At 35.9% G+C, this 288358-nt stretch overlaps 1 protein-coding gene across 9 annotated transcripts; it reads right to left on the reverse strand.

Annotated features, from left to right (window-relative positions):
* Nucleotides 1-1618: 1618 nt before the first annotated feature.
* Nucleotides 1619-241372, reverse strand: CALD1 (caldesmon 1). 9 transcript variants are annotated; one of them, XM_074267865.1, is made up of 15 exons: nucleotides 241163-241367; nucleotides 146190-146254; nucleotides 112780-112891; nucleotides 39422-39568; nucleotides 31743-32736; nucleotides 29960-30037; nucleotides 24672-24817; nucleotides 19414-19675; nucleotides 16365-16505; nucleotides 15623-15666; nucleotides 15448-15529; nucleotides 13112-13249; nucleotides 11600-11695; nucleotides 4651-4731; nucleotides 1619-2616 (listed from the first exon to the last, which is right to left on the reverse strand). In XM_074267865.1, exons 3-15 carry the CDS (start codon nucleotides 112848-112850, stop codon nucleotides 2611-2613), a joined length of 2286 nt encoding a protein of 761 aa, XP_074123966.1. In that variant the 5' UTR covers nucleotides 112851-112891; nucleotides 146190-146254; nucleotides 241163-241367; the 3' UTR covers nucleotides 1619-2610. The 9 variants fall into 9 exon arrangements, with proteins under 9 accessions (XP_074123966.1, XP_074123965.1, XP_074123971.1 ...); XM_074267864.1 differs by having other exon boundaries at nucleotides 146168-146254; nucleotides 241163-241297; XM_074267867.1 differs by having other exon boundaries at nucleotides 2219-2616; nucleotides 15448-15526; nucleotides 146168-146254; nucleotides 241163-241297.
* Nucleotides 241373-288358: the final 46986 nt, after the last annotated feature.

Genomic DNA, 288358 nt, shown 5'->3' on the forward strand with positions numbered 1-288358 from the left:
CTTATACTTGTCCAGGGTTATTCAAAAGAACAAAGGACACTTTTATTCCTCTATTACATCCATACCAGATTTGTTGGGCATAGGACCCTCTACAAAAGGTTCATTCTCCTCTGGCTCAGTTTCTGACTTGCTAGATGTCAATGTTCATACTAATCTTGTTTCTGAGGAAAAACACTCAATTACTGAAATTGATATACTCCAAACTTAAAAAAAAAAAAAAAGACAAAGACATTTTAGAGATATTTCATTTATTGTGGATGCAGTTTCAGAATATATTGTTTGTATTGCAACTATCAGTTGTCAATGAAAACTCTGAAGTGTTTATAAAATGGCAGATTCACAGAAAATGCTAGGCAACTCGCAGTCTCATTTCTTATAGTTAACAGATGCATTTGTCTTTTAATACGTAAACAACAAAACCATGTTTGGTTTTTTTAAGATTAAGACAAAATATTGGAACAAAAATCCTACCCTAAAACATATAAAAACTAATTATTGGAGCACAATTCAGGGTTGATATACTGCATATTTTATTCTCAACTTTATCCCTGACAGGAAAATATTTATTTGAAGGGAGAGTTTTAATTTAAATATTCAACATGAAATTAATTTAGGGTAGGTCTTCTTTTTGGACCTAATTCACTCTTTCAACTTTATTTTTCAGGAACTTGTGGGAATTCAGATGCTACATGTAAATTCAAACTCATTGTTTTATATCTTTTTATCTTAAAAAAATTGATGGATAGTTATTATTTGAGAGTCTTGGATGCTGCTGCTGTTTTCCTGGTCTACAACCTTGAAATATTGGGCTACTCATGGATCTTTCTTTGTATGCATTGTATACCTGCACCCAACCCCAGCTGGAAATGAGAAAAATTTGAAAATTCCTACAGCTTGTCAGGAACTTGGAATTGAACTTGGCTTTACTCTTTTCAGGCAACCCAGAGGTGAGTGTGTCTATGTACCTTACCCAAATACAATGCTATCCAATCAGAAACTATTTGCCAGAATCCCATTTTTCTTCTACTATGAATAGTAAACATTTGCTGTTTTAAGAAAGACATTATGATTTACTTATAAGTACATGTAAAAAGAATCACTGAACAAAGATTCTTGGGTGAGGATGGAAAAGTTCCCAAAACATAGGAAATTCATACATATTCATGAAATTTCATCATCTCACCTTCACTGGCTATGACTGAGAAAGGAAAACAACCTCATAGTTTAAACAAGTTATTATTTTGTTCAGAAAATTATTAGGGCCCTAAGTACTCACATTTGTTGATTGTTTTTGTAAAGCCCAGTTTTAGTTCAACTTAATCTTAATACACACATCTGAGACCAATCTGTAAGAATTCATAGTTGCTTTTTGTTTTTTTTTAATTTTAGGGTTGGAAGGAATCTCAGAGAACATGTCCAACTTATAATAGAAACTCCACTTGTATAAAGGCATAGACCTTGGACAGAATCCAGGGGGGCATACTTTAGCATAATTCACACTGTACTTGGAATAATCTTGAATTATGGTAGTTTATATAAATTAACTAATGTGTTTTATAGAAAATACTGACCTCTTTGGCCTCCACTAACTATTCTTTTTTAATTACTTTTTCTTCCCTTTTATCAAAGGTCATCTGACATTTAAAATTTTCAGATTTCCTGCCATACTTCTAATGGCAATTGTGAAATACTAATATAAAAGTTGTGATTTTTTTATTTTTTAAAGCTGTGATATTGACTAGTTATGTAAGTTTATTACTAAATATAATATTCTAGCACATATTAAAGCATCCTACCATTAGTAGTGCTTGGCGCTAAATTTTGTAAAGCTGTGTTTGTGTATATATATATATATATACATATATGTATGTATATATATGTATGCATAATTATACATACATATATATATATATATTCTAAATTGCAATCCATGTTACTATTCACTACCAAAGAAATCCACAAAACCACCAACCTTAAAAAATTAGTACCACTGTCAGCTAACATAATAATCCGACTTAGATATTAACTTAACTAGAATGGAAAAAGTGATACTTTAGAAGTATAAAACAAACAAAAAAGACAAATTAATGCTGCAGTATCTCAAATCTGACATGGGCAACTTACAGAAAATATTACAATTGTCAACTAAAATTATTTCTTCCATGCCTTATTCTAAAGTGCAGAAACAATGACTTCTGTATTCCAAAAGTAACAACTGTTTTATTTTTCTATGGATACTGCACACATTCCTTAGGCATTTTTCAACTTGAATATATTTTGGTTGACTTGTGATGCAGCTAAAATCACTGTTCAGGCATAGAGTTATGACTCTCAGTAGAAAAGTCTATATTTCACAGCATGGGTTTCTTTAGAAATAGGCTCCTGTGCAAAGGCAGTACTTTTACCTTGAATGTCTCTAGATTGTGATTATTAAATACAGTGCTAATATACATGGGTTTAACTGGGATAATGTAAAATAAACCAAAAAAAAAAAAAAAGAACCCACATCATAGTAAATCAACATAAATATAAAATAGAACAATTGAGCATTTCTGAATTGAGCTGGTCCAGCATCATGAGCAGGTACCTAGTGTTCCTTCTCCACATGTCTCAAACCTATTAAGAGAAAAGATTTTTATTCTCAACAAGAAAATAAACATAGAGATGGAGGGTGTGCAGTTTATGACTGTGGTACCACTGACTTGTAATAATGGTGAATAGGCCTTCCTTCCATGTCTGTCTTGTTCCTCTTAAAATTTTTTTAATCCCTTTACTTATCAGCCTCTTTTCTATTCTAATTTTCTTCCTTTTCCCATGTATATTGCCTTAATTGATGGCACTCAAAGCTAGAATCTTTCTTTAGAACGAGGGTTGGTAGTATGTGTGCTGCTGATGATGTAAGAGATGATTTTCTGTCATTCTTAAATAAAATGGCAGAGTTTGTTTTGGGTGATCTCTGATTTGCCCTTTCATTCTTGCCTCCTGCTTTTGGGTCTAAAGCCCAGTTCCTAAAGCCTAAATCACTCCACCCAAGCACCTCTGCCACCTTTTGATTCCAATTGCCCATCAGCTAATTCTGGCTGACTATTAAATAACAGTTGGGATTTGTGGTAAGTGAAGTTGAAAGAGGGACTTGTGATAATGGACACGTTTTTAAGGTAGGATAACACTTGAATGGTAGGATAATACCTAAAGTGGGGGTGAAGCTGCCTATCCATAAGAAGGCCAAACTGAACAAGGTGATTTATAGCATTATTATAGAAAGACAGAAGCTTACCAGTGAAAGCCTATTCTGCCAATGTCTCACTACCTTCTGACCATTTATTTGCTCCACTTCTTGGATAGGAATTCTCCCTCATGTGTCCAATAATATCTTAGTAGACAGAGTAGTCAAGGTCACCACATGATGGAAGTTTTTTGAAGGAATGGTTTGTAGATTGCTGTTAATCCCTCTCCCCCAAGAAATGTGTATATTTATGGGGGAGTGAAGAGGAAATGAAAATTGAGCAGGTATAACCTCTGAAAAATTAATATTTAGCCTTTTTTAGAAGTTACTTTAAAAGTAAAGGAAACTTTCTGTCTTAGCATGCTAAGATAAGATTCTCTCTTATGTTTCCGAAAGTTCATTCATTTGCAAAAAAAAAGTGTGCATATATAGATATATACACACACACATACACCTGTATGGCTTTTAAAACATATAAATACGTTTACCTATGTAAATGAACTATCTTGAATTATGGTAGTTTATATAAATTAACTAATGTGTTTATAGAAAACACTGACTTACATTGGCTCCTTTAACTTTCTTTTATCAAAGGTCATCGACATTTAAAATTTTAGAAAGGGTAGTAAGTTTGGAACACAAGGTTTGCAAGGGTTAATGTTGAAAAATTATCCATGCATATGTTTTGAAAATAAAAAGCTTTAATTAAAAAAAAAAGAAAGAATGGGAAGTAGAAAATAATAGATGATGGGTGATCCTAGAGTTGCCCAAATTGGTTTAAAACAAAAAAGAAGTTTGTTCAAAGTTTGTTTAAAAGCTACCTCTATTCATCTTAAAGTTTCCATTGCTTCATAATTCTTCCCTCCTTCATTCACCCTTTACTGAACTATATTACAGCAGAAATATAATTGACAATTAGAAGTTGAATTAACACACAGGTGGATAATATACTTAATATAACTTTACTATGCTGCAAAGAAATATTTCTGCAATCTGAGAGTCCCTAAAACATAGGCAAGATTTCTCTCTGCAGAAAGGGAGCATCTTTTGGTCAAAAAAGCAATAGTGGAAACCTTCACTCTAGTCATTGGGTTCAAGTGTTCATCTTTTTGTGGCTTTAAAAGCACTACAAGGAAATGAGTTGATATTCTGAGTGGCACACAGTAACTATAGTATCCTTGTACTTTATTTTAGTTTCCTTTGTTTCAAAATCAATTTCTTGCCTTAGGAAAAAATTGCTGGGAACCAGTCTGGCATCAAGTTTACTAAATAAAAAGTGCTTTTTATTTTTTGTACAAGACTGTTAAATCTTCTTGTCTATGCTGCCTGTTTTTCTATGTTCTTCTGCAGTCTGATTCTAGTACATTAGGAAAAAATTGTCATGAAGTGTAAACTCTCCTTTGAGTGATTAGCCAAGAAATTACCTTAGTGGGTGAAGTGACCTTATCCACAGATTGCTTTTCCCAGAGATTGCGCTTGCTTGATACATCACCCGGCCTTAAGTCCTGTTAAAAACAAAAGGAAGTAGGTCAGACAAAAGTTCATACTTTGACCATGACTATATTTCATCTCTGAATCAGGTATTTTTCACTTGCTTTAGTTTTTTCAGGGATATGAAATAGGTGTTTACTGGATAGCGCTTCCTCTTCCCCTCTTCCCCTTTTTTTCATTCTTTCCCTTCACCCCATCCCATAACCATGGCCTTTGTCTTTTGGAAAAAGCACTGGACTAGAATTCAGAACATCCCAGTTTTAATCATGACCTGATCCCTGATTTCTTGTGTAACTTGGGGAATTTACATAAGTGCTCTGTCTTGATATGTCTGAAGCAGACAAATATGGAGATGCAAGGAGGAATCAAACAACTAAAATAACTTTTGACAAACTGTGCTTATGGAATAAAATATGTCACAAATTATCTAAAATAATTTACATGTGTATATTTAACATGCATTTCCCCCTAAAAGACTTATCTGCATTTTCATTAAAGCAATATTAAAAGCAGTTTATAGTCTCTGAACCCATACTATTTGAGCAAAGAGCAAAAATCAGAGCAGGAGAAATGAAGATAAACTAAAGATATGCTAGATGGCATGGAGAAGAAGGTCTAAGAACATACATTTGTTATAGAAAATTTACAAGGTTGGATAATCTACATGGGGATAATTTAGAATTTATTATAAACATAAGAACCCAATAGACTGTAAGAAGAAAGATACCAGACTTTATAATAACTTGGTATATATTGAACTAAATGTGAATTTTTCAGAGAAAAAGGCACAAAATCTGTGCTAAATACAAGTTTGTTTTTATTCTCAGAATCAACCTAAATGATGCTTGGTAAGGAAGTTCTTTTATGGAAGGCATATTGACTTTAGTGCAACGGTGATGTTTATCTTGCCAATCTCTATCTATCAATGAGAGTTCTAAAAGAGTTAATTCTGTTCATGGGTATCAAATCAATATGTTACTTCTCAAGAATTCATGGATTATTGATTTCATTGGTATAGGTGCTCCTTCCAACAATCCAGATATTGCCAGGGTAACATTGGACAAGTGAATTAAATTCTCTGAGTTTCAGTTTTCTCATCTGAAAAATTAACTCTGAAGTCCCTTTTCAGTTCAAAATCAGCGATAATGTGACCCTGTCCCTTACTAGGTGGTCCCCATTAATTGCTGGGGTTCAAACACTTCAGTGTTGAGTTATTACAGATTTTACTAGGCTGACCTTTGGCTATCAATAACACAGTCTATCTGTGGATCTATATTTAACATCATTATGGTTTAGTTAAGATCTGTCCAAGTTATAATAATGCTGGTACAATCTTCAAGAACTGACATAACTTCTTTTGAGGCATTAGATCATAGGGAGGAAGTAAATATTATTACCAAGCACTGTTTTCTAGGACTCATTGGTTGTACATGCCATTACTCCAGGCAGGTTAGACCCGGCTGAGGATCTCATTGAGCTTTAGGATTTTAGCAGCAGCACATGTTCCTGATATCCAAGAAAGAACTACAACTATTTAATTTGGCAGCATCAAGCAATGAGTACAAATTGTTTCTGAAACAGTTTCCTCAGACCCTTTGCCAATCTGACAGGGTAATTGTTGCCAAGTTGTCCTGGAGGCATCTTTAGAGTTTTGAAAATTAGACTAAGTGACATGTTGATGCTAGGGTTTGGAAAGTGACTTGCTTTAAGCTTGGGTGATTCATAGAAGGCAAATACTTGTCTTTCATACCAATGTTATTCCGTCCTTAAAAATTCTCTGTAAATCTTTCACTCCCCAGAATCTTTAGTTATTTTTAGCTTACATTGTCATTTTTAAAGTACAGGTTGCCAATAGTTATATTTTAAATCTGAGAAGGGATATGACGATGGAAGGATATTTGGCAAATGGCAACATATTGGTAGTTTGCCCATCGTGTTACCAGATAACATTGACTAAATCACAGAAAAATGTTGTCATTTTTAAGTCAAAGGGGAAATGTAAATGGATTTACCTGACCTGGCCTTACATTTTTTTTTTTTTTAAAGAAAGACTCATTCCTGAAGAGCAGAGGGAGAAATGAAGGCATCAGAAGCAGGTTTTCCAGTCAAGCAGAGATCAAAGAGTGAAGAGGAAGAGTAGTCAGCTGAGAGAGTTTGTTGATTTTTTTTTAACAAAAAAGAGAAACAAGTTAGTGTTTTGTTTTCTAATGAGACTTTTAGACATAAAGAAGAAACAAGAGAACCAAAGCAGATATATTTAGAATGGAATTCCATTTGCAAAACTACATGACATTTTACACATTTTATTCACAAGCAACAACAGAAACATCCAAATGAGGAATCAAGTGAATACTTATTCAGATCTGGAAATATTTGAAAAAAAATTTTGGAAGAGGAACCAGTAATGATAAATCTTTCAGAGAACTTTTAATTCTTACTAGATCAAAGGCTGTCAAAAACACAGCATATCTAGAGGTAGGCAGTTTTGTTGTGCTCTTTTCTGTCTTGGAATCTTGGGCTTCTTCCAAGGCTTAGCTCATGTACCTCCTCAATTAATCAACAAATATTTAATTGGTCACTTTTTACTATGTGCCAAACACTATGCTAAGTAAGGCACTAGACATACAAATACAAAAGTGCGACAGTCCCTGCCTGCAAGGATGTTACACCTGGCATGGGAAGCCTTTTCTGATCCCCTCACCCCCAAATGTAACAATCTGTTTATCTATTTTAGCTTTCCAACAGCAGTCCAGTGGAAGGCAGACATGGGTTGTGTGTGTGTGTGTGTGCACATTTCTAGTACCTACCATAGTACTTTGAATATATAATAGTTAAATATTTGTTGGATTGGATCAAATGTTTTCATAAAGGAAGTTGGCTTATATTCTTATCAGACAATTTTTAGCAATAGGTTCTTTAATCCCGTTTTTCCTTTTTAATTGGGCTATTATTGGATGGACATCAGCTGAAGTATTGTAATCTCTCTGAAAATTTAGCATCTCTCTGAAAATTTAGCAGTCCTTATCTGTCGTGCCCTTATCAGAATTCCTAGAAACACATGCCTCTGAATGCACATCTGTATAGCAAGAAGCATAAAAAGAGGTCCTTGAATCAATCCCCTTTATCCTAGGATCGAAATTCATCTATCAGGATCTCCTGTTCACTAGGGATGACTGTTTTCTGATCTGAAGATGTGAAGGGAAAAAAAGTAAATGTTTGATGATGAAAAATAAAGTTTAATTTAAAAAGAAAGAAATCATTATGATTTAAGGTACAGTAACAACTCCATAGAAATTGGGACACAGTCTCAAGGAAGGAAAGTAATAAAATAGTTGCCACAAAATACTTCTACTTATTCAGTGTAGTCACTCAATAACAGGTCTAAGTAATCCCCTGTAAGCATGAAGGGAAGGAGATAATCTTTTATTCATCAGGAAATTGTTGTTAAGCAGAAATTTTAATGTTTTGTAAGCTGCTTTCTTTTGGCTTTTTAATTAGGAGTGGCATAGTAGAAAGTGTTGGACTAGGAATAAGGAAACCTCAGGTTCAAATTCAGTCTCTGACACTAGCTATGTAAAGATATGAAGAATACTTGATTTATCATTTTTGGTTTTTAAACTAGAGGAGCCACTAATACACATGGGACCTTGAGCAAACTACAACTTCTCTACATTTTTGCTCTGTCATCTATAAAATGAAGGTCTGTATATTCCTTTCGATTCTAAATCTGTGATCCTTTGAACATGGACAAGTCACTTATGTACTGAGATAAAGAAGCATTGTGAACTTTATTTGTGGAGAGAATTCTCAAACCAAGGAAGTTAGGAATGTTATTACCATGGCAACTTGGAGTGGCCTCTGTTGGAGACACAAATATAATTTTATATTCTATATAAAAGAGCAACTGGTTTCTATCTTTCCTCTTAATTAATAAGACATTAATCTAATGATTGGCTTATGAACTTGATAATAATCAATAATTCAGAAGAGTAGTAGTTTATATGTTATAATATGCTGAGACATGACTAGATCATCCTAGTCTAAGTTTTTGATTAAAAAAAGTAAAACTTCTGGGGTTTATGAACGTTTATTTCAGCAACACAAACATCACCCTTCTAACTTACTTCCATAGCCTTCCTGAGTGGCTATGATTGAAATTTTCATCATTGGCCAATTTTGTAGGTTGCAATAAGCTTCCTCAAGATGTCAACCGAGCTTCTGATAGAGTGGGTCTATACTCAAAGCTTTTTTTAGTTCAGTAGAATTTTTCTGTATTCTGTTGATACAGACCTCAAGAATCCAGCGTTACTTTCACACTGACTATGGTAAAAAGAGAACTTTCTTCCCAACCCACCTGGGGAAGTGCTAACACAGGCTATCCTGGGCACAGAAGAGACCGTACCATACCAGAACCTCTCTTAGATCAAATTCTCCCCTCAGATAAACAAGACGGGGGTTTCCTGTATAATCCCATCCAACCATCACCAGGGAACTAAGGCTGGCCAGTGCTGGCATCTAGCCATCTGTCCTGCCTCTGCCCAGTCTTTCACTGGGAATAATTTGCAAAGAATTTCAGAGATCTTGACTTCCCCCACCACTTCCCAAGGGGAGTCAATGAATTTATTTTTGGAGCTGGTTTTGAGGAAGACCTGCTTATATTATTGAGTCAATCCTTGCCTCAGCCCTTTAGCCTCTCCCAGACCATGTTTAATTTTCCCCAGACATCTACCAGTAAACATCTTGTTATAAAGTTACTTTTGGACTTCCTTCAGTCTCAGGAATTATGCACAGAGTAACAAAGTCACTGCTTTGAATCTATTGGAATTCTAGTAGCAATAGTAATACTGATTTGATTATTGGTCCCTGAGTAATTGATAAAAACAGGATGCTGGGGCTGGGCATTGGGGAGGTGGGTGAGAATGAATAGAATACACATGGACAGCTGATATAATGACAAGATGTTTTTCTTGGATACCCTTTTGCCTTATATCTAGAGATTAGTTTCGTATCTAGAACATAGAAAGTGTCTAATAGGGATTTGTTGTTTGATAAATATTTCTAAGTACCTACACATATTGCACCTTAGGTAGATAAACGATGTTAGGGTACATACTTTTTCTTTGTTTTCTTTTTAAATTCTGAAAAGTGTTGACAAATAGCTATTTTAAAAATTATATATCTGACCCAGTGAGTCAAATTTAATATTCAATGCCTTAAAAACTTAGACTTTTGAGAAACTATTTTTAGTCTTATATCAATGATTTTGATTCTATGCTTATTCTGGAATAGATGGTGCTCTAATTCTCTATCCCATTTGGGATTTTATAACTGAAGGTAGAAGTAGAAAAATTATGGTTTATTATCAGTTTTTGTATGTACCTATATGTCTGGGATCATGTAAAAATTTCTTGGGAGAACAGAGTGTGTGAGTGGAAAAAGTTTAAGAAATCTTGCTCTAATTGAGACTCATTAGTCATAGGCAGTTTTGTTTAGAAAAACCTACTTGGCATGTAACTGGCTGAAAATGACAAGGTAGCAAGGACTAAATAAATATTTGTGCATTTTTATATTAAAAAGATGCAAATGAGATTATTGTACTATCCAAAGATTCTTAACAAGGCCTTTCAAATATGACACTCAGTATCACTTTTGAGCAAAGAGGTTAGATAACTTTTTTTTATAATGTGATGTCCCTGCTGAATAGATCAGTACACTTCAGATCTCCAAAAACAAGAATCAAAGAGCCAATAATGACTAGACCCTATTGCTGTTTTTCCTGTGGTGATGCTAACAATTACATTTTACCAAGTATTTCAGCAACTATGTTTATTTATACCATGTGCATAGTTACAAAAAAAAAAAAAAAGCCAATTTCTCAAACTTTAAATAGGAATATGACAAAGTGGCTAGAGGGAGAAAGCGAATTTGGGGCTAAAATTTTTTTTAAAATATTCTTCAAAAATGTTTTATAAGTTATCTTTTATACCTCTTCAGTAGAATCAAATATGACTTATAAAAACAATTAACTCCCTATATTTTAATACACATTTTTTTGCCATTTCTAGTACTTGAGTATCTCCAATTGGAGTTAGTAGTAGTCAGAAAAGGCAACCATTTACAGAGCTATTCCTACAGGAGAAAAAATGCTGGAAGTAGAGACAATGAGTCTGGGTCAATTTCCTGTATGAGTTTTGTTAACCCATCACTTCTGTAGGCCTCAATTTCTTTTTTTTTTTTTTAACTCAGGGGTTTAGATTAAACGATTTACATAGTTTCTTCCATTTCTAAAAAAAAGTGACCTTTTGATCCCTTACTTACAATTATCAGGAGAGTTAAGACTGGTATAGGAGAAGAATCTGAGATTTGGAGTCAGAGGACCTAACTTCTCTCTCTATCCATCTAATCTATAATTTATCTATCAATCATCTATCTGTATAATCTATCTATTCATCTAATCTAAATACCTATCTATCTAATTAAAAATAACAGATGACATTTATATCACACTCACTATGTACTAGAATTGTGTTAAATGCTTTACACTTATTGTTTCATTTGATCCTCACGACAACCTTGGATGGGGGATACTATTATAATTTCCATTTTACAGATGAGACTGAGGCAAACTGAGATTAAATGGGTTTGTTTAGGGTCATACTTGCTGTGTGAGCTTGAGCAAGGGAATAGTACTCTAAAATCCTATCCAGTTCTAAATCCTAAGAACCCCATGAGTGTCCCTAAACCTGCACCTGCTTACTGATTACAAGAAAACAGGACCACTTTGTTCTTTCACTCTCAGATTCAATTGCCTTCTTTCCCTCTAGCCTTCTGTTTGCAGGAGAAAGTGTACAGAATCCCACAGAAAGTCATAGCTGCACTTACCGAGGGCTTAGGGGCAGGCGACTTGTTCCCTTCTGGGGTTTTAGTGAGCCATTCGTTGATGCGGCTGGAAACCCCCACTTTCAAGCCAGCGGTTTCCTGAGAAACAGTTAAGCAAACACAATGTAAGATACTTAAAACGGTCCTAGGTGGGTGTGGAGGCTTAGCTTGGGGATGGTGGGAAAGCTACTTTTTTCAGGAGTCACAAGTGGCTCCAGATTTGATCCCAGACCCACTGGGGGGTGAGGGGTGGGAGGAAGGAGAGAGGAAGAGTGGATAGGGAGGAGAGAGAGACCTAGACACAGAGAGATAGAAACACGTCCACTGCTGCAGACACTTAGGGGAAGTGGGGTCCTAAAGGTATCTCTCATTTCCTAGGGAAATCAATCTGCAGTCATAACTAAGCAGCAGCATACAAGGCGCCCAGGTTTAGCTGGAAACATGCTTTATCAGCCAAGCCTGGGGCACCTTGTATGCTGCTGCTTTATCTTCATTATAGATGAATGAAAAATTGCCAGAATAGGATTGATTTTTTAAAAATTCTCATCTAATTATAAGGGAGAGGGCAAGAGGCAGGTGTTCAGGATAATGATAACAGCAACAACATTTCTAAAGCATTCTAAGGTTTGCAAAGTGCTTTGCACACATTTATCTTCACTATAATCTGGGAGACAGATGCTATTATTCTCATTTTACAGATGAAACAACTGAGGCTGAGAGATTAAGTAGCTCCTCCAGGATCACATTTGAACATTAAGATGTCCTTAACTTCAGGTCCAGTACCCTATTCACTCACCAAGAGTTCAAATCTCCTCTCTGCCACTAAATTTGGGGGGGGGGGGTCACTTATTAGGTGGCTGGGGACAGAGCACCAGGCCTGGAGTCAGGAAGACTCATCTCTCAGATTTCAAATCTGACCTCAGACACTTCCTAGTTATGTGAACCTGGACAAGAAAATTAACCCCATTTCCCTCAGTTTCTTCATTTATAAGATGAACTGGAAATGTAATCAGCAAATCATTCCAATATCTTTGCAAAGAAAATCCCAAATGGGATCATGATGAATCAGAAATGACTAAACAACAACCTTAGCTTCAGTATCTTCTTCTATAAAATGCCATTGAACAAGATAAGCTCAAAGGTTTCTTTCGGCTCTCTGATCCCATGATCTTTAAGACAGTCACACAATGTTCACTTTTTCATCATATCACTTTTTCAATTCTATAACATATAAGGTCTTGAATGCTACAAAATCTGTTCTATTAAACAGATATTATCCTGATTTTTTTTTTTGTTCAGAGATTGACTGCCAAACCTATAATATAATTAAGAATGTTATAGTCACATTATGTAACTTAAACACATCTTCTGAGTTTGGTCATTGTGAATAAAAAACTCTTTACAAGAATTAATAATTCATTCATGAGAATTCTCTCTTTCCTGCTGGTTCTATGATTAAGTGCTATAATCAATCTTGAAAAAAAATGAAACAAAGGCATAATTAATAAAACTCACCTTGTTTGGTGTGCCTGTCCCAGTAGGGGAGGAAAACACATTTCCTTTCTCCCACATGCTCTTAATGTTACGGACCCCTTCAGCAGGAACTGGTAGATCTGAGGCTGCTGCCTTAGATGGCTTGGAAGTCTTTGTGCCCTGATGAGGAAGAATTATTTGAGTTCAGTATGGATAAACTGACTTCCTAAGATTTACAGCAAGGCTATCTTCTCCCTCAAAGTAATTGTTTTAAAATTCCTTTTATCCTGAGAGATCCATCTGATCTATCCCACATACCATTGGGGATTCCATTTCCGATGTGGATCGGACTGCTTTAGTCTGAACAACATATTCTCTAAAAATTCACTTTTACCACAAAACGACTTCTTTCACTAGTGATGAAAAAAGTATATGAGATGAATTTTAAAATTATACTCTTGACTGTATGGAACCACATTCCTGCATTCACTCTGTCAACAGTTTCTAGTTGGCAGAAAAATAGTTCATGAGTAGAATTTTCCTTATTTTTTGCAGTAAAATGTCTACTAAAAGAGGGAAGGGAAGGAAGTATTATATAAATAAATTCAATAATTAGGACTCCTAATTAGTATCTAAGTTAGGTACTACTTTGGTGGACCAGACCTATGATTTCATTTCCTTTCTTCTTCTGGTGAGGAATTTTCCTTTCCTGCACATTGAAATTTGTTGTCTTAAGAGAGTTGCCTGGGATATAGAAAGAGTAATTTACTTGCTCAAGATCATATAAATAATATGTGTCAGGAGAAGACTTGAATTTAGGTGTTCCTAACTCTAAGGCCTATTGTCTTGCCATTTTAAGGTATCCTGAAGATATAAAACATCAGAAGTGATCTTTGACCACAAGAAGGTTACAATTATAGAAATTTTGAATTTTGGGTAATTAAAATTGATATGAACACTAGGCCCAGACTGCCTTGTAACACTTGAAAATTTTTGTTACTAATTACATATGAACAAAGGTTTTATTAACAAAACAAGTATACAATTGTAAGGGGTATGATTAAAGTATGTAGAAAATAACAGTAGGGTGTGTTCAAAAAAGAGGACTGTATTTGGGGCTTAGGAAACCTAGATTAAAATTTGGCCAGAGAGAAAAATGGGCCAATTAACTTTTCTGTGAGCTGCAATTTCTTCATCTTTGAAACTAGGATAATGAAATTAAAATAAATAAGCTACCACTAAGAGTTGCTTTGAAGAAAATAGTTTATAACTCTAGAAATATTAGTGAAATGTGAATTATATTATTGCTAATGATATGAAGATGATAACAACGATAATGATAACTTAAGGATACTGAGCATATAAATTATAATGTTGATTAGCAAAGGATTTATTTCATTAAAAAATAAAATATCCGGAGCAAGAAAAGTGTTAGATTCATATGTATTTCTGGTCAGAGCACAGCTAGTGTATTATGTTCAATTATGGGTAATACATTTTAGAAGGAAAACTGACAAGTTAAAATATGATTACAAGAGGGTGAGAGACTAGTAAATATGGGAGGGGAGGAAGAATTAAAGAAGCTGAAAATGTTTAGCCAGAAGACTAATGAATAGTATGAACACCTTCAAATATCTGAAATATTTTCATGTAAAGGAGAATTAAACTTTTTCTTTGCAACAGAGAGCAGAGCTAAAATCAATGAGTGAAAGATCTATAAGTGAATATTTATAGAAAAAATATCGTCATTACCTGCCATCTAGGAAGCAATAGGGGAAAGGAGGGGATAATTTGGAAAGAAGGTTTTGCAAGGGTCAATATTGAAAAATTGCCCATGCATATGTTTTGTAAATAAAAAAAGAAGAAAATTATATTGTAAGAAAAACTTTCAAAGAATTATCCAAAATTGGAATGGGCTCTCTCAGCGTATAGAGTGTTTCACAACACTCAAAATGTTCAAGTAAAATCTAGAGACCACTTTATTGGGGGTGTTATAGTCAGAATTCATGATTTGGGTAGAATTTGAACTAACTGCCATCTGGGGACTCCTCCATACATAAATCCATAATTACATTTCTTGGGGGGGGAACTATCATCTAAAGTCAACTCCAGTTGAAAAAAATAAAACTATATTTATTTAAAATTGTTCTGCCATTTGTACTTTTCATTACTTCAGATGGGCTTTCTCTGCCATAGTCTAAAGTAAAGTCAAACCCTTTTTAATGACTAAATCATTAACTGGATATTGGAAGTTATTACTGCTTCAAATCAAATATTCTATTTAGCCTCCTGGCAAGTGTTTTTTACATTTGCTTCTTTTTTATACATCCATAGCTCAATTTACTGGATGAACAAAAAAAAGTTAGGACAATGGTTACCTCAATTGCACTAGTGTATTGCTCTAGTCTGCTGTCAATCTTGGAGACAACTGCTGTAGGGTGACTTAACTTGGCACCGCTGCTTAAAAAAAAAGAAAAGAATAAATGATTTTATAGATCCATATAAGATTTGCTGCTCTCAGATAAACAATGAAATATATGTGTATATGCATACCTTTTCTGGACGGATTTATTCAAAAATTCTGCCCGCTCTTCTATCTAGAAGAAGAAAAAGTAAATGCAATTATCATTTGTTGAATTTCTTTCATGCTTAAAATTCATGTCTTGTTCCTACCACCAATCAACTCTTGATGAGAAAAAAAAAATATTTGACTGTTGGTAGGATTTAGGACTGATATGTTTGACTGTGATTAATTGCTAAAACATCATTTGAAAGATATCATGAAAAGGGGAGAAAAAAGGATGTCCCTGTGCAAAACTCGTGAGAGCTTTTTTATTTTTAGTGTGCTATTTTTAGATGTCATTTTAATTCCCCATGTCTGTAGCCTTAAAATTCTACCTATGGCATTTCTGCTTGCAAAGCAGTGAAGAGGCAGGAAGGGTCAGAGACAAATGAATCATATTTATGTGTTCATGTCTTCTTTAACTACTTTAAGTGACAATCAGTTCCCAGTGGTCTCATCTTGAGAGTCAGGAATGACATGGATCAGCATAATCTCAGATAATCTCCAAGACTCATTTCAATTTATGCCTAAGCAACAAATACATAATGAATTTTAATGTCACCATTTTCTCTTCCACTGTCCTTCACTTGGTAAAGACATTTGTAAACGAAGCAATGGCTACAGGGTGGATATCAAAGGGTAGGAAAAAGAACAAAGATCTTGGATTATCCATAGACTGAAATAAAATAGATGAAGTTTCTCAAAATAGACAACTTGGTTCAAAAAAGTTACCTTGAGAGATGAGCCTTTAGGAGTGAAACACTTAAATGGTTTCTTGTCATCTGATAGACCATCTTCTGGCATTTTCTGGCGTTTCTCAGCAGCTTCTGCCCTTCGTCTTTCAATCTCTTCCTTCAGCCTCCTTTTCTCCTCCTAGAAGGAAGCAACATGAGATACTTAGCCGTAACTTCAAGGATAATTTACCCAGTTCTAGTCCCATGTCTTCCTTTTTTTTCTTTTTCTATTCTGGGTCCAATTTATCTTCCTTTCCTCTGGTTTTTGTAACACTTCTAGAATCAAAGAATCCTATTGACAAAGGTTGTTATTGTTATTTGTTCTTCATTCTCTAAGAGGACAGTGACCTCGGGGAGGTGATACTATAAAATGTAAACTAATTGGATTTCAGTGAGGAGGGCTTACACAAGGTCACCTGCCTCATTTTCCCCTCCAGAGCCATCTGGATTCAGTGATCAGGATGTCCAGGACAGCTGGAGATGGTCCTGGATGTAGTGGAGAGCTTGGCCTTTTTAAACTCAAGGACAGATTATTTCACTTCCCTTTATGCAGAATCCCTGTTGAGTAATTATCTAATTTCTGTTAAATACTTTCAGCAAGGGTATTACTTTTTAGAGTTTTTTCTTATGTTGAACTCAATTCTACCTCTCTACATATTTCTAATCATAATAACAATAATATAATAACTTAAGGAGTTTTAAAGCGCTTTCTGCAAAATAACTACATGAGGCAGATCATTTGGGGATTAATATGCTCTAGAGGAGGACATTGAAGTCTAAAGAATCACATTTCCAAGGTCACACAGGTTATGATTATTTGGGTGAGGATACTAACTCAGTTCTCCAATCTCTTTTATATTATCCAGTGCTTTTATATTGATTTTTTTTTCTGCCTTTTGGAGCTTTTAGGAATAAGTCCATCTTCTCCACATGATACTTCTTTAACTATTCGAAAGTAGCTCTTCCATGTTTCTATTCCAATTCCTTTGAGTAGTTTCCAGAATCAGAGACATTTAGTGTTAGAGGAACATTAGACATGATCAAGTCCAACTCTTGGAATATTATCATCCATTCTGTCTTCCTTGAAGGAATTTATGAATACCAGTCTTAAAATACAATGCCTATAATTGAATATAATTCACCAGATGTGATCAGATTAGCAAAGTATCATGGGACTAATATTCCTAAGATCTGGACATGATATTTCTACTAATGTCAAGATGACATTAGCTTTCCTGGTACCGATACCACGTTGGCAATATTAGCTCTGTTATTATTCTTAGTAGTAATTTATAAATTTATAAAGCTCTTAAAGGCTTGGTAAGCACTCTTTCAAAATATCCCTGTAAAAGATAGATGTTATTAGGTTCATGATCAAATAAAACTCCCAGATCTTTTCTCTGATTCTTCTTTCTCTTTTTCAAAATGCTCTTCCCCCACCCATTAAATTGAATTAACTAATTTGTGCATATGTTGTACAATCCTATATAATGTAAGCTCTTTGACTATTTTGTTTTTATCCTCTGTGTCTCCAGAGTCTTAACCATAAAAGATGCTGATGTTTGTTGGGCTGCATGAACTATTGCCAAGGCAGATTTTTCTTCATTTGCTCCTTAAGCAATTAAATTCTTTACTTTTATTACAATACATTAAATCTCATTGTTTTTAGCTCAGTGTCCTATATCACATAACTGAGCTTTGACTAGATTTGTATCATTTACTATTATTTCTGGTGCTTGTTTCCTCAGCAAGCCTAGATTATAAGGTTGATGGGCACACTTAATATTTTTTATTTTTCATAGGAACCAGCACCTATAAGAGGTGCTCATAAAATACAGATTAGTTGTTGTTGGACAAACTTTCATACTACGATTTGCCACTTTTCCTTCCTAAAGAATGACTATAGTCTTTACATTAGTTTATGTCAGTAAGTTCTGTGACATGGAAAAGGGTATATTTGATTAACCTCATCTTGCACAGAAAACTATGCTATAAAGATGTTTTACATATTGGTCCATGTTTTATGGTAAATGAATGGTAGACCTGTGCCCTACAGTGCCCCATTTCCTACAAGGAGCCAATCTTGGCTTAGAAAAATGGAAAACAAAATCCTGTGGCTAAGAATATTGGTCTGGTGGCTATTTTTTTAGGATCCCACAAGATTTCAAAGCTGAATTGTTCTATGTGCCAGTTGGCTTTTGGAAGAGTGTGAAATGCCTTTGGTTAGGTAATTTTAAGAGGCCTGGTAAACAGATAAAAGGGAAGCACTGGGTTGGGGCCCTTCTGACCCCGGATGACTTTGTCCTTACTGCATGATTTATCCTCTCAGATATTAGTTGATGAGACCAGATTTACATTAGATGGGTAGGGAACATTTTTTAGTTTTGAGACCATTGAGTTGTTGGGGAAAAAAAAAAAGGCAAGTCTTGGACCACGCAAGCAAAAGAAAAAAAACCTCCAACAAATTTAAGGTTGTTGAGTTCTTTTGAGAAAGAGAAAGCTTACAAGTTTGAGTTTTCAGCTAAAGGATAGGATAAGTAATAGTCTAAAGTTTTCTTCAATAAATAGAACAAATGCTTTAAAATATATTTTAATTTTAAATTCTGGCTAGTTGATGGTTGGAAAGTTACTGGAGGAGTAAATTAGGAATAGGAAAAGAGAGAGAGAAGGAAAAAAGAGCAAGAAAGAAAGAAACAGAAGAAGGAAGATTTTGAAGGGGAGTCAAGTTAAGAAAAAGAGAGCTTTTCACACCCTTCAATTCATTTGGATTGTGTGTTTCAGAATTATCCATTACTGGATAAGTTATCTGTGATCGTTGTTTTTTACACATTGGGTAGCTGGTTGACCAATTTCCAGCTGTTCAATCGCTCTTTGTCTTTAAAAAATATTTAAAACTCTTTGCAGAATGAAATACTGGGAGAAATCTGGGCTTGCAAGGTATCTACAAAGGTGGGGGTGGGATTCCTGACTTGGGAGTACCCTGATATTGGGCCAAGGTTCTTTCCACTCTGCTTTAAGCCATCCCATTCCTCTTAGTCCATCATTACCTCCTCTCTGACTTTTCTCTCAGCCTCCTCTTGCTTCTTCCTCTGCTCCTCCTCCTCTAGGACCTTTCTGCGCTCTTCCCTCTTCTTCTTCAACTCTTCAAGCTCTAAGGCAGCCTCCTGCTGCTTCTGTTTTAGTTTCTCAAACTCTTCACTCTCCGTCTCTCCCCTGCGGCGGCGCAGCTCCTCCAGTCTCTTGCCAGCCTCCACTTGGGATGTTGCCTCAGCCTCCTTTACATCCGTGCTCCCTTTCCCACCACTTCGGCTGTAGGGGAAACCAGAAGGAAACTTAAAAGTACAACCACCACAGTCAGCTCTGCCCATAAGTAGCTTGGGGGCTGCCTGCTCAGGATGACTTGAGGGACACAGCCAAATCCCATCTATTAAAAAATATCTGTATCAATCACCTGACTATACATTAGCTTCCACTTGAACTGAAATCCCTGGCAGCATCCCTAAAAGGGTAAATAAGAAAGACATAGGCAGGATACTCCAGAAGGTGACCTGTTAAACATGTGTGTGTGTGTGTGTGTGTGTGTGTGTGTGTGTGTGTGTGTGAGAGAGAGAGAGAGAGACACACACCTGAGAGTAGCTAGATAAGACTACCCTTTTCCCATGAACACAGTTCAGGATATTCCAAATAAATGAAATTACATGGGGCAGTTCTAAGATGAAGGGAGCCCTTTAGGTGTATATGTGCAGAGTAGGCTGGGACACTAAAATAAATTCATCTACTTTAGAATCTGGCTTCTGGCCTGTGCAAAGTTAGTATCACCTATTTTCTGGATCATTTATTTACTATTCATTACTAACAGATATAGGCTCCTGTTCTCTAATAAGCTCTAGAGTTGGAATCAGGAGCACCTAGGTTTAAATCCTATCTCAGACATTAACTGTGACTCTGGGAAAAATCCGTTAATCTTTCTGATTTTTCCATTCTATCTGTAAAATGGAGATAATAGGGCTTCATCACAGGAGACCAGTCTTCCTGACCCTGGACCCAGCAGTCTAAACTGTGGATAAACGTTCCCCTGGCTTGAAATCCAGCCTCAGACTCCCACTATTGTGTGACCTTGAGTAAGTCACTTAACTCTGTTTGGCTCAGTTTCCTCACCTGCAAAATGAGCTGGAGCAGGAATGACAAACCACTTTAACATCTTTGCCAAGAAAATCCCAAATGGGGTCATGGAGAGTTGGAAATGACTGAACATCAACAATTATGTGTATATGAGGCTTAAGCCATAATACCTCTCACTTATATGAGGTATATTCATACAAACATCTGCAATATGCTTACATAAATATAAAAGGCAACATAGCATAGAACTCTTAGAAAGAAAATAATATTTGAAAGTAATCTATATTGTAATATATATACATATATATAGATAGATAGATAGATAGATAGACAGATAGATAGATGATGGATCCATAGATATAAATGTATATTTGAAGCCACAAGGGATAGTGATTAGAGTTAGCCTTGGAGTCAGGAAGTCCTAGATTCAAGTCCCACTCTTGACACATACAGACTATATGACCCTGGACAGGGTACTTTACCTCAAATGCCCCAGGCAACTCTCTCTAAGACAGTAAGTTGAAGAACACATACAATTTACATTGTTAGAGGGAATTTCCTCACTAAGGCTCCCGGGTATCAGTGAAACCACTTTCCTGGCCAAATGAGTTACCACTAGATGGTGCTCAGCCTTCTTTTCTGAAATTCAATCCTTCCAGCTTAGGTTATCATGGGTCTGGAGATAGAAGGAATCTCGAGAGCCAGAACCAACCTTGTCATCTTGCAGATGTTAAAACTAAAAAGGATTTGAACTAAAGTCTTCTAAATCTAAAATCAGTGTTCTACTTCCATAACAAGTCCTCCTTTCCCTTTCTGGGAAATCCTTCTCCTTTTTGGCAAGAATCTTATTCTAACTCATAAATAAGATAATAAGGGTTTTCTTGTCTTTTGGATTCTTGTAACTTTTCTTGTCCATTGAAGAGAAGGAGTCAGAAATATGAATTCCCCTTATTCAGCCACTGACATCCTGCTGCTTCCTTTCTTGGCATGTGGGCTGTTTAGTGATTTCCTGTTTCTCCAGAAAGGGCAATTTACCTTATTCTTCCTCTGAAGCCACTGGACAGTTTGCTGATTATAGGCTAAATTAGTTTCCCACCAAGAGAAACTTTTTCACCTGTCTCTCATAAGCAAACTGTTTTTATACACAGAACATCTTTTAGAGAAGCAATATAATTTTCTTGCCTCTGACAGATCCCATTTTGATTTCTTGTATCCAATCTGCTTCCAAGCTCACCATCCACTGTCAACTTTTACTTTTTGGTCAAAGTATGATCTCTAATAGCATATTCTTTCTCTTCCCTACCCCCAAGAAAACCACCACTGAACATATTTGGTCTTTGTGATCTCTAGGGCCTCCTTTACATGGACCTGATTCCTAAGTTTCCCCACAAAAGTAGCATTTTAGGGACACTGAATTTTAGGGAGATCTGCATTTCAGACTCAGGGAAAAGAGTCTGAAGATTCCCTTTTGCCATATCTCTATTGCCTCCACAGCACCAAAGGGCAATGGTATAAGAAATAAGGAATAATAGGGACAGTATCTAGTCAGTGACTCTTCCACTCAACAACCTTTGAGTTCAGAAGTCTATATAGGAAGCATCAGAATCTGGAGTCTAAATCCTGTCTCTTCCACTTAGTTCCTTTGTGACTGTAGGCAAGTCATTTCATCGCTGAGCCTCCATCTTTTCACCCATAAAATAAGGGAGTTGACATAAGTGGCTATTAAGGTCTCCATTAGTTCTATATCTTATTATATTCTCATTATATTATTATATTAGATTCTTAGTGTCCTTTACAGATATATATATATATATATATATATTTATATATATGCCTACATATATACCTATTTTCTATCATCTATCTGTCTGTCTGTCTCTGTCTAGCATCTCTAGGACATGATCTTGGACATTACAACATGAGTTATCTGCTCAAGAGTGAGGAACTGGTGCACTGACATTCTTCTGTATCTCCTATTACATGTTTAAAAAGTGGCTAGAGGTGCATACGTTCTACATAAGGACTGAACTCATGGCTATGGCTTTATTAATACTGTATTCTAATCAGTTAACCTAAGCAATTAATGAACAAACATGTAGTAAATACTTAGTATGTGCCCAGCACTGTGCTAAGCTCTGGGAATACAAAATCAAAAATGAAACAGAACTGGTTCTTAAAAACCTTACATACTGACAGGGAAAATGAAATGATCACACACACACACACACACACACACACACACACACACACAAAAACACATGAATAAAAACAGTATCTCCAAATACAAAGTCATTTGGATATACATAGATAAGGCTAGATACAGAGCTCAGGAAATCATTAGCATAGAGATAATAATTGAATCCATGGGAGCTTACAAGGTTATCCAGAGAGTGAATACAGGAAAAAATAGAGAAGTGGGCCCAGGACAGAATCACGGAGAGACAACAGAAGTGAGTGGCTGTGACGTGGGTAATAAATCGGCAAAGGAGACTGAGAAGGAATAGGTTGCGAGTTCTCACAAGGAGTGCTGGGAGAAAGCAGCATCATGAAAACTTAAAGAAGGATGAATATCTGGGAGGAGAGGGTGACTAATAGGATAAAGTGCTTCAAAGAATGAAGATTGAGAAGAGGTTTATAAGATTCAGCAATTAAGAGATCATTGCTAAATTTGGAGAGAGCAATTTAGGTTGACTAATGAGGTCAGAAGCTAGATGACAAGAAGTTAAGAAGGTTAAAAAAAATGAAGAAATTGAGTATATAGATGACTTTTTTCAGGGAGTATGATTGAGGAAGAGAGGAGAAAAGTAGGATAATAGTTAGCATGCATGTTGGGGTTCTTTTTTTTCAGGATGGAGGAGATGGGACTATTTACAGGCATCAGAGAAAGAACTAATAGAGGGGAAGTGACTGAATATTAGAGAGGAAGGATAACAGTGGAGACAATCTGCTGGAGAAGATAGGAGAGGAGGAAATCAAGGGTATATGGAGTGGGGCTGACCTTGGTAAGAAGTATTAGTATCAAATGTGATACTAATTAAAGTGCTTAGCTAGGTGTTCGATAAATGCTTATTCCTTTCCCATTAGTCCCTTTCTTTTTCTTTTTCATTATGATCAGATTAAGAATAGAGAGGTGGGGATGATGTTAAGAGGTTGTGAGAGTGGGAAGAACTTGGAGAATGGCTTTGATAATTCTGGTGAAGTCAGTATGTGTCAAAAATTCCATTTAAGGAAGTGGTGGGGAGGAGTTGCTGTGGGAGACTTGAGGGGAGAAGAGAATGTTTGGACAGACATGATGGAGAGTGTGATGGAGAATCAATTAAGGAGAAGTTAAAAATTTGCTTTGCCTCAGTGAGGTACCAGATGAAATTATATAATGTGACCTTGTAGTGGACCCAGTAGTATAGTCAAGTGACCTCCAGTACCATTCAGTAATGCATGAATAGAAGCAGATGAGGTAAATGGAATACCAAGAATGGGTTTTCCAGGATAAATATGAAGAAAGTGAGCATGACTTCCTTTAGAGATGTGTCTGTCTTGGCAGAGATTAATGATGTGGTATTTTCCGTAAGGATTGGTCTGACCTTGTTACTCCTCTATGCAATAAAATCCAGCAAAACTTTATTGCCTCTGAAATAAAATATTAACTTTTCTGTCTTTAAAAGCCATTCACAACCTAGCCTCAACTTATCTTCTTAGTCTCATTATACAGTACTTCTTTTCTTGCCTTCTGTGGACTAGCCAAATTGATCTTGATGGTCTCCAAGTTTGGTACCCCATTTCCTGTCCCTGTGACTTTGTATCAGTCATTCTCCAAACCTGGGATGTACTTGCTCCTCACTTTTGCCTCATAGAATTTAGCTGCTTGCACCTCCTTCTCCATAAAGACTTTCCTAATCCTTTCAAATACAAGTGCTCAATCATTTCAAAACTATGTCATATTTATATAGTATTTATTGTACATATTTATAAACGTTTGTGTTGTCTTCTTCAACAGGAAACAATTATGTCCATTGAGAATAAAAACTCTTTCATTTTTGTAGTCTAGGCACAAAAAAGTTAAGAACTCCTGCTATAAATTAGTAAGAGTAATTTCTACAAATTAGTAGATCACAAATCACAAAAGAAATTTATCTTATTATTTCTAGGGTTATAGTTAGTAGGCATTACTATTACTGTCTCTTACCTGAAAGTATTCTCCGTGTGTTTAAGTTTATGAGTTGAAAGTTCTCCATTCTGAGATTTGACTTCTGGAAACCCTTTCTTGCGATCCCAATTGCTTTTAATTTCCTCTTTGGGTCCCTTGTCCTTGTTGATCTTTTCTTCTTTGATCTATAAAACAGTATGTTGTTAGGAAGACATAATATCAAAAAATCTAATTAGGCTTTTATCAGGATGCCTAAATAAAGTCCTTTCACTTCAGGAAGAGAGAAAATGTGGAGCAGAAATAAATAAATGAAGAATCTATTGGCTAAGTTGGCTAGCTATAGAGAGACAGTAATTAGAGGGTGTGTATAAGACAGAGATGGAAAAGTAAGGACTGAAGGGAAGATGATGCTTTTATGATTTCATATCATTTAATTTACCTCACAGTTAAGTGATATATCTAGAAGAATTGATGAAGGTGTGAAATTTCAGATAAAATTAGCTACATAAATTCAAGACAATAGTAACAGTAATATTGCCTTTAGTATATATGCCATCTTTTGGTGAAGAGTTCAATACTTTTCCCCTGTATTAGTTCACTCATCCTGATATACTCCATACAGATGGTTGTTACATCATTATTTTCACTGTGAAAACTGATGGTATGGCAGCTGGTATTCTAAATACAACATAACTCTCAAGTGGCATAGTGAACCCTTAGAATGTAAATGTTCAGACTCATTCTTCCACATAGCTGATTATAGCACCTCTTTTCAACTGTCCTTTTAAACAAAATACCCTTAAGCTTATTTCTCTTAAACACTTATTGGGTATACCCTTAAAGGAAGAAAATATTTTCTCTTTCCTAATGATTTTCTATCCTTCCTTTTTTTACTACCTCTGTCTCCATTGGGTTCTACCTCATTATATTTCAGCTGAAGAACCCCAGTCATGTTCTTTTTTTCTATCTAAGGTCAAAATCTGCCTACTTATACCTCCTGAGGACAAGAAAATCTGCCTTCTACTAGCAGTCATATTACTAGCCAAGTTACCAGTGACTATGGGCAAAAGCCAGTTAGTTAAATGAGCCAAGATTATTTCTAATATCCTCTACACTTTGAATATTCTCCCATCCTATGTATTGACATTTGCTTCTGAACTATTTTCTGTAGGGGAAAATCTATAGAAAAAAAAATCCAAGTATGTCACAGAATACCCTGTCCAATCTGATCTTCCTGAGCAGGGCATTCATCTAGTGGTACCCATTGCATTCCTTAATTTAGTTTTCTGCTGTTTCTGTTCTTGAGAAATGAGGTAGGATGGGAGGGAATATGCACAGAGGCTGCTCCCACCTCCATCTGAGTTGTATTTTTTGGTAATGGATTTTATTTTTTATTATTATTTTATTTTTTCTTGATGGCTATCCTAATGTGACAAAAAACAAACAAACAAACAAAAAAAAAACCGTGTGGACCTTGAAGAGGCAGATGTATGTTTGTTTAGGGAAAAGAAGATAAGGCTACTACTCCTATATCATCTAGTATTTCAATGGGAGGGAATTTCAGAAACAGCAATTTGGACTTTGAACTAATTTGATCTGGATCCAGAAAAGTCTGAGAATGAAAACTCAGGGGTCCTATTTTCAATGATACCCATGAGCCATCTCCTTAGGTCAAAAGGAGCAAGGAACAGAGAAATATTCTCTAACTTATTTCTTCTGTTTTGTGGTCAGAGACATTCTCTCAAAATGCATTATCTAGTTTACTTGCCAAAATCAAGTTTAAAATAGCACTTGAAAAATAACAAATGCTTAAGAGAAAAAGAATCCTTTTTTCTCCCCCTTTTTAAAAATTTTGGTCTTTATTGGCAAAGGGCTTGGTAGATGGGATGCTTGTGCTATCTATCTATGGAAAATTGTACTTTTAAAAATAAATATGTCGATCAAAACTGGCTAGTATTGTTTTATTTGAAAATCATTCTTTATAAGTAAGTAAATAAATATAAAATCATACCATAGATTCTTTGAATTCTATTTTAAGCAGACTAATGAGCAAGATTCTATGGGAGAATAAGTTCAAGCTGAAGAAGTTCTTCTAAGGTCCTTTGGGAGAAATGATGATTCTTTTAAGGCTATTTTAATATTGTGAAGAAAGTTATTGCTCTTTTACAAGAAATAGAATCCAAACGGATCTAGATTTACCATTTTACCATTATTTACTAAGTAAAAAGGCAGCTTACTCAGCTGGCAAAATTTGGACTCAAATTATTTAGATAAAATCCAAGTAGGTTTCAAATACTCCCTTCCTGTAGTTGTGGGCTGACCCATGGGTGTGGTAGGTTAATAGTTTAAATGATGCGTGCCTGTACCAGTAAACTTAATTATTTTTTTTTTTTTAATTTTAATGCCCACTTAGCAAATGGGAAAGGGCTGGAGTTTCAATTACTTCAGCAAATCTGTTCTCATGCTTCAATATCAGAATGGGGTGAAGATGATCATGGATCACAATATAATGATCATTTGCTAACTACAAATGATCTGAACTCCCTTTCTGAGTCTAACTTGTAACTTCTAGGCACTGGAGAAAACGTAAATTAGACTTGAGACTTAATCAAACAGAAGTAGCTCATGAAAATCAGTATAATCTTGGAAAATTTGATGTACGCTAAGAAACTAGAAATAGAGGACATAAGGCGGGGACAGTAAATGGCTTTGAAAATAATAACAATAATAACAAAATAGGAAAACTTAGCCACAGAATTAGAACTGGAAGGGACCTTGGAAGCCATCCAGGCTACTCTATAGTGGATCAAGAAATTTTTTAATACCCTCAATGTAGTTAGTCATCCAGCCTTTGCTGTAAGACCTAGGGTGAACAGAAACCTGTTACCCCCTCAGGCTTCCCCTTTCACTTTCTTATATCTCTGATTATCAGGAATTCTCTACAATATCAAGCCTAAATTTGACTTTTACATGTTTTACTAATTTTCCCTAGTTTTGAACCCTGAGTCCAAGAAAAATCTAATCCCTTTTCAATGTGGTGGCCCCTCAAACCTGGAAGAAGCTAAGTCGACTGTGCTGATCCTCAGTCTTCTGTTCTCCAGCTTAAGCATCCCCTATTGACTAGAATGAATGTTGATATTATCTCATAATTTTTGAAGTTCTTTGCCAATCCTCTTGCCCTTCTTTATATCTTTTCCAGCTTATCAATGTCTTTTCTAAAATGTGGCCTATCTAGAACTCAATCTCAGTGATCCATAAGTAGCCAAAGCAGGGCAAAATATGATGAAACTTGATGACACTCTCACCTACGCTGACCAGTGTCTAATTCTCAAAGGAGGGCTCTGTCCTAAATCCCTTTCTTTTTTTTTTCTCACTCTGCCGTTCTCAGAAATGGAATCAGCTACCATAGGTTCAGTTACCATCTCTGCAGATGATTAACAAATCTACATAAATAACCTTCAACTCTCTCCAAAACTCCAGGAGAGTTCTCATTAACAACTACCTAACTGCTTCTCTTGGATGTTTTGTGAACATCTCACATTCCACATTTCTGAATATGGATACTTGCCCTAAACCTTAATCCCCTTACTTATCCATTTGTAATTTTGATTCTACTCTTCTTATTGATCCTACACCAGTAATATCTTATTATCTCTACAGTATCTGGCACTTTGCTGATTATGACACTGCTTGGACTACCATCAAGGCCTCCTAATTGTCTTCTTTGCTTCCATTCTCTCTCTCTTTTAATCTCACTGCTGCATAGTGGACAAAACAACCGACTGTAGATCCAGATCTGACTTCTGCTCCATTCAAAAAATTCCAGAGGCTTTCCAAGGTTTATGAAATGAAATAGAAAATCCTTAGCCTGGCATTCAAGACTTTCTAAAATCCACTCCAGTCCCGCCTTTGCATTTTTTATTTCTTATCATTTCTTTTCATGAACTTTGCATAGTAATTGCATTGTAATAAATAAGTGGTCTATGAAAGATATTCTGGACACGATCTTTCATCTTCCATTTCTATGCATTTGCATTAGCAATTCCCCATCCCTGGAATACATCCAAGCTGAGAAATTTTATCTTTTTTTTCAAGATTCTTATATATGAAAATTGTTTTAAGTAATTATTAAATTCCTTATTTCCATGTGTATATTTTTGTTTGTCGATTTTACTTTTAGTTACCTAGCTTCTCTTGTGAGTGGGTGTGGAATGAAAAAGAAATAAAACTTGAAATGCAGTAGGGTAACTTAAATTGGAACTCTATTATGATTACATAGTAAATAAATACTTCTTTCTTTTTACTGCATTGGATTTTCATATTTGTACTTGAATTATATCCTTTTTTTTTTTTAATTTGAGTTACATCTATATCCTGTCAATCCTGTCTTGGAGGAACTACTATGTGTAGAAACTATAATATAGAAACCAATTTTACTTGGTTCCACTTAGTTACAGCTCACCTGATCATTCTCAAGAATTGTATGAATCAATTATTCCTATCTCTGATAGCCCTAAAAACTTTAAATGCAGTAGGGTAACTTGCTAACTTTATTGTGATAAATAGTAAATAAATACTTTTTCTTTTTGGTGCATTTAAGTTTTTATATTTGTACTTGAATTATATCCTGGTTTTTTAAAAATTTGAATTTCTGTCAATCCTATCTTGGAGGGAATACTATGTTGTAGAACCATAACACAGAATACATTACCAATTTTATTTAGTTCCACTTAGTTTACATCTCACCTTACCAGCCTCAAAAATTATATCAATCAATTATTCCTACCTCCAATAGCCCTAATTTATCTTCCTTCATATACCTTGATGGCCTCAAACATGTCCAAGTTTTAACTTAAGCTACTAATAACACTAAGGCAGACTTTACTTTCTAACCTAAATCTGTGATTGTTTGAAATTCAAGAGTACAATATTCATAGAAGACCATTGGCAACCTTATTTACTTACCATACAGTAAAACACCCTGGCACCAGCTGCTGTGTACCATGGAAATGCAATGCAGGGCATTTTGCTAAACTTTTCATTTGGAAGTCCCAAATAATTATCTTCAGTTCACCATGTTTTCTACTAGGGAGCATGGGGGACCAGTTTTCTCTTAGAAGCTGAGCCATTAGTCAATCAGTTAAATTGGTTAAGGAGATTAACAATGTTTTTATGATTAGAAGGAAAGCAGGATAGCTTGAAGAAAAATAGCGCATAGTACAGTGGGGAAGGATTTAAACAGGAATTAAATGTCTAAAAGTCTCTGTCTTGAAAGAAGCAGAAACATGTCTTTAACACTGTGACCTGGTTATTTCTCAAATATTTACCTCCTCCCTTTTGAAGGTAGTCTTTTCTTCTTGGGATTTTTCTTTTTTAACTTCCACTTTGACCCCTTTTTCTTCTCCCTTTTTCATTTTTTAAGGAAGTCAGGGTCATTCATTTTACAACAAACCCTGCCCCTGGAAATGGTGTTCAGGCTCTGTGACATGTGCCCGAGAATTTTTTTTTTTTTTTGTTTCCTCAGTGATCACACCTTGCTTTGGTGACAGCAACCACGACAAGACCCATTCTAGTGTAATATAGCAAGACAGGTGCTTTTGTCTCTCCCCCAAATCCCTCATGTGCCAGTGTTCTCATGGAGGACTAGCATGACATGATGCTCCCTAAGGGTGCTGAACGGTCAACCTCGTGTGATTTGGTGAATTTTTTCTCCCCCAAATCCCTCGGCTAGCACCATGCTGACAGCCCCTCTGAAGGTCTAGGCTTGAATAACCTCCGTGCAGAAATGGTGATTGTGACAAAAAACTCTCTCAGGGAGGTGAACATGTCCAGTATAGTCTCATGCTTAGGCAGGGAAGATTTTAAGGCAGCCTTGTAGATAACCTACTGACAGCTTTCACCAACCCTCTTTTCCCTTAGCATAGATGCTTTGTATCTCGAGCACTAATTAGACAAAACTGGGCCTGGGGCAAATTCATTGGGGTAGTAAGGGGACACAGAAGCCCAGAAGACCAGTCTCACTACCTAAGTTCATGCCAGGAGGGGGAACCCTGTCCCCAAAAGATCCTGGATGACAAATCCTAGGAGAAGGGCACCATAGTGAGGGGACATTGGGATTAGTGGCCAGGAATCCTTGTACTCCATACCTCTGGAAAGTCAGGAGATGAGGTGTGGACAATGCAGTCGTTTCCAAGAGGAATTCTATCTACCTCTACCAGATATCAGCAAAGCTTAGTTCTCCCCAAACTAGTTACAGCTTTGCCTGCCATTCACATGGCAAAAGAATATACATATGTATATATGAATATGTATATACATATACATATACACACACATATATACATATACTTAACTTACTAGGCAATTTTAAGTTGTTGAAGGTTTTCTACAAGGCTACATTAAATCTTTGAGTATGGGTCTACATGACAAATAAATGCTTTGACATTCATTTAATGTAGGTGTCTGTGGAAATGCCCCCAAATCAAAATTTGCTTCATCTTATTTATTTGTTAATTAATTGATTGATGTGTTACTTTTACTACCAGTTCTGTTTCAAACTGGTTGCTTTTTCTGTTAGAATTTTTTAAATTGTAAATCATGGTGTTGAATTCCTGTCCTATAGTTTTTTCAGAATTTTCTCAAGCCTCGAGGATACAATTTGGGAACTATTTATTTACTCATATAGACCCATTTTGTGTTACAGAATTTGATAATAATTAAAGCTATTCAAAGAGAACTGAAGAAAGTTAATTTTATAAAGAATTAGTAAAGAAGTAGAAACAGACAAGTGAGTCTACATAGTACCACCAAAATGATGTTATTTTTAGTTAATTCATTTTTTGGCAGTCATAATGGTTGATTTCTAAGCAATTAATTTGGCTATTGATATTCCAGTTATTTGGATTATCAATAGGTTTACATCAGATCAACCATTCAGTGATTAATTGTTAACTTGGTGGCTATAACAATGACTGAAAAAAAAATGAATAGATTACCCAAATGATCACATTGGTGGTACTATATGGACATGGCCCACTCCTAGATTTGATGTGCATTACATTTCTCACAAGTCACAGGCAATACACACATGGTGCAAAATGTTTACCGTACCTGAGTTTTTAGGACAGCTGGCTGAAGTTTGTTATCTTGTACTTTCTTTTCATTTACCCATTTATCTTGTATTTTCTCTTCTCCTTTCCCCCCCTGAATCTGTTTATCTGTTGCTTTGCCTTTTTTTTCTTCTAACTGCTTTTTACTCATTTGCTCTTCTAGCTTAGCTTTCTCTTCAGCTATGCGTTTCTCCTCTGCTTTTGCCCGTTCCCTTTCCTCTGCTGCTTGCCTCTCTTTTTCCTTAATCCTTTCCCTTTCCTCTGCCTCCTTCCTTTCCTTTTCTTGGGCAGCCAATCTTTCCTCTGCTTCCAGTCTCATTCTCTCTTCTTCAGCTCTCTGTTCTTGTTCAGCTTTGATCCGTTCCCTTTCCTCAGCCTCCAACCTGAGCTTCTCTGCCTCAGCCTCCAGCCTGAGCTTCTCTGCCTCAGCCTGGTCTTGCTCCTCTGCTTTTTCATTACCTGTAAACTCCTCTGTATCTACTGTCCTCTCCCTTTCTGTTTTGGGTTCTTCTGCACAGACCTGACCATTTTCCAATTCTGTTACTACCTTTTCCTCTTGGGCTTCCGTTTTCTTTTCTACCATCACCTCTACCTGATTTTCTTCAGTGATTCTCTGCTTGGGCTTCTCTTCCTCCTCTTCCTTCTCCTTTTCTTCTTTCTTGTTTTCTTCAGGTTCCCTCCAATCATTCTTCTGGTAGGACTTGGTGATTGTTTCAGTTTCCTCTAGTTTATATCTTTCTTGGCGGATTTCATTTTTCTCTTCTTTCTCAGAAGTCTCATTTTCTGTAGCGTCATTTTGAGCTCTTCTGTTGGATAGTGACAAACTTTCATCTGTTATTGTTGGGTCAAACTCCTTCTGGCGCTCCAAGGCTTCCTGGAGACGCTTTTGGCGACGCTCTTCCCTACGCGCCAGCCTCTCCAAGAATGCAGCATCATCGCCTCCTTCCACTTGGGTGTTGGATATGGTGCTGGTTTTAGTCTCTTCATCACCCACACTGTACAACATGAGAAAAAATGGCATTTCCATTAATTAGTTGATAGTCTGATTCACCAGTCCTTTAAATCACTAACCCTTTGAACCACCATTGAACCACAGATGTCCAAAATGATATGTGGTCTTCCAGTATGGTACTGCAACTCTAGGATGGTACCTTGTTCCCCTAGAGCATCCCTATAATCTGGGATGTAGAGTTGTAATATTTAAGAAAGAGCACATGTATGGATATAAGTATATATTACTATGTACATAAGTATATAGATGTATATATATACATATGTATGGTATTCCCACCATCCAGCAGGCTGACAAAATATATTAAACTATGCTTTAAGCTCCTTGAAAGCAAAGACTTGTTTTTGTATTCATAATGCCTTAGGCAGAGCCTGATTCAGCATAGGTATTTCATTAAATATTTGTTAAATTGAATTGAAGTGAATATAGCAAATGTTGAAGAATGCTGGGATTCCCAAAAGGGGTCAGCATGTCTGACTTTAATTAAATCAACATTTTTGTGAATAAAGACTTTCGTGCCTTAGAAATTTTCCTTTGTCTCTAGGAAATAGAAATAAAGGCAGAAACATTCTAAGAAAACAAACTACCTCATGAAGAGCCCTTAGCTCCTTCCATCAACAGAGATCATGCCATAAAGTTAAAAGGGTCATACTTTGGGATTTTGATGAGCTGATAACTCTGAATACAGTGCTCTGATTATGCCTCTGAGACAGGGGTGCTGGCCTTTGTGAGCAGGCACTAAATAGCTATGTGATATCAAGAGCCATGGCCAAATTTGCAAAACTGTGGCTTGTTAAGTTCAGAAACTCCTTCAGATTTTATGATTCCAATCAAAATTAAACTATTTGAGGTTCAAGTTCACTTATTTTTGATTAAACCCAATTTCCCATTTGAAAACTATAATTAAAGGCATAGCCTTTAAAACTCCTCTGACCTTAGTGCTACCAAACATTATATGTGTCCGTTAGAAATACAAAAATTAAATTTCCCTGATGACACATGTAGTTTATAAATGGTATTTTTTTCTTTTGAAACTGCATGTGGTTTAACATGTATGGGATTGCCTGTCATCTAGGACAGGGAGTAGAGGGAGGGAGGGAAAAATTCGGAAAAGAAGTGATAATACTGTAAAAAAATTACCCATGCATACGTACTGTTAAAAAAATTATAACTATAAAATTAATAAAATTTTTTTAAAAAATAACCTAATTTCTACAAAATAAAAAAAAAAAAAGAAAGAAACTGCATGTGGTTTGACTTTAAGCATATTTAGTGCTCAATTATACATTAAAGATGTTTATTGAAGTTCAATTATAGTGGCAACTAGGTGATATAGTAGAAAGAGTACTGGCCCTGAAGTCAGGAAAACCTGAATTCAAATCTAGCCTCAGACACTTACTAGCTATGTGATCCTGGGCAATTCACTTAATTCTGATTGCCTCCAGAAACAAACAAACAAAAAAGAAATTAAATTGTATTTTTTAAAAAATCTATACTTATTTGTTAGAAAAAGGCAAGAAGTGATATAGAGACTGATCAACAGAATAAAAAGACAAAGTAAAAATTCAAATGGCATTTTAAATTTTACAAAGTGCTTTAGCTATATTAACTTATTTCAACCTTATAAGAACTCTATAAGATAGGTACTATTAGGATCCTCTTCTTCCTTCCCTAAGGCAAATGGGTTAAATGACTTACTCAGTGTCACACAGCTAGTACAACATATCAGAGGCAGGAAGTGATTCCAGGGCTTCCTCATTACAATATAGTTTTTTGTCCACTATACTTCACTACCTCCCTTCTTAAAAAGTCTCAGTAGTCAGATGAATAATAAGTATTCTAATTCATTTGATAAGGAAATTTGAGTTTATCTGAATTTTAACCATTTGGAAATCATACCAAAAAAAACCAAACCAAAAAACACATACCAAATGGAAAACCTGGGTTTTTGTCCTCTCTCTGGTATTAACTAGCCTAAGTGTTCATTAATACTAAGCTTCCTTGTATGCAAGTTGGATTAAATGGACCTTATGATTACCTTCTGAACCTAAATGTTCTATAACTATTAGCTGAAACCATTGAGTTCTGTTATAACTTTGTTTTCTCTTGGGAATTAAATAATATAGAATACAATTAACTGTATTCTAATATAATGTAATACAAATTAAAAATAGGCTATAGTATATGTCTGAATAGGTCTACCTAAGTGTGATACTTGCTGTCACTGAAATAGGTTCAATTTGTAAGACATACTTCCTCCAGAGCAGAGTTGTTTCTGCCAAGGATCATTTGATATTTTTAACATCATTCAAAGGTCATACAAAATTATCAGCTTACAGAACTCAAGCAATGGAAGATTATTGTACCTAGCTTTCAGCTCATCATTACCTGTAGTTGCCTTAGCAGTACCAAAACAAATGATTTCCTGGGCCTTTTGTGGCTCATGGCCCAGACATTGCCTACTCCCTGTTCACAAGGCTAGTTCCAGTTTGCTAAGACTTTATAACTGAAATTCCAGTGGCTGTGGTTCAGCTACAGTGATACCAGTTAGGTATCCAAAGTCAAAACCGAAAAGGCGAAAAAGTACTATATTTCTCTGATTCCAATTCATCAGAGAACACATGACTGCCATTTTCCAATTAGAGTATGCTTAACTGGGATACCACGTATTTTTAGCCTAGGTAGATAATTCTCATTCTTTTTTGCTTGGCTAATCAATCTTCTCAGTTCCCTTCACTCTCTGAAGTTAGAGATATGACTCTTTAATATATAATAAGGCTATCAGGCCAACAAGCAGTATCCAAAATACTTCTTTGAAAATTTATTTCTTTATATTTTGAAATCTTTTCTTATGTTCTGCTATGTGGATGGTAATTTTTTTCTCATTTTGTATTTAAGTTTGAAAGAAAAAAAAAGAAAGAATATGTACTTCTCTTTCCCTTTCATATTTTTTTCTGCTTTTACCTTAGACTTTAAAAAAAATTAAATTGTATTTTATTCTGAACTTAAGAAATGAAATAAGCATTTCTATAACATAATAGAATAGAAAAAAGATGATTATATATGAAACTGCAAATCTGTTATGTAGAATTTGCTATCCTTTAAATATATAATAAATTGTCATGTTACTTTTTTTCTTTTTCTCTCCTCTTCCCCATCCCAAGATGGCTTACCATTAGGCACAAATATATATCTCTTTCTTTAAAACCATTCTTCCCCCCCCCAAAAAAAAAGATAAGTTAAGAGATTTTATTTCATTAGTAATTAAGCATGTACATAAATATTCACATGTCAGCATGTACGAATATTTATAAATTCAAAACAATTTTAAACTATCTTGACATAATATTATACAGGCAAGGGGGAATAGGAAAAAAACACTACACAAATATTTATGTGTAACTATATATTTTAACAATATTTACTAATGAATGTTTTTTTAAAGAAAAAAAGAAAGATCTAGTCTTCTGAATGCCTAAATGACTCCCAAGAAAATCCTAAATTTGTAGAATAAACTTAAGACAATCACAAACCTGCACAAAAATATGACAAATGGAGACCTCCCCTCTTTACAAATTATTTCATGTTTTTCTAAAAACATACAAAATTTATGTTGTATTGCCACTACTTCAAATATATTATTCCATATCACTTTAACAAAATTAAAGCATTTCATTTAAATTTTATTTGGTAAATATATTTATTTCTAAGAACTACTTCCTTATAGTCTGGTTCATTTTAATATAATTGAATAAAAGATCTAAAAAAGCTTAAGAAAACAAACACCTTCTGGTCATTCTAATTGTGCACACAGATCACATACTATATATAAATAAAATCATTCTTTATATATTTCTATTTATCAGTTATTTCTCTAGACACATGTTCCTTCATATGTTCTCTGTAGTTAATTTGGTTATTTATAATTAACAAAATGGCTTATTCACTCAAAGTTGTTCTTAAAATAATATAGTTGATACAATATACAATATTCTCTTCATTATGCTCACTTCACTTTTCATTATTTCATGCAAGTCTATCTACATTTTTCTAAGATTATTTAGCTCTTTATTTCTTATAGCAGAGTATATGGAAATTGTGTACCATAACTTCTTCAGCCCTTCCTCAACTTAGTTATCCCCACAATTTTCAGTTCTTTGACAACTCAAAGAGAGATGTTATAAATATTTTAGAACATATAAGTTCTTTCCTTTTTCTACTAATCATCTTGGGAAACGGACCTAGTAGCGATATTGCTGGGTCAAAGAGGATAGGCAGTTTAAAACTCTTTGGGCATACTTCCAGATTGCTTTCCAAAATAATTAGATCAATTCACAGTTCCACCAACAGTGAATTAACATATATGTGACATATATACTCATATGTGTACTAAATACAATACTAAATAGCTCTTGATAAATATTTTATAGCTTTTTAGGAAAGAATAATTAAATGCTGGTTTAAGTAACACTGTACCTTGATGAAATTGCTCAGCTTTGGAAAAATTTTAAAAGGTGGCATTCTATTAGGAAAAGCCATTCACAATTCATATCTGCTTGAGAAATGTGGTCATATTTTCATTTATTGATGGGCAATAGTGACTATAGTAAAGTAAAAAGATCTCAAAGAGAAGGTTTACTTAAAAATAGAAATGTTCGCTTAGGCTCAGTGGATGAATATTTTATATAAATTAGCTAGTTCTTTAATGTAACATGACTACTTGAAAAAAATACTAAAATTAAAGAAAAACAGAACTGTTCACTGGAGGATGGGTGTTGATGGTAAAGTCTTTATGAGCAAATCAGATTTTATAATAAAACAGATGAGATCAAGTATGTCAAGACTTATTATTATAAAGAAGTTAGCTTGATTGAAAAACAGTTCATTCATCAAGGGAATTAATGAAAAAAAAGTCAGATGAAGGTGGTCTAGGTGTACCTGATCTAAAGCTATATTATAAAGTAGCAGTCACCAAAACCATTTGGTATTGGCTAAGAAAAAGACCAGTAGATCAGTGGAACAGATTAGATACAAAGGACAAAAAAGGGTACAACTATAGCAATCTAGTGTTTGATAAACCCAAAGATACCAACATTAGGGATAAAAATTCATTATTTGGAAAAAACTGTTGGGAAAACTGGAAATTAGTTTGGCAGAAATTAGATATGGATCCACACTTAACACCATATACCAAGATAAGATCAAAATGGGTCCATGATTTAGGCATAAAGAGGGAGATAATAAATAGATTAGAGGAACAGAGGATAGTCTACCTCTCAGACCTGTGGAGGAGGAAGGAATTTATGACCAGAGAAGAACTAGAGATCATTATTGATCACAAAATAGAAGATTTTGATTACATCAAACTAAAAAGTTTCTGTACAAACAATACTAATGCAAACAAGATTAGAAGGGAAGTAACAAATTGAGAAAATATTTTCACAGTTAAAGGTTCTGATAAAGGCCTCATCTCCAAAATATATAGAGAACTGACCCTAATTTATAAGAAATCAAACCATCCTCCAATTGATAAATGGTCAAAGGATATGAACAGACAATTCTCAGATGATGAAATTGAAACTATTTCCACTCATATGAAAGAGTGTTCCAAATCACTACTGATCAGAGAAATGCAAATTAAGACAACTCTGAGATACCACTACACACCTGTCAGATTGGCTAAGATGACAGGAACAAATAATGATGAATGTTGGAGGGGATGTGGGAAAACTAGGACACTAATACATTTTTGGTGGAGTTGTGAAAGAATCCGGCCATTCTGGAGAGAAATTTGGAACTATGCCCAAAAAGTTGTCAAACTGTGCATACCCTTTGATCCAGCATTGCTGCTATTGGGCTTATATCCCAAAGAAATACTAAAGAAGGGAAAGGGACCTGTATGTGCCAAAATGTTTATAGCAGCTCTTTTCATAGAGGCTAGAAACTGGAAGATGAATGGATGTCCATCAGTTGGAGAATGGTTGGGTAAATTATGGTATATGAAGGTTATGGATTATTATTGCTCTGTAAGAAATGACCAGCAGGATGAATACAGAGAGGTTTGGAGATACTTGCATGAACTGATGCTGAGTGAAATGAGCAGAACCAGAAGATCACTATGTACTTCAACAACAATACTGTATGAGGATGTATTCTGATGGAAGTAGATATCTTCAACATAAAGAAGATCCAACTCACTTCCAGCTGATCAATGATGGACAGAAACAACTACACCCAGAGAAGAAAACTGGGAATTGAATGTAAATTGTTAGCACTACTGTCTATCTACCCAGGTTACTTACACCTTCGGAATCTAATACTTAACGTGCAACAAGAAAATTGGATTTACACACATATATTATATCTAGGTTATACTGTAACACATGTAAAATGTATGGGATTCCCTGTCATCTAGGGGAAGGAGTAGAGGGAGGGAGGGGAAAATCTGGAAAAATGAATACAAGGGATAATGTTATAAAAAAATTACTCATGCATATATACTTTCAAAAATTATAATTATAAAATTAATAATTAAAAAAAAAGAAAAGAAAAACAGTTCATTCACTGGCCATGGATAAACACCATTATATTGGAATTTAAAATCCATTGGAATGCTTATGCATTCTTATGCAATGGACACACTAGCTACACAGTGAAGAATACTTTACCTGTTCTGGGCATTAACCTCCACCTTTTCAGTCACTTGTCCTAAAGACTCCTCCTCTTCCCTTTGACGAAGCCTCTCTTGACGGGCTCTGCGACGACGTTCTCTAGCAGCCTCTTCTTCATCATCATCATTTCTCTGATAGGCTATTCTGAAATGTACCAATGACACAACCTTGAGAATAAAAGTCATCATCACTTTTTGTTTTCCTTCTCAATGAAAGTCAGATCAGTTCAATCATCATTTACAGCTTAGATGTTGAGACTTACTTTCTAGAAAACATGGTCCCTGCTCTAATGGAATTTACATTTTTAGTAGGAGCTGTATTGTAGGCTTATTTTTCCCAAAGTGACATTATTAATTGAGTAAGCAAAATATAAACTTCTAATGGTTTAGTAAAATGTTCTCTCTCAAAGAGTTAGCTTTAAAATGTTTTAAACTAGTTTATCCTTTCCTTCCATAGAAATAAACCACATGAAACAGATAGTAAAAACAAAATCATCATTTTATGTAGCTTTGAGAAGTGAGAAGTGAGAACTTCTAATATTCTTCTATCGATCTACCTCTCTGGATTTTGTCCTGGAGCAGAATTTTTGGGATCATATTTCAGGGACAGAACTATTACTTGGTTTTTACTTTTAATTTGCCAGTCTTTCTTCCATGGATTAAGTTGTTTTTTATTATTATTTCTCGAAATACAGTTACTTGTCCTTTCTTTTGCTCCTATTTTCTACACCATTCATAGACTTTTATTCCTTGTTCTAGTCCCCAGTAGTCTCTTGCCCTTGACCAAGTAGTTGGTTTAGGGCAATCTTTATCAGGAAAGCAGAAAATCCCCAAAGACTTTTAATACCATCATTTGATTTCATCCTGCCTAAAGTTTATGTTCAGATTCATGCATCCTGACATGATGAACTTGATTCCTTCTATTTGATCCTGGCTTGAACTGACAGTGACCTTTCTGATTTTCCCAGAAGACACAGTTAACTGTCAAAGGACTATAAGTTTGGCAATAGTTTGGGGCCAGACTGTGACATGGTTTTATATTGCTCTCTGCACAGGTTAATAAATATCTTGGGCTGCAAATTAAACAGTGTAAACAGGTGTCAGCAGCTGGATCATCAACTTTTTATTCACTCTTATTGCTGACTACTCAAAATGTTTGTTTCTTGAGGGAAATGTGCAATACCAAACCTCCTGTTTGGATTTTCTATGAGTCATTTCCACTTGGATTCACAGAAAGTCTGCTGATTGGCTTTCAGTGACTTAAGTACATATAATTTACTTTCATCTTTATTCTGTGTTTTTTCCCAAGTCCCATTCTTCCCATCAATTTTTGACCACACTTGCTGACCCCTTCCATGCCAGAATATTCAGAAGCTCACTCTTATTACAAAACCAACCAAACAAAAAGCAACAAAACCTTTAAGTCTAGCATTTGAAACCTCCATCAAATTCTTCCTTCCATACCCCTTAAGCATTCTTCCTTCCTTCCTCCCTCTGTCCCTTCCTTCCTCTTTCCCTCTCTGTGTGTCCCTTTCTGTCTCTGTCTGTTTCTCAGTCTATCTCTCACTTTTTCTTTCTTTCTTTCTCTCTCATTCTCCCTTTCCTCCTTGCTCTTCTCAAAAATTATCCTCTCATTTATTTCTTTATACAGATCATAGAATTCCTTTGATACATTTAATTAAAAAGACAACTACTTTCAAGCAAACATTCTGCCCATTACGTTCTCTTAAAAAAACAAAAATAAACAAAACAGTCTCACTAGAGATTAGAATTGATAGCACATGCAATATTCAGCTTTTGTGATTTACTATTGTGGTTTACTATTTCTTAGCAGAAGGATGTTTTAACATTAGCCATTTGGGATGAATATTGGTCTTTGTTAGCTAGATGTTGTCTCCTTATCCTTTCTTCAACACTTTTTGATTGTCTCATCTTTATGTCTTTGGGGACATTATTTTTATGTATGAAATGTCTTCCCACTTAATTTTTTTTTAACCAATTACATCACTAACAAGACTGGAATCAAGATTGATCTCTTTTAAGATATACTTTTTGACTAACTTCATTTTGATTACTCTTTTCCTTTTCACTCTTACTCGTTAAAATTATTAATATGCTTAGAATAAAAATTTCAGATTGGGAAGGAGTCTCAGACTAATTGAGCATATTTAGCAAATGTTTTTCTTGCCTTCAATCCTCCATTAGACCACAAGTAGGAACTATCTTTCACCTTTCTTTGTATCCCCAGTCTTAGCACAGTGCCTAATAAATATGCTTAATAAATGCTTGTTTCACTGACTACCTCCATGGAGGATAGTTAATTTTACTTTTAGATAGTCTCTCAGGAAGATTCATCTTAATTCTAGCCTAAATTTATTTCTTTCTCCCCCTTTTTTATCTTTTTTGCAATTTCTGACAAAGTTGTAAGTATAATCCTTTTTCTAAGGTGACATTTCTTCAAAAGATTGAAGAGAGCCCTCATGTCCCACACTGAACCAAATTTTTTTCTAAAAGCTAGCCCTTTTCCTAGTTCCTTCAACCAGTGCTCCTAAGGCATGACCTTGAGGCTTTTCACCATCTTGTTATTCCTCTTCTGATCATTTTTCAGATAATCAATATCCTTGGATTTATAGCAGTGAGTTTACTAGAAAAAATGGAGTTAGAGGACCTGGATTCAAATCCATCCAATATAAGTTTTTATTAAATGCCAGGACATGAGAATACAATGACAAAAGTGAAATCATCCCAGCTCTCAAGAAGCTTCCATTCTACCAGAGATCTGAAAGTAACATATATATTAGAAACCACATTATTCTCTAATTCACATGAAGCCATTGTTAATTTGTTTCATAATAAATAACTTTTAATAATACTCTAGAAATAACAGCATGTAACAATTGTAACCTTGCCCCCAAACTGTGTAATATACATAATAAGACATCTGAATAACCTTGAGCAATTTAATCAGTAAGCATTTATTAATTTCCTACTGTGTACCAGACACATTAAGCAAGTGATGTAATCTCTCTTGCCTTGAGCTTTGCCATCTATAAAATAAGAAGGTTGGACCAGATGACCCCTCAGGTCTCTTCTAGCACCAAATCCTAGTGTCACCTAAAATGTCACATCCAAATCTGAAATACTTCACACTACATTGTCACACACTTGATTGCATATCGCTGTTGGATTTTTCTCTAGTTTTCACAGGTGTTTCTCACCTGTCTCCTCTCTCCACTAAAGCACTATTTCCATGAGAACAGAACTGAGTTCTTTTGTGCTTAGTATCAATGTTACATTTAGAGTGAATGCTCAATAAATGAATATGACTGCATGATTTGAGACCTAACATTTGGAAATACTTGTAGATGGTCACCACATTGCTCAGACTCTTGTAAAATTCCACAATGTAGCTGATTTTAGAATTCCCATGACACGGCTGAAACTGAGATTTCTCAATAGCACTCACTTTACTTTTTTAAAAAAAGTTATTTTTTTTTGTCTGGCATTGTAGATATAACCATGCACACTGTTAAATTTCTCTCTCAGGCAGTAAGAGATACAATTTTCACTATTCCTCCCAAGAGGAAGAAACTGTCTTCTCCTCCAGAACTTCAGGCAAAAGGCTGGGAGCCAAGTTGGAATCTGACCAAAACACAGAACAATGAGACAAGATCCTTAATGTAAATGAGCGATAAAGCATCTTTTGTTCCACACCTCATCTGAAAGATAGTTTGTGCACCTATCTAGTTCTCTATATGTCACATTTAATATTTGACAGGCTACTTAACATTCAAAATATCATTTTAAAAATAAAACTAACCTTTAATTTAGTTTATTCCTATGTGAAATTACAGTTTTAAAAAAAGTTGCCTTATCCTCTATTCTATCATCCAGGACATGTTTGTATCTATGGTACAGTGGTAATAACAGATACTCAAAATGTGAATATCTAGAGCCCAGGAAGAACCTGAGTAATTTCTGAATCACTGAAGAAAGATTAAGTCAGCATAATTGTGGTGTTAGGTATGTCTTTTTATATTGTAATTCTGAAAATTCATAAGCCACATCTGTTGTGTATGGTAGCTCACTATGAACCAAAGTACTGACTAACCAGAGTATCCTGTTTCCTGGCCATGCTGGACAACAAAGAAATTACTGTACTTTCTTTCTTGGGAACTGTCCTCTCTTCACTTACTTCTTAGCATTAAGAGATAAGTTTGATTATTCTGTCTGTAGGATAGCAGTGCTGCTAATCTTAGAAATGGTTGGGAAGTAAAGGAGATGGTCTAAATCTCATTTCTTAGAGAGTTCTGGAACTTTGTGGAGGCCGAGAGGAGGAAAAGGAGATAGGGACTGACACCATAGCATTCCTAGAATCACAATTTTAAGACTCCTATTTCGAGGAAAAATAAAGGCAAATCTCTGTGATGGGTGATTTCCCTTAGAATGGTACAGCTTTCTTCCAGGAAAGACATCTCAAAACCTTAGGAATCTAGAATTCTACTGTCTCACTGTTTTTAAGTTATAGTATAATTATATCAGTTCTGTGGCTGGCAGCTAGTATGTTCCGATTTTTTAAATATTATGTGAATAGCAAGTAAGTGAAAACATTGGAGAGTTGACTTCCTCAACTGAACCAGGCTAAAGGAATCTTTCCATATTGAACAAGGAGAAGAGATAATTCAAGGAGAAGAGCTCCTTGAATCAGGCTCTGTTACTTCTTGTTTGGCATATTTATAGGTATATCCTTCTTTATAAAGGTATTCTTTTGTATCTTCTCTTTTTTATTAAGTCTCATTCCCCACGTAGGAAACACAAGCTATTTAAGGGTAGGTACTGTCATTTTCAACTGTTAAAATGGGGATATTTTAAATATGTAGCATTAAGAAAACAAAGCCCTTATAAGCCAAACTAAAAACAAACAAAAAAAGAAAAGAAAAGAAAACTGGGAATCCTCTGATAGATACTGAATCTACTGTTAATTATTAACAATACATAGAATTATTAACTTGAATAGACTGAAAGAAACCAGCCTTAATTTATACTGGGAAAGCTTGGGTCAGAAACAAAGAGGGGGAGAAGATTTCCTGATTTTATAGATCTTTGAATACAAGAAAAAAATAACATCAATAGCTAATTTGCATACCAATTTTAAGTTTATGAGATGCTCTATATATATTATCTAATTATAATATATTATTACATGTCATTAATATCTTATTATTACAAAATAAAACTAAGAGGATTTTATCTGAAGCTTTAAGGACAAGAATTCTGAGACTTAGAGATTAATTGACTTGTACACTACCTTAAAGCTTATAAATGTCAAAGGAATTATTTGAATTTAGGTCTTTACTCCAAGTTCAACATTTTCTGCATTAGAACTTCCTTCCAAACACAGGATAGTTGGACACATTTCTTCATTGTTTTAAATTAAATCTTTTCTCCTCATTTTAGGAACTAGTTTTCTTTTCTTTTTTAGTTCAATAGTATTTTGTTTTTCCAAATACATGTAAAGATAGTTTTCAACATTCATTTTTTTGTAAGATTTTGAGTTTCAAATGTTTTCTCCCTCTCTTCTTACCATCTCTCTCCCCAAGACAACAAGCAATCTGATATAGGCTATACATAGACAATAATTTTTATCATATTTTCCTATTAGTTATGTTGGGAAAGAGAAGCAGAACAAAAGGGAAAAAAACAAAAGAAAGAAAAAGCAAACAAAAAAAAGGTATAGGTAGTATGCTTTGATCCATATTCAATGTCCATAGTTCTCTCTTTGGATGCAGAAGGCATTTTCCATCCTAATCTATTAGAATTGTCTTGCATCAGTATATTGCTGAGAAGAATTAAGTCTGTCAAAGTTGATCATCACATAATCTTGCTCCACGTACAATGTTCTCCTAGTTCGGTTCACTTCACTCAGCCTCAGTTCATATAAGTCTTTTCTGAAATCAGCCTGCTCATTATTTCTCATAGGACAATAATATTCCATTACATTTATGTGCCAGCCCTTTTTGTAGTGGTTAGAAACTGAACATTGAATGGATGCTCATCAATTGGAGAACGGGTAGGTAACTTGTGGTATATGAATGTTACGGAATATTATTGTTCTGTAAGAAATGATCAGCAAAAGGAATACAGAGAGGCTGGAGAGACTTAAATAAACTGATACTAAGTGAAATGAGCAGAACCAGGAGATCATTATGCACTTCAACAATGATACTGTATTCTGATGTAAGTGGTTATCTTCGACAATTCAGTTCCAATTGATCAATGATGAACAGAATCAGCTACACCCAGAGAAAGAACACTGGAAAATGAATGTGGACTACTTGCATTTTGTTTTTCTTCCTAGGTTATTTTTAATAACCTTTTGAATCTGATTTTTCTTGTGCAACAAGAGAACTGTACAGATCTGCACCCATATATTGTACCTAAGATATACTTTAACATGTTTAACATGTATGAGACTGCCTGCCATCTAGGGGAGGGGGTGGAGGGAGGGAGGGGAAAATTCTAAACAGAAGTGAGTGCAAGGGATAATGTTGTAAAAAATTACCCAGGCGTATGTTCTGTCAATAAAAAGCTATAAAAAATTAATTAATTAATTAATTAAAAGGGCTGCCACAAATATTTTTACACATGTAAGTCTTTCCCCCTCTTTTATGATATCTTGAGATACAGACCCAGTATATGACATTGCTGAATTAAAGGGTATAGACAGTTTTATAGCCTTTGGGCATATAGGAACTAGTTTTGTTATACTATTTTGATTCAACTATTGGTATTATTCTAGAAAAATGTTTAGAGCAGCAAGTTTTGTATTGTCTGTATATAAAGAGCAATATGCTATATTTATTTATATAAAATCACTACCACATAAACAGCATTTAAAGTTATGGGAAAGAAAAGTTGAATGTTTTGAACCCTAGATTCTTTCCCTCCTTTTTTTCCCCCAATAGTAAATTGGTTAGTATATTCTATTGATTCTTCTATTGAAATGCTCTTTATATCTGCTTCCACCAAGGATAGACATTACATCTGATCATCCCAGACAAAGGAAGATCTCTATTTCTCTGCCCACCCTCACTTTATCATGAATCCCACTACATACTACCATGTTGTTATATGTTACTTATGGACAGACTTGTGGTCTTAGTTCTCCTACTAGAGTATAAACATGTTGATGATGATAAAGAAAAATCACATTTATAGAGTACTTTATGCCTTTCAAAATACTTTTTTTACCATTGTGAGTTCAAGGGTACCTTATATATTTTTCTATATCCATAGCCATGGTGTGATAGTTTGCACATAGCAGGCCATCAATAAATATTTGTTGTATAACTGATATGCTTCAAGCATGTCCTTTGCTTTCATTTTCTTCTTAAAATAGTGATTCTAAAAGAAAAGTAATTTTTCTCATGTTATCCCTCAAACCATAACTATTTAACCACAGGGTAATTGCTGTATTAAGCATTTAGTTTCCATTACTACTTTACCTCCAGCTAGAGTGTTTTTTTTTTTTTTAAATACAGTGGACATAGAGATAGATATAGAAAGGAGTTGCTTAGGACCCAATATATAGGATTAGACATGAGGAGCATCTTTTAATATGACTTTTTATATTCCTGCAATGTTAAAAATTGATAGTTTCATCAGTGAGGAAGGGCTCTTTCTACCCATGCAAATCTCAAATCCTCTGTAACGTGGTAAATGGACTTCAAGAATTGCTATAGATCATATAGGGGAGGGAATAGTGGGAAGATGGCAGAATAATGAAGAAAACTACCTGGTTCTAAGTTATTTTCACCTTCTAAATCCAATTCTTCCAGTGCAACAAGAAATTTGTTTCTGCACACATATATTGTATCTAGGATATACCATAACATATTTAACATGTATGGGACCACCTGTCATCTAGGAGAGGGGATGGAGGAAAGGAGGGGAAAATTCGGAACAGAAGTGAGTGCACGGGATAAGGTTGTAAAAAATTACCCATGCATATGTACTATCAAAAAAAAAGTTATAATTATAAAATTAATTTTTAAAATAAAGTAAAAAAAAAAAAAAAAAGAAAGAATAGAAAAAAGAAAACTACCTGATTCTGAAAAATAAATTTCCCCCAAATAAAATTATGCCTCAAAACAAATTTTAAAGCGGGGGGGGGGGGGGGGAAATGATTTAAAAGGGTCCATAGACCTCTCAGGGTGTTGGTTTGGTCCAACTGAAATGCAGATAGCAGCAGGCAAATCCTGGCCAAGGAACAAACAGACGGCAGCTGTGTCTGCAGCAGCCTTACCTTCAAGGGCTTTTTGGCCAAAGATGGTGTGGGGGTTGGATGCCTGACCAGGGAAGATTCTGGGGACTCTCCATTGGTGTGACTAGGTGGAGTCCCAGGCTATGGCTCCTGGCAAGGAGGAATGAGTATACACTGCTAAGTGGGGCTCTGCTATTTGTGATCTTGAGCAGGAGAAGGGAGTCCACGTTCTGGAATAGATGCAAACTAAGACTTGCATTGACCTAAGGTAGGGCAGAGAGTAAGAGAATTTGCCCTGGTTGGGGTTTAGGATCAAATAGGAGTACGAAAAGTTATTAACAAAACAAGATGACCACAATTACTTTGGATTACATAATGTTGGAAGAACCAAGAGGCCAAAGACTGCCCTCAGATAGAGCTCAGAAAATAGCCCCAAAAAATTTAGTTCTCAGACATTATCCCTCACACTACAGAAACAAAACCAGACACTAACATAACACTAACAACTAACAATAAGCTATTAAAAAAAAATTTTTTAACAGAGAAGACACCCAACCATGGATAGCTACTATGGTGAAAGAGAAGATCAGGGTTCAAACTCAGAAGACAAAACAGCTTCTTGTAAAGCTTCAAAAAAAAATATAAAATGCTCACAAGCCCAGAAGAGGTTTTGGAAGAGCTTAAAAAAGGTTTTAAAGATCACATAAAATAGTTTAAAGAAAAATTGGGAAAAGAAATAAGAATAATGCAACAATTGTTTGTAAATGTATCTGATCCTGATGCTTTTAATTTAAGGAACTCATTTATAGCCTGTTCAATTTCCTTTTCTAAAACAGTTTATTTAGATACTCTATTTCCTCTTCTGTTAATTCAATTTATTTTTTTAAGTATTCTCCCATTTCACTTAAATTTGAATTTATTGACATAATTGCACAAAATAATTGCTTTAATTTCTTCATCCTTTTAATGTTTAATACTAGTGATTTTTTTCTTTTTAAAAATTATATTAACCAATGGACTATCTATTTTATCCTTTTTTTAATAAAACCAATTCTTATTTTTATTTATCAGGAATTAATTAATTAATTAATGAGTCAATGGTCTTCCTGTATTCAATTTTATCAATCTTTTCTTTAATTTTCAGGATTTCCAATTTGATGTTTAATTGGGGATTTTTAATATTTTCTTTATCTAATTTTTTTGATTGCATACACAATTCATTGATCTGTTCTTTCATTATTTTATTGAGGTAAGCATTTAGAGATATAATTTTTTCTTTAAATTATTACCTTTGCTATATCCCATAAATTTTGATATGTTGACTCATTATCTCATCAGAACTGGGTTAAAGAAGTAATAAAATGTATATTAAGTAGGGTATAAAAGTTTTCTTAACTTATAGAGAATAGGAGGGCAAGGGAATAGAATAAAGGAGGGAATTTTAGAAGGGTGTGCAGATTAGGGAGTCAGTGGTCAGAAGCATATTAGATTTCTGAGAACAAAATAAGGTAAAAAGAAAAAGAAACAGTAAGGAAAAATAAGATGGAGGGAAATGCATAACTAGGAATTATAACTCTGAATGTAAATAGAATGAACTCACCCATAAAACTAAAGATAGTAGAATAGATCAAAATGTGGAACCCAATAATATGTTGCTGATCAGAAACATTTAAAAGTGAGAGACATACAAAGAGTAAAAAATGAAGGCCTAAAGTAGATTTTATTATGCTTCAGCTGACATTAAAAAAAAAAAAGTAAGAGTAGCAATCATGAACTCAAAGTTAAAGCTTCAATAGAGTTAATTAAAAGAGATAACCAGGGAAACTACCTTATGTTAAATAAGTGTCAGAGATAATGAAGTAACATCAACACTAAACATAGGTGAACAAAATGCTAGAGCATTCAATTTTTTTAATTTTATTTTTTTGCTGAAGCAATTGGGTGATTTGCCCAGGGTCACACAGCTAGGAAAGAGAAAGTGTCTGAGGTTGGATTTGATCTCAGGTCCTTCTGACTTCAAGGCTAGCATTCTATCCACTGGACTATCGGGCTGCCCAACATTCACATTTTTAAAGAAAATAATGGAAATAGATAGCAAAGTTATAATAGTGGGGAATTTCAACTTTCCCTTTGAAGTAGATAAATCTAAACAACAACAACAAAAAAAAAATAAGAAGTAAAGGAAATGAAGAGAATCTTAGATAAGGTAGATATAATGAATATCTAGAGAAAACTGAATAGAATAGAAAAGAATATACCTTTTTCTCGTGGCATGTGACACCTTTACAAAAACTAATCATCTATTAAATCATTAAAATTTTTATAGTTAAATGCAGAGAAGCAGAAATTATAATGAATCCTTTTAAGATCATAATGCAATAAAAATCACATTTAATATGGGATCATAGAAATACAGATTAAAAATTATTTGGAGATTAAAAGCCTACTCTTGAAAAATGAGTGGTTAAAGAACAAGTCATAGAAACAACAAAAATTTTATTAAAGAGAATAAAGAAAGCAGAAAATTGGGAGGGGAGGAATTTTGTAGACAATTTCTTAAAGACCTCATATCAAATACACAGATAACTTTATCAAATTTATTAGAACATGACTCATTCCCCAATTGATAAATGGTCAAAAGAGATGAAAAGGCAGCTTTGGGAGGAAGAAATCAAAGACATATATAGTAGTATGAAAAAATACTTTGAATCATTATTGATTAGATAAAAGCAAATTAAAACAACTTAAAGATATCATCTAACACATTATCAGATTGGTTAAAATGCTGGAAGGGAAAAATGATAAATATTGGAGGGGATGTAGGAAAATTGTGACATTAATACACTGAGTGGTGGAACTATGAAATGATCCAACATTCAGGAGGGCAATCTGAAATTGTGCCCAAAAGAATTATAAAATTGTGTATACCCTTTGATTCACTTACATCCCTATTAGACCTGTTTCCCAAGGTGAACAGGGTAAAAGGAAAAGAAACTACATCTTCTAAAATGTTTATATTAATGTGAGTTTCTGAAATATTCTGAGTTATATGAATGATCAAATCAACTACAAAAGAACTATGAAGGAAGAGAAAGGACTTGTATATAGAACTATTATATGGTATCATATATAAATCTGTGTCAAATATAGGCTTTCTCTAGAGAGGGGTTAGGGGAAGGGAAGGAGATAGCTTGGAACTCAAATATAAAAACAACAATAACAACAAAAAAGTACTGCTATGGTTGAAAATCAAGCATTTTGTAGACAACCATATTATTATAAGCTTCTTTGGCCTTAACAAGGCTGATCTTGAGCCACTCAGTTTATCACTAAGCCCTTACTGGAAGCTTTTCCATCTTATTAAGAACTGAAAAATTTATATTCTGCTGACACAGCCTTTGGGAACCCAGAGTCATCTTCATGTCATAGTGAAATAGCAGCACAGGAGAGGATTTTTTTTTTAAATGCACATACTTTTAATACTAGAGAATTTTGCTGGTGCAGAATAATTAGTTTTGTTGTGTGATGGTAAGAGCTCAAAATCTCTAAACAACAGTAAAACTTAGAGGAATGTGATTTTTAAAACTTGCTTGGGGCTCACATATATATTAGTCCAGATCTGGTATCATAAATCACATATTCTCAAGGCATTTATTATCTCCACTTCTGCAGAAAGAAAAAACAACAACTGAAAATACTCTGATTCTATGGGATTTTTCAAGGGAAAGTTTTTAAGATGTAACTGAATACTTTTTGAATCTAGATTAATTATTTTTTATTTTTCTAAAAATTTATTGATTGTTATTTTTTAAAAGAACATTTTCAAAGACACTCAAGTCTCTTTTGAGTACATTATCCCTTCCACATTGTAACTTTCCCCATGGCCATTTTGATATATTGTGGGTCAGCATAAGAAATGAAATGGGAATTTGATGGGGGGAAGCAAAGGGGAAGTTTGGCAGAAACTGCAAACAACACTCAAAGGCCAGCAGATGACAGAAAAAGTTTAGAAACTCAGAAATACATAAAATATATGTATGGTATTATGTAATATCAATATATTTTATTTTTTAATATCATAATAATTCAGATTTCTCTGGCATGAAGTGAAGGCCAAATCTTTAATGTGATTTTCCAGATTATGAGGATGGGAGGCAAATGTATCTTTAACTCCTATAATGTAGAAGGAATAACTGTACTATATTTGGAATTAGAAGACAGAAGCTCAAGCTAGGATCTATTACTTATTTGCTCTATGTCTTTGAGTCAGTCACTAATGTGGAATCTCAATTTTTGTATCTGAAAAATGATCAGCCTCAGATTTGAGTCTGAAACCTGACTTGGATATTTGCAGCTTTGAAATCCCAGTTAAATTATTTAACTTCTCTCATTCTTAATATATTCACTGGTAAAATGGGAATAATAATAATGATGATGATGACACACTATCTTATAGGATTATTGTGAGGCTCAAATTAGGTAATATAGCAGATCTGGAAAGTATATGAGATAAATGGAAAAAGTTTTTGTAATCATAAGGGGTTATATAACTAAGAAATTATTATATGCCATATAAGTATTATTATAATTATAATTATATTTATATATTACATATATAATAAGTATTAGTTTTATATAAGTATTATTATGCTATCAAATCGAATACTCTGTGGTATGGAAAAAATGTCTACCCCAGAAGTTAGCTCTCTTTTGGCAGATATTGCTGGCAAGAATTAATTTCACTTATTTACTCCTTTCTTCAGTCCTTCTCTTTCTCCCTCTCCCTCTCAATAACAAACAAAAATACCTTAAATTCCCTCAAAACCCTGCCTCTATTAGTCATTCTTTGGTGTTTTAGTTTTTGTAATGGCCTTGCTTATCTGCTGCTGGTCTCTTTGTTTTATGAAGAGCTGATTCCTGATTCCTGGGACCCAGTTAATTTAATTGAAACATCCCACTTGAGTGTTTCCAGAAGCTGACCAATTTCTCTACTGTTTAAAAGGGACATAATAAAATATCACTAAGAACAAAAAATGATGGGTTGCTGGCCAACAGCATTATCATATAAACATGGCTTTATTTATATTCCCATCAAAGGATCTTAACCATCAGAACACTATTTCCTCTACAGGAGGCTCATATGAAGTCAAATTGACAGCATCCTATAATCACAAGGGTTTCTATAGCAATGAGAAAAGATGGGGCTTCTTGCCAAAGCAGAAAGATAAATGAGACTGGGGAACAAAAACTCCAATTGAGCCTAATGCAGTGAAGGATTCTGAGAACTATGAATGAATGTAACTTTTCAGTTGATTTCTGCCTCATTGGAAAGAGTTCTAGGAATGGGCTTGCCATCGTAGTGGGAAGAGTTTAAGGAATAGTCACGGAAAACATTTACATCATGCAAGTAAAACCGTAGGTAGGGGTTGGCTGGTAAATGTTTTACAACCGGTTCTCCTATATGACATACTTTTAAGCTTAATCTGTATTATTAACATTTTTCTATTACTTTCTCAAGTTTAGACAATCAACAAAATAATAAATCAAGCTCTGGTTTGTGACTTTGATGATTTCCAAGGGGTAAGTACTCATGCTGAAAATTTAATGACTCTTAGGAGCTGGGTTAAGGTAGCTTCAGTACATCCCTCCCTCTTAGCTTAGAAGTAGGTCTTTTTATATTGTAGTCTTCAGCTGGAAAATTGTTCCACTCCATCTTTTTGCAGGTTCTGAAACTCTAAAATCTATTTAGAGTCAATATTTAATGGTATTTGGGGAGAGATTTGGGGGAGACCTTTGGTGAGTCTCTGCCCTCATTCTGCCATCTTAGCTCCAGCTCTCATATTATGGTCAAATGGTGAGGATTTGAAGCTGGTTCCTCTGACTTCAAAACTAAACAGAATTATATTTCTAGAACTTATGTTTACAACCATTGGATAATTGATAATGACCCACATTCTATTTCAACATAAATCTTTTTAATTTTAAAAATCTGCATTTATTATTATTTATAATCATGTTTTGATGGCACTGAAAAATTTTACAAAAATTTCCTTCCAACATGAATTAGATATCAGAAGTATTCTTATCCTCATATCTCATAACAGAGGAGACAATTAAAGCTCAAGAACACTTATATCTGTCCCCTTCAGGTGAATCAAAAATTTCTGAGAGGCATCAAAGCCCCCAGGACTCCAGACTTCACACTGACTTATTATCACAAGACTTAGAAGTAGATGACTCATTAGAAGTTCATTTAGTCCAATGCCCTCATTTTATAGTGGCCCAGAGAGAAATGATTTATTCAGGATATCACAAGATTGGAGTCCCTTTTGAACCCAGGTCTTGCGACTCCAGCGATAGTGTTCCATTATGAGACAAAGCCATTCCCTCTGTGGGTCTGATAATCACTGCAATTTGGGCACCATTTGGATTCTTTAATCACAACCCATGGGTCAGTAAAAGTAATGAGTTTTCAGAAAGTTTGCTGTTTACTCTGACCTGGGGTAGGCACAAATTTATCCTAACCACTAATTACGATAATGTTTGCATTTTTAAGTGAGGAAGAAAAAAAATGTTCTGAATGGGGAATGTATGGATGTGGAAGAATTAATGAGAACTTCACATAGTCCCAGAAGAGTGAGTGGATACACTATGTCCCAGGGAGCCTGGACAGAATGGAAAGCTCCTTGGGGAAGGAAAGGAAGATCTAAACTCCCTGAAACATTTAGTTCTCATAATTTAATTTGTTGTCTGGAAATAAGTGAATGTGTCGTCTGTACTCCAAAAGTTCCCTTAACGATGTTAGCTGTCTGCCAAAGAACCTTTGCCATGTCACCATACTCCAGCAAATGCTGGGACAAAGAAATGGTGAGAAAAAGCTTGGACTGGGGACTGGCATTAGAATATCACTTCCTCTATCTTTGCTTTCTAAGTAGATATCACTTCTACACAAGTTGTAAGCCTGTGTTCCTCCTTGCCCTTGCAGGGACAAAAGAGATAAAAGCACAGACTACCTGGAAGGGCAGAGAATGGAAGGAGGGAAAACATCAGTCCTTAATTCTGAAACTCTGAAGAATTGTTCAGGGAAGGACACCAAAAAAGGATAGGAAAAGATTGGAAAGAACTGAATGCACTAGGACTCAAGTTGATTTTAAACCCTCTTTGTGGGTTTAAAAAAGTGCCTTGTGTATAGCTAGGATAGTGAGGGTTTTATCTATTAGGAGTTTTATTATTTGTACAAAATCCAAATGATGGATACTAGGTAAAACCTAGTTAAGTTTTTACTGGATCCCAAATCTTCTGCAAACATTTAGTCACATTCAACAAATATTTATTAAGTCTCTCCTAGAGAGCTGATGACAAGGTATCTGTAGTACAATGGAAAGAGTTCTGGATTGGTGGTGAGAGCAATGGGGCTCAAATTCCAACTCTACCAATTGCTAACTATTGGTATTGGGCAACATATGTAGCTTCTCCAGTCTCAGTTTCTTCATCTGCAAAATGTGGAAGTTAAAACAGAAGAGTTTTTAGGTCTCTGGTAAACTATGAGTCTATCATCATCATTGCATCTCCTTAAATAAACCACTAAAGTATGAAAAACTTATAATATATGGTGGGGAAGAGCACATTTACGAAATCATAGCTCCTGAAAGTGTTAAACTTTTGTTGCTGTTGTTATTCAGCCATGTCTGACTCTTTGTGACCTCGTGGACCATATTGTCTTTGGGGTCTTCTTGACCCAGATACTGGAATGGTTTGCCATTTCCTTTTCCAGTAGTTTGAGAACAGAGATTAAATAACCTGCCAGAGTCCTACAGCTAAGTGTTTGAGGCCAGTTTGAACCAGGAAAACAAGTCTGCCTGACTCCAGGTCTCTTGTACTACCTTGTTGTTCCAGTATTATTATCAGGTTGTAACAAAAGACAAAAATTACATATGGAAAGATTTATATGAACTGAGGTAGAAAGCAAAGCTAGGAAAACAATATATACAATGACTTTGTTATTGTTTAGTTATGTCCAATTCTTTTTGCCTCCATTTGGGATTTTCTTGGCAAAGATACTAAAGTGGCTTGTCATTTCTTTCTTCAGTTCATTTTACAGATAAAGAAACTGGGTTAAATTACTTGCTCAGGATCACACAGCTAGGACGTATCCGAGGCTGGTTTGAATTTAGGTCTTTCTGACTGCAGTCCTAGCACTCTATTCCAGCTACCTTGAATTCTACTAATTCCTAAACACTGGAGAAGAAGCAGACCCCCAAAATTAAGGACTTCGAATGATTGACAAATCAAGGTCAGAATGGAGGTTCAAGAAGGGACAGTGATTGACCCTCCAACCCAGCTGACATCTTCATTTTTTCCTAGTAATTATTGGTTGTGGGCCTTAACATAGTTGTTATACTCAAAAAGAAAGAAAAATCCACCGTCTATCCATCATATAACAGTTGCTTCCAATCTATACTTATCAAACATTTCCAAGAAAATGTCAAATGTTGTTTACTTTTTGCATTAATAAAACATTCTCATTGGCAAGGGTCCTAGTATCAGGCATGAAACAAACATTAACAGATCAAGAAAACAGGCAATAGAAAACACGTGAAATGACTTAACAAGGGCAGTAAGTAATAAGTGCGTAGCATTCTGATAGCCATTCTATCTCCTCTTCCTCCCCTTTCTGCCCCACTCCCCTCTCAGTCTTCCCTCATTTGAATGATACTGCTTCCAAATGTAAACTGAGGCAGAATGGAAGTACAAAGGAGAAATGGAAGGAACACTTCTCTTCAAAGTTCTGCTATTAGCAGTAAATTCAACTGGCTTAATAAGAGTTCACATTTTTCTAAAATTTGAAGGTTTTTCAAAGTATTCCTTGACTTCCTGACTTACTGAATTCCTGACTATCTCACCAATAGATTGGTTCCAGTGCCATTTCCCCCATTTTACAGGGAAGTCAAGTGAAACTTTGAGAAGGCTCTCCCACATTTTCAGTTTGGGAGATGGGACTTAAAACTTGGCTGTCTGATTCTAGGACCAGGATAATACAACGTTCTGCCTTCTGACAGTTATCAGCTCTGATTTTAATGTTCTGAGCTTAGTGTACTCTACCAAACCCACCATATTCTCTGTTCATCTATATAGAGCAACTTGGCACTAGGATTCAAAGAAGTTGTTCCTTCTTTATGGATTTTTAAAAAGTACCTTGATTATAGATATCTAGGAAGTAATGCTTGATGGTATGGAAAATAAATTGGTTATTTTGTGTGGTGAAAAGAACACTAAGGCTGAGAGCCAGAAGAATGGCTGTGGAAATAGAAATCTTTCTAACTCTTACTAGTGTCCACACATTCTCACTGGGTATTTCCCCATCTGTGAAGTGAGGGGATTAGATTAGATGGCCTCTGAGGTCACTCAACTCTAAAATTATAATCTGATGATCCTACTCTTTATTTGAAGTAAGGTTTAGTCCATTGTCAGGCAAATCATTTGACCTCTTTGAACCTAAGATTTCTCCTCTGCAAAGTGAAAGAGCTGGGCTAGATTATAAGATTATCTAAAAATAGTTTATTATTTTAAGAGTGTTTGGGAAAGATATGGATAAGGGATTGAGATTGGTGGATTATATGCTTAGTATTTTAATGAAATTAAGAAGAACAAAACCCACAATTTTTGTCCCTGACTTACAACCTGGTAAATATAAAATCTGGCTAATGGACACTGAGCTCATCTTCACTGTGCATTTGAGAATGTGAATTCCTCTTTTGTACCTAATCTAGGATTTTTGCCAAACTCACAATTTTTTTTTTTTTTATTGTGAAATGGTCATAAAACTTAAGCTGTATTTATGCTGGCAAATGAAAGGAGAGTGAGGCTGAAAAAGCCAGATTCCAAACAGTATACAATATATGCTATTTCAGCCTTACCCCTTGAAGAGTGAAGCTTGCAACTAACTGCCTACCTGGACCAAAATCCCACAAAGTGACTTTTCACTAATTGCTAAGGACTCAGGTTCATTTGACCATCTATATATGAACATAATCTGAAGGGCCCCAAATAAGCATCTTGGGGAAACATTTGGGAATTCCTATTTCCAGGTTCTATTTTTTTTAATGGTACAGAAGAGAGAGAATAGAGAAAACTGTTAATTTAGAATCAGAGGACCTGCATTCAGATCCCAGCTCTGTTTCTGGACACCTGAGTACCTATGAACAAATCCAAACTTTTCTTCTGTAAAATGAAGGGACTGGACTAGACTATCCCTCTTAGCCAAGGATGGAACAGATCATTCACAAAAGAGTAGAAAGAGGTGTACAGACTAAACAATACCATAGAATATTTGAAGTAATTAAACCAAAAGGCTAGCTTCCATTCAGCTACCTGATAATCAACCAGCCCCCAGTCTCTAGGTGCAGGCTTAATATAGAATAAATCATATCTATATAAAACCAGCCAAAAGGTCACAGATTAGGGGCAAAAATCTCTGTCAGATCTCACTCTAAGATTGTATCTTTTTTATATTCCCACCATATAGCCCAGGGACCAGCATATTTCAGGTATTTAATAAATGCTTTGTTGATTCACTAATTACATAAACTTTGGAAGGATTTAAATCTTTGAATTAGAAATGGCTGTCATACTTCAAATTGAGCCCTCAGACACTAGCTATGTGACTCTGGTTAAGTCACTTAACCAGGTTTGCCTTGTCTGTAAACTAGGGATATTAATAGCACTTACCTCCCAGGGATATCAGAAGAACAAATGAGATAATGATTCCAAAGTACTTAACATAGTGCTTGGCACATAGTAAGCACCATATAAATGTTAGCTATCATTATTAGAAATCTATGTTTCCTTTCAAAAGACTTTGATTAAATGATTGACCTTCTGTGCTATGTAAGATGGATGGCAAGACTTCCCTGTATGCTATCAGACTGCCAGCTATCTCACTATGGAAAGAAAAGGAATTTTAAAATACAAAAAGAAGATATACTATCAAGTCTTAAAGCAAAGGGATTAGAAACTTGTGACTAACCAAAATGAGCTAACTCAAATCACAGGCATTGTGTCAGAAGTAACTTCTTTCCATTATCTTAAGATAGAGAGCCCTAATAGAGAGGCTGATTCCAGCAGGCTTTGTGAAATAATGGATTTCTATTACAGGCCCATCACACTCTTTTCCTCCAGAAAACAAACAAACAAAACAACCCAAAACATGCATCCAACACTCAGCAGCTCCTGCTTTATTTTTTTTTTAATTGGAAGAAAAAAAAAAAAAAAGGTTTAGTATTCATTTCCCCTCTTCCAAAATGCACCTGGTGCCATTCCCTTTCAGACAGGTTGGCACCTCTCTCCCTGTTCAGGAAGCATTCGATCACTCAGAGAGAGCCCTCTGGGGGTATTATTTCTACCTCCGCAGGTTGGAGGGATCGCTGCCAGTCTTGCATAGAACCCTATTATATGATTACTAGCCCAACAGCTCCAGAGCATTTAACAGGAGATCCATTCATGCTTCTGACACCTCACTGGCTCACGGACCACCCTCCTGCACAGAAGCTTGTAGAGATGTAAGAATAGCTGATGGCAAGAGGAAGATTCTTCATGGATGGGAACAAGAAATGGACAATAAAAGGTCACATCCTGGATTCCAGATCATTCATTCTTGAAGGTGACCTGGGGATCAGCTTGGGCCAGTGAGACCTTCTCTAGTAGAAAAGAAGATTAGAGCATGTATTCATCTATACTAAAAAAAAAAAAAAAAAACAACAACAAAAAACAAACAAACAAACAAACAAAAACTTTACCAGATTTTTGTTAAAGATGGAAGAGACCTTAGAAATCAGTAGTTTTCTCATTTGACAATTGAAGAAATGATGCTCTAGTTAGAGGATGTGTTCTACTTATGGTGGGTCATCATCTATACTAAAAAAAACTTTAGCAAATTTTTGTTAAAGATGGAAGGGAGCTTAGAAATCATTTAGTGCAGTTCTCTCATTTGACAATTGAGGAAATGATGCTCTGGTTAGAATGGAAATAGTGAAATGACTTATGCACAGAGGTGTAACTAGTAATTTTTTTTTTAATCAAAGGCAAAAAAACAAAAACAAAAAACCTCCTAATAAACCCAAATCAGTTGGAAGGGCTGTGGTGATGGTGGCCAAGGAAAAACACATGCTTCTGAATGCCAAGCCACTGGAGCTCCAAATGAGCTGGACCAAAGCTCATTTACCCTACCCTAGTTCTTATAGTATAGTAATGCTGGGAGAAACAAGGGGGATTGAAGGCACAAAGCCTTTGCGAGGATGGAGATTGAGCCTTTTTCCCAAATAACGAACAAAAATAGGGATGAAGTCTTATTTTGCCCTGGTTATCAATTATTATCAACTTCCAGTAAGCTACTAACACCCTACTGGCCTGAAGGAACTACCGTAGCTTTAGCTGGACTTGACATTAGGCCTAAAAACATAAGGCTAGTGAAGTCTACTGTAGACATGGTCAGTAAGGAAAGGGAAGTCGGGTCAAGTCCAAAGAGAGTAATATTGCTCGGGAAGCCCTCCAACTTAGCACACTGTGTCTAGCTTCTATTTTCATTTCATGTTCCAGCTGCTTCGTTTTACTCCTCAGCCCTCCCAGTGTTCACATCCCATCAAAGAAATAAAACACTGGGTCCAGCTACTCACTATCAAGGGCTCCATAAATCCTAGTAACAAAAGGAGACTTAACTTTAGCAAATCCTACAAATCGTTTGGAGCAGTAGGCCTGTAGAGGACCCTTTGTGAATAATCCAACCTAGCTTTCCATTTTTCAGAATGCAGTATTTTCCCTGTCATTCTGCCTCCCCCCACCCTCATTTGCTGCCTGCAAGGTTAAGCCACACCTGGTCTTCCTAAATCCAAGATCTCAGTGACCACCTCATCTAATCCAAACCTCTGGAATCCTGAACAGAACTTTCAAAATTTAGATTTCTTCTCACCATCATAAATCAAATGTAATCTAGGGAAAACTTTCTCAATTAAACTTTCTTAATTTTCAGATCAAATTCTTCCTTCAGGAAGATTTCTTAGACCATTACAGGTTTCTTAACCATTTTTTATATTATGGAACCCTTTGGCACTCTCTTCTTTTGAAATGCATAGGATTTTAAAATGCCAATTATGTTAAAACACTGTTATGATATTTTTTAAAATTCACCAACCTTAAGTTAAGAACTCCTGCATTTAGCACATAATGATCTTTCTTTATATTCTGATAGAACTTGTTCGAACCATTCCTTTGACATTATGTGACCCTGATTTATTTTGTGTTTATGAATGTTTATGATTTATACTGTTTATAAAATGTTTTTTCTCTTTTGTGTTACTATTTATTTTTTCATGTCCTACCTCTATAACTAGATTATAAATCCACTGAGGGCAAGTTAGATGCATGATTACAGTTATTCATAGACAACTATTTCTTTCAGTATTCTAGGTGGTCCCATATCTCATCATCACCTACTCTACAGAAATACCTTCTGAGTGCTACTTTCCCTTCCTCAATCCATATTTCCTATTTTATTTATTCTTGGGAACACTATTAGATTTGAGATTATTTAGAATCTAGTCAGGACTGGAATTCCCAAAGTATTCTAGGTCTGATAGAAAGAGTATGTGCGTGCCTGTGTGTGTGTATCTACTAATCCCTTTTGGGACTTAACTCCAACAGTTATCTCCACGTTAGCATCTTTAGATCTTATCTTTCCAATGACTCTTTCCCTTTTGCCTACAAACATGCTTTGCTTATATAAAAACAAACCAAAAAAACCCTTCCTTTGACCCTACCATCCCACCAAGTTAACATGATATCCCTGACCTTTATTTTACCACTAAATTGCAGGAAGTATACTCTACATTCAGTTTTTTGCTTTTGCAATTTGTAATTTTGGGGAGGCAGACTGTTTCTTCTTTTACAACATGACTAATATGGAAATATATTTTACATGATTATACATATATAACCTATATTAAATTGCTTGCTGTCTTAGGGAAGGGGGTAAGGAATGGAGGAAGGAAGAAAATTTGGAACTCAAAGATTTATAAAAAATGAATGTTAAAAATTGTCTTTATGTGTAATTGAAAAAAAAATACTATTTAAAAAAAAGGATAGGCTATATTCATTGCCTCCATGTCTTTGCCTCCCATTCACTCTAAATCTTCCCTCATCCTTGGCTCAAAGCTCCATGTGTCTGCTCACTAGGACAAGAGAACAAATTGGTAAATGGAGGCATAGAAATGGAATTAGGGTGAGGGTCAGAAATGGAATGGATTACCTTGAGAACTTAGATGAATGGCTCCTGGGAATTTTGAATTGGAGATTATTGCAGAAAAAAGGTTATTGGAGTAGATGATCAATCAAATAATCAACATTTATTAGTGCCTACTATGTGCTAGGCCCTGTAGTAGGTAAACTGTGGAAATGAAAAGAGGCAAAAGCCTATTCCTTCTCACAAGGAGTTTATAATCTAATGATGATCTCTAAGGACCCTCCCAAGGGGTTTTATGATCCTTTGAGGCAAGCCATGGACAAATGCGTTCTCTTGAGTGTTTTCTTCCAGTGCCATAGGTTTCTCCTCATTGTGACTGATCAGATTCAGTCCAGTGGTGAGGGGGGGACAGTCCAGTGAAAATGGGGAAGGAGAAAAAAATTAAGAATGATGCAAATGAAGCAGCTCTGAACAACAAAGAGTTTGGACTTAGAGGACAATTAGGTCGTTTTGTACTTATTATCTATATGACTGAATCTCATCCATAAATTGAAAAAGTTGGGCTAAATGATCTCTAAAGTCCTTTCCAGAGAGATGATGACAGTACATTTCTTCCTTTACTCCTCTCTAAGTAATAAGTGATTACTAGCAGCAAACATTTTCATCAGTTTTTTTTGCAATCATAAAGAATTTTAATCCCTAAGCCAGAGTATAAAACTTAGAAATTTTAGCAAGTGCGATTTAGTTTTTTAAAAATTAATTTTCTCATTTTCATGTTGCTTCTTGCACTTGAGGGGTTCCATGTCAACTAGACATAGATCATAACTATGATTTGGGCTACTGGAAATTGATTATTTTTAGTTTACTAAAGGTCATCTTAAACAGTTTTTAGTGAGATCACTTTTTGACTTCAGCTCTTTGTTAGAACTTAGGGGTTGAAGTCAAACTAGCAAAGAGAATTAATGTTTAACAATTCTGACCATTGATGTTGGCCAGATAAATTATTTCCATTTGAATGCTTGTTTATCTAACTTTCCTCTTTCATTGCAATCTCAGTGACTTGGAAGATAAGCAGTGCCTTTTCCTGCTCCTTGAAAGGAATCTTCCTCACTCTATTCCCTACCCCATCTTTGCTATCTCACCATTTCTCTCAGTGTACTCCTTCATATTCCTATGAAGTCCTAAGGGTGAGTCTTTGGCGGCCTGGGAGGATATGGAAAGTAAAGACTTCAAAGCAAGTAAAAGAATGAAAGAAACTCTATTCCAGTTAATTTACTCCATTTATTTTGAGGTTCTTCTGCCAGATTGATAATATGGTCATTCAATGTATCCCTGAGATGGCCAAATGAATTAATTACATTCTATACTAGAACTATTCATGAGGTCATCTGCCTTCCTCCCTCACATAAAGATTTAGCTCTAAAGTCCATCCATTCATCCAACATTCAGTTTGTCTACTATGTACAAGATATTATGTGTGATGCTGGAAATATAAATATACAAATGAAATAGTCCTCAAAGTTATTGGCTTAAAATATAAGAAAAAGCAAAAAAAAAATGGATTAAATTAAATTTAAAAATGGCAAATATTCAGAAAATAAGAAAGTCATACAATGTCAGTATTTTTAACTATGGCTGATTATGCTTCCCCTCTTCCTCCCAGCCCCACCTACTTTGACAAAACTTAAGGCCTTAGACTTGGAATCTCAGAAACTTGGATTAAAAACCAGATACTTACTACCTATATCAGTCATTTAATCTACTTGATCCTCATCTAATAAGGAAGTTGAGGTTCTTTCTAATTTTAGATTTCTGATTTTATTCATTTGATAGGAAAAATTCAAACGTATCTAATACTGATTTGTTTCAAAAGCACCATTCTGCCCCTGAGAATGGATCAACCTCAATAAACCTACAAATCTGTTAAGAGACCTATTTAACTTTGGACTTTAATGATTTCTAAGATTTCTTCTAGTTCTAAATCAATGTTTCTGTGATTTTGTTCCTTTCTCAAAGTAAAAATAAAAATGTGTGAGTATCTTGAGAGAGATATTCTAGCTCTACTCTTGGATGCTCAAGCCTTAAGACAAGTTCACTGCTTTATCTTTGCTACATAAAGCAGACACCACTGTCACTTGGAGGCAGTTACCTGAGGTATAGCCATTATCCTTTGAGGGAAAAACTAAAACAAAACTACTTCTATGGGATCTGTCTTATAATCTTAACCTTCCCTTTTTTGTGTGCATGGTAGAAACATCATGCCACAAAGAATCCTCATCTTTCCTTAGCATGTACAATCCGTGACATGATGAAATTTTTATGGCTTAGCTAAACATCTGCAGAAAAAAATACCAAAAAACCAGCCTGCCTGACAGTCTGTTCTATGGGATTTGAACTGTAAAAGAGACAAACTATGTCGAGAGTCAGCCAAACCAATGAAATACCTGCCAAACCACACCTTATCCTTCTCAATCAGCAAAAATATTATCCACTGCCTGACTCCTCTTACCTCACCAATAAGGGCTCATTTATTCCCTTATTAGGACACTGGCAGGGGAGAGAAAGACTGGCCATGCTTGATGGCCCCAAGAGTGGCTTCGACATGTGCTGCTCATCAAGCAAAAAGAGAAGTGGCTAATGGACATTGAAGGGAGGGGACTGGAAAAATTAAAGCCTCATCGGATGGAGGACAACCTATTTGGTATAGGCTGCAATTATGGTTTTGTAAAGAAAAGAAAAGAAAAGAAACTCAAGCACTAATATGCTTTTTCTTTTAAATGCATTTTTAGGAAGGGTGTTTTTGAAGCTTTCCTTGGAAATTCAGTTCAGAGAAGGCTTCAATTGAAAGTGGAGAGGGAATTGATTGTAGGGAAGCCAATATTCTTTTGGCGTGGTTTACTGGTTTAGATGGGGCTGAAGTCAATTGGTCTTCGATCCTGAACAGCCTTGCAATGTCTCTGTCTGCCATGGGTCACCATAATATCAGCAAAAGTTCTCTTTGGACTTCTGGGTAGATTACAAGAATCATATCCATGGGTATGAGTTTTTCCCTATGTTCCCTTTATTCCCATCCTGTAACCTTGGCTTATATTCATATTCCTCTCCTTCAACCCTTACTCACCAGCCAGACTGGATCTTTTATTATTATTTTTAAATGAATGTTTTAGTTTTTTTTCTTCCATTACTACTGTTTCTCAAACGGACCTATACAATATAAGACAATTAAAGTCTATTCTGTAATCCCTCCCAGGCTGTGACTTGGTCACTATTTTTTTCCTCATCCTCATCAGCCTCTGTTCTACGACTAAGTAAGAGCTGTCTCATAGGTTCAAGCCCACTCCAAGTTGGATCAGGAAGTTCAGGTCAGAAAAAGCTGATTCAAATTCTTGTGTCCCCTCAAAAACCTCTTGGATCATGGCTGCTCCAGACTTGACTCCTAGGATCACTTTTTTCCATCTTTGAAGAGGCATCTATTAGACAAACTTCTAGAAGAAGAGTTCTTATAAGGGGTTCACAGATAGATTTTAAGGGATCTGTGAACTTGAATAGGGGGAAAATGAGATCTTTATTTTCACCAACTCTAACTGAAATTTAAAATTTCCTTCAATTATCTAAAAATATGACTTTGAAAAGAAGTCCATAAAGGGATTCATGACATATAAAAATGAAGAACTCCTGCACTGGAGATATATAGGAGACTGTCAGGTAAATTGAAAGCATAATCAGTTCTATCCTGTTCCTTTTGGGGCTTCCAGGTGACAAATTTCCTGTTTTAATGACATTAGAAATATAAATGTGATAGTCATTACTAATTGAAAGTAAACTAGAATATAAAATTGGTAAAGAACAAAATGAAATGGACAAGATACTTCTGACTGGGAAAATAGAGGAAGGAAAGACTGAAGATAATATAAGATAATATCAAATGATGGGGAACTTGTTTAAGTCACTTTAGATGGTTAATACAGATAAAGACATAATTTAGAAGTGGTGATCAGGTGAGGATTAAATGTTAAATTTTTTTTAAAAATTAAGTTTGGGTTGTTTTCCTTTAACTTTTATTAAAAGGTCATGAGACAAGAATAATGGTAAAGATGACATAGTTTATCTTTCCAAGAGAACCTGTCTCCCCATGAGGAAACTTATAGTTATGCATGCATAATCATTTAGAATGACTGAATTTCCATTTAGCTGCTAGGTTGGTAATTTGCTAAAAAGTCTCACCAAGTTTTGAAGGATCAATGCATATGTGATTCACATCTCAGGAGTAGCTTCCTCATCGTTAAAATCTAATGTAGTAAGTTGAATGCAGCTAGATTCACTGGAAACTGGTAATTAGGCCATTTTGTAAACCTAAAAAGGGAAGAGCCTAAGACTACTCAAAGGAGACAGAACCATGGTCAATGGCCCGTATAACTTCATACCTGGACAGAATAATGGTCAATAGTCCCCCTGGTACTGGCTCTTATCACCTCATGTCTGGACCACTGTAATAACTTTTTGATTGATCTCCCCCTCAAGTCTCCAAATCATCATCCACTTAGTTGTCAAAGCATTTTCCCTAAAGTATATGAAACATTCCCCCTCCCCCCAATAAACTTCCATGGCTCTTAAAGTGTCCAATCCATCATCCACTTAGTTATCAAAGCATTTTTCCTAAAGTATATGAAACATTCCCCCACCCCCAATAAACTCCCATGGCTCTCTATTTCCTTCAGGATCAAGACATATAAAACCTTGCACAAACTGGGCCCTTCCTATCTTTCCAGCTTATAATTTTGAGAAGAGATTCATAAAGGGATCCATCACACACACACACACACACACACACACACACACACACACACATACACAAAAGTAAAGAACTCCTGCTTTAGAGACATATAGGAGACTGCCAGGTAAATTGAAAGCATAGTCTGTTCTATCTTGTTCCTGTTGGAGCTTCCAGGTTACAAATTCCCTGTTTTAATGACATTAGCAAAACTGCTCTTGCTGTTCCTTGTACATGGCACTCCATCTTCCAGCGGTATGCCTTTTTCACTAACTGCCCCCCACCTAGATTGCTTTTCTTTCTCACCTCTATTTCTGGGTTTCTCTGACTGCTTCAAAACTCCACCTAAATCCCACCTTCTATATGAGACCTTTCACAATCTCCCCATTCCCTGCTACTAGGGCCTTCCTCTGAAATTTTCTCCTTTAGTCATTTTTAGGGTTTTCTTGGCAAAGATAATGGAATTATTTGTCATTTGCTTCTCCAGCTCATTTTACAGATGAAGAAACTGAGGCAAAGGTCACTCAGCTACTAAGTATCTAAGGCTAGATTTGATTTAGGAAGATTTCTTCCTGATTGCAGGCTTTTTTTCACTAGCTACTCATCCCTCTGAAATTATCTTCAATTAATACTATACACATTTTGTATGTTCACTTATTTCTATGCAGTTTCCATGATTAAAATATGAGCTAAGGTTAGGGTCTTTTTATTATTGTTGTTGTTCTTTTCTTATGTACCCCCCATACTGGCCACAGGATCCAACAAAATAAATGCTTATTGATTGACTAACAGTCATCAAGAATTCCTCTCTGCCACTTTTCTTGATGAACCTTGAAGGAACATGGAAAAGTATAGTTTTCAGCGTTCAATATTCTAGCTGGGTATAAATAATGAGAACCAAAGAGAAGTTCTCTAATCTAAACATTTTATAGAATTTGGAGGGGAGCAGAGGAAAGAACTGGAAAGAATGTTCTGACTAATCAAAGAATCTCAAACACCTTCTCATTGGTGATAACAAGACTAGATAAGGCCAGAAGATGCACTATTTATCCCTTGACACTGTCTCCATAGTTCACTTGTCCTATAAACCATTTAACCCCATCAGCCTTTATTAAGGTAGAGAAGTTTAGTTACTTATAATTAAAAAGATCAGACATTTTTTATGACTAGGGAGGTATATTTCCCAGTCCTAAGGAAGAAATAATTCTTCACTAACCCCTTCCAGCTCACTTTGATTTTGTATCATTGGATGGGTTTACATGTAGTCTGAGTTAAAATTTAAGTAATAATAATAGTTAGCATTTATATGGTACTTAAGGTTGGTAAAGCATTTTTAAAATGTCTTGTTTTATCTCCAGAACAACTTTATGAGGTAGGTGCTATGATTATCCTCATTTTATAGATGAGGAAATTGAGGCAAAGAGGTTAAATTATTTGTCCCAGGTCACATAGTTAGTGGCAGTGGTAGAATTTGAATTCAGTTCTTCCTTACTCCAGATCTAGTGTTCTATCCATTGTACCACCTATCTGCCTCAAAATCAGGCCAGAAAAATGACCAAATCAGAGCCTGAGGTCCTATGCGTGGTTATTAGTTACAACATTCATCTGCAAGTTTCTAAGACATACTCATGTTTTGAGTTACCAGGCAACTGGTCAGAGAAAGACATATCCTCATTTCCTCCCTTACATTTCCAGCTGGCTAGAATTTTAAATATCTTTGATGCTTGTTGATTTGTTAATTAGGAATAAAAATTCATGTAAAACTATTTGAAATTTTATAGTACTCAGTTTCAAGATCAAATGATTCCAATTTGCTTGCAAGTGGCATTTTTGGATGGCTTCTCTCTTTTTCTGGGATGAGCTTTAAACTTCTTTCATTCTTTTAGTGACAACATAGGATATGACTAATTAATCTTACCGATAGCCTATCAACACCATCTGACATCATGTACAATGGGCAAACTTGTACTGTAATACGTGCTGTTGTATATCATTGCTGATGAAGCCTAATGTTTAATTAGTCGTGTCCTCCATTTTCCCTCCTTGCGGCTCTCCTGGACATTTCTAGTGTCTGGTAACCATATGTAGGAAAGACCTAAGACCTATTGCTCTGTAACCTAGTGAAAGTCTGGGAAGTGAAAGCATTCCTCCACATCTCCTGGGAAATGGGGAGAGCACGATTCTCACTTTCTCACTGTGCAGGGCCACTCCATTCTCCGAGTGGTAGGTGCCTTTACCTAAGCTCAATTTTCCAACCCACACATCCAAAAAAGTCCGATTTGAAGACTTGTTACGTTATTGTAGATTTTAAGTTACATAACGTTAGCCACTCTCAGCTAGAGTGCCTAGAATGGGGGAATGTTTTGTTCCAAGAACATAATTGACCCCCCCCCCCAAAAAAAAGAAAGAAAGGCTCCTTCAGATCAGAGAATCTAGAACAGAGACTTTGTATTGTAGGCACAAGAATACTTTTTGTTGTTTTTTCCTTCTCTTCTGCTACACAGAGAACAAAAGGAAAAAGCCTGGAAAGTTATTAGAGTAAGCAAATTAAGATCTTCTCTGTAATTCACTTTTGCTTAAAAAAGAAAAGATATCAAAGGTCAAAAAAAGCAGATAGGAGTCAATTTAATATTCTGCTAATGTTATACCTGGAAAATAAGGCTGCAAAAACACTGGAAGGGTTTAAACTCTGAATCAGTGTTCGATGAGGATTGGAAAGTAATATTCTAATTAAATTCTGAATCAATAAAATGATAAGGAAAAGTCACTATCACATCCTAAGTGGTTATTTTATTAAAAGTAAAACAATACAATAATGATCTACTTTTCTCTTAAGTACAATGGATATAGTACTGGACCTGAATCAGGAAGATTCATCTTTCTGAGTTCCTCTAACCTCAGACACTTGGTAGCTGTGTGACTCTGGGCAAGTCACTTAACCCTATTGGAGTCAGTTTTTCCCATCATTAAACACACTTGATGTAAATGAGCTAGATAGAGAAAGAAATGACAAACCACGCCAGTATTTCTGCCAAGAAAACTCCAGATGGAGTCACAAAGAGTCAGACATGACTGAAAAATGACTGAGCATGAACAATAACAAACTTACTATGTGCCAAGAATTACGCCGCTCATTGAAGATAAAAATATAAAAGGGAGATAGTGCCTCCCCAGGGGGCCTTATAATTTACGGAGAGGGTGCTGCAAGTCCATAGATAGACAATATAAAATATGTCAGAAATAAATGCATGACTGGGTGTGAAGCTCCAAAGGCTCAGGATGGAATCTGGGAATAGTATTTGGAGTTTGAAGGGAAGTTAGGGTTTCAGGAGGTAAAAGTGTGGAAGAACATTTAAGAATTGGGGACAAAAACATGGGAGCAGGACATGGACTTTCATATACTAAAAATAGCTTATGGGACAGACTGTCTGAAATGTGGACTACATATGGAGTAATGAATAATCCCTTTGGAAAGATAAGCTGGCCGTAGATTGTAAAGAGCTTAAAATATCAGAGAGAAGAGCTGATATTTTATCCTAGGGGCAACAGGGAGCCATTAAAACTTCTTTAGTAGGGAAAGGGTCAGACCCTTTAGTAACATCAATTGGGCAGTTATGTGGAGGATGCATTAGTGGTATTCAAAAAAATAGAGAAAATAGTGAAAATAGAGGGGGAGAAGAGAATTGGAGTGACAGATGTTATGAAAGTAGACAACAAAATTTGGCGACTGAATGGCAATGGGAAGAGAGTTAAGAGACAAGGGGATTCCTAGGTGGTGAATCTGGTGATGGAAAGAATGGTCCTGAGGAGTTGGAAGGAGGGATCGGTTGGAAATAGGAAGGAGAAAAGGAGAATGAGCTCTAGTTTTGTTCTTTATACTTGGAAATGCCTGTGGGACATTGAAGGAGAGAGATCTAGGAGGCATTGAAGACTGGAAGTCAGGAGAGAAATGAAATCTGGATGTGTTCATTTGGGAGTCATCTGCATAAACATGACAGTTGAATCCCAGGCAGTTGAGATCATCAAGAAAGAATGCAGAGAGAAGGAAAGAGACCAGACCAGAACTATGGAATATACATCTCCACAGTTGTGCAAATGAGGCTTGGAGTGGATGGGGGGAAGGCAAGATTAATGAGAATCCTGCAAAGTAGACTAAGAATAGGTCAAAGAGGTAGGAAAAGAACCATATTATAATAACAGTGACACAAAACCCCACAAAAGTATCCAGAGAAGGTAGTTGGTCAAATACAAATGATGCAGAAAAGGAAAGAAATATGAAAAATGGGGGGAAATCAATGTGTTTAATGATGAAGAGATCATGGAGAGAGCAGTTTCAGTCAGATGGTGTGGCTGGAAGCCAGTTTCAAAAGGATTGAGATGTGAGTAGGGGAAAACGTTGAGGAGGGGAATATAAACAGTCCCCCTCTCTGCTCCTGCCCAGAATTTCCCTGTGAAAGGGAAGAGCTATGGAAGATAGTTTAAAGATCAGGATAGAGGGTCAAGGGAAGTTGTTTGTTTTTTCCCCCCTCTTCATAACCATGTAGGAAATGTTGGCATTTGTAGAAAGGTCACTGGATTTGGGGATCAGAAAAAAAATTCGACTCTCCCACCTACAACTTGAGGAATCCTGGGCAGTTCCCTTCACTATTCTAGATCTGTATATCTTTCTGTAAATAATGAATTTGGACTTGATTCTGTTTTTACTGTTGGAAGTAGCAGTGTGACCTTTGTATGGCCCTTACCTTCTCTGCTTACATATAAACTTCCATATAGCTTTGAAGTTGTGTAGAAATAGCCCAAGTAAAAAGCCTAATGAATTCATAAAGAATTACAAATTTGGTTGTAAGCACTTAACATTTTAAAGTACAACATGATCCGTAAAACGCCAGTCACAAGGGTCTCATTTTTTAAAAGTAAATTTTAGAGGAGTAATTGTATTGATTAAATAAGGAAAGAACTTTAGCATAATCTTGATTGTAGTAGGCAAACTTCAGTAACGTCATTTACTGAATTTAAAGTCAATGCATGCTACCATGACTTCTCATTAGTTTTTCTAAAAACTTTTTTAAAAATTTTTTTCAATTAAGAAGTTATAGCAACCCTATACTTGGTAGGATGTCAAATCTCTAGGACAGAGCAATAAATCCAAAAGTAATTTTATATATTGACTAGAAAGGGGACACCCAAACTAATAATCACTAAATTTTTATTTTTGCTTGATTTTTATGCAAGACTTTTAGGATTCTCACTTTCATTAGATTCTAATTAATTTTATCTTATGTATAAAAAACAGCTAGATGTCATAGTAGACAATGGGTTGTACCTGGATTCTGGAGGAATTTAATTCAAACATTGCCTCAGACATTTATTAACTCTGGAACCCTGAACCCTTAACCTCTGTATTTTAGTTTCCTCATTGCCTAAATGAGAATTTATCTCTCAGAGTCATTGTGAGAATAAAATGAGATAATATTTGTAAAGTACTTCAGAAATCTTAGTATTATGTAAATGCTATCTACTACTTGACATTATAACAAATTTTTTTTTTTTTTTTTGCTGAGGTAATTGGGGTTAAGTGATTTGTCCAGGGGTCACACAGCTAGGAATTAAGTGTCTGAGGTCAGCTTTGAACTCATGTCCTCCTAACGTCAGGGTTGGTGCTCTATTCACTGCGCCACCTAGCATCCCCCATTACGACAATCCTACAAATTTAATTATCTTTCTACTCTTCTCCCTCCCTCCACAGTAAACCATTAGGAAGCTACCATATTATATTCTGATCCTAGTGAAAAATATCAAATATCAACTTCGTGGTGAAGAGGGAGATAGAAAAATGTAAAAAAGCAGACAAAAACCGCAAAAACATGGTATTTGGGAACCAGTAAGCGTAGGAGCAAAAAGTTCTATAAAAGCCAATACGTCCCGAATTTATCACTTAATAATTATTAATTTCACTCCTCTTGCCCAACATTCACAATCACAAGTTAAGGAAAGTTTTATGACACATTTTAGAAAGTTTTCCATAAAATGGTTATAATTAAAGAAGAGTTTCAGTATTTGAAGTAGGCTTGTTATCTCAGAACTTCTTTCCCAGCTGATATCAGATAAGTAGTTTTATTTTACTTATTGCTTGAGATCTAAACAGACCTATTCCAATTTTAAAGAGAAACACCTCTAATACAGACCAAAGGGAAGTTAAAAAAAAAAAAAAAAAAAAAAAAAAAAAAAAAAGCTACATTGAGCAGGACTAGGGAGACTGTAGTTTTACCATGTTTTGCCTTGGTCAGACTAGTCCTGTGTTCAGTTCTCAGTACCAAATTTCAAGGACTTTGATTAGTTGGAACACTTCTAGAGGAAAGATAAGCAGGAGCATTGAGATGAAGCCAATGGACACCAGGGAAAGGAACTAGGGATGTTTAGCCTAAAGAAGAGAGCTCTTAGGAACATCTTGACCATCTTGAAGAATATGAAGCCTGTGGAAGCGAGATTAGATTTATTCTGCTTGATTCCAGAGAGCAGAAATAGGAAGAAAGGACAGAAATGATAAATAGGCGAAATTAGACTTGATAAAAGGAGAGACTTGCTAAAAATGAGAGCTGCCACAAACAGAATGGGCTTCCTTGACAGATATATGTCTCCTCATAGGAAATCTTCAAACACAGACTGAATGACCACTTCTCAGTAACATTGTAGTAGTGATTCCTCCTCAGGTATGGGTGGGGCTAAATGGCCTGTGAAATTCCTTCTGGGATTTACAGATAGTTTTTTTTTTTTTTTTTTTTTTCTGGAAATGTTTTGTCCCTCATTAGGAAAATAGAAGAGATGATTATTAAGGGTTCATAGAAGGATTAAAGACATTTAGTATTCTTTAGAGGGTTTGTTGTTGTTGGGTTTTTTTTGGAGATTTTTTTTTTTGATCATTTGAATAGTCACATAAACAAAAGCTTTTAACTTTTTTTTCTTAAATCATCCTGCCCCTTAAATGTTTCCTGAAAGCAATAACAATTTAGACTTGATCCTGAAGATAGTATATCCCAAATGTCAACTGTTCTTTTCCCCATCAGGAGCAATATAGAAACCCATGACTTTGCTGCTCATTATTGAAGAGAATTAGATAGAGGCAGACTTTATTGGCAGCACATTATCATGGATGAAGTACCTCTCAATGATGTTTCATAGATTAATGTAATCAATCCACTAAGGCACCCAGCATTTATTAAATGCTTACTGTGTGTGAGGCACTGTGCTGACAAATCAAAATTCGAGGGTATTTAACAGCCATTCACACATACCTACAATAATAACAAAGCTCTAATATAAGTCTTGGAATTCAAGAATGTTAATAATCTCCAAACCAAATTTTGTCAAAAAAATTTTATACTGTTAATGCTGAGGTAAATCATCTTAGAGGAAGGCAGGAAAACTTAGAACTTGCCCATCAGAGACTTAATACTACCTCTAAGGCAAAGAGATGTATCAGTGTGTGCAATTACAGCGACAATTCCCCAAAACTATGGACTTAGGAAGACCTGAGTACAAATCCCCTCTCAGACACTTAGTTTTCTCATCTGTAAAATGGGAGCTCAAATATTCTTTGCCTCCATAATTCTCTAACCTTGGAGCCAGTTATCTGAATAATACCCTGATCAATATTATATGCTCTTGATTCTTCCTACCCTGTTCAGATTGCTTGTATAATGAAAGTTTTTTGCTATTTACTCTGAGGATTGGGCAATAATAGATGAAATCAGTGTGTTGAAAAGTGATCACTCGGTACAAGAGGGACTGGGTTTAACTAACCACAGGATTTTTTTGTTTTGTTTTGTTTTGTTTAATCTTAGAATGCTGATCTCTCAAGAAGAATGCCCCCAAGTATGACAGTAAGCCCACCTCTGATCATGTATTACAAAACACAACAAGATGGGAAGGAAAAAAAAGATATTTTAGAACCCATATGGTATTTAGACCCAAGTTTTGAACAGTTTTAGAACTTTACTGGAACTTACTGACTTTTTGCCTCTCCAAGTTTCTACTACTCTTCCAAGGTTCCTTTCCCCTAACCCCATTACTCAAAATCCAACACAGAAAAGCAAAAAGGGCAAAAAATGAAAACAAAATAAGCACTCACTGAGAGAGACTGGATAGGCTCCGTCTTCCCTGCGGTCTGCTGAGCATGTCTACAGCTGAGAATCAGTGGGAGCTGCTGCCAGGTTCAGTGAGGGACTGGACAAATCGTTAGGGTGTAGAATGGGACAGGAAGAATGTCATTTTCGTTTCAGTCCTAATGGAGTTTGCAGGATGCTCTCCTGTTCACCCTATGTATTAACATTTTGGTCTGCCCCTGTGACGAAAGTCTGAGCTAGTCCTCCTCCAAATCTACTCCTCCCAACCCTTCCCCTCCGCAGAGGATCTTCAGAGAGCTGATTGTTATTTTTTACTGTAATCTCTCTAATAGAAGCTCTCACTTGTTTGTACCTCAAAGGCCCTTGTATTTCTTCAAGATTCTCAAGACTATCACTACTAGATAGGAGTATTACAGCAAGGACTTGAAATGCTTTCCAACAAATAATCCCTATTTCAATCAGTAATCATTCAATGGAGTTTAAAATATATTTTCAAAATTTTCTGACATTGCTGATCATGGTCAACATTAAAGACTATATGTGTGTGTGTGTGTATATATATATATATATATATATATATATATATATATATATATATATATATATATATATATATATATATATATATATATACATATATATATATATATATGTATGTATGTATATACACAATCTAATTGTGAAAGGATCATCAGGGATTAACCTCCTGTAAAGTTCATGCGGGTACAGTTCTCCAGCAGTTGCTCTAAGATCTGTTCTCAATTAGTATGGGTGTAGGTGGCCTCCAAAGTAAACAGTTCCCACCATGAAACTGAATCTAAGAAACCTCTCTTGTCCCTTTTATCCAGGAAAGGATGCATGAAATGTAAATGCAAACCAAATGCAGTAAAGATGGAGACTCCCTCACCAAATAACTGCAGGCGCTGGGTGCTCCAATCCCTCTGAGCAAGGAAGGCAGGAGGAGGCCTGTGAGCATGTTGAAACAAACAGCCAGCAGCAGAGACTGCATCCCAGCCCCTCACTTGGTGAGTTCATCAGCCCAGCCAGGGCAAGGTGAGCCTGGATGGCAACCAAATTTCTGCCCTCATTCAGGAGGAGGTGGAGGAGGAAGAGGTGGTGGAGGTGCTGGTACTGATTCTATGTGGAGATTATATCCCACCTCTGCCTAAATAGAAGAAAACATTTCCCAACTCTAAGATGAACTGGACAAACTGAAGATAGAGTCAAGTATCAAAGGAGGAATTTTTACTCTGTGAATAAGCATGGAAAATCAAGCTCTTTATTATTTGGGTTTCTTAATAGAGATTTATTCTTTGGTTAAGAGGAGGGATCCATATGTAGGATAATAAAGTCATAGCATCGCAGAATTGGAAGGGACCTCAAGGAGCATCCCCCAAATGTAAGCTCTTTGAGAGAAGGTTATTTTTGTTTTGTCTTTGTATACCTCCCAGTGCTTTGCTCATGGTAGGGCCTGAAAAAGAATGCTTGTTGAATTGGATTAGGTATAGATTCAGTCTTCCCCCTATTCAGTAAATTCCAGTTTATTACCTCTAGGATCAAATAGAGACTAATCTATCATGACCTGACCAGGAATTTAGCTTGTTTTTATGCTCATAGGTTAAGCAACATGGAGATATTAGTTTATAGAATGAACTAGATTTCAAATTGCATGATCCAATGTGTGTTTTTTCCTACATACAAGTGGGAATCATTTTAATTATGATACTATATTTATTAAACTACATTTCTTATTACAACAGTTTATTTTAGAAATAGAAGGGATTAGAAAATGGAGGCCTTGGAAGGTTGATAAAAAAGCATCAGATATCAGAGTTGAACCCAGGTGCACTGCTTCTTGCTAATATATCATGCTGCCTCTTCCATCTACAGTACAATAGACATTGAAAAACATGGTTTCTGCCTTCACACAATGTGCCCAAAAGAAAGATTTGTTTAATTAACTTGGCTGTGATTTTCAAGGATGAGATAGAAATGTGTCACTAACAAGAGACATTGTGTTCCCCATTTTGGCAAAATTGATTTTATTCTCTTTCCTCACTCATTCATAGAATTAAAAATGATTACCTTTGAGCGCCTTTTTTTCCCCCTCAGGATTTTCGGAATGAAGCCTATCTGTACTTCCTGACTGCTGACTCCCATCTTATCTCAGGGTGTAGGTGTGGCTTTGGCCTAAGACAGAACTGATTTTTTTTTTTTTTAAGACTCCAATTAAAAAAAAAAAAAAGAGCCTCATAAAGGAAGTGATTTCAAATATAACACTAATGGGTCCAGGCCAAGAAATTTTCCTGAAGAGATGGGCGAGGATGCTGAAGAGAGGCTTTCCTGCACATTTGCAGGCAGTCCTATTTCCTCTTTCCCCTGTCCCTTGTGTTTCCTCCAGGAAACTTGCCCCAGTTTGTCCCACTGACCCATGCACTTTCCTTTGTCCAATTCCTCTCCTGGTGATTATGCAGCCAGTTTATGCTGTCATGTAGTTGCAGTAGTATTCTCACAAAAGATCTTCATTTGGAGTAATTTTCCCTTTGCCTTTATCCCTTCTCTAAGGCTGCACAGAATCTCTTTCCTCTTTTTATGCCTTCTAGGGGATTTATGGAAGAACCAAAAGAAAGCTCATCAGAATATGGTATTCTATCTTTCCTTTCTTGCTCTTCCTTTATTTGTTCCTCCTCTCCCTTGAATAATTTCAATTTCTAAAGTGTTGTTGTTGTTCTTCTTCTTCCTTTCCTTAAATTTCTATTTTTGTATTTGATAGTGATCATTTGTCTAACTCCAGGTAGTGGGTCACCAGCAAGAGACAGTGGGAACACATTCAAACTTGCCCAAATCTGAGGGTCTCTGTCCTTCTCCACTGAATTCTGTTTGGGATCCTTTGCTTACATTTCTGCCTGTTCTATCTCCCTAACATTCTGTAGGCTCTCTTGAAGTCCTTCCATCTTCTCTTTCTCCCTATCTCCTTTATAGTATGTGGTGCCTTCTAAACATGTACCACTCATTACCCTAAAAGGAAGATTATGGAATAAAACATTTGCAGTAGAATTTTTAGCAGAATATATTAGAATTTACAGTAGAAATTGAAATTATTTTGATGTCAGAAGACTTGGGGTTTAGTTTCAGCCTCATTTCTAAGTGAGAGAAGTGATACTATAAAATCTGGTTGATAGTCAGTCAGTACTTGTGATGAGGGCAGAGAAGACCCAGAACTTAAGATAGTTGGGCAGGATAATAGGAAATGATACTATCAGGAAAAAGCCTGAATTATACAGCCCAAGCTACCCCTTGAGATTAGCAGGGAGGAGCACTGATTATCTTGACCTTTTGATCTTAATTGGGTCTTCTGTTATTTTTAAATGACCTTTATTATAATCCTACCCCAGGTTGAAGTCTCCAGTAGAATTCTTAGCTTAACTCTTTGCATTAACAAAAGGATCAAACTCCACAATTACCCATCAGAAAGCCAAGTTATTATGTCAACTTTTGAGATTATTCTTCCCCTATTAAAGAACCTACTTGTACCCTGCTCCTTCTTTAGGAATTTAGCCCCTCTTATGAAGTTCTCTAGAATTGACCACACTTTATGGCATCTTTCTCCTACTTATCACTTTTTTTAGGATGTGGAACTCCTCTTATGGTTAGCCCACCTGTCAATAATTCCTATTAATTCCTTAGCTTGTTGGTCAGTGACATACTAGATATCACAAAAGCTAATTTTTTTAGAAATTTAACCTGCCAGTCAATGGTGTAATCTCTGGTATAACTCCATTTTTAGGAATTTAGACTGCCTTATGAATTTCTTTCTCTTTAATGACATTTTCCCCCCTTGACTAATTGTGAATTCTATTAGGGAATTTAGCTTTCATTCCTCCCACCCCCCCAATAATTGCCAAATATCCCTTATGGATTTATCCCTGTGTAATAATAAATCTTTGCCTCTTGATTTGGAGATAATCAAAGCCTACATATTCTTTTGAGACACCTCGTGACACCGGCTTTCGACCCACTATACTCTGGGGGTCCAACACTCCATCATCCCAATATTTGGTGGTGAAACCCTTTCAATAGCACCATATATCTTACAGAGTTGTGGTGAGGAAACCTTATAGTACTCATATGGTAATCATTTTTAATTCTGTGAATGAGTGAGGAAAGAGAGTAAAATCTATTTTATCAAAATGGGGAACACAAAGTCTCTGGCTAGTTACACATTCTTGAACATCACAGTCAAGTTAATTCAACAAATCTTTCTTTGGAGCACATTGTGTGAAGGCAGAAACCATGTCTTTCAATGCCTATTGTATTACAGATGGGAGAGGCAGCATGATACCATGGGAAGAGGCAGTGTACCTAGGGTCAAATCTAGTATAGTAAATAGTATGGTAGATTGTCTCAGAATTCAATCCTTGAAAAAGTGAATAAGCATTTATTATGTACTTATTATAGTAATATGCTTAAGTGATGAAGAATTCAAGGCAAGATAGTCCCTGCCCTCAAGAAGTTGACTTCTAATAGGGAAATTGGCGGAGGGAAGAATGGTTTTGTCTGAGAAGTCACAGGGATTATGAGGAAGTCTCAGGGGAATTGACATCCTCTCCAGAAGTGAAAGAAATGATGATTTATTGATTATAGGAGTCATTAATCAAATTCTCTTGTCGAAATTTAAGGTTATAAGTGGTATTGTCAGCCTTTAGCCTTACCATTTCTGGGCTAAATGCCAGAGCCTTTAATCTTCCTTTCAGAGTTTCTATTTTCTAGTTTCTTAATTATAATTTTGAGAAATATATTCAAGAAGGGAGACTAGAATTGGACACAATACTCTGAATAAAAGCCTTCTAACAGATGGCAAATGTCACAATTATAACTACAGAATTTTACTCCAGAGTATCCAATTTTAGAGGGTATTGACTGTTTGCTATGATCCAGTAGGACAGAACCAAGTGAGAAAACCACCTAGTTAGCAAGAATAATTAGTTAAGTAGATAGAAAGTTCCAGGAACTTCTCCTACCAAGAGATTATTCCTCTGAATGAGCTCCTCCCCACTGCACATACATACAGATTCTCCATAGCAAGAACTTTGGGTTGTCCTAATCTTATTTTAGCTAGACCTCAAAAATAGCTAGTTATGGCTTTGTCAAACATAGTAGGAGAAATTTTCTGCTTTTGTACATCGTAAACAAGATAATGCAACCCCTAAAATCATTTTAATTTTGTTTTTGGTTCAGATCTGCCATTTAATTGGTGTTGGATCTCCCTGTGTGGGGCCCATGATTAACTGGTGTAGGAATTCTTCTCCCGATGTAGAGTAATAGTTATTCTTATTGTGGAGGGATAAAGCACCCCAGCAGCATTGGGGGATTCCCAGGTCAGTATCACGGGTATGGCAAAAGAATTCGCAGATCCAGTTTCCAAGTTAAGGCAAAGAATTTACAAAGCTGATAACAGCAGATAGATTCCAGAAGGGAGTTTAGCAAGGAATCGAAGGAAGGAGGATAGATTTATACAAAATTGGATCAGAACTTCATGTTAACTTATTTGCTAATTTTATGGCTTCCAGGTAGGTTTGAGGGGTGGTCTATTCACTATTGTCTCAGGAATTTGGCCATTACTGACTAACAGGGTATCAGTGACAGACAAGATTGTTAGTATATCTAAGGGAAGAAACACCACTACATTCCGGGCCAGAGAACCTCCATAATTATTGATTCCTAGGTCAAAGGGCTTATTCCCAGGCCAGAGGATTTACATTCCTATCCAGAGGAATCATTGAGAGATAAGAGCACTCTCAGGTCTTAGGGACTTCAGAGTCACTGCTATCTCTCCTATATTATTTTGGTCTTAGTTATCAGGAGATACTATAAGATTAAATGACTTGATTCTGGGTCACACAGCCAATATGTATCCATGACAGGACTGGAATCCAGGTCTTCCTGATTCCAAGACTGGCTCACACCACACTGCTTCTCAAAATCACATTAGCATTTTAAATAACATTGGTACTCTAGTGATTAATTAATTTTGTAGCTCATTTAAAGTCCTTTGCTATTCTCTTTGTTTCTAGTTAATTTTCCCTTATCACATTCCTATAGAATTCATTTTTTGTCTCTAAGTTCACTGTCAACACGAATACTGGATTTTACTCTTTTTTATTGGTTCATTCCTCTGTTTATATGATCACATAACTCAGAACTGGGAGAGACCTCAGAGATCCTCTGGTTCAGCTCCCCCGTTTTAGAGAGGATGAAACTGGCCTAATTAAAGGAAACCAGTTACCTAATATCACAAGTTAGTAAGTTATAGAAACAAGAATCTTGTGTTCTTTTCATGATTCTATACTCACTGCCTAGCAAGTTTTCTGTGAATTCTATTTTTGTCTTTCTAAGTTTACTAAAAAATTCAGGTAGAAAACAAAGCAAGTTTTCTTGTTTTTCTTTAAATAAATACATAATTGAATTATATAATTCACAATCAGGATAAATTTTATATCAGACATAATATAATTAACTTAAATATGTGGGGAAGATACTAGAACAAATCAATCAGACAACCCATTTGAAACCAATTAGAAGAGTCTGGACCATTTGAATTTCTTACCAGGATGAAAATCAGCAAAAGATGTCAGCAAAGTATTTTTTTCCTATTGAATAAGACTGAGTTGATGATTCCTTGTTTTCTTCACTTGCTGTCATCTCAGCCTAATCCTTCCAAACTAGGTCACCATCAATAGACTACTACAGTAGTCTATTGATTATTTCTATGATAAAACAGGAATGTGGGTAGTGGTGGTGGTGGTGTGTGTGTGTGCGCGCACGTGTGTGTGTGTGTGTGTGTGTGTGTGTGTGTGTGTGTGTGTGTATACACTCTTGCCCAAGTCTCATTTTGTTTATGATCAAATTCTTTCATCATGGTACCAACACTTGGGGTAAAATGCAAAGACCCAAATCCTTTCTTTAATTTTGAGCATCTGAAGCCTCCTCTAGCCATAATCTGATCCCTATCAATCTAGGACACATGTTAATTGCACACTGTTTTAACATGAAGCAGAGAGAAATCCAAGGTAGAAATTATTTATAATTGACTCACTGTCCCTTGATCATATTTAATGTTCTTCTGTCTTTATGTCACTGTTAGTCCTACTCTTTCCCCCTTGGTATTTTTTTATTTCTTTCCTCTCCAAATCCAACACATCTGGTTAATAGTGATTTAACTATTCCTTCAAAGCCATTCAGTCAGAAATAACCACTTGTGTACTGTTCTTATTTAACTCTTATATTATTATTTAACTTTTCATGTGTTTATTTTTCCCCAAATGCCATTGATGCTTGTTATTTTCAGACATATCTGACTCTTTGTGATCCCCATTTTGGTTTTCTTGGCAAAGATACAGGAGTGGTTTACCATTTCCTTCTCCAGCTCATTTTACAGATGAGCAAACTGAGGCAAACAGAGTTAAGTAACTTGCTCAGGGTCACACACAGGGTCGGAAGTCACACTTGAACTCTGGATTATGAAGCCTGATCCTGTGTCCACTGTGCCACCGATCAGCCACAACAACAACACAGTCTTATTCTACTCAGCAAGAAGCAGAATGTGGCTACCACATTCAGGAAGTGGACTCCTTCAGGAAGTTAAACTGTGAATAGAAGAAAAATCAGTGACAATTCTTTCATGGCCTCCTAGGACAGAATATTATAGTAGATGCTGCTCTTGCTTAAATGTTCCTTGTCACACATTGGGGTGAATGGGAAATGAATGTGATATGAAAGACATCAATCAAACCTATCAGAGGTTAAAAGATTATAATGTATTTTCCATGGTATATTTGAGTCATGATATTCTCAATTTTTTTTCAAACTTCTGTTTTGAAAGGTATTATCAGGGGCCCTGGGCTTTTGGGGTGTCTGCAAAAGGTAATATAGAAATTTGATGGGTCATGACAAAGTATTGGGAGGAGGCATATAAGCTTTCAAGTCATAGGATTCTAATCTATGTTATCCAGATCGTTTCATCACCATTTGGATTAGTTAGGAATACTTTATATGTCTGGATATTGCATTTGCATATAGAATTTGCAGCTGGAACATGAGCCTAGATGACTTTTTTTTCCCAGCGATTTCACATATGGTTTTTTTAAAATAGACAAACATCCTGTCTCATATGTGGATTTATTCTTGTCTCTGCAGACATTTTATGAGCTAGATAATCATGTATTTTGCATAGTTTGGGTATATCTATATTGTGCAATTATGACCTTTCTCTGCATTATTTCATTATACTTGCCATCATACAATTTAGTAAATTACATCAGGATGTAATAAAGCAATGCTGCATAACACATTAGGATTAGTTTAGTATCCATTTAATCCAACCAATTCATTTTCTGGATGAGAAAACAGAAGCCCAAATGATATTACACACAATTAGTATCTGCGATAGTCTGCACTCAGGTCTTCCTTGAATTTTAATTCCTTTGAATTCCATGCCCCAAATTCCATCCATTATACCCCTAGCTTCCACTTAGGAGCAGTGATGTGCTTTTAGTCAGAAAGATTGACTTCAAATTCCTCTTCTGTCACTTCCAGTGTGAGTTTGGGCAGATCACTTAATATCTATGTGCCTTGGGCAACTCTTTGTTTTATTTTTTAATTCACTTTTTTATTTCTGTTTTTTATTTTATTTATTCATTTTTGGGGGGGGGGATTGTGATTTGTGTTGGTGAAGGTAAAGGAAGTTCCTTATGCTGAGGAAATTATAGATTCCTCCTAATTTTGCATATGCAAAATATTTCTTCAGAGAAACAAATAAAAAAGATAGTCTGTTTGGATGTCAAAAATGAGGTTCTAGTTATTTCTTGAAATTATCAAATTGTATAAAACATCAATTAGGATTAAACCAGGAGAAGCGAACATGTATTAAGACCTACTAAGTGCAGGTACTATACCAGTCACTAGGGATGCAAAGGCAAAAGTGAAATAGTTCCTCCCCTCAAAAAGTTTACATTCTATTGGAATGGTTGTTACTTATTAAGCTATAAAAGAGAATCTAAAGATGCCTCTTTTTTTAAACTAAAACATTCAGCAATAGAAATAAATTCAAAATCTTACATACAAAAAGATAAAGAACCATCTGGAAGACAACAAAAAAGAAAATAAAATTAAAGCCTTTTTACAAAGAACTTGTCAGTCTTTCCAGTCTTGAAAGCCAATGATCTGAGATAGCAATTTGACTTCCTAAAACATGTCATTGGGTGTTGAGAATTGGAGTAATCTGAGATTCTCCATGGTGTTTCAGAATTCCAGGTCTTTCTAGATGAATTTCATATTATTTTTCCTTCTAACCCTTTTTCCAGTTCATTTAAGAATTTTCTGAAAGTTGCAATTCCATTGCTAAGATTACCCAATCTGGCTTCCAGCTCTGCTCTGGGTGAACAAAGACACTGGCAACTTATTTTAGGTATGAATTTCAAGATTTAAATATGATCTGGTAAGGAAGGTTTTTGTAAAATATTAAAGAGGCAGAGGAAAAATGTCAGAAGAAATGAAGTAAATAAATTTAGAATAAAAAGCAAAATAAAAATAAAAAGATCATTGGATTGGAAATTAGAAAAATCCAGGTTCTTACCCCAGTTCTGTTTATTTAGTATTTAATGTTATATTTATTTATTTAACAAGTTAATCTCTTTGGGTTTCAATTCCTTCATTTTTAAAATGGATTTAAACTGGATTAGAAGATCTTAAAAGCCCTCTTTAAAAATGCAAAAAACTATCTGGATCAGTTTACTGTGTTTACTTTGTATGCCAGGATATTGCATTTGAATGTAGACTTTGTAGCTGGAGCATGAGTTACTGCGGGGTCCCTATTAGCAACAAATAATGCATACTATAAAGTGGTAGTATGTATTTGAATTCACACAACTATAGTTGTTACAATTAAGTTATAATTATGTAAAATGTGGTGATTGATTCCAGTGCAATGGAATTAAAGAATGTGAATTCAAATATGGCAAATTATTTCGTGGGATTTATTGTCTTCATTAATCAGGATCTAGCTATATAAATTCTATCATGCTAAAACTCTAAGGAATCAAAAACTTTAATAATGCTATTTTTTAAAGCTATATTTAATGTACTTCTATGGTGAATATTCCTGACAGCTCCTCTCAGTGAACCATTATATTCACTCAGGACTCCAGGCTTAAATCTGTAGTGTCTGAGGTTTATTATCTAATGAGCTCATGAGCCCCCATTGGTATGCTTTTCCTCATCTGTGAAATCAGTCAGACTAAATTAGTTTTTAGTACAGTTGGTACAAAATGTTCACTTAAAAGACATGCTTTCCCACAGAGTCAAGTGCGAGGCTCAAGTTTAGAGAGCACTATACTAAAGAGATAACAATTATGATCATGATAATGATAACTAATATTTATATATATAGTAATACAGCTCCTGGAAGTTCTTTTACTCAGGTCTTCAAGATGTTCCCCTTAGGTATGATATATATATATATATATATATATATATATATATATATATATATATATACATGTATATATATATATATATATATATATATATATGTGTGTGTGTGTGTGTGTGTGTGTGTGTGTGTATATATATATATATGTGTGTGTGTGTGTATATATATATATATATATATGTGTGTGTGTATATATATATATATATATATGTATATATATATATATATATATATATAAATTATTATTTTTTTAAATACTAAGCTCTCTGTAGAGTCTTGAATCTGTGTCCAATATGTCTCTGGCTTCCAGTTAAGGCACTACCATTAGCTGATCCAGAAACACTGATGCGATGATGATTAGGAACCTGGGAGGTCCAAAGTTCTTAGACTTTTAAAAGTTCATAAAGTTTTCTTTGACCAGAGTTGGGGGAATCAAAGGAGAGATTGAGGTACTCTCTTCCTCTCCCAAGCAATGCCTTCTCAAAGATTTAGCTAGAAAGCTCTCTGTTGCCAGGCCATAAAATCTCCAGAATTCCAAACTAACTCCTTGGTTTTATATTGTTTCCATAGGGGACGATTAAACCTCATCCAATGGGAACAGATTTCCTGTCATACCTAGTCCAAATGTTTTTGGTACAACTTAGAGTACAAGTCTGGTACACACAGTTCTGATTGGGTTTTAGGTGACAAAAGTAATTTAATTACTTTTTTAAAATGAGGTGGGTTAATAAGTGGAACCAACTCCTACACTATGATTGCTGGGAATTTTACCTAGATCACTTTTCCTCCCTCCACAAACTCTTCCCTATTATTTATATGTCTTCTCATTTTTTGGTCCTGAGACCTAAGGTTGACACTTTTTCTCATCAAATCAAATAAGCATCTTAGTAGTCCCTTTCCCTTAAGCTGGGGTTTAATAACACTTTTGATCCTTCTTCCTTCCTGTAAGTTCTCTGGCATGCTCCTCCCCCCACACTCCCTTATACAAAAGGCAAAAGTCCCCACAAAAGTCTTCATTTGGGAAGATTTTTGGGTATTTTTTCTTTCTTACTTTTTTTATTTTTTTAGCAGTAGGAAGGCAGTGATGGCCTATAGGTAGTTACTACCAATATCTTTTCCAGTCTTAATCTAGTAGTATTCAACTCTCTTCACTAATATCCATAACCAAGAAGGGATCAGCAATTAGAAGTCTGAGAATATTCTCCATGAACCATGCTAAAATACTGACTTAGAATGTTCTCATTTGCTATGCCTAAATGGATAAATCAGGATATTAGAGAAATGCCACATTAAGCTCCATGCTTTATTATTAGTTAACATGCTTTTCATTTTAGTGTTCAGTGTTTTAAATAATTCTGTGGTATGGTCCGATATCAAGGCACAGAAGACAGAATTCTGGACTCTAGTCAGGAAGCTCTGGATTCAAATCCTGCCTCTGTGACCTCGGACAAATCACTTTTTGTTTTTAAATTAAAGCTTTTTATTTTTAAAACACATGCTTGAATAATTTTCAACATTCACCTTTGCAAAACCTTCACTTTTTTTCAAAGCTCATTTTTGTCATCTACAAAATGAAGGTAAAATTGCACCCACCTCACGAGGCTGTTATGAGGATTAAATGAAAGAATTTAAATAAAGTGCTTTGCAAGCTTTGAAGGTATATATGTCAATTATTTGTCCCCCTTTCACTCTCTCTCTCTTTCTCTCCTTTTTTTGCAAGTGCAAAAACAAAAAAGCTTTCCTTCATGAAAAAGATAACAAAATACCTTGTATTTTTATAAGCTTAGTAATTCATAAAGTAATTTAAATATTGATGGGTTTCAATATATCCCATACTCTGAATAAGCTTATTTGGCCAAGGCTCAATAACCAATAAATAACTATTCCAGAGAGTCACTGAGGTATATACATCTAAGGACTAGGTATTGTGGTCATTCCAGAATTTGGACTTGAAGCCAGAGAAGGTGTGAGCCTATAGATAGGTCAGAATTTGGGCTGGGTCGAGGCAAGGCTAAGTTCCTCTTTGAGTCAGCATGGTGGGTGGATGTTGGAAATAATAGACGGATGTGTGGTCAGTGAAAGAGGTCAGCACCAGAATCAATGGAGTGATCCTGAGTTAAAGGCCCTGTTGAGGTCAGAAGAAATAGCTAGGAGCTGTCCAAGGACAATGAGTTGTGTTTCCTGAAGGAAGCATTCTGTCCTGACTTTAACTCTAAACATGCTGGGATTATAGAAATGAGAGCAAGAAAGGCCTTAGGGATCATTATCCAGCTAAACATGACCTAGTCTTCATCTTATTTTTCAAACAGATGAGAAAACTAAGGCCCGGAGAGATGACTTGCTTTGGATTCATAGATGCAAATGGCAAATGGAAATCCAGTTTATTTGACTCAAGATCCATTGCTCTCTCTATTATATCACATTACCCTCCAATGGGTGAAATCATTCTGTTCTTTGAGCCAAAGAGTCCTCTAAATTCGGTTCTGAATTAACTAGGCTGAGGAGTCTTGGAAGAAAGAAGACCATTCTCTTCCAATCTCTTTACCTCTTTATACTTTCATAGTATTTATAGTTTAAACTATTCATAGTTTAAGTTCAATTAGTGTGTTTTGAGGAATGACTTAGAATTAGGATAAACTCGGTAATTAAATAACAATAGCTCTAAATTAGCATAAAAGTAGTTTCTCACCAGAATTATCCAAGGTTGATATAACATCTTAGTCTTTTAATAAAAAACTTCGGGTTTATAGTTTATTTAAGGCTAGACATCTGTGGATCTGTTTAAGGCTTAGATGATTCTCTTGATTTTACAATGCAGAAAGGTCACATAATAACACTGGACAAGAAGGACAAAGCAAACAAAAAAATTATGTCAGGAAGCAGCAAGGATGTCAGGATCTTATTTATAGCTGGAAGGAATCTTACAGATCATCATGGTCCCTCCCTACTCCCCCACCCCCCCCTTTTTTTTTCAGTGAAGAAACTGAAGCATCACTGGTATGAGTTACCCAAAGGTAACAGAAAGGTAGAAAGGTCAGAAGTGGCCTGTCATCACAAAGCTTCCCCTAGATTTCCACTGATGACAAACTCATGTCAAAACTCATCCCTGTGTCCACATATTGACTTAGGAAACACATATATTAGCACTGTCTATGTTTTACTGTATTTTTAGTTTATTTTATTAAACATTTCCCAATGACATTTTAATCTGATTTGATGGAGTTTGATACAATTTGGGGTCAAAATTTGGGTTTGAATCTGGCTTTTTCACTTATGCATGATTGTGTGTGTGTGTGTGTGTGTGTGTGTGTGTGTGTGTGTGTGTGTGTGTGTGTGTGAGATGTGAAACAAGCCCTTAGTTTCCTCTTTAAGGTCTCTTCCAGTTCTAAATCTAGAATCCTATAAATAAAGCATCTTTATCAATATTATTATGGAAATAGGCATTTAAGAACAAAAAAATAGTATATATCACATTCTATAATATATAATATGATAGAATATATATACATAATATACATTCTATATTTAATACATCCTGTACAATATGTATTGATATCTATATATACGTGTATGTATATATTTAATATATATGTATATATATATATATATGAAAGATATATATGTATGTTTCTATAGTATGTAGCATGGAATTGGGAATATCTTTTGTACTTCCTCATACTTCTGGGACATTAAGAAAAAAGAAGAGAGTGGGACAAGATTTGTTTTAGAATTAAGGAGAAATTCTTGAGTGAAGACAACTTCAGCTTAGTCTTTTCACAAAACAAAGACAAAAACAAAATAAAAAACACATTTTTTTTTTTTTAAATAAAAAGTCCTAATAAGAATGATAAAGGAAAAAGAGTTGCCTTTCTACACTGGTGAAAGGGAGTTTCCATACTGATAATTTTGAGTGATGAAATCAAAGTTGAAGATCCAAAAAGAAAGCAGAAAGTGATGATAAAGGAAATCTTAACTAAAGGTTTAGTAATATTCACAGAAATGTAGAAAAGAGCTAAAAAGAGGAATAAACTCAGCATGTTTGAAATTGAGATGGCTGTGATTTCAAAACAGGGTAGAAATTGCCAAGTGTAGACATTGTCTGTTTTATGATTCTATCTTGGGCCCTTTGACTGTCATATACTTCTCTTCAGGTTCTCCATTTGGAAGGAGTCAAAGAATAAATGAACATCAGATCTCTGAAATAAAGCCCAACTGAATGAGCAGGATACACGGGACAGTAATGATTAGAGAAACAGAACAAAACTACTGTTCAAGGAAGGAGTGGGAAGAGACTAACATCAACCCTTTCTGCCAAAAGCATCGTGGGAAGGATACATGATTATGCCTGGAGATGTCCCTTGTCTTTGAAACAGCGTGGTGATCATGCTTGTCTCTTGGTTAGTCCTAGCTCAGTTATTTTCCACATTGGTCTCAAGAGTGCTTCAGAAAAACCTGCCAGCTGAGTGTAAGATTTTCTGTGGGGGTAGAAAACGGATTGACCGCTGTTATTCTAAGCTGAGGCAGGCGCTCCCTGAGCTCAAGAAATAAAGGCCTTATTCATTACTCAGTTTCTGGTGACAGCTCAGGGAATTATCCAGCTTTCATTTGGAGAGCCCCACGAAATCTGCAGTATTCCCACAAGGTAGTAAAAGACCAAAGTCAGCCTTAGAAAAATAAAAACAAACCTTTAGCAATCCCCTGGAACAAATCAGCTGGAATCCTAAAACTAAAGGAAAATGGAGGGCAAGGGAGGTGGGGCAGATGCGTTACCCTCCCTGGAAAATATGGACATCGGAAGAATTTCCTATTCTAAACAATAATGTGGTTAAAAATACTGTCCTGTGAGACCTTTTGGAGCATACAGACTGATCACCACTATTTATAGCAGCAATTTGAAAATTACAAAGATTTTTATTCCAATAAAGGAGCTGTATATAGATGGAGGGAGTTATTGAATGGCAGGGAAGCCATTGTACTCAAAATCAGTCAATCGGAACTGGCTTTAAGAATTTAATCTAATCTCACTAAGGGGTGGTCAGTGTAAATCAGCAAAAAAGTTATAATTATGTACTATTGTCAAAGAAATACGGTCTTAGCAAATTAAGCAGGATAATAAATTGAAGGAATCATCAGAAGATCAGCTTTAATGAAATTAAGAATGGCTTGTAATTAATAATCATCTGTATGTAAATGGGTGATTCTAATTACTCAGAAGGTAGAGTGGTGTAGAAGAAAGAAAGTTAGATTTGGAGTCAAATCCTTTCTCTGTCACTCATTTCCAGTATGTTGCTGTTGAGTTACTTCAATCATATCCAATTCTCTGTGATCCCTTTTTCTAGGCAAAGAAAATGGAGTAATATGCCATTTCCTTCTCCAGACAAGCCACTTACTCTATACCTTAATTTCCTATCTGTGAAATATAAGATGATTTTCCAGACCTGAATTTCTGATGATGATCCTTTGAGAAAAACAAGTTATTTTCCCTCTTATGTAGCTTAACCAGAACCAGAACAAACTCATCTAAACTATTGATTTGCCCAATTAATCCAGTCTCTTAGCTTTTGAGCTGGCTCTCAAGGCTCTAGCCAGAGGTGTCAAACATGAGGACTAAGGGAAAACAGATTAAAATGTAATTGGGAAATATTTAATAAAACAAATAGAAATAAAATAGATAATCTTATTATATGGTTTTCAAAGTCAATGGGCCTCTCATAGGACCTTGATATATAATCTAGCAATCTATTTGACCTTGCTCTCTAGACAACTGTCCAAGAGTATAAATGAAAGAGAAAGTAATAGCCTGCATTGAGAAAAGGAGTTTCTTCCCCTTGCACTTCCTTATATTGTTGAAGTCACAGGTCTGGTTCCCAGTTCACCCATCTCTACTCTCAACATAGTTTTTCTTTTTTTTAACTTTTTTTTTTCTTTTCTTTTCTTTTTTTTTTTTTTGAGAGACAATTGGAGTTGGCCTAGGGTCACATAGATAATATTAGTTAAGTATCTGAGGTTGAATTTGTACTAATTCCAAGCTGGGTACTCTATGCCTTGCACCAGCTAGCTGCCTCTCTTTTTTAAAAAAATTGTTGAGAACTAATACTTAACAGAAAGGTAAATAACACTTCTTTCTGCTCCCCTCAGGTCTTTGATGGTTAATGTTTTATGGAAATAGACTTCTAGTGTTTGACAGACCAATCAAAAAGACCAAAAAAAGCAAAATGTTATAGAGTAATAAACAATGAGTTCAAAAACTGTCATATCACTTACTACTTGAGGAGGCCCATTGAAAGTGGAGTTATAGTCAAAAGAAATAGGTTCACATCCCACTTGGCTCCTTTCCTATCTGTGTGATCTTAAGGCAATGTAATTAGTCTTTCTAAGTCTCCATTTCCTCATTATACAAAGTAGAAGTAATGATATTTGTTTTATCTACCTACCAGGACTATCGTGAGGATCCAATAAGATATCCTATATAAAGAATTTAGTTAACTATAAAATATCTTATGAATTATTATTTGAAGAAGGAAATAGTAAGTCACTCCACTATCATTGCCAAGAAAACCCCAAATGGGGTCATGAAGAATCAGATATGACTGAAAGAAATAAGCAACAGAATTATTTTTATCATTATTATTCTAATACAGTAGATTATGAACTGTTTAAATAATAAACATTCAGATCGAAAGCCTTTAATACTTTTGAATAGTTGAGTTAAAACAGTTCATCTAGTTGGTCTTGTTGTGAAAATCCATTTAATACATTTAGAAAGTCATGTTCATGTTCAAAGGAATTGGTTTGACTCTCCCTTACTAGGAAGCTGTGTTTTGGCAATACTAGTATCTCACAACAAAAGGTGAAAAAATACAAATCTTCTGGAAGTTGGTTGAAAAAAATTTTGTTCTTCCTATTTGGTAAGCAATAAATGACATATCCTTTGAATTGCTTTTGACTAGTAAATATGGGCTGTGGGGATCATCCACTCTCTTATTCAGTCCCTTTTAGGAATAATGGTGGCCCTTAGTAAAACTGCTGGCTAGAATTGGATTTGCAATCTGGAGTTTAAAAAGAGTAAAGTTTATTACTAGATTATGTGGTGATTAAACTAAGGACATTAGCCTTATTGGAATCATGATAAAGAATTAAAAAAAAATAAGTAAAATCTATACACTACTCTACATTGATCCTTGAAGATTCCAGAGGTCCACCAATTGATTCAAGTTATGAAATTGTATCTTTTTGTGTTTTTAACTGCATATTTGGACCTCTCTGAAAAAGCCACAAAATATTCTGAATATTCAAAACACATAATCATAATAAAAGTTTGTTTAACCAGGTAAGTGCAAGATGGTGTGTGTGTAAGTGTATGGGTATGATTATGACAAGCTGAAATAGATAAGGGATTTTTTGTCCTATCAAAATAGTCTAGATACCAATTTTCTGAAGAGCTCAAATAAGATTAGGATTGATCTGTGATTTTATTGATATAAAGAAATATGCAGATAAAGAAACTCCCTCTACCTTTGCAGATCAGTGCCTTCTCTGCAATTTATAGTTTTAAGAGATTTACCTAGAGCAATGTAATTTGTCCAGGCACACACAGCTAGGACTAATATGAGGTAGGAATTAAATGCAGGCTTTTCTGACTCTGAGGTTCACCCTATTGACTATCCTTCTCCTTCTTCTCCTCCTTTTTCTTTCAAATAATAACTTTTTACTTTCAAAACATATGCAAAGATAGTTTTCAACATTCACCCTTGCAAAACCTTTTGTTTCAATTTTTCTTCCTCTTTTCTCCACCAGACAGCAAGTAATTCAATATATGTTAACTATGTATAATTCTTCTATATATATATTTCCACATTTATCATGCTGCACAAGGAAAATCAGATCAAAAAGGAAAAAAATAATGAAAAAGAAAACAAAAAGCAAGCAAGCAACAACACAAAAGATGAAAATACTATGTTGTGATCCACACTTAGTCCCCACAGTCCTTTCACCAGGTGCAGACGGCCTTCTCCATCAAAAGTCCATTGGAACTGGCCTAAATCACCATCAGAAGTGATTGTCACATAATTTGTTGTTTCCATGTACAATGTTCTCTTGGTTCCACTCATTTCACTTAGCATCAGTTCATGTAAGTCTCTCTAGTCCTCTCTAAAATCACCCTCCTAATATTCCATAACATTCCCAACTGATGGGCATCCACTCAGTTTCCAGTTCCTTGCCACTACAAAAAGAACTACAGACATTTTTACTCTTGTGGGTCCTTTTCCTTCTTTTAAGATCTCTTTGGGATATAGGCCCAACAGAGACACTGCAGGATCAAAGGGTATATACAGTTTGGTAGCCCTTTGCGCATTGGTTTTTTTCTTTAGAATGGTTGGATCGCTTCACAACTTCATCAACAATGTATTAGTGTTTCAGTTTTCCCACATCATTTTTTTCATTTATCATCTTTTCCTGTCATCTTAGCCAATTTGAGAGATGTATAGTGATACCTCAGAGTTGTCTTAATTTGCATTTCTCTGATCAATAGTGATTTAGAGAGAGCATTTTTCCTATAACTAGAAGTGGTTTTACTTTTTTCATCTGAAAATTGTTTTTTCATATCCTTTGACTATTTGTCAATTAGAGAATAGTTTGTATTGTTATAAGTTTGAGTCAATTCTTTCTATAGTTTAGAAATGAAGTTTTTATCAGAACCCTTGGATGTAAAGACTTTTCCCCAGTTTTTTGTTTCCCATATAATTCTGTCTGCAGTAGTATTATGTGTACAAAACCTTTTTAATTTAATATAATAAAAATATCCATTTTATACTTTATATTGTACTCTAGTCCTTCTTTAGTCATGTCTTTCTTTCTCCACAAATCTGAGAGGTAGACTATCTTTTATTCTTCTAATTTTCTATAGTATCACTCTTTATGTCCAAATAGCAAACTCATTTCAATCTTATCTTGATATAGGGTATTAGGTGTTTCTGCCATAGCATGTTTCCTCTTAAAGGAAGTATTATCTTTTTTCTCTTTCTGAAGTGGGAAAAAATAATACTGTGGAAAAAGATATTAAAAATGACCTTCTCTTCATGAGTCTCTACTGGCTTTCTCTGCACCTCCTATCAATGTATTTCTTTTTTTGTTTTTGGCAAGGTCATTGGAGTTGACTTGCCCAGGGTCACACAGCTACCAAGTGTTACATTTCTGAGGCTGGATTTGAACTCGGGCCCTCCTGACTCCAGGGCCAGTAATCTATCCAGTAGCTGCCCCTATTAATGTGTTCTTTACCTTTCTTTTATCATCATTTATAAGAACTAAGACTAGTGTTCACCCACATTAAAACAACATTGATTGAAGAAAAGTCTTCAAAAGGACCTCTAGCCCATTCTCTTGATTTTAGATCAACTTATTACTTAGCTATCAACTAATCAATTCATAAGCATTTATTGAGCAACTACTATGTGCCAGGTAAGCATTCTGCTATAATTTTTAAGAAACAAATATAAAGAATGAAAATATTCCTAAATCTCAAGGATGTTACATTTTACTGGGATGTGGGTGTGGGGAATGGAGATAGTAAATATATATTTAGTATAAATGTATATAGAATAAATACAAGGTAGTCAAATACAAGGTAGACAAATACAGGGAGGGAAGACAGCAGTTGGAGCAATAGATAGGAAAAATTTCACATAGACTTGTTCTGAAACTTGAAGGAAAAAAAAAATTCTAGCAGACAAATAGTGCAAAGGTACATACATGAAGTACAGAAGAATGAAGTATGAAGAACAGAAAGATCAGTTTAGCTGGATTGTGAAGATCTAAAGTGGAAATAATGCCCAATGAGGCTGAAAAGACAGGTTGGGGGCAGATTGTGAATGTCTTTAAAAGTCAAACAAAATATTTTATTCTATAGCCACTAGAGAGCCACTAGAATTATTTGTTATCCACAGATAAATTTTAACTCCATTTGAGGTATTATGTGATCTTTGAAAATTCCCTTTACTCCTATTTGCTTATTTTATTCAACTATTAAATGGGATAATAATAACACTCACCTCCCCAGGTTGTTGTGAGGATCAAATGAGATGATATTTGTAAAGTACTCGGCACAGTCCCTGGTACATTGTAGGAACTATATAAATGCTAGCTGTTGGCATAATTATTATTATTTCTGTAACTGTACTGTGTTAGGGTTTTCTTTTAACATAAATTCCTTTGGCTTCAGTTTTCAGCTCCTTCGTTTTCATTGGTAAGGAAGAGGAAATGGAGAACAGCACTATATAAAAGCCCTTTATTAATCTGGTAGAACATTACTAAGTTATTCATTAGATTTCTTTTCTCTGGGCTAAATGATCCCAAATCCCTTCACCTTTACTTGCCCTTTTCCTAGAAGCAGGATTCCCCTCTATCATAGCTTATTTTCAGAGGATTTTGGAGTATGAGTATATGTAATATTACAGTCTATCAGAGGAAAACTATTCCATAAAATTCACTCTCTGGACATAATGCAGTATGACTTTCAAATATAACTTAACTTTATATTAGCCTTAGGGGGGCCACCAAACTGATGTTGATTACATCATGGTTTCCGTGGTCCTTCAAAGGAGATGAATTAAAGGGAGATTTTAAGATGTAGAAACAACTAGCTAAATAAGAAAAATGAAAGTTGCTGATTGGCTGTGGAAGAACTGGTTGAGTGAAGTCTGTAATTTCCATGTCCTCAAAATTGATCCTTTCCTAGATTCTGTTTCTCAGATTTGAGATAGAGAATAGCATGTGAAATCAGAAGTAACAGGGCCTGAGACAGCAGTAATGTCAGTATTCTGAGTGACTGGAAGATATTTCACCAAATGTTATCACTTGGAAATTGCCTTGACTCTTCAAAGGATGCCAAAGATAGCACTGTATCAGTACTATACCACTCCAACCCATCCACCCCTCTTTAGCCCAGTATCTAGGATACTTAGCAACAGTTACCTTAATTTTCAGATAAGGAAAATCTCATCTGAGGCCCAGAGAGGTGATATGATTTGCTTCAAGTCAGAGATGATTTACGGAAGGACCAGGGCTAGAATCTAGGTCTGCTGTTTCTCTGTACAATGTTCCTTCCTCTGAATTATATTTAGCTAATTATTCAGAAAGGTCATTATTTTTTTTCTTTTTTGGGGGGGAGTGATATTCTCACATTAAGACATTTAAGTAGTAATCTGTGATAGAACATTCAGAGATGCTCTCTCTTGGATCACAAGTCCTCAGAGAAATAGTTTCCAAGAGAATGTGGGAAAGTTGGGACAGTAATCCATTGTTGATGGGTTTGAACTGATCCAGCCTGCATTCTGGAGAGCAATTTGGAACCATGTCCAGAGGGCAATCCAAGTGTGCATACCCATTGATCCAGCAAATACTGCTAGTAAGTCTATTTCAGAGATCATAAAAAAGGGAAAAGGACCTACAAAAATATTTATAGCAATTCTTTGTGGTGGCAAAAAATTGGAAATTGAGAAGATGCTCATCAATTGGTAAATGTCTGAAAAAGCTGTGGCATATATATATATATATATATATATATATATATATATATATATATATTTTTTTTTTTTTTTTCCCCTGAGATAATTGGGGTTAAGTAACTTGCCCAGGGTCACACAGCTAAGCTAGTCTGATTTGAACTCAAGTCCTCCGACTTCAGGGCTGATGCTCTATCCACTACCCCTAAGGCATACTATTTTATAAGAAATGATGAGCAGGCCAATTTTAGAAAAACCTGGAAAGACTTACACGATCTGATACAAACTGAAATGAGCAGAACCAGAAGAACATTGTACACTGTAACAGCAATATGACTATGAATGACTTAGTGCCTCTCAGCAATACAATGATCCAAGACAGTTACAAAGTATTCATGATGGAAAAAGCTCTCTACATCTAGAGAAAGAACAGATAGATTTTTAATGCAGTTTAAAGCATATTATTTTCATTTTCTTTATTTTTTTGTAATTTTTTTCCTTTTGGTCTGTTCTTTTTTCATAATATGACTAATATGGAAATATCTTTTATATGATTGCACATAAATAACCTCCATTAAATTACTGTTTTAGGAAGAGGGAAGGAGAAGGAAGGAGGGAGGAAAACAATTTGGAACACAAAATTTTGTAAAATGAATGTATAAATGAACATAAAATTTTGTAAAAAGGAATGTAAATTAAATTAAAATTTTCTTTACATATAACTGGAAAGATAAAACATAATTTTAAAAAGTAAAATTAAGTTTCCAGAATGAGGGAACAGTTCAAATTACATAATTATTCAGATTTGAAAAAAATAATTGAAAGGTAAACAAAATTTCAAGTTGTGAAAATTTTAGGAGAGACAGCTTTATGGAATGGAACAGATTACTGAACTTTAATCTAGATGATCTGAGTTTTCAGTGTTGTCCTGGTTCTGCTACTTGTTAATCACTGGACAATGGGCAAACCATTCCCCTCTGTTCATGTTGCAGTTTCTTCCTTCCTCTGTTAAATGGAGACAATTATGTAGATAGATACCATTTAGTACAAATAAGGAATTCTATGTATGAAATGGTCACATGTGTTTGGGTTCACACTATTTGAAGTTATAATTAGATAAAGTATGGTATTTGGTTCCAATCTAGTCAAAAGCAATAGAGTGTGAATTTGAATAATGGGGCCATTACAAGAGATTCATTATTCATACTAATTGGGTGCATAACATATAAAATTAAAAAAAAGATTAAGAACTTCTGGACTATATGTTACCCAAGTTCTTTTTAACTCTAAAATTAAAAATTCTAAAAAATATCAGAAGAGTAGTTAGAGAGCCAACCTCAGCGTCAGGAGGACCTGAATTCAAATTTTAATCCTGACACTCTATGCAAGGAATTTAACCACTAAGTGCCAGTAGTCTTAAGAATTACAGATGTGGTTCTGATCTATATTATTAAAGGGAGTTTCCTTACTGGACGATCCCTATACAGATGAAACTATAGATACATTTTAAAAAAATCCAATTTCAATCTGCAAAATCCTTGTCTTCAATAAAGTCCTAACTTGGAGGTCACTTCCAATAAGATTCCCATAATCCTTCTTAGTGATATACAATCTCTTATACCTCAAATCTTCATAGAGTACTGCATCTAGACCTCTTTTTTGCCCTTATCTTCTTCTACTTAGTACATCCCTATTTGCATATGATCATATCCACTAACTCTTCCTTTCACCTGAACATTTAGAAACCATCATAGGGTTCTTAAATAGCCTACTTTCAATATTGTTGTTTCTCTGGGAATAGGGAGGCCAGAGAATAGGAAGAGAGGCAAGAACAGCTGATGGCTAGAGCAGTCAAAATACACTAACAATTATTCATTAAGTTCACCACTATACATGGAAATAGTTTGTAATGCTCCAAAACAATTACAACAGTAACATCAAAGATCACAGATATAATTATAATGAAAATGTTTGAAATATTTCAGAAATTACCAAAATATGACACACACACATTATGTGAGCACATGTTATTGGAAAAACTTCATCAATAGACTTTCTCAGGGCAATGAAACAAGGCATATCTGTACTAGGATAATAATAATGGCACTTCCTTATAGGATTGTCATGAGAATCAAATTTACATTATATATACACATACACACACTCATATATATGTGTCTATATCTATCTATATATGGATTTACAAACCTTAAATCAATATGTAACTGATATCTTGTTATTACTGTCATTGATAGGTTATAATAATGATTTCACTATTCTTATATTTATGTTCAGTTATTATTATTCTTATCAGGGTGATAGCATGGGGTAATTGATAAAGTGGTAGATTGATTTAAATTCTTCCTTAGGCCCTTCTTAATTGTAACTTAGTCTCTTTCAAGCTTAGTTTCCTCATCTACAATATGGGGATATTAATAGCTGCTATGTCACTGGATCATTGTGAGGATCAAATGCAAGAATATATGTAAGTGCTTTGTAAATCTTAAAATACAATATTAGCTATTATTATTATTATTATTACCAGCTCTTTGAAGAAACAGTATATCTTTGTTGTGTCACAATCATCTCTTTGAGATGACTGTAGTGGAGGATAAAGGAAATCTTCCATTCCTTTTCCTTTTTCTGATACACTGAAGTTATGAGATCACGGGCAAGCCATTTATTTTTCTCTTCTCTTGGCAAATTTCTGAGCCAACTGGGTCTTTCTGGGAACTTTGGGGAGCCTCTCCATACCTGAGGAAGTTTCCTACATGCATAAAATTATAGGTCCAAACAACAACAAAAAATGAAAAAGTCTTTTTTTGCCTCAGTTTCCTCATCTAAAAATACTTGTACCTTTGCCCACTTCATAGAATTGTCATGAGGAAGACACTTTGTAAAACTGCAAAGAGGTATATAAATGTGGCTTATTAACGATTATACTCCACATTATCTACTTTGGCTTTATCTCACCTAGTCCCTGTAGATCTCCTGCAGAAGATGTAGCAGGAATAAAGTGCTGTATCCTTTGAGATTGCCTTCTATTTACTCTGCATCTATATTGTAAATTCCCAGTTTTTGTATGTGTGTGTGTTGTGTCCTCCATGTGAATGTGAGTTCCTTGAGGACAAACATTGTTTTTATCTTTCTGTGCATCCTTAACCCTCAGGCAAAAAGCCTGGCTTTAGTAAATGATTAATAAATGTTTTTTGATGAATTGGTAAATTAAAGATAAAGATAAAAATTGCTCTTACAGAATCTGGCATTGTTTTTACTTGCCCTGTCTGGGAAGTAATTAACTTTGGAGGGAAAGAATTCCTTGGTTAGCTTTAGTTGCTAAAATGAAACCCTGACAGACACAGAAAAACTCTAATACTTATCTCCATAATTAAGCCTTGTATGAAGAAACCCAGCCAAGGAGGCGTATACACTAAATGAGAGGCTTTAGAAGCTGGGCTGAAAATGGAGTTTCCTTTACAGATTCTCACTTTTTTTTTTTCTTTTTGGCTTGGAAAGCAGAGCTTGGCCCTAGCTCCCAGCAATTTACTAGTAATGTTTGTACTTTCTGTCTATTCACATATAAAACTTCTATTTTCTGTTCATTTTGCTTACTATAAAGATGCTCTGGGCTTCTTAAAAAAAAAAAAAGTCTAAACTATATGGTCCTTACACTAACAGAAAAAGAACAACTCTCAAGATCAATGTGAACTGTACTTTTATGGAATAACAAAATTTCAAAGTTGAAACAGAGTTCAAAAGGCTATGTGTAGAACCTGAAAACAATTCTGTTTACACATTCCCAACTGGTGGCCTTTCAACTGTTGTATGAAGATCTCCAATGATGGGGAAATTTTACTTTCAGAGGCAGCCAATTACCCCTTGGGGTAGTTATTTATTTGGAAATTTCCCCTTATGTCTACCTCTCTATAACTCTCATCCAATGCTCCTAGTTTTGCATGCTGAGGTCAGAGTATGACTAATCCCTCTTCCTTTCAAAGACTTGAAGACGGCTACCCATGTCCCCCACTCCATTCTGTACTTCTGGCTAAACATGTCCTGTCATTCAATTGGGTGGTGATAAAATGGCACAATCGATAAGATGGATTTTTGGTATTAGGAAAATCACCATTCAAATACTGCCTCTAACATCAGCTATGTGACTTTGGGAAAATATTTAACCTTTCTTAGTCTGTTTCTTTATCCATAAAATGGGGAAAATAACAGCACTTTTCTCATAAGGTTGTTATGACGATCAAATGAGATAAAATATGGTAGTCTATATTTAAAGTCTCTTTATAAATTCCTTCTGATCCTCCTAGTTGTTAGGGCCTTCCTTCCCTAAACTAACTACCTTTTCTTTATTTTGTGGCATAGTAGATAGAGTGCTGGGTCTGAAATCAAGAAACGATGAGTTCAAATCTAGTCTCAGACATTTACTAGCTGCATGTGCTAGGGCAAGTCCCTTAACTTCTGTCTGCCTTAGTTTCCTCAGCTCCTCAAATGAGGTTAATATTAGCACCTATCTCATAAAGTTATTGTGGGGATCAAATGAGATTCATAAAATTCTCATCACATGTCCTGGTTCATAAAAGGTGCTTAATAAATGTTAATTCTGTTTGTGGCAGCCCTTTTTGTAGTGGCCAGAAACTGGAAACTGAGTGAATGCCCATCAGTTGGAGAATGGCTGAATAAATTGTGGTATATGAATATTATGGAATATTATTGTTCTGTAAGAAATGACCAATAGGATGATTTCAGAAAGGCCTGGAGAAACTTGCATGAACTGATGCTGAGTGAAATGCGCAGGACCAGAAGATCACTATATACTTCAACAACAAAACTAAAAGATGATCACTTCTGACGGACGTGGCCTTCTTCAACAATGAGATGATCCAAATCAGTTCCAATAGAGCAGTAATGAACTGAACCAACTACACCCAGTGAAAGAATTCTGGGAGATGACTATGAACCGCTACATAGAAGTCCCAACCCCTTTGTTTTTGTCCGTCTGCATTTTTTTATTTCCTTCACAGGCAAATTGTACACTATTTCAAGGTCCAATTCTTTTTATACAGCAATATAACTGTATGGACATGTATACATATATTATATTTAATTTATACTTTAACATATTTAACATGTATTGATCAACCTGCCATCTGGGGAAAGGGGTGGGGGGAAGGAAGGGAAAAGTTTAAACAAAAGGTTTTGCAATTGTCAATGCTGGAAAATTACCTATGCATATATCTTGTAAATAAAAAGCTATAATAATAAAAAAAGAGAGAGAGAGAAAAAAAAAGGGGAAAACTGTTAATTTTCCCTTTTCCCTCTCCCAATAGAACAGAGGGCAGAGATAGTTTAAATTTTATTTTGGTATTTGACAGCACCTTGATTAGGATTAATATATAGTAGGTGCTTAATAAATGTTTGTTGGTTAACTGGTTGATCATATGAAATGAACTCAAAGCCTTAGACAATCTGATTGGCTTTCTCCATATATTCTCCAATTGAATCAATGTCCTCACCAAAATGTAGCACCCATAAATGAACACCATATTTAAGATGTGGTTTGACCAGGATAAAGATTGGTGGATCATTTAGAAATATAGGCTATGGGAGTATGATCTTAGAACATTTTTGCAAAAAAGCATGCTATATTACCTATTTTTATAACTTGTTATTTTTATCAATTTCAGTTTGGTCAACCAACCAGTCAATTCAATTTGGCATATATATATGGAGAAGCACCAGCTACCATGAAGGGTGTGAAAGAGAAGTCTGCTGCTATTTGACAGGTAAATCATATTTGGGTCTCAGTTTCCTCATTTGTTAAATAAAGGGTTAGACTTTCCTTCTAATTCTCAAATATTGTGATTCTATACATGACATGGAAATCTCTGTACTCAAGGAAATTGATTAGCTAATTTTGCTAAATCCAGTTATAGAAAAGATAAGCAAAATAATTTTTGACTGAATTTACTGTCATCAACAATCAAATTTATAGTCCGGTTTAACTTAAGGGAAAAACTTAATCTTTGCCTTTTTTCTGTTTATGAAAGAAATTTAAAAAGGAATACTGGACAGGCAAATGAGATGGTGGCTATTTCTACACATATAAAACAATCAGGCTTCATTGTGGAAAAAGATTGAGCTAAATCACTATTTTTTTATGTCTACACAGAATAATAAACTCAGAACTGGAAAGAGCTTTAGAGGTTATTTAATCCAAATCCCTTGTTGTGCAAATGAAGAAAACTAGACAGATGATAAAACTGAAGCTTAGTGCCCAAGGCCACAAGTCCTCTGATTCCAAGTTCAGCATTCTGCCCTCTACACTATTCTGCCTTCCAAATCCTCTACAGTTTTTATATTAAGATTAGAAACAGACCCGGCAAAAAAACAAAAACCCCAAAATAAAAAAAACCAAAAAATTCTGATTTTTCTATCTCACTTAGATATCATTACAAGTGGCTCCTGGGCTAATGTAGATTAGCCAAGGCAAGTGAAAATGTCTTAATCTTTCAGACCTACCCTAAATCCTGCCTGTGTCAGTGAATCAGTTATTCAGCAAGGATTTATTAGTCACCTACTATTTGCAAGGCAGTATTATTAAGCATTATATTACAAGATTGTGCTAAGCATTAAGGATTCAAAGAATGGAAAAAGCCACCAAGAAGCTCATAACCTAATGAGGGAGACAACATATAAACAATTCTATACAAGCAAGCTACAATGAGAATAAATAGGAAATAATCAACAGCAGATTTTGGAATCTTTCTTGAACTAAGAAGGATTGGGAAATGCTTCCAACAGAAAGTGGGATTTTAGCTGGAACTTGAAGGAACCATGAAGTCAAATTGCAGAGATGAGGAGGTCCAGCACTTCAGGCATGGACAATCAGTGAAGATACCCAGAGATGAGAGGAATGTCTTCTTCAAGAAACAACAAGAAGGCCACTGTTATTGGATCACAGAGTATATGGAAAGGTCATAAGGTTTAAGGAGACTGGAAAGGTGGAGAGCAAAAGAAGTGTGATTAAGAAAGTCTTTGAATGTCTACAAAAAATCAGAAGTAATATTTGTTTTTATAAAATGAAGGCAGATAAATTCTGAAGTATTATAAGCATCAACTTCTATATGAGCCAGTTTAAAAATAAATTATTGATGTCTTTTATTTTATTTTATTTTTTACATCGAAGTCATTGTATATTATGCCTCTTTCCCACCTCCACCCTTTGCCATCAAACTGTCTTTTGTAACAAAGAAAAACAATTAAGCAAAACCAACAAAATGACCATGTCTGAAAGTGTACACAACATTCCATTCCCACAGTCTCCTACCTCTCAACTGAGAAATATTTTTCAACATCTATTATCTGGACTAAAGTTGTACATTTCAATTAATTTGGGTTTGGTGAGGAATAGATTTTAAGATGAAAATAGAATAGGATAAGGAACCTTTGGGGACTTAGGAATTAAATTTATTTGTCCCTAAAGTTTTAGGGGTAACAATGAGGTGGTAGTGATTTGTTGGATGAAATCTGGCACCTGGAATCTATCACCATTTGTAGAAAAGTCATATTGTTTCCAATATAAAGGAGCTTCCTAGTAATTAGAGAATTAGTCAAAGTATGCATTTTTGCTCTGAACTTAAAGCAATGTAATATTATGCCTATTTTTCAGAGAAAGAGCATAATTATTTTGTAACTTCTGCATGTGTTTGACTAGACATGTATAGAGCTAAATAACTTTGGGGCTGGAAGTTCTCTCTGATTCCATCAAATTCATCCCTCTTTATTTAAGCTTCACTAATCCCAAGTCATCCCAAATAGAGACAGCTAAAATAAATTCAGGAAAAAAATTTTATCACCATTTCCAAACTGGCCATCTAATATTAAAATAACTCTTAAATTTAAAACTGATTTATTAATAAACTGATTATTTTATCCATATCATCCTCAGAACAAAGCAACAAGACCCGTTTTCACTATCATGAAGGTGTTTTGAATAATAGCTTTTAGAAAAAATACCAATACTGTTATTAATTAAGCTACTCTAACTTGTTAAGTAAAAGTTTTAGTGATTTATGGCTGGGAATAAACTACATATGCCCAGGGGATTTTTAAAAATTGTTTTTCCAACATTGTGAGAATTTTGTTTCCAATTTACAATCCTCAGTCTCTGGCAGAAACTCATAAAAATATATGAAAGATGACAACAGAGAGGGTGTATTCATTCCATGAATTTATGCCTATGAATCTCTGAATCTGATAACTCAGCCTTACAATAGGTGTCTTTCTTCTGACCAGAATGGGGAGCTCACGCTGGGGGTGTAGAGCATGGGTGGGAATGTAATGAGTACACCTCTTGGAGAGGTGAGACAAGTGTGTTGTGAAAGTCAGTCCAATGCCAGGCAAAATAACGCATAGCTTCAGATTTCCATAAGGAGAAAAAAATGCCCTCCGGCTTTGTTGGAAGATATACATGGACTCAGGAAGTTTTTAAAGAAACCTGAAAATTTTTTTACTTGATTCACAACCTCAGCTTCATTTTATGTATTCTCTCCTAGCTTAGATAATGTAACCCTAAGCCTTTTCTAACCTTCCTCCTAGCTCTGCCTACTTATAATCCTCCTCTTAGGGAATTTCTATTCTCCTTAGCAATTTGCTTGGGCTTTAATATCTTTTAGGAGACCATCTAAATGTGATGTTCTTATGCTTGTGCAAAAGCTTACAACTAGTCCAAAATACTTTCTTTGTGCCCCATATATCTAGAATAAAGAATTTAAAAACTAAGTTTAGCAATTTTCACTATGTGTAAATTGATAGTGCTTGAATATATCTCATTTTGTCAAACGCTTATAAAAGTAATATAAACATTGCTATACTCACTGGACAAGAGTAGAGATGAACCCAAGGTCCTAAGTATGAATGTCTTTCTCCCAGGGAATCCTAAAGGAGACAGACTCATTTGGACCAGAGGAGGAAGAAGGAGATGCACAAGACCAAAGACCCAGTGATATAGTGAGATATCTTTGGTAACCCAGCAGAGAGATCATTTCCAGTAGAATGTTTCCTCTCATCTTCCCTGAAAAGGATCCTTTTTTCCTGGAATATCTCATAGCTGTTTGCTTTTATTATGATGATTTTTTTAACAGAGCTTTAGAGTTCTTCTAGTCCCAGACACCTATTTTATAGATGAGGAATAAAGAGAGGGAAGTGAAAAGATTTGGCCAAGCTCAAACAAGTAGAATATGTAAGCCTAAGATTCAAACCCAGACCACCTGACTGACAAAGCTCTTTCCACTATCCAATATTGCCTCATGGGATCACAGTCTAACTTATTTTTATAAATGTCTTTTTCTCTATGTCATTGTATGTTGATGCTTTTGATTTTGTGGAGTACCATGATTCAGAGATCTGGTGCATCACTGGAAAGTAGGGAGGTAATAATTAGCAATACTACTACTAATATCATCCTTGATGCATGTAGCCTTCCAGTTGTTGCTTGAATATGAGCAAGGAGGGAAACTTAAAGAAGGCGACATATTCCACTTTTGGAATCTCTCATTGCGGTAAGTTCTTTTAGCTTCCCAGTATTTTCCAATCACTGGTTCTGTTTCTGTCCTCTGGAGGAAGCAGAATATATTTAATATTTCAATCACATGATAATTTTTCAATTATTTATTAGTAGTGATATTGCTAATCATATCCCTACTGGGGAATCAACAAAATATAGTGGAAAGAGTTTTAGACCCAAGTACCTAGTTTCAAACACCAGCTTTGCTACTCCTTGTGACATCTTGGTGGTACTGATTAACTAGTTTTGGCCTTAGTTACCTTAGCTATAAAAGAAAAAGATTGGACTAGATGGTCTAAGATCCCTTTCCAGTGTTACATTGCTTATCCTAGTAATGATTTAAATACAAACTTTATATATTTAAGTTTTTAAATATAATATAATAAATATATATAAATATAAATGAAATAATTTAAACATAAATAACTTATTTGTTTAGAGCTTTAAGATTTATACACACACATCTATATATATATAAAAACAGACATATATGTATTTCTATACATACATATGCATATCTTGATGTAAATGTAAATACCTATACCTATATATATATTTAATTTTGTTTCATCCTTAAAACAACTCTGTAGGTTGGGTGGTCAAGGTACACATTTTATAGATGGGGCAACTAAGAATCATAGAGGTTAAATAACATTGTGCTCTAAATCTAGAGCACAAATTCCACTATCAAGGGTGACCAGAAATCTGACCACAGTCTTTTAGCTCTGTTTTTGAGTCCTGTGTTATCTCCACTAAAATAGATGGCCTTTCCAATGGCAAATAAACCTTCCTTTTTTACTCCCATATCTATACATTTCTATAGTTATTTAAGACTTACAAATTGTTTTTTCCTCAATATCCTACAAAGTAGACAGAATATTATGATATGTCCATTTTATGGAGGAGAAAAAAAAATTGTGGTTAGGTCAATGTTGCTCAAATTTGAACCCAGTTTTTCAGATGCTAAAACCAATACTTCCAAGAACTCCATTGAACATAGCTATTATATTTTCTTTTTCCAGGTCAAGCATCAATTTGATTCAATTAAACAGATGACTCCATATATGGTACATTCTCCAGATTTCTCTAGCTTCTCAACTGAACTACCTTGGAAATATTCTAGTTAATGTTCCTTTAAAAATATGGCACCTAGAAATGAACATAATTTCCTATTTGTGATCTAAACTGGGCAGAGCATTGTAGGATAGTTACCACATTTATTTAGAACATCTCAATTCTAAAAAATCAGCCAACCTTAGTATTAGCTTTTATGGCCATCATACCACATTGATAACTTGTAATGAGTTAGCAATTAATAAACATTTATCAAACACCTACTAAGCACCAAGCAACATGGTAAGGTATCAGTTCACTGAAATCCTTAAGTCATTTTCACACATTTAAATGTAAAAAACCCAAACCAATTCCTATCTTCCCCATCTTATACTTGCATAATTGATTCTTGAAACTAAAAATTGATTCTTGAATATGTATCTCTTTTATAGTTCATCTTGCTAGTTCCAACCTCTTATTCCAACTTGCCAAGATCTTTCTAAATCTTTACTGTCATCCAATATCTTAGCCAGCCTTTTAATGCCATCTACAAGTACAAATAAATATGCCTTATATGTTTTCATCTAAGTCATTGATTTAAAGTATTGAACAACACAAGGCCAAGAAGAGACCCAATTTCCTCCGATTGCTATTTCTCAGTCCTCATTTTCTGTGACCTTGTGACCATTGCTGAAGAAACTCCTCACCCACTCTTTTGAAACTCCTGTCTCAGCTTGTTACTTGAATATGGTTTTCTCTAGTATTCTAGAATCTCTAAAACTTTCTTCTTATTGCTCATTCCAATGCATATTTGACTATTTCCCAATTTCCATTCCTTAGAGTAATCAGCAGCTCTCCTCTGCCTTCCCCCATTCTTGGTGCATTCCGTGGAGCACAGATAGGATAATATTTGCTCTCTGGTTTCTGAACCTCCAGAAAACCAGAGTAGATCTGGAAATAGTCCAGAGGAGAACAATATCTGATGATTAAAACAGTGGAAAGGCGTCTATACAAAAATAAATGGGGAAAAAACTTACAGCATACTTCAGTTTGAAGACGAAGGCCAAGAGGGGCTACGTTCCAAGTTTATAATATCATATTTGGTCACCAAATCTCAACTACTTAAAACTAAAGATCCCCTCTTGAAGCCCAAGATAAATTTGAGAAAAATAAAAAGAAATCCTTTAAAAGAAAAACCATGATAGCCAACAAATAATAATAAAAATAACAATCATACTAGGTGACATATAACATATATATATATATACATATACATACATAAACTCATATTACATATATACATATAAAATACAAAATCTTATTTGATCTTAAAAATAGTCCTGTCAAGACTATTATAATTTTCTACTTATCCTATATATAGCTTGACTTGTATATATTCATTAGATTATAAGTTTCTTGACTTAGAGATGATTTTTTGCCTCTTTTTGTATCCTCAGGTTAAATTTGTGTGGCACATTGTAGGGGTTTAATAAATGTGTATTGATTGAGACAAAGCACAGAGAGGTTAATTTGTCTTGCCTTGGATCACACAGCTACTGAGAGTCTCAGGTAGAATTTGAATCCAGATCTTCCAACCTTCAAGTACATCACTCTATTTGTAACACCACATTAGAGAAAAGTAAGGCTCTTAGATAAACGTATAAGATTCATGAAGGGTTTGGATTAATTAGTGAATTGTTAATTCCCCAGTAGGATGTTAAAGAAAACTAAGAAGTTTAAGTGTATCTTTTGAGGTTGAAAATAAAGAAAGAAAATCCTTTCACAAAGCTTCCCTTGATGATACTTTCCCAGGTAGAAAACGGGCTATGATTATAATCAAGTGTGGCAATTCTGATTTAAGAATTGGACCTTTCCTATTCTAGAACAATATGATGAAACATGAAGAAATCCTAGATTACTCTAAATTCCTGTTATCTACTTATAAACTGACCCCATCCACCCCCAAAGAAGTCTTAATAATCCTCTCACATCAGTGTTTGAAACATTCTGTCCTGAAACTCCAATCTCTTATCTCACTGCTCACAATTAATCATCTTGACTCCCTTTCCTGAAAGATCCAGCGGAACAGGTGAGATCTGCTCTGGAAAACCGTAGATCCCTAGAAGGGAAATCACAGCAGAGGCAGAAGTATCAGATAGTTTGGGTCATGGCTGACATCACTGACTATTCTTCCTGAGAGTGCAGTTTTCTAATCCACAGATAGTCAGAGATTACCTGGAGCTGCTCCAGACAAAGGCAGATTGGACAAGGGCATGAATTTGGAAGGAACTGGCCCATGGAAAGGTGTTTTTTTTTTGTTTTTGTTTTTTTGTTTTTTAAACTTCTAGTAACAATTCTTTCCACGATCTTCTGACACATAGTTAATATTCTAGTTCTTATCTTCATGCTTTGCCTTGACTAGCTGTGGTCACTTGTTTCAGCTTGTAGTAGCCTTGGCTCCCCCCCTCCCTCCCCGAGATATGGTAGTTGGCCACTGTTGGTCATTAAGAGAATGCAGTCTGTCTCTTCATCTGGTCATTTGAAATTCTGTGATTCCTTATATTTGAACCTGTTCTGATCTGCTGATAGACCCTTTGGTTTTCCCAGAAGCCAAAATTGTAGACATAGAGGGCGGGGCAGGGGGAACCTTCAGTTTAGAGTTTGCCAGAGTCCTGAACAAAGAAGGGGATATGATTCTCTGATCTGGAAATGCCCTGACTGGATTTTTGTGCCCCTCCCCACATCTCTGGTGATATAGACTGATTATTCTGGGCCCTTTCTTCCAGAGGGAGGGCAAGGGCTAGGGTCATAGAGTGACTGAAGACTCCAAAGGAATCCTAACCCTTGGGTTTAGCCTTATCTGACCAACCATAGAGTGAACATCCCTTAAAAGGCTCCAGCTCTTTTTTATTATCTCAATATAAAATCAGAGCCCGTAACATCTGTGGGCTATCCAAGGGATGGAGCACTTATGGGAGAGCTTCATTTCATCTACCTTAGTTGTATGAATGTGTCAGCTAGTGGTTTGCCAGCTCCTAATAAACATTTAGATCAACTTAATTCAAAATCATCCCTGTGTTCCTTGAAATCCCAAATCTGACTAGTATGACATGAAATCCTTGCCTACATTCTTCTTATTATCTTTTGTGTAACTGTGGTTTCTCTGATTTCGTGTTTTTTCACAGCTTTTCTACTCTCAGCTCTCCCTTGCCTTTACCCCTTTAGCAGTTTATACTTTTTTTTTTCTGCATGTGAAACATTCATATGAAATCATTACAATACAATTGCTATGGTCAAGACTCCCAAAATGACATTTCTAATTCTGTCTTCCACTGCTAAATTACCACACTAAACTTCCATTTAGACAAAGTCTGAATACCTTAAATTTAACAACTAGAAAACAAAAATAATCATCTCCTTCTGGTCCATCCCCTTAAATACTGTATTTATTCCCAGCTTCCCCATTTTGGGAGGTCAATGTCATTAATAATTTTCTACATCTGGGCAATTTGAAGTATCTTTTCATCTTCCATCTCATTTGCCCCCCAAAACCATCTAAGCTACAAAGGTTTACCGAGTGATCTACAATGTCTCTTAGATCACATCTTTTCTCATTTTTTATTTTCAATCCTAGTCCAACCCTCATTATGTTATGCTTCTTAGCATCAACCCTATGGCTGTTTTATCTAACTTGTCCTTACTCTTTATCCTTTATTCCTTCCCCAAATGCTGCCAAGATACATTTTGAAAAACATTTTCTGCTCATGAGCATAAGTAAAGTACATGTCCAGTATTTTTCAAATAAAATTTTAACTCCTAGTTCATATTGCTATTACTTTTTGCAGTATCTTAGACTCCATTTGTTAGGTTTTTCCCAAGTTAATCTCTTATAATCCTTGATTATCTTTCTTGTTTCTCTCAGTGGCCTTTTATGGTGGATATTCTCCAGTGGATAGCCCTTCTCTCTCTCTCTCCTCTTCCCACCAATCCATGCTCACTATTCCCTTTACGGGCCCACCTCCCCCAAACAACTTCCTCTGACTAATTTTACTACTGGATCCTGACTCCCTCCCCAAACTATTTATGCCTGCTTCTGAAGAGTTTACTTTCTAAGGGAAAACCAAATAGGGTGTAAATGCCTTACAGGCTTAGGGTTGAGATTGTATCTACTATTGCCTTAGCCCACACAATACTGGGCATGGACTCTGTCTCAACAAGCACTTCTCATGGATATTGGAACTATTCGGTTCCTATTAAATCACTGCCTCATGGCTAGATTCTGAGCAACTCCTGGGCTCAAATTTCTCATCTGTAAATAAGATCGTAAATGCTTATTGTCAGACTATTTCACAAGGACACTGCGAGAAATAATAATATTTAAGGAAGCAGATCTTTTGTTGTTATTTTTCTGGGACCCACTTTATTCTTTCTCTTTATTTTAGTCAGCCCAAACCACTATTTACATCTACCTGATAGCTTCACTTCTCAGACAGCAATAAAAAATTATAGATGTATGTATATAAATATACATGTGCATTTTATATACACATATAAATATGTATATATTATATATAAACATGTATGTATATCATATACACATATATATGTGTGTACTTATATATACATAAATATATATGTATATATATTTTATGTACATAAGCATATATTAAATATATTATATAAAATGTGTATTGTGTATTATATACATATACACACATATATAATATACATATATGTATACATATACACATACACACATTTCATATATATATATGTAATGTGGTGATGACTCTTAGAGTCATCACCATCCAGGTTTCTTTGAATAAAATTCAAATACAGAATCTTCCCATCCATTCATGGAAGTGACTACAAACCTGGAAGGTTTGTGCATGCTTTTCTAACAAGAAGAAAGAAAAAAGTCATCATACAATCTGAGTGGGAGAGATCTCTGTCCATCAGCCAGTCTGAATATTTCTGTGTCATGTTTCCTAAAAGTTCTGCTATCTAGGCTTTCTCATTGTTCTGTCCTTTCCACATTCAAGCTCTTTCCAGGCATTTCCACAATTCAATGTCCCTCTGTCTCCCAAAAGGCCAGTTTTGGTCCTTGTGTCTCTTTGAAGCATCTCCCTCTGAATCCTTAACTTACTGAATAACTTTTAAGTGTACACACAGAGCTCAGAGACTGCTTCTCGAAACAGTACAAAGGGATAATCCCACAAAGTTTGGCTTGGGGGAGTGGAGGAGACCCGCAAGATCTGCTCATTACCACCCGCAGACCCCGATGTTCCAAGATCCCCAACACCTCTACTAACACAGTGTTTGTACTTCCAAAGCCCCCATCCTTACCTCTCTGCTTCAAGGCGCATTTCCTCACGTTTTTGCCTCCTAAGTTCTCTGCGGCGCTCGAAATCGTCCATGGTGTATATTCAGATTTGGGGAGGCCAGATAAGGTCTGGTTCTGCAAGAGAAAAGATTCCAACATCAAATGGGACCCAGGGTAACACTAGCCAAAAAAAACCGGTACTCCTTTTCTAATTTTATTTCATTTCGTTATTTTCCTTTCCTATAAAGGAGTGTCTGGGGACTGGCAGGGAACCCATAGGTTTCTGAGTTGAGTTTTACTAGCAAGATTATCAGCATATGTTAAAGTCAGTGTCAGTTAACGGTTCATAGCAGTAAAGAAATAAAGTCCCAGGTTTAGTGCTGTACACCCCCTCCCCATCCCCCCAAAGATCCAAAAATTCAGAAGAAAGATAGCTTTGTCTACTTGAAACATTTGTGGAATCACTGGAAAGCTGGGGAATGCCTTTTCTCTTTGTAGTTTGCTGATCCCACAGGAAAAAGCTAAAAGAAGAAGTAAACAGAGAGCACAAGAGAACAAGGGAGAGTGGCAAGAAAGGAGGAACAGACAATTAGGACCTGGGGGGAAATCAGGAAAGATAATGGAGGGAGAGATGGAGAGAGGGAAAGAAAAGGAAAGGAGAGAGGGAAAAAAAGGGGGGAAGAGATACATACAGAGAGAAAGAGAGGAGGAGAGAGGGAAAGAGGAACAGAGACAGAAAGAAAAAGGGAAAGAGAGGAAGAGAGATAAAGAGAAGGAGAAAGGGAGAGAGGAGAGAGGGAGAGGGAGAGAAAGAAGGAAAAAGATAAAGAGAGGGAAGAAGAAAAGAAGAAAGAGAGGAAGAGAAGATGAGAGGGAAAGAGAAAAGGAGAGAGGGAGAAAAAAGGAGGGGGGAGAAAGGGATTGAAGGTGAGAGGGAGAGAGAAAGCAAGAAAGAGAAAGGGAGAGAGTCAGAGAGAGTTGTAGGAGAGTGGGAGAGGGAGAAGGAAAGGGGAAGGAAAAGAGAAATTCAATAGTATGTTACATATTATGAAATTATATTATTATTGATAGTAAAGATCACAGCAAACAAATCACAAATAAATATACCTAAGCACCGGCACATTTTAAAATAATACAATAAAAAAACAAACTCTCCCAGGTATCAAAAATCCCAATTTTTTTTTTTCTTTTTCTTTTTACAAGCATAATCCACCCATTTTCCTCTCTCCTACCTCCTCCTTGGGGGTTTTATTCCAGGCAAGATCTCCCCTTTGCAGCTCTTCAAATGTGAAGCCCTCTCCCCCTGGCTTTCTGTGCCATGAAGTCAAGTATTCCAGAATTCCCTTGCAGCCCCCAAACCCAAAATGACTACCAGAAAAGGGAAAGCTGGGCTCTTTTTGTCCTTGCTTTGTTTACAGAGCTGTCAGTGGTTAGTTAAACTCGGCCTGGAATCTGGCATTTAAGGCCTGCTTGGAGATTGTTTCCTGTGTGGAGCGGGAGGCCTCCACTTCCTCTGGAATCCCAGACTTCCCCGCTGCACTCGGATCACAAAAAAATATTTTCCAGCCCTTTCTGTGCACATGAGACAAGCCATTTGCCCTACATTAAAAAAATGGGGAGCTGTGTAAAATCTGCAGCCCCTACCTCACAGCAGCACCTTTGAAAAGAGCAAAAAGCTAAACTTCATGCTGGAGTTCAGGCCAGGAACTTTCTCCTGTGAAGTTAATTCTTTTTTAAAATTCTTAAACACACAGACACTCACATGCACAAATGATAGAAAGTTTATGTTCATTCCTCTTCTCCTCTGTTCAAATCTTATAGGCTATTGTAAATATAGAAATTCTCCTAAGTAATCTTTTGAACTTTGAAATTGTTAGCTTGGAGCTCAATTTTAGGATCATAAGCTTATTGGATTTAGAGACTAATGGGACTTTAGAGATTAAGCAAATTGACTTCCTTGGTTTACTGATGAGGAAACTGAGGTCCAAAGAGGGGAATCAGTGATTTTCTCCCAAGGTCACATGAGTAGGAACTGATTTAGAATTGGAAAGGACACTAGAGGCCATTTAATTTAATCGCTTCCATTTTACAGATGAGGAAATCAAGGCACAGAGAGGTTAAGGAACTTGGCTAATAAATGTCTGAGTTCTCCTCCATTGTACCAACTGGGATTCAAATTACTGTATATATATATATGAAAGTGACAAATGGGCAAAGAAACACATACAGTAGTGAAAAAGAGAAATATATATATATATATATATATATATATATGTGTGTGTGTGTGTGTGTGTGTGTGTGTGTGTGTGTGTGTATGAATGTATGTGTATGTATATATCATATACTATACAAAATATATGTATATTTTATATACATATATTTATATATATTCACAGGGAGAGGGACTTGTGATTTCTATATCTATAGATTTGGTGTAAGCATACATGCATACACATATAGAAATAGATACATATATGTGAAGATTTGTATATGTCTATATAATTTCTACAAATTTTTATTAGATAGAAAGAAAAGCAGCTTCCCAACCCTACTTTGCCATACTTAGCTAGCTGCTAAGCTTCTCTGCATTTCCCAGCATGTTGTCGGTACATTCATTCATGTGCATACTGAAACTGGCAGGAAGTCCAGTTAACTTAGATAGATGGTCCCAGTCTCTTTTTCCTCCCATATTTTCCTCCAAGATCTGTGGTCTTGGGAGGGGGAGGTTGCTACACCCTTCTCTAAGTCCCCAGATTTAAGGGAGAGGGAGATGGAATTCTACACCCAGATGGCCATCTATTTGCTTTCTTCATAGAAAGCCTTCTTGTCTGTGCAGAATTCCCAGATAAATATATCAACCACAAGCAGAAATGGGATAAAGACAGAAATCCATTTCTGCTTGACAGTGACAAATTTTGAGATTTCTGTGTAGCTTGGATTCCTGAAATCATCCAAACCACTAGGTTTTGTTCTCTTCCCCATCCAACTTTATATGAGTCATTTTGGTCACTGAACAGCAACTGTAGTTAGAATTTATATTTCTGTTATTTCTTCTGCCTGCCCTCTGATGAAGGTGCTAAGTCACCCAAGAATGGCCACAAGGCAGATAGAGAATGCATTTGTGCCATAAAATAAGGCCATTTTTTTCACTTGGCTTCCACTCACTCAGACCTCTCCCTCTTGCCCATATTGAACTCTGTCAAATACTCATACCTTCCATCATTAGCTTACTAGCAAATTATTTTGTAACTTAACTGTCACCTTAACTGTCATTGGAGTTATGGGTTTATGTGCACTGCAGAGAAAATGCAAATAAGGTGAGCAAAGTGACAAATGGGCAGTTGAACAAATGTGTAGCAGTGAGAGAGAAGTAAATACACACACACACACACACATATATATAAAAATTATATGTATGTATATATATATATGTGTGTGTGTGTGTGTGTGTGTATACACACACACATACAGAGAACCATATATTGGTGAACATAAACATACCTATGTAGATACATATATTTAGTGGGTTTGTACATCAGTATTTGTTTCAGACAATCTGGAATGTGGTTCAATCCGTGTCGGGGGGATGTATTTGTTGGGGAATTAATTGTGTATGTGTCAGTCTCCAGGTATGTTTTGTTTTGGGTGCATCCTCTGTGTGTGTGTGTAAGGACATGATGTTCTAAACTGGTTGAGAATTTAACTTTCAGCAGGTCTCACACTCCTGTGTGGGGGCCACCTTAATCCCTGCTTCTTTTCCATAGCTGCCCTAAAGTTTTCTGGCATGGTTCCCATATACAGGAGGCCCTGCCTGGGGAGGCTTTTAAATATTATTCCTTTCTCTCCCCCCCACCCTTCTGGGTTTGGGGAGCAGCAGCTTCCGTGCCCCAGCTAGTAATCCCTCATTTCCTCTCTTACCCCCAGCCAGTGTTGGCTTCTGTCCAACAGCACTGGGGGATGGGGGTAGAGGAAACGGGAGAGAATGGTATGATGATTGGTCGGGGAACAATCTCTGAACCAATGAAATGATGTAAAGTTAGCCCGGAGATGTTTTATTGAACAATGCAAGTTCTGAATATCGCAGGAGGACACATCAGAGAAATATAATATGCAAGCAAAATATGGCTTAATTTACTCAATTGATATGTTTTTGAAAAATTTTGGACATGTCAGAATGTTGAAATTTGCTGTATGTTCTAGGAGAGATTTACTATTTAAAAATGATTTCCTTTGTCAAGTCAAGAACATTTTTTGTGATACTATAAAGTACACTTTGATTTATGTTATTATATTTAGGTTTCTGTATGTCATATTTTTTCAAATGAGACACATTCTTATTGCCAACACATTTCCCCCATGATTGTTTAATAAATCTGTGTCACAGATTTTAAAATTCAAATATTCTCCTTTTTCTACTTTTGCTTTTCTCCATTCTACCCTCTATTCTTTGACATAATGAAAAACTGCTATAGTTAATCCTGCTTCTGTTAATTTTATGGAAGGGACACAGAATCTTTGAATTTAGAACCATATCTAGATTTCAGTTTTATTTCATCTGACCCTCATTGTTCTATGTCCTTAAAACCCAGAGAATTATCACCTGTGAGTTACTGTGATTATCACCTTCAGAATAGAGCCTTTGGAGGTTTAATGACCAAAAATGGTTGCAAAATTATGAAGTTAATTATAATTTTAAAGGGCAGCAACACTTTGAACTCACAGACCCAGTGAATAACAAAAACAAGAACAAGAGCTGTCATTTTAAAAAAAATTATGTATCCCTAGTGTCTTAGTTTCTTGGCTTTTTTAATTTCTCATATTGTAGTACCACAAACAAGAAGAGTTGGTTTAAGTTCTGAAATTGGAAACAGGCAATTGATAATATCAGATGGTGATGGAGCATCAGCAGTGGCTCCAAGTGAACAAATATATCCTCACATACTCAGTCTACATTCAAGAGAGAAAGAAATGGAAGCACAGCCTAGATCCATCAGTTCCTCTTGGCAAATGATAGATAAAGGCAAACTATCAAAACCATGGAATCTCAGAACCTCAGGGGTCCTCTAGTTCAATCTATACCATGAACTAAGAATATTCTTATGATATTTCTGATAAGCAACCATCCAGCCTTTATTTCAAAGTCACCAAGGATGAATAATCCACTTTCCTAGTTAGCTCTTTCTATTTCCAGTCAACTTTGATTGTTTAAAATATTTTCCTTACATCATGCTGAAATCTGCTTTCTCTATAACTTCCACCAAGAGTTCTTGATCATCCTTTGGAGGGGTATGGTGCTCTAGGGGAATAAGTGTAGGCTCTTCCATATGATAATCCTTCAGACATCTGAAGGCAGCTCTCTGCCCAAATCACTGCCCAGCGAAATAACTAAAATGGACACTTGGTCTATTTCAACAAATGAAGGGATTGATTATGCTGCTGTTTCATTGAATTTAATTCAGCTGTGATGATGGCTAAAAACAGCAACAAACAAAAGCCCCGTATTTGAGTTGGCTTTTCAAACCACAGAAATATGGCCACAAAAAGCTACCCTTGGACCCCTTGGACCACACAAGTCAGTGGTCATAAAGGGGTAATTGGAGCCTCTGAGTCACAGAGGCACTTAAGACAATGAACATATCACTGCATTTGGTTCTTCTTGCCCACAGCCATGGTTGAAGGTCTACCATACAAACATCACTTTTGGAAGCTACAGCTATGTGTTTGTTTTAGTGCTTATTCATAAGCTCCTTCCCTCTGGTCCTCATCCAGTGAATTTGATCAATACCTATTTGATTCTATCTGGAACACTGGTAATTTGAAACTATCATCTCATTGCTTCCTGCTTCCTGCTAACATATACTTCAGTTCTCTCCTAATGCATCCTCATTAGACACATGTACCACTTATAGGACAAATCGCTGACCTCTCAGGTTCCTTTCCTGCATCACCTTACTTCCATTCTCCCTGCCAGGGCTTCAGTAAGGACTTCATTACCAATTGCCTAGATTATTCCAATAAATTCTCTCTGTACACTTCTATTTCTAGTTTCTCCTCACTCCAATGCCAGATATTTAGTCATTTCATCATTTCACTTTTCAGTGGCTTCTTATTGCCTATGATACAAAGTCCAAATTCCTTAATTCAGCAATCAAAGTTATCCATAATCTGGATAATTTAATTCCATAAAGTGGATAGAGCACTGAGCCTGGATTAAGAAAGGTTTATCTCCCTGAAATCTCCCTAACGGTGTGACCCTGGGTAAATCTTTTAGCCCTGTTTGCCTCAGTTTCCTCATGTGTAAAATGAGTGGAAAGGAAATAACAAATCACTCTATTATCTTTGCCAAGAAAACTCCAAAAGGGATCGTGAAGAGCTTGAAATGGCTGAATGAAAACATACAACAGTGCTACCTTATTTTGGAGCATACATCAGCATGATATAAGGAAAATCTTTTAAACAATCAAATTTGACTGGAAATAGAAAGAGTTAACTAGGAGAATGGATCATTCATCCCTGGTGACTTTGAAATAATGGCTGGATGATTGTTTATCAGGAATATTGTAAGAGTATTCTTAGTTCATGGTGTAGATTGAACTAAAGGACCCCTGAGATTCTGAGATTCCATGGTTTTGATAGTTTGTCTTTATCTATAAGCTAGATCTATAGTCCCTCTACCTCCCATCATGGACCAGACTGTTCACTATTTTCTGCACAGGTTTTTCACTTTCCTGACTATGGACATTTGTTTAAACCAGTTCTTGTGTCTGAATCCCTTCCCTCTCTGTTGTTAGCTATTGAATTCTTGAACACTCTTAAAAGAAGAGAGAAAATTCTTTCTCTATGAATCCTTCTCTGATCTCTATTCAGGAATAAATCTACCTATCACTTTGTACCTATGTCTTCATGTTGCTTTATTTTGTATTGCAGTTATTTGTATATGTCTTAACCCCAATCAGACTGTATGTCATTTCTTAAAGATTTTTATTATTTCCCCCATACCTAAAAACAATTCTCTACACATAGTAGGTGTTTAATAAATGTTTGTTGAATGGAACGGCATGGATTTTGTGGATGTCCACCCAATCTCATCACCAATGGCAGCCATCATCATAAGCAATGGTTCGGGGAATTCTTGTAGAAAAGGGGTCATCCATTCAGCTATTTACCAACAACCATTACCAATGGTCAGGTAAACCAAAGAGCCTTGGAAATAGCTGTGCCCCTTGCCCTTGCCTCTGATCATTGGATCTGTTTGTAGTCCAGTCCCCACAGCCACTGTCCAGAGATACAACCCTCATGGAGATGTGATTCTGCCCACTTACTTTGTTAATTGGGCAAGTCACTTATCTCTTACCCTCAAGTCTTCCTGTAAATTGAGGGATTTGGACTTGATCACCACAAATGTCTCTTCCAGATAGAAATCTATGATCTTGTGGCCTAAAACCAACCTCTGCAGTGACTGCAGCCCCTGCCCACCTGTGTTGTTTCCCTCTATTAGAATACAAGCTCCTTGAGAAAAGGATCGTCTTCTTTATTTTTATCTTCAGTGCTTGGTACAGCACTTTGCATATAATGAGCACTAGATAATTTTTTTTTAATTTATTACATTCACTGTCAGATGTGTACTACCTTTTAGCATTGTGTCACACTGTTTTCTTGGTACCAAATTTTTACCTTAAACTATTTTTTTCTCTTACCACTAACTCCGGCTTTTTTCCACTCCTCTCAATTGCAACCATTTCCTTGGCTTAGTGGGAACACTTGGTTTTTTTCTAGACACTATAACCCCCATTGCCCTTTCCCAGGGAGACTTCATCTCTTATTCCCTCAACTAAATAGGTAAAGAGAGATTGTTGGCTTGGTCCACAGTCCCTAGTGTCAACTTGAGATGTTCCAAACGCCTTTCCCTCTGATTCTCATAATTTGTAGTCCTCCTCTCCCATTCATTTAGACAAAAACTTCTTAAATTGTGTGGGAGTGATGTAACTGAATGTGGGGGTTGTGAAAAATTTGGCAACAGTAGAAGTTATCAAATATTCTGCCAAAATTTAATTCTTTATGTAAAAATAAACAAGCATATTCAACTCATTAGTATGCAAATTTGCTTTTGTCTTTAATGCATGGAAAATTATATGTCTATCAAAGAGTTTTTTTAAAAATAAATTTCTTTATGATTTATTTTCATTAAATGTTTGATTTGCATACCCATTTATGTACCTATAGACTCAGGGTAGCATAAAAATTGGTGAAAAAAGGTCTTGAGTGCCAAAAATTTAAGAAGCCCTGGTCTATATTACTCTCTCTGAAACATCATTTTTTACTGCTCTCCCAGACTCACATTTTGTTCTCAGAAACTTCACCACCCACACTGGGTCCTACAATATTTCTTGTATCATGTTTTCTCTATTTTCTTAACTTCAAGGATCCATAAATGAGCATGTGGCCACACCTCAGACTGGATCACCCTCCAGGTTCCAGGACCCTGAACTTTGGAGATTTCTCTCCATCATAAACATTACTTTCCATTTTTCTACTTTCCCTAATCATCTCCTTCTCTCCTTCCCTCCTGTCTTCCCTTCTTCTCTCTGTCTCTGTCTCTCTCCTTCTCTCTCTCTCTCTCTCTCTCTCTCTCTCTCTCTCTCTCTCTCTCTCTCTCTCTTTTTCTCTCTGTCTATCTCTGTCTGTCTCTCTCTTTCTCTCTTTCTCTTTCTTTTCCCCCCTTTGTCTCTTGGTCTGCCTCTCTGTTTCTCACACACACAACTGGTTCTCTGCTTTCAATGTAAATTTCTCCCAATTCATACCCCCCTTCTTGGCTATACTTGCCTCTACACAGACCACATTTCATGGTTAGCCACAAACAATAACAACAATAACTACTATTTACTTTTCTGTAGTGCTTTAATGTTTGCAAAACATTTTTCTTCATACCAACCCCATGAAATGGGTAAGGCAAACATTATAATCCTCATTTTACAAATAAAAAAAAAGTAAAATCTCTTATTAATTCCTTAGTCAACTCCCTTCTCTGTTTTTTGCTGTGAAACCTCAGAGTGCAGCTGAAAAATCTCTCTGGTCTTGCTGACATGTTAAATCACACATTTCTCATATTTTTCAATATGACCACTGTGTTTGGCAATCTCCCTATTTATCCCTGGTCCATTCCTTAGCATACTCTCTAGCTATTATTCTCAGTCTCCACTCATCTCAGCTCACCAATCACTAACTCTCCTCTCCCCTTCTCCATAACTACATCTGACTAATATGGTCTCTTAGGAAAGGTTCTAGCCTCTTACTTAAAGAGAAGAGACATGACCATCAGGAAGGATTCTCTCCATTGTCCATTCTTCTTGAAGTCTTCTCCTACACTTTTTTCTTCCCTCCTGTCTCACAAAATGAGATCTAGAGATGAAAAGTGATTCATCCAATCACCCAGATCACAAGTAATAGAGACAAGACTCATGGGATCATTGATCTAGACCTAAGGAAGTTCCAAGGCCATTTAATCCCCAATCCTCATTTTACAGATAAGTAAATAGAAGGTCAGAAAATTTATTCATTATTTGTTTATTTATTTTGCGGAGGCAATTGGGGTTAAATGACTTCCCCAGGGTCACACAGCTAGGAAGTGTTAAGTATCTGAGACCAGATTTGGTCCTCTTGACTTCAGGGCTGGTGCTCTATCCACTGTGCCACCTGACCTTGGGGCACAAGGTCAGAGAATTTAAACAGTTTTCCCAAGGTCACACAGTGTCAGGGTCAGCTTTGGAAATCTAGGGTTCTTTCTATTGTGCCATAATGCCTCAAGTAGAACTGTCCCTACTTCTTTCAAAGCGTAAATACTCTACCTGGTAAGTACTTAAATATGTGTTGAATTTAATTGAACAGGTAGAATGTCTAGGTGTATATTCATGTATCTCTTTGGACCTATGAATCTGTATTTACTTATTGGCGTTATATGCCCCATCACTAAGTACTGAATATAAAAAGACAGAAACAAAAAAGCCCTGCCCCTAAGGAATATGCATTAGACTAGCACAGAGCAGTTTTGTGTGGTACAGATGTTCCCAAACAGACAATAACACTGAATCCTGAAGTCCAGAGTGAGCTACCGCTCCCTCATGTGCTTCCCTGCCAGGTCCCTGGAAGGATGTTCTTCACCAGAGACTGAGTACATTGGTGGGAAAAGTTTGATTCAGTTTTATATGGGTATTATATATATGTTATTAATATTATTCAGCCATTTTTCAGGTGTGCCTGACTCTTTACAACCCCATTTAGGGATTTCTTGGCAAAATACTGGAGTGGTTTGCCATTTCCTTCTCAAGCTCATTTTAAAGGTGAGAAAACTGAGGCAGGGTGATGTGACTTTAATAAGTGTCTGAGATAGGATGTGAACTCATGAAGACATATCTTCTTGATTCCAAGTCCAAGATACCTAAATACTCAAGTTTAATATATTGGTATCTTCTTTGTGTTGTATTTGTGTTAGGTAAATGTGGTTATATTTAAGATCCAAAAGTCTGATTATTCTGAGTGGCTAATTGTATAAATATCATGCACTGTATGAGTACATTACTTTATTTGTAGAGAGTTGTGTATGGTGAAAAAATATTGAATAAAGTACTTCAAGAGTTAGAGTGGTGAATAGGGAAAACACAGTACATGTGTGCACAAAAACGTTTTGTGCATTTCTCCCTCTAGATTTTTACTCACACTATTTTATCCACTTAAAATGTACTCCTCTTTCTTCTGCACTCCTCCAAACAATGTTGCATATTTAAATTCAAAAACTCAGTTCAGTTCATATTTTTTATGACAACCATCTTTAAGTGATTTCTTCATACTCTAAACTTGTGTAGCTTTTCTTTTTTTGCTGTGCAATGCCATTTAGTAATTAAGTTTGCCTTGCTTTATGATATCCTTTCTGTCACTCATTTGAATCCTGATTTACCTTTTTTTTTTTTTTTTTTTTTTTAACATGTTTAAGTTTTGTATATCTCCCAGCAGATAATAAGAGCAGGGACTGAGTCCTATATGTCTCTGTATTGTAGCATCCTGCCTTGATAGATATACTTTATGTAATATGAAATATATGAATATATGAACTACATAAATATGCCTTCGCTAAGTATGTTCAAATACATGTATTAAATTGATTTTGTCTACTTGAATAGCACAATTTTCATTTTATTTTTCCATGAGTCATTTTGTTGGTCAAATAGGCATGATTATACTGCTCTTTTTAGTACTTTTCAGGGTTTATGCCTGGGGTAGGTACTCTGCACATAATAGCTGGGTACTATTATTGACTCATCAATGTCTATAAAGTATTTGAAAGCCTTGCTGACAGAATATGAACTGACCACAACATTTTCATTAAAACTGTATTTTCAGGGGGAATAGCAAAATTTGGCAGGGCTACAACATGACTGCTAAAAATGAACTTTTGTACTCTTAAAAAATTCAATTTATCAAACAGTTTTGCTCTTTCCTAAACTGGATGGTTCATTTGGGACTCAAAACCAAACAAACATATGAAGGCTAGCATACAGTTTGGCTTAAATTTCACTCTCTCTTTTACCATTTTGTTCCAAAGGACTGTGAAGAAAGACAGAAAGAAAGACAGACATACAGAAAGAAAGAAATAAGAAAGAAAGAAAGAAAGAAAGAAAGAAAGAAAGAAAGAAAGAAAGAAAGAAAGAAAGAAAGAAAGAAAGAAAGAAAGAAAGAAAGGAAGGAAGGAAGGAAGGAAGGAAGGAAGGAAGGAAGGAAGGAAGGAAGGAAGGAAGGAAGGAAGGAAGGAAGGAAGGAAGGAAGGAAGGAAGGAAGGAAGGAAGGAAGGAAGGAAGGAAGGAAGGAAGGAAGGAAGAAGAAAGAAAAAAAAAGAAAGGAAGGAAGGAAAGAAGGAAGTAAGGAAGGAAAGAAGGAGAAAGGAAGGAAGGAAGGAGAAAGGAAGAAAGGAAGGAAGGAAGAAAGGAAGAAAGGAAGAAAGGAAGGGAGGGAGAGAAGGAAGAAGAAAAGAAGAAAGAGAAAAAAAGCAAAATTGTCCAATCACACATTTGTCAAAACTAATAATGTAATAATAAGACTTTTTGGAATCAAATTTGTGGGGGAATTGTCTTCTCAAGGTATCTGGCTTAGAAAGGGTATAAAATTTATAAAATGGCACTAGGTAAGGAGCTGGGGAGCAGCTATTCCTTATTTTCCTTTCATTTGTAGTGTAATCTTCCTTAAGTTTCTATGCCTTTTTCTTCATAGACATGATAGAAGATCTGTCATAAGAACTGAACACTTTGGCAAGAACATTGTCCAAGTGTCCATTCATGCTTATGACCACATGAGATCTGAGTATTTTAAATATTTTGATTTTGTAAAATTATGCTATATACCTAAGCACTGTGAGAAGAGTACTGGATTTGGATTTATAAGACCTGAATTCAAATCTATTCATTTACCACTTCCCTCTGTTAGTAAAAGGGAGCTTGAATAAGGCACTTAATTTCTCAATTAAGAGAAGGCATTTCTCAGTACCTCAGTTTCCTCCTTTGTAAAATGACAGGATTGGATTCTAAGATTCTTTCCAACTCTCTATGTGTGATCATATTACTAACAATGCTTAGTGTATAGTAAATACTTATTGTTTAATTGATATTTGACTTATGATTCTGGTGCTTGGGGAAGCTTGTGAAAAGCAGGATCCATAAGATAAGTGACTTTGGGTGGCTTCTTAAAATAATAATATTTTATCTATATTAAATTTTTACTTATTAAAATAATTTTATTGATAGCTTTTAACATCACCTGCATGTCCTATTATATTTCTCCCCTTGTCTCTCTCAGAGAATAAAGAAGTGGAAGAAAAACGCTTTATTGATATTTTTTGGTTTTGCATTATAGCCTTCTTACTTTCAAACAGAACTCTTCCTTGTGAAAAAGAAAAACAAGTGAGCAGAAACATTTAATATACTGTGTCTCTGTTAACTGTATTCTATCCTTATAAACCCCACCCTATCCCTTCACTTCATTATCTCATCTGTAATATTTTTCAGTTTCTCATCTCTAGGGACCATCATTGATTTTTCTTATTAGGCATATTCAGACTTCTCTTAGTGATCTTTTATTAGATTATTTTATTAGATATGCTTTTGAAAGTTTTGCTTGATATTGAGAGGAGGAGATTTTGCTAGCTGTAGAGGTTACAAATGCTCCAGAACTGCCGATGAAGTAGCCAATTTTTCCCTTTAAATATTGCCATTGAGGATTTCCCCCAACTTCAGAAGGCAAGACTAACATGGGGAAGCCACTCACATAGTTATGATATATATTTACTCTTCCTTCCTTCTTTTCTTCCTCCCTCCCACTTTTCTTCCTTCCCTCCTTTCTTCTTTCCTTTTCTCCTTCCCTTCTTTCGTTCTTGCTTCCTTTCCTCCTTTCATCCTTCCCTCCTTTCTTCCTTTCTTCCCCTCCTTTCTTCCTTCCCTCCTTCCCTTCTTCCTTTCTTCCTTCTCTCCTACCTTCCTCCCCTCCTTTATTCTTTCCATTTTTCTTTCCTTCCCTCCTTCCCTCCTTCCCTGTTTCCCTCCCTCCTTCCTTCCTTCCTTTCTTCCTTCATTCCTTCCTTCCTTCTCTCCTTCCTTCCTTCCTTCCTTCCTTCCTTTCTTCCTTTCTTCCCTCTTTCCTAAGTTTAATGACATCCATAATGATTAAAAGGGGCTTCAAAAAGGAGAACCTCAGTAATCTATAGTCAAGAGTATAAATATCACCAAATCTTATGACTTAGGAACACAAGTTAAACTTCTTCCTTTTTTCCCTGTCTTCTCTTCTTCCTCCTTTTCTTTTTTTCCCCTTTTCTTCATTCTTCTCTATTATTTTCTTCTCTCCTCATCTTCCTTCTCCCCCTTCCTTTCTCTAACCATAAAAATATGCATTGAAAACTATTTCTTCCAAGGTAGAAATGAGGATCTAAACAGGAACCAGAGTCCTATCATCATTAGAGTTGTCCAACAATATAATGAGCTGACTCATAAATTATTGCATTTCCCCATCTGGAGAAATAGTCTAGCAGGGCATCTGTCAGGATGCTGTAAAAGCTATTTCTTCTCTGAACAAGATGCTAGATTAGATAACCTCTAAGTTTTCAATGGTAAGAATCCCTAATCTTATGACTGTAATATGTTCAGAGAAGTGTATAAAACCCTAGAGGAGATTAGAAGACCCTCATTTTGTAGAGAATTTTGTAATTTGCAATGTGTTTTTACATATGTTGTCTCCTTACACTGGAGTTCTCCTATGATGTGTCATTATGGCATGGTAGTGCCCTAGATTGGCTAAGGCTGTACCAGTGAAGCATAAGGTCTGCACATCCCACTAGATTTTTTCAAGCACGGGCACCAAAATTGATCATGTCTGCTGATCAGCCTGACTCTTCATTGTGTTGGCTGCTTGGGGGATAATTTTTCTATCCCAACAACTTCCCAAGGCCATTCACTAAAGTGGCTGAGGAGTTGTGAGCCCTATGTGGATGAAATTACAAATCTTTGAAATATTGAAGTCTCCAAACTTCAAGTTTGATCCTCACATTACTGCCTCATGTTAGACAACTATAACAAATGCTTATTAGGTACCAAATATGGGAATGACACTTATTTATGTATATGTGATAATTTTTCTCAATAGTATTTTATTATTCCAAATATAGGAAAGATAGTTTTCAACATTCATTTTTGTCAGACTTTGTGTTCCAAATTTTTCTCCTTGCCTTACTTCTCCCCTCCCCCAAATAGCAAGCAATCTGATATAGGTTAAACACATGAAATTCTTTTAAACATATTTCCATATTTGTCATCTTGTACAAGAAAAATCAGACCAGAATAGAAAAAAACATGAGAAAGAAAAAGCTAACAAACAAAAAAAGATGAAAATGTATGCTTCAATCCACATTCAGTCTCCATAATTCTCTCTCTGGATACAGAAGATATTTTTGAGGATAAAGTCTGTTAAAGGTTATAGAGAGTCTAACATATAATATCATTTAATCTTTTTTATGAATAAGAAAAATGAGGTTGGAAGGTTATTATTTACATAGAATCTCACAGTAAGTCTGTATGATATAGGATTTTTTTTTTAATAGGAGTGGGAAGTGCTCACTGTAGAGATGAGATGAACTAAGGAAACTAGCAAGATAAAGCAGAGAGGAAGAATCAGATGAACTGGGGATTAGGTGGAGGACAATGTAGGATTAGAATTTTTTTTTTTGAGGCTGGGGTTAAGTGATTTGCCCAGGGTCACACAGCTAGGAAGTGTTAAGTGTCTGAGACCAAATTTGAACTCGGGTCCTCCTGAATTCAAGGCTGGTGCTCTATCCACTGCGCCACCTAGCTGCCCCAGGATTTGAATTCAGATCTTTGGGATGCTATGTCTAGGATTCTATCTAATACATACAAGATTTGAAAAATAACTTGAAGTCAGGGACCCATGCACAGAAGAAAGAATGTTGGAGCAGAAATTAAATACAAAATAAAACAAAAGCCAGGCAGGGCAGGGAGTTCTATGCTTACTTTCCAGATGGAGAAACTTTCCAGGGAAATTAAGTGGCCTCCAAATACATGGAAGAGCCTAGAATATAATCTAGATTTATTGATGCCCTGATTTCCCAAACAAGCACAAATTAGTGTTCCTTCCTCTCTATAAGAAAGATCCCTGCCTTTAAGTAATTTGCAATAATGGAAGGAAGATCCGAACTATAGACAGCCAAGGCTCTCCTGCTTGGTGCTCGCCATCTTTTCAGCCAGCTGGCCTTCGTTTACTACTGTAACATTCCCTTGCAGAGTGGGAGGGCTGTGCCCTGTCAGTGGTAGGAGGGACATTCTTACCGGTCTAGGGTGGGCTTAAGTCAGAATGGAATATTTCACCAACACAGAGGAAGTGAAGAACAGACTGAATATGAAACAGGATTACATTTCGAATTAGAAATATTGTCTCTTCCAAGTCCCAGAAAAGACCAAGATATTATACTGCATCTTTAAATCTTTCATCTCAGAAATAAATTATGGATACAAGGACCAAAGTTCTAGGCCTGGATGCGCTGATTGAGCAAATCACTTAGCTCTGATTCTCCAGTAAAAGTTTAATAAACTTGTCTCCTTGGGACTAAGCATGTTCAATTCATGGAATTTGTAGGTTTTAGGTGTAGAACCCAGATTTATTTAAAAGCATCTAATTTCATGTTATTCATATAGTGTGTTATATGATATCCTGTGAAATATTCTGTAGACTTCTGAAGCTCAATAGCACGCACTAAGCAAGGAGCCTTCCTGGGTATAGCTCTTCCTTCCCATATTATAAGCTAGATGGGCAGCTAAGTGACACGGGGGAGAGTGGGCTAGACCTGGGTCAGGATAATCTGAGTTCAAATCCAGCCTCAGACCCTTACTAGCTGACCCAGAGCAAGTCACTTAACCCTGTGTGCCTCAGTTTCCTCACCTGTAAAATGAGTTGGAAAAGGAAATGATAAATCACTCCAGTATCTTTGCCAAAAAAACAAACAAATCAAAAAGGGGTCACAAAGAGTCAGACATGACTGAAATGTCTGAACACCAAATGATTTATGTTGCTTATCTCTACTTCATCTCCCCCAATAGATTATAAATATCCACCTCCTTGGTCACTCTTTACACAATTTTTAGTTACCCACAAAGCCTTGCAAATACTTCTAGCTCAATAAATTGCCATATGGATGAATTAATTAATTAAAATTTGGGACAGATTAATACTTTATTGACAGTAGAGTCAACTCTACTTTGAGATACATGAATTTCCGGAATGAAATCAGTTCATCTCTTGTCTGTTGAAAATGACTAAGCAGAGGGGGCAATTAGCTTTCTCATGACTTAAGGGGTGAGATTTTTCTGAGTTATCTGGTTAGAAATGTCCAATAGACTACTGGAGATACAGAACTGAAACTCAAGAAAGAACTCAGAGTTGGGTATATTGATCTGGGTATAATCATCTGAGCATTTGATTAATGAATCTACAGAACTGACAGAAAACCCAGGACTAAACCTTGTGAAACAGTCATGGTTAGGAGATGATGATTAAACAAAGGGAACTGAGGGGAGAAGGGGGGAAGCAAGAGATAGAAAACAGAGGAGAGTGTTCAGAAGGAGAAAGTATTCAAAAGTTCGAATTCTACAGAAATGTGAAGAAGGCTTTATCACTCATTAATGATCAGTGTTCCAGCGTATGATGCTGGGCAAGTCACTTAATCTCACTGGGCCTCAGTTTCCCCGTCTGAAATTAAGACTAGAAGATCTCTGGGATCACCTCAAATCTAAATCTATGACTCTATAAGAGTGATAAAGGGACAGAAAGTAGGCAAGTGGAGGAAAAGAAAAGTAGAGAATCAGGGGCTCATTTGAAATGATTCAAGCTCCCATTACTTGGGAGGCTCCTTACCACTCCCTCATCACAATTAGAAAACACTGACAGCCTTTTGTCCTGACATTCAGCTCTGATTTAAATGCTTCCATCAGTCTGAAGAAAGTGTTGCCTGATTTTGCTCTCCAGCCATGCTCAGTAATTAGAAACATAAGGCCCCATTCTTGATGTTTCCTTGGGAACCTCCCCCTTCTCAGGAATGAAGGCCTGCTCATTGGCTGGATGACCTTTATTGGCCCCACTCTCCACTGCTCCCCACAATAAGCTGGCAAGGTAGCTCTGGGCAATTCTGGAAAGAATGAAAAGTAAAACTTCATATTCTCAAGTGTGATATCTCTGGGAAAACTCCCATTATCCTAGAAATGTGTTTTGATAATGGGGACTATGAACTTGTGTGATAATTTAGTTTTCCTAGTAATCGGGAGGGAAAGTCTCTGTTAACTCCCTTATCCCCCCAAAAAACAAAGTTGTGATGAAAAGAGCATTAGTTGTATAGTCAAAAGACCTGGCTTTGAATCCTGCCTCAACCACTTACACCTATGGAACTACAGACAAGTAACTGAACCCCCCAAGTCTCAGTTTCCTCATTTGTAAAATGAGGCAGTTGGAATTTAGGAAAGTCACAACCTTTCTGGATGAACATTTCCACTTCTATAAAATGAGCTGAGGTTTTGTTATAAAATTCTTGCTCAAGATCAGTCCTTCAGAGGACCTCATAGATTATTCCTCTCACCATATTCTGGAGCAGGAACCTCTGAAAACAAGGGATTCCAATATATCAAAGTAAGAGCAGCAGTTTTATTTCTAACAAACGGAGTGCCCAAAGAATATTGAAGTCCCTTTGATTGAGAGGGATCAGCCTGGACAGCAGGTTTGTCATCACCTACTAAGTTTCTTATAAATGATTCCTTTTTATTTCTTGGACTGACTGAAAATATCATTGGATGGCCCAGTTTTTCCATATTCTAATTGTGCTGTCCACTCTGTCTATAGAAATGACTAAGCAAGTTTAGCATTAAGTAACCAAGAAAAGCCTTGCCAGTTTTAGGACAATGAAATTGCTGCAATTCAATGTAAATGGCCCCATGAATTACATGAGCCCTCCCCAAAGTACATATTGCAAAGAGTGAACCTTGTGGCCAGCTGGCATATAGAGCTGCAGCCCATTAAGAGAGAATTGTTCCACATTTAAAATATTATTTTTCTTCTCTCCTCTTATTTTCTCTGCATTCAATTTTGTTTCTTTGGGAATGTTTTCAAGCATACAATAGCAAGAGACAAATATGAACAATCACCAGGACTTCCCTGAGGACCCCTGAAACGCAGATTATTATACTGTAGGAAAATGTCTTCTCTGAATGGCCCTGACCTGCCAAGCAGAGTGGAGGGCAAGAGAATACAATCATTTCCATTCACACTTTGCTACCTATACAAATGCATCAAAAACAACTGGCAAAAATGAAAAAGATATCTGAATCTATGAGGTTATCACGGAGCAAATGTATTTTCTATTACTGGTTCTGGGGAAGGCAGAATTGACAAAAAATTTGCACCTGAACTAGAGACTCTGTTGGCTTAAAACATTTGGTTGGTTGGTGGCCTGTCAGCCTGCCATACTTGGAATGCGCCTCTTACCTCCAACTCTTGGAATCGTTCCTTCACTCCCTTCAAGCAAGGGACCACTTCTGTAGGAAACTTCTGCTAGTCCTAAATTATTAGTGTTCTATCTTTCCTGAAATTATATTTGACTAATTTCTTATTTATGTGTTCTATCTATGTAATAGGTGATAGGAAAGGTAAGAGAAAGAGTCTAGTAAGACCTGAGTTCAAATCTTGCTGCAGATAATACTTATCAGCTTCAGTTTCCCTCATTTGTACAACAGATGTAATAATAGCAATGACTTTGTAGGGTTGTTTTTAGAGTCACATGAAATAACACATGTAAAGTGCTTTGTAAATTTTGAAGCTCTGTATAAATGCAAGCAATTATTATTGTTGTTATTATTATCCATTAGAATGTTTGCTCTTTGAGGATAGAGATTTTTTTTTGTCTTTGTCTCTGAATAGTGCCTCTAATAAATATTTGTTGATTATTATCCATTAAAATGTTTGCTCTTTGAGGATAGAGATTTTTTTTGTCTTTGTCTCTGTATAGTGCCTCTAATAAATATTTGTTGAAATGAATTAAACTATAGTTAAGTCCAGATCAGTGCAAATAATGAATGTCTTGAAGGGTTCATAAATATTCACATTTGTGCTTTTCAAAATTATAAGTATATATAAAATACAGTCATTTGTTCTAGTGAAGAGAGGAACTCTGAATCAAATACAGCTTCAGGTACTTACAAACTGTGTGTCTCTGGGCAAGTAACTTAAATTTTGTCTGATTCAGTTTCTTGAACTGGAAAACAGGGATAATAATAACATCTACCTCCCAGAATTATTGTGAGGGCTCATTGAAATATTTGCCAAGTACTTAGACCAGTGTCTGGCACATAACAGGTGTTGTATCAAGTACTTTTTCCTCTCCTAGATAAGTCTTCTTATCAAGTGCCCTATTCTGGTTTCCCCAACAGGCTCTCAAGTCTAAAAGATTGCAATTTATCATAAGACCTCACAAGATACAAAGAAGCATAAGACATAATCCCTATTTTTCAAGAAATTGCTGATCATATTTAACATTTGAACTTCATTAATGATGTTTTTCTCTAGTCTGCAGATGTGCAATGATTCTTAGATATTTAATAGAATGTCTGGTCCTCAGTAACCTCACAGAGTTTAGTTCAAAAAGAAAGAAAAAGAAAAAAAAGAAAGGTCGGGGTTGGGGGGAGATAGGGGAAAGAATCCAAACCACTTAGAGAAATGTTAAAAATGTGTTGCGACTATAGTGCAGATGCACAGGATAAAGACATTCCAAAGGGATTAAAATTGAAGAATATTTTGGAAGAAGGCCATGTTCCAAGAGGGGCATAAAGTACGGTTCTCTGTTCATTTACCAGCCGCTTTATCATATAAACAAAGCACACTTAACTCACCAACTCATTTTTTAATCACTTGCTTTGCCCATTTCCACATCATATAAACAAAAGCCATTTCAGATGAATTTTGTAGAGGAATCATTTAAAGAAAATGACTGCTTTTAAGTCAAACTGGCTTACATTCTGTAGTTTTTCCTACTTTACCAGAGAATGAATTGGGCTGTAACAGAGGTGGTTAAACTGCTACAAAAGCCTGAAGAAAACAGTGTAAACTGCCCAGGGAGACTGTGAAAGCTAATTCAGAGATTGCTTTTACAACTTAACTGAATAGATCAAATAAAAGCTAGTGGGCCACTCCCCCAAGTCCCAGGCATTAAAAAGTCAAGATTCTGAGAATTTCATTAGGTTGCTTTGATGGATTTAACTCATTTGGGCTATTCATTTCAGAATGGGAAGGTTGTGATTGTGTTAATGTCCATGTTGCATAGCTGGACAGCAATGATGTGAGATTTCTGGATGGCCAAACTACAAATGTTATACCTTGTTGGCTATTTTCTTTCTCACCCTCCTTCTAATATTTGAACATTTTTATTTAAAATTTCAGGATGTTCACCAATGGCTTTTTCAGTTTTCTTTTTCTAAGATTGGGTTATTTGTATATTTTATTTCTTCTTTTAATCTGGGTAACATATTTTTGTAATTATCAGTCCATTACATTAGATTGTCAAATGTTTTGGTATGTAATTGGGCAAAATAGCCCCACATAATTGTCTTACTTTCCTCTTCATTGGTGGTGAATTCATTCTTTTCATTTTTGATGCCAGCAATTGGATTTTCTTTTTTCTGTTTTTAAAATCAAATTAACCAACAATATCTATTTTATTGTGGTTTTCTCATAAACCAGTTTATATTTTTATTTATTAGTTCAATGGTTTTCTTATTTTCAATTTTATTAATTTTTCCCTTGATTTTTAGAATTTCCAATTTGGTTGTTAATTGGGGATTTTTAATTTGTTCTTTTTCTAGTTTTATTTTCTCTCTATTTTATTGATGTAGGCAATTAGAAATATAAAATTTCTACTTAAGTATTGTTTTGGTTGCATCCCCAAAATTTTGATATACTGGCTCATTTTTGTCATTTTCTTTAATAAAATGGTTGACTTTCTATAATTTATTCTTTGGCCCACTTATTTCATTTAATTTCCAATTAATGACTCTTTCCATTATCTATTATTTAATGTAATTTTATTGCATTGTGATCTGCATTTACTATTTCTATTTTTCTATATTTGCTTATGAAATTTTTATGTCTTAATACATGGTCAATTTTTGTGTAGATTCCATATGCAGCTGAGAAAAATAGATATTCCTTTCTATTTTCATTCAGTTTTCTGTAGAGAGCTATCATATCTAGCTTTTCCAGAATATTATTTCCTTAACCTTTTTTGTTTATTTTTTGTTAGATTTATCTAGTTCTGAGAAAGAAAAGTTGAGGTTTTCCACTAATGCAGTTTTATTATCTGTTTCCTTCTAGAATGCATTCAACTTCTTCAAAAGTCTAGATGTTATTTGGTGCATATATGTTTAGTATTGATATGACTTCATTATATATGGTATCTTTCAGCAAGATATAGTTTCCTTCTTTATCTCTTTTAATTAAATCTATTTTTACTTTTGATTTGTATGAGATCAGCAATTATACTAGTTCTTTTTGCTTTAGCTGAAACATAATAGATTCTGCTCCAGCCCTTTACCTTTACCCTTGTATATATTTCTCTGCTTCAAATGTGTTTCTTGCGAAAAACATACTGTTGGATTCTAGTTTTTAAACCATCCTGCTATCCACTTCCATTTTATGGGAGAATTCATTCCATTCACATTTACAGTTATGATAACTATTCGTGTATTTCCATCCATATTATTTTCTACTTGTTTATCACTTTCTCTATCTTATTTTCTATACTTTTCCTTTCTCAAAGTGTTTCAGTTCTGATCACTAACATCTCGAATTTAACCTCCCTTTTTTCAGTCCTTCCTCATTCTGCAATTTTGGCCCTGGAAGTCAAGATTGACTGGTTTTCAAGTCAAGTATTTACCAAGAACCTCTTACATACATACCTGTCTTCTCCATCAGAATATAAGCTTTTTGCAAGTAGACGTTTTTTCATTCATTTTATTTGAACCCTCAATACCTAGCACAGCACTTGCTCCATAATAGGTAAATGCTTGTTGATTGAGTAGATATGAGAGTAAAGAGTTGAGGATGATTCCCAGATTGCTAACCAGGATGAAGGCTGGTGGTATCCTCCACAGAAATAGGGAAATATGACCCTTTGGGATAGATTGAAGATTTCAATGAAAGGAATACAAGCAGGGTACAGAATATGTTTTTGGGGGAGAGGAAAGTGAACCAAGGGATAGATAAGGTATTATTACACTGGATTGAGGCAAATGCTATCTTTCATCCCTCCCTCCATTTTCTATGACCTGTTTTAATCAGAGGTTTCCATTCTCTGGCCCCAGGGACACAAACAGCCTGACAGAGGTGTCAGGCAGTCTTTGTAAGCCTCCTCCCCACACCCAGCAGTGCACAGAAGGAAGAGCCTTGAGTTTGAAACTGAAGGTCCTGACTTGACTTTTGGCTTTGCCATTGTGTCACCCCCCTTGATCTTTCTGGTCCTCAGCTTTCTCCTTTAGAAAATGAGAGGTTAGACTAAATGATCTTTTAAAACCCCTTCCAGCTCTCAGTCTATGGTCCATATCTCCCTTTTCTTCACTGTAAAACTGTAGAGGAAAGAAAAAGAGAGAAAAATCAAGTAGAAGAGAGTTTCTTTTTTTTTTTTTTTTTCTTTTTTCTTTATTTATTTGTTTGTTTTTCTGAGGCTGGGGTTAAGTGACTTGCCCAGGGTCACACAGCCAGGAAGTGTTCAGTGTCTGAGATCACATTTGAACTCCGGTCCTCCTGAATTCAAGGCTGGTGCTCTATCCACTGCGCCACCTAGCTATCCCTAGAAGAGATTTTCAATGGTATCTCCTAGATGGCAAAGTGGATAGTATTAGACTTATAGTCAGCAAGCCCTGAGTTTGAATCCTGATCTTTTGAATCTGACAGTTTGAATCTCAGATCCTTACCAGGTGGCCAAATCACTTCACCTCTCTCACTCAGTTTCTTTTTCTTTAAAATGGGGATAATAATAGCACCTACTTCACAAGGTTGTTGTGAAGCTCAAACAAGATAATATTTACAAGATTCTTTGCAAAGCTTAGAGTGCTACTTTAATGCTAGGTATTACAATTACTATTACAAATCACTAAAGATTATCAAGACATTATAGTGCTTAGCTATCAGCAGATTCTTCAGTCTAATTATGCTTTCCTCCTCATGTTATTACACAGATATTCAATTCCTTTGTTGTTCATTATAGCATTCAGTACAATGCTTGGCATACAGTAGTTGCTTAATAAATGCTTATTGATTGATTACAGAAACTTTCTAGAAATATCCTTTTTAGTTCTATTGATCTAAGAATCTAATCATAGGTTCTTCAGGTGTCTCACAAGCACCTAAAGCATCTGGCCCATGCTCGCCATACGGGTTTTTTGGACCATGAGAAACAAAAAGGTCATAATAAAGAAGCCCTCGTAGCTGAAAGTCCCCCAAGCAGCCCTTCCATCCTGAATACCACAAATAGACCTTTTGTTTGTTGACATAGGGCCCAGGACATTCGTGAAAACAAGATGTTCTCTCGCTCCTTTTTAAAGTTAAACAGATCTGTCAGGGTCTCAAATGGATTTCAAAAACAGATGTGAAGGGTTGTACTGACCCCGTCCATAATAGGACCATTTACTTGAACTTGACTCTTCATTGTTAGCAGGAAACTGATAAAGGATTCTTCATACTGGAGGGGGAGGTGGCAGTAATTTATCTCACCTACTGAGTGCGTTTCAGGCATGAAAAACTTTGGGGTTAACAGTAAAGAGAGGGTTGGTGATTCAGAAAATATGTTTAGGGGGGTAGCTAGCTGGTGCAGTAGACAGAGCACCAGTCCTGAAGTCAGGGGGACCCAAGTTCAGACACTGAACACTTCCTAGCTGTGTGACCCTGGGCAAGTCACTTAACCTCCATTGCCTCAGAAAAAAAACAACAACAAAACACACACAATATACATGTTTGGAGATGGAAAGAAATCAATTTTTTCCCCAATTGCTTCCTCCTTTCCTACCTGGGGGGCCTCCATACTCAGCTTCATTCCACCTATCTACCCTTGTTTCTCATCACCAGTGCTGTCCCACTGGCTCATTTCCATCTCGATCTCTCTTTGTGATTCCAGGACAAGCAAGTTTCTTCCTACAATGTTCTTATTTTCTTTATTTCCCACTTCTTTGACTTATCTAAGCTCTAACCTTCCATGAGTCCTGCTTGACTCTAAGTTCTTTCTCTGTGAAGGCTTTTTCAGGTGTCCCGGCTATCAGGAATTTCTGCCTCCTCTGACCTCTCATAGTTTTTGGTTTATTTAGTTTATTGTCCCTTTTAACTTTTACTTATCATGGTGTCTCACAAATGTAAGGTTTGGGGGTCCCATTCAGGTCTTTGCGTGGTATCATGCACATAGAGTAGCAAAGAGCATCCCAACCCTACCATAGTCTGACTCCAACACTGCACAGGTTTATTTAGAAGTTCTCCCCTTCACGTGTTCTCTGTCCTCACCTCTGTGAGCTCATCCCCTATATTTGGTGGTCACTTCTCTTTTTGTTATTTTTACCTTTGGAATCTTTCTCTTCCTTCAAAGACCAGATCAAATTATATCCCCTCTCTGAAACTTCCCTGAGCCTTCCCTCCCTACTCCCAAGCTTTCAGTGACCTCTTACTTCTCAAACGTTCTACTAATACTTTATCTAGATTTCTCCTTAGCCCCTATTAAATCTTTACCATGTATCATATTTTAACACAAGGGATCCTAGTGTCATAGATTTTGAACTGGAAAGGATCTTAGAAGCCATTAACGTCCAAACCTCCCCATTTTACAGATGAGGGAGCTGAGACTCAGGGAATTGTGAGATCCTTTAAGGACAGAGACTATAATTTTGCCTTTGATTCTCTGCCATTGTATTTTGTATAGAAAGTATTTTAAAATATTGAGTTTTTTCCTCCTTGGGCAATCCAGGTTAATGAAATATCCACAGTCGCATAGCTAGTAAGTATTTGAGGTCAAATTAGAACTAAGATTCTCCTGACTCCATTGGGCCACTTAGTTGCCTCTTTAAAATAATTATTGACTTGAATCAAATACAATCTGATTCAGGCTCAGGAGCCCAGGGTAATTAGGCCATGGAGAGAACTGCAATGTACCAAAAAGTAGCATGATAGTTTTGAAGGGTCCACAGGCTCCTAAAAATGTCCGGCTCCCGGCCATAGTGCAGTTCCCTCTATCAGGAGAATTTGGCCCATCAGAGTTTTAAAATAAGTTATGATTCTGCTTGTTTACTCATAAAATATTGGTGGCGAGGCATCATGTTCATACTTGTTTATGCTTTGGAAAATCTGATTTATTCTTTAAGGGGTCACTGCTACCATCATCAAGTTCCTTCCCTTTCCCACACAGCTGGTAATACCATAAAAAATAAACCCGCGCTATATGCAAGAATGCTCCTTTCATGGGATACAGAACAAAATAAGTCATATTGGGAGGAGAGAGACTGTCAGAGGAGGGCTTCATATCCCCAAATGGGGCAATGATTCCAAATGTCCTCGTGTGGTTAGAGCCCTAAAATATGCATGATTAAACCAAAAGTTTGGATATATTAGGACACTCTCCTTTTCACTTTTACTAGTTTATGCTTTTCTCATTTAGTTCATTTTGGACTCTGCAGCTGACCCAGCTACTTTTTTATGTTGTGTTTGCATTCATTTCCACTGGCTCACTCTTGTGAATGAGCTCGAGTAAAGTATCTGTTTTGGCAGTTCAGCTAGAATAAAATCATTTTATGAGGAAAAGAATCCTAAGAGCACTACTTTGTATTATGCTTACTGTTCATCTTTCAATTACATTCAATTTAATTCAGTAAATATTTATTAAACACAATTATGTACAAAGGATCAATCCTAGCTGTTGGGGAATACAAAGACAAAAGTAGTCTCTACCCTCAAAGTCCTTATAGTCCACATTGAAACCCAGTGATCCACATCAAGGGAAGAAGGCTTTTGAAAGTTTCAGTACAGCAATCAATTTGATTTTTGGGGGGGAAGGAGAGAGGTCTGACTTTTTGTGTAACAAAATAACTTTTTTAGAAGGTAGATAACAGCTCATATTTATGCAGTGCTTTCCAGTTTGCAAAGCATTTTTCTCATAGTAGTGCTGTAACATCAGTAATAAATATGCAATCATCTCCAATATTTTAAAGGACTTACATGTAGTCACATGACAAAATCAAAATTCAGCCTCTAGTCTTTTAACTCCAAGCTAGCTGGCTGGTAGACCAGTACTCTTTCCTATCCTGCTGCATGACCATTCTGCTCAGAGCTTCTTTATATAGGGAAGCCAAAATGTGCACTCAAAAATTTGTTTAGAGACCATGAGGGACTTGGCTGCAGTAGAACAGGGCAGAGAAAAAAGTTCAACTATTAGATTTATAGATTTAAAGTTGGACATAACCATATCTACTCTAATTCCCTCGTTTTATAAATGAGGAGACTGAGAGTCAGAGAAGTTAATTAGCTTGCTAAAAATTGTACAGGTAGTTTAGTGGTGGGACCAACATTTGAATTAGAGTCTTCTGCCTTCATATCCAGTGATCTTTTTTTTTTCCTTCTGTAATATCACTTCTAAAAATTCAACCAAGCCTAAAGATAGGGAAGAAATATGATATGCTAGAAAGATTACTGTCCTTAAATCTACCCTTCTTGAGACAAACATTAGGACTAATACAGTAAGCTCTTAGCAAAGTGCCTGGCAAATATTAAATGCTATATAAATAGTAGTTGTTGTTATTATTTTCTGCCTAAGCTCTAATCTTTGCTGGCTAATCACTGCATGCCCAAGTTCCAAGTATCTATGAAATAATATTTCCTAGGTCTTTATTCTCATTCTTCAAGATGCTATGTATAAGTCACTGCCTATAAATATTTTTAAAGTGTTTAGCACAGTGCCTGACACACAGTAATTGCTCTATCAAGGCTGGCTAGTATTATTATAGTAGTAGTAGTTTAGTATAGTAGTAGTAGTAGTAGTAGTAGTAGTAGTAGTAGTAGTAGTAGTAATAGTAGTAGTAGTAGTAGTAGCTGTTGCTTTCATTTCCCTGGGTTTTAGTTTCCTCATGTATCATTCCATAGTTTTTTACCTAAAGACCTTTATCATCCCCACACCCATCTGAAAAATGTTCTAAGGCGGTTGTATTCCCAAAGAGGTAGGATGACCCTTCCGTGATGTATTCTTTACAGTAATTAGAAGCTCTGACTCAATATTAACATAGACCTTTTGATTCCCTCTTTAGCAATGAGGTTTCAGCCAAATATGTTAAAACCATTTAGCTGCTCTTTCCTCCGACAGGCAAAAAGCCAGTATCCTAAAATCACAGATCATTTGTATCATGTTGGCGTGAATATTCAGACTCAGTTCGTCTCCAAATTTTTAAAGTCAGACATAAAATGAATGATGACCATTTTGCTTTGAATTGGCAAAAAAAGAAAAAAAAACATATTGATAAATAGCAAAATACAGTAATAAGTACTTTAGCTTAGTACATTTAATAGAGTATATCTTCATAATTTGGAATCTGTTGGTTTCAAAGAGTGCATCTCTCTCTCTTTTTCTCTAATAAAAATAGGCCAATAACCCAGATTGTATTTGGCATCAAGAAGGAGCTAGGGTACTGAGAATGGTAGAAAGGAATTTGCCTAAGAATTTCCAGATTGGAAGAGTATACTTGACTAAGCTCTATCACCTGGAGTAAGGCAAAAGTCCAACATTAATTTAATTCAGTGAAGCAATTCAAATCAGAGAAATTTATTTGAAATGTGGCCAACCATATATATATTGGAGGTATACAGATTTTTACAAGGACTGATTTTTAGGTGAGATTCTGGTATTTCCTACTGAAAAACAAAGAAAAAAATTTTTTTTCTTTGCTATGTGCTCCCTGGGGGAAACAGGATAGAAATTTAGAATTTGGTTATTGTTTTCATTATCACTCCTGCCTTTTTTTTTTTGGCTAGGAACTGGAATTGCTGTCATTGTCTTCATTGTTCTCCCTATTGTGGCCAGGAATTGGAACTATCATCATTTTCATAGTTCTCTCTGCCTATTTTGGCTTCTCTTCCTGCCGGGGCAAACATGTCTTATCTGCTGTCATGGAGGTGCATTGTATACATGCATATGGAGTAGTTAGGAGCTGTGCTGAATTAATTAGATCTAGTAGTAGTTTGGTTTTGGAGCAAGGTGGTACTGACAATTACAATGGGAATTTGTCACTTCTATTTTGGCTCATTTTTTTCCCACTTGGAAAATGCAAAGTAAAATAGAAAAGTAGCATTTATTTAATGTTTTGCAAGCCATACTTACTTCTACATACATGGGAACTATTGTTATTAGTTTTTCCTATTTAATTCATGTTTAGTAATTGTTTATTTTGTGCAGTCTCTGAGGAATTGGAACTTTGCTCTTACCCTTTATCACCCCCATATCCATCTGACAAACAGCTAGCACATCCCCAAAGAGGTAGGATGGCGCTTTAGTAACAACTCTGACTCAGAATTAACATAGACAAAGTGTCTATCCTAATGGGATTTACAGTGCAGTTAGGGAAGGTGGTATATGTACAAAGAACTGTAATCCAAAATAAATTAAATATAAAATGGTATATGAGATCCAAGAGGGTAAACATGATTACCAACGAGAGGGAATCTAGGAAGGCTCCCCTATAAAAAGTGGCATTTGTTGTGCTTGTTGCTCATTTGTTTCAACTGTGATCCCACTTGGGGTTTTCTTTGCAAAGACACTGGAGTGCATTCCTTCTCCAGCTATTTTACAGATGAAATAAGTGAAGCAGACAGGGTTGGGTGACTTGCTCAGGGTCTCACAGATAGGAAGTGCCTGAGGCTGAATTGGGACTCAGAAGATGAGTCTTCCTGACCCCAGGCTTGAAACTCTATCTATTGAGTTACCTAGCTGCCCAAGGAATTTGAGTTAAGCTTTAAATTAAAGCAAGAATTCAACAAGATGGGAGGAGGGGAAGGTATCCTAAGCAGAGAGCTAGTAAAGTGGGGGTGACTCATATATGGAGGAGAACAAGTGATCCAGTCATGGAGGACTTTAAAAGAACCCAACAAATGTTCATTTTCCTCATAAGAGGAAATCATCTCGATCAATCTCGATCAATCTTGATCAGTTCTCACGATCACTTTTAGGCCACACTGGGCATGAAGTTTAGCTTAAAAAGCTCAGAGAGTCTTGTTCCACAAAACTCAAGAAGGAAAAGAGGTTTTCTTCTTTTTTTCCCCATCTGGCTCTTCCCCCAAATGGGCCCACTGTGATTGTAAAACCTCCCATTTACGGAGCTCTGTACTGATGATGGGGCCAGCTGGGTGCTTATAACTGGACTTATAAAAGCACTTCTTTTACACATTTTTGAGAAACATAGCCTTCTCTCTCAAGCTGATTGAAACCAATAGAACATAGGCTGCTTTCTCTGGATGCTTGCATTTGCTTAAAAGAAAATGCCAGCTGAGATAGTCATTGATGTGAAAGCAACAGCTAGTTCTCTTGCTCCCTCCTCCCCAAATTCCTTTCCCATTTTTATCTTGAAATACAATTCAAATTATGATTTGGACATCCCTAATTTAGCTCTGCATAACTGTGAGGAAAATTGAATTCTAACCCAGGTAATTGTAGGGAAAACCTAGAATTCTAGAGTCAGGAAGGGATGTGGAGAATATAGAAGTCTTTTAAAGAGAGTTCTTTTATTTATTTATTTGCTTGTTTATTGATTTTTGCTGAGGCAATTGGAGTTAAATGACTTGCCCAGGGTCACACAGCCAGGAGGTGTTAAGTGTCTAAGGGTAGATTTGAACTCAGTTCTCTCCTGACTTCAGGGCTAGCACTCTATTTCACTACTTAGCTGCCCAAGAGTTCTTATAAGAAAGGGAAATGAGTAGAATATGTTCACAGAGAACTTACTTAGGAATCAATAGATTTTGATAAAGGAGGTTTTGTAGATATCATTCAGTCCCACCCTTTCATTCTTCAGATGAAGAAACAGAGAAGAAAAAAGCTGATTTCCCAAAGACACTCAGAAATGAGGGTTATGGTCATGAGTCATCCCTGTGATGTCATTCATCATGACCTCAAATCCAGTGACCTTCAGTCTTTTATTGATCTTTTCTACACATAAACATATATTTTGTCAGTTCAATATATCCGTGACCTGAGCAAGATAAGCATTCAATTAGGCACTGATTGATCAATCAGTCAAAAAGTTTTGCTTGAGCGACTACTATGCACCAGCTCACAACTAGATAAACAAAGACAAGGGTCAGACAATCTCTGCTTTTGGGAACCTTATATTCTGTGGAGATTGGTAAAAGGTAGTAGGAAAGCAACTTGTGCATTTTTAAGAAAGTAAAGAAATGCAAAGTAGTTTAAGGAAAGAGGGCACTTGGAAGGATTGTCATTCAGTTTCAGTCATGTCTGACTCCTTGTGACCCCATTTGGACTTAGAAAAGATACTGGAGCAGTTTACCATTTCCTTCTCAAGCTCATTTTATAGATAAGGAAACTGAGGTAGGATTAAATGATATGCTTAGGATCACATAGCTAGTAAATATCTGAGGACAGATTTAAACTCAGAAAGATGAATCTTTCTAACTTCAGGTCCTGGAACTCTATCCACTGAGTCACCTACCTGCCCTTGCAGGAATCAGAAAAGGTTTAATGTAAAGGTAACAATTTATAATGAGCCTTAAGGGAAGTAAAAGATTCTACCAGGTAACAGGAGACAGAGCATTGCGGGGATTGTGGCAGTAAGTTCAAAGTGTTATCCCTATATTATAGATGAAGAAACTCAAATATATGCAAGTTTAGTCACTTATCCATCATCACACAACTAATTAGTTTCAGAGATAAAATTGAAATTCATGTCTTCCTATTTCCAAGTTCAACATTTTATTAACTATACCATGTGATCTCTTCCAAAATATTTTACAAAGGAGTTTATATTTTAAACTGCTCTTCACTTTGTCTGCCATTTTTCTCCACTCGGCAAAGAAGTCAAGTGATTTCTTAGATCTTTTGGTCTCTTTTTGTTGTGATGCAGTTATACAATTTAAATTTTCTTAGAAAATGGTAATAATCTGTCTTGATATTTGTTCTTTCATCCATTTCTCATTTTTCAGCAGCTTGTTTAGGCTAGTCAGTCAATAAACATTTATATGTCAGACACTGTGTGAAGTCCTAGTCAAGTTGGTCAATTTGGATTTGCCTAAGGAGCTGACCCCATCCCCTTCTAATTTGTATCCGTCTCCATATTTGTTCTAACAAGTCAGTAGTTAGATGGCACACAGATGAATGATTCAAGAATAATGTCACATCAGTAACTAATGATTTCTTGCCCTGGAAGATACTGTTGGTGATTGCAGGTTTAGCATTTCCTTTAGTTCTAAAATAAAATAATAGATAGATGTGAGACTTTTGCACACTTTGCAAGCCTTTGGCTTCTTGTTTCTTACTCTTGAGCCAAAGTTTCTGAAATAATTTTTCCCCTTCTCCCTATGCCCACCTTTACATTTAAGTCATGAGGTACTCTTTTATTGACTAAATTTGAAGTGTTTTCTTGCGTTCTTTATAGCTATTTCTACTTCTTCATCCTCTAATTGCAATTATCTCCATGCTATCTATCCCACCCCTCCTTCAAAGTATGTATTGGAGGCACTGCAGTGATCAAAGTGGCAATGATCAAGAATCTCATGAATGCGTTTTTGTTTTTTTTTTTTAAGCCCCATCTTTATTTGTCTCTCCAAGGAAAATCTGTGATATATCCTTTCATTTAACAACAACTACCTTTCATCTTTTGGTTTCATTTATAGTGAGAATGTAAATATTCATCACCAATAGGTACTTTTGCTTTTGGTCACTGGACAAGTGGCTTACATGTACAAGACCAATAATTAAGCTAATGTTTTAGACAGTCTAAAGTCTACGTGACTTTGGGCATTCCCCTGCCCCCTTTGTGACACATTTTAGAACTTGAAGCCCTAAATAGAATTGGTTTTTTTGACCCTGATATTTCAGAACTGCGTGATCATATGTCTCTCTGATCTTCATCTTTTCTCTATAAAAATGGGGATAAGGATATGCCCTCCTTTATCACAGCATTGTAGTGAGAAACATGGCTTTAAAGAGTTTAAAGAGTTATAGAAATGTAAACTATTACTACTATAAAAAGAGCTAGAGAATCTACTTCTATACCCTCCTTCTCTTTGTCTCCCTGAAGGCATGAATGACAGAGATTGGGGCCCAACAACAGGTGGGGGAAAAAAAGGAAAAAAAGATGACTTAGATGAGAGATTCATATCTAAGTGGAGAAAAAAAGTTTGGGAAAACAGAAAATAAATAGTTCAGTAGTTGTGTCATGTGGACAAGATCGGTGCTCTGATGTCTCTTGTTGATCACTTTCTGTCATTACACTCATCATTTAGTCATGTCTTTTTTTGGAACGAAACCAAGAAAGGGAGCGTAGCGTGATAAAAGATCCATTATATTTGGATTGGATTTAGAAGCTGCAAATCTTTATAACTATCTAGCCATGTAACCTGTATTACACTTCCTGCTTAAAGTTGCTTATCTAACCTATACCAACTGAAATTCCTCCCAATGTCCTAGAGAACATTCCTAGACAAGATATGCCTGAAGGCATCAAAGAATGAGATCACACAAATAATACTACAAAAATAGTAAAAAAAAAAAAATGCAAAAAACACAAATATCACACAAAATATGCTACTCACAACTAAGCAATCAGATGCTCACGTTTAGACCAAATGCTCAATTCCTGATGGATTTGAAATGATGATTCCAGAAATCTTTAGTGATACCTAGGTAGAAAGGAAGATTAAAATAAAGTTAATTTTGTATAAAATAGACGATCTTTTGAAATGCATTTTTGGTGGTTGTTACAAGTCATTCCACAAAAATGTAATTTATGAGGCTATTACAATTTTGATTTTTCATAGGAATGGAGTCATTAATACAAAAAAGAGGATACAAAAATTGTTTTATATCTGATTATAGAGTCTGTTGGAGATATTTCCAAGGCTTGGTAACTTTTCTAATGGTCTTAAATGACATTATAATTCATGATGCAAAACAAAATACAAGAAATAAGGCCAGTTTGATTTAGCTGGAAAGGGAAACTGGTTACTCTGGCTTTTAGTTGTTGAAAGAGTATATATTAAAATTTTGTGCTCCCTAAATTTTGGTGGACTGGGTGCTACAGTGTCCCTTGGTGCGTCAGAGTTACAATAGCCCAGTCTCATGTACAGATCTAAAAAGATTACTCTTTTTAAACTATCAATGCTTTCTCTCATGCTCTCCCTGAAATTCAGAGAGATTCCATTCAACACCTACATAGTCAGACTGACACTGACACAGAAGAACCTGAGAATCTGAATACTTTAGATTGGCCATAGGAAAAGATTGACCCAAAATGAGCAAAAAACCAGAAGGGATTTACGTTTAGTGTTGATATGGGAGGAGGACCCAATAGGGCACAATTCCTCCTTAAGAAGGTTTGTGGAATCGTAATTGGAATTCCAATCCTGATCCTTTATCTTGAGCTCTACCCTGGAAGTTTAGAGAAAACTACCTTGGAAAAGAAGACAGCCCATTCTTGCAAGGGGGCTATCTTAACCTCAAAACCTATATCTGGTCCCTCTCCCCCATCTTGTGGGAGTTGCCATTGGACTATGTCTGGCCTCCCATTAGATTGCCCTTTGTGTCTCTTCCTGCCCCCCATCCCCAAAACCAAACTGCATTTTCCTCAGGTACTTTTTTTCAAGTTCTCATTTTATAATATTTCCCCAAGTGCAAAAAAATAGGCTTGATAAATATCCATTAAATTGAATCACATTTGTGTGTGCATGTGTTTCTCTTCAAAACTTCTTACAGTTTGTGTGAAAAAAAAAAAAAAAAACCAAAAACAAACAAACAAACAAAAAAAAAAAAACCCAAAGACTGCAGCTGTATACAACCTGAGAGAGTCTGTGAATCCATCGCTAGCAAGTTTAGTATCTCCTTATATAACTTGCTTCCTTTCCCCTGATGTTTTAATTTTTTAATGGGGGTAGGGAGGAGAGAGTAGAGATAAAAGGAAATATTTTACTACTCGTCAGAGAAAAAATAATGCTATAAATCAGATGTTATAATGTGTGTCTGTATGTGTTCATGCCAGCATATTTGTGAATTTTTCAGAGAGCAGTAGAAAGGGTGGGAGAAACGATGCAAAAATATGCAAAGTGACAATAAATTGAAATTTACCTTGAGAATTTCCCTCTCTTTCCAAGTTCAGATTTAGAAGTTTAGCACTTTTGGTCTCGGGGAAAAAATCACCAAGAAGCTCGCTAAGCCCAGGCTTACTGTGCCAGCTCTCTCCATGACCTTGGAAGTAAGTCCACTGGCGTGCCCAGTGCCCCCATTACTCATCATGCCCCCTGCGGACTGAGCCAGCCCAGTGGCAGTCACCACAGTATACGGTCCCAGCTCTGTGCTGACAGGCTTGTGGGTATGGGAAGGAATCAGAGAAAAAGAAGCAGGGAGTCACAGATGGTCAGGCTTAGTGGGATGAGTAGTGTCTTGCTCTTCTCCATCACTATCTCAGCTAGTGGCAAGCAGCCAATCGCTGCTTATTGCTCCTTTGATCTAGTTCTCTGTGTACCCTGGCATGGAAAAAGCATACTTGATTTTATGTGAAAGTATTCCCTATGGAAGTACTGAATTATAGCACAAGGAGGAATTCTTATACTCTTTATCTAGATCACTTTTCCTCCAACTATAAAACTAATGATCTTCTCAATGCCCCCAGGAAGCCTCTGCTGGCAGCTCTCCACCAGCATCAGGAACAGCACATGGCATCTTTCTAAATCAGAGATCAGCAAACTTTTAAGGGAAGGAAGGGAAAAAAACCCCACATTTTTAAATAATCTTAGAATATTACTTCAAAAGAGCTTTATTCTTTTTATAAACTGGTATTTCAGTGGATTTGTGAGTAAGTTGATTCAGGGATTCCCTTCAGTTAGTCTCCTCTAGGAACCAGAAGTCAGGTCTTCAAGAAGATTTTAAATAGTCTTCTCCCATTATAATATATTATAATTATGATATATAACAGATTAGCTAATTGGTCTTTTGGAAGGCAAAGAAGAGGTGTCCCCAATAAGTATGGGAAATATAGAGAAAAGAAGAAGCAAATTTAGGAGAAAGGACAAATGGCAGTAGCAGCAAGAGGAAGGAATTACCAAAAAAGCAGCAATGACAAAGATGAAGAATCCTAAAGGTTAGGTGTTATTTGAAGCTTAGAGTTTTTGAACATGATAGGGAGAAGAGAAGTAGTATCTCCTAGTGGAGAGAATTCTAGAGGTGGAGACAAGTTGGGCTGAACCCTGGCTTTGCTGGGGTTGGACCATATGAACTTGGAAGGCTCTCCCAGGTCTGTATCTATGATCCTATGAGTCTGAGAAAGTCTAAAATTGAGATTTTCTCACCCACATTTATTTATCAGTGGAGGTTATCAGGTATTTTCATGTTAATGAGGTGAGTCAACATTCTCTTATAAATCATTCTTCTATTTGGTTGAAATATTCCAATGGTATGTACTTAAATCTGTAAATCTACTTAAACTTTAAAACTACTTGAAGAGTTGCCTTCTTTCAGCCCTTGTTCTAAGAAAAAAATTATATGTGTGTGTGTGTATACATATAAATGAAAAAATATTGCTAGTTCCTGTTATAAGAAATGGCTGAAATCCCACCTTAAAGTTGTTGACACAAGCACTTACAACATTTTTCCCTTTTGGTGGTTGGAGGCAGGCTCCAAATGAAAGCTAAAAAGTCTAGGATTGTGGGGAATCATCTATATCTTTTGGCATTAGAGAAAATTCAGTTAAGGACTCTCTTAAAGTGATTTATTTACTGTTCTGAAGTACAAAAACCCAGGTTCAAATCCCACCTTGCTACTTGTACAAATTTTACAAGTTCTTCATTTGTAAAATGGGAAATTGGACTAGATGAAACCCTTTCCAGCCCCACAACTATAATTTTATAATCATACAACAACTAGGTTTTAATTCATTTTATCATTCTTTCTGTCAGAGCTGTGACTAGAGTGGAGCATGGGGTTTTGCCATCTCTTAAAGGTTCTGACATTCTTCCATCCCTTTTCTAAGAGTCTGTGACTGTCTGGCATACAGTAAGCCTGTTCTTGCTACATCATGGGTTTGGAGAGATCACTATCTTGGGCTCCTAAACCACTACTGAGCTCCTCTCTGTCTTCTTCTCCAAAAACCCTCTAAAAAATTAAATTGGGATGGGCATGGCTTGGGAGGGAGTGGGTTAGACTCTGGGAACCAATCTTTTCTCCCAGAGTGGCTGTTCCTGAATGTAAGGAGCTTCCATGAAAGCTGAACCATTCACTGAAGTCACGGGTCTGATGGCCAACATACGATTACAGGGTTAGAAAATTTACAGTTGGAAAGGGCCTTCAAAGCTTTTTAGTCCAATATTCTCATTTTATAGATGAGCAAACAGGGGTCCAGATAATCTAAATGACTTGCTCAAAGCTGCAGAGGTATACAGAGGCAGGATGGATATGAATTTAGGTCCAATGACTCCAAATCCAGCACTCCATCTAGAGTTTGTGTTTGTGTGTGACTGTTTATGTTTGTGTATGAGTGTGTGTATGTGTGTTCCTTCCCCAGTAAAGGCTTCCCACATTGAGTTTTTTGGGGCTTCTTTCTTCCCCCTCAAGGAGCAATGTTTGGGAGTTTGTTCTCTTAGAGCCAAAATTTCTCCTCAAAGTATCTTTCCCAAATCTATACTTTTCCCAGGTTTCAGAATTGCCAATTATGGCTCTTTCATATATTCATAGCTTCTCGATTCTAGGATGCACATTTATGTAAGTCACCACCATCATCAAAATTCTCTGACCATTTGCTATGTTCTTCCAAAATGAAGGTAATTTTGCTGATCCACCAATGGCATTTATGCTTTTGAGCTGTTTCCCCAGGAGTGGAAATAAAGTGACATCAAATGACTCTCTATTATCTTAATCCCTTTTGGAGGAGTGGCTTATGTTTGAAGTAAGATTGGTCAGACTTAAAAGCTTGCTTGGAAACTATTGGAAGGAACGAAGTGATTTATTGTGATTCAAAGCATTTATTTGAAGTGCTGGGAATCTTCTAGACAAAATAATTGCCAAAATATAACTTCTAGGAGTTAAGAATAGGATCAGGGATCAGGGGCTGGCTCTATCCCATCAATGTTGGGCTATATCCATGAATGATCCTCTCTTCAAAGAGCAGAACTTGGAAGTGATGGATTGTGGAGATGGCTATCTAAGTGCTTGGAAGGTCAAGAATTTTCCTCATCTTCTTCTGTATAAACCCAAAATGTGTGGGTGGATGTAAACCCAATCTATGGGGTTGGAGATATGGCAGAAGGTTTTAAAATAACAAGAATGAAATTCTGCAAGAGATAGTTCTCAGAATCAGGAAAAAAAATGGTAAGAAGTTATTTCAAAGCTTTGCCTGGCAGAAATTCATATCATCTGTGGGAGTGGAAACGAAAATAAAATACTTAAAATAGATATATGAGATTCATCAAGAATGAGTCAGAAACAATAAAACATTAGTGACTGTCTCTTGCAATGCTGCAAATGTTTTTGGTTTTAAATTTCATTGAGAAGTGGGGGAAATGCCCTATCTTAAGAATTTTTGTTATCTAAATAAATATTATCTGGCTGTGTGATCCCTGAATAAGTTATCTTACAGTTCTGGATCGCATTTCCCTCATCTATAACATAAGGGGGTTGGTCTAAATCATCTCTAAGGACACTTCTTGTTCCAAAATTCTATCACTTTGTGATTATATGTCCTTTTAAGGAAAAACCACTTTGTTACCCAATTTATCAACTGGCCTTCTTATTGCCATCCTAAAAAGCCACTGTGTAAAGTCAAGTCAACAAGCATTCACTAGGCACTTACTATGTGCCAGGTATTGTGTTCAGAGAGGCAATGGGGGAAGTGGTAGTACAGAAAAAAAAATGAAAAAAATAAAAAAAATCCACCTTTGATGGCAAGGAGCTCACTGTCTGATGTATAATGCTGATAGAACATACTTTCCCAAGTCTCCTCTTTTAGCAACTGGTAGCACAAACTGCATCCACACCCCTCTCTGGAGTTCCCTTTCCCAACACTCATCTATTTCCAGCCCTAGGAAGGGAAATGCCGAGCCATTTGTGGCCGCCGACACAGACATTTCTCTGTATATCTGAGAAGTGCCAAAAAAAAAAAAAAAAAAAAAAAAAAAAAAAAATCAAGGCATATTCTTACTGAAGGATTTAATAGAATTGGGTGGTCACCATATGTAGACAAACTAGAAAAAATGAAGCTTGTAATTAGGACAAAGACCAAGATATTTCAGTCTGCAAAATTATGAAGGATATGAAGACGTGGGACTTCAGTGAAAAAATCCTGGAATTGTAGAAAAAGTAGATGTTCCTGGAAGCTGGAAGGATCGTTTTAAATAAATAAAAGGGCTGTACTGCTTTATGTGGTAAGTAATAAACCTATGGGGCAGTCAGGGAGCACAGTACCAGGCCTGAAGTCAGGGAAGACTCATCTTCCCGAGTTCAAATCCAGCTTCAGACACTTACTAGCGTGTGACTGGGCAAGTCACTTAACCCTGCTTACCTCAGTTTCCTTTTCTGTGAAATGAGCCGGAGAAGGAAATGGCAGACTGCTCTAGTTTCTTTGCCAAGGAAACCCCAAACGGAATCACAAAGATTCAAACATGATTAAGACTACTGACTAGCAACAAATAAACATATGCAAATTATTAATCCTAAGAGGTATATAAATTCCAAAGAAGTTTCATTGGAATACTTGATGATAGATATTATGAGAGAACATATTATGAATGGATTGCAGGCCAAACAGAGGCAGGAAGGCTGGGTTCCAGTCTTGCTTCTGACATAATCATCCATCCCAGGAGAATCATAATATACTAGTTAGCATTTATATAATGCTTTAAGACTTACACAAATTATCTCATTTGATATTCTCAACAACTCTAGGAGGTAGGTGCCATTATCATTCCCATTTTACAGATTAGGTTAAGTGACTGCTCAGGGTCACACAACTAGTGTCTGAGGCAGGATTTGAATATATATATATATATATATATATATATATATATATATATATATATATATATATATATATATATATATATATATATATATATATATTATAGTCTAGCACTTTATCTCCTGTTCACATCTTTGTTCCCCAGACAACAGGGAAGAGCATTTGTGACTCCTCCTGTACCCCACTGCTTAGGAGATCCTAAAAGTCACATGAAGAATTGGTTCTTTTCTCCCCAGCTTTTGGCTTCCTTCCACTCTCAGGTAAAATTCCCTGTGGGCTCCTTCCTCCTTAAGGTTTATATGATCTCAGATTCCAGCCCACGGACTGGTAATGAAAATAAAATACTTGAAATAAACAAGAGGAGTAGCTCATGTTTATATATTGCTTTATGGGTTGCAAAGAGGTTTTCCTTATAATAATCTTCTGAGGTAGGTAGTATAAGTCATTATTGTTCCTATTTTATAGATAAGAAAACTGAAGTCTAAAGATTTGGCATTTAATAAGAATGATTCAATAACAAAAAAATTAAAAGGCATTTCTTGTAATCTGGTCATTTGGGGCTTTTTAAATATTAAAATAAAAAAATAGGGAATAAGACAAGTTATCAGATAATCTAAAATGTTCCTATTATTCAAGTCACTCAATGAATCACTAACCTTTTATTGCTTTAAAGCAAAATATTATCAACAAAATGGTCTGAGCAGAGCCTCTAGCTAGTAGACTTTCAGTTATCATGTCTTCTTCCCAATGGGGTATTCTTCCCTGACATGAGTGTCTTTGGCCCACTCTGGAGCCAGTTTTATCAGTGGCTGTTGCGCCAAAGCCTGAATCTCCCATTCTCATTTCAGTCTTTCCACAAAGTTACCTCCCTTGTTCACTGCAAAGGGTCCTCATTCTCCAATATGCACAGACATAGCATGTCTCCCTTATGTCAGAACCTCTGATTGTGTCCTATGGAGCACAAGAACTCGGGGTTCCTTGAAAATGGAATCTCCCCAAAATTAAAAAAAAAATTAATTTTTAAAAAAGGAATCCCAAATTATGGGGACAAGACTCCTACAAGATCCTGCATAAGTGTCTCTTGCTATGGAATTATCCTATTTTCCCTCTTAGGTAATGTTCCTTAGCAAGCTAGGAAAACAGGATTGATAGCATTACTAATAACTACATACCTCGCCTAAATGTCTCTGTTCATTAGTGATGTCAGATAAGTAGAATATGTCCTGGTGTATTAGATTCCAAGTTGTTTCCTGTCTGTTATTCTATATATGCTCTTGATTCCCGTAAGAGGATTTTAGTTTGGGGACAATTAGGTGGTGCAGTGGATAGAATACTGGTCTTGAAGTTAGGAGGACTTCAATTCAAATCCAGCCTCAGATTTTTGACACTAGCTGTTTGATCTTGGGAAAGTCACTTAACTCCAATTGCCTCACCAGAAAGAAAAAAGAAAAAAAAAAAGAAATATAAAAGAAGAATATTTTATTTGGATGTCTGAATATCCTGGCAATGAGCATGGGTGACACATTAATGAAATATAATTTGAATTCTCAAATTTTGTAACTTTGAAATAAACATGGCTTTATTACAGAATTAATTTCAGTTCAGATCATGTCCTATATCTATATTCCTGAGCTCCAACACATCTCTACAAGATAAGAAAGATGTTTGTAGCAAGCTGTGTAAACTCCAAGCAGCTAATAATAATTTTTTAAAAGAACAAGGTACTTGTAAATAGAGAATTGCCGTGTATATCACACAGAGAAAGAATGATAGAATTATAAAGTCAGGAAGGAGCTTAAAGATTCACACAGTAGGCACTTAATAAATGCTTAACTTGATTTTTTAAAAGTCTGTGACCCTATGATCTGGGTTTTCTTGACCTCACTGCACAATCTATACTGTCCCAGGAGAAAACAATGGCAAGAGGCTATTAATCAGATATTGTGTCATACAGAAAGGGGTTTTGGCTGCTCCTAGTCCGTTTGGGGAGAGAATGCCTGGGGCTGAGATGGGGGGAGACAGCACAGGGTGATCAGGGCTTAAGATGTGGTGAGCAGGAGGAATGGATTCATGATAAAGGCATGTTTATGAATAGAGCAGCTACGTAGGGGAGGTTAACCTAGTGGCAGGAGGAGAGAAAGGCTCGTTTTATAGATGAGGAATAGGGAGAGCATAAGGGAGAAAGGAAGGGAAGGTTGTCAAGGAATACTGGTGTAGAGGGAATCCTAGGGAAATGTAATGGGCACTGGTTCACAGGAAAATAAATTCAGAAAAGGGAGGGATCTTTGAAAAACTTATCTGTTCCTCCTCTCTTTTTACAGATGAGTAAATTGAAGCCCAGAGAGGTAAAGACTCTTTGCTATAGTCGCACAGCAAGTAAGAAACAGAACCTGAATCTGAACCCAGCTCCTCTGGCTACAAATCCAGCACTTTCCTTAATCGGGGTTATTTGATATCAAAGTTACTTAATGTCAGATTAAATTATTCAAAATCCTCTAATATCTGGCTTCAACCTAGGAAAGTGCCAGTTGGGTTCCCATGATCTGAGGAACGAAAAGGCAATAACTATGGGAATAGATCAGGATTCCTCTCCACCAGCTACATAAAGGATAATTTGGAGGGGAAGTGAAAATGAGGAAGGAATGTAGTCCAAGAGGAGTCCAGTTGTCCAGAAAAAAGTAAAGCAGGCCTGAATTTGGATGATACAAGTTAAATCAACAAACACTTACTATGTGGCCGCTGTGCTAAACATTGGAAAACAATGTATTAGGAAAGGGATAGTGTAAAATGCAAAAGAGAGAAGAAGATTAAACATTATGAGGATTTAGAAGCAAGATGGATTCTATCTGGTGAGGAAGAAGCAGCATTTGAGTGTGTTTTCATCAAAGGAATATCCATGAATTGCTCTCTACCAAATGTGTCTGAGGTCAAGAGTTTGCTTGCCTGGATCTCCACCCATTCTCTATTGCCACGTTGTGCCCGTTTGCCTGTTAAGATATACACCTTTAGACTGATGCTGATGATACTTTCCTTGACTGTCTTTAATCCCTAGTGCATCAGTCTGGAATAAACCACTGCTCTTTATAATGCATAGAGTTCATCTCAAAAAATTAAGATATAGATAGTTTTCAAATTAAAATTAACCCATATGGATATAATAAGTGGAATTCCACGAGGACTGATAAGTTTTATTCTTCTTTGTACCATATATCCATTTATCCATCTACCCATTCAACTATTCATCTATTCATCCATCCCATCTAACCATTCATCTATCGATCCATCTATCTACCTCCTCTCTTATCAGTAGTGCAGGCCTGTGAGTTCATACGTTTGGGAGAATTTGTGGTACGAAACTCTCTAGCAATGTAGATCATCAACTTATCTGTAACATATTCTTGGAGAGTATAAATTGGTAACCTACAAGATTAGATAATTTACTTCTGGATATATAGTAAATATGTTTAAGAAACAAGAACATAGGTCTTCCCGATTGCAATATTAGTTATCTCTTCACTACATTATATTACTTTATTAGTGAATTTGTCCACAAGCATATATAAAGCATTTTCTATGGACCAGACAGTGGTTTAAGAGCTAAAAATACAAAGAAAGGCAAAAATATGGTCCCTGTCCTTTGTTATTGCTGTTCAGTTATATTTCAGTTATGTCCCCCATTTGGGATTTTTTTGGCAAAAAGACTGGAATGGTTTCCCATTTTCTTCTCCAGTTCATTCTACAGATGAGGAAACTGAGACCAAGAGGATTAAATAACTTGTCCAAGGTCATACAATTACTAACTATTTGAGACCATATTTGAACTCAGCAAGAAGACTCTTTCTGACCGCTGGCCTAGTATTCTATCCACTGAGACATCTAGCTAATGATGGAGATAATGTGCAAAAACTATATTTATATAATATACATTCAGAAAGGCAAACTCAGAAAGCTAGTGAAGGTAGAGTGAGTAGTGGAGCAAGAAAGATCCTTATAAGGTAGATTAGAGCTAAATCTTAGCTTTATATGTCTATATCTATTTAGTGCTCTAAAATTTGTAAACTACCTACTGCGTGCTGGAATAAGGTAAAAAAAATGAGTCTCTGCCTTCAAGGAGCTTTTATTCTAGACTTAATTACCCTTCTTATTAGTGATTCCTTTCTCCTCATATCATATTTTGGTTATTTATTGGTTCAATTAGAGTCCACCTCTCTCTCTGACATTAGAATGTCAGAAACTAGTTTTCACTTTGTCTTTGAATTCCTACTGCCTTGCACATAATGGGTGCTTGATAAATGTCTATTGCATGAATACTGTGCATTCTGTGAATAGAAGTCTACATTCATAGCTTTGGTTAACAAAACATTAATACTAGAAACCTTCTCATTATCCAAAAGGACCTGGTAGCAAAAGTGAGATAATTTTGATTCAGTCATCTTAGAGGCATGTCCTTATTTTTCCAGGCTGAAGAATTTGAATATTCTTACTTTAACCTGTAGTTGAGAAAGATAGTATGGATTGCCAGCTTCTGTAAGATCATGTGTAGTTTGGGTTTTTACCCATTGTCATCTTTAACTTTACATCTTTTCAAGAACCTAGTTCAGTGCTCTGCACATAGTAGGTACTTAATAAATGTTTAAATCCAGTATTATCCTCAGTGCCTAACAATGCATCTAGCTGGAACTCAATAAATGTGTGAGGATGATGAAATGTCATTAACTCTCTACTCCTCAAAATATTTAGAGCTGAGTGAGGTTTTGTTAAGTGACTCAACTTCCTCTCTGTCCTAATGAAGAAAAAAATAAAAAAAAACAGTTTCAAAGAAATGAAATTAGTTGTCCCAGATCACAAAGGCAATGTGTCACAGTCAGGAGTCCTCTGACTCCAAATCCAATGCTCTTTCCAGGATCCTGATCTTCCTTGGTTCACTGAATTCCTTTTACACTACCTCTTTCTTGAGATGAGGCAATCATACAATATTCCAGGTGTAGATGTAGCATGCTTTTATAAACAAGTCAAGATAGTGTTTTCTGTTTTATTTCTGAGATCAGCAGCACCAGCTTCCAATAAAGAAGGAGTTTTTGTGTGTTGAGAGCAAAGAGAAGCCTTTCAGACACTGACATCAGCTACTTTCCCATGAGAAGCCCAGAAATCTTGCCATACCATAAATAGCTTTCCCTTTTCTATTTCCTGCAGACAAGCAGGGAATTTTTCAGAGCCCAAAAACAAACATCTAAATTCTCCTTCTAGCACATGCAACTTTTGATTGATGTTTCTCTAACCAGACTTTTATAAAGAGATACCGATTAGATATAGACACCTATTTGCTCCCTACCAGAGTTTCCTGATCTTGACAGTTTGATTGCTGTGACCTCTACCTGTTCCCTATTGCCAAACTCCCTGATACCACAAGTTTCTGTTTGCTTGTTAGGACATACATATCTTGACTGATGCTGCTGGAAGTTTCCTTGACTGTCTCCTGGCCACAGTAGATCTGTCTGGTCTCTAAACGCCAGGTGTGTATAAATGGATATACACAAACATGTGCACACACACACACACACACACACACACACATATATGTATATATATATATATATATACATATATGTGTGTGTGATATATATACACATATATATGTGTGTGTGTGATATATATATACATATATATATGTGTATGTGTGTGTGTGTGTAATCTGTATCATAGCTCTATTGGCACACATAAATACAATTACATCCTGTAAAGATATATCCTTAAATTTAAGTAAAAGGAAAGAAAGATTTAAGTCAATCAAAATAATATTATAGACTATTTCTTAATGAAATAATAGTCCAATTTAATAATACAGAAGAATGTCAATAAATGGGCATATTATTGTGACTCCTATATATCAAAGCCTTCTTTTTCTTCCATTATGTGATATTTATGTACTAATTCATAATGATTATCTCTTCCTCCTCCAAATTTAGTCTCTGAATCTCCTTCTCTAAGCTACAATCTTAATACATTTCAGAATTCTTTGAAGGACCTGACAATTCCCTTTCCCACCTTTGCCATAGCAGTCCCCCTGACAGTGTAGACTAAGGGATTGAGTTACTCCATTTTCTGTGCTTCAGGAACAAGGAACAGCCTGTGTCTATGTAAGTAAAATAAGTTGGAAATGATCATAAATTTTGTCCTTGCCAATAGCCAATACAAACAGTCCCAGCCCTCCATTAATTTTTTTCTTAAATCATGGATTATTTCTCCTAAACTATAACATATTGCTAAATATGTCCACACATAGAAATTCATGTGTGTATATACACACACACACACACACATATATACATACATGATTTTACACAAAATGCACATGCACACTAAAACATGTAGGGAGGAGAAGCAACAGGAAAGTGAGTGAAGGAAGGTCAGAAATTAATAAGAGAGTGTGTTGGGAATGAAAATGAGGATGAGTAGACAAAATCACAAATGGTCAGCAAAGTTACTCACAACAAAGGTATGATGTCGGTTCAATGTTATTCCCATTTTACAGATAAAGAATTAGACTCAGAAGTTAAGTGACTTGCTTAGGATCAAACAGCTTATATGCATCACAGGTGGGGTGCAAGCCCATATTTCTCCTGTCCATAGAAAGGTCTAGAGCTTTTTCAGTTTCATGATACTAGTTACCATATCTTTGTAAATTTTTTTGTAAAGAATCTTTGCAAGGTTATCTTTGTACAATTATTAGGTATTGGTGGGGGCTGAATTTTTAGAAGCACAGTGATCCTATTCTTCTCTCCATCTCCAGTTTTAACCAATCCTGTCTATACTTTTCTGTATGCTGCAGTTAACTGAGAGCCTAAAAGACCTTCTCTGTACCCTAAGTCAGGGTGAGAATTGAGTATTCCAGAAGGAGCACATCCTGAGGCCAGAAATTGAAAGCTTCATCCCAGAAATTCAATTAGATTTAATAAATACTTATTAAGCCCCTACTCTGTGCTTGACACTGTACTAAGTGAAGGGGATATAAAAGGAGTCAATAGGCAGTGTCTGCACACAAAGAATTTACAATCCAATAGGAAAAACCAATGTGCAAACAAATATAAACAAAGCAAACTATTTATAAGATAAACAAGAAGTAATTAAAAGAGGGAAAGCAATGGAATTAAGAGTGGTTAAGGTAGGCTTCCTGGTTGTTACAATATTAATATTCCCTGATCATTAAAGTCATATTTATTACTATTAATATCTGAAATCTATATGGTGCTTTATGTTCATTATTTCATTTGATTTTTACATCAACCTTATCCACCAGGTACTGTTTATATTACTGTTATTCCCATTTTGTTATGTCCATATTCCTTATAGATGGAAAAGCTGAAGTTTAGATAGGATCAGTAACTCATTCAGAGTAATAACTGGGAAAGCTGAGATTCTAAGCCATGTCTTTTGTTTCTGAATTATACAACTGCCTCCCCATTCAGAAGCATCTCATTCTATTGCATTCTAAAGGACATCAACTTGGCTTTATATTATTTTGTATCCAACAAGCATGCAAGAGAAGCCTAGTATATATATCCAGAGTCAAAATAATTCCCATACTCTAACTTTTGCTTACATTCCGCCTCATTCATCATCCCCCAGATATTTGTCAGCCTTTGCTCTGTAAGATTGGAATATTAGCAAATCTTGGAATAACAATGTGTTTGGGATTGCTACGTGGGAAGGGTCCTGGGAAGAGACAGTGAAATTCCTTCCACTGGTCTCCTTTTGACTTTTTCCCATAGTGTACTGTATTAAATGTCTGCAATGTTTGCTACTATTAGGACTGACAAGGTTGGTTTTTAAAAGGTGGTTGACTCTGTCATCCATGGGTTGACTTAGTACAGGTTAGTTAGTTGGCTGTGAGTCAGTATTATCAACATAGATTATCACTAACTTAATAATGTAGACTTGCTAACAAATAATAGTGTTAATTAATATTTTGTGTAATTACTAACAGTATTGATTGATAAATTAATAATATTATTATTAATAATAAGATATATGCCACTTTAGTACCTTACAAATATTATCTCATTTAATTCTCACACCTTGAGAACTAGATGCTATTACTGTCTCTGTTTAGAAATTTTTTTTGTTTTCCAGTCCATATAAGTTATGCTTACACTATTTTTATTGTTATTGATTGTACTCTATTAAGTGTACAAATGCACTATGTCTTAAAATAAGTATCTAATATTGATTAAAAATACTTTATTGGTAAAATGAACTTGCAGCAAGTCATAATTTTTTTTGCTGATAGAGGTTTTTACCCCCATGTTGATGGCAGTTCACCAACATGGGGCTTGCTGAAGGATGGGTTGGCTGTGACAATTTCTTAAAATAAAACAACAAAGTTTGTCTCATCGATTGACTCTTCCTCTCACCTCAACACTTAGAATGATTGTAAGGTTATTGATGAGCCTAATTTCAATACTGTTGCATCTCAGGCAACAGAGAGGCCTGAGGAGACTAAGAGAAATGAGGGAATGGCTGGTTGGTCAGAACATACAAAATTTATCCTTAAATTTGCCATCATATATAGGAACAATTCATGGGGCCCCAAAATAATTACATTTAAAGCATGGAAAAGGTCTGATCACAAATCACCATAACAGATATGATAATAATGAAAAAGCTTGAAACATAGAATTACCAAAATGTGATACAGAGACATAATGTGAGCACAGGTAACCCTAAATGCTGTTAGAAAAATAGAATCAATAAACGTGTTCAACAGGGTTGCCATGAACCTGCAATTTGTAAAGAATGTAGTATCTGTGAAGTGCAATAAAATGAGGCATCCCTGAAGAAGGGATTTGAATTCACTTTTTCCCAACACCAAGTCCAGCATGCTTTCCATGGCCCTACCTAGCTCGAGTCAGTCAGATCTCTGTGATCCCTCAACTACCAGGACAACTTAACATTTAGTCATTTTATTTAAGGTAACAATAATAGAAGTCAGAGTGATGTGGCAGAAAGAATACTCAATCAAGCATCACAAGACTAGGATTCAATTCCTGCCTCTACCAGTTAGCTTTTGCACTCAGAAAGTAGAAGGTTTCAAGAAGATGGGGGACATGATCAGATCTGCAAATAAGGGAGTTCAGTCTGTTTGCTGAATAGGGTGAATTGTAGCAAGAAGGCTACTAGGAACTGGAATTAAGAAACTGTTGCTGAGAAAGATAGTGTAATCTTTCTCTTTAAAAAAAGGATGGTGGTATTACGTTCTTGCTAATCATAGATAGCTTTGGATAGTACCTGAGTTTGTCTTTCCACACTTAACTAAATCTAAATGGGATCTGAGGTTCAAAGAAGAATAATCTTTAACTATAGCTATATCTAGCCAGACCCAGAAATTGCTTTTATAGAGAGACTATCCAGTTGAATCAATTTAATAATAGAACCAGATCATATTTATTATGTCTATTTTTGAAAAATCAGAATAAATCAAGCAGATGCAATCTTTAATAGAATGTAAGGGCATACTTTGAAATGAATGTGACTTGCCCTCATTTCAAATAAATATCTAAATGACATAGTAGATAGAGCGCTGAGTTTGGAGCCAGGAAGATCTGAGTTAAAAATCTAGTCTCAGATACTTGCTGTATGATCCTAGGCAAATCCTTTAATCCAATTGCCTTAGTTTTTCTATTTGCAAAATGGGGATAAAATAGCATGAATTGAATATGCTTGTGAAGCCTTTATCCTTAAGGTATTTTGCAAACTTTAAAATACTATTTAAATTCTAGCTGTTATTATAGTGATTATGAGTTACACTTAGCTGAAATAAGGTAGGAGAAGAGGCTAAGGACCACCAGTTTCTCCTTCAGCATTCCAGAAACTTGGGTGAGTATCTGTGACAGATAACACAATTTCATACCTTGCCACTTTTAAAGGCATATATCTAGCCCCGAACACTTCTTTCCTTCTATTCTCCTTTTTCTACCTGATCTCCATTTAGTGCCATCCTCCTCCCAAACAATGAAATATTTCTTTGCCTATGATTCCAAAACATAGAAGTTTATGTAGATCCAAGTCATTCTAACTTCAGATGGTGGAGATGTTACATAAGAAACAATAATTAATTAGTATTTTGGTATTTGCCAGATGTGCTCTCTCTCTTTGTACTCAGTGACAGATGAACACAACGCAATGGACATTTCTAAAAACTGTCCCTTAGTTGACTGGGGAAGTCTTGAGAAGCTAAGCCTATTTCATTTCTTAGATCTTAATGGAAACATTCCTAAAAGGGCTTCTTCCCTTTTGAGCATACAACAAGAATTGAGGATGTAGAGACCACTGGCTTAATTGCTGTATTCTAAAGTAGCCATTGTCTGTAGTCAAATGACCAAATATGGATATTTGGTTAATGTGTGTTGCAATCAAAGACAGGGGTACCAATTCAATCCTCATGCTCCACTAAATTTTCTTTGGTTCTATGGCCACAGGCAACCCTAGCCAGTGGTCTTGCAAAATCTGTGCCATTGATTACAGGAAGGATGAGGCTGGGTTTTTTTTTTGGGGGGGGGGGGGGCGGGGTGAGGATAAGGGGAAGGGGGAAAACAGGAAGGGAATGGAGGGGGAAAGAGAAGAAGGAAGAGAAATGGGATGAGTTAAGGACAGAGAAGGGAGGGAGACAGAGGAAGAGGGAGGAAGAGAGAGAGAAAAGAAAAAAAGAAAAAACAAATGAGAGAGAAGAGCTATTTATAAAGCATTTCATAAACCTTAGAGTATAGATGATGTATATTCATAGTTATTTGCATGTTTGGTTCACCCAATAGAATAGTTGTGTTTTTTTGTTTTTATTGTAAACCTAGCATTTAGTAAATATTTGTTGCTAATGATGATAGAAAGCTGGTCTCAGAGTCAAGGACTTGAGTTCAAATCCTCTTTCTGATACATTCTGGCTCCATCATTCAACCTTATAGTGACCAAAAAAACTCTCTAAGGTTATTAATTGCAGGGGAGAATCTGCCTGAGGAAAGGAGCTTTCTCACTAGAACTTTGCTACCCAAATGATTTCATTGAGATCTGCTCCCCCCATCTTGAATGAATATTTGCATATTTGCACAACTACTTGGACTGAATTCAATTTTTAAAATACCACAAGAATTAATTCAGTCGAACAGCTGTGAGTGTTTTTTCCCCTTATTATTAATACTTTTCTTATATCAAAGAGCCAATTGGCTTGAAAGGCCTATTTTTGAATTTCACCTTAGCCCTTAGATAGAACTGGTGTGAGTCTACCGCACAGCATGTACTGCATCCTCAAAAGTACACTAAGGGGAAGTGTTGAACATATTTTCCAGAGAATGTTTTGTCCAAAAAAACTTTGCATAATCTTCTTTGGAACATAAAATATGTGATTGTGACACAATATGTTTGAAGAATAAAAAACGAGTAAACAGAGAAGACAATAAAAAAAATCCTTCATTCTAAAGGCCAATCTAAAAATGCCATAAGCTTTCAATGTGGCCCTTCCAAGGCATATTAGGAAATATATCACAGTACAGACAGGAAGAAAAGGAAAACTGTTAAACTCAGTCAGTGGAATGTAAGCTTGTGGAGGAAATGGGTTTATTTTCACTTGGTCTTTATATCTCTAATCATCAAGTATATAACGCCTTGGACCTGGAGGCCTTTTATAACTTCTTGGTTTGGATTGTTGGATTGGTTGCTAAGTTGGAAAAAACTCATTCTAATATTTGAGTTGGCTAGGAGTCTTTTTTTTTTTTTTACATTTAGTCTTAATTTTCTGCATCTTCATTTCCTGATGTAACACATAATAGTGAAAATACAGAAATTTTATAAAAGGTATAGCTATTCTGACTTTACTAATGAGCAATCAGCACTCTGAGGGGAAAATGGATGGCTGTCCACAATATAGGGACAGCAAGAGATTTTGGTCACAGGAGTGAACAGAGCTAAGTTCTTATCCTGGTTTCATCATTCATTAGCACCATTACTTTGGCCAAGAGGTTTCACCTCACTCAGCCTCAGGTTCCTCATCTGCAAAGTGAGGGGAATGGACATGATGACCTCTCAGCTTTAGATCAGATAGGTCTACTCCAGACCAACAAGTTGGAATATTAACCACAGTCTTAACAAAGTAATTTTACTTAGTTAGGGTCTGGATATATAATAGCATCAGTGGTATCTTCTCTCCAAAAAGGTAAAAACTTTGGCTCTCTGTAGAGCAGAAAATTTGAAAGCATGAAGAATCTTAGGATTGTTAGTTGAAAAGGTCTTAAAAACCATCTACTCTGACTCTCTTAGTTTACAAATGAGGAAATTAAGTCTGATAAAAGCAGTTGAACTTCTTGTGTTTATTGCATTGTTGTTGTTTAGTCTTGATTCTTCATGATCTCATTTAGGGTTTTCTTAGTGAAGATACTGGAGTGGTTTGCCATTTCCTTCTCCATTTCATTTTACAAACAAGGAAATAGAGGCAAATACTGTGATTTACTCAGAGTCACATAGCTAATAAATGTTAGGGTATCAAAATACATACTCAAAAACAACAACAACAACAACAACAAAGTCAAAACTCTAGCATCTAAACCCTCCAAGAAAATTAAGCATTCCTCTCAGGCTGTGTAAGCACTGGAAAGGGATTTTGAAAATCAAGTAAGAGAGATAGAAGAAAATTGGGAAAAGAAATGAGAATGATGCAAGAAAATCATGAAAAAAATCTCCTAGGGAGATAATTTTAAAATTATTGGACTACCTGAAAGTCATGATTTTTTTAAAAAGAGTCTGTTCATTGTCCTTTATGAAATTATCAAAAAAATTGTTCTGATATTCTTGAACAAGAGAGTAAAATAGAAATAGGAAGAATCTACTAGTCACCTTCTGAAAGAGATCCCAAAGTAAAAATTGTTAGAAATATTATAGTCAAATCCCATAACTTCCAGTTAAAAGAGAAAATTCTACAGGCTCCCAGAAAGAATCATTTTAAATATTCAGAATAACACAAGATTTAGCAGTTTGAACATTAAAGGAGCAGAAAATTTGGAATATGATATTCCAGAGGGCAAAACAGGTAGGATTACAACCAAGAATCAATCACCCATCTAGCAAAACTGAGTATAATCCTTCAGGGGAAAACATGGATATTCAGTAAAATAGTGAATTTTCAAGCATTCTTGATGAAAAAATAGCTGACTAGAAAATGTGACTTGCAAATACAAAACTTAAGAGAAGCAAAAAAGGGAAATTGGAAAGGGAAATCATAAGAGAATTAACAAGGTTAAACTGTTTACATTCCTATATGGGGAAGATGATCATTGTAATTCCTAAAAACTTTATCGTTATTAGGGTAGTTAGAAGGACTGTATATATAGACAGAAGGCACAGATGTGATTTGAATATGAAAGAATTATATCTAATAAAATAAACTTCAGGGGTAAGAATGAAGTGGGAGAAAAAGAAAAGGAGGGGTAAAATGGGATAAATTCTCACATAAAAGAGGCATGAAAACATTTTATAGTGGAGTGGAAGCCATATGGAGCATGTAAGAGGGAATGAGTGAACCTTATTCTTATCAGAACTGGCTCAAAGAGGAAATAACATACACATTTAATTGGGCATGGAAATCTATAGGAAAGTAGGAGAGGAAAGGGATAAGAGAAAGAGTGAGGTGTGGTAAAAGAGAGAACAGATTGAAAAAGGAGGTAGTTAGAAGCAAAGCACTTTTGAGGAACAATGGGGTAAAGGGAGAGAAGATAAACTAAATGAGGCAGGGGAATAGAATGGAGGGAAATACAGTTAACAATTGTAACTAAAATTATTTTGAAGTTGCTTTGATAAAGACCTTATTTCTCAAATATATAGAGAATTGAGTCAAATTTATAAAAATAAGAGCCATTCTCCAATTGACAAATGATCAGAAAATATGAACAGTTTTCAGAAGAAGTAATCACAGTTATCTATAGTTATATGAAAAAAAAATCTCTATTAGAGAAATACCAATTAAAACAATTCTGAGATACTACCTCATACCTATTAGATTAGTTAAAAAAAAAAAAAACAGAAAAAGAAAATCACAAATGGTGGAAGGAAGGTGAAAAAATGAGCTAATAATACATCCTTGGTGGAGTTGTGAACTGATTGAGCCATTTTTAGAGCAATTTGGAACCATGCCCAAAAGACTATAAAACCATGCATATGGACCTAACAATACCACCACTAGATCTGTATAAAAAAAGAGATTTAAAAAAAAAAAAAGGAAAAGGATGTATATGTGCAAAAATATTTACAGCAGCTTTTCTGGTGGTAAAGAACTGGACATTGAAGGGATGACCATCAATTGGGAATTGGCTGAAATAATTGTGGTATGTTATTGTGATGGACTACTCAACAGTCAAATCTATTATCCACAAAAGCAGCAAAGAGAGATTTCAGATGCTATGGTAAACCAAAAGAGAAGGACTTATAAGAAGAAAGATAGCTGTGCTATTTTTTTTTCTGACAGAAACCTGGAAATATACAATACTAGGACTTTTGTATAAATACATTGCATTTTGTCCTCTGAAATTTCACTTCCTATCTTGGCTCACTCTCAAGATCATGGAGATGACATGACTTTGTTCGGTTGTACACATTTCTTCATCTTAAATATAGACATAAACCTCAGAACTTTCATAATATTATTTATTAATTCTCGTAGGTTATGAATGGACTTTAACCTTACAAGCACCCTGTTCTAATAAGCAAACTGCTATGGACTTCAATACATTGAGTTTGAATTCGCTGGCTATTCAAATATCCAGGAGTGTCAGGGCACAACAAATCCCTGATCCTAGGGAAGCTGAGGCTGATGGATCTCTTGAGCTAGAGAGTTCTGGGCTACAGAGAGATGAGATGATTAGGTATCCCTGCAAAACTAGGTATTAATATGGTGAGTCTTTGAACATACATATGTATGGGAGGAGAGGAACTGAGGGGAGCAAAACAAATTGGCCAGATAGGCAAAGAGAGCAGATCAAGGCTCTTGGGTGATACCTCGCTAAATAGTTCTTGATTTTCTAGCCTGTTTAAGAGATTCTTTATTGTTTTTTTAGTCATTTTTAAGTCATACCTGATTCTTCATAATCCCCATTTAGGGTTTTCTTGGCAAAGACATTGAAGTGGTTTGCCATGTCCTTCTCCAGCTCATTTTACAGATGAGGAAATTAAGTGACATGCCCAGGATCACACAGCTAGTAAGGGTCTAAGGCCAGATTTGAACTCAGGAAAGTTAGTCTTCCTGACTCCAAGCTCAGAGCTCTATATGCCTTGAGTAAGGCAAGGGAGACTTAATTTTTTTTTTTTTAAAGCAACAACAATTAATGAGCTTCTTTGATCTGGAGGTCTCCTCAAATCAGTTTGTGTTTTCAGTTCCAATGTTTTAACATCAGATAGGTAATAAATAATATCTGGACAGCATTAAATGATAATTTGAGAAACAGCATGGTGTGTTGAAAAGAGTGCTAGGTTTGTCAAACACAGTTCTGCAATGTACTGACGGTGTTATCTTGGGCAAATCACTTCTGAGTTTAAGTTTCCTTATTTCTAAAATGAAAGACTATGAATTAAGTAACCCCTGAGGTTTATTCTAGCTCTAAATCTAAGATCCTATAATATGGTCATAGATAGATTATAGTACTTAATGGCTCTTTGGCGCTCTCTCCTTCCCCTTTCAACCCTGAGAGGAAGAGAAAATTCTCAAAATAGTAGTAAGGGGTATTTGTTTCTTAAAAATTACAATTATTCTCCTCTTGTTTTAGCCCATAAGTTAAAATTTTAAAATAATTTTAAAAAAGAGTTGAAGTCTGCTTTTCAAAAACAAAAAAGCAGCTTAAGCTCCAATTAATCTTAATGAGGAAAAGAGTCTTAATAAGTCTTATTTCAAAAATCTTTCTTTTTTGTCTCAGCTCCAATTGTAATTCTTTTTTTTTATTCAGGTGTTTTTTTTTCTCCTGCCCTGGAGTAAATGTTTCATCCAAAAGTTAAAATTTGATTAGAAGAGTTCCAAAAACCACTCACCAAAAAAACAAAATAAAATAAAATCCTGTGGTAATCTTTGCTCCTTTTCAACCTGCAGGAAAAAAAGCTCTTGTCTTGGTACAGAAAATGTGTTCACACACCATCCGTAATGTTGGCTGATTTCCATATAACCTAATATGGCTAAGAAAATGTTTGACTGCAGCCGAGCAAGGACTGCCAAACTTGACAGCTTTTTAGTGAGGAGAATGCCACAGAGCCCTCTGTTTAGACTCAATGTAATTTCAGCTCAGATGCAGCGATTATCCACCATCAACTAAGCCATAATTGTACTTCTGTAATGAAAACCAGATACCTGCCCCTCTTGCCCACTGACAAGGAAGATGAATAAATATCAGCCACCAAAAAAGGTTCTTGGAGTTTGTCTACTGAATGTGTTGTCCTTCTTGGGATATAGAAGCGACTGGGATAGTCCCAGTCCAGATGCTCTCAAGAAAGTGTACTGCTTTGCAAAATACTTCTCTTGCTCAGTGGAGGAAGAGGAAAAGGAAAGGACTTTTGGACTCTGGCACTTTTAACTCACACTCCTTAACCCCCCAGGAAAACGTAAGCTTGTGGAGAGCAAGCAAATATCTGATTATCTTTAGACCAGATCTTTGTTTTTCCAGTGCAATCAAATCTATAATTTTTGTCTTGGCATCTCTAGCAACTAGCCCAGAGTTTACCAATGTTCTTTTTTTAATGGGTTGAGAAGAGGAGGCTGGTCTATGATTTTATCAATTTAAACAACTCAGGGCATAGAAATTCCCTCTACCCATATGGATTAGGCAAGGCATCTTGGAAACGAAGACCTACATCACTCAGGTTATGGGAGTCAGAGATAGAAGAAGCCTTCTGATTGCAAAGCTGGTGCTTTATTATATCTCACTGCCTATCACCTTGAACATGGGAAGCACTTAATTTTAAATTTTCAATCCAGTCTCATCTTCACTATCAATTCTTCTTTGATTCTCCAGTTTCCGATAGTGACCAATCACCATTCCCATGGGCATCCAGACTTAAAAGCTCAGCCACAGGATAAAGACACAGTTGGAGGAGTCCTCAAAAATATCTAATTATTGGATCATAGCGATAGAGCTGCAAAAATCGTCTATGATGCATCTAATTCAATCCTCTAATTTGCAAGTAGGTAGAGCAATAGATAGAGCACCAGGTTTGGAATCATAAAGACCTGAATTCAAATGCACCCTTTTTTACTTCTTAGCTGTGTGACCCTGGACATATCACTTCACCCTGTTTACCTCAATTTCCTCATCTGTAAAATGTTCTGGAGAAGTTAATAGCAAATCACTCCAGTATTTCTGCTAAGAAAAACTCAAATGGGATTATGAAGAGCTCAGCATAACTGAACCACAATACTGTGCTAAAGACTACATATATATATATATATATATATATATAAACATATTTTATATATATATATTACAATTGATTTCTTAACAGCCCTAGAAAATAGGTGCTGTTATGATTCCTATTTTACAGATGAGAAAACTGAGACAAACAGCATTTAAATGACTTGCCTAGTATCATCTTGAATGGACACAAATCTCCCCACTAGACTCTGAGAACTCTTATGAACAGGGACTGGTTTTTTTTTTTTTTTGGTTTCCTTATATTCCTTTTTTTTTTTTTTTTTTTTTTTTTGGCTTTCCTTTGTACCTCAGCATGTAGCACTATACTCCTAATCAATCAATCAATAAGTTTATGAGCATGATCTAGGCTAGAAGCTGGGGACACAAGTCTATGGGGAGTGCCTAATATGTAAAAATGAGGAGGTTTTATGAGATCAGTTCTGGGATCATTAGCTTTACAACACTTCCCCTTTATATAATCAAGTACTTGTTCTCTTCATAATATGCCTTACAAAGATCTAAGAGTTTGTCTGAAATTCACTATATTTTGTTTGGGAATGCCTTCATAATTTTTCTGGCAACATGTTTAAAAATAAACATGCCCTGTTTCTCTTTCTTCTCCAGTCTATTCTCCATGCAGCCATCAAAGTTAGATTCTTGTGTATGTATGTGTAGATAGACAGACAGACAGATAGATAGATAGATAGATAGATAGATAGATAGATAGATAGATAGATTTGTTTATATATTCCTGTATATATCACTTCTTTGATAAATTTTCAGTGGCTCCCTAATACATCTGGGATCATATATAAAATTTCTCTGTTGGGCAATTAAACCTTTTGCAATGTAGTTCCAGCTTCCTTTTTAGCTTTATCCCTTCACTACTCTACAATCCAATCAAACTGGCTTTTTAGCCCTTCTTTTGACATTTCCCATCTCTGTACATTTAGTCCCTCCAGGCTTCAACACATTCCTTCCTTTCCCTTAAAACTCACCTTAAACACTCCCTCCTACTTGATGTCTTGATATCTGTTACTATTTCTTCCTCCTAAAATTACCTTGTACTTATGTATTTATTTGTTTGTTTATTCATTCATTCATTGATTCTGAGGCAGCATGAAGTGGTAGATAGAGTTATCCTCAAAGCTGTTCATTAGTTCATTTTGTCCTAACCCTGTGGACCCAATCATGTTCATACCATCCATGGAGTTTTCTTGGCAAAGATACTGGAGGTAACCTCCAGTAGATTAAGGCAGATTTTAAAGGACTTGCCCAGGATCACATAGCTAATTCACTTCCATGGCTGGATTTGAATTTGAATCTTTCTTACTCCAGCCCTGCAGCTGCATGGTATCTAGCACAAAGATGCTTAATAGACGCTTGTTTATTTGTGCTAACTGCCGTCCTATTTTAATTGTGGTTCATACAAAAGCAGTTCCATTAGGGAAATAATCAAGGATAGATTTAATTCAAATAGGAAAGTGGGCAGGAAACAGAAAGGACATTTTTGTCTTTTTGTGACATTATGAGATAGGCTATCTTGCCTAATGGAACTAAAAGGAAAACTCAGGCAGTTTTGTGCAAAAAAGTAGTGAAATTAAGTAGTTCACTAAAGTATGGAAAACATAGCTGGACAGAAACTGGGGATTTCAAAGATACTGGTCAAGAACAATAGGCATTTGAGTATTCCCCAAGGCTTTTTTAGAAGAGAAAGGAAGGTCATATCAAATCTACTTAGTTTGATTTTGTATTTCTATAATCATGGTCCTCAAAAACTGGCAGCGGTGAAATTCTCTACATTTAATAACATGTGGTGGAATCCTTTATTAAATTCTTTAAGGAAGAGATAGTCAGATAGTGAGATGGATAGAGCACTGAAGTCAGGAGAACTTTAGTTCAAATCCAGTCTTAGATACTTATTACTAGCTATGTGACCCTAGACAAGTCACAATTCCAATTATTCCCTTCACCTCCAAAATGTAATAAATTCTTTAAGGAAGCTTACAACCAAAAGTTATAATATTGTAGAACTATAACCCAGGGTTCCTAACTCTCAGCCTAATGATATTTCCATTGAGGCACAACTAACTTTCTTGAAAGTAATATTTTTGGAAGAATATCTAGTAGAGGTATTCAAGGAGGTAGTAGTGATGTCCAAAAAGTAAGAAAAATTATAAGTGAAGAATTTTTTGCAACATTTCAAGGGGAAAAAAGTCAATAAGGCCTGAAAGTTGATACTAGTAGGAATGGAAAAGAAGGATAATATCTAAGAAGTATGACTTGAAATACCAACAGTGATGCAGGTTTCCTGCTCTTGTCAGAAAAATGGTAGAACACTGGTGCTGAAGGAATCAAATAGACATCACTACTAGAGTGCTAAACTCTACTTTGTTACAAAGAAGGATTGTCTGAGGTGAGATGAAGAAAAGAGAAGAAATGATAGCAATATAAAAATTTTTAAACATTCAAAATTCCTTCCTTATTAAAAGATAGTATATGAGGAACAACCTGGTAACAAATTCTCTTTATTCTTCACATAAATTTGTATAGGGTACCTTTCTTTAGATTGCTAAGTCTGACCTCTGGGAACTGGAATGAATATTGATTAAACTCTTGGAGGCCTAAAACTATGTAAATAGCCAATGCACTGAATAATTGCTATTGTATAATTAGAGATATTTATATTAATCACATAATTGTGAAAATTGCCCAAACAACCAATTCCAAATGACAACATTAAAAGACAAATCCATAATTTACTTAAAGAAAAATTTCCCCAAAATGAAAAATTTAGACCCTAATAATGTACATATCTAAAGATAACAATATTATCATTCACCTTATTTTAATATTTTGACATTTCACAAAAGCTAAAAATCATACATTTAAATCTTTCTTATTTTTCAGATTACCTATAATACATCTAAAAATATTTTCTGCCTGTGATTCAAGAATTGTTATAATCACTTATTCAATATATTACCAGTACTTTAATTAGATTTTTAAAAACTCGAATAATCCTATTCTGCTAGCCATTTTTTTTTTGGAATGGGAAGTACCAATTAGTAGAGACATAACAAATATAGACTTTTAAAGATCATTTGATGAATTTCACTTTAAATATGGGGAAAAACAACACATAATGAAATGGCAATGAGATAGTGTATATGGTGGATGTTGCTATTTTATTGTGAATAATATGCTTAAATACTGGAAACAAAGCTTAGGGGAAAAGTGACATTTTCTGGTTGGAGATATATTAATATGAAGCCACTCTTACCTTTTCTCTGTTCACTCATTTCCATAAGGAATTGATATTACAAGTCTCAGCATTTTTAGAAACTGATTTGGAAGATGGAGGATACTGCAAAATCTTCAAAAGTTCCAATAATGAGGTTATATGAGGTAATAACAATGAGAATGAGGTAATACATTTAGGGAAAAATAATTCAAACTGTTTTAACTGAATGAATGTCTGTGGGCCAGAAAGCCAAGACCTGGAAATCACTGAGGTCTCATCTTTGAAGATATCAGCCCATTGCATTCCCATGGTCAAAATGCCAGAAAGACAGCAGAATACAAGCTATTATCAATAAAACATTAGCAATTAAACAAAGAAAATAGTCTTTTCTTTTTCTCCTTTTTAAATATAGAGTGGCTATACTTAGAATTCTAAATACATTTTTAGCTTTTTTAAGAAAAAAATAGAATAGGGCTATAGAAGAAAAATCCAAATAATCCAGGGGTTGGACATGTATAGTTATATATGTACATATTATTTCATCTTTTAGAAAATGAACTTCTTGAGGCAGGAACATTAATTTTATTTCTTTATAACCACAGTGCCAGCATAGGACTGGCACATAGTAGGTGGCTAATTAATTGCTGATTGATTAGAGAGGCTTTGGCATGAAAATAAACTAAAAGTGCTCTATCATTCTAAAGGTCTAAGGTTGAGACAGGTAGCCATGAAAAGAACTTGGTAAAGGTGAATGTCAACTGCTTCAGCATCAGCAAATCCTGGAATGTTTTTAGAGGTGGGGAACCTTTTTTTCTGCCAAGGGCCATTTTGATATTACATATATATATATATATATATATATATATATATATATATATATATATATATATATATGCACACACACACACATATATTGGATATAATAAATATTTGAACTCAGTGGGAGATTGTTGCATTTAACTTTCAACTCATCTTTGCCTGTGGTTGCCTTGACAAATGATTTCATACTGTTTTTTTCCTCTTGTTTAGATGATACTTTTGAATCTTGCATGAGACAGTTTCAGAACAAATAAAACAGGAATTATATGATGGATAGAAGAAATATATGATATATAGAATAGTCATTATTTTAAGAGTGGTTTTGGTTCAAAATAGTTCAATGATTCAAAACATCAATCAACAAGCATTGACTAAGCATAAAGTATGTGCCATGCATTGTGCTGGGTGCTAGGAATAATATAAAGAAAGAAACTCTCAATACTTTCAATGACCTAATATTCTGATGAGAAGATAATAAGGACTTATATAAAGAGTAAAAATGTAAAAATAATAAATACAAAGAAACTGAAGACAAATAAATATAAGGTCAGTAGGGAAGGAAGCATTAGCATTTGGGTTGGGAGGTATGAAAGCCATTAATAAGCCATAGAACCACTTCTGATGAGTCAAGTCAACAAGTGTCAGGGACATAATAGTGGGAATACAAAGAAAGGCAAAACCCAAGAGAACTCTTCCTTGCTCACAAGAAACCGACAACCTGCTGGGACAAAGCAATATATAAACAACCAAATAGATCCCAGATATAAATGGGATAGACTGGCAAAGGAGATCAGGGAAGGCATCTTGAAAAATAGAATTTTAGCTGAGATCTGGATCTCTCAGAGTAAGGTGCAAGAAGACTGGAAAGGTAGGAATGGGTCAAGTTATGAAGAGATGTAAAAGTCACATAGAATATGTTGTATTTCACTTCAGAGATGACAGGGAGCCATTTAAATTAATTGAATAAGAGTGGGGGAGTGAGTGAAGGACAGATTGGAGAGTCTTTATCATGACAAATGTGCACATTTAATCTTCTATTTTCCTTTAATATTTTTTAAAAAGTAACAACTATGGGAGTTTCATTTTTATATTGCCAGAAAATTACTTCTATTCATACCATATAACCATGGAATTTATGTCCTTACCCCATAGCTTTTTGGATAAGAAAGACACTGCCCTATCTGGCTTCCCAAAATGTCCTTCCTTTGCCTCTCTAGAATAACTTCTAGCAGTTGCTAGTTTCAGGGGTAGGTAGGTGGTTCAGTGGATAGTACACTGGACTGTTTGCCTCAGTTTCCTCAAATGTAAAATGAAGTGGAAAAAGAAATGGTAAAATATTCCAATATCTTTGTCAAGAAAACCCCATGGAATCATGAAGGATTAGACGCTACTAAGATAATTAAACAATTAAAAGCAGTTGCTTAGATTTTATCTTGATCAATTTGATGACTTGCATCCATGTACTCTCTTTTGCCTTTGAGTTGTTGGTTTGTTTGAATTAAATTCACTAGCTGACATAATGGCTAATTCTATTGTTTTGATGATGAAGCTTAGTTGTGTATCCTGTTGTCTTGATTGCCTTGATCTAGAACATATAAGGCTCTGGGGACCAAGAAATCTAGGGGACTGCAAACCATATTCCTTGAGCTCAGAGACTTCAGGTTGCTTCCAACTAGGATTTTCCTCCAGGCTCAACTTTTTCTTCCTTTTCAAACTGTGTCCACTGATGATCCTCCCATGAAATACTTTTTTCCTTTAAGACTCATTGATTCCCCACTCATTAGCAGAGCTGGAATAAGTGAAATAACCCCCTTTGACCAATGAATGATGCACCCCTTTCCCATTCCCAGATGTTTGCTCCATTCATCCTGAGATATACCCTCCCAGTTCAAGGTGCTTCTAGGTTCTAGGTCTCACAAAACAAAAAAGAATATTTGGTACCTATAGTAAATAATGGCAATACTTTAATCTACTAATGACACAAGATATAGCATGTCATAAATCATTCTTAGTATCATAGATTTAGAGTTGGAAGAGGTCCCTTGAGCAAACTGGGGCCTGGAATAGTTTAAAAATGACTTGCCAAGGTCACAAAGGTAATATGAGGCAGATCCAACAATCAAACCCACATTCTCTACCCCCAATGCAATACTCTATTGCACCATGACGTCTTCACCATATTTATCATCCCAGATGCAGTTGGCTGTTAAGCTATCAAATAAAAGAAAGAAAAAATAAAAATTTGATTGAGAACCAGTTATTTCGGTGGCCATTGAAGACTGAGATATAATCATTGACCTCCATTGAGTTTTGATTCTGAAAGAATATTGAAAGAACATTTTAGTGGCAAGTTTCCATCCTCCCATTCAAATTGTCATATGTAAATACTAAAGATTTCTCCTCCTTGATTAAGATTCTTGACAGTGAAAGTATAAACGAGTTTTAAAGCCTAGGAAATGGCTTATGAATTAAGAAATCATGACTAAGCTTAACTGGTCTCTAATCTTGCACTCTCATGACATCTAAATTGTTTTGTTATTCTTAATGGGCCAAATCCTTCTTCTGGTAATGTTCTGGGGATTCTATTTTTTGTGGGAATTTAAAAATCACAGAGTATTTGCTTTATGTGTTCCATTTGCATAGGGGCTAATGTGGATTAAAAGATCTTTTTCCTTCTTTGGCTAATGGTTATTTGATATCATGACACTGGTGGTTCAAAGAGGCCAATCTCATCCTAGGAAAGAAAACCAGACAGAGTTAAAAGAAGAAAAAATTCCCTCCCCCATCTCAAAAAAAAAAATGAAAAAAGATTAAGCTAAGTATCTTTGAAAAAAATGAAACATTTTTCAAAGAGAGACATCAAAGGCTAGATATTTCAGAGAGTTTATTTTGAGAAGCTTCAGTCAAAACAATTTGGGAACGAAGAGATGAGTCATTTAAAAAAGAAATGTAACTTTGTCTATTCTTGCTGCATTTTTGGTTTGGTGGGAGACATCTTTATTCCACAGGATTTTAAAAGCATGTTTAAGATTCCATAGGTTTACCATTACATCACTAATGGTTTCTAATGAGATCCAGGCAATGGTAAGAGAGAGGAAAGAACAATCCAAAGGGGCCTACATGGTACCATATACTCACATAAAAAATGAAACATACTGGGTGTTTCTCCACACCATGCCCACCATGTAGTTAAAGAGTGGAATGATAAGTTATTCAGCTGTTTGGACACATGGCAAACAATATTCAACTAGTGGGAAGCATTCATATGATTGGCTGAGTTTTTTACTTTTCATCTAAAGTTTGGGATCATATAGACTTGGTCAAGTGAACAATTGCTTACCCAGACAGTGACTTAATCAAATTTGGGCCCTTCAAAATAATTTTATTTTTTAATAATGCTTTAGGATTCTGATTTACCTGGGTAATCAGCTATTCAATTATCCTCATAGAGGAAAAATAAGCTCAATTTTGGAGATAATGTCTTGAGAGAAGGAGAATCAATAAATGGTAAACATTTATATAATAAATGGTATAAGTAAATTCTGTTCCAGCAACCCAGGGAAGTTGGGCTAGGCAGAATATGATAAGAATTGATTGTTTCTCATAATAATGGTCAATTAACAATGAGCAAAAGGCCTTTTCTAATACTGTCTTGGTTGCACAGAATTTCATCGAATTATTGGTATGGATAATGATTGAAATAAAGTTCATTGTCTTATTCATTTTGATCAGAGGATTTAAGAATTATATGACCATAGAAATACTCAACTATGACTTCAGGAAAACATTGAGTATTAAGAAACTCAGGAAATTGTCCTTTTTAGGTTCTTTAAAAGTAGTTATTAATGGTTTGATGTAATAGGATCAGAGATTTTGAAAACTAGAAGGAACCTTAGAAGTTATCTAATTCAAGTCCTTCATTTTATCATTCAAAAAACAGATCTAGAAAGGGATACTGATTGGATAGGAAGGATGAGAGTGAAGAGATGAGGATGACACTTAGACTTCAATCCTAGGTGATTGGGAGAATAGTAGACTACAGGGGATGTAATATGGGAATTAGTAGAGGGAAGGGTTTATGGAGAAAAGATTTATTTTTATTTCTGGTGAGATTTAGCATGCATGTATGGTTTTGTAGGACCCAAATATATTAGGTGATGTAGTTAGGTGATGCAGTGCATAGAGCACCTGGACTCATCTTCCTGAGTTCAAATTCAGTCTTAGTCACTTACTAGTTGTTACCTTGCCTGCTTTTACTCAGTTTACTCATCTGTACAATGAGCCAGAAAAGGAAAATGGCAAACCACTCCAGTATCTTTGCCAAGAAAAGCCCAAATGAGAAGTTGAACACAACTGAAATGACTCAATAACAACTGTCTTGTGAAGTTGAATGACATAAGGCATTTAATATTCTTTATAAATATCAAAATAATATAAAAATTACATTTAAAAGTTTTCTCAAGAAACTTTTAATATAATTTCACCTCATTCTAAGGAGAAAGTGTTATATGAATACACTCTCTTATTATAGTAATAGAATTATTGGTATTTGATGTTGCTCCACATCTCTTATTTCTTTGGGGTAGAGAACTCTAGGAATAGGAAATCCCTCTACTGATACAAATTGGCAACTGAATTTTAGAGTGTTGCCAAAAGCATTAAAAAATCAAGTAACTTATCCAAGATCACACAGTAATGGCATCAAAGGCAAGACTTTAATGAAGGTCATCTTGACTCCAATATAATAATAATAAGGAGCCCATGAAAGTCACTATCTTTTAGTAGTAAGATGAATTTTAAATATTTTATCCTATTAATTTTATTTATATCAGATCAAATAATAGACATAACTAATTTTTTTGGAGAGGCAACTGGGATTAAGTGACTTACCCAGAATCACACACTAGTCTGAGACTGGATTTGAATTCAGGTCTTCCTGACTCCAGGGCCAATACTCTATCCACTGCACCATCCAACTGTCCTTGATGTAACTAATTTTAAAAGACAACTAACATGTTTCTTTGATTCTGAGTGGATATAGCCAGTGTGTTGGGTTTTTTATATTTTTAACATAGATGACATTTCTTCATAAACATTTTGTTATGCAAATGTATAGTTTAAAGAAATGTTGTGAAGATTTTCTGGGTGGTGAGTGGGGTAAGGTGGGAGGGGGAGAATGCTAACCAAATGGAAATTCTAAAATGCAGCATTTCTAATATTGTTACAAAAACAAATCTTAAATATTCTAAGTAACATGGCTGGGTACCAAAGTCTGCATGTGGTTGTCTGAGGTTTGTTAATGGCTGTTCCTATTGTTGGGGAAATGAGGAGAAGGAAAAAACAGGGAAGAAAAGGGAGTGAAACTTCTGCTTTATAAGGATTTTTCAGACTATTATTTTTAACTGTCACCTGACATGGGTCAGCTAGGTGGATGGAATGTCTGGTGCAATCGGGAGGATTCATCTTCCTGAATTCAAACCTAGCTCCAGAGACTTAGTAACTGTATGATTCTAAACAAGTCACTTAACTCTACTTGTAGTCTCAATTTCCTCATTTGTAAAATGAGCTGGACAAGGAAATGGCAAAACACTCCAGTAACATTGCCAAAAAATCCCAAATAGAATCATAAAGAGTTGGATGCAATTGAAATGACTGAAGAACAGAACATCACCTGACATGTTTTTATAGCTTGAACCTCAAGAAGGATTTATTTCTAGCTAGGACTTTTCCCTTTCAATTCATATTCCCCTCCAGGAGATAATGGAATAACATCAGAGTCATATAATCAGTCCATTACAAGTCCTGACATTCAAAAGAAGTATGGATCTCTACATGATCTTGCCTAGATTTACAATCATGAACTCTAAACCTGTGGATTTCCAAGTTTTTAAATATGCACTAGTGCTTTAAAGTTTGCAAAGCACTTTTAAAATAGCTCATTTTGTCCAGACAATAACCTAGGGAGAAAGACACCATTCTTATCTCCATTTTTATAGATGAATGAACTGAATCAGAAAGAGATTAGGTGATTTTCATAGGGTCACACAGCTAGTAAATATCTGAGGTTAACTTGAACTTGATCTTCCCGACTTCAGGTCTACTGTTCTATGTATAGAGCTGTTCAAATAAATATAGTGCCCCAAAAGTCTTAAGCAAGTTTACTACACTAAGAAATCTGGTACATACTATATAACATATATTGAGGAGGAAATAGCAAAACCATTCTAGCATCTTTGCCAAGAAAATCCCAAGGACAGTATTAACAGTATTAACAGCCTATAATACCAAATAACAACATATAACATATAATAATGTGATATGTATAAATATAATGAATATATATAGTAACGTATACACATATAATTAAAATGGCTTAAAAATTTAAGTAAATCCTAAATGATATACATAGATATTTTAGAACTACTTTTAAAAAGAAACAATTCTCAAGATAGATTTCCTTTCAGATTACTAATTATTTTTTCTTTTTTAGGTTTATGGGTTTATTTTTTCTTTCACTTTTAACTCTGTACTTGGTTTTCAGATATTTTTTCACTCAGTGACTTCACTCTAAAATTTCAATTCAGCAAATATTTACTATGTTGGTTTTATTTTGTTTTTTTTTTTTCATTTTAATGAAAATACTCTAACCTGGTTGCATCTCCACTTGTCAATTAGCTTTAGCAGCTATTCCTGTTCTATCTTAAGGAACTCTTTCTTAATTCTTCCACAATCTCCTTCTAGCCTAGTTCCTGCAACATTTTTTAGCAATTCTTGCTGACCTTCATTGTCCATCCAAAGGCCAAAAAGAAAGAGAGAAAATATTTTCTACATCCAAAGACAAGAATGAGAAGGAATAAAAGAGAGAAAATATAACATACATTCGATTTCAGGCAGTCCCATGTCTGTTGCTGACTAGTATTATTCTACATTTATAATTTTTCTCTCTGTGAAGACCTTTCTTTCCCCTGTGATGTTTGACTCAAGTGATTACACAATACCAGGCTTATTATCAAGCTTTCCTGGACTTAAGGTAATTAGGGACAAGCTTCTTTTAAGAACAGCCTCAGAAAGAGAAAGTTGAAAATAACAATGCAGCCCAACAGATTAAATTGAAAATATATGAGTTGCTTTTCCTTCTAATGGGTGCTAGGAAGAATCCTGTTGAAGCTGGAAGGATCCTTGGAGAGCATTTGATCCATTAGTGCCAAAGTCAAATAGAAATGGGGTCACAAATCTATGTATAATGATCCCTGTGGGTAGCTATCAACTTACTTTAAAAATGTAATATCAGCTATAGTTTCATAATGTTTTTATTTATTTTATTAAATATTTTCCATTTATGTTTTCAATATAGTGGGTCCCATGATGCCTATAGGCTAAATGTCTGACACATTTGGTCTAATCCAACCCCCTTATTCTATTGATCAGGAATTTATGGCCCATAAAGGGAAAGTAACTTGTCCAAAGTCATACAGCAAAATAGCAGAGCTAGGATTTAAACTCAGTTTCCCTCAGTATAAATTCAAGCTCTTTCTGCTACAATAATATCAAGAGATATGTGAATTAACACTTTTAATTAATGTATGCTAATAAAGCTTTGACTTTAATATTTTTGTAATATCTTATAATGTTTTTGTTCTTAGGTCATTCCATTCAAATTCTCTACAGGAAAGTAAATTCTCAAATTTCATTTGCCACAGTTTAATAAGTATTCATTAAGACTCATTACAGAAATAAAGAACAAGTTAACTGGAGGGATATTCAGTGCTCATGGCTAGGTTGAGCCAATATAATAAAAATGACAACTACCAAAAATAAACAAAATTAACAAAACTTGGTGCTATATCAACCAACTACCAAATGAATATTTTACAAAGCTAGAAAAATATTAACAAAGTCCCATTTGAAGGCGCAAATAAATCTAAACAATTAAGGGAAATAGTGGATAAAAATTAGAGATAAAGGGAAAATAGTACTTTCAAGTAATTATCAAAATTATTTTAAAATAGAAAAACAGATCAGTGAAACAGATCAGACAAGAATCAGAAAGCATTTAACTCAATAATAAAGTATCTAACAATACAAACTATTAACAACATGATATGTATATATATATATATATATATATATATATATATATATATATATGTATATGTATAATTTGCTAAGGCAATTGAGGTTAAGTGACTTGCCCAGGGTCACACAACTAGGAAGTGTTGTCTGTGATTGGATTTGAACTCAGGTCCTCCTGACTTCAGAGCTGGTGCTCTATCCACTGTACCATCTAGATGCCTCAATAACATGAATTCTTAAGAGGAAATTTTTAATAAGAAGAAAAATCAAATTAGTGATGAGATTATACCTAGAAAACTGATAAAAAATAATTTAAAAAAAAAAGGGATAGTTAATGTCCATAAGTTGTGGAAAGACAGATATACCAACATATTGTTGATGGAACTGCATGTAATTGGTAACAAAAATAAAGGCTCATGAACACCAAAATATTTATAGTGCTATTTTTTTTTTTGGTATCAGCAAAGAATTGGAAAAAAAGGGAAAACATCTGAACAAATTATGGAATATTACTATGTTATAGGAAATACTGAATATAATGACTATGGAAAAATACATGATGATTATAGAGAAATATATGAACTATATGAATCTGTGAACTGATCAACAAAATAATATAAGCAGAAACAAGAAAACAAAATGCACAGACTTCAATCATGTGAATGAACAACAGAAACAACAAAATGAATGCTATGAAATTATAACCTTGGTCCCAGAGAAGAACTATGAAATGATACCTTCTTTTGGTTCTTTCCAGAGATAGGATACCATGGGTATGGGACATTGTATATTACATCAAACCTTTCTATATATTGCTTAGTTTTGTTGATTTTTTTTTTACTTTTCATTGTTTAATTTTAATATTTTATAGATATTACCCATCCAACCTATAGTGGGAAATGGATGTAATGTAAACAAAAGATTTCAATAAAATATTAAGAGTTTTAAAGTCTACTATGTTCAAGTGGGGCTGCTAGGTGGCTAAATGGATAGAACACTAGGTCTGGAATTAGGAAGATTTGAGTTCAAATTTTGCCTCAGACACTTACTAACTGTGTGTCTGTGGTCAAGTAACTTAACCTTGTTTGTTAAATGTAAAATGAATAAGAAAAGGAAATAGCAAACACATCTAGTTTCTTTGCCAAGAAAGCCCCATATGGACTCAAGAAGAGTCAGTCATGACAAAAATGATTGAATAACCGCTGTGTTCAAGACATTATAGGAAGTGCTAGAGAAAACCAAGCCAAGAAGTGGGAGAGAGCAGGAAATAGTTACTGCCTTTAAGGTGCTCTCTCCAAAAAAGACATAACATGTGTAAACATATAAATAAATACTAGTTAATTTGGACACATAGAGATCACTAAACGACTGGGGGATTGTAGAAGACTTTCTATAAGTGGGTACATCTGAACAGAACCTTGAAGGAAGCTAAGTATTCTAAAAGGTAGAGCTGAGGAACTCAACGTTGAACAGATAGAAGGGAATTTATGTCTACATATTCCAAGATTAGTTAATTCCTTGGCTTTTTCAGCTAAAGTTTTTCAGTAAATGGCTTTTTCAGAGGTTTGTAGAACATAAGAATGAGAAAGAGGCTAGAAGTCATTTAATTCAGTCTCCCAGGCCCTGAGAGTTAGAATGTAAGATCTTTGAGACTAAGGACTACTTTATTGTAGTCTTTGTATCGCTACATGGCACAGTCCCTAGTAAACCCTAAGTACTTAATAAGTGCTTGTTGATTTGAATTAAGTTGAGTTAAATTAAGTATCCCAAGGTCACCCATCAAATGAGTGACTGAGCCAGGATTAAAACTTTATCTTCTAACTCAAAGGCCAACAATTTTTCCTCCCTAGAATTTCTTTAATGCAATACAGATGTGCATTAGCCATTTATGGCTGTTGCTACATGGTGCCATGTAACTGTTTTGACCATTTTTCTAACTAGTCTATCAGTTTTTGTGGCTTCATGTAATATAGTCTACAACTCATTCTAAAGTATTCATTTCACTGTCCAGATGTTATAAGGTTAGCCTTGTTGTAAGAACTTAAAACAAGGAAAATATTAATATATCTCTTTATAAACGACTATTTGCTGCAATTTCTTCCCATCCCCAAAGGGAGAAAAATGACTGATATTACTGGCATAGCAAATATCTTCCTTTTCTAGTAAGTAATTCTTGAAATTAAATCTCCAAGTCTACCTCTCTAATTTTGGATTAAAGTTAAAACATAAAGGAACAAAAGAATCTCATCATATCCAAGTATTTGTTGCAGACAAATGGCATCATATAGATCCGATAGTATATAATATAATATTATTTCATTAACAAAACATTCCCTAAGTTGTTTCGTATTTTTCACAATGTTGTATGGTTAAGGTTAACTTTTTTCCAATCTTTTTAAAAAATAAGTGTGATTGTTACTTCTTGTTTTTACACCATTGTCATTTGCTTTTAACCTACCCCCATCTCATTAAAACTCTTCTTCCCACACACAAAAAAATTTAAGCACACTAATCTTATACATTAACTCTGCATGACAAAATATGTCATATTCTGCATCTATAGTTCCCCACCCTCTGTAATGAAAGAAAGGAATTCATCCAATCTTACAAAGAATTTTCCACAATCTTTAGAAACCACAAAATTCAATTTGTTCTGTAATATTTACTCAGTCCACATTTAATTCCAGCTTTATACCATTTAACCATCTTCACTTTCAATTGATACCTATTTCAAATAAGTAGAATACAAGAAATCACCCTTAATGTATACAAGCAGTTGTCTGCCTAGGATTAGAAAGCAGCAAAATGATTTCAAGGACCATTCCAATCATAACTCCCAGGCCAAATCAATCAGCCACGGTCTCTCTTCTTGATTCATCAGACTCATTCTAATCTGCTCTTCCAAATGTAGACAGACCACCCTGAGCACTTTAACTAAAAGTTACATTCAGAACATTTCTCAGAAGTTTCCCATTGCTACACATAGAGATATGACTCAGGATTTTCCTCACACGTTCCAAGTTCCCAGGAGTAAAGAAAATTAAATAAGAGTGAAGAAAGGAGAGAGACCATATATATTAATTTTATTCTAAGATCACTGTCTGATATTCATCAGACCTATTACTTAATTTTCTTTTTGCCTTGCCTTGAACTCTTTCATATTCTGAATATGTAGATCAGCATTTAATTTCATGTTTGTCTTAATCCATTCTTTGATGACATCTTTTCTCTGTGAAGTCATTATAAGGATATTATATTGCTCTTTAAGATGACTTTGTAATCACTGATTTAACTTTCTGAAGCTATAGAATCAACGTTCTAATGACTTTTGGCCTTGGTTAAAGATAGGAGGCTCTGATTAAGCCATAAGGAAGTATCATCTGTGTTGGCCATACTGATATTATTGTGTTGATTTTGTGACTTCAACATAATAATGGCAATACTTTTCTATAGAGTATCATTCAGAGAGTAGACAGATTCCTTTTTTACCTAGGGTTGCAGTTGTAGACACTACTCCTAATTGTTGTAGACACTTACCCTAATTTTTGCTTTCTTTTCTTTTTGTTCAGAGACAAAAAGAAATTGAGGGGAAGAGAAGAAAAAGGAAGGAAGGAAGGAAGGAAGGAAGGAAGGAAGGAAGGAAGGAAGGAAGGAAGGAAGGAAGGAAGGAAGGAAGGAAGGAAGGAAGGAAGGAAGGAAGGAAGGAAGGAAGGAAGGAAGGAAGGAAGGAAGGAAGGAAGGAAGGAAGGGAGGGAGGGAGAGAAGGAAAAAAGGAAGAAAAAGAAGGGAAGGGAAACAACAGATGGCTACTAAAGATTTGTTCTGGGAATTTGAGATTGGTCTTAGGTAAAAGATGGCTTGTTTTTTTTGGGTTTTCTTCAGAGTTTGAACGTGACTAAATACCACTAGTGTACAACCCCCTTCTTGTCCTTGAAGTTTTCCATTACAAATAAACAAAAATTTTGGCATGTGGAGTCATAGCCACTTAGTTGACTACTTGTTTTAAATCCTGGATGGGTGACATGTACACCAACTCCACATTATATCCATTTGCTTCTTAGAGCACAATTCTCATTTGGCCTGTTACTGTGGTGACCCACAGAAGCTACTGGCATCATGGTATGTCATTGAGTTACATTTTCCAAAGTGGAATGTTAATAGTTAGATTCTCTGGGCAGAGAAACACAACCCTTTGGATTCAGCCTAAAATAATTTTGGCTCTGAAAGAAAAAAATCTCATTAGCTGGTTCTTCACTACAAAAACTGGAGTTGATCTGTATGATGACACAAGTGACCTTCCTTTGAAGTGGGCCATACCTACATTTGACAGAAATTTAGGATCTGCTTTCAATTAAACAATCTTATTTAAGCCTTGCCAAATAAACACAGAGTCTTTCAAATACTCCATGAATGTGTACAAACAAAAGGCAGCCATCATGTCAAACAGACACTTTTCTTCATTAACCAGCTGTCAGGATGGAATTTACTTCTTCTCTTATCAACGCAATATGGAGATTTAACAAGCTGGAAAAAAGTACAAGCTGGACCTCCAGTTCAAACCTATATCTAGAAAGCATCAGCAAGGGATGTGATCAAAAGAACATTGACAACAGAGTCAAAAGGCATATTTAAGCCCAGGCTCTACCACGGAATAATTGTATCACTTTGGACAAGTCACTTTAGCCCTTTTGAATCTCTGTTTCTTCATCTTAAAAAGGGGATAAAATACTTGCTTCTTGTGGTTATTGCAAGAATCAATTTAAAAAAATGACAAAAAAAAGTTTTGTAATTTTGAAGTACGTATAATTGTCTCTCCACTAACACCCTGCCCCAATACCCAATTGGAATGTGAAGGTGACTGAGTTTTCAAAGGCAATGCCAGGAGAATTACAGCTGTGATATAGTCCTGCCATGTTGAAAAAGTTCCAAGCATTAGCAATATAATGGACCATCTCTGAGGTCCAAGGATTGTTGGGTTCATCAAAAGTACAGAAGTGCTGTTCATTCTAATTGGCTACTGTGTATGCAGAGTAGACTATCTAGAACAGTTACAACTAGTAGGCTGGTCTCAGGGCAATTAATTTTTTGACCATAACAACCCTCAAAAATCACATTATAGAGCAAAGAAAATCCATGCAAGTGGAGGGCAAAATGACAAATCTTTGTGGCATTGAAGCATTGAAATAGACATCTGATCTATCTACAAATTTCTACTGTAAGATTGATTTTAAGGGAGAATTGTCACATTAACATGAGGTCTGTAAATTTGCCTTTTCTCTTCTTTCTCAACTAAATTTATGGCTAATGACATATTTATAACTTGTTAAGCTTGACTCTTATGCTTTTGAATACTTTGGTCTTTATGCTATGAGAAATTAAAATTTTGAGGTGAATTTATTGCCAAAAAGACAATGTTAGGTCTATCTACATAACTCCAAAATATATGTAGAATGGCAAAATTGTATATACTCATTACAAATGAAGTAATAATTAAATAGGTTGAAAGTTATTAGTGGCAAAAAGAGCAGGTCAAAATTCCAGTCTCAACCTAGCATATTCATGATCCTAGCAACTAAGTCAGGCAAGTTTTATGCAGGATATATAAAAAAGGGTCTGGGAATAGTCTCATGAATGGAGAAGCAGTGTCATTGAAAGAGTATTGGACTCAGTTAGGAGACCTGGGTTCAAATTTTAACTCTCCTAATTAGTCACTCAGTAATCTTGGGTGAGTCACTTTTCCTTTTCAGGTACAGCTTCTTGACCTTCAAAATCAGAAGGTGGGACTAAATGTTTGCTCAAGTCCTTTAAAGCACTCAAGGTCTGTCATTCCAATGTGTACTTTTCTCAGCTTTATAAATACTCAGTACCTACTGGTTTATGTCTTCCCAGATGGTTTGTATCATCAACTTTGTATACTTTGTTCTGTCCATGATGTCAAGGTTTATGAATAAAATCCCTTAAAGAAGTATGGTTGAGATTTTTCTTGTGCAGCAAAATAACTGTATTAATATGTATATTAGATTTAATGTATATTTAAACATATTTGCCATGTATGCATGACTACCTGCCAACTAGGGAGGAGGAGAGATGAAGGAAGGAAAAATTTGGAACAGAAAGTTTTGCAAGGGTCAATGTTGAAAAATTACCCATGCATATATTTTGTAAACAAAAAGCTTTAATAAAATTTTAAAAATAAAATAAAATCCATTTTGCTTCTGGAAAAAATAAATATGGTTAAGAAAGAATCCAGCTTTCTTTTGCAAAAAGCATATAACCAGGTACTTGCATTACACAGTGGCTGTTGTGTAGAGAGAAACTTTTTTATGATATTGTATTATTCCATGTTTATACACACACTTGTATATGTATGCATGTGCATATATACATTTTCATATATAATATATGTATGCATATGTATATATCCACTATAACCTGATTAATAAAGCTCTGCTATTCTGGGTCATATTCTGGGAGCATGGAAATAACTTTCTCATGCAAAACTATTCCTGGTAATAGTATTTTCTATAAGGGCAAAGTATTATCAAGCTCCCCTAGCTAGCCTGCCCCCTTCAAGCTCCCCTAAAATCTTGCAGATACATACTCAGACTCTGCTGGAGGGAACAAGAAACAACCCAAATAAAAAGGAGATGATCCTTTCTGGCAGACATTATCCCCTTACCATGCTTATTGAACTAGTTACAATAAATAACCTAGTACAACAAATGCTTTGCTATGTCATCTATCTGTCTATATGATAATAATCTTAAAAAAAAAAAAAAAAAACTTGGACAGGAAACTTATGAAGATTCACACAAGTAGCTTCAAGCATACCAGAGGCTCAAAGAGGCTCAGATTCCAGCTTCATTGCTCCCCATCTTTTTTTTGCCCTATTGAGTCTTTACATAGAGGCAGAGAAATAACTCTGAACTTAGAAGTCAGAAGACTTGACATGTACCCTTTCCCTAGATCTCAGTCCTCTGGGGCTACGTCCTATTTCCCCTGTGCTAGTCTTTCTTCTGAACATGATGAGCAGCAACAACAACAACAAAAACACCAGTTAAAGTATTTGATTTTAGGTGTACAAAATAAGGGTGTAGAAGTCATGGAAAGGGAGAGCCGGGGAAGGGTTGCCCCATTGTCTTGTCTTACTTCCCTTTTCCCATATACGTACATACTTAGGCAGGTTACCCTGAAAGCAGAGCACAATCTAACAAGTCCCATCTGTTGGTTTCTTAATAGCCAACATGCACAAAATACATGATTTGGTAGAGCAAATGAATCATCATATAATGTTACCCATGAAGATTTTTCATTTTTCCTAGAAAATCTGTAATACTGTTTTGTTAAGCATCTAATCCAGATACATATCAGATACTTTCTTACATCCTGGAAATACAAAGACAAAAGTGACATGATTCCTGATTTCAAAGATCTTTCGTTATATTGATGGGAATAGAGGTAAAAGAGTACAATGTATTCCCAAATACTTATAATAAAGGATACATCTTGAAAAATGTAGTGTAACATGCACATGTGGGCAACACAATTTATTGAGCATTGGGCCTGGAGTCAGGAAGATCTGAATTCTAATATGCCCTTGGACACTTACTAGCTGTATGACCCTGGCCAAGTCACTTACTTCTATCTGCCTCAGTTTCCTCATCTGTAAAGTGAGCTGGAGAATAAAATGGTAATCTACTCCAGTATCTTTACAAAGAAAGCCCCAAATGGGGCTTTGAAGAATTGGACATGGCTAAAGCAACTGAATCACAACAAGCAGAATCTAATTTCCTTCCTTGAGATTAGAGATCATTTCATTCTTCATATTTATTTATACTTTGGAGTATAAATGGGGGTCATGAAGAATCGCACATGGCTGAAACAAAAACACATGTATAAGATATTTTTTTAACATGGTCCTGAGGCCCCAAAGATGTTTGTTGCAGAAATTCTAGCCACCATGACAAGACCACTGCAAACATGTGCTTTGGTACCCACCTCTTGGTAGGTCTCCTATCCCATCACCCAGGCAGCCTATAAACATAAACAGTCTTGTTTCTCATTTTTGCCTTGTTCCAGCTTTTTTGGCACTCCTCCAGTCCCTGTACTTGCCCTTTTTTATTTTTTTCTTTTTCTTTTTATTATAGCTTTTTATTTACAAGGCATATGCATGGATAATTTTTCAGCATTGACCCTTGCAAAATCTTCTGTTCCAATTTTTACTCTCCTTCCCCCCACCCCTTCCCCTAGATGGCAGGTAGACCAATACATAAATATGTTAAAGTATATGTTAAATACTACAGTTATCTTGCTGCAAAAGAAAAATCGGATTTAGAAATAAGGTAAAAATAACCCGAGAAGGAAAACAAAAATGCAAGCAGACAAAAACAGGAGGAGTGGAAATGCTATGGTGTGGTCCACACTTCCCTTCTTACTCTTGAGGCTCTCTTGACCCTATTAAAAGTGCTGCTTCCCTAACCAAGGCCACCCCTCAGCATCCTTCCAATCAAGTTTCCATGGAGAAACTTGACTAGCAATCAGGATGTAGACACAGAGGCAAGTTTAGTGAGTGATGTCTCAGTAAGTTAACAACCTCTAGTGCCCTTGTCCTTTGCCAATAGTTATCTATAGCTTGTCAAGCCCTTACTTACAACCTGCTTGCCCAAAGCCATGGTCCTAGCCCCAGAGATAGGGGTAGGTGGGGGGAGCAGTGCCAGTGAGACCTGGATGACTCTATTGCCTCCTTTCTTGAAAGGAAATAAAGGGAGAGAGAGCTTTGTCACCTCTATATTGGTAGATCTTCCCAAAAGCTCTTTCAAGAAGGAAAAGAACTGTGGTTGCATGCCAGAATGCAAATACCAGAAACTCTATCCTGTGTCATTCTTTCTAGCTGTTCTGGTCTAAGGAAAATGGTTCCTTGCAAATATTTGGTAGTCACTTAAAAGTTTCCCCTGAAGCTATGAAGCCAGAGAAGTTTGGAACATTCCCAGGCCACACTAAAAACTTTTAACCCTGCGTCCTTGGAATATATAAATATGTTACTGAGATGCTGAGTGGATATTTAAATCATGTATTTCCTGTTTCAATGCTATCTTTCTGTTTGGGATTGGGACCAAAAATGTTCCATTCCCTTTGGCACTGCTCTTTCCATTTTAAAAGGATTTATATTTTAGGGCTTTGGATTTTAGAGGAGGGAAAAGACACATATTTGGGATGGCAAAATCTGAATGTTCTGACCCTTTCAAATAAAAATATACTTCTCCAATCTGCAGTGAGGGGAGTAAGAGAGACGGTTTGGGGTCAGAACATGTTCAGTGTGGGCCTCTATAGCAAAGAACAAAAGGAGGGAAATTTTTCTAATAATTTGCTTTTTGGAAAAAAAAAAAAAACAATCCTCCAAACATTTTTGAAACTAACCCATCCAAGAGGCAGATTTTAGTGGGTGGCTTGTAAATACTTTTTTTTTTAAAAAAATGCAATTTAAGCTAATCTGCTGTCATATATATCACAGCATTTCCATTGGCCTTGCCCCTAGACTGGGTTTTCAGACTATAAAGCTAAACATGGGAGGAAAACTCAGGACTGGTTCTCAAGAGATTCTATTCAACTGAATTAAGGAAAACTGAGAGAATTGGAAGGTAGTGTCAAGCAGAGAACACTGTCTTTTTTTGCATGTGAGATCCTCATGGGCAAGGGCCATGTTTTTGTTTTTATGGGGGGGGTTGCCTTTATTTGTCTCCTCAGCACTTAACACAGGATCTGGCCTGCAGTAAACACTTAATAAATGCAGGGAGTCAGGTCGGGAATTGGCGTATAACATGAGCTGATGTTACATAAAAGTGAGGAATTAGAGTATAATATGAAATGATGTTATACAACACAAGAGATAGGAGCATTGTAGCTAGATATCAGGAGGTCCTAGTATTAGATTTTGTTTCCATGCTATATGACTCTGAGTTACTTAACCTATCTATGCCTCAGTGATCTGTGTATAAAAAATGGAACTAATTACTAGAAAATGATGACAATCTTCCACTTGTCTGACAGATAAATTTCAACTCCTGAGTGGACCACTTACCTCACGCTATTTAAGATCCAAAGATAATATACATAGATCAAGCAATCAATAAGCATTCATTTATTAAGCACTTGCAGGCACTGTCTTAAGAACTGGGGATACAAAGAAAGACAAAAAAATTGTGTCTGCTCTTAAGCAGCTCACATTCTACTGGGGAAAACAACAGACAAATAAATACATGTCTTTTGTTGTAAGAGTCTGGATTATGTTCGACAAAACCTGTCCCCATTACTGGCCCAGCCATTCCAAACGTATGCCATATTGGGGTGGGTCTGTATTAAATCTTCATAGATATAAAACTGTTCATACTCTAGCCAGTTACAGGAGGGGAGATAAATTCTCTAGCTCTGTTCCAACAAGTTCTAGTTGTATCACAGGTGGAAAAGGTTTGGGAAATAAAAGATTTAAGCAGTCCATGATGAAAGATTTGGGCACTTTTTTTAAACCTCCAAGCATTTGATTTGTTTCAGGCAAGCACTGTCTAAATGCACTAGGAAAGACTACATAATGTGTGTATGAAGGAAACATGGCAGAGTGAATAGAGAATTGGATTTAAAAACAGGAAGAGCCAATCACTTCCAAGTCTTCTTATACCTTATTCCCTTCCACATATTTCATCAGTCAGCTACTTGGGCTTACTTGTAGTCCCCATACAATGAGTCTTTGTCCTCATGTTTAGAATGCTCCAGCCCTTCACTTCTGTCTCTTGCTTTCAGGCTCTCTTTTTGACTCATCTCTAAGTTGACTTTCAGCAGAAGGCTTTTCCTGGTTCCTCCAGGTGTATTATCTTACCTTTCAGATCACCTTCCATTAACTCTGTAGAGATCTTTTTATTTTGTTGTTATTTAGTCAATTAATCACTTCCAACTCTTTGTGACTCCATTTGGGATTTTCTTGGCCAAGGTAGTAAAATGGCTTGCATTTCCTTCCCCAGTTCATTTTACAGATGAGGAAACTGAGGCAAACGGTTAAATGACTTGCCCATAAAAGAAGCCAGATTTGAATTCAGGTTCCCCCTACTCCCCAGTTGCTCATATCTTTTTATGTAACTATGTCCATGTCTCCCCCATAAGAATTATGCTTCCTGTGGGCAAATATTGGTTTCGCCCTTACTTTATATCTCCAGAAATTAGTACAGTGTCCAATCCAAAGCAAGGGCCTAATAAATGCTTGTTGCCTGCCTGCCTTTCTGGGGAAGAACCAGTATGTGCTAAAAATTACAGTAATCACTCTGTTGGGAAGAAAGGCTTCTCCCAAGGAGGACAGGGTTTGAACTGGGATCCAAGTGAACCCAAAGCAAAAGGCCAGTGTAGGTCAGTACCAAAGTTTCTTCAGAATGTTGATATCTAAAGTATTGGGACAGAAACAGAAAACTAGTTGCAAGAGTAGATTCTTGGCAGGAATTCAATCATAAATAAGATCCAGGGAATTTCAGGAGAGAAAGAACTGTTTGTCTGACAATCCATTTCCATAAAGCTTTAGTATTTCATTCATGAAAAGCATGTGCATTTTTTGCCAGGGGCTGATATATCCTGGACTCATAGGCCAGTTCCTCTTGCTTCAGCTGAACCTGTAAGGCCATGTACTTGGCCCCAAGAAGACTCCTGAAAACCTTCAGAGTGTGACTTTTTGGGATGGCACAGTGAAAGATCTCTACCAACTCCGCAGAGCAAACCCATTGTATTCTTTCTCCCACATTCTATCCTTGGTCCCTCTCTTTGCCCATCTACTAGGTCTGGGAATGACCCCATTATCTCTGTGAATCATGGATATCCTGGATCATAGAAGCTTCCTGCTTAGACTGTGGGCAACCACCTAGAAGGTGGAGCTTAGGACTGAAGTAGATCCTTTATGGAAAGATAGTGAAACATAGGGTGAATTCAGAGTTGGAAAGTTAATTCTAGCTTGTAATCACTAAGACTGATGGAGAAGATAGGGTCCAAAGCTGTCCTGTAACTCCATCTACTGCTTGATCCAGGACTTTGCTTTCTCACAGTATAGTAACCGCACTTTATTGCACAACAAAATCCTTAGAAGTGTCAAACTCAAATAGAAAAAGTAATAAACCTAAGGATTCCTATGGGCCATGTGTTGACTTAGAAAACCACATATTAACATTATTTGTGTTTTAGATGTTTTTTTTATTTAATTTGCTAAATATTTCCCAATTTATATCTTATTCTGATTTTTGGCCATACCAGGGAAAGTTTGATACCTCTGTCTCAGAAGAGAGAGTTTATGTTCACTGCTACTCATAAGCTCTGCCATTATCAATCTTGAGTCATAAAGATGACCAATACCAATGTACCTGCCTAAGAGAAGACTGATATACACTGGCAATTAGGCCAAATACTCAGGCTGAAGAGAAGTAATTCTTTTGTCTCCTTATAAGGAAAAGAGAAGTGGTCTAAAATGGGATCTAGCAAGCAAAAATTCAAAGTTCAAGTCAGAGAAGGACCAAGGTTTCTTTGCATTGTCAAGATCCAAGGGACTTGGATGGATGCAGAAAATTGGTTGCAGATAAGAAGATCTGGATTAAGAAGTCAGAAGGCAAGATGTGGGAAATATGGAAGAGTGCACTGACTCAACTAGCTCCCCAAAGATATAGCCTTTTATGGCACCTACATGAGTAGTCCCTGCTTACATCTAGTGATAATTGTTAAAAGCTGAGTCAATTGTTTCCCCTTCCTGACCCAGCCCTTCCAGTAAGGGTGTGGGATTGGGCAGTTTTAGATTCACAAAACTCTAAGCAAAATAACTTGCTCAAATAAATAAATGCCTACTTTCAAAACTCACATCTTAGCCTCCATTAGCTGTCTCCTTCCTAGGCAAAGGTCCAGCAGGAAAGGCTGATGTCTTTTAAAGTAAGAAAGACTAAAGTTTACTCCTTTTTACTTTAGGCAATTCCACAATATAATAGCAAATGAGTTATTTATGTATTATTTATGTGGGAAAAGAGGAAGAGGAATGAAAATTTTGTAGGATTACTCATGGCCCATCTAGTCTACAAAGGAAGGACCTCAGTAGAGTCGATGGGTGATATTTTCCTAATGGAATCTGTCTCTAATTAATATATATGTATCAAGGGACTCTCTCTATGTAAATATATATGTATATGTTTAAATATGTATGTATGTAAATATGTCATATACATGAAATATATCTTATATAGTAGCTCATAGCATCTTTACAATAACCTTGTGAAAGTAAACAGAACAATTATTATTATGAATTTTATACATAAGGAAACTGAGGTTCAAAGAAATCATATATAGTCAAAGCTCAAATTTTCAAGTAGAAATTACAAGAGAAAACTTCTGATCCCTAATCCAGTAAACTTTCTACTATTACTATCTAATTGATATCCCACCTAGATCACAGAACAATTTAAAAAGTTTTCTGGATTATTTTTTTTTAATTATCAAGAATTTCTTTTTATTCCCTGTCCCTTCTCCTGCCCCCAACTTGGTATTGGGGAAGAAGAAAAACAAAACTATTATTATTATTAAACTATTATTATATGTATACTGGAGCAAAACAAATTCCCACATTGACCATGTACATTCTGTATATTGAAACCATCAATATTGGGTCAGGAGGTGGGAAATATCTGTTATTATTGCTCCTCTGGAATCATGATGTCATTACACTGATTAGATCATTCAATCAACACTGGAAAAAGCATTAGGGATCACCCAGTTCAACCCTATTATTGTATAGAGAAGGAAACTGAGAGCAAGAGAGATTTTGGAATTTGTCTAATGTCACATTTAGTGTATTGATGATCAAACTGGGTCTAGAACTCACAGATTGCCTGAATTCTACTTTTATATTTTCCATTTCTTTCCCCAACATGAGTCCTAGAATTTAGAATGGAAAGGAATGTGAAAGGTCACCTAGTCCAACCTCCCAAACATGCAGACATCCCTTCTTAGTAACTTGGGAGAATTTAAGAGCTTTCTCAATCATGAGGATGGCTCTCCCTGCCTCCCTGGCGTCCCTTGATGCCTTTCTCTCCTGCTCTGAACAGAACTCTAATCCATCACTATAAATGTGCCTATAAAAATGCAATATCCACAGGATATTTTGATGATTTTACTATTTATGTAAGTCATCCAAGATTCCTTTTAAATTTTCAAAACATTTGGTTTTCTAAATATTATCAAAGGATGGAAGCAAGGAGCCTAAACTCAAGGGTGTTCTTGTGGAATTTGGCTCACACATCCAATTCCGTTCTTCACAGTTTAATTTTTCCCCTTGCAATGATGTGTTCTCATTGATTCTAAGACAGCAAAAAGATGATTTGACATTTATCTTTTTAAAATGGAAGTTGCCAGTGCATTAATTTATTAATGCATTCATGTTTTTGTGGGAAATGTTCCAAGTTAATTGTTAGGAATTTTGGCCTTTTAAGTGTGGTCATTCTATATCTCATCTTTGAGTGAGGTCAATTTTAATGACTAAAATCAGTGAACCAGACAGCCAAAAAAGTCAATTACATTCTGGCATTATGCAAAAGAAAGCAGTACATTGGAGAAGAAAGGACTCCTGGACCAAGAAGTCAAGACACTTGGTTTTCTAGTGTTAGTTGTTTTTTCTCTGTAACCCTGGGCAAATAACACCATCTCTCTGGACCTTATCTGTAAATTGAAAGAGTTGGATTCTATGATGTATAAAGTTCTTTCCTCTAAAAATCATTGATGTCACTGGTCTCAAAAATTAATCCCATCTTGTCTCTGAGAGACACTTTGAAAGGATTTATTCATTCAGAATCCATAGTGAGAGTTAACCTCGAAAATGGACTTAGATGAGTTATAAAACCCTCATTGTGCACTGGTTTCATAATGTTCTTTTATAAATGACATTAGTTAATAGATGTTCCACTAGGCAGTTTCTCCATATGGGAAGGGATGTATTATGCCAAATTATTCATACTTGGGACTTCAAGATGCCTCCATGCTGGGTATCCTCCTCACCACTTTCCAAGTTCTTTTTATGTGTTGTCTCCCCCATGAGCCTGGGAGCTCCTAGAGAGCAAGGGTTGCCTTTTGCCTTTTTTTGTATTCCCTTCACCTAGAAGAGGGCCTAGTACATAGTAGGCACTTAATAAATGTAACCTGTCAGTCTCCCAAGCAACTCTATTTTTTAATTAAAGCTTTTTATTTTCAAAAATATACATGGATAATTTTGAACATTTACCCTTATAAAACCTTGTGTTTCAAATTTTTTCCCTCTCTCCCTCCCACTCCTTTCCCTAAATGGCAAATAATCCAATATATGTTAAACATGTGTAATTCTTCTATACATATTTCCACAATTATCATGCTGCACAAGAAAAATCAGATCAAGAAGGAAAAAATGAGAAAGAAAACAAAATGCAAACAGACAACAAGAAGAGTGAAAATGCTATGTTGCGATCCACACTTATTCTCAGAGTCCTCTCTCTGGCTGCAGATGGCTCTCTCCATCACAAGACCATTGCAACTGGCCAGGCAACTCTCTAAGACTATACTTTACAGAACAATTGCTGGCAGAGAAAAGTCCCTACAGAGATAAAATCAAAGATTGGTGATGCTGATGTTATTGTTGTTTTTAAAGTGCCACTATAAGAGGCACAATAATAGATAAGATGTGCTCCCTATCATGAAGAAAGGGAAAGGGACAATTAGTGAGCACATGAATAGAATGCCATGGACTCATCTTCCTGAATTCAAATCCAGCCTCAGATATTTAGTAGCTGTATGACCCTGGGCAAGTAACTTAATCCTGTTGGGTTCAGTTTTCTCATCTATAAAATGAGCTGGAGAAGTAAAAGGCAAACCACTCCACTATTTCTGCCAAGAAAATCCCAGATGGAAGTACGAAGAGTTGGGCAAACTGAATTGGGCACAACAGCAGGAATTCCACTACATGATCCTTTTCCAGATGAAGGGAAAGATCTAACTATATTTGGTATTCCACGATTTCTGTTTTCTTCTTGGATGTGTAGTGGATAGTGGAAATTATATTAGGTAAGATCTCAACTCTGACACTACCTGTGTGCCCCTGACTAGTTAGCTCTCAGAGATCACTGATATCAGTCTCTTTATTGGAAATAAACATCCTTTCCAATAAAAATCCCATGGATCTATAATGAGATGAAAAGTTGACCAATATAAACAAACTACCTTTATGCTAATCTTTTTCTTTAATATCAAGTCATCCAAAATAGGACCCTGAATACTTTCTGAAATATCTCCAATAATCATGTTATTGATTGTTCCAAAAAATATGTGACCTTCCCCGATCCCTCAAGTTCATGATAGATCTGAAAAAATGATACCAGAATGACTACTAATCTAAGCTGCACTTTGCTATATAAGTAGCCACTACTAACTCTACCACTGATGGCACAGGAAAACTTGGTAAGACTACTGAACCTGACCAGCTGTGATGCATTTGCTCAAATAATTACATTTAAAGAAAAAAAAAAAAAGAGGAGGGGGAAGATTACATGTGCTTCAGTTTCACTCACTGTGCTCACTACCAGAGTCAGAGCTTTCAGCCTTATAGATAAGATGGAGTTCAGAGTTCTAATGAAAACCAGGCTCTGAGCCTTGAAAGCTGAAAGCCACATGCATTTTTTAAAGAACCCAACCAAATGGATTTATCACACACTGCATGACTGATGCAGTCTCCTCTTTGGCTCATGCTACTTATTTTCTTCTCTCATTTCTGATTACATTTAGCAAAACCCAGAAAACCCAGGAATAGTTGTATGCTTTAAAGCCCTATATTCTTTTTTTTTTTTTTTTTTTTTGGTGAGGCAATCAAATTGTTCCTTGACCAAGATCATGCAGCTAGTGTCAAGTGTCTAAGGCCAAATTTGAATTCAGGTCCTCCTGATTCCAGGGTCAGTACTTCATCCACTGTGCCACCTGGCTATCGCCCCTTTTTAAAATTTTCTTTTTTTAAAACTTGCTTATTTAAAACCTAAATACAAAATAGGAAAAGGGGGAAAAACATTGTCATATGCACCATAAGAATATAAGATTCAAAATATAAAGCATTAAATTTCCATTTTCATTATATAATAATGCTACATATTATGTTTGGAGCTGTCCATCTTTGCTTCCTTTTCTTTTGTTCTCTGCTGTGCATTTTTTACTTTATTCCTTTTCTCCTTCCTCTCTTCCTTTCTCCCTCTCTTCCTTTATCCCTCCTTCCTTCCTTCCTTCCTTCCTTCCTTCCTTCCTTCCTTCCTTCCTTCCTTCCTTCCTTCCTTCCTTCCTTCCTTCCTTCCTTCCTTCCTTCCTTCCTTCCTTCCTCCCTCCCTCCCTCCCTCCCTCCCTCCCTTCCTTCCTTCCTTCCTTCCTTCCTTCCTTCTTCTTTCCCTCCATCCCTCCTTGTTTCATTTCTTCCTTCTATAAATTAAGCACATGTATTTATGTATATATGTGTTTTTATGAATGATACACATTGATACCTATAATCATATACATATATACATCCATATACATCTAAGACCATACTATATTTGTTCGTTCTGTTTCTCTGAAAGTAGATAACATCTTCCTTCATAAGTACAAGTCTTTCCTTATTTTTCTAAATCTACCGACTCCTCATTTCTTGTACCCACAGCAATATTCCAACCTTATATTGTCTAGTTATTTTAAATAGTATAAAACAATATTGATTAATGTGGCTGGCTTAGAGTATAGTTTCCCTATTGTTCTCTCTTGATTAAATCTATTTTAACTTTAACTTTTATATGATTATTGTTCCTGCTTTTTTTTTATCTAAAAAATGCTACTCTTGATCTTTATCAACCTATATTCTTTTTCAATGCATGGCTCCATATACATCTCCACAAGGAATTGTGAGGACACTGAGGACCACTTCAGAAACAGGTGGGATTACATTTTGGCTCCTCCATTAGCTGAATGTGTGATTTTGGGACAATCATTGAACACCACCACTTATTATGTCCAGTTTCTTCTAATTGTAATATAATATGCTAGTACTAGAGGATTTAGCCCTAAAATGTCTATGAAATCTCTGAGTCTAACATCTGAAGTTGCTTTGGTCCTATGCCTTTATTAGATGGAATTCTGGTAACATCTGCTGTTGGTTTTTACCTTTACCTGTGAGAAATTCTATTGTCTTCACAATCTTCTTTCTATGTGAAGTTTAATCTCCTTGGCTGCTAGTGCTTCTCAGTCTTCTAAGAGCTGTCATCTCCTTTGACAGAATGTAAGTTCTTTGAGGTCAGGTGTTGTTTCATTTTTGACATTAAATATCCAGTGCCTAGTTCGGTGCCTAGCACATAGTAGGCACTTATAAATTGTTTGGTGAGTGATCAATTGTAAAGGTCCGGTCAAAAGAAAAGCGAATAAATGAAGTTTGGCATCTCTAATACTATTTAATATGATTGAATACTGTGTTTAACAAACACACTGCATTAAGGATTTGAAAAGCCTTTTCTTAGCATCTGTGCTACATCAATTATGATAATATTTATAAAGTAACTAGCACAGTGCCTGGCATATAGTAGGCTCTATATACTTTTTCCTTTCCTTCTCATGCAATGAGGTAGCCTTAGCAATTAAGCTATGAAATGATAAAAGCAGAGCTAGGGATATGGAGAGTGGCAGGCAGCCATCTGTGGCATGATATATTCCTATGAACAAAATGGAGAACAGCAAAATAATGGACAGAATGGGGGCTACTTAATGTTCTTGTCATGGAGCAAGGTGATTGCATCAGGGATGTTGGCAATCAATATGACACATACTTTCCTCATGCCTATTGGGAAATTTGCTAAACATTGTTCTACATATAACTTACCCTTGCTTTGAAAACTTAAAATTACCTCTCAGCCCCCAATTAAATGTGCTCTAAGGGTTAAGTGGACACTTAGAAAAATGAGAAAAGTGAGGAAGACTCGGCACTCCAATAGCCAAGCAGATGACCTGCTGAGGAACTTAAATGGTCAACTTCTAGGTTATGGAAGTTTGTCCCAAGGGCCATTGACATGGGACACTCTTTACTGGAGCAAAAGGAGGTCCTGCTCTATAAGAGAGTTGGAACAGATTTGATGAGATATGAAAAAGCTTTGGTTCTTAGTCAATCTGTTTTTGGATCTCTTCAGATTCAGCACTCTTTAAGATTCTTCAACCATGGCATCTCTTTGGGTGCTCCTGACTTTTAGCTTTTAGAAGGAAGATGGAAGACGCTATCCCCATTTCAGGTTTCAGGAAAAGATTTTGGGAAAATTGAGAGAAACCAGCAGTGTCTGTCATGTTTTTGTCCCCATCTTGCCACACTAGAAACTTTGGACAGTTTACCTTCAGTTGTGTTACCTCATTCCCAATAAAAGAGTTTCTTTATTCTGTATTCCTTTACCTCCCTAGATTTTCAAATGAAGTCCAGCCTAGTGTTCAGCTTCTCCAAACAGCTAGATTGGTCTTTGGGCATCTAGTCCATCTCTGGTCCTGTATTTATCTGTCAGGGCTTGTGCCCCACTAACATTGTCCTTGAGAACCCAAGCTACCTTCACACTTTGATGAAAAATCAGTCAGCCTTTTACAGTCAAGCAGTCCCTAAATTTTCAGGTAAGCTGGAAAGGTATGATTAACAGCATTCATCACCTTCTTCAATTTTAGCTCATGAGACTAGACCATTGTCGCTCTCCCTAGGTAAAAAGTATTTCTAAGGAAGTATCAATATGATGACAATCATTTTTAAAAAATACATGGTAGGTGTAGGTCAGAGATTACAATTTACTATGGAAAGGCTAAGAAGCTTGAAAAGAGAGAATGGTCCTGGGAACTTAATTGAGCAGAGCCTGAGGTCCTTAAAGGTTGATAACCCTCACTTTCCTCGGAGAATAACTGAAATTGGTGAGGGATTCAATAAGTTAGAACAGAATCACTGAAGAAGAAACTGAATGGCAGGAATGCAAGGTAAAGGAGAAGTTATAGCTATTAGAGATGATAAACAAGGTGAAAGTTAAAGTGAAAAGAAAGGAAATGGCAAGGAAGGAGGAGTAAGAAAAAAATTCACCTGTAGTCATACTACATAATGTGCTTAGAGACAGAGGAAAATAAAATTTGACAGACAAATTTCTTCAAAAACAGAAAGTTACTTTTCTTTTCCAAGAAGATACAAGTTAATATTAGGGGTGGGGAAGAAATAAGGAAAGGTGAGAGGCAAAGGGAGAATACCAAGAAATATACAATTTTTTAAAAAATCTACTATCTATAGTATGTGGTATGAAATACATTTCCCTCAAATTTTCTTGAAAAAAAAAAAGGAGGGGAATGTTAGGATCCCTTTTAAATGCATTTCCCAAAAAGAGAAATGAAAGGAGCAAGAAGATCTGCCTTTGAGGTAAAAAGCTTAAAAAGGTTTCAGAGGAAAGGGAACAGATGGGCTTCCCATTGAGTTCACTGTTTAGGTATGCCTTTGGCCAATCACTTAGGAATTGAGCTGAGCCCACCTGGCTCCGATTTGTTTATTAAGGCTCTGGCCGCATCCATAGCAGCAGAATGGTTCCAGAGCTCTCAAGTCAAATCCACTTGCTGCTGTCCCTTTCTCGGGATGGTGCAGTTGATATAGATGACAATTTAGGTTCTCCCCATCCCTTTCTTTAGGGAAAGAGCCTAGCCATCCTAGCACACATAGTGTTAGAGACAAAGAGAAATAACCAGACTGAAGTTGACCAACCACAGGATAATCCAATTCTTTGATCAACTGGAACCAACATCCCAAGTGCTTGCTTTAGGACTGTGTATCTGTCCTATAAGAGGCAGTGGCCATGAATGAGGAAGATCTGAGTTCAAATGCTATTTCTGGTACTTGCTAGATTTGTGATCATGAGCAAATCATTTAATCTATGTCTCAGGAAGTTCTCTAGGTCTGATTTTAGATATTCTCTTTTGCTGTTGTTCAATTGTGTCTGAATTATTAAATTTTATTTTTAATTTAAGGAATAAAATTTTCATTTCTTTTAAATTTTAATTTATGGAATAAAACAAATCTTTCCATAATATAACACAATAAAATTAAAATCCCATTTGCAATTTTCTTGGCAGAGATACTGGAATGATTAGCCATTTCCTTCTCTTGTTTTACAGATAAGGGAACTGAGGCAAAAAGAGTTAAGTGACTCGCCCAGGGTGACTTATTTAGTAAGTATCTGAGAACAAATTTGAACTCAAGAAATAAGTCTTTCTGATTCCAAGCCCAGCATTTCTATCCACTTTGCCACCTAGATATTCTCTTAGAGATTAAATATTATCTTAGATAATATACTTATCTACTAGGCTATTACTATTAGGTTAAGTTATAGTCTTTAAATTAGAAAAGATTAAATGACATATATATATATATATACACACACACATATATATATGTACACACATATACATATATAATATATATATATCACAAGAAAAATACAATTTATTATAAAATATTTCTAAATGCATTTTCCTCAGTTTTCAAATAATAGTTTATTTCTCATGTCAAAAATTAAATATTCTAATGAAAAAGAAAAGGCCGTTTCATTTTTCAAAGAGGTAATTTGCAAAAAGTTGAAATTCATGAGGTTGCATTTTCTGAGTATTTACTGCAATGTTAATTATAGAAGAGATATTGATTTGTTTTTCACATGTTCTTTATATTTTCATATTAATATGTTCTTCAAGGATGTTTTCTTTTCTATTCCATGTTCCATTTGTATACCAACCATGGCATACTTGGTTTTTTGGTTTGGTTTGGCTTGCACATCCATGCAATCTTATAAAGATTTTTGGGAGCAGATTATGGACACCCAATCTCTTTTTTTCCCCACCTTTTATTTCCTCCTCTCCAAATCTCTCCCCTTCTCTTCCTGCCTCTTTATTTATCTCTCTTTTTTTCTGCCCTTTCTAGAGACTTTTCTAATATTTTCCCTGAGCTTGAACTCACTTTCACTGGTCTTATCTCCAATTATCCAATAAGTAGTATTCTGCTTTCCCTTAAAAACTTCTCTCAGCATTTCCTGGCAGTCTATTTCACTCTGTATATCTCTGGAATTGGTCCATATATTAAGCCTAAATCTGCCTCTCAGCAGTTTCCATTCATTGTTCTTAATATTGTATGCATGGAAGTATGTGTTCTAACTCTCAACCCAACATTGCAGATTGTTCTCATCAGAACCTTTCAAGAGTTAATCGATGAAGGTGGTTTAGCATTATCCCCATTTTTTGGTACATAAAAACTGAGGTAGAGAGATTGCTCCAAGTCAAGGACCAAATCAGTAACAGAGAACTTCGCAATAGTTGAGAATTTCACCTACTATATATATTCTTTCGATCTTCTAGAAACATTCGTTTTAAATTATTTTTCTCCTAGTTTAGGGGGGAAAATGCTCTTATTGCTTCTTTTATTCATTATAGATTTACGATGAGGCAAATCTGATACATATTAGAAGTATTATTTAGATTCATTCAGCCAGAGTTGACACAATTGCAAATGAGTTTTCTCTCAAGGAAAAGTTATCCATATTCTGAAGACCGTACAATTCTCAGAGCCAAATGTCACTTTCAATTCAATTTAAAAAGTATTAATTGAATACCTCCTATGAGACAGGTATTATGTTAAGTACTGGCATATAAAGATAAAAATTGAACAGTCCCTGCCCTCAAGTAGCTTATATTCTATGGGAAGAAAATAATCCATAGACAGGAAAATAAATGCTATTATCTATCATTTATCTATCCAGATATATAGATATATATACATGGAACACTTTTTCCCTCTCATAGACATTGCTATATATTTAGTACTTTGGAATAGAAAGACAGATACAAAAAGCTAACAGATGCAGAATAATTGATGTTCAAAGAGAATTATATTTGAGAATTAAACAATATGTGTATGATATGGAACATTTTAATAGATGGAGGTATCATTGTACACAACAAAGGTGTCAAACTCAAAAATAAAAGTCACTAAACTATATATAAAGATGTCTGGGGGTTGCATATTGATTTAAAAAACAATATATTAATATTATCTATGTCCTATTTTATTTTGACCGATTTTATTAAATATTTCCTAATTACATTCTAACCTGGGTCCCTGTCCTTGAGAGGTACTTCATGTCTCTAGATATAACACAATGCAATAGATTCGAATACAGTAAACATTTGTGAAGCTCCTACAATGTGCCAGGTACTGTAGTAAATGCTAAGGATACAAATTAGAAAAAAGAAAGACATTTCCTGCCCTCAAGGAACTTACAATTTAATGGGGGGGGGGGAGATTAAACAATACACAAATGAAAGATTTTTGGTTTTGCCTTTGATCTGGGTTTGAATCTCAGTTCTGATTTTTACTAACTCTGTAATTGAGGGCAAATTTCATTACTCCTTTAAACTGAAGTCTCATTTGTAAAAAGGGGTGATAAAACTATTTTTACCTGACAGCTTATTTTTGAGGAAATTGTGAACTCCAATGTAAAGTGTTATGTAAAAGTTAGTAATTATTAAAAATTAAAATTTTATAGGTAGTCTCTCAAACTCTAAAGTCTTATTTATTTCTTTTATTCTCTTGAAAGCAGTGTGGGATGGCAAAAAGAGCAGTAAGCATTATATTTCTGTTAATGCAACTAAAGTTATCATTGGTCATAAGCTATTACTTACTTATATCCACCATGTGTCTTTACATTGCCCTTTGGATCATCCTGATTGTAATTATGATTCTCCAAAAACTTTAGCATCCCATAGTTTGCAACCATATGACATCACCTTGAGAATATTTTTGTTAAAAAGATGGATTTTCATAGCAGAGAGCAGCTCAAGACAATTAGAAGTGTTGAATGATTTCCCTAATGCCATCTGGTCTATTCTAATAGTCCATTCTGGGTCTAGTTCATCTATCTGCAAAACCTGTCCAACGCATATATGTACAATGTTGTTATCCCTTTAAACTGTTAGTTTTTGACCATTATTGTAATCCATGGAGATCTGATTTTGGATCCCTGTTTTGTCATTCAATTAGCCATACCTTCCATTTTGGTTTCATTCACCAACTTACTAAGGAACTAGGCCTTCTTCCAGCCTATTTCTTTAAACAATAAGCATCAGTACCTTAAGCTAAAGTTCTTCCTAAGGCATCACCATTTAATCAGAACCTAGGAAGGCAATTCTATATAGTCAAGGATTTTCTGCTTATCTTTCTTATACACATTTAGGTGCCCCACAAAATATTTTTGTTCTTGCCATGGACCTGGTCACTTAAAATAACCTTACTGATTGAAATGTTTAAGTTAGTGGCTCTGTCTAGACACAGCCACATTTAACCAAGCAACATTTTCATTCAAAATAGAAAAAATTTGTGCAATGGTGACTAACTTGTCAGCAGCCCTGGCTGTTTTGCATCATTTAGACACAACACTGGCCTTGTCTTCCTTAAGTTAACTGATTCCAACTCCTTTCATCATTTTTCACAAGACTCATTTTTCCAGCCCTCTATTCATTTTCCTTGTAGTTCTCTGGATCTTCTCCCATTAAATGTTAAAAGCTTTCTAAATATTTATAAACTAGTCCTTGCCTTTTCTAATGAAAAGGAGAAGGCTACTATTTCTACTTGAAATCACCAACGAAACCTTTCCATGGGCAGAGCTGTGCTACCTTGCCTGATCACCAACATGGTACCTGCTACCACATCCCTTAAGAATGCTAAATAGACACATTATTCACCTTAGCCCGAGGGGAACAGGTCCCCTTTTTTATCCAATCCAAATGACGCATATTTGCTTTATCAACACGTGTAAAAGTTGAGCAGTAATTTATATTGATTACATAATGAGAAACTCCATCCCCAGTGCACCCTGTTCTTTCAGCTGCAGTAAGTCACACCTGTAGAAATGCAAACTCACATCTGGATCCATAAATCTGTTCTTTCTGATCCTCGGGAGAGATACTTTTATGTACACTATAAATACAACTACATGTGGAACAGGCAAGACCAAAGCAGATGGCTAAACAGAATAACCATTTCCACCCCACTCCCTGGGTCCTACCCCTCTTCCTTGCCTTTGATATGTTCAGTTGGAGAGTTGAATCCATCATTCCTTTTTTTTTTTTTTTTTTTTTTTTTTTTTTTTTTTTTAAGCTTTAGGTAACAACTCCATTCCTGTTTGGACAGCTAACCCTGATCTTTTTGTTATTAGGAGTTCTTATGGACCACATCTGTGTCAGTGAAGGAATGTTAATTTCACTCCATACTAAATAAATTAAAGGAAAATGTACTTTTTTTCCTTACAAAAATCCCAAGCATCGGGCAAAATCCTCATGTTCCAGTAAACAATTTGTACCTACTTTAATCTTCATTTGCTTTGGTGAAAGCAGTACAGCAGTAGGCTTTCAGAAACCAATTTGAAAGAAAACCACACAAAGTCAGCCAAACAACTGTCTACTTCAAAAACAACCATCCTATAGCCAGCTGGTTGACTGAAATTAGCTTCCCCTACTCCCACCTCCCCCAAAATTGTATCTGTATGTAGACACTACATTAGGGAAGTGATTTAAATAAAAGAAACAATAAGATTTATGTAGAACATTTTTCTTGGGGATCCAAATGTTTCCTCTAAACTATGTCATCTATCTTCACAATTGTTCTTAAGGTAGACATCATTTTTACTTAAAGAAACTAAGACCAGAAGGGCCTAGTAATTTATCCAAGACCAGTCAGAAGCAAAGCTTGAATCTTTGGACTTCGTTGAATCTCTGGACTTCGTATCAAATGAGAAAATATTTGTAAAGCACTTAGCACAGTCTCTGGCCCATTGTGGATGCTTAATAAATATTTATTCTCTTTCTCTCCTTGCCTATCCAATCTATTTAATAAATTCTCCGCATCTTTTCTTTTTTTCTGTGCAAATTCAGTAGGAATTTAGGGATAACTTTCTTTTTAGGAACTCTTCTATTCAATTGTCAGAGACCTACAGAATAGAAGAATTGGAAGACATTTTGGAGGTAATCTGGTCCAACCTGCACCTGAGTAATCACTGACAAGTGGTTACTCAGCCTCTTCTTAAATACCTCCAATAATGGGAGGATTACTATCTTTCAAACTGCCACTTTTATATGTTGTTAATTGTTAGGAACTGTTTTTTTTCCCCCTCATGTCATCAAAGTCCACAGCTTTGCAACTTCCACTGATTGTTCTTAATTCTGATCCCTGCAATCATGTAGAACAAGAAGAACCTCAGTAGAGAGAGAATTTGGCTTGGAGAAAGGAAGACCTTAAATTTGACCTCAGACACATATCTTATCTGTAAAATGAGGATAATAATAGCAATGAAAATGGAGTTGTTGTGAGAATTAAATAAGGCAATATTTTTAAAAGAACTAAACATGGTGCCTGGCACATAGCACTAGCTACATATATATTAATTATTGTTATTTTTATTATGAATATTCTGAATTAGTTAATTTCTTTTTGGACTGCTGGATTATTGCTAATATTGAGAGAAGAAAAAATACATTATTCCTTTCAGAATAAAGCCCCCATCAGAGTACAGGGAATAAAGTTTGAATTTAGCCAAGAAAACATTTTTCAAAATTAGCCATTCATCAGGAGGAATGTGGAGTTTTACAAGTTTCTTTATGGAAAGAAACCATCATAGGGATTTCACATAAATATGGGGAAACTCAAGTAATTTCCTTTATCTTCATTCCTTTCCTTTTCTGATCTAGAGAGAAAGAAACAGGTTTTAGGCTAGCCTTAGAATTCTAGACATTTAAATCTGAGTCATTAGAGATTATAGCTGTGTTTTGATTAGTGTGAATAATCAATCTGGTGGTGAATAATAAATCTGTATTTAAAATCTGGTTTTATGTATTTGAATTTATATTATACTGTACTATTTATATTATTCAAGAGTATAATTGTGTAAGATATGATAATTCTTCCATCCCAATGGAAATATGCAATTGTAATCCAAATAATGCCACCATTTCCTGGGATTCATTATTAGTAAAACTGTCACCTTGTCTAACTTCTTCAATTATGAATAAGGAAAATGAGACCTGGAGAAAATTTGGCCAAAGTGATAACTATAATAATAACAAGCAATAAATGATGAGGTCGGACCAGATCTTACTTTCAGTCTGGAACACTTTCCATTACATAAGGTTGACAATAGCAAAACATAGTTCTCTCCCATCTGAAGATAAATTAGTTAGTGAAGTGTATAATAGCTAGCAGTATAAATCGCACCATCAAGCATCTATATCTGGGCTCTTCATAAAAGAAAAGCCATCTCTTTTAAAGAAGTGAAGCAGGTAGAAGAAGATTAGATCAAAGGTTTTCAGATGCTCTGAAACCCCTAAATGCCAGGAGCATTTATGATGCTCCAATTCAATTCAGCTTAATTCAAAACATTTATTAAGCACTGACCCCCTAAGAAAAGGCCCAGTGCAAATTTGCTACTTTTTTTCTGGAAAAAAAAAAAAAAAAAAAAAACTAACTATAGGGCAATTAAAATTTAATTGTAAAAGTACCAGATTGTTCTTAAGTATTGATTTTTAAATTAGCAATGAAAGTGTTTAGAAATTGGGTCATTAGTCATGCGATTGTTTTTAATAGAGTTCTATTTTTTGGAGAGAAAAAAGTGTAAGTAAGTACTGAATTGTAGGCAATTATCCTTGCCTGAGGAAAGCCTAGCTGGTTGGCCCACAGTCATAAGCCAGGCACCTGTTAGTAACTACCTAAATTGTAGCCATATCTGAGAAGGGAGAAAAACAGCCTCTGAAAGCCTTTTAAACATAAATCTATAATCTTGAAATAATCTTTTGTACTTAACCAATTCACTGAAATACTATTATAATTTAAAATTTTATTCTGAAATCTTACCCCATTCCTTCTACTTCCTTCCTTCCTACCTGCATGCCACAAAAATTCAATTAGCCTACTAACAACTTTTACTAGATCTAAGTTTCATTCCCTTCAGCCATTTCCTGAGTCTTTAAGCCTTCTGGCTTTGACATTCCATAATCTGTAAACTCTGACTGAGCCGATAGTCTATCAATATTCATTAATGAATTCCACAAACAAAATCTTCCTTAAATCTTATTAATTACTAACACAAAAGTGTCACTTGGAGAGCAGGGGAATTTCTTATTATTTTATTATTTTTGAAAGAAAGAGTAGCCATTTCTGGACCCAGTTCACTCCACCCTCCAACAAAAGAAATCCACATTTGTTTTTTAGAAAATTGTACTATAAGGACGAATGAAGATTTTACTGTTTATAAGTCTTTCATCATATGGTCTATCATTATCAACACCACTCACACCATCAACAAATAGCTGGTCTGAGGCCTCATGGAGTTCTAAATACAAGAAAAAAGTAAAAGAAACCTTTCTTCCTTTTTCTTTGTATACTTTCTCTGAGAGATTCTTTTCAATCCCTTCAAAAGGAAACTATGATAATTCTTAATTTTATTTTTAGGAGAAAGAATACCTAATTTTGCTAAATAATAAAGTTATATATAACATTTTGTCACAGCAGAAAAAAGTATTGAAATAGTTGACCACTTTTGATGCCCCTTTTTTTTATGAATAGTATTTTATTCTTCCAATTACATGCAATTTTCAACATTCATTTTTGTAAGATTTTGAGTTCCAAATTTTTTCTCTCTTCCCTCCCTTCCCTAAGACAACAAACAATGTGATATGGGTTAATATTTGTACAATCACTTTAAAAATATTTTCATATTATGTTTTGAATGAAAACTCAGAGCAAAAGAGAAATGCCACAAGAAAGAAAAAGCCAACAAACAAACAAAGATGAAAATAATGTGGTTCAATCCTTATTTTGTGTCCATAGTTCTCTGTCTGGATATAGATGGCATTCTCCATCCCAAGTCTATTGGAATTGTCTTGAATCACTGTATTGCTGAGAAAAACTAAGTCTATCATAATCGATCATCACATATTGATTTTCATTTTAGATAAATTTCTTAAGTCCACCAGAGCTCAGAACAATCACTATAGCTCCTTCCTATGCCTTTTCTCTGCTGGGGCTCTTCCTTTTACCTTGCTCCCCAAGTTACAGAGCAATTTTAAAAACAAGGAGCGAGTGTCCCAGGTCTCAAGGCAGGGGGGAAAGCAGCAGCAGAAACAGTAACCAGTAGCAGCAAGTCACCTACTGCCAAGGACAGATGTGTCTGGCCAGAGAAATGGGAGGCTGGCTCTGGGTCAGCACCAAGAAGCCAGATTTCAGTTGAGTTCTTGACAGGTTTTCAAGGGACAAAGTGAATAATATTTTAAATTGAAAATCCTGAATACCAAACTGGAGACTTTTTGGAATAGATATTTGCAAGATAGATGCACATGGGTTGAATCTTGTCTCCTCAGATATAGATCTTTAACTACAGCATAAAATATATAGACTATAATCTCCTAAAGATCTGTCCCCATTCGGATTTAATAAAAGAATGCTATAAGTCCAAAGTATAATACTTTTCCTTCTGAAAACAGTGTCTTTTCACATGATCTTATTTGTTCTTATTCTACTTTCAAGATACATGGAATGGCAAATATTTTAAAATTCAACAAACAGTACTTATTTATCCTCTGGGCTAGATAATATAAGGAAGATAAAAAATAGGTAAGACACAATCCCTGAAATCAAAGGATTTATGATCTTTTGAGATTATGAGACAAATATTTTAATATTGCAACACATCTACAGTCTCTTTGGTGTGGATATTCTTGCTAAGAATGGAATTGCTTACAACTCTTATCCATATCCTATAAATCTACTGCAGGGTCCAACATTCTGGGGCTTTTTACTCATCTTCACATTACATGGTTCCCATTGTGTAAGTTATCCATAAGACAACCACATATTTGCATATGACCAGTCCATCCTTTGCCCATCCAGCATCTCTTTATGACATCCTTTGTACTTTTCTCTTGTGCATTTCTTTTGCTAAACCCAATATGTACTGCTTCATTCCCTTTTTGATTACCCTTAATCGTATTTCTTCAAAGACCATATATTATTCTATGCCTTGTAGCAATATCATCCAAGAGATAATATTATAAAAATAAAAACTTAGATCTTTATTTCAAGCAGAAAGTTGATGTCATTAAAAATTTAGTGTGATTGTTTGTCGGTGGAATTGTGAATACATCCAGCCATTCTGGAGAGCAATTTGAACTATGCCCAAAAAGTTATCAAATTGGGCATGCCCTTTGATCCAGCAGTGTTACTGTTGAGCTTATATCCCAAAGAGATACTAAAGAAGGGAAAGAGACATGTATGTGCAAGAATGTTTGTGCAAGAATGTTTGTGGCAGCCCTCTTTGTAGTGGCCAGAAACTGAAAACTGAGTGGATGCCCATCAATGGGAGATTGGCTGAATAAACTGTGGTATATGAATAGTATGGAATATTATTGTTCTGTAAGAAATAACCAACAGGAGGATTTCAGAAAGGCCTGGAGAGACTTACATGAACTGATGCTCAGTGAAATGAGCAGGACCAGGAGATCATTATATACTTCAACAACAATACTATATGATGATCAATTCTGATGGACATGGCCCTCTTCAAACAATGATATGAACCAAATCAGTTCCAATAGAGCAGTAATGAACTGAACCAGCTACACCCAGCAAAAGAACTCTAAGAGATGATTATGAACCACTCACTACATAGAATTCCCAATCCCTCTATCTTTGTCCGCCTGCATTTTGGATTTCCTTCAAAGGCTAATTGCACACTATTTCAAAGTCCGATTCTTTTTGTACAGCAAAACAACTGTTTGGACATGTATACATATATTGTATTTAATTTATACTTTAACATATTTAACATGTATTGGCCAACCTGCCATCTGGGGGAGGGGATGGGGGAAGGAGGGGAAAGGTTAGAACAAAGGGTTTTGCAATTTTGTCAATGCTGAAAAATTTCCCATGCATATATCTTGTAAATAAAAAGCTATAATAAAAAAAAAAAATTGAGTGTGATTCCCAGAGTCAAATTAGTCTTACCCTCTTCAGAGCTGGGCTCAGTCCACTCATTTTCCAATTAGGTATGGAAATCTGCAAGGAAATAGGAAGTCCAGCTACTATCACCAGAGTTCACCTTTCCCCAGCTGCCTTCTTCTTCTCATCTCCTCCTAAGGCTCAGGCTACTCATAACTATGATGATCAGAAAGTAAAGAGAGCCATCAACGAGATGTTCCTTTCTCTACTTCACCCCTCTTACCCCTCTGGGTCCTGATCCACCTACCACCAATCCACCTTATTTGACAGTTCTTATAGTTTGAATGAGATGGAAGTCACCAACTCTTTTCCTTCTGATGTCTGGCCACTGCTAAGATCCCAAAGAGTGTGAGCTCCATGACTGAAGGGATTGTCTGGCCTTTTCTTTTTGTACCCTCAGTGTTTAGCACAGTGCTTGGTACATAGTAACCACTTAATAAATACTTATTCATTCAAACGTGATATCCATTAGATACTATATCCAGTAGATGATGCATTCATGAGAGAAGTACAAAGAGTTATGAACTAGATGAGGAGGATATAACCTCTTACTGTAGGGACCAGAAAAAAACTTCATGGAGGAGATGGTAGCTGAGCTGGGATTTGAAGGATGGGGAAGCTTGGTGGTAATGTGAATAGAGTGCCAAACCTAAAGTCAGGAGGACCTCTTTGTCACCTCATTTGGAGTTTTTTTGGCAAAGATATTGGAGTACTTTGCCATTTCCTTCTCTAGCTCATTTTTACAGATGAGAAAACTGAAGCAAATAGGGTTAATCACTTGCCCAGTCACACAGCTAGTAAATGTCTGAAACCAGATTTTTAACTCAGGCCCAGTGCTTTCTCTATTCACTATGCCATCTAGCTGTCCCAAAAACAAAAAACAAAAACAAAAACAAAAACAAAAAACCCTAATACCTTTCCTATAAAACACAAGAGCAAGAATATTATAAACTTTAACCTCTTTTCAAAGTTTTACAAACAGCTAAAGCAGTAAACCTAGAATGACCCTGTAAGTGAAAGAACTGTTTTTTAAAACACATCCAAGGACACAGATAGTCAAATGGTAGAAATAAAGAAATTAAAAAAAAAAAAATGAAAAAACACAAAACCTCCCCATTGCCTGTTTATTGAATCATGGGATGGTCAGTGACTCTAGACCAGCTGATCTTAATTACTCTGGCAGGGCTCACCGCAGCTCATTGGACAGTTACTTCCATTCATCATATTGTCACATGTCTACTTTGTGTAGTTGAAGGTTTTAGATTTTGCCATTCAGCATTCTTTACTGTAAACATTTCAACAAAAAAGGCCAAAAGGCAGTGAATGAGCAAAACATTTCTCTATCCAATAGCAAGTTAGTGTGTTCCCAACAGACTGCATTTAAGAAGTATCATAAAAGCAAGACAAGAGTAAAAATTACCTTCTGTTTCTTTCCATGGAATAATTCCTTTCACTGTTTTCTTTCCCTTTCATTAAACCTGAGAACTGAGAACACTTCAGAGTTAAAGGAGAGAAGGAAGACTATGACTTAGGAGGAGAGAATGGTAATGGTTCCCTCCAATTGACAGAATATCAATACAGTTAATGCATCCATGAATTCGTTTTTAAATGGAAATTAGAGCAGGGGTTCTTAACCTGGCCTCCACAGACTAGTAAGGGATCCCTGAGGAGATTGCAGGCATTTTATCAGTTTGAATAGGAAAAAAGTTACCCGTTTCTTTCTACTAATTTGTGATTTCCTTTATAATTCTATGTATTGGTACTTCAAACACATTCTCCCATTTGTTTTACCCAGCAATGGCTGCCCTGCCCCAGGGTATCTTGCCCAAAATCCACTTTCCAACTCTCCTTTAGTATAGTTTCTCTATTTAAATGTTAAATTCCTTGAAGGTTTGTTAGATCTTATTGGTTTTTTGTTTTTGTTTTTTTTTTTTTTGTTTGTTTTTTTAATTTTCCCTTTCTCCTAACCTTTCTCTTCCTTTCTTCCTTTTTTTCTTTCATCCTTTTTTCCTTTCTTTTTTTCCTTCCCTTTTTCTTCTTTATTTTTCTTTTCTCTTTTTTCTCTCTTCTCTCCTTTCTTTCTTCCTTCCTTCCTTTCTTTTAAGTTAAATAAAGTCATGGAAAAAGGCATTTTTCTATTATCATTCTTTTATATTTGATGGTCTATGAAATATTATAGATAGAAAAAATGATTTTTATTATAGTATTTTATTTTTCCAAATAAATGCAAAAATAGTTTTCAGTATTTACCTTTGCAAAACCTTGTGTTCCAAAATTGATTGATTTTTTTGTATTTGAATAAAAATATTAGGATATCATATTAGGCTTAATGAACACATTCTTGAAATAACTCCAGCAGCAAAAAAGATAGAAAGTATGATTCATCTTTATATGATTTTATTTTTTCTGCTAGGTCTTTCTATTAAAAAAAAAAATTAGCTTTCTATTCCACTTAACTTGGCAAGCAAGTATTTGACATCATGACATCTATTAAAAATATTGGTCTTAATTTTTTATAGATCAAACATGTCCGAACTGGAAAAAAACTAAACTTTTTTCAGAAAAAAAAAATTGCTGCTGTTCAAGACATGAGAGAAAAGAAGGGAAAACTGTGTCGGGTGAAGTATAAAATGCAGCAGAAGCAAAATATCCAATGGGTTAGGAAGGAAAGAAAGAGGTAGGGGTTAAGGGGTTAAGGAGAGCAGAGGGAATCTGCTAAAACAATAACTGGAGAAAAGATGAAGGGCTGTGAGTGAAAGAAAATGTACAGAAAGAGATGAAGGGGAGGATAAAGGAAACAAGAAGTGATTGAGAATTCCTGAGTCATATGTGAGAGATGAGAAAAAGAACTGGGGAATTATGGAATTTACAGATAGAAGAAACCTTAATGATCAGTTAGATGCTGGTTAACTTTTTTGTTTCATTGACCTTTTAGCAGATGGGTGAAGTTTGTGGATTTCTTCTCAGAAAAATATTTTAAAATGCATAGTATTTCAAAAGAAATCAATTATATTGAAATATAGTTATCAAAATATTGGATTTTTTTTTGAAGCGCACTGATATTGTTCTAAAAAGCTCAAATTAGAACAATATCTTAATTTTATAAACAGGGAATCAAAGGGCCAGTGAGAAGTGTGTTGATCTGTGCAGCCTGATCAAGACACTTCTCACTGGCCCTCTGATTCCCCACTTATAAAATTAAGATATTGGTTACACACGGAGTAACTAATAGTGGTAGATTGTTACTAATGTCCTTTGACTATATCTATTACATGAAAAGAAAGGTGTATAAATGAAGTCCAGGAAAAAAAGTATGGACAGAAAGGGAGCCAGTCCAACCGGGGTCAACAACAGGCTAGAGTGAGAAAGGAAGTGCTCTAAAAATGATGTAGTGCACAAGGAAGGGCTGACTATTCTTCAAAGAGTCTGGATTTTAATGCCAAGGAGATTGGAGGGAAAAGTAGCCCGGGAGAAGGACCCAGTGATGGGATCCTAGAAGCAGAAAACCCAGGGGTAATTGCCCTATTCACTTAGGCTTGAGTGTGGAGACTTAAGGACTCCTTCCTTAGGAAGGACAGGTACCCCTCTAAAAGGGAAATAGACTCCTATAGGAAGGAAATGCACCCTCTGAATGTCAGCATCCAGGGGCAAAGCCACACTCACCTAGTGCTAGTTCTGTCTCTGCACCTTGCTTATATAGTCCACAGAGGGTTTGAGGATTTCTCCTACCATATTCTCTGCATATGTTCCAATAAGTATTCACTATTAGAAGAGTGAGACTGAAGGACTCTGGGTGACTAATAATCTTTTCTGCCCCATGCTCATGAAAGGATGTGTATTTGTGGCTCACAGCACTAATTGCTCTTAGTCCTCCACTCTCAGGCTCCCCAAACCTTCCCACCAGGAGGCCCCCTCCCCCATGGCTGATTGCTGCATACCAGGCCGTCTGCCACTTGGGTTTCACAGCCCTCCACAGATATACCACATTGTTTGAAGCTGTGCTAAACTGCGTCATTTCAGAGACCCCTTTTGACTTCTAACTGGATCAGAATTTCTTATTGCGAAAGGCTGAAAATTAATGTCAAGGCCAAGTTCAAAAGGCCAACAAAGTTCTAGCAAAGCCAGCTCAGGCCCAGAGGGGAGCTGAGATGCCCTGGGGTCTATTGTAGAATTCCTCTCTCCAGGGAAGTTTAACCAAAATTTCACTGGACAGGAGGATAGGATTTAGATCTAAAAGAACCTTAAGAACCATTTATCCAACTTTCTCCTATTACAGAAGAGGAAACATGAGAAATGTAGCCATATAAGGAGATCAGTTATAGCCTGTAGTGGGAAAGAGTGTAAATGAAGTTCCTGTAAGTGATTGCTGGAGCTCTACTCATTGAGAGCTTCACAAATATATTTTTCTTCAAATCTGCAGACACAGAAAAATCAAAATCAGGACTTTGTTTTCCAAAAGATATACCAAATTCACTCTCAGATGTTAATTTAAGAGATGTTAATTGGGGGAGGGCACGGGAGAGTTCTGTGATACTGATTGTCCTAGATAACAGCAAACAAAACAAAAATCATAAAACTATGGATCAAACTTCACTTTGAGAGCTCAGACCTTTGTTGTACCCTTTGAAAACCATATACCTTTGTGTAAAGATATAGTAGATAAAGGTAGTTAGGTGGTGAAGTGGATAGTGTTAGAAAATCGGGATTCAAATCCAGCCTCAGATGCTTATTAATTGTGTGGATGTGAGCAAAGTCACTTAAACTCTGATTTGCTTCCATTTTCCCAACTGTAAAATGAAGATCATAAGAGCACCTACCTCTCAGAATTATTGTGAGGATAGGAAAAAAAAAAATATCGTAAAGTGCCTGGCACAAAGTAGACAGTTAGTAAATACTTTTCCCTTCCTCACCTCCCTCATAATTTGAGCCTGTTTACTTCCTAATAAGGACACATGGAGAGGAACATTAGGTTGTCCAAAGTCACATCCATGTCAGTTTGTACTTAGCTTCAAAGTTGGCTTTCTATTAACATTATTCTGTTGCCTCCATAGAGGAGAGGGAAATGATCTTAAAGGAGAGGATAGGAAAAGCATGGGAACCAGGCTAAGCACCCACAAGTGACCCCTTGAAAACCATTGGGGGATATTTGACAGCAGGGAAAGTAGCTAATGACAAATGGTATCATTACCCCCAAAAAGGCAATTGAAGGAAGTGCAGACCCTTATGCCTACTTTTTCTTCTCTATACAATTTTTCTAAGAATGATATATACATGTATTAGAGGTATCAAGAAAAGTGATTCTTAAATAATTATTGAGGAGGTCCAGGGTTTTTTTGCTTTTTCCTCATTCAAAGTCAGTCTTTCAAGGAGACTTCATGCCCTGCCCAAAATTTTACCCCACTTAAACCATCTTATCTAAATAGAATTGTTGCCCCACCCAATTAGAAAAACTCACAAAGAATTTAATGTAAAATGAATTCTGCCTTTTGTGTCCATTAGGATAGGCTTGAGGAAGGTGGAGATCCTTGTCTTAACCTAGACTTCTTAAACTTTTTCCACTACAGGGAACCTTTTGGTCAAGAAATTTTTATGTAATGCTGGGTACATAGGTATATAAAATAGTTATACAAATCAAACATTTACTAACAATAAATCATAATTTGTAACCCCCACATTCAACTATGAGACCCCATATTAAATCACAATCCACAATTTAAAAAGCTGGGGTCTAGATTACAGAGGATAGGGATAATCTGGGAGCAAGAGTGATTAAGAGACTATCCTCCAGTCCTTCATTAGACTAGGTCTGTCCCTCATTGTTTATTAAACAATCAGAGTTTATTGCTGCCTGTCAGAAATGCCTACTCTTCCAAGGGCATGTAAGTGTCAAAAATCCTCCATGATCATTCCAGAGTGCTATTTGCTCATTCTATTAATTATCTATTAGCATAATTAATAAAATGATTTGTAATCCCCAAAATTATGTTTCTTGGACTTTTTATATGTCACGGTATCATTTAGGTAACTGTGAGAAGGGAAAAGGTAGGTTTCACAAAGAATATAGCTCTATCCTGTACAGCATTGTCTCAGCAAAAAAGGGTGAAGAAAATATAAACTCCTCTTGTATTTACTGTTTGTTGATTTTTCTTAAATAGCATTTGACTCAGTAGAGCAAAATGTAGCCTTTAATATATATGTTAAGTTTATTAAAGATTCCTTGATAAGATATAGCTGTATTCAACAGGCCTCCAATTATCCATATCCATTGAGGCATAAAACAAGGAGACACATAATTGCTGAAGGTGTTTGCCCTGTGTCATATAGGATATATATATATATATATATATATATATATATATATATATATATATATATATATATATATATATATATATATATATATATATATATATATATATATCCTTCACAATCCAGACTGAAGAGGGATGATCTAAGGAAAGTGAAGTCTTTGATCTGTTTGTATTTGGAGATATCATTGAGCTAGCTCCAGAATGAGCTCAAAGAAGGCCTTTTCATTGAGATCTATCATCATTTCAAAGAGAAAAACTAACAATCCATATGGGAAAAGCAAGAGAATGATGAATGCCTTTTTCCAAACTGTGACATTCAGTTGGATGAGCAATTCATTTGTTAGCTCAACAATACATGGATCTTGGACTGATATTGCAGATGGATAATGAACTGGGCCAAAGCTGAACAGGGGGAAGAAAGGATGGATTGCATCCTAGGAAATTATATATCACATCCATCAATCTAATGCTTCTCCCTGAAATGAGTAATTTCCTTAGTAAAATTCTGGGACTATAGCATCTACCCTCCCACCTGCACCTAAGCCAAATCTTTAATTTATATCTTTTATTTTTTTTTTTAAGTTTTAAACTTGAATATCTAAATTTGGAATAAATAAATGCCAAACAACTTTTAAAAGATCTCTAGTGTGGATTTAAGTCCTAATATTCTATCTATAGAATGTATTTCTCTGGGCTAAATAAAAGGAACCTAAATCCTAGTTAAGGGATAATTGCATCCTGACAAAAGAAAATCCTGCTAGTTCTTTTGTTGTGATAGAACCTAACTTCTCATTCTATTCAATTCTATTCATTTCTTCCCTCCCCAATTAATAGTATTTAATTTTCCCCAATTACATGTAAAAATAGATTTCAACATTCACTTTTTAAAGAACTTAAATTTAAAAAAACTAAATTCTAATTTTTTTTCCTTTTCTTTCCTTCCCCTTCTCCTCCTCAAGACAGCAAGCCATCTGATATGAGTTATACATGTATAATCATGTTAAACATTTTCACATTAGTCATGTTGTGAAAGAAGAATCAAAACTAAAGGGAAAATCATGAGAAAGAAAAAAACAAAAAAAATGAAAACAGTATGCTTTGATTTGCATTTAGACATCATAGTTCTTTCTCTAAATATGCATAGTATTTTCCATCACGGGTCTTTTGGAACTGTCTTGGATCATAGTATTAGTGAAAAGATCTAAGTCTATCATAGTTGATCATCATACAATTTGCTGTTACTGGGTATAGTGTTCTCCTGGTTCTACTCACTTCACTCAGCATCAGTTCATGTTAGTCTTTCCAGGTTTGTCTGGCTCATCTTTTCTTAAAGCATAGTAATATTCCATTACATATTCTATTGATTTCAAAACAACAAATACTAATTAAGCATCTACTAATTCAGGGTAGTGTCCTCAGCACCTGAGGAAATTCAATAAAAATTATTGCAAGATACTGCCTTCATGGACCTCACAGAATAGTAGCTAGGTGGCTCAAGGCATAGGATGTGGAGTTCAAATCCAGATTCATGTACTTCCAGCCAAGTGTCTCTAAGAAAGCTTCTTAATCCCTGTTTGCCTCAATTGTCTCAAATGTAAAATGCAACTACTAATAGAATCTAGCTCACAGGGTTATTTGTGAAAATCAAATGAGATAATATTTGTAATGTGTTTAGTAAAATACCTGGTACATAATAGATAACATAAGTAAATATTGCCTTTCCTTTCCTCTCCTAGAGAATGATATGGAATATGGTCAAATAACTTTATCATTGCACTCACTAGAGTGGTACAGCATAATTGTAATCCTTGCTAGCAGGAATGGTAGATTGCTTGAGTTTGGGGTTTCTGAGCTATGGAAGGACTAAAGCTAATCAGGTATCTCCTTTGAATCCGTCACCAGTATAGTAAGCCTGGAGGGTGGGAAAGTGAGGAGGTGGAAGTGGGGGAAAGAAGAGGCTGGGGGAGAGAAAGAAAAAAAGGAGAGGGGAATACCAGGCTTCCTAAGGAGGAGCAAACTGATCCAGGATGGAAATGGAGGAAGTCAAAACTTCTAGGCTTGGGAGGGAAGTGGTGAGATTGAGTCCATGGATGGGTCACTATAAATCTAACTAATATATGGAAACCCAGACTCTAATAATAATAATAACAACAATAATAACAATAATAATAAATGCCAACCATGCATCCTTGATTTTAAAGAAAATATATTATTTCAAATATCCTGTCTCATTTTTCTAATAAACCATTGAAATGTTCTGGAAATGCCTACATTTCACAAAATAGTAAATGAAAAAATCAAGTCATTTATACATTATAACAAAAATATAATAATTCACATTGATCTAGATAAGTAGTTATTGAATTTTCTTTGCTTAGGACATAACATTCTTTGAAATGAGGAAGTGCAGTATTCTAGCTATTTAAAGTGACAACACTAAAGAAGGGCCAGAAGACTCACATATAGGCATTTTCCTTTCAAAAAGAGCCATTTAGCTCTAAATAAGGCATCTACATGGTGCAGTGAATAGACTTCTGGGCTAGAATCAAAAAAGACCTGAGTTAAAATCCAGAATCAGACACTTAATAGGTGTCTATTAAGAAAGATAACTTAAAAGCCATTTAATCTCTGTTCACTTGAGTTTTGTTATCTTTAAAATGAGAGAAATAAAGATCTAATTCTCAGTGCTGGCACAAAATAAAAGCTATGTAAATGTTAGTTATTATTATTGATGTATATTGATGAAGCATCCACAGTGATGAAATTATGAACCTTTTGATATATTGAAACATAAGTCAAAAACATAATGATATATAATGCATCCAAAGGCTAATGATAGTCCAAGGACATCCCCCTTTTTCCTTTTGCTAGGAAACTAGAAAGAACAAACTTTCAGTTTCATTTCTTCTGGTTCCTTAGTAGGGTGATGAACCTTTACAGAAAAGGAAAGAGTGACTGAAAAAAAAGCCAGTGTATGTACATATACCATCATGCAAGACTTCATCTGTCATGAGAGGAGACTGACATAGAGAAATAGTTCTGCAACTCTTTACTCACCATTGTTAGTCAAGGAGCTCAGGAACGAAGCTGAGCAGATGCAAGGTAAAGACTAACCCAAGAGCTGAGATGTGGAATACTAATTATGTTTGGTAAAATAGGGGATGGGGTGCAGTCAGAAGACTGAATTATTTCCACCTTCTTTCACCGTTGAGAGTCAACAACTTTATTCTCATTTCCCCCTTTTGAGAACACAAACAGGATGGAGAATGGGAAGAAGGATAGAAAGGACCTTATTATCTTTCTGATTGTAGTGTCACTGAAACCTTTGACTAATAACCTGTTTCTTTAAATGCTGAGGTTTAAATTCTAGATTATGTTACAGGTAAACCATGGTTATTTGCTATACATTGGATCCAAATTTGTAAATTCAAAAAGGAAGATTGGGATGAAAGTCAGGAAAGGGCAAAAAGTCAATAAATAATAGTCAATGAGCTTTTATTAATATTAAGTACCTATTATTTGCCAGGCACTATACTAAGCACTGGGGATACAAATATGAAAAAAGGCAGCTTTTGCTTTTAAGGAACTTAAAAAACGATGGGGGAAGAGGATGCACTCAAAGAAGCTAAAACCTTCAGACGGTGAAGTGATATCTAATGTGGGGGGCATAGTGGAGAAGTTCTACAGTAGAACAGTCAGATAACAGAAGAGATGTCCAAGCTAAGCTCCCTCCTTATACAGAAGTTGGGAGTTCATGGTCCAGCCCTTCACTCAGATAGGCAGAGGGGAGCTGCCAAAGGGATGGGTACCAGAGACAAGGTAGGGTACCAAAGTAATAAAAAAGGTTTAATGGGATAGGAGACAGTTTTCCCCCTAGTACAAATTAGGGTTGTGGGAGCTAAATGAGAGAGGAGGCCTAACATATTCAACCCATCAAAGTCATTTCCATTTTATTAAACATATAAACATATGTATGGTAATAGGAAATGTATTATGTGTATGTATATATGTACATATATATACATATAATATACACATATATTATTATATTACATATACATTATAGATACCTTAAAGGGTACATATTTTATATATAAATATATATATACATATATTATATCTATATCTAAAACCTTAAATGATATAATATATAAATATGTGTATATTATAAATATATGTACATATTATATAATATATTTAAAACCTGATATATAAAAAACTTCAAAGGGTATATGTGTGCATAAATTCTCAGATGGTCCATATATAATACGTATTTTATATAATCTATAGATGATACAGATGTTATATAATATATACATATATCATATATAATATATATCTTTAAGGTTTTAAATAGATAAACCTTATATATGTTTTATATATCCTATATATTATACAAATTTTAAAAGAATGTATTATGTTATATTAATATATTCTATGTAATATGATTACATAGTATACTTTATTGTATCACAATATAAAGGGTATATTATATATAATTTTAATATGTTATAATATAATATACCCTACATACTTAGTATGATATATAGAATATGTTCATATAATATACATTTTGAAGTGTTTATATCCTTTAAGTTTTCATATATTATATATATATGCATGTGTATCTGTATATACATATGTATATATATATGTCAACTATTTATAACACTGTCAAGATCTTTTGCCATTTTCCCACAAATTATTTTCTATTACTACCTTCTTCAAAGAGAAGGTATTTCCTTCAAAGTACTTGGAACCAAGGATTATTATTCTTTGGTTTCTCCTTGGTATGACTCCTTCGTGGTGTTCATTTGTACAGTACACTTTCACTCAAATGTTCAAGATGCAAAATTATAATGGAAAGAAATCTTTAGTACCCGCCATATTTAGAGAGACAATTTATAGGCACCCAAAGTATTTTTTGAATCTAGTTTGATGAGATTTCATTTAAAACTCAAATTTTAACAGTTTTCTCTTAACATTGCTTCCAGTTTAACCCTAATCAAATCCCTAATCAAAATGAGAATACTCCTGCTTACTTGGAGCAAAGCTGAAGCAAAGCATGTGTGCACCTCGGGCAAAGTTTGAAAATTGCATCCACTGGATGTTTCCATTTGTCAGAGACTTTGAACACATCCTGTACCACATGTGGCTTACCTTATCACAAAATAAATACCTATGCCATGGAGAGTAGAATTTTCTAGCATGAAGAATATGCATAATTATAAAAAACTAATATTTAAATGTACCCTTCGATTGCAGAGACAATGTGGTGGAGTGGGTGGAACACCAGATTTGGAGTCAGTGAAAATTAGGTGAAAATCCTTTCTCTGATTCTTATTAGCTGCATGACATGGGCAAAATAATTAATCTCTCAGAGACCCAGGCAACCTTTTAAGACATTTTGGTCTAAGAATGATTTTCTGGAGGCATTTTTCATAGTAATATATTGATAATTTTTTGACATGTTGATTTATCCCTTACTGTGCCCTCCTCTCTGCCTTTCCCTTTGTCCTCACTCCTGTCTCCATGCTGTTTCTGGGACACCTACCAATTCTGCATACCACTGGTCTTAGTTCTGATTTAGAATCCCTAAACAATGAAATTCATAGAATCGTGAATATTAATTAAGCTAGAAGAAACCTTAGAGATCATCTGGCCCAATCTCTCTTTTTTTTTTTAATAGATAAAATAAAGCCTAGAAAGATTAAATGGCATTCCCATGCCACAGATCAAGAACTTACATGTGGGTCCTCTCAATTCTCCAGCCTTAACCTTGAACTCAGTTAAACTGTACCCCAAACTAGTGTTTCCTTAGTGTCTCATTCACAAAAATTACCCTAAACAAGACTCTTTTTACCTTTCTGTTCATTCTTAGATGGAATTCTTAATCTCTTGCCCAGAATTGCTCAGGACTATTTAGAAGCAACTAGGCAGCACAGTGGTTAGAGCAATGGCCCTAAAGTCAGGTGAAACCGAGTTCAAATGCAACCTCAGATAGTTGCAAGCTGTATGACCTTGGGCAAGGCCCTTAACTCTGACTGCCCAGTCCCCAAAATGCTATATAAAAGACTTGCCTCTAATTTTGTAATGTACTCCTCACATGGCTCCTCTACTTTTCACCATATCATCCAGCTTTAAGGCTTCTGGTTTCTTAGAGAGTTTGGATTAAATCTGCAATGTGCTTAATTAAATCCAGGCCAAAAGTCAGAGATAGGAATAATTATATCAAATACCCTATGAAAATGAGATGACTGATATTGATACCTTCCATAAAACAGGGAACATAGAAGAAGAGGCAGGAATTTTCACCTCCAAGTCAATGCCAGAAGGGCAGAGTGGTACAGGAAATACTAGAGGGTGATAGACATGTGGAGCCCAATGCCAGATTCAACCTGAACTGCCCAATTCTTAGTAAATACGATAACATCTCTGTCAATGAAATATAGTTGACAAAAATAATTGTTCAACTTGATCTAAAATATTACTCTTATTGGACCAATGTATGCTGTAGACTTTGAAGCTGAGTAGAGTAGGGTTTGAACAATGCTTCAGAAATTGATTCTAGGAAATTAATCTTCTTTAAGCCTCAGTTTCCTCATCTGTAAAATGAAGAGGTCAAACCCAATGACTTTTAAAGTCTCTTCAAGCTCTAAATTTATAATTCTATTATCGTCTTTCAAGGGAATTCTTCCTATTTATTTTTAACAGTAGAGTATCACACTTTTATTAATTGAAAACTTGAAAGAAAAAATTATAATCCTATCATTCCTAAGGTCCCTTCCTCATGGTCTGAAACAATAGATTTGACTATTATCCTATGAAATCCTATGATAACTATGAAAAATATTAGTATTCATGAAAACAATTCCTGGGGTAGAAATTAAGTGTGTTCTATAAATCTGGGATTAAATACTTTATGTCCCTAGGAAGTCAAAGTCTCCCTACGGAGAGAAAGGGCACTGGAAAATAATATTATTTTTTTCTGTATAGAAGACAAAATGTTATTCCACTTCTGTATATTATTGTGTTCAGTTGTTTTTCAGTCATGGCTAACTCTTCATGATCCCATTTGGGGTTTCCTTGCTTCACCATTTCCTTCTCCAGCTCATTTCACAGATGTGGAAACAGAGGCAAAGAGAATTAGGCGAAGTGCCCAGGGTCACTCAGCTGAGTATCTGAGGTTGGATTGGAACTCAGGAAGATAAATCTCCCTGACTCCAGACTCAGCACTAGGGAGCCACCTAGCTGCTCTTCCACTTCTGCATCTCTCAGACAAAAACATTTGTGTGGAAAAACAAGGATTGTAAATTATAATCCCTATCCCCAGATTTGAATATTATATCTCATGAGCTTTTTCTTTCACTGATCTGAGGTTTTGAGTCTTCTTTGTAATTAAGAGACTCCTCACACAAAATAAATGCTTACCACTTAGGGAAAGCTAAACTATCTGGCATTCAAAAATAAATACTCGTAAAGAGGAAAGCAAAAAGTATCCCTCCCTCCTACCTCTTCTATATTTTGTCCCAGGTGTCTAGTTGCCTACTCTTTGTATCCCTAATCAGAGCTCTGAACACAGGGGTCTTTGGCTATGGATGCCCCTAGAAGGGCAGCCAGGGATGTGTCAAGTCCAGCTGCTGAGCTGGCCCTTGAGAGAATGTGGGCTGAAAGTGGAAGTTTCTTTCCCCTTCACCCTAAAAGAGTACACATTCCTTACGCCAGAGGGGAGCATTGAGCAGAACAGTTATCCCATGATTTTTCTAAAGAATGTAAAGTACTTTAAAGACCTAAACTAATTGATCCCAAAAAATAATCTAAGAAGAGAAATAATTTTTTACATTTTTTCCATACCCCCTTTTCTCCCCTCCACATTTTGCACCCTTGACCCCTCTTTCTTCCTCCTTTGCCCCTGCCAACTCACTTAGTACTTGCACAGGAAGTGGAAATACCATGAGAAATTTTATTCTTGCCACATTTCCAATTACTTAGAAAAGCAAATACCGGAAATCTCATCAGAAAACTTGACCTCACAGGATTTATTATCCTTTATTACCAAAAATGCATGGGAAGCTTTGGGACTTTTTAGAAAGATAAGTTCCCTTGTTTTCTGAAAAGTACCAACCCAGAAAGTGACTATTTGGAGTAAAACTAATTCCTTTAAAACAAAACAAAACAAAAACAAAAAATCCAAAACAACAAAACAACAACAACAAAACAAAGAACAAGCCCAGAGATTGGATCTCATTCTTTTCTCAGGATGATCCACTAGATTAGATAGACAAGCAACTGTGAAATAAAATGACTAAATCTTTCATCTTGTCCAACTGGAATCTGCATGCACTTCCAAGCATTCTTAACTGCCTTAGAAGCAGAAGAATAATGGCTATCCATTATATAGCATTTCTAGGTTCATAAAGTATTTTAAAAGTGTTATTTCATTTGCTCTTCACAATTCTGTGAGGTAGTGCTACAATTAAGTAACTGACCCAAGATCATATAGCTAGCAAGGAACTTGCTAGCTATATGTAATATTTAAATAATATTTAAATTCAGATCTTTCTAAATTCAAATACAGTACTCTATCCACTGTGCTTCCTCATTGTCTTTACTTGGGAAAATGGATCTAATGACTCCTGACCATCACCACTTCCAAGAAATACAGTATTTACACTGTATTTACTGCCCATTTTGGTCTGATGAGTCTTTGACTGTGGTCTCATGCTACTTTAACTATTGGTTGGGAAAAAAAAAAAAAACAATTGCCTTCCTGAAAAAATTATTGTTTTCCTCTCTCCTAATATAGAAATATCTTCTATAACATTTCTGGCGGATGACCATTTATCTTCTACTTGAGTATGTCCATTGTCTATGTATGAGCCTTTCCCTTCTACTGTAGGAGAAACTTTATTGGTTACAAAGTTTTCCTTATGTTGAGCCCAACCAAATCTGCCTTCCTACGCTCTCCAAATTATTTTCCAACTTGTATAAAGATGAAGTTATTTGTTTTCTGTTCTCTCTGATGAAGCTCGAAGTTCTGAGAGCATGTTACTGCAACTGCAGCTTGTGGGTAAACCTTTAAAAGACCTCTTTGACAATAACCACAACAAAAGCATTTCTAAAAGTGGTTTATATATTTAGGCCAGTGATTCTCAAACATTTGTCCTTAGTATCTTTATACTATTTTTTTTTTAAGAGAGTTTTTGTTGGAGCAGATAGTTGGTGCAGTGGTTAGAGACCAGCCCTGAAGTCAGGAAGACTTGAGTTCAAATCTGAACTCAGACCTTTAACACTTACTAGTTGTGTGACCCTAGGCAAATCACTTAACCCCAATTGCCTCAGGGGAAAAATTGCTTATGTGGGTTGTATTTATAGGTGTTTACCATATTAAAAATGAAAATTAATTTTGAATTTGAATTTGAGATCCCCAGGATTCTATGAACCACACTTTAAGAACCATTGATTTAGGGACAATCGCTATCAGCACATCTCTTTTGGTCAAAGCATTTCATTGTCGATCAAAGTATTTTACCAAAATGGATCCATACTCATATGACACTCTCTCCTGCTGTCTCCCCATTGTAATGCTCAAAGAGGGAATGGATGAAGGTGGCAAAGAAAGTTATAGACCAAGCACTGAATTTCCTGGGGAGGAAAGGTGGGATTGTATAGATGACAATAACAATGATCTGAAGAAGATGGCCTTCCTGAGTGATGGGGCAGTAGAAGCAGGGAGCAGAACAGGATAAACCTACAGCTTTATCTTCATGACAGTCTTCCAAATGTTTGAAAACAAGTGTTTTTTAACCTCTAAGGCTTTTCAAATCAAATATCCCTAGTTGTATTAGAACCATTCCATATGCAATACCATTTGTAGATCTCTCATCATCCTTGCTCCTCTTCTCTGGACATGGGTTAGTTTATGAGAATCTCACTTCAAAAATGGAATTCAAAACTCAATATCATACTCTAGATTTGGGTTGATTAAGATAAAATACAATGGGACTACTACCTCTTTTATTTTGGAGAATATTCTATTAATACAGTTCAAAATTACATGACTACTTTGGCAGCCACATTATATTGGAGGTTTATATTAGGTTTGTAGCTAGCCAAAAACCCAGGTCTTTTTCATATAAATCCTGAAATAAATGAACATGGGGAGAAAAAAAAAAAAAACTTTTCTGTTACCATCATCTGTAGGTCTCCAGATAAGTTTTACTCAACAAGGATAGAAGAAATAAAGGCTTTGGATAAATAATCCAAGCCTTATTTAACCCTAAGGGTATGAACCCATCTCTCCAGTTATTAATACCCTCCCTCAGACTACTTACTAATCTCCTGCTTTCAGATCCACTCTCTAACTTATGGATTCTGTTGCTTACTAAGCCATTTATCATGTTCCTAATTGACAAACCTGGCAGTAAAGCTTCCTTTGACTTCCTGTCTCTATAGTCTCTTAATTTTTTTAAATGAAGGTTACAATTCCTACTTAGAAATAAAATGCTGGCCTAGATTAGGAAACAAAACTAACCCTAGATGGGAGAATAAAAGGGCTCTTTAGTCAATAGCTCAGATGTTTGGGATCTAAAAAATCTTGCTGCCGGCTCTACTCTGGTCTTGAGTCTTAATTTTAGTAGCTAAGTTTCTTGCCTATTCCTCTGAATTAAACCTTGGTGTTGGCCTGCAGCTGAAATAGTTGGAGTCTTGTCTTTTTTCCCCTATGTCCAAGTTTCCCCACTTTGGTTCTTTTCCCAATACCTCTCTCCTGCCATGGGATTAGAAACCTGCCTTGTTTCCTTCCACACGAGTCCTTTCAATGACTGGAGATCTACCCCTAATTTCCAGGTCTGTGGCTGTGCTCTCACTACCTATTCCTAAACTTCCCAGGTTTTCCTAGCCTGCCCTTCCTACCACCTGCTAGGAGAAGCCACTCCCTATTTACAACTTATACCTGTTTCTTATGCCTGCTTGAATCTCCTCCAATATCTGGTTTCTAGAGTCTGTCCAGACTCTGGGCATCAACCATTCCTGGTCTGGACCATCCTTCCACTGTTGGAACCTGATCATGACACTGCCCTTGATCTATGACTTATTCTTAATCCAACTTTTATTTTTCATACAATGACTTCCCAGGGATCTGATGATCCCCAGCCTGGTTTGTTCCTGCGCCAGCTTTCCTGGTCCTAGAAATTTGGATGTTTTCCGTCACGTCAAACATGATACATCTAAAATCAAATTAATCACCACCCCTGCCAAATCTGTTCCCACTCTTGACATCCCTTTTAGATGCTGTGTTCCAGCCAAAATGAATTACTAGCTGTTCTCTGATCTTGACATCTACAAAGGATATCCCCTATGTCTGGAACGCATTACTTCCCATTTTTGTCTTTTAAGATTCTCAGTTCACATGACACTTCTTCCATGAAGTCTTCCCTATTACTTCCCAGTTGAAAGTGTTCTCTATCTCTGCAATTTTTCCAAAAGAAGTTTGCTGTATCTCTCTTCTCTTCATAATATATGCTTGTATAATTCATTCTGAAACCATTTATTAAGCATTCACTTACTTAAGGAATCATGCTACACATTGGGGCACAAAGACAAAAATGAAAAGCAGGCCTTCTTAAGAAGGTGATATTCTATAGCAGGTGAAGGTGGGGAATATAACATGTAAACAATTAAGTAAATATAAGATTACTTAATGAGAGAGAATATTAACAACTGGAGGGAGTCAAGAAAGTTTTCATAGGGAAGATGGTAGAAACTTGAAGGAATCTAAATATTCTCAGAGTTAGAGATGAAAAGCTAGTACATCCTGAAAATAGGGACAGCCTTTTAAAGGTGAAAGAAGTAGAGAATGGAAAGGCAAATTTATAAAATTGTATGTTACTCTGAAAAACAGGGTATGGGAATGGGAGTGACAAAAAATAAAGGATAGGCTGGAACCATGTTTGGAAAGGCTTTAAAGACAGAGTAAAGAGCTTGCATTTTACCTTAGGGACAACAGGGATATCCTAAAGTTTTTGAAAATGAAATATGACTGGGTCAGATCAATGCTTTAGAACAGGATGTGGGGAGCATCCATCCCAGGGGCCCTAAAAAGCCAACGAAATTATGGTTAAGGCAACCCTACGTGATGATGAGCTAAAAGCTAGATATGACAACCTTCCACTAATTAAGTTCTATAAGTTGGCAATTTTATATGGCCCACAAATGATGTTGTAAATATCCAAATGGCCCTTGGCAGAAAAAAGGCTCCTAATCCCTACTTTAGAATTTTTAAAAAGTTTATTTATTTAATATTTTCCCAAGTTACAATCAAAACAATTTTTTTAACATTTGTTTTTAAGGTTTTTAAGTTCTAGGTTTGCTCCCTTATCCCCACCCACAATTAAGAAACCGTATGTGAAATTATGCAAAACATTTCCATAACAGTCAAGTTGTGGGGAAAAAAAAAAAACCATAGATCTTCCACCCTAATGAAAATAAAAACCCTCAAGAAAAATTAAGTTAAAAATAAAGAGAGAGATAGAGTGATACAGAATGCTTTGATCTATATTTAGACCCGATCAGTTCCTTCTCTGAGTATGGGTAGGATTTTTCATCATAATTCCTTTGTAATAGTCATGGATGATTGTACTTCTGAGAATAGCAAAGTCATTTACAGCTAGTCATCCCAGAACATTGCTTTTTCTTTGTATACAGTATATTTTACTTTGCTCATGGGGGACTTTCCAGCCAATCCCTACTTTAGAAGATGCCTACTTGTGGCGTCTGAGAATCAATAGGAGACTGGAGATGGCAGAATAGATTGTAAGGGTAGATTCTTATCATTTTTAATCTTTCTAGCCCAAGTGGCTAGTATAATGCCTCAAATATAATGGGTTTCTTTAATTGAACTAAATCCACTAAAGGTTTGTTGAGTTGAACTAAATCAAATCTCTATTAATAGTAGCATTATTGGTTTAGAGATTCAGACTAGAAACCATAGTATCAAGTTCTGCCTGGCACTTCCATCAGACAACAGCTATTCCTTGGCTTGATAGTATACTAGTTGCTAGCTACACCAGTCACTTTCAATGTGCAATCAGAAAGAATTACCTCCTCTGCTTCCACAATATCCCTGAAGGGAAATGAGGCTATTTTTACTATGAATGTTTCATGTCAGGTGTGGAAGAAGATAATTAAAATTTTCTACTTAATAAGTTCCTCTCCAACTGAGATTGTTTCCTGGTAGCCAAGTGCTTTCATCCTTATGCTCATAGAACAATAGTAGAAATATCAGGAAATTATTAAAGAGTGATTAATCTTCAAATTATCTAGGGCCATCTTTAATGTGATGAGAAAGAGAAACCAAACACACACACACACACACACACACACACACACACACACACACACATACACACACACTTCCTCAAATACCATTGAGAAACACCAAATTCATTAAAGAATATAGGAATACATGAATATATTTCATTTTAAAATGTTTAAGATTTTTCTTTAATAAAACCATCCCCTCTTCAGATGATCCTATGATTAATTAACGGGTGATTCTTTAGTGGACTTATCCTATTTATTTCAAACTTTCGTTATTCCCTTCAAAAGTTGGATCTTTGCCTATCACTATCACCACCCCTCCCGTCCTACTCACACATGGTACACAATCTCTTTTTTCTACTTTACTGAAAATATGGAGTCAATCTGATGAGACTTCCTGACAAATATGACAATCCCCCTTCTATCCTTTCTACCTATCACAAAATCTCTCTGAATTTATAAATATTCTTTCTGTTTGGGCAACAAGAAGTGCATAGCTGGGTGGACTTGGGAGTCAGAAAGATGAGATTAAATACTGCCTTCAGACATTTACTAGCTACGTGATCTAGGCAAGTCACTTATTCTTTCTAAGCCTCAATTTCCTCATCTGTTAAGTAGAAATAAAGCACCTAATTTGCAGGAGTTTTGTGAGTATTAAATGAAAAAGATGCAAAACACTTTGCAAACTTTAAATCCTATATTAGTGCCAGTTAGTCTATGCTTAGAGTAAGGATTTAAGAACTAGAAAAGACCTTAAAGATGATCTAATCCTTTTTTTTACAGATGAAGAAACTGAGGTTCAAAGAAACAAATTTATCAAAAAACAAAACAAACAAACAAAAAAACTCAATTAGTACACAGAGTCCATTTCCTCCTCACACATTCCCTCCATTATCTCTTACTATCTGGCTTCTATTCTCACTGTTCATTCTACAAAATTTTACTCTCAAAGATCATCAGTGGGCTCCTAAAAATCCAATCTTTCAGAGGGAAAAGAACCCATATGTGCAAAAATGTTATGTTATATTGTATTATATTCATATGTCATAACTTATTCTGTCCCCAAGTTTGGCAATCTTTCCATTCTCCTTCATGCCATTCAAGGAATGTAGTAAGGATTCCTAGTCCTTTAAGGAAACATTCTCCATCTTTGTTCTGGTTCCCATGCCCATCAATCAACTGGTTGCTCAGGATCCTAGATTGGTCAGTAATGGAGCCAGAGTCACATTGCCCTTCATGTGTCAGTTTCAAATATCTTTTTCATAAAGGTTGAAGACTCTGTTACCTTACAATGCTACTCTCCCTCTCCACTTTCTACTTTTTTCTCTAAAAATGAGTCCTGGTCTCATCTCATTTTTAAACATCTTTAGATATTTAAAACAAATATCTGCTTGAATTTGTTGCTCTTCTGGATATTTCTCTCCTTTCTTTTACTTTTGAACTTCTATAACAAGTAGTTGATACTCACTTTATCCATTTCCTCCTCACACATTCCCTCCATTATCTCTTACTATCTGGCTTCTATTCTCACTGTTCATTCTACAAAACTTTTCTCTCAAAGATCATCAATGGGCTCCTAAAAATCCAATCTTTCAGAGGGAAAAGGACCCATATGTGCAAAAATATTATATTATATTATATTATATTATATTATATTATATTATATTATATTATATTATATTATATTATATTATATTATATTATATTATATTATATTATATTCATATACCATAACTTATTCAGCTATCCCTCAACTGATGGGCATCCACTCAATTTCCAGTTCCTTACCACTATGAAAAGGGCTACCACAAACAGTTTTGCACATATGCACCAGGTAGATGCAGGAGGTAAGACTGAACAAGTTTAGTTTCAGAGCATAGGGAATATTGATGCTGACAGAGAAGAGTAATAAGACAGATATAGGCAAAAAGGAAGAGTTCCAAGAGTTTAGGGACCAGGGACGTATGCAGAGAACCATGGGGAATGAAGAGATGGAACTGGGAAAAACCGATAGAGTCGGTGAAAGCTAATTGGAATCTAGGCATCCCACGATTAGTCATCATGGATCAGAGCTCAGACTAACAATAATAATAATAATACTTAATATTTTTATACTATTTACAGCCAAGCACTATGCTCAGCTGCATTTGATCCTCACAAAAACCCTGGGAAGTAGGTGTTATTATTATGATCCCCTTTTACAGATGAAGAAACTGGGTTTCTTCAAACAGGATTAAGTGACTTGCCCAGAGTCTCACAGCTAGTAAGTATCTGAGGTCAGATTTGAACTCAGGTCCTCCTGACTACAGGCCCAGCACCTGATCTGTTGTACCACCTGTGTAATACTGAGGAATCAGGTACAGAGTAAAGGCAGACACATTACTGGTGATGCTTCTTTATAAGAGAGGATGCTTCTTACTGAAAGCTGAAAATAGAACCAGTGTATACATAGGGAAGTAAGCACAGGCCAACTCAAGGAGACACTTCAGGAGATCAGAGGGTTGGAGGGCAGGGGGCTGCCACTAGTGCTGCTTGGTCTCTGTCTCACTGCTCGTCTCAACCTTCACTATTCATGATGCCCCATCTACCTCCCACTTGGCCAGGTTCTTCTGACAGTACCTACAGACATTCCTACTCTAGATTTCAGACACTCTGATCAAAGAGCACTGTTCCAGGTCTGGCTCTTACCTGTGCCTTTAGCTTGTGTTTTCATTCTTATCCTAGCTTTCTCTGTCCCATTCCTCACCCTCAGTCTGTGACACAATGCCATCTGCAATTCCGGGACTGGGATTTAGAGTCAACTTGGATTCATTCGTTTCCTTTATACATTCACTTGTCCCTGGGACTTACTGATTTATTCACTATAACAAACCTCAGAAACAGCTTGGTTTGGTGCCTTAAGGATAGACCTTGGAATCAGGAAGGGCTGGGTCCATGTATTTCCTCTCACAATACTACCTGTGTGACCATGGCTGAGTTGTTCAACTTTTACTGTCCCAGGTTACTCTAAAATAATGTAAATTACAGATGAGTTACTGGTCTGCATTGGCAGAAAGAATTTCCAGGAAACTCTCACTAGAATTTCCCTACACAAATGAAATCATAGATCTAGACTTCGTCTTTTTTTTTTTCCTTCCTTCCTTCCTTCCTTCCTTCCTTCCTTCCTTCCTTCCTTCCTTCCTTCCTTCCTTCCTTCCTTCCTTCCTTCCTTCCTTCCTTCCTTCCTTCCTTCCTTCCCTCTTTTCTTCCCTCATTTCTTTCTTTCTTCTCTCCTCCTTTCCTTCATTCCCTCTTACCTTTCTTCCTTCTGTCCCTCCTTACTGCCTTTATTTCTTTCTTCCCTTCCTCCTTCCTTCCCTCCTTCCTTCCCTTTTTTCTTTCTTCCTTCTTTCCCTCCATCTTTCCTTCATTTCTTTCTTTCTTCTCTCCTCCTTTTCCTTCCTTCCCTCTTACCTTCCTTCCTTCCCTCCCTGCCTCCTTCATTTCTTTCTTCTCTTCCTTCCCTCCTTCTTTCCTTCCTTCCATTCCTCCTTTCTTCCTTCCCTCTTTTCTTTCTTCCTTCCTTCCCTCCTTACTTCCTTCATTTCTTCCTTCCTTCCCTCCTTCTTTCCTTCCTTCCCTTCCTCCTTTCTTCCTTCCCTCTTTTCTTTCTTCCTTCCTTCCCTCCCTACCTCCTTCATTTCTTTCTTCCCTCTCTCCCTCCTTCCTTCCTTCTTTGCTTCCTTCCTTCCTTCCTTTCTTGCTTGCTTTCTTCTTCCTTTTTTCTTATACTCTCTGATTTGGTTAAATGACACTTTGCTTCTACTCGTGGTTTCTTCTCTATGTAGATGTTGGCCCTATTTTTAGCTTTCAGTAAGAGGCTGGCCTCAGTCTATACCTGGATTTCCTCAGTATTCTCATTCTGTTATATTCTTTTTGTCTTTGTCACTCTCTGCCTCTGTCTCTCTTTTTCTCTTTTTCTGTTTGTCTCTTCTCTCTCTCTTTCTCTCTCTCTCCCTCTCTTTCCCCCTTTCTTCTCTCTCTCCCCCCTCTTTTTCTGTCTCTTTCTTTCTCCCCATCTCTTTTCTTTACTTATCACTTCAATTCAATAAATCAATTCCATAAATAGCTATTATGTTCTGTTTACCTCAGAACTGGACTATGCTTGCCACAAACTTACAAATTCATCTTCCTGTCTCTACTATCTTCTCCTCCTCCTCGCTTGCATCTATTATGAGATTAATAGTTCCAAAATAAAGCTCATGCAGATTTCTCTCCTCAAAAAAACCTTTCAATGGTTTCCCCTGGCTTCAAGATAAAAGTCCTAAATCCTTAGCATTGACCTCTACAATATAGCCCACATCTGGATCATATGTTGTAACCTTAATTATCACTTTCTCACTACACAAACCTTTTATTTGAGGTATGTCAATCTACTGTCCATTGGACTGCCTTTATAAATTCCTAGTTCCTTGACTTTACTCCCATTATTTCCTCCCTGTCTCCCTGGGACACTCATTAGCTCCATGCTCCTACATATCTAATTTGCACTCTTTGTTCTTGCCCCACTTTCTCCAAGAATCCCCCTTGACCATTTGACTCATGATAAACTCTCTCTCTCCGAGTTCCTATAGAAGTCTGTATCATTTTTATAAAATCTTTATTTGTAAACTTATCTTTTTTATGTATATATTCCTAACTCCCCAAACTATATAACAAGTTTATTGAGAGTATTATCTTATCCATCTGTATACATCCATACTAAATAGCAAAATGCCTTCCCACTGTAGATGTTTAATAAACATTTATTGACTAATTAGGAAGGAAACAAAAATGTGGAGTTCTCTAATGGGTTTTTGCTTGGTACTTGGGAAGGAAGATATTTATGTCAAGACATCAGAAATCTAATGACACTGATCCTCATGATGCTTTCTTGTATTAATTGGCAATGGAGTGAGAGGAGGAAGGAACATTCTTCCTAGACTATTTCACATATACCAATGGAGTTCCTCACCTGACAGGATTGAACACCCCCCTCCCAAAAAAAAAAAAAAAAAAAGCAATAGAAATTTCTATCACTCTTTAATCTTAGCAATCTCTGTGTTCCAAGCAGATGATTTGTTCCCTAATTTGGGTTTGCACATGGCTCACAGTCAAATCCTACTTGCCTGGTAGCTATTTCGTTGAGCTACATAATGGGCAGATTTGCACAAGAGTATTTAATTTTAGTGTCCACTCAATGACGTTAGGCAGGGAGACACACTGTACTCTATAGTTAAGTTCTTTCCAGCTACTTTTAGGACCCACTGGTCATAAATTAACTCTGAGCTAAACACTTTTCTATAAATTAACCAGCTGCTCAGAACCTATGGGCAATCCTCCAATAACAAACGGATTCATATGAACAGAGGAAGGAATTTCAGTAAGGAAATAATGGTTCTGTTTTGCATTTTAGAGGGATTTTATCCAGAAAAAAAAACCTTTCCAAATGATGAAAATTCTTTGGCAGCATCCTTTTAACCTCCTCTTTAGTTCTACCATACCATTTGCATGCCAGGATCCACTTTGTCAGCATTTCCCCCTTCCCCACTTTGCCTGGCCCCACCCTCATCCCACCACATTTTTGAGGCATGTATTCTGGGTAGATAGAGTCTTGGTTAATCCCCTTTCATGCCTATTTCTCATATCATATGGTCCTGTTCACTTACCTTTTTGTTTTACTAAAGAAATAACTATAGCCATAAACCATGCAACCACGAAAATGCCAAATGGAGACAATTACATTTTTAAAAAATTAGAAAACACCATGGAAGCACATTTTTTGGAGGCACTCTTGGAGACAAGAGATTTTGAAACTTGAAGGGAACTTGAAAGTCACTGAGTCTATCCTCCTGCCTTTGGGGGAAAAAGAACCCATTCCTCTTCTCTCTATCCAAACATCTGCAACAGATCCAAATTGAACCTATCTTTAAAGACCTCCAGAGAAGGAGATCCCATGATACCCTTTGGCGATTTGCAAGAATATTTTATAATCTTCACCATCAGGAAATGCTTTCTTGTATCTAATTTAAATCCCTCATGCTTCAGTTTAAACTAGCTTCCTTTCCCTCATTATTTATGTGAGATGTGTACATTTATCCAAGGAAATCATTTGACCCAGGCTGTCTCCTACTGGGTTTAGATCCCGGACTTGAAAACCAAAGCTAGATTTATTTGCCATGTATGCCCCATTTTCCATTTCAGGCATGCAAGTAAAGAAGACTTTCTCAGAAATTTTACGCCATATTATTTTTCACTGAAATGAACTTAGTAAAATGGTAAAATTAAAGTTTTGCTGCATTATTATTCTCTTTTAACTCTGATTTTGGAAGTGGATATCCCTGAAAGTAATTGACCAGGATATTTCAAAGGATATTTCAACAGAATAATATGTAACAGTGGCTACCGTCACTTGGATCCTTAAGGTATATTCTTTGATTTACAATAAAAAATTGGAATTTACAATCCAAAACACAGCTATGAGGTTGGAAATGTATCCACACTAATTTTTCTCTGGATTTGCCATTTATTAGTTGTAATCAATATCTACGTGAAAGATAACCAGTGCGTTGAATTATAAGCCCTTGTTTCTATCACATCGGTGACTTTCACATTCCATGTACCATTACAAATAGTAGAAATTTTAAATCACTATTAAAGGGATTGTAAAATATATATATGTTTCTTTTTCCTTTTGGTGGAGTAAGGGATAGGGTTGGTCAGCAGAAGTTGGTAATCGAGAAATTTGGCAATCTTGGTCTCCAAACAAAATTTCTCACCCAATCCCAAAGTTCTGGAATTCCATCCAGATTGCATTCTCCGCATGGTTTAAATCACGGTTGAAAAAAAAATTGATTTCAATATTTTGACTGACATGAAAACACTGTGAAAATAATTTTGACATTGTTCTTTTGAAGGAGTAAGAAATAATCAAATTATGGCTGCTATTTGCATCACTTCTCTCTCAGAGCCAGGGTAAGAGAATAAATTTACAATGAAGGAGCAATATCCTCCAAAAATTATGCTAAACAGAAATTAATGTTTAAAAAAATTTTAGATACCAACAACCTCAAACCATCAAACTTCCTTACTACTGCATCCCAAAAATAAAATCAGATTTACTCACTAATATACTTAGGCCCACTTTTGATCAGTCCCGTTTTTCAAGTATTATCAGACTTGACATTCATTCTACCTAGTACCAATCCTGAATTATTTGTCATTTGTTTATCATCTTCATCATCATCGTTTACCCTAATAAAACCGGAAGGTTTGATTGTTTCAGCTTACCAACAACACAACCCCATTAGCCAGGCAGTGTTAGGAATAGCGAGGATTTGGATCATGTCCAAGTTTTGCCCATATATTACCACAGATCTCTAAAATCCTCCTTGTTCTCTTCACATCCTAATCAGTCCTTCCTAGGAGCAATTTCTCTGAAATAACACTATCAGCTAACAGCCATGCACAGCCATGTGTGACCAAACATGTCAGAATATCTTGAAATAAAAGTCGGTTTCCTTCCTTTTTGGAGTATATTTCCAACTTTCAGCTCCTGCGATTCTCCCATCCACTACTTTAAGTAAATAAGTTTACTCTTCCACGAGTGGTATGTTATATACGGCTTCTAGAAACACAAATATGCACAAATATACATACATACATACACATGCTCCAACGTGAACAATCTCTTGTCCAAAAAAAAAAAAGGATTTTTGGGAAATAGAGTCTCTGGGAAGCAGAAGTGTCTCATCATTTACAATTCCCTCCCCATCCCTGACTTTGGATTCTTGCAACTTCTTAACGAGCAGAATAAAACACAAATTTGCAGAAAGCCGGAAAAGTTTAGACACCTTAAAGGAACCTTAATCATTTCTCCGAAATACGGAGAAGAGAACTGTTGTTGTAAGTAGACAATCAGCCCAGCATCCATAGACCGGTTAAGCGTCGGACTAGTGATTTCCCTTAAGTTTCAATCCAATCTCTGAGGTGCCAGGGCAGCAGGAATATGTGCCTTGCGGCGCTCTACACTTAACAGTCAGAGGGCTCATCTCGCCACCGGCGAAATGCGAAATCTCCTCCCTGGGGCCGCCCCGTTTCCTAAACATCTCTCCGCATGGCACCCCTCACAGCCGGCCGGCGAGCATCTGCACGGCCCGTTGGGCTCGGCAGCCGGCGCCGTGTTTCCCGGGAGGCCGGTGGAAATCTTAAGGAGGTCGCCACGGTCCTGACGGGAGGGGAAGAGGAGAAAAGAAGCAGCCCTGGCCCTTACCTCGGCAGCTGAGACAATCTTCTAAAGGACTAGGAAGGGAAGGAACACCCTGAGTTCTTTAGGCAGGAGCACACAGCCCGAGAGAAACTGCAGGCGGGCTAAGAACGCACACAGCTCTATTCAATAAAACTTCAGACCGCCCTTCCCTAGCCCCTCCCAGAAGTCAAGGCTAAGTGAATACATATCCCTTATGTTTACAGGCTGAAGTTGGTAGTGTGCATTGTCCTGTAGGTTTCCTAATGAGCAGTCGGTGACGACACTAAAGCTAAGGTGGTTTCGACCTCTCTGTAGAGATGCCAGTCATTCTCTAGGCATGCTCAGCAAATCACTCATCGGGAAGGGGGAGAAAAAAAAGAAGGGGGAAAAAAAAAAAAACCTCGAGACCTAAAAAGCTCTGAAACTGCGCTCAGCCTGCCAAAACCATCTCGCTCCATGCCCTTTTTTGGTTATCCTTAGCAGGGCCTCTGGAAGTAGATCCACTATCAGGAACGATCATAAGAAATGTTAATCTTGGAGAGGGAGTCTGTCTTGTAGAACAGAAATGGAACTTTCTTTTCTTTTCTTTTTTTTAAGGGGGAACATGGTCAATGAAAGAAATGGGAAACAGTCTATGGAGTTTATTTTCACGGGGGATAGCCCCGGAGGGACTCTTTAATATCGTATTTCTTAAGAAAGGAATCATATGCATGAAATGAATTCGACTGGCTTGCCATGTTATTTGCTGCTGGACTAAGCAAGAGAGTAGCCCCCAAATCTAGTTGATGAGTTCCAAGTCTGGCGAATATGGGAAATCATAGTGCAGAAACTTTGCAAGAGGTGTAGAATCTTAAATGTACTGAAATGGATTCAGAAAACTTAACTTTTTGAACTTTGAGATTTAATAGGGAAAAGAATATTCGGTTGTCCAGGATCGTACTGGATTTCTCTCCGCCTCCTATTCCCCTTCTCCAACTCTTTATTCTCTGAACTGGGACTTTTGGAGGTAGGTGTAGGAAGAAGAACCTAGATGGTTCTCATAGGGAGGGGCTGCCCCCACCAGTCAATCATTAGCATTCTATTAAATATGCAAATGCACTAATCATGTGGGGGATTCATAGATAACCCTTTAGAGTTTACAAAAAAAAATTACCTCAGAAGATTAAGGCTGTGCAAAATAGAGAAACTGAGTCTGATCACAGACACATCCAGTCATCCCACAAGAGAGGCTTACCACAGTTTGATTCCAGTGTAATACGGTAGAAAGGATGCTGAATTTGTAGGCAGAGAACTTGACCTGGGTTCAAATTGAAGCTCTGTCTTTTACAGCCTGTGTGATCTTGTAGCATGTGACCATTTTACACACGAGGAAATTTAGAGGGTTGTATTAGATAATCCCAAAAATCTTTCCCAGTTTTAAATCTTAGATCCTATAAAGTTTGGTTTCTTTCTGAAACTTGTGCTGGGATGGAATTCTATTGATTATCCCACCCACTTAAAAATAATTACCCTTGTTATGTAAGAACTCTTTATTGAATCCATCAAAGCAAAGTATAAACAGAACCTATACCTAGTGCTTGGCAAATTATACTGGGACTTAAGAAATGTTTATTGACTGACTGACTTCTTTGAATCAGTCACTGTGTGAGAGACTTGCTTCTTCTCTAATCTATTTGTGTAAAGGAAAGGAGCTTTTTTTTCAGAGCCAGATAGAGATTCTGAGGCTCTGGATTTGAAAACTGGAGCAAGCATGATATTCCAAGCACATTCCTGAGGAAGAAAGGGAGGAGTGAGCTGTGGCAGAAAAGGGATAGATGGGGAAAGTCAACAGCTCCACAGGCATCTATCTCAGAGCAGAAAACTCAGGCTTAAGGAAAGTCCCAAGAAAAATTATCTGTTTTTCTCCACTCCCTCTGGGAGTGCCTGTCTATCTTCAGATGCTATATATCACTATTGTGTTACCTAAGTTTCTAGTAAACAGAACTGTATCTCAAACACAGAGGCTATGGGTTAAATAGAGAGCTATAAACATAAAATTAGTCAGAGACCTCAACTTCTGACAAAATGTTGTGAATGTTCCTAACTAGAGGCTCAGAGCAATTGTGACTGAAATCGTACTCATTATCTAAGATAAATCCCTACACTTGAAGGGGAGAAGCACATGGACCTTAAGGACCAGTATATTGCCCCTCAGACTTCAAAACAGGTTGTTTGGCTTAACAAAAAAGTGACTTAAAAAGGGACATAATGGCTGTCTTCAGATAGTTGGAAATTATTATCTAGAACAGGGAGTAGAGCTATTTTTTTTTTAATTAACTTCATCCTGGAGGTAGAACTAAGATCATTGAGTAGAAGTTACAAGGAGAAAAATTTCAGTTTAACATAAGGAAAGTATTCCTTACATCTTTAGAACTATCCATAAATGGAATATCATAGTAGTTTGCTGGGTAGTGTTAGAAGGTAGTTGGTGATAGAGGTTTAGTGAGTTCTATCCCACTGAAGTTCTTTAATTGAAATGTGAATGACTTATCTAAAATTTATAGAAAGACCTTTACAAAATAAAATATATATATATATAAAATATATACATCAGGCATGAATTGAACTAGATAATTTTTTACATCCCTAATCTAAACATAAGTTTTATTGTTCTGTGATTCTGTTTGTCCAGGCCAAAAGACAACCCCCCAAATGTCTAATATTTAAGCTTTTAATTGTTTTTTTGTGAAAATCTTCCTTATATTTGCCCTATTCTATGTACTCCTAGATACAGCTCTACTCCAGCATCCATTCCTTTTCTCTTTTGTTAATTGCTATCCTTCCCCTATTGATCCTAATATTGTTGACTATCCCTACCAGGCATATTCCTCATTATTATCTCCCCTGTTTCTCAGATTTCTGTTACTTTCAGTTAGAACCTTCCTTCCCCTTTATCATGGCCAAACTAGCCCATTACAGCATATTAAGTATAATTCTCAGGCTTTGATTGTTTACAGAAGGCTAAGTGACAAAGATGTAGTAAGCAGGTGAAGTCTCTAATGAACAACAACCAGTTTATAATTGAGCTATAGACTGCTGGTCAAGAAGCATTTATTAAGTCCTGACTATATGACAGGCACTTTATGCTAAACAATTATCCCTGCCCTCAAGGAGCTTACATTCTGATAGGGAAGATAATGCATAAAAGGAAGCTGAAACCTTGTGGTGGAGCAAAATTGCAGCAAAGATGGACTAAGGAGGCAGGGGTCATCAAAGGTACCAAGCATGACATGGTAGAGAAAGTCCAGAAGACATACTAGAGGAGATTACCAAATGACTGGTATTCTGAGAACCTCCCTAAATGAAGGCTCTGGGAGGAGCAATCCAATCACAAGAAGTCACAAAGGTGGAGAGAAATTGTGTGAATTCCAGGACATTTAAGAATATAGAGCTGAGACATGGTAGAGGAATTCCAGAGTGAAGCCTAGAGAGAGCAGCGAAAGGAATCATCATTTCAGGCAGCCAGAATAACTATTTCTGGAGTCCCTTCCAATAACTCCCAAGAAAAGTTATCCTTTGCTCCCTAATTAAGAGCCCTTGGAATGTAACTGACTATGATATTTATCTTCTCTCAGGTAAAAATGGAAATTATATAATTACTAGAACCTAAAAAGTCAACCAGAGCATTTTTATTAAATAAAAGAGAGAGCACTAAACAGTTTTTTAGAAGGGAAGAAGTTCTTCTACAAGTAGGGAAAGTATTATCAGTAGGAAGCAGGGGCTTCTTTGTGGTCTTTAACACAAAAATGGCTAATTATAGAAAGGAGAATGTTGTAAGGAATGTTATCGAGTACTCCTACACATAATTCAGATGTATAATTTACAGGTTCTTCATGCTATTTCATTTTTTTCTTATTTTGATGACATAAATATTTCTTCTTCTTCAAATGATGTAACCTAGGTTATGGTTCATTCCTCTAACAATGAAAACTTTATTAAGAACTTTAAAATAATAATAGAACACACCTTTTTTTTTAAGCCCTTTCTAATCATTCTATTCTGTCATTCATGGTTTCTTAATCTGTTTTCCAAGTTCAAAATATTTTATAATACAATCTCAAGTTGTAGGTGATATGGTATCTATCTTGTTCGTACACAAATGTTTGCATGTTTTCTCCTCCATTTGGATGTCATCTCTTTTGCTTTTCGGGAAAGGAGTTGAGGAAGGATTCTGCTCTATGTGCAAAGAACTTTCTTCATTGTCTCTTGGTATTGCAAGTCTAACAGTAGAGCATATGGACTATCCATAGTTTATCCCTCATTCTTACTGTATGATGATACATTTTTTTCATTTATAAATTTTTGTATGGCATCTACTAGAGGTCTACTCTTTACTTTATAATAACTTGCCTTTGATGTGTAATGAGAAGCTCACTGTCAATTTGCACAAGACTCTTCTTGGGGAAGACTGATTTTTCAATACTACAATTTCTATACAGGTATAGAACAGAGAATAATCAATCTCCACCAAGGAGAAGAGTCTTATTTAAAAAGACTTCATGCAACCCAATAAAAATGTGCTATGGTCTGCTTTTACCCACAGCTATTTTTCCATTGCACTTCAGGTGATTAACAATTTCAGTTTTCCAAAGACTGCGATGTTTTATGATTCACAGTCATATAACAATACTGGAAAATTATTGGCATAAAAAAGATGGGTTTTTGTTTCAAGAAAAAGTTTGGGACTATTAAAATAATGTGAAGTTCTCAAAAGCAATCCAGTTTGAGCTTGTCCTGCTTAATCTTAGGTTCAAGTTATTGACTATTGGATGAGTTCTGTTGGTTACCCTTTCAACCGGATATTTCACTGGGAGGTAAGCGTTGTTCATCAACTTGTTTTCCCCCATGACTAATAGTAACAGTAATATTAATAATAGTAACAGTCACAACAACAGCAATAGCATAATAGCATTTATATAGCACTTTAAGGTTTGCAAAGTACTTTACTTATGTTTTCTCATTTGGTCTTCATTATAGCCATCTTACAGATGAAAAAATTGAGAGGAGAGAATTTAAGTGACTTGCTTAGAATCCCCAAACCAGTAAGTATCAGAGACAGGAACTGAACTCTGGTCTTCCTAACTTAAAGTCCAGGTGTTTATTATTGTTATTGTTTGTCCTTTGTTCTCAAAGAGGGCCAAGACATCAAGGAGGTAATATCATGATATACAAATGAATTGGATTTAAGTGAGGGAGGCCTGTGCAAAGTTACCTGCCTCACTTTCCCCTCCAGAGCCATCTGGGTACAGTGGCCAGACATAGATCAGGAAGACTAGAAATGGCCCTCCCATTTAGTTGCCTAAGTTGGCTAGGTGATTTAAGTGATGATGAAACGCATTTAGGATCTGTAGAGTTCCAAAGCTTGATTCCAGCACTTTGTCTATAAAGGGAAGCATCTGGAGGACCCCACCAACTTGAGGGAATCCCTCTTTAACTGTGACTATCTCTTAGAATACTTCTTTGTTTTATGTTTTCTTAATTTTCAGAAATTTATTGAATAAACTCATCTATATTGATATATCTTTCAAGGAGTCTTGTATAATTTTTGTTATACATGTCTTTCTGGCTTCAATATTGACTCTTTATTCACTATTTCCTAGCATATTTACCTACTATGGTATATCACTTGTGAATGTCTATTATAATAGTCTCTCACCAAGGGTTTGCCAGATTGGTGGTTGCCAGAGTAACCTACTCAAACCCAAAGTACAGCTTAAGCCATGACTTACTCTAACATTCATTTTTGCAAAATCTTGTGTTCCAAATTTCCCACCCTCCCTCTCATAGTTCTCTCTCTGAATGCAGATGGTTCTTTCCATCACAAATCTATTGAAATTGCTTTGAATCACTCCATTGTTAAAAAGAACCAAATCCATCATAATTGATCATCATATAATCTTGTTGTTATTATGTACAATGTTCTCTTAGTTCTACTCACTTCACTTAATATAAGTTCGTGTTTAAGTCCTTAGGCTTTTCTGAAATCAGCTTGCTTGTCATTTTTTAAAGAACAATAATATTCTGTTATACTCATATACCATAACTTATTCAATAATTCCCCAACTGATGGGCATCTACTCAATTTCCAATTCCTTGCCATTACAAACATTTTTGCATATGTGGGTCCTTTTTCCTTATTAAGAATTTTAAGGCATTTTTATCTCCTCATTATAGTATTTCATTTTTATTGGTTAAACTTCTTATAAAATTGTTGTCAATTGTTTAATTGATGATGGTCTTTTCCGCCTTCTATTTCTTATTTTCTGGTGTCACTAGCTCATTTAAATTCAACTGAATAGTTATTTTATCTGACTGAAAAATATTTTTCTCATTTTATTCTTTCTTTTGGCTCTAATGTTTGCTCTAAAAATCAATAACTTAAGTATATACATATAGCTGAATCAGAAATGACTGTAAATCAATAATAAGTCACTTATATCTATTCATATAAATCACTTTCACTTCTTGTCATGTTATTTAATGCTTCAAATATCTAAAACTTTCTGATAAATTTCCAAAAAAAATATTCATGATAAAAAAAAGGAGAATTCTGTGCAAATCTTTAGTTTCTATCATTCCTTACTTTTTATTTATTAATTTTTTTGTCATTCCCAGAAATAGCTAACCTCCTTCTTTCAGCCCTCTAACTAAATATATCTTGAAACAAAAGAAAATGATTAAGTGACACCAACAATACAGTTACTTTTTCTGAAATGTATGCAATATTCTATTATCAGTAAATATACTCTCCCCTCTACTTCCAGGAGAAAAGCATCTTCACATCTATTTTCGAGCACCCAAATTTTTACTTCTGACACATCCAAGCTATTTGACGCTGGGAAAAATCACTTAATCTCTCAATGTTCCATGCATTTCTACAATTTGCAGCACAGGTGCTGACCAACATTGGTAGAGGGCATTTCCTTATCAGAAATTCCCATCAAAAAGCAAAACAAATTAGTCATTGCATATATTGTTCTAGTTCTATTTACTTCATATGCATCCATTCCTGTAGATCTTCTCATGTTTCTATTATTCCTTACTCCCAAACCATACTTTCCAACATATTTTCCACTAAGTTCACCTATTTCTATCTATGCATCAGAGTCATGATTAAGTATCAAAGCATATGTTGATTTAATTTGGAGAGTCCTTGTGAGTATTTTGCATAATTTCTCTACCTTTTTATCCCCAGCAACAGATGTTGGCACATAAGAATCAATTCTTTTCATGGTAATCTTTTTGTAAATAATCATCACGAACTCTGAAACATAAGATGGCTAAATGTCCCATGATATCATGCTTTTTGTTGCATTTGGACCACAACAACCAGTTTCTGCTTCTCCTTTCTTATTTTCTGTGCTAAGGAGAACTTGGAAATCAATTCACCATTTAGTTTCACATTTTTTGTTGTTGCTGTTGATCCTGTGGATCATAGCAGGCCAATATTGTCCATGGGGTTTTCTTGGCAAATATACTAGAGTAGTTTGCCATTTCTCCAGTGGATTGAGGCATACAGAGGTTAATAGATTTGCCTTTGCACAGCTAGTAAGTATCTGAGGCCAGATTTGAAATCAAATCTCCCCAACTGAAGGCCCAGTGCTCTATCCACTAGATTACCTAGCTATCTCACTTAGCATTTACCTAACACATTTTCTGTCTTCTAGTTTTAAATTTAGCAATAATTTCAAGATCCCTCCAGTAATATGATCATTGGCAGGTCATTGGACAAATTATCTCACATTAGCATACCATGAGCAAAGTTATAATTTCAATTGATAGTCTAAAAACTATGAGATCATCTAAGATAGAGTTTAGAGAGTGGGACTCAAGAATCAGAAAAATCTGGGTTCAAGTTGCATCCTTGACACCTACTAGCTTTGTGAACCTAGGAAAGTCATATAATTTCTCAGCACCCAAGACTCCTTTTTAAGACTAAATAGTAGAGAGGGTGTTCATCTGTATGGGTAGAGGGAGTTCCCTACACAGATGAAATTATAGATCCATTCAAAAGTAAGCAAACAAATTAAAATTAGATGATTCTCAGCACTATTTGTTTCTTTTTTTCACTCTTCTGGCACTACTACAGAAGCAGAAAAAGATCCTGGGGGATTGAGGACCCATTTTAAAAAATTTTTCTTCATTCTTTGGATTGTTTGGTCATGAATTCCAAATGGTTGATAAGCATCTGAGGAGCAGTTAGCAACAGTACAATACTGGAGGAGAGGGAAAAGACTGGGATGAAGAGAATGATTGAAGACAAGATTTGAATGCATTCGATTTGCCTATAGCTGCCTATGGACTAAAATATCAAACCATGCTTAATGCTATCCACCTAGGGGATTATGAAGAAACCTACTTAGCTGTTTAAATTTATTATGTTGTTGATTTCATTTTAAATTGTTCAAAAGAAACAAGGCTCTCTTTTTATAAGCCAGAATATATGAGAAGCAAATTAGGAATGACTGGAGCAGACACAACAATACTACAATATTACATTTCTCCCTTCTAAAAAGGTGATCTAAATATGACAACTATGAAAATATGTTTAAAAGGAATGCACACATTTAACCCATATCAAATTGTTTGCTGTCTTGGGGAGGGAGGAGGTAAGAGAAGAAGGGGAAATTTTTTGGAACATAAAATCTTACAAAAATGAATATTGAAAACTATATTTAAATGTATTTGAAAAAAAATAAAATGAATGAAATAAAATTAAATTAAAAGGTGATGTGGAAACAATTATAGAAAGCTGCAAAAAGATGCAGGGCCTGGGAAATGGTCTGATTCCAACATAATAAATAGCTTCTAGGTACCTACTGTTTATTGTGAATGGAAGAAAGGTGCTAATCAGGCATTTAACACTTGCATTCTCTATCCATTACGTATGAAATGAATCTGATCATAAATAGCAGAAATAGTTTGGGTCCACTGCTAATTGAGAGACATTAATAACACTTAACATAAGGTACTCAAAACTAACATTTAGTAATCTTTCTTTCTTTCTTTCTTTCTTTCTTTCTTTCTTTCTTTCTTTCTTTCTTTCTTTCTTTCTTTCTTTTTTTTTTTTTTTTTTTTTTTAGGAAATGCCCATTAGTTGGGGAGTAGTTAAACAAGTTACGGTATATAATTGTGATAGAATACTATTATATTATATAAGAATCAATTATTAAGATGGTTACAGAAAAACCTGAGAAGGTTTATGTGAACTGATACAAAGTGAAGTAAGTAGCACCAGGAGAACATTGTATGCAGCAATAGCAATATTGTAACAATGACCAAATATGAAAAATATGAAAATCAGCTTTTCTGTTCAAGACAATGATCCAAGACAATTCCAAAGGATTCATCATGGAAAATGCTATCTACCTCCAGAGTAAGAATTGATGAATTCGAGTGCAAATTGAAATATATTTTTTCACTTTCAGTACATTTTTTAAAATTGTTGACTGTTTTTTGTGACATGGCTAATTTGGAAAGATGTTTTGCATAACTTCACATGTATAACTGATATATTGCTTGCTTTTTCATTGAAGGGTAGGAGGGAGAGAATTTGGAAGTGAAGATACTTTTAAATGAATGTTAAAAATATATTTAAAATAAAAAGGGAATCTTTTATTTTTAAAATATTTGATCAATAAGGCATGTTTTATAGTTTATATATAAAGCTAACTTGTACTATCATTTAAATAAAAGAGTCACATAATCTTGGGGCAGGAAGGGACCTCCAAGCCATTCAGGCCAATCTGTACATAACCAAAAATTACCTTTACATTAAATCTAACAAATGGTCATTTGAACTTCATTTTAAGAACTCTAGTGAGAAGAGCCAACTCTCAGACATGACCTATCAATTCTACCTTTAAGACAAATTAGCATTTAAGTACCTACTAAGTGCTAAGCCTCTCCAGTTCTTAGGAAAATTATCCTTAATTTGCCTCTGTAACTTTCAATCAATCATTGCTTATAGTTCTGCTTCCTGGGGCCAGAGTACTAAGTCTCCTATATGACTGTTCAAATATTTGAAGATATCCATTGTATCTCCTCAAAGTCTTCTTTCCTCTAGTTTAAACATCCTTGATTCAATTGACCTCCGTAAGATCCTCCACTTTCCATTGTTCCCTTGCTTGGTTTCAACTCCTTAGAACAAGTTGACCTTTCTAGGATTTCTTTTTATTAATTACATCCCCAGCTCTTGGTACAATGCTTGGCACATAGTAGGCATTCAATAATTTTTTTTTGGATTAAACTGGATATGGTACCATTTTTAGAGCCTGTATCAGCTTAATCATTCTCCTTTAGTTGCTTTCATTCTTTCCCAGGCTCAATTCTTTTTCTTTTTTTTTTTTTTTTAGTTTATTTTTAATACATATTGTTTTATGAATTATGTTAGGAAAGAAAAATCAGAGCAAATGGGAAAAACTATGGGAAAGATTAAAAAAAAAAAAAACCAGAAAAAAAGAAGTGAACAGAGCATGTGTCGATTTACATTCAGTCTCCCTAGTTCTTTTTCTGGATACAGATGACATTCTCTATCCAAAGTCAATTAGAAATCAAGTCTTTCATAGTTAATCATCATATATTCTTGCTGTTACTGTGTATAACGTATGCCTGGTTCTGCTTGTTTCGCTTAGCATCAGTTCATGTAAATCTTTCCAGGCCTTCGTAAAATCAGCTTTTTCCTCATTTTTTATACAACAATAATATTTCATAACATTCATATACCACAACTTTTTCAGCCATTCTCCAATTGATGGGAATCCACTCAGTTTCAAATTCTTTGCTACCACAAAAAGAGCTGCTATAATCATTTTTGCACATGTGGGTCATTTTCCCTCCTTTATGATTTCCTTGGAATACAGGCCCTGTAATGGCACTGCTGAGTCAAAGGATATGCATAGTTTTATAACCCTTGGGCATAGTTTCAGAATGCTCTCCAGAATCATTGGATCATTTCACATCTCCAGCAACAATGCATTAATATCCCAGAATCAATTCTAACTCTCCAGATTTTATCTACTAGGCCACAGCTACTTTCTCACCCTGGAAGTTCATTTGGTCCTTGAGCCCCTTTCTTTCCTCCCAGAACCTCTGTTTTAAGGAGCTAGTCATGTCTTCATTCTTCTCTTGGCTCCACTCCTGACCCTTGAGACTTTTTCTGCTAGGCCACAACATAGCTACTTTTTCCACACCCTCACCAAGTCACTTTCAGTTTGTGTAAGCTCTTTAAACATGGGACTGAATTTTTTTCTGCTTATGTTTATACTCCCAGTATTTAGCACATAGACCAGTGCTTTTAAACCCTTCATAAATATTTGTTGACTTTTTGGCTTTTTTTCCGAAAATATGGCATCCTGAACTGATTTTAATTATGTTTGTAATTGGGGTTAGAGTAGGACAAGGTTCTATTGGATAATCATCTCCCTAGATCAGGATACTATTCCTCTCTTAATACAGCCTAAGGTGACATTAAATATATACATTTAAGCATGTATGCATGTAGTTTTATTTTATATAAATATATATATATATATATGAAAATACACTCATATATAGTTTAATTAATAAGTAAAGATTTATCAAATAGGAAGTTGTTTTTTTTTCCCCAGTAATCCATGGTTATAGTATATCTAACTATTTTTCTAATAGTTTTTTAAAAAAGATATAATTAAACATTTGGTGTTGTCTTATGAAGGAAGAGATTGATTATTTGGAATAAATTTTAAAAGAACTTGCCCTGAAGTCCCAATTTATTTTTAAGGATGGAAAAATCAGAGGGATATTAAGCTTTTTCCATGCCTCCACAAGAACAATAACAGAGGTTATTTAATCTCAATTTATGGTTATTAACATAGTCACTTGGGAGGTTTATAAGTAAGCCTTATTATAGATAAAATAGCTTTTTTTGCAAGACAGCTAACTGGCCATGTAATATTTCATTTCTCTTGGCTCTGTCTGATCAAATTGGCCAAGCTTGGTCTTTCTGGGGGAATGTCCAATGCTTAATCTTCCTTTAGTGCCAAATTACTTCTGCCACATTTGGGCATTCTCAGCACCACCATGCTGCTATGGCTGCCATTGCTACAATCTTTCCAGGTGTTTCAATGCACACAAAATCAATGATAAAGACAGGAAACATAGTAGAGATTTAAAAGGCAGCAAGACCCTGGTAAAAGCCTAGCTAAGTGAGTCTTTTGGGCAATTATAACTCTGCTGCCATTATGTTAGAATAGAAAAAAACCATCTTTCTCTAGTATTTAATTATGTTGTCTTGTAACTTGAAAGGTCGAATCCAAAAGGGCTTCCAGATGGAAGCCACCTTCTTTTAATCAACAAAAGCTGAATCATCAGTTCTTCCAGCTTTGGAGACTTCCAGAATCCTATATGGCCAGAAGCCATTCCTTCAGAGATCCCACATGGTCCACTGGAAGTAGGTGGACAATATCTGCATATGTGTGGGGGGAGAATGGGACAATGGCAGATTAAGGACAAGAAGGACCTTGTTTATGGGGTGTGTTGGAGCCACCTCCAACCTTGCCTGAGTCTGTTGTTAAATTTTCAGTATGAACATTTATGGCTCAGAAATCCAAATCATGGCTTAGATTTATTTTATTGATTTTCTAACTTACAAAAGTGATAGAGAAAAGGTGAATAATATAGGTTAAACTTGAAAGTGTGTCTACCTTTTTATTGGACAGCCAGCTGTTAAACATTTATCAGCACACCAGCAGTTCTGTTACACTAAGACTGTGCCAAGTACATCCTGCTAAGGAGCTCACACATGCATAAGGAGCCCAACTTTCCTCCCTCTACTTCTACCTTCCGGCCAGCATGAAAAAGAAGAGGCATATTATTAATGGCAGAACTCTCTCTTTTCTTTCTTTTCTGGAAGTAGAATTGGATGCAGATGGGAAAGAGTTCACATCAGGAGAGAACTAGTCCGCAGAAAAGGGCACATTTTCCTAATTTTATGAAGGGGACTTTCTGGGCTTGGGAGGACCCCCTTGTTGGTATACTTTCAGAGCCTCTTAGTTTCCTCAGGTGAGTTCCTCAGGAATTCACATTTATGAATTTAGGGATGACCAACTCACCCCTTTCATTTTACAAATGAGAAAACAGACAAATAGAATGACTTATCCCAGATGACACTGACAATAAGCATTTAAGCAGTAAGTTTTTGACAGTAAGCATTTGAACCCTAGTCTCCTGACTCTTTATTCAGTACTCTTTTCATTTTATTATGTTTTCAAGCTCATAATAATAGGTGAAATAGGGGTTATGTATGTGGCAGAATTTGGGGATAGGTTTATGGGGGAAAGTACTAAATACTTCTCCCACAGAACTGTTATGGTGCCTAAAATTCTCATAATTCATTACACTTTTAGGTCAAATTTGATGTCTACTATAAAAATACAAAAGTATATTATAAAGCAGGTTAAAACATTAAGCAAACTTCATCATCATCATTGCTAGCATTTATATATCACCTACTATGTACCAGGCATTATTTTAATTTACAAATATTATTTCATTGATCTTTATAACAATCTTGGGAAGTAGGTGCTATGATTATCCCCATTTTACAGGTGAGAAAACTGAGGCAAGTAGAATTTAAGTGACTTGCTCAAAGTTACCCAATTAGTAAATGTCTGAAGCTAGATATAATATACTATAGTAATAGTATAGTACATCATTATTTGTCATGTACTTATATCTTACCTGACTCCAGACCCAGTGCTTTATCCATTGAGCCACCCAATTGCCTTATGTCTTACATTAACTTCTTCAATTAAAAATAATCAGGGGCCAAACAAAATGTGACAAAACTCAGGTGTGTTTGAAATAAATATAATAAGCAAGAAGTCACTACCCTCAAGGAACTTACATTTTAGTAGGGAAATGAAGCACTTTTAGAGGAGTTTTAATCAAGAATGAGTTTTTGGTCTGGGAAATTATAAAAATGATAGATAGCCTTTCCAGCAATACTTGAGATGATTTCTTTTAGAGAGTTGCCTGGCAGGGTACTAAGATGTTAAGTGATAATTGAGCTTCTTTTTCAGAGTTGTTTATCATCTCCTTTCCACCCTGAAAACCAATAGTGCTTTAATTCTACTATTCTGTCATATTCCACAGAATATAATAGTATTCCATTTGTTCCACTTTTTTTCTCTAAAAGGAAATTTTGCTAGTGCACATTCTGGATTTGTTGATTAGTCAGACAGAAATCAGACCTAGTATTTATTTTCAGAAAATGTTAGTCATGTAATTGCTCTGAGGTAGTGAAGAACCCTTGATAGATTTATCTTTTAAGGATTCAACTTAGCACATGCGTGGACACATGTGAAATTCCTCTATCTTGCCTCTTATCTTTGCAAATAGCTTTTTGTTTTGAGAAGTCATTCTCATACTGAAGTCCCATTCCTAAAGTATCTTTGGGAAGCCCATAGAAGAGTCTAAATTTTGAGATCTTGAGGTCATAGTGCCTTACTTTGAAGTTCTTGGGCTTCAAATATCAAAATAGAGTGAAAAGAATTTAATCTTCTAGTCCCAAAACTCTCCTACTCTAGAAAACTGTGGTCAGTGACTGTAGAAGAGGTGGGATGCAGTGAATATATTAAAACACCCTAGAAGATTGTTTTATAACAATTCTAAGATTTTACATATACACATGATCAATGCTTTATATACATCATGGTCTATCAAAAATGTAAATGCTGAATCTTATCTATGAGGTAAGATGATATAGAAATAATATCAGCTTATAACTAAGCGTACTTTTACATCCAAGCAAGTGTTGTCCTTCAGAGTAATCTTGGGTAACTGCACCTTTACTCCAAAAACGGTATATTTTTGGATATTTTTGGAGTTCCAGGTTGGGAATTGTCTTAATACCAAGGAGATCAGTCATACACGAAGTTTATTGCTTTATTCTCAGATCTTATTTTTGATCAAAGATGGTTTGTAGCTCCAGTGACTTCATAATCACCAGACTTCAGTCCATAAATGACTCTTGGTTGTTTCCTAAACTAATCCACTCTCAAAGGAAGATTCATTATCAAAATGATTTTGTGCTTGTGCTGTGTGTGTGTGTGTGTGTGTGTGTGTGTATGTGTGTTAGTGTATGTGTGTGTATATAATAAACAGTCTCTGGTAATAATTCTTGTGGATTTCCTGGTTCCTAATCTTTATTTTACTCCCCAAACTTTTATGTCCCTTTTGCTTTTCAATATTTGAGTGCTCATGGTTCCATTTCTACCTTCCTGATTTCTGGGTGGCGAAAGAGCTGGCCAAAAGAGAAAATCTACATTTGGTTGAGAGTTATAACAGAGAGAGCCCAGGACAAGACAATGGACTCCTGCTATACAAGCTATTCTACGTTCAAAGTATTTCCAGATTGCACTGACAGGCTTCCTCCTATTGGTCACTAGATTGGTAAAGTCACTGTTGTAAGTGGGGGATGAGTTGATGCCTTATAGGATAAAATCTAAACCACTCAACCTGGCATTTATGATTCTGCAATATGGCTGCAGACTTTCCTAGTCTTATATCATATGGCTACCTTTTACTCATTTAATATTTCCACCAATTGGATGGCTGTCCTGTGATCTTCTCCTGCCCTCTTCTGCCTCCACGAACTCATGCAAGCTATCTCCCTTGCCTGGAATGCATTTCTTTATCATCTCTACCTTTTGCTGAAATTCTCTCCCCCCTCAAAGACTAACTCAGGAACCAATTCCTTATGAAGTCTTCTATGAGCTTCTTAGATGAAAGTGATCTTCTCCAAGTTTTCTAGAATAATATTGTGTTGCTTTCTCCTCAGTCCCTATCTTATTCCATTTTGCATTATATTTGTGTGTATAGTGCCTTGCTCTAATATAGAGCTCCTTGAATGCAGAGATTTATTTTTTTCATTCTTTGTGAAATTGAGAAAACTCTCCTGATTTCCTCAATTGTTAGTTCTCCCTTCCAAAATGACTTTGAATTAACTTAGGGTTATATGGGCTCCCTCCCACCCATGCCACAGTAGAACACATAAGCTCCTTGAGAACAGAGATTATTGTTGTTTTTGTCATCGCATTTGCTAGCCCCTGCCACAGCATCTAACACTGATCAGCTCTAAATAGAGTTAAATCGAATTATTCTGTCTCCAAAACTCCAAGAACACCTTGTACATAGCAGATATTTAATAAATGTTTGTTAAATGAATAGAAACCAATATGTTATGAAGCATTTTTAATCTGTCTCTGAATATTTTATTTACCTTATTTATTTATTTACCTTAATGCTCCTCAGAGTTTTTCTGTTCTTAAATTCTTCAGGAAACAGAACCTGATCCCAGGGTCTCACAAACAATTTGAAATGTTTAGCTACATCCAGTAGCTGGGACACATGTTCTACCTCCTTTCTTTCTTCCTTCCAAATATATATGTTTTTTCTCCAAGAAACTGTCATCTGTTCTAAAGGAAAGGGGTAATCTCTTTCTTGGATTCTTGCTCTGGAATCTGAATGGTCAATTTGGCCAAACCCACAGGCTTGGTACAGAGTTGCAATTAAGAAGCTAAGTAAAATTTTTGATGAGGTCAGAAAGGAGAGCTGTTCTTTTTCTCAGCTCCTAAATTACCTGTCAGAAGTATATGCTTACCATCACGGCTGTAGAGTAAGTCTACCTTGCATGAATGCATTGCAATTATTCCATGGCAGCCAAGACATCTGGGATAAGATGGGGAGCCAAGAGGGGTAGGCTTTATTTACTTCCTCTTCTGCTCTGCCAGGAACCAGCTCTTCTCCCTCCCTGCTCACTCTAATCCAAGCACTGTAGGTTCAAGGATGCAAACTTTCCTGCAGGGCAAGAGAATTTCAGGGTATAATAAATGTATATTGCAGGTATGGTCTCATGTTTCCTGGGGAACCTGGTTCAGATTTGATGCACCTTCCAGGTGCTTCCTGTCATCACTGTCAGTGTCTGCCAGGTGTGTCCAGTTGCTGTACTATAGCAGCTTGAGCTTATATCCTGGAGAGTCATGGCTAAAGTAAAAAGGGTCCCACAAAAAGGCTTTCTACCTTTGAAGGTGGGCAAAGTTTCAGTTTTGTGGTTATCTTGGCTGACAAGCTGTGGTTGTCTACTACTCTCATAAACTGTTTTCTCCAGAAAACTCCAACATCTCTCTATTACTTCTAAGATCAAATACAAATCCCCTCTGTTTGGCACTGAAAGCCCTTCACAACCTGATTCCAACCTCCTTTTCCAGCCTTATAAATCATTCCCTTCTTTGGTCTGGCCACACTGGAAGAGTTTTTACTCTTAGCATCTCTAGTTTCCCTCAAAATTAAGCTCAAACATCTTTTCCTAAGTCTTCCAGTAATTAAAGCCTTCTCAAAAAAGCCTTATACGTTTTATATATAGTGTGTATATATCTACATATATACATATATTATACACACATATATTATGCATAACATGTATAATATATGTCACACACATACACACACAGTCTCTTCCTAAATAGTGTAAGCTAGTGTATCCCTATGTGAACATGGGAATCATGGAATACTTGCCTGGCTTTGACCCACTGCCCCTATCTGCCCTTTGGTTTCTGGGAAATACCTGGCAACTGCATCTTCCCTTGCTTTGGATCTTCACCTCTGTCTTGGACCCCTGGCTTCTATTATCTCCCTGCTCTGTTGATCTTGAGGTTGCCTTTTACTTTCAGCTTATTCTTTGGTGCTTCCTTTATCCTGTCATCCATCCATATACTTTCCACTAATCACTAATCAAGACTCAGTCTAACAGCCACTTTCTTCTTCTAGTTTTTAGGTCTCATTCTCTATTTCCAAATCATTCTTCTTGATGTGATTTTTTACATCTAGCTTCAGATATAGAATTAACTACATTTTAAATCCTTACAGACCCTCAAAGAAGTAAGATCTCTTTTCTGATATTCAGATTTCCCTCATTCAGCTTTAGTTATAAATGATTACTCTTATAATTCTACCATTAAAATGGAAATGCTTTCTCCAAAGAGAGCAGGATGCTTTAACTGGCAAGCACTATGTCCTTTTCTCAATCCTTAATCTTCTTGACCTCTGAGAGTTTTGATAATGTGGACTATTACCCCTTGTTGTTATGAAAATATATCTTCCTGGTCCAAACTCCGCAGGTCCATGCTAAGGGGATCTCCTTTTAATTTATGGGTATTAACTTTCTGAGGCAAGAATCATGAACTGTTTTGAGTAATTTGTATTTCTGTTTAGGTCTTGTTGATTTTCAGGAAGGAGTGCATGAGGTAAAGATAAGGCTATCCCATTTTTATATGCTTTTCATATGTTAAGGGTCCTAATAATAACAATAATGATAATAACATTTAGGATTCAATTATGCTCTCACAGCAACTATGAGAAGTATATGCTCTTATTATCCCCATTTTATAGATGAAAAAAAAAAAACAGTAGAGATTTAAGTGATTTAGTTAGGATTATACAGCTAGTAAGTGTCACATTGAAGTTAGTTACTCTGTTCCCCACATTTGGAGAAACCTAGACATAAGCCATCTTGAAATTTAATTTTAGAGAATTCACAAAGACTGGAAGTAAATAAATGAACAAGTGAATAAGTATTAAGTACTTAACTATATACTAGGAACTGGGCAAAGTTCTTTTTTTTTTTTTAACTGAGTTAAGTTTTTAAGATACAGAAGCAAAATCAAGATAGTACCTGCCCCCAAAAGATTTGCATTTAATTAAGAGAAGACTAGAGATAAAGAAGAAAGGTAACTAGGGAGAGGTGTTTTTGATTGAATAGCTGCAGGGAAAGGGAGTAGATTTTTAGGATGGCACAGATTGATTTGTCCTTTCCTTGAATGGTAGGGCTCAGAACCCCAAAGCTGAACTTGGAGTTCCAGGTCAAAGAAAGTGAACTTTTTGGATTCTAGAGTCCAGAGGGGACTTTGGGGCAATGTTTTAGGACATGATTTATGTATTTATATATTTTATATTTAATTTTGTGAAACAGCAAGGTAGTACAATGGATAAAATGGATGTAAGTGTTGTTCTTCAGAGTAGTGATCTTGGTATCTGCACCTTCACTCCAACAGTGGCATATTTTTTGATATTTTTGGAGCTCCAGCTTGGGAATTACCTTAGTACCAAGGAGGCCAGCCCCACAAAAGTCTCCTTACTTTATTCTCAGGTCTTATTTTGATCTACAAATATGCTATGTGACTCCAATGACTTCATAATCACAAGACTTCAGTCCATAAGTGACTCTAGGCTATTTCCTAAACTAATCCACTCTCAAAGGAAGATTCAGTATCAGAATGATTGAGTGTGTGTTTGTATTTGTGTGTGTGTGTGTGTGTGTGTGTGTGTGTGTGTGTGTGAGAGAGAGAGAGAGAGAGAGAGAGAGAGAGAGAGAGAGAGAGAGAGAGAGAGAGAGAGAGAGAGAGAGAGAGAGAGAGAGAGAGAGAGAGAGAGAGAGAGAGAGAGAGAGAGAGAGAGAGAGAGAGAGAGAGAGAGAGAGAGAGAGAGAGAGAGAGAGAGAGAGAGAGAGAGAGAGAGAGAGGCAGAGTCAGGCAGACCTGAGTTTAAATTCTGCTGTCGTTAGTTCCAAGCTATCTGACCATTTAACTTGTCTATTTCAGTTTCTTCATTTGTAAAGTGAATTGTTGAGAAGAGAAAATGAGATTGTCCCTGCAATACACTTTACAAACTTTAAAATCATATGCAAAATGCTATCTATCATTTTTAACTTTGTACATGTTATTTAATTTTTTTATTTTTAAAATTCAATGAACAAAAATCTACCTTCTCTTCCTCATCCTTTCCCATTGTCATTGAAAAAAAGAAACAACCAAAACAAAGAAAATAAAACACCTCTTGTTACAAACATGGACGTTCAAATAAAACAAATTCCCATACTGATCATATCCATCAAAAAAAAAAAAAAGGTCATAATCTGTATTCTGAGTCATGATATCTCTTGCAGGAAGCAGATAGTGTACTTCATCATGAATCCTCTGAACTGTACTTGATTGTTGCATTGATTAGAGTTATTTTGTCTTTGTAGTGTTGTTGTAATTGTATAAATTACTTTCCTCTTTGCTCACTACATTGATTCATAAGAATTCTCAGATTTCCATGAAGCATCTTTGGCATCATTTCTTTTGACACAATAGTATTTCATCACATTCATACACCATGATTCATTCAGCTGTTCCTTATTTGGTTTGAGCCCTGTTAATTTCTACTTCTTTTTATAAGTTATTTCTCCCAAATAGAATGTAGGCTCCTTGAAGCAAGGGACTGTTTAATTTGTGTCCTTGTATTTCTTGGTAAATATACTGGAATGGTTTATTATTTCCTTCTTCAGCTCATTTTACAGATGAGAAAACGGAGGCAAAAAGGTCAAATGATTTTTCCAGAGTCACACAATAAGATTCTGAAGCCAGATTTGAATCCAGGAAGATGAGTTTCTCAGATTTCAGACCCAGGACTTCCATCTTTACATCTCTCCATCTCCAATCCTTTATCTATCTGGTATGAGAACTTGTTCTTTTCTCCATTCCTGATCCCCTTATCCCCTCCACTAGGTCATATGCTAAGAAAGGCTAAAGGGAAGAGAAGGATGTGAAGGGTGACATTAACCATCAATGGAGGACCCAACCATGTGATTTCGGTCTGGTAGATGCTTTCCTGATAACTCCCCATTGAGGAATATACAAGGGAAGCAAAGTAAACCTCCCAGGCTTAGGTTGCTACAACTTAAAGATATTAGCTGCTTCTGACTTACATGATATCAAACAACTATTGTGATGGATGTTTTAATAGAATTATTGACTCAGAAGCTAAATTAAATTGTCCAGTGGCTTATGGATCATATTTAAAAAGAGCTCATTTCCACAGAGTGGTGGCTTCCTTTGATCAGGAGAATATCATTTCTCCCAAGTATCTGTTGGTACATTCTAAATTTGTTAACCAGTGGGACTTAATTCAGGAAAGTGATCACAGAATAGCTATTTCAACAAAAAAATGGTCAGGAAGTGCTCACAGGAAAATCACTTTTATCTAACATCAAAGAAGACAAATGAAACATTTTAAGGGAGAGATAAAATGAAATTCAACTTTCCTCTTCTGGATTCATTAAAGATGTTCACAGAGCTAAACAGTTTCAAAGAAAAGAAAGAAAGAAAAAGGAAGGAAGGAAGGAAGGAAGGAAGGAAGGAAGGAAGGAAGGAAGGAAGAAAGAAAGAAAGAAAGAAAGAAAGAAAGAAAGAAAGAAAGAAAGAAAGAAAGAAAGAAAGAAAGAAAGAAAGAAAGAAAGAAAGAAAGAAAGAAAGAAAGAAAGAAAGAAAGAAAGAAAGAAAGAAAGAAAGAAAGAAAGGAAGGAAGGAAGGAAGGAAGGAAGGAAGGAAGAAAGAAAGAAAGAAAGAAAGAAAGAAAGAAAGAAAGAAAGAAAGAAAGAAAGAAAGAAAGAAAGAAAGAAAGAAAGAAAGAAAGAAAGAAAAAAAAGAAAGAAAGAAAGAAAGAAAGAAAGAAAGAAAGAAAGAAAGAGAAAGACAGAAGGGAAGAGGAAAAAGAAAAAGGAAAGAAAGCCTTACTTTGAAAATATGAACCATTTGGTTTGGCTAATTTGGCCAAATATTTATGTTTTGGTGCATAGTTGAGCAGCTTATCAGGCTTTCAGGAATTCTTTGTTTTTCATTTTTCCACTTATATTTCCCTTCCCATCTCCTCCTCTCTGGGGTACAAACAAAACCGCAGTCTATGGCAGTGAGCCTCTAAGATACTTCTGTAGAGAGGCTAAGGCAGGACCAAAGGTTGTTGACCCTTGGCTCTTGCCAACTTCTCTCACAATTTTGTTCTTCAGTCTTTCTGGGAAAGATCTGAGAAATGAATATGCCCTTAAAGCCTCAAAGCAGCCCCTCTTGAAATCTTTCTCCTTGCAACAGATTTGAGCACTCTAGCACTCTCCTTAAAAGCAAGCTAGACTAAAAGCCCTGAGCAATGAAAAGGACTGGGTTTTACTACTTTACAAATTGAGACTCATTCACTCCCAAGTGGACTCAGGAGTATAGATCTAGTCTTGAAAAAGAATGGTCAGAGACTTCATTTTACAGATGTGGAAACACTAGTCAATAAACATTTACCACGTTCCTACTATGTTCTAAGTGCTAGGAAAACAAAGAAAGGCAAAAGGTAATTCATATTGGAAATAATCAATAGAGAGAAGGAACTAGAATTAAGAGCTTCTTGTAGAAGATGGACTTTTTGGTGGAACTTGACTAGGGAAACCCAAAGGGGAATAAGGAGGGAAAGCGTTCTATGCAGCCAGTGCAAATGTTCAGGATCAGAAGACAGTGTCCAACGAAGAAGTCAGGAATTTGAATAAGTAATTTAACTTTTACACAAAGTGACATTAGAGGTGGAATTTGAATCCATAACTTTTGATTTCCAAGCTTCTATCATTGTGTGCCTTGCTACCTCCAAAGAAGGTAGAGAATACAAGGTTGCAAAGAGTAAACTATTTCCTCTCTTCCCATCTGCCAACACTTTCCATAGTGCCTTCTTCCTTCCCCACAAGCTGTACCAGATAAATATCTCCTGTCCTTGATTTTGATCTATAGCTACTCTTCATTACTCTTTGCACTTCCTATACTATATCACTTCTGTTTTTCCTTTTTTCTTTCTCTTCCCCTCACTCCTCTACCGTGATCTTATAATCCAATTCATACCCTGCTTAATATTCTCTCTAGGACATCTTGGGGAAAGTTCCTGGTCAGACACCCTTCATTTGTCCTCTGCTTCTTGTTATTTTGCTTAATTGTTGGATTTATTTCATCTATCATTCTTTTCCTTAGATTTTTTTCCTTTGTAAATAATCATTTTCATGATGACTGATTTCTTATTTAAATTTAGCAAATGTTAATTAATCCCATAAGCTTAATTAAGCAAAACACTTTTCATTATTTCTAAACATCTTACTCTTCCTCTCTAATCCATCAATATTTATAATCCTTCATCTCCCATTTCTGTGCCTTTGCCCTAACTGCCTAAAATGCATCCCTTCCTCACCTTTGCTTCTTGAAATCTGTCATAGTTTTCTTCAAGACTCAGCTCAAATGTTATCTTCCACTTGAAGTATTTTTTTTTTTTCCTGAGGCAATTGGGGTTAAGTGACTTGCCCAGGGTCACAGCTAGGACATGTTAAGTGTCTTGAAGCCAGATTTGAACTCAGGTCCTCCTGACTTCTGGGCTGGTACTTTAAACACTTCACCAATTTCCTGCTCCTTGAAGTCTTTTCTGATCCTTGCAATGATTAATACATTGTTTCCCAAAATTACCCTGAATTCAAATATATCTACACACACACAAACACACACACACACACACACACACACACATGCACACACATATATATGTATATTGTGTACACATATATACACATGTATATGCACATTATATGTATGTGTAGATATATGTATTATGAGTAAGTGTTAGATGAGAAAAAATATAGCTTAATCCATAAAAAGATCTAGGAAGAACTGAGTTCAAATAATTCCTCCTCTGACATTGACAAGCTGTGTGATCCTAGACAAGTCACTGAAATTCTCAGTGTCCCAAGCAAGTCTAAGACTAACTGCAGAGGACTGTGACCTATATTGGAAGAAGGAGTTTTCTCATCCTTTATCAATACTTATTAAATGGGGTTCAAGGATCTGAATTCCTTCAGGGGGTCTTCAGAACTTTCCACCTTTCCAGGTCAAAACTCTTTTCATATTAGGGCTAATATATTATAATTTATAATATAGTGAATATTGACAAATATAATCAACCTAACCAAAAATTCTGATGAGGTGAGTTGGGTGGTCCTCAATAATTTTTAATAATATAAAAGGCTCTTAAGACCAAAAAGTTTGAAAAGCATTGCCCTAATAAAATACAATTCCATATATATATAATTGATAAATATAATATAGATTATATTTATATAGATATAGAAATAAAAATTATATATATATATATATATAAAGTAAGGTAGTGCCTTGTTCTCAAGGAATTCACATTCTGATAGGAGATATAAAAAGGATATAAAAGATTTCAGCTACAAGTCAGATAAAATGGAACCATGACCCTTGAGGTACAGTGGTAAAACAGAGACTAATACCTTTTCTTTGGTGTTATTTATACTGAATAAAATCATATTAGTTACTGATATTGAAACATTTGATCATGATGAAGACTTTGGTGGCAACTTTCTTTTCTAAGTCTCCTGTAGCTGTGGCTGTAGCACCTGCAGAATCCATCACCAGGCTGCATATCCACAAGTCTTGCTTCCCAGGATGCTGACTGTAGGCACTGGACTAGAAACATTGCTATTCCCAAGGCTCTTAAGATCAAAAAGGCAGTAGGACGTGCCAGGCAAGTCAAACTATCATCACCATCTTCCCTCACACCTTGATGGAGATAGCCCAAAATCTTGAATTTAATAGTCTTAGGAAAGACTGTGCCTTGCCTCCAAACCAAAGACCTATTACTAATCATTCTTATTCTCTTCAACTAGTTACTGTTCTCAAAGATACCATGTCCTAGATGCAGGTAGAACTATAGGTAAAATTGGCTTCAAAGTTTGAAGAGGTGGCTACAAATCCTACCTCTGACACCTACAACTTGCAGGATTGATTGTTGCTCACCCTCATTGAGCCTGAGTTTCTTCATCTACAAAATGAAAGAGTTGGAATAATTGGCTTCTGAGGCACCTTCTAACCTTAGATCCATGATCCTATGATGAAGCATGAGACTCTTAAAAAGCTGAGAGTATCCCTCAGGGATGGGACATTTTCCAAGGAAAGCTAAGGAAATCATCCCAAAAGATGCCATATCTAGAGATGCCCATAGTATCCAATTCCTGGCTATGTAAAGCTATCAAGAACATGAGTTTTTTTCTTTTCTTTTCCCTGCTATAGATGCTTGCTGAATTACCACAAAATCACTCATTTGGAGTAGCCCTTCCCACCACTTTAGAGAAAGAGACAATCAGGAAGTCTTCTCATGTTGAACCTTCTCAACTTCTCAGAGACCTCATTCTGATACTTGCAGTTAGTTAGCCTTAACTTGGTCTCTGAACCAATTTTTCTCAGCTATAAAATGAAGATAATATTTTCTCCATCCACCTAACTGGGTTGCTGTCACATGTAAGTGTATGTATATAATGTATGACTTGTTGTTTAATCATTTTCTGGCTGTTTGAATCTTTGTGATCCTGTTTTAGTTTTTTTTTGGCAAAGACATTGGAGCAGTTTAGCATTTTCTTTAGGAACTCATTTTACAGAGCAGAAAAATGAGGCAAATATGGTTGAATCTTGCTTAGTCACACAGTTAACGTCTCAGAGCAAATCTGAACTCAGGAAGATGTCCTTCTGACTCCAGACCCAGAACTCTGTTCACCATGGATCCACTTAACTGCACCTTATGTAAGATGATGTATGCCAAAATGCTCTGTAATCCACTTGAGTTTTTTCTCAAGTGTTTTATTTTTTCCAAATATATATATAGTTTTCGACATTCATTTTTGTAAAATTTTGTGTTCCAAATTTTTCTCCCTCTCTCCCTTACCTCCCCCTTCTCAGGGCAACAAGCAATCTGATATAGGTTAATCCTTTTAAATATACTTCCACATTTGTCACACTGTACAAGAAAAATTGGAACAAAAGGGAAAAAACCATGAGAAAGAAAAAGCAAGCAAACAAAAAAAGATGAAAATACTATGCTTTAATCCACATTGAATATCCATAGTTCTCTCTCTGAATGCAGAGAGCATTTTCCATCCAAAGTCTATAGTTATTTTGTTATCACCTCATTGCTGAGAAGAGCCAAATCCTTCACAGTTGATCATCACATAATCTTGTTGTTGCTATATGCAATGTTCTCCTGGTTCTGCTCACTTCAGTCAGCATCAGTTCATGAAGTCTTTCCAAACTTTTCTGAAATTGGCCTGATTTTCATTTCCTATAAAACAATATTATTCTATGTAATCCACTTTGTAAGCCATTTTCATAGAATTTGAGTTGTGCTTCTGCCTTCTTTTTGTGTTAACAATGTTTTCCCCACCAGAGGAGCCCAGATGCATTTTAGGGACTTGTCAGCCTCATTCATACCAGTATAGATAATCTGGGAACTTTAGCATCTGAAATCTACCCCTCCTGCTGACACACTTACCCATACACACCAGGGTGTAGACACCAACTCTGCTTATAAATACACAGACTCTAAAAATTAGCTTTAAAAATTAACAATTTCATTTTTTCAAGAAAAGCAAATAAACCTGGCACAAGACTTCCTAGAAAATAACTCCTCTAGTTGGGGGATCTCCATCTGTTCTCTCAGAACTAAATAAATCGAACTACAAAATAAATAAGAAAGAAGTTAAGGAGATAAATAGAATTCTAGAAAAGTTAGTTGGAGAAAATAACTCCACCAGTCTATGAGCAACACCCTTATTAATTGCCAGAATTTAAAAGTCAGAATAAATGAGTTCCTACTGCATGCTTCTTCATATTAATGCTATTATGAGTTCTCTTCTACTTATCATTTTCATTCCAAAACTTTTCTTCTCGGCTTTGGGAAGTTGGCACCCAATTCCCTAGCATGCTTGCTCAGCTCAGTGTCAATTCCTGATATCTTCTGTTTTCTGCTACAATGCACAGTAACATCTAAAGAGGATAGTTCCCTCAGAGACTGGGAGGATTTTCTCACCCTTGCATCTCTCCTCTAACTTCCTGCTTTGCTGTTCAGGAATAGTGCCCACAAGATCAGCACTGCATTTTTTTTCAGGTTCACTTTTTTGAACATAGCTACCTGGCCATCAGGAGCAAAGAAAAAAAAATCCCCTGGACTCATGCCATCCTCTCGGTGAACTCTCTCTTGCATCCCCAAAGCACAGACTTTTTTGATTCCTGAAAATGGACATTGAAAGGAAAAGTCAGTCAATCCTAGATACCTTCCCAGGTATTCTCCAATCAGAGTAGGGGGGATGGATATAGAAATCCAAACCTTCCTCCCTCCCCCTACCTAATTTGAGAAAACTTTGTAGTTCTTGTTGTGTCAATAATATGTACAGGTATAGTGGAATTTGTTTTTTAAGTTCTAATTTTCCTATACCAATCCTTTTTAATGTCTCTAATCAGCATCCCAGTAGGAACCAATATATTCACATTTCTCTGTCATTTATTATTAGTGTTTGATCAGTTCCTTTCTTTAAGGACTCCATCTGAAGAATTTTGCCCCTCTCAAAAATAAAGAAACAACATCAGAACCTAAGAACACTCAATGCCTCAAGGTCACACACAGACCCTTTCTAGGAAAGAGAGAGATTTCCTTTTCCATGGCATGTTTGTACTGCCCAAACCTTTTACCTTTGTTGTGATGTTATCATCACTCTTCAAAGTAAATGAATAGCTTATTCATGCAAGTCTCTGGGGTATTTTTCTTTCAAAAGCTGATTCTTGAAGGATGGGAAATACTTGGATGGACACGGTATGTGGTACGGTACATCAAGATCAAAGAATAAAGGTGAAAACTCTCCCGATATATTCAAGGAATAGAACTGGCATACAGTCTATGTCACATTTATCTTTAAATCCATAGGGATCACAATCTAGCAATAGGAACTAGGCTTGTGATTTAAGTGGTATAGAGAACTCTCAGACGAGGGAACTCCCTCTCCCAATTCAGGTCAGCATCCTCCCCAAAGCTTGAGATCTACACAACAGTGATGTCAAACATATGTGACCTCTGCCTATGACCCACAACACTGCTGAATATGACCTGAGCCAGATCAAAATATAATTGGGAAATATTTAAGAGATTCAATATATATTTAATATAATCTCAATATATAGTAATATTACTGTAATTATTTATAATTATATAACAGTATTAATATGAATATAACAATAAGGCAGTTAAGTGGCAAAGTGGGCTGGAGTGAGGAAGATCTGAATTCAAACCCAACTTAAGTCCTGTTTGTCTCAATTTCCTCATCTGTAAAATGGAGATAATAATAATAGCATCAGACTCCCAGGGTTGTTGTGAGGATCAAAGAAGATCATGTTGTAAAGTGTGTAGTAAATTGCCTGGCACATAGTAAGTACTATACAAAAGTTCGCTGTTATTATTATGAGGTTTTCTCTATGGATTGCTTAGTGGCCCCCCTTTTTATCTGAGATTGACATTGTGAGCCTAGAGCAAGGTTTCTTGATCTTTTTTTCCACTCGTAACCCTTGTTTGCCTGATAAACTTTAATGAGACCCCAAGTATATAGGTATATAAATCAAATATTTTCTGATAATAAATCATAACTTTGTGACCCTCACATTCAGTTATGAGGCCCTGTATGGGGTCCAGAACCACAGTTAAAGAAGCTGGGGTCTAGAGCACCAAACTGTCCCGAGTCCCATAGCTAGTATGCATCAGTGGGACTTGTATCAAGATCCTCCTGGCTTCAAGGCAGGCCCTCTACCCTATGATTCTATCTTTTGTGGCATAGAACATGAATTTAATTAATGTTTTAGATTAAATTTAAAGGAATATCAAGTGCTCAATAAATAGTTGAATAATAAATGAATGAACAGATGTGGAATAGGGATGGCTTCTTACTTGGTTTACCTGCTCTAAGTCTCTCCTTTCCCTCTCCTCCTCTCCCCATCCTCCCTCCACTCAGCTGCCAAATTAAAATTCCTAAAGCACAGTCTGACCATGTCACGCCTCGGTTCAAGGGGTTTTTATCAGTTCCTATTCCCTGGAGGAGAAAATGACAATTCCTCTGCTAGGCATCTAAAGTCCTTCCCAATTTGGCTCCAGTCTTTCTTTCTTCACAGATTTCTTCACATGACTCCCCCTCCCACATTCTATGTTCCCGGCCAGACCGTCCTACTTGCCATTCCTCATACGTGACATTCTATCTCTGCCTCTGGCCTTTGTACAGTCTGTCCTCCTTGCCTGGAATGTTCTCTCCTTACCTCCACCCTCTTGGAATCCCTACCTCCCTTCCAGGCACAGGTCAGATGCCATCTGTTATATGAGACTGTTCCTGATTCTCCAAGTTGTTAAGATTTTTTCCCCCTCCATTTGAAAAAAAAAAAAACACTTTGTATTTACTTAGGAATGGAGTAAAAAAAATTTTTAATTAAATTCTTACTCCAAACCAGGCAGTGTGCTAAGCACTGAGCACTCAAGAACAAGAAAGCAGAACCATTTGTCCCTATCTCCATTATTTTATTTTATTTTATTTTATTTTATATGCTAATGGGAAAAGATCTCCCCCATCTAGAAGCTAAAAGGGAGGGAGAAGGTGATTTAGAAATGGCTGAGAAATGACTCCAAGCAATAGTAGATACTATGGAACATTTAGGTAATTCTGGGGCAAGAATCTAAGATTCTGGTAGTTGGAGAATAAAGAGAATGAGAATGATGGGGAGAATACAATTTGCATAGCTTAGAAATGGATTACAAGTACTCTTCTGAGTATACATTTCTCCCCAGTAGAGTGGATACTTCTTGAGGGCAAGAACTCTATTCAAAGTATCTGGCACAAAATAGCCTCAATAACAATTTAGTGACAAATTAAATTAAGTGGAAAGAAATTAAATAAAATAGAGCCTAAATATAGAAGGAGATTCCCATCCTGAGAGACAACAAAAACAGAGCCAGTCTCTTGAAAGTCCTAAGTAGGACTGGCTATTACGATGCAATCTCAAGGAATATATTCCTGAGGACCGGTCTCTATTGGTAGCCTACTATCACTTATGATGTAGAATATTTAGCAGTTCTATTCCTCAGTTTCCTAATTTGTAGAATGAGACATTTAGGCCCCTTCCAGCTCTAAAGCTATGGTCCTATGGCCATAGGGGACTTCTTCTGAAAACAATTGCCTTCAATCAACATAATATTTTATTACTTAGTAAGAAGCCATGTCTCTACATACTTTTCCAGTAAGAAAACAAGATATATGTTTGAAGCCACAGTTGTCTGGAAGACAAAGGAAGGAAATAGTTACTGATATATTCAATTTTAATGAATATATTCCAAGGCTGCACATGTCTTTTAGGAAGGGGCCTTGGGTATCCAGAGTGAGGGGCTAGTATGAAGACTCAGCTCCTTGGGAGGTACCTCAATCCAGTAGGTCAGGGTCCCCATATTACCCATATTAAACTAGCAATATATAAAGCATGTATTTGAATTATAATCTAAACACTCCCAAAGGAGTAGGAAAGTTTTTTCTTTGTGTGTGTGTATATATATTTATATACATAAAATGTCTGTGTATATATCTGCATTCTCACATCCACACACATGTAGACATGTGTATATGTCCATATATGTTATAAACATACACAGTGTTTATGCCAAAGTCTGTGTCAGTCCATTTTTCTGGTGGACAATGTTTGACGTTTTAGGAGAGTGCACAACTTAGAGGCAGATAACAGTGTTGGCTAATTTGAATAGTCTTATCCAGTTGTCCAGTCAAAATGTATTGAGGCCTGGTGGGGGGAAATAGGGAAATTAGGGGTCTTTGCCAGTTTCTAAACTTCTGGGGATACCTCACAAGAATGGGAGGTTCACTATTCTGAGTTCAAGGATGAAAAGAGTTGGAAGCTTACTGATATCTTATCAAAACCTAGGGTCAGGAATTGGAGCTTTCCTGGAGGTGGGAAGGAGCAATGTTTCCGGATTGTTAAGCAAACTTATTATTTTTTTTTGTCCTCAGTTTCCTTTTTATTTCAGAAAATAAATTTTCTTCCAAACCTATTTACACAGTTATCATGAAAGGATATTTCAATTGTGTGCATGAACAACTGGGAGCATGGTACAGAAAGGCTGAAATGTGGTTTAGATAGATTAGATAATCCAATAAATTTGTGTATGAAATCTTAATTTGTCTGCTGCTAATATCATTCTCTGAGAGCTCACTCAGAGATATATCTATAGTTTCCAATGTCCTTGAGCTACTAGTTGTTCTACTAGAATGCTGGTCAACCTGCCTGTTTGCCTTCTCCTTGGGATAGCATAGTCAATGGCTCCCAGCTTCCACTGCCAACAGAGCAATGGTTTTCAAAGTATGCTCTTCAAGATCAGAACTATTTTTCATAATAACACTAAAATATTTTCATTTGAATACAACTATTGATGGATAAAAGTTCATTGGAAAGAGTCTTCAAACAATTTTTAAATATATAAGGGGTGCCAAAACCAAAAGGTTTGAGAGTCACTGGTTCAGAGAAATTATGAATTCAACTTGAAAAATGTTTTGTTAAGCATTTAGTAGTTCTATACTAAGCAATGGGGAAGCAATAAAGCTCAGATGAAACATGGTCTCTGTCCTCAAGAAGTTTAGTTTAAGAGACAGATTTGTCACATGCTTAAATAATTAGAATAATAAATAATTACTGCGAGATGCAAATGAGAGATGCCAGTAGAGTGCTCTCTAAAGAAAAGAAAGTCATTCATGTTGTTTAGTCATTTTTCCTTCATGTCCAACTCTTGCGATTCTTTCTTGGCAAAGGTACTGGAGGGATTGTCATTTCCTTCAGTTTACAGAAAAGAAACAGAGACAAGCAGAGTAAAGTCACACAATCAGTAAATATGTGAAACCAGATGTGAACTCAGGGAGATGGATCTTCCTGACTCCAGGTCCTGTGCTTTATCCACAACACTATCTATCTATCCTAAGGTCACATGGATCTGATACTTAATAAATAGCTGTGTAATTATTTAACAATTCTTGTATCAATTCCTTTATCAATAAAATGAAGAAAATAATAACTTTCACTACCTTTTTTATTATTAAGGTCATTATGAAGAAACCACCTAGAAAATCTTAAAGGGATAGGATCTCCAGGATTGGATCTGTATTTTTAGTGGTATAGAGAATTTCCATAGGAGGAAAGTCCTTTTTCCAATGCTGGTAAGTGCCTTCTTTGAAACAACTTTTTAGGGGAATTGTTCAGAGGTTTACCTAGAGAAGCAAGCCCCTGTAATAGCACTGAGTGGCAAATTCCTGGCTCCCCTAAAATCTTTCTGTGGAACAGAAGAGATAAAAGACAAATTCCATTAAAATCCCCTTATCTCCAAGTGATTCACCAGCCAGACTTTCCCAGCCAAGGTAAGCTCTTTCCAGAGAAGGCTGTTCCCAGATGTTCCAGTGTGGAACATTGCCTTCTGGGAGTGTCCCGATTCAGCCATCCTGGGGGCTTTGGCAATAACTCCAAATTTTTGTCCCTAACAGGACATGGTAGCACGGAGTGAAGGGAGGGCAAGCATTGGAGGCAGGGAGACCTAAGTTCAGTTTTTGCCTGAGTGAACATGTCTCTTGGTCTCCAGTTAACTAGCAACTCTCTAAGAATATGGCTTACTGTACTATATGGATAGTCATGTACATAGGATAGGACTAAGTACATGGCTCCAGTGAGTTTCAGACCCGGAGGCAGTTCACACACTGGGAATTTTCTCTGCCAATTAAACACAAGCCAAACCTTCCTCCCCACCAGAATCGGGGGATATGAGAAAGGCCACATATGGACGCTGAATTTCAAGAACAGTTTTAATTGTTTCATAGTTTCCAAAGGTTGATCTGCAAACTATACTCAAATAACAACTCCAGGTTACATACACATAAATAAGCACATCTATGTTTATTTATGTGTGTAACCTGGGGCTATTATTTGAGTATACACATATACACAACACCATTTGACTGTCATCTAAGTATGTGTTCTGTAAACACGCATGTACACGTTCCCAAGCAGAAAGTTCATACAGAGAAATAAGCAGAGAAGGGCTTTTGGCATATAAAGGAATTCCCTTGAACCCACATTTTGGGAGCAAATTACATGTCTACCCAAATTATAATCATCTGGAGGACAGGATGTCGAGGTGGAAGGCCAAGGCCTGGTGATGCTCCCCGAGATCTTCCTAGAAAGATTACACTTGGCTACTTTCTGCTTATCCAAACTGTGTATCGAAAGTTGGTGCTGGGGATGGGGGAGAGGGGATATGGAGGATTAATTCTTACCCCTATTAGGAAAAGGAGGCAGAATCTCAGAGTGGGAGTGTGGTGTCAGGGACTGCTTCAAAGGAAGAAAGGAAAAGGTGGCAATGGCAGGAAGGTTGGAGGGGGGAGAGCTCCCTAAAGTGCCTGTTCCTGCAGGACCTGCTCCTATAGGACCTCCTATAGGGCCTGCTCCTCCAGGGCCTCCTCCAAGGCTTGCTCCTATAGGACTTGTTCCTATAGGGCCTACTGCTATAGGACCTGCTCCTAAAGGGCCTCTTATAGGGCCTGCTTCTACAGGGCCGGTTCCTACCAGGCCTACTCCTATTGAACCTGTTCCTACCAGATCTGTTCCTACAGGGCCTCCTATAAGGCCTGCTCCTATTGGGTCTGTTCCTATAGAACCTGCTCTTATAGGGCCTATTCCTTTAGGGTCTCCTCCAGGATCTCCTCCAGGGCCTGCTCCTATAAGACTTGCTCCTATAGGGCCTACTCCTATAGGGCCTGCTCCTATTGGGCCTGTTGCTATAGAATTTGCTCCAATAGGGCCTGTTCCTCTAGGGCTTCCTCCAAGGCTTGCTCCTATAGGACTTGCTCTTACAAGACTTGCTCCTACCAGGTCTGCTCCTATAGGGCCTCCTCCTAGAGAGCCTCCTAGAGCACCTAAAAGACTTCTCAGCAAGGCTGGGGGAGGGTTAGGATGGCATATAGATGATAATTACTCTCAGATGGGTTTCTCTTAAACATTTAATCTTTCCTGCATGACCTTGAGCAATAATTTTTTTTTTCCTTCTCTCAGCTTCAGTTTTAAGTGTGTAAAATCAGGGATTAGGTGATCTCTAAGATCCTTTTTATTTCCCTATCTATAAATTATGAACTATGAGCTACTGGACTCACTAGCACAAGGCAAAGAAGAGAAGTTCCTTTACACTCCTCTGTCACCTCCCTAGAAGCCTGCCTTGTGGTGCTTGGAACTACAGGCACCATGCTTTTGTGTGGGATCCACAGACCTTAGCTAATGGTCCTATCTCAGCAAATAACTTCATCTCTCTGGGCCTCTGTTGTTGTTTTTCCATTTGAAATAGGGAAGGGTCTGGATTAAGTGATCTCTAAGATCTATTTTACCCTGCCCAGAACAAAAAAAAAAACAACAACCTCACATTCTTTTAAAAAAAGAAGTGATTCTCAGACAAACTGAGGCAGCTTGTGGAAAGAAGAGTAATGGCTAAGGACCACTTTTTCCACGCTGCCTTATTAGGGCAGAAAGCCTGTTCCTTCTCAGCGGCTCCTTTACTCTCACCTTCCTGAAGCCTTGTCAACTTTACGCCTGAGACAAGGTGGTAAAACTTGAGAATTGGCTTTGCTCTTCCACAGAGCTATCCAACGGATTAGCTCACAAGGGAAATCCTTGAAGGGAATCCCTCTGGAAAACCAGGGACATCCCTTTTATGGATGTGTTCAACTGCTGTTACATAGCAAACACTGAGCCTTTTTTTTCCCCTTTTCTTTTGGCTCACAAACAATCATAGATCTTTGCTGCCCAAAAAGAAAACTCCAGCCTCACTGATTTCTCAGTAGAGGGATTAATTTTGAAAGCTGTGCAAATGCTACTACATTTCTTCTCCAAGCAGTTTTTTTCTCAGAGGATCTCCTATCCATCTAAAGGGACCATCAAAAGTCCAATCCCCTCATTTTATAAACAAAGAAATTCAGGTTCAGGGAGGCTAATGATTTGAGCAAGAGCACCCAGGAAGTAAATGTCAGAGGTAGAATTTGAACCCTAAACCTCTTTTTACTATACCATGATATGTTTCAGGTTCAGTCTACATCAGGACAGCAAGGCTGATGTTGAATTTGGGGTCAGGAAAACCTGAACTCATACCCTGCCTCTAACACATACTGATTGTGTAATCTTGAGGCATTCACTTCAGTTCTCAAAGTCTCAGTTTCTTTCTTTCTTTCTTTTTCTTTCTTTCTTTTTCTTTCTTTCTTTCTTTCTTTCTTTCTTTCTTTCTTTCTTTCTTTCTTTCTTTCTTTCTTTCTTTCTTTCTTTCTTTCTTTCTTTCTTTCTTTCTTTCTTTCTTTCTTTCTTTCTTCCTTTCTTTCTTTCTTTCTTCCTTTCTTTCTTCCTTCCTTCCTTCCTTCCTTCCTTCCTTCCTTCCTTCCTTCCTTCCTTCCTTCCTTCCTTCCTTCCTTCCTTCCTTCCTTCCTTCCTTCCTTCCTTCCTTCCTTCCTTCAAAAAATCATTCATTTTAGGGGCAGTTAGTTGGTACACTAGCTAGAATAGCAGCCCTGAAGTCAGGAGGACCTGAGTTCAAATGTGAACTCAGACACTTAATGCTTTCTAACTGTGTGACCCTGGGCAAGTCACTTAACCCCAGTTGCCTCCTCAGCAAAAAAACAAACAAACAAACAAACAAAAAAAACCCAATAATTTTATATGTCTTTTTATTTAGCCCTTACCTCGTTTGTTTGTTGTTTGTTTGTTGTTTGTTTGTTTTTTAGATATAAACCTGAAGTCTCCTGTCTATATTCATGAAATTCCAAATCATCTGATTTGGGAACTGTGGTCTATTTTATTTTAAAATATTACAAGGGCAAAATATTCCATGACCTTTCAGAGTCACCTGTTCCAATGTTTAACAGTTTTGAAACTCAGAAATTGTTAACTGATGACTAATTCAAATCTCTCTTGCTGGCATCCAAATTCAGTTTTTCCTTCTGTCAACATACTATCAAGCCAGGGAGAAAAAAGTACTCTAAACAATGTCCTAAAAATGGTCTCTAGAGAGTAGAAAAGGTACACTAGGGCTTTGGACTATTATCAGGAATTTTGAAATCTTGAATTTCGTTGATCAGTTGGGTGGAATTATGAAAAGTATTTAAGTCTATGAAAGATCATTCTCTGGAAGATGGTTACTATTTTGTCTCTTTATCCACTGAGTACACAGGAAGAGGAACTGGGTGGACAATTCTCAAGTCAAAAACAGTAACTCAACCAAACCATCATGACAAAATAAAGCTTTGTTGAAAACTAGGGTAGACCAAGTGATCAGCAATGAACAGAACCTGCTACACCCCAGAGAAAGAACACTGTGAAATGAGTGTGGACCACAACATAGCATTTCCATTCTTTCTGTTATTGTTTGCTTGCATTTTTGTTTTTCTTCCCAGGTTATTTTTTACCTTCTTTCTAAATCCTATTTTTCTTGTAATATGTAATATAAATATGTATACATTTATTGTATTTAACATATACTTTAACATATTTAACATGTATGGGACTATCTGCCATCCAAGGGAGGGGGTGGAGGGAAAAAGGGGAAAAGTTGAAACAGAAGTTTTTGCAAGAGTCAATGTTAAAAAATTTCCCATGCATATGATTTGTCAATAAAAAGCTATAAAAAAAAGAATGTAAAAAAAAAAAGAAAACTAGGGTAGAAACTTAATGATGGTTCAGAATTACTTAACAAACCTCTCTTGGGCATCTTCAATCAAAAATGGAAAGAGCACTTTTTGGGGGAAGTTACATAAGAGATTCGAGTTGAGGTATGATTTGGTCCAAATAATCTGTGTGGTCTCTTCCAGCCCCAACACTTTTGTGAATCTTTTATTCTCTGTCATCTAAGGTTAGGGTTGGATTTTGAATAACTGTTAGTGAGAACTTAAGGAGGAGAGAGGTTAGCATTAAAGAGAGTTGTTATTAAAGCTAAGTTTAAAGTTATTGATAAAGTGAAGATAAAGACTGGTTAGAGTTGAGGTTGACTTAAGGTTAAGCAAACAAGCATTAAGCTTTTACTAATAGATACTTTGTGCCAAAGGCTGCTAGGTAATCCAAAGGATAAGGATGGGGCCTGAAGTCAGAGAACCTGAGTTCAAATCCAGCCTGGTGTGACCCTCCCTGGGCAAGTCACTTAACCTTGTTTGCCTCAGTTTCCCCAACTGCAAAATGAACTGGAAAAGGAAATGACAAACTATTCCTGCATCTTTGCCAAGAAAGCGCAAAATGGGGTCATGAACAATCAGATGCAATTGAATCACCAAATAACAACTATGAGTCAAGTGATATGTTAGGTGCAAGGTTACGCTGGAGCCAGATATAACCTGCTTAGAAGAGCCAATTGTCAAATTTTCAGGGTCAGCATTTATAATTCAGATTATAAATCAAAGCTTGATTTATTGTTTTGTTTATTTTTTAGACTTGCATGATAAAGAAAATTCGTAATACTGATGAATACAGTAATAATACAAATTAGGCTTAAAAGCTCATGCTATGTGTGTGTGTTTTTTAAGAAAGCAATTGTAAAACATTCACCAGCATAAAACATTCACCAGCATACACCTACACAAAGTTATTCATCTATTAAAAAAAATAAGGAAGGTTATGTAAAGAAATGATCAAAATGAAAACAGCTAAGGGATGTGGACAAAATAATGGAATAGCAAGGAAAGAAGACACCTTAAAATATGCTTTAATAGTTGAGTAATGATAAAAGAGAAGGGAGAAAAAAGAGACTAAATAGAGTAGGATATGAAGTATGGAAGGAGAAATACATAGATGCAGCAAATAGGAAACCGATCTGGATTTTCTCTAAGGTCCCAGCCAGTGCCAAGATTTTATGACTTTTTGACAGGAGGAAAGAGAAGAGAAAAAAAGTTTTTAAAAGAGAGAGAGGAAGGAAAAAGAAGTCTGCACTAGGCCTCCTGAGAATCCAAACTGCTGACCGAACCTTTCATAAAGGGTTGTTTTTTTTTTTTAAGATCATCATTTCTACTGTGAAGACATTGTTGTAAGATGCTACAAAACTCGTGTCTGAAAACTGCATATTCTGTCCATCTCTCTCCTTATATGGAATACTGCTTTTTTCTTGTATGTAGTAATCGCTTGTGGTACTGCCTAAATACCTTTGATTTTACTTCTTGACTCTATGCTGTGACTAGAATCGGAGCCTTGTAATCCGAGCCTTTGGCTGGCTGGGGGAATCTCTGTCAGGCACTGGCTCTTCCTTCCATTGCTTATAATAACAACAAAAGTGTCTCTGACAGGCTTTAAACATAAAGCAGAGTGAAGCTTACTTCTTCCACAAAAGCTGATCTTGACAGAAAACAAGCTGATATCAGTAATTGACAGCATTACCATAACAAAGTCCATTGAATAGAAGGAAGGGAGAAGATTGGATTACATTTGGAAAAAATCTGCCTTCCATTTCAGACAAAAGACCATCTTTTGAAGGCCAGTGTTCTGCCAGTGATGCTCTATTGCCAAGAAGCAAGGAATTCCATTGTCTCCGAAGATTAAAGGTGATGGAGAGACACAGAGGGAGCAAGAAGGTTGTAACATATTACCAAAAAAAAAAAAAAAAAAAAAAAAAAATTAGCAGAGCAAAAGTAATTAAAAAAAAAACATTACTAAGAAGATATGTAACTGGAAGAGGAAGTGGATCAGTCATATGGTGAAGGTTCATGATGAACAAATCCTATGGTTTATTGATATCTGTGTGATATCATGAATTTAAGAGGAAGTCCTCCAGAAATCTCCATGGAGAATTTCCAGGAGGATATTAGCAGGAGTTGCACAGAATGAAAAGGTATAGATCTATTGCAATCCAAACTACAGTATGAAGTGCCCACTCTTTTAAGATACCCCAGATGCATCAAAGCTACAAATTATGTGATAGGGTCTCAGTTCAGTGCAAATCCTAATGGAATGTAAGCTCTTCAAGGGAAGGGGCTTTTTGTTTTTATCTTTGTATCTACCCAGTGCTCAGTGCTTTGAACATAGTAAACATTTAACAGATGTTTGTTGAATTGAGTTGAATTCAACTTCTGCAAACATACTTAAAATATTATATAGAGTCATGTTCATAAAAAAGTGTCTAATTTTCATAAGGCATACAACAAAATTTCAATAAAATTCCACAAAGAAATAGAAGTGGATGAAAATATTTTAGGAAGGTAAAGAACAAGAGTTGAGAGAAAGGTAACTTTGATTTGTTTATCCTTTAGTTAATCAAAAAGTTAAATTAATGAGAATATGATATTTGTAGGCAACATTGAGTGAAATTTTTCTATACTTGGGTATACCTCTCCTTTGCATTGGGAACATGGGGAAAAAAGGAAATTAAGAGGAAATAGAAAAGGTGAAATATAAATATGACTTTTATACTATTAGTAGAAGTTAAAGCAATCAGGGGACCACAGGTTTAGAATTGTTAGGGACCTTAAACATCATCTCATTCAGCTTGTTTTACATTTGAAGAAACTGAGGAACAAAGAAGTTTATCAGTTGCCAAAACTCAGAGAAGTAGTAATTTTCAGAATCAGGCTCAAAATTTAGAACCTTTGTCTTCAATCTAATTTATTTTCTATTGCAATGTTCTGCCTTCCAAAGAGTTAAAACTACCATGTCCTATAAGTATATTATCTACAGGATCAGGTGGATGGCTCAGGGGGTGGAATGCAGAACTTCCATCACTAAATATATGTTACCCTATTCAAATCGTTTAATCTTGATCTGTCTCAGGTTCCTCTTTTATAAAATGAGGCTAATAAAAGCACCTACCTCTCAGTATTGTTTCAAGGATAAAATGAAATAATCTCTATAAAGCATTTTGTGATCCTTAAAATATTATGTAAATGTTAGCTATTAATAGTATTAAAGTTATTACTTAAATTGCCTCTAATGACTGAAAGATGGAACTAAAAGAAGCATCATATTATAATTTTAAAAAAGGGTATTGGTCTAGGAGTTTGAAGACTGCTAACACAGTCTCAGCTCTATGACTTATTATCTATGGCCCAGCTTCTTAAACTGTGGGTCACAATTCCATATGAGGTCTCATAACTGGATGTTGGGGTTGCGCAATTATGATTTATTATACCTGTTATACCCAGGATCATGTAAAAATTTCTCAGGCGAAAAGGGACTGTAAACGGAAAAACTTTTAAGAAACCCAGACCTATGGGATTTTGGACAAATCATATAAGCTCCGAGGACCTCAGTTTATCTATAAAATCTATAGCTATAAAGTGAAGGGCTTAGACTGGATACTCTCTGACATCCTCTTCTGTTTAGTCTATCATTCTATGAGTAAGTCCACTGAGGAGCAGACCCCAAGGTCTCAGGACTGCTTTGGGAGTTTAGGGTTGAGTGCTTCCTTCATAAGAATATGATGAAGCCTATGAGACTGCAGACTCTGCTATTGACTTGCCTCTCTTACCTCCACGACTTGCAGCTTCTTTTAATACAGTGTCATATAACAAGCTCATAATTCAAAACACATTTGTACCAAATGCCAAACCTGCACTCTACCATACCAGGCAATGGTCCCTCCAGGATTCAAGTTGAGAACAGATGACACGGTCCAAAGACTCCGTCTTGATTTCCCCCTTCATCTCTCCCTTTTGCCAGTCCGCTACTGTTTTCCTCTTCACTGACCATTCAGCTTTCCATTGGTCCCATCACTGGGAGGAGAATCCAAGTCATGGACTTGTTTCCTTTTGGGACAGACATTCCCTGCTGTGCTTTTCCTGATTTGGGACTTTAAAAAATTATTTACTCTATGTTGCCATAGAGATGGGGATCACAGATGGTAAGAGTTAGAATCCAATGCCACAGGAGACATTTATCATGGTACTTTGTATAATGTGGGCTCTTGTTCTCAGGATTTCTGCAGGATTCAGTGTTTATTTTATGAAGAAGTTACTAATGAGGGCTCATGCCTAATAAATAATGTGAACTTCTCTTTCGCCTCGACAACAAGTGATCTTATTAACTGAGAAAGCCAGTGATGGTAAAAACAAAATGATTAGCAGCTGTCACTTGCCTCGTGGGAAATGGGACATGGTCTGAATGCCTCAGTGAAAGGGACCCATTCATCATTCTTTCTCAGCCTCCCTCTAAGTGAGCCTCTTCCCCAGATGATCTCAAGTTCATGGTGTGAAAAATAATAAGAAAGGTTGGTGGCTAGCTGAGGGAGGTGTCAGCATCAATGTATCACCAGAGTTTAGTGAAAAAAGCACTGGGCAAATAATTGGACAAATAATTTCACCCATTTGGCCCTAGGTTTCTTTTTTAGTAAAATTAAGTGTAGGGACCAGACTCATGTATTTTCCTTGTTATAGGGAACTCTTGGGTTGAGAAATTCTTGCCACAAATTCAGGTGGGCACCATTTATTCCACTCACAATCTGGGAGTCGAGACATCACTGAGGAAGAGAACTTCTCTGATCTTAAACAACCAGTTTATATCGGGAGTAAAACATGAATTCATGTTTTGCAGACTTTACTATTATCCTAAGTCCATCCACTCCTTCGTGCTACCACTATAAAATAAAAGGGTTACATGAGATCGTCCCTAAGGGCCTTTCCAGCTCTGTCTGTGATTCAGATTCTGTAAATATTTGGAGCACTGACAAGATGCAAAGTTTCTACCACACAATTTTTTAAAAATGGTTGGTTATGTTTAGAGAGTGGGGCCCACAGGCTAAAAACAGGCATTTGAGCTGAATTTAACTAGTTATATGATCTCCAAGTATCCAGCCCAACATTCCCAGCTGCCTGCTGGACATCTCCACCTGGATGTCCTGTAGGCAGATCAAATTTCGTATATACAAAACAGAACTCATTATGTTTCCATACTTCCGTATTTCAACTGTCTTTTTGTGCTTCTTTCAAGTGGCTTTAGAATGAACAAGCAAATTAAAAAGCATTTATTAATAGCGTATTATGTGGCAATCATTGTGCCTTGCTAAATCACATGAATTTACAAATACAAAGGCAAAAAACAAAAAACAAAAAAACCCTGCCCTCTAGGAGCTTTCATTCTAATGAGAGAGACAAATCAGAAAAAAGGAATGGTGGTCTGAGAGGGGCATTTTGGTCCAGAAATTTGCAAGAGAGTTTATGGGGCCATGTGGGATAGACTGACCTACCTTATCCCAGAATAATAGTAGAACTGTTTGTTATATTTCATAATGATTTCAGAATTAGGGGAAATAGCAGGGTCAGAGGAAAGGGTACTATCAGCAGGTCAAGGTGGTTACAAGGAACTAGCTGGAGAGTAGAAAGGGAAATGAAGCATGACTGGGACATTACTGAGAGGGATCAAGAAGGGATATATCTTCTAGAATTGTTAACTCCCTTCACAACATTCTGGACTGCCGCCATCTACATGAGTTCTTTTCTGGTATACAGAAATATTCCTTTATATAAATTTGTATTTATAGTATATGTGTGTGTGAGTGTATCTTGTATCCTCCAATGGAACATATATTCTTTAACACATGGACTATTTCATTATTTCATTTTTGTCCTTTTCTTAGCACTGAACAGATTATATCTTCATAGAGAGTGTCATCTCTGGACCATTGATCCAACTTGTATTGTACTGGCAATGCAGGTTCTTCTTGCTTTATTGAGGGCTTTGGGGTTACCCTCGAGGGTCAGGGGTTGCCATTACTGTCTCTCATGGCTCCACTATTTCTGTGTTCTCTCTTTCCTCTGTTTCCTCTACTTGGACCTTGGGGGATGAGGAGCAGTGGACCATCATCAGTTGTTCTGACTATGTCTTGTCACTGGACTCTGATGACTCTGGAGGAGAGCGTGAGGCTGGTGACTCTGTACAGCTCTTCTTCCCTTAAATCCAACTCCCTGGCAAATCCCCCTCCTGACATTATTGATTCTCTTTGAGAGGGAAGGACAAACAATAACACTCACTATGATCACTCAGTATAGGATTTGAACTCCTATCTATTGATTCCAGAATTAGTATTTTTTTTTCACTATGTTTAACCCTGATGGTGATTTTCAAAGATGAGGTAGTTCCTAATTCTTTCTTGGTTTGGCTCTTCATATTTCCAAATTTTACTCCAAGAACCATACTCCAAAGGCAAAGTTTAGCCTACTGCTGACAAGTGCTACATCTCAGTACTTCCACTCCATCACGGGATGGTGAATACTGGCCAACTTGTACTCCCTACCTGCTCTGTAAGTGCTCTTTAAAAAAAAAAAAGAAAGAAAGAAAGAAGAAGAATTTTTCCATCTGTTGTAAATAGAGTCTGAGCCTTGATTCCTCAGGGGGTATTAAGACTTGGCTACAAAGCAAAACTGTTTTCTTGAGCCCACCCAGGACTCAGCCACCACCCCACAAATATCTCTGGTACTTGGTGTCCTCGCCATTCTTAAACATTCTTTCTTTCCTGCTGGCTGCCCTTTCTCCTCCTCCATCCCCATAAACATAATTCACTGTGTACTAGACCTACCCCTGAGCTGAGGGCATTTCAAAGCAAATTCAATCCAGCAACTAAAGCCTAAAATAAATACATAATTTTAATACTACCAGTCAATCCTAGGAGCAGACTCCTTCACTGTCCTGTTCTCTTCTTCGTGCTCACTCTAAGTTTCAGGGCTACACTGGCCAGTTCTTGCTTAGATAAATACAAAGGGAGTAGAAACACCACCTTTTTCCTGGGAGCACATGCAGAAAGAGCAATGCCATGTTGGCTTGAAACAAGACCCAGCATTTCTTTCGCTGTACCTTATTCAAAACCTGAGTGGTTCCTCAGTATTCTCAGGTAATTCTCAGTACCTTGAGAGGAGAAGTTATGGCTTAAGGTAAGAACTCGGCAACTACGATCGAATTTAGGAATCTTTATTTTTGTGGAGGAATTACCACCCTTTCTTGACAAGTGGTGCTGGGTTTCCTGATGAATTATTTATTGTGAGCCCTATCCAAAGGCTGCTCATGTTTTTTAGATTGCTTTTAAAAAGTGAAGATTGAAAGCTGGATTAAGAAAACAGTTATAACAATTGGGAAGAAATGTGATGTAGTGGAAAAAATCCTGAAGTTAGAGAAAAAAGACCAATATTCAAATCTCTCCTCTGTTATATTGCCTCTGTAATCTTGGACAAGTCACTTAGAAATCTAGGGTCATGAATTTAGAAGGGACTGTAGAAGAAAGGAGGATGGACAATATCAGCAAATCATAAGAATACTAAAACTTTTTAATTTCTAAATGGAAAGCATCCATAAGTATATAAGAGGCAGCTAGGTGGTGCAGTAGAGTGATGGACCTGGAGTGAGGAAGACTCCTTTTCCAGAGTTCAAATCTGGCCTTCAGATCAAAGCTGTGTGATTCTGGGCGTCACTTAACCATGTTTGTAAAATGAACTGGAGAAGGAAATGGTGAGCCAATGTACTATCTGCCGAGAAAACTCCAAGTAGGGCTGCAGAGAGTAAAACGTGACTGAAAAATAATGATTTAACAATAACAACAAATATCAATGAGTATAATCACATAAACAACAGCTGTGTCTTTGGGGAAGGAATCGTCAGTAATTTTTAGGAGTGTAAAGGGATCCTGAAAACTACTGGAACTGATGATCTCTAAAATCCCTTTTAGATCTAAATTAAATTCAACAAACTTTATAAAGCACCTACTATATGAGAGTGGACCAGCGCCATCAGAAAAGTGATATCTAGACTTGCAATTGAGTGAGCACAGCTGTGCAAAGTCCTCAGCCTCCAGGGTCTTCTTCTCCAGGATCATCTGGGTCCAATGGCAAGACAGAGATTAGAATAAATGGAGATGAGTCCTGTTGAGACCAGAAGAATTCAGCACCTGATGGCCAGTCTTCTAGTAATAAATTGATGAATCTTCTTGGATTTATCTAAATTCATCAAAGGCAACTCAGTAGCCCAAGGTGGAGATGTCAAACATGGGCCACGTGTGCCCACTATACTCCCTAGTGCAACTCAAACCAGATTAATTGGCAAATATTTAAAATAAATACAAATACAATAAAACATTGAAGATGTTCACGTGTGGTTTTCTAAGTTAATATGCAACCCACTGAGATCTTTCTTTATGGTTTAACAGCTTCTTTTTTCTGTTTGAGTTTGACACCAGACCAAATTCAAGTTCACAGTATGAACTCATATATTGTTGTTGTTCAGTTAAGTCATGTCAGATTCTGTTGGAGTGTTTTGCCATATCCTTCTCTAACTGATTTTGGATAAGGAACTGAGGTAAATAAGGTTAAGTACCTTGTCCAGGGTCAGGAAGTATATATTTGGCCATATTTGAACTCAGGAAAGTGAGTCTTCCTGGTTCCAAGATCAGTGAAAGCACTGTAACCCCTCACTTTGAGCTCATAAATTAGATAACATGTAATATATGATGTTCACATATGTATACTACATATATTATTGCAATAAATTTAAGTATTTTTCAGTGTCTACTTGTATCCTACACTTATCTTCTCCCTTCATCATAGCAAAAGGTAACCCACTGATTTTTTTTTTTTCCTGAGGCAATTGGGGTTAAGTGACTTGCCCAGGGTTACACAGCTATATGTTAAATGTCTGAGGTCAAATTTGAACTCAGATCCTTCTGACTTCAGGGTTATTGCTCTATCCACCATCTAGCTACCCCTGACCCACTGAGTCTCAAAGGTAAAAAAGGTCAGGCAGGTTGAAGATGAAAGGGTTTTGAGTACAGGATTGATTGTATGCCAGGTTCCCCAGATTTAGAGAGACTCATCACCAGAGCTTTGGCTACCAGATGATGATTTTTTTTTCATTAACAGTAATTTGTGAAATCCTAGAAAGCATATATACTGATAAAATTACAGGGAGCAAGAATGGAAGGAAAGAAAGAATAATTAGCTTGCATCTTCCTGCCTTAACCTGCAATTAAGGATACATTCTTAATCATTTAGCCACCAAAAAGTGAAAACTGATTCCAGTACCTTTGGGAACAAAATCACTTCCTGGACCTATCCTGTTTCTGTTACTCTTAGTGGCCATAAAACCCAGGGCAGCAGGATGGTGGAGTCTACCCTGAGCAGAATTGCTAGCTTTAGGGATCATTCCTAAAAGACTAGGGCTCCTGGCAATCGGGGCCTGATCTTCCTTCTAGAAGAGTCAGAATTAGGGCCAATGAAGGAACTGACCACCAAAAGACCATATTCATAAAAGAGGTCTGAGGAAGAGAAATAGAAGGAGTAGAAACATTCAGGAGATTCCAAAAAGTGCCCACCAGAAAGGAGGATAAGATAAAAAGAGCCTCTCAACACCACGTATATGACTTTGGCTTTTGGGGGAAAGCATGTTGTCAGATATCCAGTCCTTGCAGGACAAATCCTTTGCCACCCAATCCTTGCCCAAGGGTCCTGGACTCCTAATAGGTCAATTTAAACAATATCATTTCTTTCAGGTCATTCAGCCAAAGGAAAGCGATTCCTTTCCCACTCCTTCCAAATTTCCAATTTTAGCTCTGGATACAATAATTGAATAATACCAATAAAATATATATATATATATCATCAATTGCTTTATATCCATCACTGTGATTTCCCAGACCAAAACACTCCTCCATGGCCACTACTCCCCCTACTCTAAATATACAATAATTTAGCAATATTTAAACATAGTCCTCCATTCCTCACCATTTTATATAATTTTAGGACTGTAAGAGATCTTAGAAATAATTTAATAGAATTCCCCAAGTCTCAGAAAGGTAAAGTGATTTACCCAAGATTACAGATGTTCAGGCAGAAACTGGATTTTGAGTGATCATAGGATCCCAGCCTGTCATGTTGCTTTCTATTGTTGTTCAATCTTTCTCTATTAAGTTCATTTAATGCAGGGACTATTGCATTTGTACCCACTCCAGCAACTTAGCACAGTGCCTGACATATAGACAGAATTTAATACTTTTTCATTCATTTGTTCTCCTTTAAATAAGAAGTTAATCTATGTGCTTTTTTCTCCTTTCAATGAGATCATGCTTTAGGGATATGGCCATATTTCAAGTGGCAGCTTGTATTTCTACCAATATGGTACTTTCCATCCATCCCCCCTCCTTTTTCCACTGTAGGGAAAACACATTCTTCTAGAAACTTAATGTACTAAAGGAGGATGAAGGGAATTATATTTATAGAATTTGTCTAGAAACAATTTTCATGTTTTGTTTGTTTTAGCTGAAGCCCAAACATGCCGAATGGGTTACTGCTTACTGACTACTGGAAAAAATCCAAAATATGAGTCCCTAGAATTATTATACTTTCTTGGCCAGCCATTCCTTAGCACCTGTTAATCCTTTAACACTCCAAAAATCCATCTTGTAGATAAATTAAAA

This window comes from Sminthopsis crassicaudata, chromosome 5 (genome assembly GCF_048593235.1).
Source record: "Sminthopsis crassicaudata isolate SCR6 chromosome 5, ASM4859323v1, whole genome shotgun sequence".
In the NCBI taxonomy this organism is placed as follows: domain Eukaryota; kingdom Metazoa; phylum Chordata; class Mammalia; order Dasyuromorphia; family Dasyuridae; genus Sminthopsis; species Sminthopsis crassicaudata.

Bases quoted from the DNA above. Each gene is read 5' to 3' on its own strand.
- CALD1 (XM_074267865.1), bottom strand. From the start codon at position 112,850: ATGGACGATTTCGAGCGCCGCAGAGAACTTAGGAGGCAAAAACGTGAG. The intron at 24,818-29,959 runs GTAAATATTTGA...ACTGTTTTATAG, and splicing joins CTACCTTCAAAAGGGAGGAG to ATCAAAGAAGAAAAGATCAA. The intron at 19,676-24,671 runs GTAAGAGACAGT...TTTCCCCTACAG, and splicing joins CACACGGAGAATACTTTCAG to CCGAAGTGGTGGGAAAGGGA.